The sequence below is a fragment of the Salmo trutta genome, chromosome 13, assembly GCF_901001165.1.
Source record: "Salmo trutta chromosome 13, fSalTru1.1, whole genome shotgun sequence".
Lineage (NCBI taxonomy): Eukaryota > Metazoa > Chordata > Actinopteri > Salmoniformes > Salmonidae > Salmo > Salmo trutta.
This window is the reverse complement of record NC_042969.1, coordinates 9,546,598-9,834,955: the sequence shown is the minus strand read 5'-3', so window position 1 is coordinate 9,834,955 and position 288,358 is coordinate 9,546,598. Positions and strand designations below refer to the sequence as shown.

General features: G+C 42.9%; 8 protein-coding genes across 11 annotated transcripts; 4 read left to right on the top strand and 4 right to left on the bottom strand.

Moving 5' to 3' along the window:
* Nucleotides 1-57,490: 57,490 nt before the first annotated feature.
* Nucleotides 57,491-61,931, bottom strand: LOC115205152 (sprouty homolog 1, antagonist of FGF signaling (Drosophila)). Its single transcript, XM_029770847.1, has 2 exons — nt 61,346-61,931; nt 57,491-59,700 (listed from the first exon to the last, which is right to left on the bottom strand). The coding sequence occupies exon 2, from the start codon at nt 59,643-59,645 to the stop codon at nt 58,596-58,598; it is 1,050 nt and encodes a 349-aa protein (XP_029626707.1). The 5' UTR covers nt 59,646-59,700; nt 61,346-61,931; the 3' UTR covers nt 57,491-58,595.
* A 4,540-nt stretch (nt 61,932-66,471) lies between these two features.
* afg2a (AFG2 AAA ATPase homolog A) lies at nt 66,472-190,493 on the bottom strand. 2 transcript variants are annotated; one of them, XM_029770838.1, is made up of 17 exons: nt 190,201-190,493; nt 188,809-188,933; nt 188,447-188,604; nt 187,979-188,037; nt 187,213-187,866; nt 186,939-187,068; nt 186,742-186,798; nt 186,472-186,595; nt 185,385-185,486; nt 184,084-184,237; nt 168,761-168,915; nt 166,139-166,348; nt 163,503-163,556; nt 163,034-163,113; nt 159,918-160,044; nt 85,761-85,925; nt 66,472-67,178 (listed from the first exon to the last, which is right to left on the bottom strand). In XM_029770838.1, exons 1-17 carry the CDS (start codon nt 190,367-190,369, stop codon nt 67,002-67,004), a joined length of 2,700 nt encoding a protein of 899 aa, XP_029626698.1. In that variant the 5' UTR covers nt 190,370-190,493; the 3' UTR covers nt 66,472-67,001. The 2 variants fall into 2 exon arrangements, with proteins under 2 accessions (XP_029626698.1, XP_029626699.1); XM_029770839.1 differs by having other exon boundaries at nt 188,809-188,930; nt 190,201-190,489.
* Nucleotides 190,494-190,542: 49 nt separating this feature from the next.
* Nucleotides 190,543-205,611, top strand: LOC115205148 (nudix (nucleoside diphosphate linked moiety X)-type motif 6). Of its 2 annotated transcripts, XM_029770841.1 has the most exons (5): nt 190,543-191,049; nt 191,434-191,637; nt 201,836-201,891; nt 204,391-204,445; nt 204,957-205,611. In XM_029770841.1, exons 1-5 carry the CDS (start codon nt 190,782-190,784, stop codon nt 205,343-205,345), a joined length of 972 nt encoding a protein of 323 aa, XP_029626701.1. In that variant the 5' UTR covers nt 190,543-190,781; the 3' UTR covers nt 205,346-205,611. The 2 variants fall into 2 exon arrangements, with proteins under 2 accessions (XP_029626701.1, XP_029626702.1); XM_029770842.1 differs by lacking the exons at nt 190,543-191,049; nt 191,434-191,637 and adding an exon at nt 191,650-191,784.
* A 775-nt stretch (nt 205,612-206,386) lies between these two features.
* Nucleotides 206,387-218,141, bottom strand: fgf2 (fibroblast growth factor 2). Its single transcript, XM_029770844.1, has 3 exons — nt 217,455-218,141; nt 214,774-214,877; nt 206,387-206,632 (listed from the first exon to the last, which is right to left on the bottom strand). Exons 1-3 carry the CDS (start codon nt 217,630-217,632, stop codon nt 206,447-206,449), a joined length of 468 nt encoding a protein of 155 aa, XP_029626704.1. The 5' UTR covers nt 217,633-218,141; the 3' UTR covers nt 206,387-206,446.
* A 1,641-nt stretch (nt 218,142-219,782) lies between these two features.
* On the bottom strand, nt 219,783-221,098 carry LOC115205000 (Bardet-Biedl syndrome 12 protein homolog). The gene is given in 3 exon segments (XM_029770569.1): nt 219,783-220,258; nt 220,469-220,884; nt 220,886-221,098. Coding segments are annotated over 3 exon segments (780 nt in total). The 5' UTR covers nt 221,029-221,098; the 3' UTR covers nt 219,783-220,037.
* Nucleotides 221,099-225,449: 4,351 nt separating this feature from the next.
* Nucleotides 225,450-231,080, top strand: cetn4 (centrin 4). The gene is made up of 5 exons (XM_029770843.1): nt 225,450-225,607; nt 229,864-230,019; nt 230,162-230,290; nt 230,399-230,536; nt 230,637-231,080. Exons 1-5 carry the CDS (start codon nt 225,605-225,607, stop codon nt 230,724-230,726), a joined length of 516 nt encoding a protein of 171 aa, XP_029626703.1. The 5' UTR covers nt 225,450-225,604; the 3' UTR covers nt 230,727-231,080.
* Nucleotides 231,081-241,583: 10,503 nt separating this feature from the next.
* LOC115205151 (interleukin-21) lies at nt 241,584-246,035 on the top strand. 2 transcript variants are annotated; one of them, XM_029770846.1, is made up of 7 exons: nt 241,584-241,690; nt 241,811-241,911; nt 242,217-242,258; nt 244,615-244,725; nt 245,301-245,339; nt 245,567-245,650; nt 245,760-246,035. In XM_029770846.1, exons 1-7 carry the CDS (start codon nt 241,675-241,677, stop codon nt 245,778-245,780), a joined length of 414 nt encoding a protein of 137 aa, XP_029626706.1. In that variant the 5' UTR covers nt 241,584-241,674; the 3' UTR covers nt 245,781-246,035. The 2 variants fall into 2 exon arrangements, with proteins under 2 accessions (XP_029626706.1, XP_029626705.1); XM_029770845.1 differs by having other exon boundaries at nt 241,661-241,911.
* A 21,850-nt stretch (nt 246,036-267,885) lies between these two features.
* Nucleotides 267,886-269,313, top strand: LOC115204999 (extensin-like). The gene is made up of 3 exons (XM_029770568.1): nt 267,886-267,929; nt 268,441-268,659; nt 268,890-269,313. Exons 1-3 carry the CDS (start codon nt 267,886-267,888, stop codon nt 269,311-269,313), a joined length of 687 nt encoding a protein of 228 aa, XP_029626428.1.
* Nucleotides 269,314-288,358: the final 19,045 nt, after the last annotated feature.

Below are 288,358 nucleotides of genomic sequence, written 5' to 3'. Positions count from 1 at the left end.
TGATCCATGGGCCGCTCCTCTGTGTCATACAGCCGGGACAGTGTGTCTGCCTTCACATTCTGGGAACCTGGTCTGTAGGACAGGGTAAACACAAAACGGGTAAAGAACATGGCCCACCTTGCCTGACGAGGATTCAGTCTCCTCGCTGCCCGGATGTACTCCAGGTTGCGGTGGTCAGTCCAGATGAGGAAAGGGTGTTTAGCCCCCTCAAGCCAATGTCTCCACACCTTCAAAGCCTTAACCACATCCAACAGCTCCCGGTCCCCCACATCATAATCCCGCTCCGCTGGGCTGAGCTTCTTCAAGAAGAAAGCACAGGGGCGGAGCTTTGGTGGCGTGCCCGAGCGCTGAGAGAGCGGCTCCGATCCCAGCCTCGGACGCATCCACCTCCACTATGAATGCCAAAGAGGGATCCGTATGGGCCAGCACGGGAGCCGAGGTAAACAGAGTTCTTAGGTGCCCAACAGCCCTGTCCGCCTCAACCGACCACTGCAGACACACAGGACCCCCCTTCAGCAGTGAGGTAATGGGAGCAGCCACCTGGCCAAAACCCCGGATAAATCTCTGGTAGTAATTGGAAAACCGTAAAAATAGCTGCACCTCCTTTACCGTGGTGGGAGTCGGCCAATTACGCACAGCTGCTATGCGGTCACTCTCCATCTCCACCCCTGATGTGGAAATGCGATACCCTAGGAAGGAGACAGCCTGCTGAAAGAACAGGCATTTCTCAGCCTTGACGTACAGGTCATGCTCCAACAGTCGTCCAAGTACCTTGCGCACCAAGGACATATGCTCGGCGCGTGTAGCGGAGTATATCAGAATGTCATCGATATACACCACTGCACCCTGCCCGTGCAGGTCCCTGAAAATCTCATCTACGAAGGATTGGAAGACTGATGGAGCATTCATTAACCCGTACGGCATGACGAGGTACTCATAATTCCCTGAGGTGGTACTAAACGCCGTCTTCCACTCGTCTCTCTCCCGGATACGCACCAGATTGTATGCACTCCTGAAATCCAGTTTAGTGAAGTGCACCCCGTGCATTGACTCAATCTCCGTGGCGATAAGAGGTAGCAGGTAACTACCTCAACGTGATTTGATTGAGACCTCTATAGTCAATGCACGGGCGCAGACCTCCATCCTTCCTCTTCACAAAAAAGAAACTTGAGGAGGCGGGTGAAGTGGAGGACCGAATGTACCCCTGACGCAGGGATTCGGAGACATATGTCTCCATAGCCACCATCTCCGCTTGCGACAGGGAATACACGTGACTCCTGGGAAGTGCAGTGTCTACCAGGAGATTTATTGCACAATCCCCCCGTTGATGGGTGGTAATTGAGTCGCCTTCTGCCAGATTGGCATATTCTGGGGGAATGCGCACGGTGGAGACCTGGTCTGGACTTTCCACCGTGGTAGCACCAACGGAAACCCCCACACACCTCCCCGAGTAGTCTCTCGACCACCCCGTGAGAGCCCTCTGTTGCCAGGAAATGGTGTAGTTATGACGAGCCAACCAGGGAAGGCCTACTACCACGGGAAACGCAGGAGAGTCAATGAGAAAGAGACTGATTCTCTCCTCGTGACCCCCCTGCGTCTCCATGGCCAGGGAGATGGTGGCTTCCCTGATTATCCCAGACCCTAATGGTCGACTATCCAGAGCGTGAACCGGGAAAGGTCTATCCACAGGAATAATGGGGATCCCTAAACTAAGAGCTAACGCTCTGTTGATAAAATTCCCAGTTGCGCCTGAATCGACGAGCGCCTTATGCCTGGAATGCGGGGAGAACTCAGGGAAACAAACAGGTACAAACAGGTGGACAACAGAAGACTCTGGGTGAGAGTGGTGCAGACTCACCTGGGGTGACGCCAGAGTGCCCTGCCTGCTGCCTGCTGCCTCAACTCCCAGGGGGACCAACCCGGCACCGACCGGCAGTGTGCCCTCTGCGGCCACAGATGGTGCACATGAAGGCCCCTCCTCCAGCCTCCCTACGCGCAGCCCCTCCCAACTCCATGGGCCCCAGAGCGGGAGTGCTGGGAGATGGAACCGACAGAGCCCCCTCAGGACGTTCACAGATGACCAGCAGGTTATCCAACCAGATGGACATATCCACCAGTTGGTCAAAGGTAATGGTGGCATCCCTGCAAGCCAACTACCGTCGGACATCCTCACGCAGGCTGCATCGATAGTGGTCGATGAGGGCCCTGTCGTTCCATCCTGCTCCGGCGTCCAAGGTCCGGAATTCCAGCGCAAAATCCTGTGCGCTCCTCCTCCCCTGCCTCAAATGGAAGAGTCATTCCCCCGCCGCTCTACCTTCGGGCAGATGGTCAAAGACGGCCCGGAAGCGGCCGGTGAACTCCTCGAAGTGGTCCAACGCTGCGTCTTCCTCTCCCCACGCAGCGTTTGCCCACTCCAGAGCTCTCCCCGAGAGGCATGAGATGAGGGCGGATACTCTCTCCCTTCCCGAGGGAGCTGGGTGAACGATGGCCAGGTATAGGTCCAGTTATAAAAGGAACCCCTGGCACCGTGCAGCCGTCCCATCATACTCCCTGGGAAGGGAGAGACGTATCCCACTGGAGCTGGATCCAGACGGGACGGGTAGAGGTAATCCCGGTTGCGCTGGTCGAGGCGCTGGGGAGACTCGCTGGGGATGCGCTCCTCGACTCCTCTGACCGGTGTACCTGCTCCTGCTGACTCCATGGTAGGTGTAAGATTCTGTCAAGTGTGTGCATACTGGTAGCGAAGTCAGGTGCAGGAGAGCAGAGATTTGTGAACAGGTGCACACTTTATTTAGGCAAAAGTGCAAAACGCACAAAACAGTCACAAGAATTATGTTTAACAATAAACATCTTTGTGAAAATAACACGGAAAAACAAGCCAGTCTGGCGCAACAACAACACACACGTAACACAAACAATCTTACACAAAGACATGATGGGGAACAGAGGAATAAATACATGTAGATTGATTGGGGAATGAAAACCAGGTGTGCAGGGAACAAGACAAAACAAATGGATACATGAAAAATGGAGCAGCGATGGCTAGAAAGCTGGTGACGTCGACCGCCGAACGAACAAGGAGAGGAGCCGACTTCGGCGGGAGTCGTGACATTAATGCATCGTCTCAAAACTTACATCACAAGAAAGAGAAGAAAGATAACTTTCTTTTGATGGGTGTTCATTTTTGTGGAAATGAAAAAAAGTTATTATTTAATCTAGTTGAAATATTTACAAATTAGATGCGCTGAAAAGAAAGCAACTTATGAAAATGAACACTCGGATTATATAGTGATATTGTGTCTGATCTCACCAACAATGTAAAGTATTTATAGATGCGTGTAATCTAGGACCAAGCATTTTGATTTTTAATCTGAGGGTATCCTGCCTTTGACAGACTTGTTGAATTATGCAACAGAACGTGACAACAATAGTAATTAATGAGGCAGTCAAGACAACGTAGGCCTAGAGCAAGGGTCTCCAACCTTTTCTAGCATGCGGGCTAAAAATATAACGTGGCGAGGTACCTATTTTTTAAAATGTTATTTTCAAATAGGCATATTCTTCTCCCTTGCAACTATTTCCAGGGTCCTTAGTGTACAAGATAAAGTAGTGCACTATGTTTTCTGTCAATATACCTGGTAAAATAATGGTTAATAAACAACTCTAAGAGGGGCCCTTTAAAATATGTAATTTGTTTACCCAAATTATGTTTTACACTTTCCCAAAATATGTTTTCTCAGTTTTAATTTTCCTGGTTTTTAATTTTTAAAAAAATTTCACTCTCAAAAGTACAATTGTTCATAGAGAAACAATGAAATTGGATGTTCTGTGTCAATGGAAATTGGATACTCCATGTCAATGCTTAAATCAATTAGAATATAAAAAAAATGTAGATCTGAAAAAAAAAAAAGTAGATTTTTTTGTGCAATTCAATTATGCACTTGGCCCTTTAATTGTGAATCTAGTGAGTGAGGAATGTGCCTATTTAATGCAGGGTTTCCCAAAGTCGGTCCTGGGGCCAAACCTGGGTGCACGTTTTGGTTTTTGCCCTAGCACTACACAGCTGATTCAAATAATCAAAGCTTGATCATGAGTTGGTATTTGAATCAGCTGTGTAGTGCTAGAGTAAAAAAAAAACAACGTGGCCCCAGGACTGGGTTTGGGAAACCCTGATCTAATGCGCCGGTCCACAATGGTGCTGAACTGCTGCTTCTCATTTCATGGCAAAGTTTGCAAATAAAAAATAATAGATAGATATGATATACTTACTCATGATATACTTCTGCCAGGTAAGCCAACTTTGCAGTTAACATTTAATTGAGAAGGTTTTGGGGAAAGTCTTTCTGTCAACCCACAAAACCATTATCACATAAACTGGCTACACATCAACTGGTTATCACATCAACTGGTTATCACATCAACTGGTTATCACATCAACTGGCTATCACATCAACTGGCTATCACATCAACTGGTTATCACATCAACTGGTTATCACATCAACTGGTTATCACATCAACTGGTTATCACATCAAATGGTTATCACATCAAATGGTTATCACATCAACTGGCTACATGGAGTGGTCGACAACCACGGGCACCACACAGACAGACAGGGGCAATATCGCTGGAAAATGAATTGGCAGATATTGTTAGGTTTGGCTTTTTAAGATAATAGTGGCTAACCAGGGGTGGGATAATGTCAACGTTGCGTTGATTAGATAGTAGCTGGGAGCTTGCGATGTCTGATACTTGTGAGATTTGTTTATGACAGTTTACAGTGGAACACGTGAAAATTGCATGTACTTTCAGAATTGTTTGGTGAGCTACACATAGGTGGGCTGCGAGCTACTGGTAGCTCACGATCGACCTGTTGGGGACCCCTGGCCTAGACAGAGCAGGTTTTTTTGTGGTTGCAACCCTGTTCTGCCCCTTTATGTTATTCTATTCAAAGATGCAAACACCATCAGTGTATTTATGCAAATGAGGCAAACTTTTCTTTATTTTACACAAAATATACATAAAAAAAATACCTGATACCATTAGAAAATGTATATATGATTGTCTTCTAAGAAAACAAAAGTTAAAATTGACAAAATTGATTACCTTAATTCCCACTTAAATCCATGAACTTCGTTCATTAATTGTCTATGCCAGTAAAATGTTCGTATAATGTTCTATAATTCAGTCAATATCTGAATGGGTTTAAGAAATTCAAAGAGTTTTGAGTATCTTCGTCCATTCTACAACTGTTAGATTTAAGACCTTTTAACAATTTTGATGACCGTTGCTTCTTAAGGCCAGTTAGATTGTGGATGCTGAAAAATTTGAAATTGTATCTGGATATAGACCAAATGAAGGGCATTAATGAATAGACAGGGACATACTGTACAGGCATAGTGACATTCTGAAAATATAGACGCTCATAATGCCTGGTAGGTAAAATCTGTTATCCACAAATACCTCACATGTATCAAATACATTCAAACTAATCTTGGTTAACCCAGAACTAGAATCTTGCGTAATTTGTTCAGCTGCGTGATTTAGTTCTGAGTCCATACCTTTTGAAGTTGGGAGTTCCGGTTAATGAAGTCTACACCCTGCAAAACTCAGCCAGTTGCTGTGATTCATCAAGCCCCTCTTGGACAGCTCTTGCCATCTGCAGTTATGAGGAGGAGGAGGGAGATGTTTTTCTGGCTCTTCGTAGATTCCTCTGATTAGGAGCACCTTCTCTCACATTATGGCTTTGAAAATGAGGTTAGGTGTTACTAATTGGATTAAAAGGGTCAGGTGACATAATATAGATAGAGATTTTAGTGTTGGGTAATTCCACGGTATCGGAATTACACTCGGACTCAGATTTCTCACGTTAAAATGTATGCCGAACAAAAAAACATTTATTTCAAAGTTCAACGAATCATACAACTCTATGCATAAGGACTACTTTGAACAATTTTCAAAGAGAATTTCAAAAAATAGCATTTACTGCAAGAACCTTGCAGATGCAAAGTTTGGTAACAATTTTTTTATGCGACGTTTTCCAAAAACTTAAAGAATGGGGCGTCAGCTATGAGTATGACAAAATATATTTTGGTTATTTAATTACAGTAGGTGAAGTGGATTTACATCCTGTAACATAATTATGGTAACATAATAACATCATGGGTCCCTCATCTGTACTATACAGAAATGTATAATTATGGATATGAATGTCATTCTCTTCATGGTGATGTATCCTGAATAGCTACACAAAGGAAGACATATGCAATATCCTGCTTTTGCATATTATTCTACACGTTGGCTATTATTGTAATGAGCTCCATCCCCAAACAAGACCACATTTGGTTGGTTTCGAACCAGACCCAATCTGAAACAATCATTGACAATTTATGATTGTATTAGGACCCCCATTAGCCGACGCCAATGGTGACAGCTAGTCTTCCTGGGGTCCGAAACATAGTGAAACTGTCCGAACTTGTGAAAAATAGACATTTATGATTGGTTTAGATTTGTTCCAGCCAGGGCGGACTGACCAAATTTCAACACATTTTCAATGTCCATGGACGTCCGGTGCCGGTCAGTGCTCAGTGGGTGAGGATGCTTGTTACAGTTAATGGAAAGAGGGTCAGTGGTAGGTGTCATGGTAGGTGTCAATAAGAGCCGGGAGAGGTAACATTTAAAAGAGAGAGAGTTCATTTCTTTGCCACATTTTTTTGCAGTATTACTTAAGTGCCTTGTTGCAAACAGGATGCAAGTTTTTGAATATTTTTATTCTGTACAGGCTTCCATCTTTTCACTCTGTCAATTAGTTTATTATTGTGGAGTAACTACAATATTGTTGATCTATCCTCAGTTTTCTCATATCACAACCATTCAACTCTGTAACTGTTTTTTCCCAGCCACCGTGCTTCTACATCTGCATTGCTTAATGTTTGGGGTTTTAGGCTGGGTTTCTGTACAGAACTTTGTGACATCGGCTGATATAAAAAGGGCTTTATAAATACATTTGATTGATTGATTTTAAAATTACCATTTGCCTCATGGTGAAAACCCTGAGTAGTTTCCTTCCTCTCCGGCAACTGAGTTAGGAAGGGCACCTGTATCTTTGTGTTGACTGTGTGTACACCATCCAAAGTGGAATTAATAACTTATCCATGCTCAAAGGGATATTCAGTGTCTTCTTTTTTATTTTTACACATCTACCAATCAGTGCCCTTCTTAGTGATGCATTGAAAAACCTCCTTGGTCTTTGTGGTTGAATCTGTGCTTGATATTCACTACTCGATTGCGGGACCTTACAGATAATTGTATTTGTGGGGTACAGTCATTCAAAAATCATGTTAACCACTATTATTGAACACGGAATGAGTCCATGCAACTTCTTATGCGATTTGTTATGCACATTTTTACTCCTAAACTTCTTTAGGCTTCCCATAACAAAGAGGTTGAATACTTATTGACGCAAGACATTTCAGCTTTTCATTTGTTTGTAATTTCAAAAATGTTCTACAAACAAAATTCCACTTCAACTTTATGGGATAATGTGTGTAGATCAGTGACACAAAATCTCAACTTAATCCATTTTAAATTCAGGCTGTAACACAACAAAATGTGGAAAAAGTAAAGGGGTATGAGTACTTTCTGAAGCCACTATATATAATATGTTATCAATAATACATGTTTTACAATGTTAATAGGATGGATCAGAAGTACTTCTGTCCCCCTCTTGATCTGGTGACTCTCCTTCAGTGAATGGAAGAGGACACCCCGGAACAAATGTCAATGGGGTTGTGGGACGTGGCACTGTGGGGCATTCTTTGCACACCCCATTGGCGTAATCAGCACAGAGAAAAAAAAGTTGCTTTGGGCAGTGGCAGCAGGTTGTATTTCTCCAGGGCCAAAAGGCGCAGCCTAAACAGAGCCCTCTTTGTTGCCCCTAAGAATGGCTTTTACTTTGCAATTGTGGAGGTAATTCCAGAGTAGTGCCCAATGGGTTTTTCCTCCGAATCGTGACCTGCAATCAGAAAGGCCTCTCGGCCACACTTCCGTGAAGCATCAGCCTGTGAGCACACTGGGATAATGGGTTTACATTACCGAAGAGTAAGATTTTAGATTTTAACGCAGGAAGCAAAGGGAATGAAGATTCCATGGCAAACCTGAACATTATTTATTAGTCAAGCGGATTGTAAAAATCTGTTTTTAAGAAAAACATATTTTTATCAGCAAACAAGGGGCCCGCAAGAAGTACAGTAACAATGCTGAAGCATTATTGAAATATAAATACCATGTTTTCCCATCATAATCTTTGCATTGGTTACTTGACATTGAGTCAACTTCCTGCTGATTGTGGTAATTCAATGTACAAATTCTAACATTGTGCCATTTTTGTTGTTCATGACTCCTGTAAGCAACCCCCCCAAATAATTTTATAGGCGAATAGGTTCAACATTTGGACCACTGGTTAATCATGAGTGGTAGTACAGGGATGGCTTTTGACAGTAACTTGGTGCACTGTGCACTGAAGGATAGAGTAGTGCAGGGGAGGAGATGGCTTTTTAGGAACATGTCTGAGCGTGACTGCGTACGAGGGGAGGGAAGTAGATAGGGAACGAGGGGAAGGTACAGAGCTGAAACTCCCACCCTTACTTTGCCTCGGTGTGTTCTCCTCTTTTCAGGATACATTCCTGGCGCACCACACCCAAGATCATAGTAATTAAAATTCCTGTGCTTGTGCCAAAAGGATCCAGTTGCTGCTAATCCTTTTGCAGAGCATCACTCGATCCCAAGGGCCTGCCGAAGTTATGACTGTGGTCCTGCCAATGGTTGGAGCTGGGGGGGGGGGGGGGGGGGGGGGGGGGGGGGGGGGGGTTGGTGAGACATCTGGGTTCATGTCACTCCTATTCACTTCCTTTTCCTTTTTCTCTTCTCTTCTTCTTCCTTGTCTCCTCTTCTTCCTTCTTCTCTCCTCTTCTTCCTTCTTCTCTCCTCTTCTTCCTTCTTCTCTCCTCTTCTTCTTCCTACTTCTCTCCTCTTCTTCTTCCTTCTTCTCTCCTCTTCTTCTTCCTTCTCTCTTCTCTCTTCTTCTTCCTTCTTCTCTCTTCTCTCTTCTCTCTTCTTCCTCCTTCTCTCCTCTTCTTCTTCCTCCTTTTTCTCTCTTCTCTCTTCTTCTTCTTCCTTCTTCTCTCTTCTCTCTTCTCTCCTCTTCTTCTTCCTCCTTTTTCTCTCTTCTTCTTCTTCCTCCTTCTCTCCTCTTCTTCTTCCTCCTTCTCTCCTCTTCTTCTTCCTTCTTCTCTCTCTCTGGTCCCTTTCTCAGACTTGCATTGATTGAGTGCTTTTTCTTTGAGGCATTTCCTTTCTCCCCTGAAAAGCTAATGATTTGATGGCTGACACAAAACATAGTGTGTGTAAACACGTAATTTCCTTTGTCAAAGTATGCATTGGGGGGGGTTTCAAACTTTTTGGAGGTGTTTTCAAACTATAGTCATTTTTTCCATGCGCTTTCTATGCACTTTTTCTATGTTATAAGTTACATGCTTTTAACCATATCTGCAACACTATGCAGCTCCAGTTACAAACAATTTTTTTTGTGTGTGGTAATCTTGAGAGAGGTCATTTGATCTGCTAATGCAGCCCAAACACTGGAGAGCTTCTAATGAGTCAGTCTGACTTGGAACCTAGCCTCTCCTATGACCTCTGTGTCCTCAGGAGGCGGCAAAATGTGATTTGCCAAGCCTCCTGTCATATGACAAGGGGTGGTTTGCCGATTGGTCCAAAGCTTTGGGCGGTAAGGAAGTGGCGTGAGAACTGACAGGTGAGGGGGACAACAGACATGGACCGGCATTCACCATTACAATACTTCACCATTACAACACAACACGAGCAATAACTAGATCAAGATTAAACAGCCATTACTACAACTCGGGGCTTTCACCAGTTTGAGTTGGCGCTATTCGGCCTATGCATGGCTTCTGCCATCTTCCAGGACCTTGTGTTGCTTCGAGGGGAAATAAAGGATTGTTGTTGAGCTATCTGGATTACATTTAAGCAATGAGGCATGAGGGGGTGTGGTATATGGCCAACATACCACGGCTCAAAGCTGTTCTTAGGGACGACGCAACGCCGTATATTGGCCATATACCACAAACCCCTGAGGTGCTTTATTGCTATTATAAAGTGGTTACCAACATAATTAGAACAGTAAAAATGCATGTTTTGTCATACTCGTGGTATACAGTCCGATATACCATAGATGTCAGCCAATCAGCATTCAGGGCTCGAACCACCCAGTTTATAATTTAGTTTATTTTCCCTGTTTTGACAGGCACCTGCAACACCTGGAGCAGGTCTTTGTCAAAATAGTGATGGACAAGATGTAACGGCTGTCGTGAGAGAGAGTAGACCAAGGTGCAGCGGAGTTAGTGTTCATCATTGAATATTTAATAAAGAAAGAACACTATACAAACAAGAAAACCGACAGCCAAACAGTCCTGTCAGGTGCAAAACACTAACAGAAACAATTACCCACAAAACCCAAAGGAAAAACATGATCCTTATGTGTGACTCCCAATCAGCAACAACGAACTTCAGCTGTGCCTGATTGGGAGCCACACATGGCCCAAAACAAAGAAATACAAAAACATAGAAAAAGGAACAGAGAACGCCCACCCAATGTAACACCCTGGCCTAACCAAAATAAATAGCAAAAACCCCTCTCTATGGCCAGGGTTACACAAGATTAGAATATTTAAACCTCAGAGAGCAAAGAACTGATTCATCCATGGAGAAAGGAACGAAACCATGATAATAGCCAGTCTATTGTATTTGGTACATTTTATTAGTATAGTGTCTGAAGGAACGCCATTGAAAAGTTGCAGAACCAGATTCACAATCTCTAATTCAAGTAAATGCATGACAGATAAGCTCCCAGATGGATGAGAAACTAGGAAATTAAAAACTGCTGCGACTGTATTTATCTTTCCATATCCGATAGCCCCGGTTGCCATGGGTTGTGTCCCAGCCCCTTTGGCACACACTCTTATCTCTGTTTAAATATCCTGTTACTTCCCCTCTCGCTGAGGCACATAGATACATGTCATTAACAGCCGTATACTATCTCCCCTCCTGGCTTCCTTCCTGTGTGCGTGGTGATGGATTGATTTTCTCCAGCAGGAGTCTCCAGTCTAGGGTCCCATCTCCATGCTAGCCCTTGGTGCCCAGGGTCAAATCTCTCATATACCTCAGTACAACACGCCGCGGCCAAGAGTCAGCAACGGAAGCTGTCAGGACCAATCAATTCAAACACTTCCTTTTTGTTGCCCTCTAGAATGGCTAAAGGGGGTTATTTTTGTATTACTCAGACATGTCTCCGTCAATGATGCTTCTAGGTTCAATGTAGTAAATCTGGTGATGTGAACTATTAACTAGAGAACCTTGTTAATAGTGTATTGAAACAGTTAGCTAATGTAACACATTCAATTGATCATTGTTGAAATATACCATTATCATCCATGTCACATTTGGTATGGATGTCGGTAGTCCTGAGATACAGCTGTGGGGAAGGGGGCATTCTAAAATGACACATTTATCTTGAAGTATAACCTTTTCTCTCAACACCCTACTCTACCTCAGCTTTGCGTTACGATCCTATTACATATCCGACCCATAGAAGTTTTTCTGCTCGTTTCTATAAGAGATGTTTCTCCATTTTACAGATGCCCTGGAGTTGAACTCTGGGAGAAAGTAAACACTAGAGAATGGGCTATGCAGGCCTTTCCTTCTCTTTCAGCTGCCCTAATGATGTTGTGTTGTCCACAGCTGTTTCACAGTGACAGGTGTGCAAGTGGGAGCAGACTGCAGTCCTTTCGGACCAGAGGAATGCTAAAAACAAGATGGAAAGAGACGAGACGGGTGCACAGCAAGAGGAGAAATTAATATCTGCATGAGATATGTCTGCCCCTTAGCAATGGCCCCCAGAAGTTGCAGGATATTCCATAAAAAGTTTCCAGACACCTGGCCATCAGCGTAAATATGATATTGACGTGGTTCCCAGCCAGCCCTTCGGCTCAAATCATTTGGAATCTTTTAAACAATTTCATGAAATATTATAGCCAAGATGCTTGGACAAGAACTTGTCTGGATTGAGACAGCGACATAGCCAGCATGTCTTAGATACACACAACTGGTCAGACTCAAACTGATGGCAGTGCCATAGGATAATTTCCTGCTGGGACTTCCTGTTGGGAAACAAATATCCTCCAAAAGCTCCAGTGGAAAGTTTTGAACGTTAAAAGCATGTTGGTTTCAAACATATTTGTATCACTTTGTTACCAACATTAAAAAGCAAGTGTTGGAACTGGTTCAAGGAACAGAACCAAAAACCGTAAAAGAACAAAATTATTTGAGGAACAGAACCCGAACCAAAAATGAAAGTGATCTATATTGTTCCAGAACAGAACCGTTATTGTAAAAGCATGGGAACTGGTTAATAAAAAATTTTCACATTACAGGATTTTTTTCAAGTCCCACAAAAATTGCAACAAAGCACCTATGCAAAGCCCTCTGTCACTCAGAAACGTATTCCAGCCTGCCAGCTGGAAATCTTTGCCAGTGGGTGTGCATTTGTGTAGGCTACCTGCCCCTCCCCTCTGAAGCATAAGTTACAGCAGCCTACTGACGACATTACAAGCGTAATTCAGAAATTAGGCAGAGATGTTTAATTAGAGAAGAATGGATTAACTTTTTTAATGTTAGTTAAAGATACTATGGTATTGGATTTATTAACTACAAAAAGGTAAGACGTGTTTTTAATTCTAGTGCGGTACTGTACGCACAAGCTTTTTAGCTAGCTAGCTAACGTTTCCTCTGGTCCAACGTTAAACCAACTCAGAAGTTCAAAAACATTCAAAGCTCCTCCATAGAAGCCGCTCCTCCGTAGGTATAATTCTGAGGGCCTAATTCAGATAATACATGTCATAACAAGATGCACAGCGCTTTAAGGCAAGCTTCTTCCATCCTCTCTCGTCACCCTTAAAATTTAAGTTGCATCTGGCGCCCTACACTATGACTGGCAGCACCGTGTGTGTGTTTGTGTTTCGTTATCATTGAACCATGCTGTTACGGCAAAATACAATTTGCTCTTAACGACTTTCCTATACAGATTAGACCTGCTCTATCTGCACTGATTGGTGAAGTAATTTAATGTTAAGCTAAATGTAAAAATAAATGTATATATCAGAAGTAATAAAGGAGAGCAGAAAAGAACGATATAAACCGGTACAGAACTTTATTTTTCTGTTCGGAACAGTGGTTCCAACCTGTTAAAAAGTGACATAGGACAGCAGTCGCCCTGGTAGTTATCAATAGGAAACTTGATTCATTATTTTTACCCAAGAGTTGCTAGTGCTGCAAGAGCTGCAGTGTTTCCAAACTACAGGTGCGTTTCTTAGCTGCTCTGCCTGACTTGGTTTATAGAAAAGAGCAACCAAACACAAATGTCACATCTTTGATTCATAAAAAGATTAAACGACAGGGGAGATAGTTGTACCGCAGCTCGGGTAGAAGTTGTACTGCAGTCATGGACTAAGCCCCAAAGTGAGGCCTCTGTTGTACTGCACCCGGCATCCGTGGCTAATATTAAAACCCGTCTGTACGTGGTAAATATTAGCTTTCCTCTGATGTTGATAGTTTGTGATTTTCCACACAGACGGAACAAAGGTCTGTGATATCACACGCCCACCTTTTCTTCTCTCAGCTGGGATGGGGTAGAAGTTCATCACCAGACTGAATAGAAGCAGATAATTCTCGGGGATAGTTGCGCAATGGATAACGTGTCTGACTACAGATCAGAAGATTCTAGGTTCGACACTGTCTTTAGTGGACCAGTCAAGCCCGTGAAAATATTACAAACATTTTAGTGTTGCTGGCTGGTCCGCACTGATTAATGAGTTAAGAGGGTATGCATAATTTTTTTTTTTTTAAAGCAGATCAATCTTCTGTGGGGGACAATGATACTAAGCACCCTACAAGAGAACTTGATAGAACTTTATTTGAAGCCAAAAGGTATAAAGCATACAGCATAAGGTTTTTCATAAGCACATTTGATCAAATGGTACAACAGGAGGATCTGCAATCCACAATGACTATTTGTGTACTTTGGAAGGCACTGTGGGAATTGGCCTACAGTGCATTCGGAAAGTATTCAGACACCTTTTTCCACATTTTGTTATGCTACAGCCTTTTACTGAAATTGATTAAATGAATGTTTTTCCTCATCAATCTACACACAATGCCCATAGTGACAAAGCAAAAACAGGTTTAGACCTTTTTGTAAATGTATTAAATCTAAAAAACTGAAATACTTTATTTACATATGTATTCAGACCCTTTGCTATGAGACCCGAAATTGAGCTCAGGTGCATCCTGTTTCCATTGATCATTCTTGAGATGTTTCTACAATTTGATTGGAGTCCATCTATGGTAAATTCAATTGATTGGGCATGATTTCGGAAAGGCATACACCTGTCAGGGAGGTGACCAAGAACCAAATGGTCACTCTGACAGAGCTCCAGAATTCCTCTGTGGAAATGGGAGAACCTTCCAGGAAAATGAACATCTCTGCAGCACTCCACCAATCAGGCCTTTATGGTAGTGGCCAGACGGAAGCCATTCCTCAGTAAAAGGCACATGACAGCCCGCTTGGAGTTTGCCAAAAGGCACCTAAAGGACTCTCAGACCATGAGAAACAAGATTCTCTGGTCTGATGAAACCAAGATTGAACTTATTGGCCTGAATGCCATGTCTTGAGGAAACCTGGCACCATCCCTACGGTGAAGGATGGTGGTGGCAGCATAATTCTGTGGGGATGTTTTCTGCGGCAAGGACTGGGAGACTAGTCAGGATCGAAGGAAAGATGAACAGAGCAAAGTACAGAGAGATCCTTGATGAAAACCTACTCCAGAGTGCTCAGGACCTCAGACTGGGGCGAAGACTCACCTTCCGACCCCAAGCATACAGCCAAGACAACGCAGGAGTGGCTTCGGGACAAGTCTCTGAATGTACATGAGTGGTCCAGCCAGAGCCCAGACTTGAACCCGATCGAACATCTCTGGAGAGACCTGAAAATAGCTGTGCAGAGCTTGAGATGATCTGCAGAGAAGAATGGGAGAAACTCCCCAAATACAGGTGTGCCAAGCCTGTCGCATCATATCCAAAAAGACTTGAGGCTTTAATTGCTGCCCAAGACACATACAGTTGAAGTCGGAAGTTTACATACGCCAAATACATATAAACTCAGTTTTTCACAATTCCTGACATTTAATCCTAGTTAAAATTCCCTGTCTTAGGTCAGTTAGAATCACCACTTTGTTTTAAGAATGTGAAATGTCAGAATAATAGTAGAGAGAATTATTTATTTCAGCTTTTATTTATTTCATCACATTCCCAGTGGGTCAGAAGTTTACATACACTCAATTAGTATTTGGTAGCATTGCCTTTAAATTATTTAACTTGGATCAAACTTTTTGGGTAGCCTTCCACAAGCTTCCCACAATAAGTTGGGTGAATTTTGGCCCAATCCCCCTGACAGAGCTGGTGTAATTGAGTCAGGTTGGTAGACCCCCTTGCTCGCAAACGCTTTTCAGTTCTGCCCACACAATTTCTATAGGATTGAGGTCAGGGCTTTGTGACGGCCACTCCAATACCTTGACTTTGTTGTCCTTAAGCCATTTTGCCACAACTTTGGAAGTATGCTTGGGGTCATTGTCCATTTGGAAGACCCATTTGTGACCAAGCTTTAACTTCCTGACTGATGTCTTGAGATGTTGCTTCAATATATCCACATAATTTTCCTGCCTCATGATGCCATCTATTTTGTGAAGTGCACCAGTCCCTCCTGCAGTAAAGCACCCCCATAACATGATGCTGCCACCCCCGTGCTTCACAGTTGGGATGGTGTTCTTCGTCTTGCAAGCATCCCCCTTTTTCCTCCAAACATAACGATGGTCATTACGGCCAAACAGTTCTATTTTTGTTTCATCAGACCAGAGGACATTTCTCCAAAAAGTACAATCTTTGTCCCAATGTGAAGTTGCAAACCGTAGTCTGTTTTTTTTAATGGCGGTTTTGGAGCAGTGGCTTCTTCCTTGCTGAGCGGCCTTTCAGGTTATGTCGATATAGGACTCGTTTTACTGTGGATATAGATACTTTTGTACCTGTTTCCTCCAGCATCTTCACAAGGTCCTTTGCTGTTTTTCTGGGATTGATTTGCACTTTTCGCACCAAAGTAAGTTAATCTCTAGGAGACAGAACGTGTCTCCTTCCTGAGCGGTATGACGGGTGCGTGGTCCCATGGTGTTTATACTTGCGTACTATTGTTTGTACAGGTGAACTTGGTACCTTCAGGTGTTTGTATTTGCTCCCAAGGATGAACCAGACTTGTGGAGGTCTACAATTTATTTTCTGAGGTCTTGGCTGATTTCTTTTGATTTTCCAATGATGTCAAGCGAAGAGGCACTGAGTTTGAAGGTAGACCTTGAAATACATCCACAGGTATACCTCCAATTTGTTTTTTAAATTTATTTTTTATTTTGTTTCACCTTTATTTAACCATGTAGGCTAGTTGAGAACAAGTTCTCATTTACAACTGCGACCTGGCCAAGATAAAGCAAAGCAGTGCGACACAAACAACAACACAGAGTTACACATGGAATAAACAAGCGTACAGTCAATAACACAATAGAAAAAAAATATGTCTATATACAGTGTGTGCAAATGACGTGAGGAGGTAAGGCAATAAATAGTCCATAGTAGCCAAGTAATTACAATTTAGCATATTAACACTGGAGTGATAGATGAGCAGATGGTGATGTGCAAGTACTGTAGAAATACTGGTGTGCAAAAGAGCAGAAATGTAAATAAAAACAATATTGGGATGAGGTAGGTAGATTGGGTGGGCTATTTACAGATGGACTATGTACAGCTGCAGCGATCGGTTAGCTGCTCGGATAGCTGATGTTTAAAGTTAGTGAGGGAAATATAAGTCTCCATCTTCAGCAAATTTTGCAATTCGTTCCAGTCATTGGCAGCAGAGAACTGGAAGGAAAGGCGGCCAAATTGACTCAAATGATGTCAATTAGCCTATCAGAAGCTTCTAAAGCCATGACATTATTTTCTGGAATTTTCCAAGCTTTTTAAAGGCACAGTCAACTTAGTGTATGTAAACTTCTGACCCACTGGAATTGTGATACAGTGAATTATAAGTGAAATAATCTGTCTGTAAACAATTGTTGGAAAAATGACTTGTGTCATGCACAAAGTAGATGTCCTAACCGACTTACCAAAACTATAGTTTGTTGACAAGAAATGTGTGGAGTGGTTGAAAAACGAGTTTTAATGACTCCAACCTAAGTGTATGTAAACTTCCGACTTCAACTGTACATACTTATGTAAATGTTATATTTCATATTTATATTTTTTTAAATAATTTTGCAACAAAGAAAAACTGTTTTTGTTTTGTATGGGGTATTTTGTGTAGATTTAATGAGGAGAAAAAAAATAAACAATTAATCAATTTTAGAATTAGGCTGTGATGTAACAAAGTATGAAAAAGTCATGGGGTCTGAATACTTTCCGATTGCACTGTGTAGCCTACATGATGAGATTATTATGGACAATAGAGACAGATTATTTTGTCAAACAGCCAAGAATCGATGATCATGTAACCAGAATAAGACCCTCAATATTAAATGGAACGGGGCATCAAGCTCTTTACCTGGCACTTTCACCACCCTGTGAAGTTCATCGTAACTTTTTTCATCTGTAGCCTAATAAACTGCATGCTTTTCTGATGAGTCGTAGTGGGGGGACCACACGTCATAGCCTGACTCCAAGTTTACTTTGATGTAATGGTTATTATATCAATATTTGCGCATAAAAGCGTTTCCACTGACTTTTCTCACATGATTAATTTTACCAACACAAAAAAATCCCACCTTGTCTAGTGTATTTTGTTTGGTAAACATTTGTAAAATGTACCTAATTTTTTTATAAAATAAAATACAAATTGTCAGGACTGTCATGACATTTTTTATCTAACATGTGGTTGGTGACTTTGAAAGAAGGGTCTCAAAGGAGCATAGGGGGTTTAAAGGGTGTGTGTGTGTGTGTGTGTGTGTGTGTGTGTGTGTGTGTGTGTGTGTGTGTGTGTGTGTGTGTGTGTGTGTGTGTGTGTGTGTGTGTGTGTGTGTGTGTGTGTGTGTGTGTGTGTCAGTCATCAAATCTCAACCCAATTGAACACTTATGGGAGATTCTGGACTGGCGCCTGAGACCGTGTTTTTCAGCACCATAAACAAAACAACAAATTATAGACTTTCTGGTGGAAGATGGGTGTTGCATCCCTCCAATAGAGTTCCAGACACTTGTCGAATCTATGCCAAGGTGCATTAAAGCTGTTCTCGAGGCTTGTTGTGGCCCAACACCCTATTAAGGCACTTTATGTTAGAGTTTCCTTTATTTTGGCAGTTACCTGTACATGTGAAGAATATATCACTCAGGTGCAAACATGTGTGACCCCCTCTGTTTGCGTTGGTTTATGGCAAGGGGAACCAAAGGGGGAAATTTCTGTTCCTTAAAAGGCTACATAACATACTTTACATGATAATGGCCACTGCATCTTTAAGAGCAAACCAGCAGCCGTATAAATAGTAAGAACTCTCTGGCTTCTTCAATTGTCCGAGTGGCAGTGTGGTTTCCCTTGGCTGACTGATAATAACAGACACAAAAATCCTTGTATCCGTTTCTTTTTCCAATGAAATGAGTCACTTCCTTGCCAGGCCCAGTAGCTGGAATGTGGCCAAGAGATACCCTGCTATTTATTGCCCGTTTCCACCCAGAGGGAGCTTGGTAGGTACTTTAAAGGAGCCCCATACTTCCTGCCTGGCTTAGCATCCGACAGGACACAGCCACGTTTGGATTGGACGATTGATATTTGCAATGCCCTCGGTGCCTTTAGGTCTAGTTTTTCCATCTATCTCACAGGGGGCCTGACGAGATTTATGTCCATCTCGGGCAGTTCAGATGTAAACTGCGTCGCTTTTGGCCACACGTACATTTTCGCACACAAACACTGTCTTGTGAAACACACAAACACGCTCTTATGGTAAAAACAGATATGCATAAACTAACGAACGAAAACACACACATCCGTGCGATGGGGTAGGCCTACATACTTTAATGCTGTAAGGGTAACATTTTAATTGGGGAATATTTTTACTAACATCCTCACAGTTTTACTAACCCAAGTTAAGGGGATGTTGCTTTTCACATTCTGCCAATTGACAAGAGTTTCAAACTTACTGTTTAACCTTAATAATCAGGATGTGAATATTGCATGAGATTTGTTGAGGCCTTTTTTCCCTAATCTTGATCTCGGGTCACTCTTATCCAGCCTATTCAGTAGGGATCACATCAGAGCCTACACACACACACAAGACCCCTTTGAATCCAAAACATTCCAGCTCAAGTTTAGGCACATCCCTCTAATAGTGGGTTTTGTACATTTATTCATGGGCCTGCATTGAAATATGGCTGCTTTATCATTCCAGGGAGCCACATACTTGTTAGCTTTTTTGCTGCTGTTCATTGTACTTCCCGCGTCCGCTTGGAACTTCAAAATTGTAATTTAAATGGCTTTTGAGTACTTCTAATCCTCCGGAGGCACATAAGTCATACAAAGGGAGCTCCAAAAGTCTCCAGGAATTCCACCGAGCAAAGAGGAAGTTTTAAATCCCAGGCTCCCCGTAAATACAGCTGAGGTGACTTATTAATGGAATGATTTTGACTTTCTATGGAGCGACCTTGATCCCCTGTGATGGACTCAGGTGGCTGGAAACAGCAATTATGCAGCACGACAAAGGGCTAAGCTTATTCTAGTAGCCATTCTATAGGGCTTTCTTATTGTTGCGGAGGTAATACAGTCTGAATGGCAGACTTTGCCATTACGGTATCCATATAGCATCCACCACAGTAAAGTCAGATTTGGAATGATTTCACATCCCTCTGCCATTATGCAACATGAGCAGCCATGAAGATATGCATAAACATGTTCCCTCTGTTTACGACCTAATATGGGTGGTCCCTTCACCTGCGGACATGGACTCCTCTCACTTTGCATCTGCCAGGACATCAATATGATAGAGGAAATTACTTGCCAAGCAAATGAATCTCCATATCACCATAAAACTCATGTTTGAAGGCACAATCCATAATTTATTTGTCCCCTGTGGCTGTGCAATGAATTGCGCAAACAGCCAAGTCTAAAACTAAAACATGCACACATACATGAAAACAAACTTAGTTTCATGCAAACCAATCAGTGCACAGTACATTCACAAAGATACCTCTCCCTTACTTCTCCCGGATCAAATGACAAACTGCACCTTTAAAACAAACAATATCCACAAAAAAACATTACAAAAACTTTGCTCAGCGATGTAGCCACACAATAATGAGTTCTGTTAACCCGTACTCACTCTCCTCATTAAACAGTGACATTTTGACCGGCGCAGGCTCTTCGTTATACATTTGGCTTATTGTGCGTTTCATATGCTGAGGCAGGCCCTCCTAAATGCCTGTGAGGACGTCTGAGTCATGGCAGAGTCGAAAGCCTTCTGCACGCCAGGCTCATTAGGCCGTCATCACACGTCTATTTGCCCTGTCACATGTAATACCTGCTGCTGGCTGCCCCACCAATAAAACTATGGAGGCAGAGGGAGAAAGAATATCACATTTATCTGACATCTTCTTTCAGTTTTGGAAGTCGTCAAGGCCAATTTCCTCTTGGTAGAGATAACATCGGCCAAATTAAATCTTTTATGGATTGTATTATGTCAGGTTGAATGAGAGTAACTCCGGCAGGGAGTAACAGCCGGTCAAAATGATGCTAATACCGATTTTTCACTTTAAAAGTATGCCAAACAAAAAACATTGATTTGGTTACAGTAAATGGAAAGAGAGGGGGCTCATGGGTAGGTGTCAGTAAGAGCTAGGAGAGGTGACATTAACTGAAGAGAGAGGCAGAGAGAGAGAGAGGGAGGGGTTTCCTGACTCTTTTCACATTCTTGCTTTGACCACCAGATGACAGAAAGAGAAAGAAAACAGCTATGAGCTGATCATAACAGTATGCCAGCGGAAGGAAAGACGGTAGCAGGTGATGCAACTGTGGTTTGTGACTAACTATGATTTCCCATTGTAGCCAATTCAATTGCAGTAATTCCATTATTACTTGGTAACAGAATTATGAGTTCCCAGGCCTCTGGAATGGCGCAGTGGTCTAAGGCACTACATTGCCGTGCTAGCTGTGCCACTAGAGATTCTGGGTTCGAGTCCAGGCTCTGTTGCAGTCGGCCGCAACCGGGAGACCCATGGGGCGGTGCATAATTGGCCCAGTGTCGTCTGAGTTAGGGGAGGGTTTGGCCGGCAGGGATATCCTTGTCCCATCACGCACTAGTGACTCCTGTGGCGGGCTGGGCGTGGTGCACGCTGACACGGTGGCCAGGTGTATGGTGTTTTCTCTGACACATTGGTGTGGCTGGTTCTGGGTTAAGTGGGCATTGTGTCAAGAAGCAGTGCTGCTTGGGTTGTGTTTTGGAGGACGCGCAGCTCTCGACCTTCGCCTCTCCCAAGTCCGTACGGGAGTTGCAGCGATGAGACAAGATTGTAACTACCAATTGGATACCATGAAAAAGGGGTAAAAATATATATAAATAATTATGAGTTCCCTTTCAGCCGGTCACTCGGTATAACATACTATGGGAAGTCCATAACCAATCATATTCACCTGAAGAAAACTAAAAACACACCCAACGGGCCAATGAATGCAGAGCCTGCCTTCCTGGCTATAACGCTCGGGTTAGCATTCATTTCCTCCATTCTTCGCTCTTCAGCTCAGCTGAAGAAGAACATGTCACGCAATTTACTTTTTTTTGTAAGCACACAAAGACTACTAGATTTGGCTCCAACTTAGGTGTCTGTTAGGTTGGGAGAGAGTTCTCGTCCCCCTAGATGTTGCGAGTTTTGGTATTGGTATTGGTTTTTGTGTTTGCTAAAAGCTAACCAGTTTCTGATCTGTTTGTGTTGCTAATGTTTCCTTGGCTGGGTAAGATTTGTGTTTGTTAAAAGCCTATCCCTTCTGCTCTGTTTGTGAAGCCAGTGCTTCCTTGCTTGAGTAAGATGGCCAGTGGAAAGAGTATGTTCAAAAAGGCTAACCAGCCAGATTTGAACCTCTGACCGTGCACTAGAGCAATGAACAATGAAACTATGAAAATTACAGATACTCACAAGCAATGTTCCCTCTAAGCTGCACGCGGGGAAGCATGAGCTTGAACGTCACTCAACTTTCTAGTTTTCCCCTTTAGTTAACACTCCCAACGTTTCCCTATACTGTGGGAATTTGCCAATATTAGCCACTTTCAATGCAACATACCGAAACAAAACGAACTTGAAAGAGTAGGATTTTATTGCATTGACAGGCATGACTCAGCAATATTCTACAGACAGGTGCAGCATAACCATTCAGAGCTGCAGTATCCCTACATGCAAATAGACCACTGCCATATAGATCTGTGCCGTTCACTTTGAACTGGACTGTGTTTACAGCATGAGTGGTCGGGAGTAGATGTGCTTGTATTTAGATCAAAGCGAGAGCCGCATGTAGCCACGTGTGCACATTTGTTCATATTCTTTGCTAGTAAATGAGTCATTAGCCCAGTTATAGCTAATTTCTAGTCTGAAATGGGGGAGTGGTTGCTTCCTACAAGAGCATAAAACATGCATTTCTATCAATCTTTGAAAAGTGAGTCAGGTAAAGAGCATTTTTTTCTGTCTTAAAGGGGTGGTGTTGTATATTGAGACAGGCTTGAATAAGATAAGTAGCCAATAGGCAGAGGGTAGCATCATTTGTCTGATTCTCTGTAATAATGTTATGGGAATAATAATTAACTTTGTTTTGTAAAGTGGTTTCTTGCATCAACACATTTTCAGTCACCTCCTTGTCTGTAGGGCAAGTGCATATTTTTCCCAAAAGGCTCACGGAATGTAGGCCTACATTGAACAACACACATTGGCTGCTACTGTAGTGGTAGAACAGCTATTTCCATGTTAAAATGTTATGGGATGTGTTTCTCCATTGTTTTTGATAGTATGCCACTTTGATAGGCCTACATTATGATCAGATAGCCACAGTAGCCTACTTGGTCACTGTTATAACTGTAACTTAAAGCGGGTACAGCCTCATTTGGTGGAAGCTCTTATCCAGAGCAACATGCATTAGTGCAGTGCTTCTACCCAAGTTCCTATGGTGTCCAAGGGTATTGAAAGTATAGCATCACCAAGTATAGCATATGTGAGCAGTCGGACACAAGGTTGTCGGGAGTGGCGGGTGTGAGAGGAGATGACAGTCCTCAAGGTGGTGCTCCGCCCCTTCAGATGACAATGCATGGGAGGTTGGCTGCGTGCTCCACCCAGTGGCGGGCATGCGAGGTGTGACCATGGGTGTGTCCTAGCAGCTGTTTTAAGAGAGGAGATTTCCTCTCTTCTTTGGAAGCAGGTTATTCAGGTGGTGCCTGTGTCGGAAGTACGAAGTGGTTGGTACAGCCGGTATTTCCTTGTTCCTAAGAGCAATGGAATGCTGCATCCCATCCTGGACTTGTGTGGTTTGGACAAGCACCTTAAGGTGTGCAAGTTCAAAATGCCCACGCTTTGGCAGCTAATACAGTCGGTGCATCATGTGCATCCTCATCATATTTTCATGTGGCTATACATCCTCACCACAGAAGGTTTCTGAAGGTTTCATTTCGAGGGTGTGGATTTACGTGTTCCTGGTCCTGCCTTTGGGCTCTCCCTGTTGCCCCGCACCTTTTCTATGGTGACACGGGATTAGATTATTGGCCCATCTGGACGATTGTCTAGTGGAGCTCCACACTGCCATGCTGGTTTCTCATATTCAGTCTCTGGGGTCCATAGTGAATCACAAGAATAGTTGTTTGACTCTAGCTCAGCACTTCAGTTTCTGAGTTTTGTTCTGGACTCGATTTTGAATCATGCATTTTTTCCCAACAGAGGAGGGTCGCGTTCAGGCTTTGTCTGGCATAGTTTCAGCTGGAGCACTTGGTGCCTTTTTGCTTGTGCCTGTGGTTATTGGGTATGATGGCCTCTATGATAGCTGTGGTGCCTCTGGGACTTCTGTTGATGTCTGCCTCAGTGCTGGGTCTTTCTCCTAAACCTGACCCATTATCTTCTCGTATGGAACAGTGCACATTTCCTGTCGCTCAGGGCAATGTATCTTTTCTCAACGTGGGTGCAGATCTACTTTCCTGGGGGGTCCTATCTCTACAGAGTGGAGACTGCACCCCTCAGTGGTGGCTCAGATATAGGACCGGTTTGGCAGGGCCGATGTAGATATTACGCGTCACGGGAAAATGTGCATCGTCGTCTGTTCTTCTCATTAGGGGATCTGGGAACGGAAGCTTTGGCGTATCAGTGGCCTCGAACCCTGCTCTATGCACTCCTCCAGTGGACCTGATTCAGGCCACCATGGAGAGGGTCCGTCAGGAGGGTGTGTTGTTGATTCTGGTGGCTCCCCATTGGCCCAGACAACCCTGGCTTCCGGAGATCATCTGCCTGTCGGTCGTCAGGATCTATTGTCCCAGGCAGACTGGAGGATATGGCACCCACAACTGCAGACAGGGGATCTGTAGGTTTGGCTCCTGAAAGGTTGAATTTGACGGCTAGGGGTTTTCCTCTCGAATGTGATTACGACTATAACGAGAGGATTCTATATATCAAAGTGACCCGTGTTTGAGGGTTAGTGTCAGGTTGAAGGAGATTTTCCTTTTCAGAGCTCTTCGGTGGACATTTTGATGTTCTTGCAAGAGTTTTTTTAGCAGGACATTTCTTTTTCCACATTGAAAGTTTATATGGCAGCCATTTTGACGTGTCATGTAGGGATTGACAGCTCTACCCTGGGGTCTCATCCTCTGGGGATGTGGTTCCTGTAAGGGGTGCGTCGGCTCAGACTAGTGTCTAAGCCTATGGCACCAACCTGGGACCTGGCTTTGGTCCTGGGTGCTCTGTCTGAGCCTCTGTTTGAACCACTAGACTCTGTGGACCTGATTGGAGTTCCTGTTTGGACTTTGCGCCTAATACATTTTGATCCCAAGGTTATGCCTATGTCTTACAGGTCTCTGGCTTTCGAGCTTTCCCTTTCTCACTTCTTCCGTTTGCTTCCAGTGAACAACGGAGGTTGCATGGCCTGTGTCCAGTGTGTGCTTGACGCACGTATATGGATAGGAACAAGGATAATCCAGATCGGGGTAAGGTGCATTCTAAGCAGCTTCTTACTCAATTGAATGTGGAGGTGATCTACCTAGCATTTGACAGCAAAGGACAAGGGTTGCCTAGCAGTGTGCATGCTCACTCTACTTGGGGTGTGGTGGCTTCTTGGGCATTGTTCAGGGGCAAGATGATTGGTGATATCCGTGCTTCTGCGAGTTGGGTTCCCCATATGCCTTTGTGAGGTTTTATCGCTTGGATGTACTGTAACTGCTCCCTGTGGGGCTCATAGTTTTCTTATGGCTGGATCCTGGAGGGGTTGTTAGGCAGCTTGCAGGTTACGTATTAATCCTGGTTACCACAGTTTCCCTGTGGATTTGAGCCTTGGGCTGCCGTGATTCATTGATGAGGCGGAGCGCAAATGCGCATTATATCAAGTCACAGCAGGTGCATGTTGTTTTGGACTTGCGGATCCTTCTGTGAGTTTTGGCATTTCAGACTTCTTAGGTCTCTGTGTGAGCCTTATTGGAACCAGTAAAGTCTATGGACTTGGGCCGCCATGGTCAATGTTAGGCAGCGTTTTGAATATATTATAACTACATATAACTATAATGAATATAACTACTGTTCCCTGAAGGAAGGAACAAGGTATAACATATTTTGGCCCTGTGCCGTCAGGGGGTTTGGGCTCACTGAGGAGCGGTACTGAATTGAGGAAATTAATGTGATCCCCAGTGTTATAGCCAGGAAGGCGGGTGCTCCCAAGGGCGGGCTCTGCATTCATTGGCCCGTTGGGTGTGTTTTTTTGTTTTCTTCAGGGGCATGGGTCATGGTCATGCTGAAACAGGAAAGGGCCTTCCCCAAACTGTTGCCACAACGTTGTAAGAAGAAAATCGTCTAGAATGTCATTGTATGCTGTAGCGCTAAGATTTCCCTACACTGGAACTAAAGAGCCTGAACCATGAAAAACAGCCCCCATTATTCCTCCTCCATCAAACTTTACAGTTGGCACTATGCATTGAGGCAGGTAGCGTTCTCTTGGCATCCGACAAACCCAGATTCATCTGTTGGTCTGCCAGATGAAGCATGATTCATCACTCCAGAGAGCGCGTTTCCACTGCTCCAGACTCCAATGGTGGCAAGCTTTACACCACTCCAGCCGACCCTTGGCATTGCGCATCATGATCTTAGGCTTGTGTGCAGCTGCTTGGCCATGGAAACCCATTTCATTAAGTTATTGTGCTGACGTTGCTTGCAGAGGCAAATTGGAAATCAGTAGTGAGTGTTGCAACTGAGGACAGATGATTTTTACACCATACACACTTCAGCACACGGCGTTCCCGTTCTATGAGCTTGTGTGGCCTACCACTTTGCAGCTGAGCCGATGTTGCTCCTAGATGTTTCCACTTCACAATAACAGTACTTACAGTTGACCGGGGGCAGCTCTAGCAGAGCAGAAATTTGACAAAGTGACTTGTTGGAAAGGTGGCATCCTATTACGGTGCCACATTGAAAGTCAGTGAGCTCTTCAGTAAAGCCATTCTACTGACAATGTTTGTCTATGGAGATTTCATGGCTGTATGCTTGATTTTATACACCTGTCAGCAACTGGTGTGGCTGAAATAGCCGAATCCACTAATTTGAAGGGGTATCCACATACTTTTGTATATATAGTGTATAAGTGAATTTGTCCCAACACTTTTGGTCCGCTAAAATGTGGGTACTAAGTACAAAAAGTGCTGTTATTTCTAAACGGTTCACCTGATATGGATGAAAATACCCTCAAATTAAAGCTGTCAGTCTGCACCTTAACCTTTGTGTATCATTTCAAATCCAAAGAGCTCAAGTACAGTGCCAAAACAACAAAAAATGAGTCACTGTCCCAATACTTTTAGAGCTCACTGTACCTCGTTCACTCATTCAGGGAACAGAAGTTATATTCATAACTGTACGTTTGAATCACTTAATAATTCATAAACATAAATTGATATCAGTAAACGGAATGACAAGGCAATTTTCCTTAAACTTAATGTAAGTCTTGATATTAGTTGGCAGGGGTCATTAATTCTACATTGCGTTTTGATGTATATCTAATGTCTTTTAATATTTTTTCTCCTAGATGTTTTCTAAGACCTGCTTTTGACCAAATTTGATATGCTCTTATGAACTTCATGTTAGTGCTTATAGGGCCTTTTACATGGAAATGCCCAGTGTTCAGGGTGGAAGGATACACACAGGGCAACCATGGTAATGGGTCATGGTAACGTGGGTGAGACAGGAAGAGAGAATGCATTCAAAAACCATTTTGCATTTAATTGGCAACTATTGCAGTTAAAAAATATATATGTGGATTTCAACATACAAGCAACCCAACAAGATGAGGAGTTTGACATCTCCAACACAACATAAGGTGAATGTTCTGGTCGAGTGTGCCCTATACAGCCAGAGAGACAGGAAAGGGAACATAAACATTCATTAGTCCTCTGTGATGTTTTAGAGTGCTTAAATGCTCAATCTCTCTTAAAATAATTACACCTGAAGGCAGAGATCCATCACGGCTGCCTGGGCTGAAAATTGCCCTCAGATGGGCACATTGAGAAGAGCCACATTTGCTAACTATTACCACTATAATTTTTTTTCTCTGTTCCCTGCTCTCTTGATGGTAATGCAGGATGTGGCGACACCAAATATTCCATGCATCTGTGCTGCTAAGCATCTTAAAGCACCATAGGGGAGAACAAGAACATGCAAAAAAAGTTTTTTGACCGTGTGTGCGTGTGTTCTAATGGTATTTTCAGCTGGGTGACTTCCTGTTTACAGACGTCAACATAAACAGAATTCAAATCTGCCGAGACGGTCATTACTGGCTCTTCCTAATTTCCTCCCTCCCTTCAGGCGAGCCATTCCATCACAGATCTGTTGCAATGTACTAGTTCAGCTTGTCATTCAGGGCATGTTTTATTCTGGCCTATGGTCTTAGGCCTTTCTAATTCACTTTTCAATTAAAGGGATAATGTAAGATTCTGGCAATTACATTTTGCTACTTACCCAGAGTCAGGTGAACTCATGGATACCATTTTGATGTCTCTGCATGCAGTTTGAAGAAAGTTGAAGGTCGTTTTGCGAGACGATGCTAACTGGTATTAGCGCAATGACTTGAAGTCATTATTTACCACTGAATGAAAACTCTTCATACACCCTTTTGTCGCTCATTGGTTTCCTCAACCTAGTTTTCTCAACGGAAGGCAAGATCGCAAACCTGTGTTTCTCGAGGCCCACACGATATAGTGGTAGTTAATGTTTACCCTGAAATATGTAATTGCGGACTTCCCCCTAATAAACTGTTCCAGAACGCAGGCGGCCCTGGTCTCCCATGTAGTTGTTATCTAAGAGCCTGTGGGACTGATTCTAGAGTCCTCTCTCCCACACATCCTGTTCACTCTAGGCCTGGAGCACACAGAGCCACTCTCTGGAAAATGGAACACTTGACCACATGATTATCTAATAAAGTGCGGGGATTCAGAACCGAAGCTAGTTTCTGATGGTGGTTTATCTTTAGACGAGATTGTTGTTGACCCTTCAAATGCTGAAGCTGCTGTAGAAAAATATGTACCATAACCTTTAAAGAACTGAACTTTACTCTAAGCTACTATTTTAATAAGCAAAATAAAAGTTTGCTAGTGAGCTGAAAAGTAAGAAACATACAGTGTCTAATAAGGAGTGAGGTTCTTGTACAGTATGTCGTATTTCTTTTCTGAGCTGATTGAGTGTGGTTGCATGCTAGCTAATCAAAAGGTATTTACTGTGTTGTTGCCAATGTACAGATGGCTGAAATATAACCTCAAACCTTTCATACATGAGCTAAAAAGTTAGTTTTTTGCTCTTTTGAAGTCAATATGAAATATGAATCTAGCCAGCATTATCCCATATATCATCTTATAATCTGTAATAAAGTATTCTGTGGTTACCATTTTCGGATGTTCAAAACTTGTACCTGCATGCAATTCCTTCAACTGTACCTTCAAAAAGGCTTCCATAGCCATGGGAAATTTCAGACATATCAGACAAGCCACAAAAGGTGAGCAGTGGCTAAAACGGTTGCCAAGGTCAACAAGAGCCCAAATCACGTGAAGAGGTATGAATCACAAACCCGAAATGTTACACTGGGTCGTTTGTGGGATCCCGGCCTCTCAGTAGCCTTGGAACATACGTGTTAAAAATAGGCTTAATGTTTGTGCCAAAAGCCCCAGATACATTTTTATATTTATGTCAGATAAAAATGTGACCCTCAGTTTCCGACCACAACTGTAATTTTGCACCACAAAACTGGGGTAAGCGACTATGGATATCCCCGTAGAAGTAAAGCTCAACGTACCACTAGTATTCATGATTACTGCTTTCATAATGTCTTTAAAAGTCCATTTAGAGGAGATTATTTAATGTTTGACTATTTTTATAGTCCAGTTGAGGATCTGGTAATTTCGGAGTACAAACACAGCATTAAGACCGTCCATTTTGTTCCTATGCTCCAAGTTTCTTCATGATGTTTTGAATAAATGTTAGTGTCTTATAACCTTTAGCTATTCAACACAAAGGGAATAAGGATATAGCCACCTTTTAGTGAGGAAAATAATACAATACGAAATCATCCCGAGTCATGAAGCAACACGAAACAATGCTTGGACACACTATTGGCATCACCTTAGTACAGCAAGTAAATAACCATTGAGAGGGGACAGTGGTGAATTTTGCCCCTATTACTCAAATCAAAAGCTTTGATGGCAAAGTCCATCTCAGTCAATGAAGGAAAGGGAAGGAGGAGGTTTAGGGGAAGGGGCAGTGGTGGGTTGGGGGGAGGGTTATTTTTCTTCCTGTGGGAAAAAAGACTTGGGACACTTTGGCATCCCACAGAAAAGAAGAGGGGGGATATTTGTGTTCTTATCCCTCTCACTTCACAGCACTACACTGCTGGCCGGCCCTCTGACTCGGCTCCGCCCCTTCCGTGCGCGGTGAGGCATACGGAGGGGGCGAGCGCTTATTGAAAGTGAACGGAGTGGAACCTCTTGTATTGTCTCCCCCCCCCCATCTTTCTCCGGGAAAAAGAATGTCCTGAATGCCTGGCGTCTCCTGCAGTGTCAAATGACTGAAGGATAGGTGGAGCGCTGCCTGCGCCAAAAATCCAGTCGGCTGGAACCCCCTTGGACATAGACCGAGAAGAGGAGAGAGGGCCACCGCACTCACAGTGGATGTTGTTGATGTTAAACTGATAGTTATTCAACTTAAAGGAGGTTTAAATTCCTATTATGATGGAGTATTATGAGGTTTCAATAGAAATGATCTCTTTCAAATAAGTAGTTTATTCGATTATCTCACGTGGCACAAATACAAACATGTTAGCTATCAGCTCTTTTAATTTATTTATTTTAGTTGTCATATAGGTTGAATACATTTTATGTAGTCTTGCCAAACTGGCTAAGTGTAGCCTTGGAAACAAAACATTTCCTGAGGTTCACCACACACACACACACACACACACACACACACACACACACACACACACACACACACACACACACACACACACACACACACACACACACACACACACAGCTAGACAGGCTCTATGACATGGTGCATGTAATCAGTGATTGTTCTAATTAGTGTGAAGCTGTGAGAACACTGTGGTCTCACAATCACATTAAATCATCCTGTTCCACAAGCCGCCTGTACACAGCAGGCAATCCATCATACTGTCAGGATAACATCAGCCCCTCTCCAAGGTATGAGGAGATACTGTGGAAATATTATGGCTGAAGTACTGGTCTGAAAGCCATGGAGGTCAAACTGTTGCTTGTATAGTTGTACAGTTTGTTCAACACACCAATATCAAGTCAGGATTTGGCTTATGAGAGTTGTGAATCAACTGCATGAGTATGCTGACCATTGTCTAATTCACCAATAAATGGCCGTGGATGGCACTATTTACACTGCAAACCTTATGGAAACATTTGTCTCCAGATGGGCCTAGTTGTACAGTAGTTTAATTAATGAAACAAACCAAAAGGTTTACATTGATTTCATCTGTAGCCTTATGATCAATCTGTCCTTTTCCTGAACAAGAGGTGCTTTATAAAAAACCATGTAGTATATATTTTGAAAGCTTTTATTAGCAACAAATGGCCGCAATAGTGCAGCAGCAACAGAAACAGAAACCAAACTAAACATGTATTTGCAATAAGGCCTTCTGTCATTAGTAAGTTCAATCAGTAGTTCATCAATATTCCAGAAAAGCTCAATTAAATGCAGTCCAACCCCAAAATATGAAATGTTCTTAAGTAGCAATCAGCAGCTGAAACAATAACAAAGCGTACTCCCTGCCCCTGTTTCACTAAAAAGCTCAGGGTCGGGGTTGGAGAAATATAACCGCTCTCAAATTCATAGACAGAGCTATGGATGCAAATACTGACCATCCAGGAGATCAAAATTATAGTTTTAACCATGTTAGGCTATACAGTGTGTGTTTTACATTTATGCTGTTTACAAACATTGGAGCAAAAAATGCTTATATTGTGGGTTCTCATTGGACCGTGACAGTTGAACTAAGCTCATGAGGCATTTATAATTTAAGTTCTTCAAGAATCATTGGCCCTTTAATTTGCAAATGACCTTATGTTTCACATCTACAGGTAAATTAAATAAACAGGAAATTAAATCCACAGGTGTTTTTCAGTTCCCCAACCTGCACCAAACCAGGCAGGAACCACCAGGTGGCGCTCAACAGGTTTAATCACTACCTTGGAACCATTTGACCTGGACATTACTTGCTTCCATAGCCACAAAGTCATAAACCCTGCCCATTTCTACAATTTTTGTTCTTCAAATGTTATTTTAAAACTACCCCTAACCTTAACCACACTGCTAACCTTATGCCTAACCCTAACCTTAAATGAAGACTCCAAAGCACATATTTTTTTTTGGGGGGGGGGGGGGGGGCTTTGTGGCTGTGGAATCTGACTTCGTGGCTGTGGAAGTTAGTGGAAACCATTTGACCTGTCAACTTCTACAGTGATTCACCAAAGAGGTGAGAGGGAAAAACTTGGCTCACAATGATTCAGTCTGGACTGGCAAGACAGGAGGTTTTAAGGAACGGTATGTGCAAATCCAGAACAAAACTGATCCCATGTGTGGGATTTGAGAAAACAATAGTGGGTAACAATATATACAGTAGAGTAGGATTTGAGTTACATTTTGTGCAATCCATAGATCCAACAACATAACAATAATATCTTAGCAGGTGAGTTTCTGATATAATGTTATTGAAGTATGTCTGCAGTTAGCCTAATAAGGTGTGCTAAAAGTTGATGTAAGGGCTGATGGTTTGTGTGTATACTGCTAAATATTTGGAGGAAACGGGGGATAGTGCAGATAAGTTCCTTACGCTCCTGCAGACACATAGCATTTGTACTGAGAAATAATCTCCATGCATTTTTTCAGATCTCAGTGACATGAGATAATGATCTGCAGAATGGAGAAGAAAACCAGAGGGTTTGAGTGCCAAAAAAATGTAATGTGTGTTCGCTCGGGTGAATTTGTGAGAGTGTGTGTGAGAGAGTGAAAAAGAGGAGTAGTTGGAGGGGGGTGGGGGTTCTTGCTGATTTGTCCTGCGTTCCCCCTTTGGTGCAAGCCTCAGAAAAATGATCTAAATATTACTTCAGGTCATTTGTTCTACCTTGGCCTATCAAATACACAAAGTAGTTAAATCAAGTGACTGGAAACTGCACTTTGAACTCAGCCACTGGCAGAGCTCCCATTCAAACAGAAATGTCTCTCCTCCTTAGGGCCCCCTATTTGGGGGTGTCCCTATAAAAAGACATAGCTAGTTACAGCAGCTTGGAATTTAGCCTGCAGAGAGACAAACAAGCCTCAACCAGTATTATTTCCTACTGGCCTCTGTTTGGTAAATGTTTTTTTTGGCAGAGTTCCTATTGTAGGCTGAACTCCCCATTGAGAAAACATGCAGGCTCCTCCGTCGTCAAGCATGGCACTCATCTTTCTGCTCGACTAGCAATGACTGCTAAGATGCCTCGGTTGCCTTGGTTTTTAGACCCTGTTTTTCCTCAGGAAACAATTTTCTGCCCATAGTCATTTCTCTTGGTGCTCAAAATGAAACCTGTTGTAGGTAGAGTACAAACACAAATCAATCCACATTGAGGTTCCCTTAGGGCTTCCCCTCAGGTTGATTGATGCTGTAAAATACACTGTAACACCTGTTTACTGGTTGCATCACTGTTTTTGATTGTTTTTGTTTTATGATTGGTCAGTATAAGTAAGGTTCCCAATTGTTTTCTTGAGGGTAAATTAATGCCAGTCTGAAAGTTATGGATGTATCACTTCCTATTTGAACTGCTATTTAGCTTTTTTTTGTTTTTTTTTAGATTTGCCAACTATTCGAGTGCAAACAGAAGAGATTCATGGTGTTTGTTGTTGTCTTGACAATGTACTGTTTCAGACCCAATAACTACGTTATGCACTTAAACCCAGGTGGAAATGTGTCAGCATGACTCGTCACAGTCCAGGGACACAACACTTTGGCACCTTTTGACATTAGCCGCCTCAGTCAGCATTGGCAACATTACACATTACAAAGTTCTGAGCCATCCGGCCGACAGCCCTAGCTAGCACACATCCGCTCCACAATACATGCCATAATTATCCCCTTCATACTCATCTCCCCTGGCAACTGCACTCTTACAGCCAAATAGCTCCAGCTAATTCCTTACTCGCAGAGGAAGTTGGCTGCAAGTAATGACGCCAATTGCCGACCTAAATGCTGTAATAAGACCTCTCAGTACAATGGCGAGGAAATGGCTGCAATTTAAGCTCTTCCACTTCCTAGCAACCGGGGCTTGGGCCCACAATTTTGGGGGAAATGCTTTACATTACCTGTACCCTGCAGCCTGAAACCTAGCCTAATGAAGGCAAAATTGTACGAATTAAGCGAACAAGAACGAGAAAGCACGGAAAGTGGAAGCATGTGTCAAATGGGTTTCTCGTTCATTTGGGGCTGTCTTGAAATGGGCTAGATTAGAGCGAGGACGGAATTTGCATGGTCGTGCAATCAGGAATGATCAGGGGGGAACAAATGCAAACTATCCATTCAGTCAACTTGCAAGAGACACATTTCTGCTGCTGCTCCATTAGAGACTATAGTATGGTTTATATATATATATATATTTTATTTTGTATTTTTTATTTTTTATTTCTTATTAACTAATACACTAACTTTAAAATGTATGTATATAACTAATACACTACCTATATAGTTAGTGTATATATAACTACAGTTGAAGTCGGAAGTTTACATACACTTAGGTTGGAGTCATTAAAACTCGTTTCTCAACCACTCCACAAATGTCTTGTTAATAAACTAAAGTTTTGGCAAGTTGGTTAGGACATCTACTTTGTGAATGACACAAGTCATTTTTCCAACAATTGTTTAGAGACAGATTATTTCACTTATTGTATCACAATTCCTGTGGGTCAGAAGTTTACATACACTAAATTGACACTGCCTTTATACAGCTTGGAAAAATCCAGAAAATAATGTCATGGCTTTAGAAGCTTCTGATAGGCTAATTGACATCATTTGAGTCAATTAGAGGTGTACCTGTGGATGTATTTCAAGGCCTACCTTCAAACTCAGTGCCTCTTTGCTTGACATTATGGGAAAATCTAAAGAAATCAGCCAAGGCCTCAGAATTATTATTTTTTTACCTCGACAAGTCTGGTTCATCCTTGGGAGCAATTTCCAAATGCCTGAAGGTACCACGTTAATCTGTACAAACGATAGTACGCAAGTATAAACACCATGGGACGATGCAGCCATCATACCGCTCAGGAAGGAGACGTCTTCTGTCTCCTAGAGATGAACGTACTTTGGTGTGAAGAGTGCAAATCAATCCCAGAACAATAACAAAGGACCTTGTGAAGATGCTGGAGGAAACAGGTACAAAAGCATCTATATCCACAGTAAAACGAGTCCTATATTGACAAAACCTGAAAGGCCGCTCAGCAAGGAAGAAGCCACTGCTCCAAAACCGCCATAAAAAAGCCAGACTACGGTTTGCAACTGCACATGGGGACAAAGATCGTACTTTTTGGAGAAATGTCCTTTGGTCTGATGAAACAAAAAATAACTGTTTGGCCATAATGACCATCGTTATGTTTGGTGGAAAAAGGGGGAGGCTTGCAAGCCGAAAAACACCATCCCAACCGTGAATCACCTGGGGTGGCAGCATCATGTTGTGGGGGTGCTTTGCTGCAGAGGGACTGTTGCACTTCACAAAATAGATGGCGTCATGAGGTCCACTTCACAAAATAGATGGCATCATGAGGAAGGAAAATGATGTGGATATATTGAAGCAACATCTCAAGGCATCAGTCAGGAAGTTAAAGCTTGGTCGCAAATCGGTCTTCCAAATGGACAATGAAGTGAAGGGATTGGAGTGGCCATCACAAAGCCCTGACTTCAATCCTATAGAATATTTGTGGGCAGAACTGAAAAAGTGTGTACGAGCAAGAGGCCACTTTTGTACATTGCGCTGTAACGTACAGTTTACTTTATTTTAGCACCCCAAAAACATAATACTTCCAGGTCAACAGTAATATGAATACCATTATAATGCACATTTTCTCCCCTTTCCAGCAAAATCAAAGAGACCTCCATGCTGCCCGTCTCTGCATGATTGAAGAAGACAATGAGCTCCGTCGGGTCTTTTTAAAAATGGCGGGTGGGGAAGCAAAACCTACTGCGTGATAGGGAAAGGGGGAGATAAGCCATGTGGGAAAACTGCTTTTTTCACCCAATCTGTCCAATTCATCACCTCTAAAATGTAAACAAAATATTATAAAGAGTTTATATAATGTGTCATTGCATACCTATTTGAAGGTTTGTGTCGAATTTGAATCAGGTATTTAGGGCGGTGCTAAAGTTATCTTCAGAAGTAAACAGCGGCTGTCGTGGCTTTTGAGAGTCAGGATGGCTTGCAGTGATGATGCAGAAAATGAATGCATTCAATTGTACAATAGACTAGGTATCCCCCTAACCCTCTCCCTGTCCCTTTCTTGTTTTTAATCTGCGAGAGAAGCGCTACACTTGGTGGAGAGAGGCAGTACGACACAGAATGAGTTGCATTATGCTGTACGTTACGTCATGACACTGAGGAGTCAGTTTTTCTACTTTTCTCCAACACTATCGGGCCATTACCATGTCAATCAATGTTTGAATAGAAACGTAGTTCACACCCCAGATGTTGATGCCAACACAGTCGCTACAGTCACACTAGTTTTCATTGCAGCCTCGTTTGAATGCCGCGGTTGCTCAAATTTGTATGGAATGGGGTTAGTCAACAGTAGCTTCTGTAGTCTCCCTCAGCATAAGGGTTGGGTGATGCTAATAAGCAAGCGTTAGCACTCAGCGTCCATTGGTTATCAGTCAGTTATTTAACAGTATATTTAGTGGGGTTTCATTAGCTGTAGCTGTAGCTAGCTTGGCTGGCTAGCGACTTCGGTAGCTACTGACTGGCTAGCTAGCTGAGACCGAAGAGATGAGATCGTTTTTCTGACTGTAGCACATATCTTACAGTGACACAGTGCCCCCCTGTGGAATGAATCTGAACTTTACAGCTGACAAATTAAATGAATCAAGTCTTATAACCAATGCCATTCTACAGGTGAACACAATTGGCTCATTTCTGTCATTTCCATATTAGCTATATAACTATTTGTAAAAAAAAAAGTTAAACGTAAATGGCCATTATTTAATTTCATTTAGCTTTTGTTTTTATTGCTCTTTTTAATCACTTTTTCTATTGCATTGTCGAGAGGTGAAACTGAAAAATTTCATTGCACTGTATACTCCATGTATGTCATCTGTAGGTGACAAATAAACTAACGTGAACTTGAAAGGGAAGAGGGAGGGCAGCCAGAAAGAGGGCCAGCATTGTGGTAAGATTGTAGGTGAACAAAACATTGAAAATACTTAGGCCCTTAATAAATTGTCCTCAATTGTTATGTAATCTAAAAGTCTCACATTAGCTGTTAGAACAGATGAGATTAATCATAGAGCTTTTATAACCTATTCCATTCTACGGTATTTTTTGGGCCCATGTCTCTTTATCTGACATGTTTGGAGTTGTGTTGCTCTGTTATGCGGACACTTTTTTACAGTTGAGTTGCCCTGGTCGTGTCAGTATACAGTAACTAACTAATGACATGTGGCACCGCTACCTTGCAGATGAGAAAAGGAGGAGGACAGATGACAACAGCAGTCCAGTGGAGCACTTAGAACAGCAGCAGGTAGCAGTGAAAGAAGTGGAGAGTGCAGAACAGCCAGAAAGTCAGTGCAGCAGCAGAGTTAGCCACAGGTTTGTGCAGGGTTTGTGGTTGCTAACTAGTCTCTCTCAGAATTAGGGGTGGCTAATGCTAATAAGCTATTGGTTGTCAGTCGAATTCCATCATTACACATTGTGTATTTGCCCCATGTCCTTGTCCGGAATTGTTTATTGTAAGTGCTTGTGCACGTTATTGTGGTGTGCGATGGGTTTTGTACCCATTGTATTGATTGTTATGTTTACGGTGATTTTTATTATTAAACTGCACCATTGTAAACACCGTTTTTGCTCTCCTGCGCCTGACTTCTCTGCCGCCAGTACGCAGCCCTTACAGTTCATTCTCTTGGTTGTTGGTGCATTGGGGGGTTCTTGGGGGTGGGGAATGGAATTAACTGTATTTTTTATTTTTCTTCTTGGGGGGGACTGTGGGAGGGGTCTCGAATGGTTGAGGGACAGCTATTGGGGAACTGTGGGGGGAGGGGGGGGTCTTGGAGGGTTCGGGCTCACGTTTTTTGGCCTGGTGGTAGATCGGTCAACGTGCCCTTGAGCAGGGCATTGACCCTGGATGCTTCTGTGTGTCGCTCTGAATGGGAATCTATTGGATGACTGGTATGATGTAGTTGTTGAGCGGCTTCACTGCAAGTATATTGTATGTTTCGAATATTCAATAAATAAAAAATACAAATAAAAAAAAAAGCTGTTTGAAAAAAATACCTGGAATTTCAGCCTGTTCAGGTGAGATGGAACTTTTGGCCCACATCATGACATCACAATGTGATCTGATTATAATAGACCAATAATTAAATACATTTGAACTCTATATCTGACATGGTACATGTGTCATCTTTTTTTTAAGCCCATAACTATGTGTGTGAGGTGTATACTTTTGTTTCAAAGTAGGTTTGCTTAAAACTAACAAGAAACACTTGATTTAGCCCACTGCAGTAAAAGGTTAATAGCTGTCAAATACTTCCTCTGTCCTTGGGAGAATCTCAATTGCATTTCCTTGATTTGTCGCATCCTCTCTCCTCATCTCCTTCTCAAAAACTTTTGGATGACAAGGTCAGAGGTCCTTCCCCTCTCACCTTCTTATCCTATGGGTTTTGAAAATGAGGCGAGGAGAGAGGACGTGAGGAATCAAGGAAATTCAAGTGAGATTCACCCTGTTTCCCTACTCCTCACCTCCCTCAAAGCACATTGGGAGAGAGGAGTGAAGGTTCCTCCCTTTGGGCTACAATGCACTTTCAAGGAGAGGCAAGGAGTGAAGGAAACAAGGACATTGGCAACTAGTTTTCAGACACAGACTCTCGCACGCACACAATGCTTGAAGACTTTACCGATAATGATTTCATTATTATTATTATCAATTATTTAGTTGACAGAAACCAATGTATTTTATTATTGTATTATATTAATAACTATTAAAACATATATAAATGCTGTTTATCTTTTTCCTTCTTCAGGAATGTTTAGCATGTCTATAAATGATAGAGAAGTTGACTAAAGCACAAAAGACCTGGCAACTAGGTATGACAAAGTTTCTTGTGACACTTTGAATGACATGTACAGTAGGTGTTATGTAGTTGCTAGGTGGAGTTATGGTCTCATTGGTCATTGGAGTTATGGTCTCATACCTATACTTTTATTCCATGACCCGCCGAACCGCGCTCCTTAAAATTCGCCCGCTTAACCCGGAAGCCAGTAGCACCCATGTGTCAGAGGAAATACCGTTCAACTGATGAACGAAGTCAGCCTGCAGGCGCCCGGCCCGCCACAAGGAGTCGCTAGAGCGCGATGAGCCAAGTAAAGCCCCCCGAACAAACCCTCCCCTAACCTGGACACTGGGCCAATTGTGCACCGCCCTATGGGACTCCCGTTCAAGGCCAGTTGTGACACAGCCTGTGACGGAACCCGGGCCTGTAGTAACGCCTCAAGCACTGCTGTGCCACTTGGGAGGTCACTAAACAGACCCCACTTCAAAAGGAAATAAGCACTCATTAAGATCAGGTGTGGCCAATTAGAGGGCGTGGAACACACTAAACAAGAGTTTTATTGATTTTGATAACAGAATGCATGTTTTTATATAACTTTCTTTGAACGCTATTAATGCTGTGGTTTTTCTGAAAACTTCTCTTAATGTACTGAGAACATGGACTTTAAATAGAACCATGAGGAAACCTGCAGAAAACATACTGAAGTACTGAAATGTTTTTCTTAACATTCTGAGAACGACTTTAAATAAGTAGAGCTGTTGCGTTCCCCAGCAAGAAAACCAAAAATGTTGCTCAAACAGAAGGGGGAACTAATAGTCACTCACCAACAACCAAAACGTGGGATTTTGAAAGACTCATGGGGGTGTCGAGCAACAACTTCATCCTAAAAAAATACACCCACCATGAGCACCCACTAAATTTGCCCAAGAAGAGTCCTCCAATTTGTAAGTACTAGTGGGAAATGTAAAGCAATCTATTATTAATATGGTTTTTGAACACTATAATCTGTTTGTGAGCATGATTACTGTACTTTTAGTTTATGGTTGACGCAGCTTGATTGCCATTAGCCAATCAAGTTCAAAGCACGTGAATGCATCCAACCCATTAATTATAGCATCATAACTGGTAATTACCACCTTTCCACTTGGTTCTGAATGCAGCATATAACCAGAGTTGAATCAAAACCATGCCCATCATGATCATATTTCCCAGCATGCTCTATTGCAGGTAGATTATTTTTTAATTGTTTGTTTCAATATTTATGTTTTTCAATGTACATTGATTCATTAATCTTATGCTACTCAAATATAAATAAATACAAATTCTAAATTAATCCAATCTGTGACTTGTATTTATTGCTCCTGTTACTTAACTGGTTGTTCCAGTTTAGACATTTTAATTCTCATATCATAGTTTTCCCTTCACTGGTAGTCATTCTGAATGCAGGTTGTGGGTAAATACATGTTATTAAATAATTGCATAGTCCCACACAGGGTGCATTCCGATAGGAATATCACTTTACAAACCATCATAATGTGACTTGCAGGCCTGATGTGGCTTTCAGGCCACTGTATTAGGTATAACTAGGCCCTCAAAATAAAGCCTTCTAAAATATTGTCTTAAATAATTGTATTTTAATTATTACATATTCACTTAGGATCTCACTTGGTGAAGACCACAAGATTGAAAATGAATGAATGCAACAACCAGGTCTCTGTCACTAGCAAACACAGTCATGAATGGTACTGGTAACAAAAAAAATCACTTGAATGGCACACTGGGAAATATGCAAATAAGGCTCAACACCCTACAGTGTTAAAGGAAAACTCCACCCAAGAACTATCCATTTGGTATTTGTTTCATTAGTCCATTGTTGATATAGTCTCAAAATGTTTTGCATGTCAGCAATCAAGTTATCAAGCTATATAACTTTCGAAATACAGAAATACAGCCGGTATGATGCATTTTGCTATATTTTGAAAGTTATGTATCTTGAGAACATGATTGAAGACATGCAAAACATGTTGGGACTATATCAACAATGGACTAAAGAAACAAATACCAAAATAAATATTTTGGGTTGGAATTTTCCTTTAAAACAACACCCAATAGCATTTATCAATTATTTTGTAAGGTTTTTCAAAGAACCATTCCATTTAAAGTTCTTCAGAGAACCTGAAATGGTTCTCCAATGGCATTGCTCTGAAGAACATTATTTGGTTCCAATAGTGTAGTCTGAATATTTGGATGGTTTGTGAACTGTATATTGATTATTCCTTTCACAATTATTCCTTTTGACAATCTTTGTGAAGGTGATATGAATTTCAGTCTGTCCAGAGAAAGTAGAAATAATAATCGGAATATCCCCCTCCAAGCAACCCCTCAAACACCACAGCTGTAGGTTGGCCCACTGTAGGATTGGATCATCTCTGGGACTTTTGATTGGTTGGTTTATAAAGCACTCTTTCCTCCAGCAGCCTCTTGGAAGACCCACCTGTGGGATTAGGTAGGTATCCCAGCCTTTGATTGGTCACCAGATAATGTTATCTGGCTGATCTTCAATCATGGAGGACACGGCCAAAAGCGCACTGGGGCCAGAAAATTGTTCAATAAGTGGACTGGTGTGCAGATGTAGCCTAGCTGGCGAAGTCTACAGCCTCTGTCCAGTATTAGAGAATAATTGAACTTGAGCTTTGTGGTAGCTGAACTAAATTCAACTCTAGGCAGTGTTTTCAGTAGTTAATCACTTTGTTGTCATGTAGCTGTCTACTTTTTTTTGCAAAAAGTAAAGACATAGGCAATACTTTCCTTTCTTTTTTTGGCATCAGACGTGCCTAATTCTCACTTGAAACAGTTTTTGTGTTAAATAGGTTCAATTACACATTCGTGTAGCATTTGATCCCAAGTGATCTGTTCTTGCAAATTGTAATCAATGGCATTTCAGATTTACATTTGATAATTTTCCACAAAGTAGTAAATCTTAAGGGGAGCTTTAGTGTAGCTTAACTTATTCCAGTGTGAAGTAATTGGTAGCTTGGTAAACTATATTTTCAAAGTAACTTCCTCAACACTGCCCCCGTGTCATCCAGAAGTCCACATAGACTCTCTAAAACAGGGCTCTCTAACCCTGTTCCTGGAGAGCTAATATCCTGTCTGGCACACCTGATTCTAATAATTAGCTGGTTGATAAGCTGAATCATGTTAGTTACAACTGGGGTTGGAGTGAAAACCTACAGGAGGGTAGCTCTCCAGGAACAGGGTTGGAGAGCACTGCTAAAAAAAGAAGCACACCATACCAGATCACTGAGAATATGTTGGAAATTGTTGATTCATTCAAACTGTATTAATGTTATTCTTTTCTTATCACCTGCACTAATAAAGAGTTGCATTTTCTCCAGTGCAATGCTTGTATCTATTATTAACCTGTCATTTTTTTTCAGCTTAAAACCTAGGAGTCTGCCTGATAAGCCAAATGTGAGGCATTTTGTATTCTAAACGGCATTATGAAAGAATCACAGACACCACATCCCTCTCCAGCCTGAGAATGTTTTTTGCCTTTATCCGCCTCTGAGGAGTGGGTCACTCCTGAAGAGGACCCCTCCGGTCTGAAACGGTCATTTTGGCTGCTCAAGCCATGTCACCTAAACAATGGCACTTAGGAGAGAGTTTCTTCTTCCTTCCTTCCTTCCTTCCTGTCGAGTGTTCTGCCTGATTTAGCAAACTCAATGTGTCCCAGTCAATCCCCTCCTTCCCCTTCTCTTCTCCTCCCCCCGACCAAGGGGCCCCCTCCTGAAAGAGCCCAGCCGACTTGATCAGAACTGAGAAGGGGAGGGAAAAAGGAAAAACAAATGAAAACAACAAAGCTTACACTCTTATACCCAGGGGCCTCCACGGTGGTGGGGTATACCAAGTCAACGAGCAGGTTCCATTCACATGTAGATGACGGGGGTGTGGGGGGAAGTACTCATCAGCACCTACAGTGCTCTAAACTTTCAACCCCACCCACGACCTCCAGGCTTTTCACCAGATTGACGATTGCAGTGCACTTCCTTTGCAAGAGCATGAACTTTTGCAGAATGAAAGTTGATTTATGTACTTCAATTTGACTCATTAACACATAGGGAACACCCACAGTTGAGATGTTGTTTCCAGATATGCAACGACTACTTATATAAGCCTGTAAGCAGGAAATGACCTTTAGTATGTATGCAAATAATCTTCCATAATCAGGAAGCTGATTTATTGTCATTTTACAAGTCTTGACAGCTTTCTTATCTCTATGAGTTTACAGTACCAGTCAAAACTTTGGACACACCTACTCATTCAAGGGGTTTTCTTTATTTGTACTATTTTCTACATTGTAGAATAATAGTGAAGACATCAAAACTATGAAATAACACATATGGAATCATGTAGTAACCAAAAAAGTGTTAAACAAAACAAAATATATTTTCTATTTTCACCCTTTGCCTTGATGACAGCTTTGCACACGCTTGGAATTCTCTCAACCAGCTTCAGCTGGAATGCAATGTAGAAAATAGTAAAAAGAAAGAAAATGTGTGTCCAAACTTCGGACTGGTCAGAAAGTCCAAAGAATTTGTACCCCATGTGTACCTAAGGTTGGCAACTTTTATATCACAGTTACACATTTCTCCACACATTATATCTTTAAGGAGCTGTAACACAAAGTCACCTTTTAGCAGTGCAACAATACTTTGAGCCCCATGATCACTCAAAGCTCATAGAAAGGAAAGGAAAAGCCTGTGGTAAAAGATCACTATTTAACATATAGCCAAATTCGAACCTACCAATCCCAAAGCACATCCATTCAAGCACCACTGGTGATTATGTGGGGGCTGTTTTAGTACGGGCTGGGCTCTGGGCTCGCCCACCAAAGGTCTTTTAAGTGTGCACCTGGTAGCATGACATAGCGGAGCAGACTGGAGGCTTGATGTGGGTCCAGTGTGTACTTGTCACGACTTCCGCCAAAGTTGGTGCCTCTCCTTGTTCGGGCGGCGTTCGACGGTCGACGTCACCGGCTTTCTAGCCGCCACTGATCTACATTTCTTTTTCTATGTTGTTTTGTCTTGATTGGACACACCTGGTTTCCATTACGTTATAATTGACTCCCTATTTAACCCTCTGGTTCCCACATGGTTTTGTGCGTGTTTGTTCGTTGTGAAATGGTCAGTATTTCTGTGAGCTGGTGTGTATCCCAGTGTGGATATATGTTTGGTTTATTTTCGGGTAAATTTACGTTTTTACTCAGTTCTGTGTCCTGCGCCTGACTTCGTCCGACCCGCTACACACTGACACTTGACAGTACTATTCCCTCAGGCAGGAAAACATTAGAGAACCCTTTGTTGTCTACATCTACCGCATAACTTCTGTAATATTCCGGTAAAGGCAAATGGAGCGTTTGATTGTGGCAAAACTTGGACTCGGTTATGAGCCCGCGTTGCTGCAACGTCGTAAAGATGAGGCACTTCCAAACAGCTGGTTTCACTTTTTTCCTCACGTTCTATCCCTCTCTCTATTTCCTTTTGTTTCTCCAAAGCGTTGCCGTTCGATTCATCCTGAGTGATGGTGTGAGATTCGCAGGCGAGGGTGGCTGGAGTTTCCTTTCAACTTCTCACCCACACATAACCCACCCAGCTATTCCTCAAGAGCACACCGAAACAGATGCAGAGAAAAGGGCCTGTCTGGGAAGGCGTTATGCTTTTTGCCATATTTGAAGCTTGCTAGATTTGAAGCCTGTTAGATTTGAAGTCTATATGATTTGAAGCCTGAACATAAGAGCCACAGAAGACATACTGGGTTGAACTCAGATATAAAGTTATTGAAGTAAGAATTGTCCCCCTGCTACATAATAGAACAAGAAGAATAAACTAGGAGACCTACTGTAACCTATAACCCTGTTATAACTCTGTCTTAAGTTATGACAAAACTGTAATAAGCTTGAAGACAAACTGACTCTTCCTCAAAAAATTATTAAAACAATACAACTTGAAATGTTAGATATTTTCCCCAAAATATCATTTTTTTTTCTTGACACAAGAAAGGAAATCAGGATCAGGAGTTAGTTATTCAACGTGTCACATGTTTGTTCTACCTGCAATATTCAGCATCTCCAATGGAGATAAACAAAACACACGGGTTTAAAATAATTTGTCCTGGTGGTGGGCTAACAACAGGCTCTATAGAATCCACACACACAGTCTGAGGTGTCAATCATCCGGCAGTGTACTTCGACCAAGTGGAGCCCCGGCTTTGATTGACATGGCTGTTTCAATGAAGGGGATGTGATCTCAACAAAACAAGCTGGGGAGTATTATAGAGGGGACATAGTTAATAAGAACTTACAGCTGGAAGAAAGGCTGCTCTCCAGCTTCTGTTACCCCTCCAGCATAATGCCACTATCGAGCACAATGGAGATCGAATCGAGCCTCTTGCAGAGTGCGAAATTGAAATGTTAATGCAACTTTTACAGAGAGGAGAAAGATATGGAACTGGACCCTGTTGCACCTAGCCTACTCACCAGCCACTGTATAAACTGTGCTCGATATTGAGGAATTCCAGAAGAAAAGGTTCAAAGAAACCCGGCTTCATCGAAATGTCTCCAGGATGTGATTTTTATTTCCCCTTTTTATACAGTCTGTGCATTTGTTTTTGTTGAGTCACTTCCATGTCGCCGAGAAGAAAGGCTTTTTACTTATAGTCTCTCAGTAATTTTTTCCCGTATACTTTAAAGGCACCAAATAGTGAGCGGAGCCCCCCATTTCAAAGCCCTCGAAGAACAAAAGCATAACAAGATGTAAAGAGGGATTCTATGATCTGGCCCTGTAATTCCTAGACACATTTCTAGAACCCTGTGCTTCACTGAAAGCCCAAAATCAACAACAGATAAGCCTTTTCTGTGTGCCTCGCCTTTGATCTGGGGGTCCCCTCAAGCGCATAGAGAAGAGGGGGACTCAATGCTTCCTGTTCGGGGACCCCCCTGCTCCAGATCCCCTGTAGGGAGTTAGGGGGGCTCCCCACTAAGCAAAACAATCTCTAACTTACCAGTAGGTAGATTTGCATAGCAACATTTTGTCTACATTGCATTTTAAGAGATAGCTAGCTAGTTAGCCTAGCAAATGCATATAAGCAGTTTACATTTTATATTAGGTAAGGATTTTTTTTTTGGGGGGGGGACAACAACATGAGCTCAGTTCCTCCATGGAAGTAGGAGTGCTGTTATCAGAGTGCTGTTGCTGTCTATTCTCACCTATTCAAATGGCTGGCCTTCATTAACAGGGTTAAACAGGGGTTTTGGTATAGGTTTATAGTAACATAAGAGAAGGAGACTAACGAAAAATGTATTCCTGTCTGCTTGTCTCATGTCTCCTATGTTAAACTACAAAGTAATAATTTTCTGTCCTTGGAGTTGGTCATTTTAGGGGATTTTGAATCTGGATTGGCTATACCCGGCCTCAGATCAATTTAAGAGCACATATTTTAATCTGACTCAATTGATCTTAGGTGTGTGTGCACTATAGCCATCAACAATTGTTAACCCTTCATTCATTGATTCAATTCTTACCCCTATAAATATTTGTCTAGTGGAGTATTTGCATATGATCTCAGTGATCATTGTCCCATAGTATGTATTAGAGATACGAAACAGCAAAGCACTAATCCTCGTTTAATGAAGAATATACATTTTTAAAGTTATCTGCGCAAGGGTTTTTACATGCCATGTTCTACTCTGATTTAGCCACTGTCTCCTGTATTCCAGACCCTGAGTTGGCTCTAGAAAATGTCTCCTCCATATATATTCCTCTGGCAGATAAACACGCCCCTTTTAAACAATTCAGAGTCAAAGATAGATCGAACCCTTGGTTTTCTTCTGCGTTATCTGAGCTCTTTCAGATGAGAAGTCAGGCCTGGGCCAAAGCAAGAAAAACTGACTCTGTCGCGGACTGGCAATCTTTCAGACAACTGAGAAACAGATGTACTATCTCGATTAAGAAAGCTAAATCAAGCTACTTTTTAAGCTCTATCTCTGCTGGTGATTCTTCTAAATATTTGAGAACAGTAAATGCACTGAAGCGAACAAATTCCTCTTCTTCCCTGTCTAAGCAGGTTCTGTCTGACTCTTGCATCATAACTGAGAAGAATGGGATAAGTGATGATTTTAATCATAATGATATCACAGCAGGCTTTTTATTTGAGAGCAATGGTGGTGTAGTCAATCAACTGCTCTTTCCTCTGCCAGCCTCTAGCTGACACGATGGTTAACCTGTCAACATTTGTTTTCATTTAACAATTTACTATACGTGATTTGATAGATACCTTGCTTAAAATGTATGTAAAAACATCCACTGAAGCTGATATGCTTATTCTATTTTTGCTGCAGCTCTCTGCCCCCCGATTGCTGAATCATTAACCCATATTTTTAACCTGACAATTATATCTGGTACTATCCCCAAGGTTTGGAAGGTGGCCCATGTACTCCTCCTTCACAAAGGGGGTGACTTTTGTGACCTAAATAATTGTTGGCCTATTTCTTTCTTGCCAAGCTAAAACATTAGAATCCAGGATTAATTCTCAGCTAAGATCTTTCTTATCTTTGAAATGTATTCCAAATGTACATCAAGCCAGGTTTTAGACCAGGTCATAGCACTATCTCTGCTGGATCCCTAGTTATAGATGTGGCTAACTGTATGGATAAAAGGCAACATCGTGCTGCCCTCTTCATTGACCTGTCAAAGGCTTTCCATACTTTTGATCACCCAATGCTAATTCAAAGGATTTCCTTGGTTGGCCTTGACCAGGCTGCATGTAACTGGTTTAAAAATGACTTGACAGATTTAACTCAATGAATATCTACTGATGGTGTTACATCGGGTTTCCTGGATATTACGAAAGGTGTGCCGCAGGGGTTGATTCTGGGTCCTGTACTATATTAACAATATTGACTTGTCCGTAAAATAATTGTAACCTGCAAATATATGGAAATGATACTGTTGTGCATGCTATTTCCCCCACAGTTGAGCAGGCTCTATCTGAACTACAGTCTGCCTTCATTGTGTTACAGAAAACTTTATTGACCTGAAATGATTACTGAATGCAGGTAAAACTGATTATATGTTGTTCTCTAGAGCGCATAAAAATAGGTCTGATTATTTAAGCATACGTACTGTGGATGGTGTCCATATTGGATGGTGTACACATCAACATCCTTATCCCAGAAACCCTAGACCCACTCCAATTTGCATACCGCCCCAACAGATCCACAGACGAGGCAATCTCTATTGCACTCCACACTGCTCTTTCACACCTGGACAAAGGGAACACCTATTTGAGAGTGCTATTCATTGACTACAGCTCAGAGTTCAACACCATAGTGCCTTCAAAGCTCATCACTAAGCTAAGGACCCTGGGACTTAACACCTCACTCTGCAACTGGATCCTGGACTTCCTGAGGGGCTGCCACCAGGTGGTAAGGGTAGGTAACAACACATCCGCCACGCTGATCCTCAACACGGGGGCCCCTCAGGGGTGCATGCTCAGTCCCCTCCTGTACTCCCTGTTCACTCATGACTGCACGGCCAGGCATGACTCCAACACCATCACTAAGTTTGCCGATGACACAACAGTGTCACACAACTTGATCACCAACAATGACGAGATAGCCTATAGGGAGGAGGTCAGAGACCTGGCTGTGTGGTGCCAGGACAACAACCTCTCTCTCAACGTGATCAAGACAAATGAGATGATTGTGGACTACAGGAAAAGGAGGACTGAGCACGCCCCCATTCTCATTGACGGGACTGTAGTGGAGGAGGTTGAGAGCTTCAAGTTGCTTGGTGTCCACATTACCAACAAACTAACATGGTCCAAGCACACCAAGACAGTCGTGAAGAGGGCACAACAAAACCTATTCCCCCTCAGGAGACTGACAAGATTTGACATGGATCCTCAAATCCTCAAAAGGTTCTACAGCTGCACCATTGAGAGCATCCTGATGGGTTGCATCACTGACAGGTATGGCAACTGTTTGGCCTCTGACTGCAAGGTACTACAGAGGGTAGTTCGTACAACCCTGTACATCACTGGGGCAAAGCTTCCTGACATCCAGGACCTCTATACCAGGCGGTGTCAGAGGAAGGCCCTAAAAATTGTCAAAGACTCCAGCCACCCTAGTCATAGACTGTTCTCTCTGCTACCGCACGGCAAGCGGTACCGGAGCGCCGGTCTAAGTCTAGGTCCAAGAGGCTTCTAAACAGCTTCTATCCCCAAGCCATAAGACTCCTGAACATCTAATCAAATGGCTACCCAGACTATTTGCATTGCCCCCCCCCCCTTTTACACTGCTGCTACTCTCTGTTATGATCTATGCATAGTCACTTTAATAACTCTACCTACATGTACATATTACCTCAATTACCTCGACTAACCGGTGCTCCCACACATTGACTCTGTACCGGTACCCCCTGTATATAGCTTCGCTATTGTTATTTTACTGCTGCTCTTTAATTATTTGTTACTTTTATAGTGAGGGAAAAAAGTATTTGATCCCCTGCTGATTTTCTACGTTTGCCCACTGACAAAGAAATTATCAGTCTATAATTTTAATGGTAGGTTTATTTGAACAGTGAGAGACAGAATAAAAACAAAAATATCCAGAAAAACGCATGTCAAAAATGTTATAAAATGACTTGCATTTTAATGAGGGAAATAAGTATTTGACCCCTCTGCAAAACATGACTTAGTACTTGGTGGCAAAACCCTTGTTGGCAATCAGAGAGGTCAGACGTTTCTTGTAGTTGGCCACCAGGTTTGCACACATCTCAGGAGGGATTTTGTCCCATTCCTCTTTGCAGATCTTCTCCAAGTCATTAAGGTTTCGAGGCTGACGTTTGGCAACTCGAACCTTCAGCTCCCTCCACAGATTTTCTATGGGATTAAGGTCTGGAGACTGGCTAGGCCACTGCAGGACCTTAATGTGCTTCTTCTTGAGCCACTCCTTTGTTGCCTTGGCCGTGTGTTTTGGGTCATTGTCATGCTGGAATACCATCCACGACCCATTTTCAATGCCCTGGCTGAGGGAAGGAGGTTCTCACCCAAGATTTGATGGTACATGGCCCCGTCCATCGTCCCTTTGATGCGGTGAAGTTGTCCTGTCCCCTTAGCAGAAAAACACCCCCAAAGCATAATGTTTCCACCTCCATGTTTGACGGTGGGGATGGTGTTCTTGGGGTCATAGGCAGCATTCCTCCTCCTCCCAACACGGCGAGTTGAGTTGATGCCAAAGAGCACCATTTTGGTCTCATCTGACCACAACACTTTCACCAGTTGTCCTCTGAATCATTCAGATGTTCATTGGCAAACTTCAGACGGGCATGTATATGTGCTTTCTTGAGCAAGGGGAGCTGCAGTATTTCAGTCCTTCACGGCGTAGTGTGTTACCAATTGTTTTCTTGGTGACTATGGTCCCAGCTGCCTTGAGATCATTGACAAGATCCTCCCGTGTAGATCTGGGCTGATTCCTCACCGTTCTCGTGATCATTGCAACTCCACGAGGTGAGATCTTGCATGGAGCCCCAGGCCGAGGGAGATTGACAGTTCTTTTGTGTTTCTTCCACCTGGTGGCCAACTACAAGAAACGTCTGACCTCTGTGATTGCCAACAAGGGTTTTGCCACCAAGTACTAAGTCATGTTTTGCAGAGTGGTCAAATACTTATTTCCCTCATTAAAATGCAAATCAATTTATAACATTTTTGACATGCGTTTTCTGTATTTTTTTGTTGTTATTCTGTCTCTCACTGTTCAAATAAACCTACCATTAAAATTATAGACTGATCATTTCTTTGTCAGTGGGCAAACATACAAAATCAGCAGGGGATCAAATACTTTTTTCCCTCACTGTATTTCTTATTTTTTGGGGGTATTTTTCTTAAAACTGCATTGTTGGTTAAGGGCTTGTAAGTAAGTATTTCACTGTAAGGTGTTGTATACACCTGTTGTATTCGGTGCATGTGACTAATAAAAATGGATTTGATTTGATTTTATATTGATTGTGTCACTGCTTACAAATAACTGGGCATCTGCATAGATAAAAAGCTGTCTTTTAAAAAGCCTATTGATGAGTTAGTTAAGAAATAGGTCCTGCCTCTCGCTAAACAGTAGAAAGCAGATTCTTCAGTAGACGTTCCTATCTATATAAACATAGCTGCCACTTCATTAAAGCCGTTAGATGCAGTTTATCATAGCGCACTGCGCTTTATTACGGGTAACAGTTTTAGTACTCAGCATGGCATTCTCTACCAGAAAGTTTGTTGGACCTCTTTGATGTCACATACATTTACATTTATAAAGCCCTTTTACAAAAAAATCCCACTTTACCTAAACATGATTACTAAACTTAAGACGTAGGACTTACCACACCTAGTCTCAGGGATGGCTAACTCTGGAAATTCCTTTGGCATCTACTGAGTTACAGTATGCAAATCAGGTTTTAGGTTTCTGCCACCTTATTTGTGGAACAATCTTCAAAATGTTCTTACATTTTATGTTCTGGTGCCTCTAGAGCAATTCAGAAAGCTGATTAAGGACCTTATTACTGATTAATGTTTTTTTACGACCATGTTTTTCTTTCTACTTGCAGTTTGTATTTATATTTGGATGTGTGTATTTTTTGTAATTTATGTAATTCAGGGCTCATCTGTAAAAGAGATGGTCTCAGTATGAGGCCCTGGTAAAATAAGGGTTAATTAAAAAAATATGCTTTCTAACTGCCAAATACTATGTTTTGTGTCCAACTGACAGAACGAGAATACACAACATTCCTCCAAACCTATTTTGTAACTTTTTGTCAGCTGTTGTTTTTCTTGCAATGCTACGCTGTGGTTTGGTACACATTTATTTGCAGATTCTTGGGTTTCATATGGTGATTATCCATAATATTAGGTATCTTTGTCATTGGAGAAACTATTGCTTTGATCTGGTTTAGAAGGAACCTAAAAAACGAATTGGTCATTTTGAACAATCAAGTGACTGACTGTTTAAACCTCTATCTTGATCCTCTAAAGAAATGCTTTGGTATTTGGAATTCCGCTTTTGACAGAGCAGTGAAATGGAATCCCTGTGATCAATGCTGAAGTTTTTGGAAATGTGAGTTCTTAACAAGGCACAAACACAGATCAATTAAAGTAGGTAACCAAATAGGGACCCATCAAAGGCCAAATATCTGAGCAGCCATCACTGAACTGTTGCTCACCTGTTGACCACTCACAGTTGACTCAAGGGTCCACTAAAAGTAGAGATTAAAAGGGAACCTTTGAGGCCCCTATTGAGGGTCATCAAGAAGGAGGGAGGAAAGGAAGGGAGGAAGGGCAAACCATCTCCCTCCCGCCACAAAATGACATGACCCCCACCCGATCCCCCCCAGCCGAGAGCCGGACAGACTAAAGCCCCCCATTGTAGTCCCTTACACAGGATCACCAAGCCTGCCAGTGAAAAGGGGGAGGAGAGGAGAGGTGGGGGGGGGGGGCTGCCAGCTCAAACACAATCGTGTGATAGGACTTGGCCCTATCTAATCAAGGGCAGGAGGTCACTTCCGAACAACTGGGCAATAAAAGATTATTTCCAGTCGCATAACAGAGGAGCCATTGGGGAGGGAGGGAGGGAGGGCAAGGAGAGAGAGAGAGAGGGGAAGCGGGGGAGGGGCACAGACTGTCTGTGAGGAGAGGAAGTGAATTGAAAAAAGTCAGCAGACGGGAACCATCTGGCTGGATGCATAGTCTAATCTTTAAAAAAATAGGGGGAAAAGAGAAGGGGGGAAAGCAACCCCCCACCAAACACAAACACACACACACACTCCGAAAGGGGCCATTGCCTCCAAAGAATGATTTAAGCTCTTTTATTTTTTGAAGTTTTGGGAGGCATTTTTTTCCTTGGTTGAGATATCAAGGAAAAAAGGAAAGGAGGAGGGGGTTTGTACATATCTCTGGGGGTGTTAAGAAAGGAGCATTATATGATCTTATCAATGTGGGCCCATCCGGCCAGAAGGAAGAGCAGTATACATAGCTAATATACTGTGGCTCATGAAGTACACTGTACTGTAACTCTGTAGCCTACGAAGTTTGAGAAAATAAGTGGAGATTTTGTTGCTGTATTTTTTCAGAACACTTAGCCATCCAACTGTTGCTTCAACATTTCTAGATGTAATTCTCTTTTCTACACCTTCCCAGACCCAAATGAGCGTTTCTTGACAGAATTATCAAACCGTCTTCACTTCTAGTTACGTTTGTTAGATTAACGCATCGGCCTCTTGGATTTGACTGAATTTGGCATTAGTAGGACACACACTTATCGTTGGTTAGGAGGTATTAGCCATGACTTTGTGATCAGTCTGGGAGGAAGTGGCCTTCTGCATGCTGATGAATCAATCCCGGTGATGCAATAAAAGCTATTGATCTAGCGCAAAGCTCATCTCTCAAACGTGCCTGGCCATTAATTACAATAGGATCCCTCTGAATGATTGCCAAGGCTCGGTTATTGACCCTCTCACTCAACCCCCGCCTTCTCCTCCCTATACTCTACTGGCCTTTGTCCATAAAATGGCAGACAAAGACAAACAGGAAGAGGGGCTTGGGAATAATGTGTGGTATCAGATGGCAGTAACGCTGCATAGACACACATCACTTGGGGACAATGTGTGAACAGTTTACACCCTGGCCCTGTGTGTGAAACCAAGGAGTAAATGCAAAGAGGCTTGGTTCCAATGGAACACCTCTGCCAAAGTAGTCCCAGCACCTGATAAAACATTGTTTATTACTAATATGTGAATTATAAAAAGGTCACTAAAGTAAATAAGTGTTTTCCTTGTAACCAACCAGCCTCAGAATAGAAACCAGACACATCCGCCACAACACAACACCTCAGCCACACTGACCATCAACACGGGGGCCCCTCAGGGGTGTGTGCTCAGTCCCCTCCTGTACTCCCTGTTCATCCACAACTGCATGGCTGCACACGACTCCAACACCTTCATCAAGTTTGTTGATGACACAACAGTGGTAGGCCTGATCACCGACAACGATGAGACAGCCTATAGGGAGAAGGTCAGAGATCTGGCAGTGTGGTGTCAGGACAACAACATCTCCCTCAACATAAGCAAAACAAAGGAGCTGATCATGGACTACAGGAAACGGAACAGGCCCCCATCCACATTGATGGGGCTGTAGTGGAGCGGGTTCGAGAGCTTCAAGTTCCTAGGTGTCCACATCACTAAGAAATTAACATAGTCCACACACACCCACACAGTTGTGAAGAGGGCACATCAACGCCCCTTCCCCCTCAGGAGGCTGAACAGATTTGGCATGGGCACTCAGATCCTCAAAAAGTTCTACAGCTGCAACATTGAGAGCATCTTGACTGGCTGCATCACCGCTTGGTACGGCTAATGCAAGGTACCTGACCGCAAGGCATTACAGAGGGTAATGAGTGTGGCCCAGTACATCACTGGGGCTGAACTCCCTGCCATTCAGGACCTCTACACAAACAATTGTCAAATACTCCAGCCACCCAAGCCATAGTCTGTTATCTCTGCTACCACACATCAAGCGGTACCAGTGCACCAAGTCTGGAACCAACAGGACCCTGAACAGCTTCTACCCCCAAGCCATAAGACTGCTAAGAAAATACTTCTAAATAGCTAATCAAATGGCTACCCAGACTACCTGCATTTACCCTTTTTTGCACAATCTCTCTTGCACTGACTCTATGCGCACACACTGGACTCTACCCACACACTCACACATACTTACACTGACATCCCAACACACACTACATACGCACACGTGCATACTGATGCCCCACACACTCACCACATATGCTGCTGCAACTGTCTATCCTGTTGCCTAGTCACTTTAACCCTACCTGTATGTACGTAGCTACCTCAATTACCTCGCACCCCTGCACATCGACTCGGTACTCGTACTCCCTGCATATAGCCTTGTTACTTTTACTTTTACTATTATTATTCAGTGTATTTACTCCTTGTGTCGCTATTTTCTCTTAACTCTGCGTTGTTGGAAAATGACCCATAAGTAAGCATTTCACTGTTAGTCTACACCTGTTGTTTACAAAGCATGTGACAAATAAATGTTGATTTGATTGTAGCAGGCGTTATGCGTTATCTTTAACTTTGATGAAATCAGATGAATCTTCATTCATCTGAATGGAGTAAGATTTCCAATGCTACGGGGAAAAATATTTTCAAAAACATTGAACCAGAAACTTGTCTACATTCACCACCATATGGTTCCCTCCATCTCTCAGAAACAGTTTCACCCAACAAAGTCCATGAATGCTAATTTCCATTTAGATGTTATTAAGAAAATTATGGAAAGGCACTGAGGTTAGGCACACTGAAAGCTGAGCTTTGCCTTTGGTGACGAATGCTCCGGGAAGTGTTTATAGAAAAGCTTCAGCGTCAGCAGCAGTGCCCTAGCTAAGGACAGCCCCGGCCGGCAGCAGAGCTTGTGGGTTCCACCGTGGTGACTCACAGGGTAGTCATGCATGTTTGCACTCTCAAGGCCCCAATGCTGTCAGAGGGCCCCGGGAGAAGGTCCGCCAAGCTTTACACACTCAAAAATAGCACCCCGTGGGCGTGTGGTGCTGCTAAACTTACTCTGCATCAAGTGCGAGGGAGCCAGTTCGCTTTGTGGCAACTTGTGCCATGGAATGACGTAACTGACTCAGATTGACTTTCACCCCAGTGTGGGACTTGACACGAGAATGATGAATAATATGGAAGCTTGTTGGGGCGATGATGACAAATAATCTCTTAGAGTGGGATCCTTGAAATAGAAAACAAATATTAAGACCCTTAAATTATTTTGGTATTTATATTTTAGTCACTCTTATCCAGAGCAATTTACAGGAGCAATTAGGGTTAAGTACATTGCTCAAGGGCACATCGACAGATTTTTCAACTAGTCAGGTCGAGGATTAGAACCAGCGACCTTTCGGTTACTGGCCCAACACTCTTAACCGCTAGGCATTTCATCTGATTGAAAAAAGGAAGGTTTTTAAGGGTCTCTTGTTAAAATCTGAGAACTGGAAATGCAGAGCGAAGCGGTTTCCTTATTTGGATCAGACTGGAAAATATAAAGTAAACATTAGCTTCATGTTGGCCGCCTCCTGAATTCAGTTTTAGCTCTGTCCTCGGTGTCAGGGATCTAAAGTGAAACCTGAAAGAAAAAAACATTTGCAAATGTCCAGGAGCCATGAGAAAATGGTAACAGAAATTGACAAATCACTAACTCACTCTTAATTCAGTGTAACAAAAAGGAACATTCCAGCCCCAAAATGTGAAAAAGCACATTAAATAAAAGGAGACATCTGGAAGGGTTGTTCTGTTCATGCAAACTGTTGAACCATAGTGACAGTGAATCCTACAGGTTGGGCCCAGCAAGAGCCTAGTCAGCTAAATCATAAAATGCCACTTGGTTTTCGACAAAAATACCCCCTTCTCAATGTTTACCACACAACCTAGTTATATAACACATATTACCTCCCTGAATAACTGTCCTTGTTTTACTCGAGGTCAAGAGTTTCCTGCTCCAGCTAAACTGAAACATAGTATTTCAGACTAACTGCCCACTCAAAGTTAAACCCTATTATTTCACTGCATTTCCTGTTGCTGGTCTGCCATTTCAGGCCCACCAACTTTAGAAGTGATGAGCTTATCCCCTGGGGGTCAGAAAACTTCCAGAGTGATAAATTCAATGACAAAAAGAGGCAGCCAAATGGGGTCTGTATCTGCCCCATCTTTGCCTTTAGTGCAGGAACACGCCATAAAAGCTCAGCATTGATAGCTGGTTTATTATCTTTGAACAGGTGGCCTTGGGTAGTCATAATGGTGGCTCTCATTTCTCAGACACACACTGTGGCCTCAATATGGAGACCATTTAGGAGTTGGGAACATCCTGATCGAGCAACTTTTTAAACAAAGGAATGAAGCTATTACTTAGTTTGGTGGTGACCTCTTGGCTGGAATGAAGTTTCTTAAAGGAAAATACCACTCAAACTCTTTTGGTATTTGTTTCATTAGTCCACTATTGATACAGTGCCAAAATGTTTTGCGCGTCAACAATCAAGTTGATATAGAACATTAAAATACAGAAAGTATGATGCGTTTGGCACTTTCTATATTTTGAAAGTTCTATATCCTGAAAACTTGATTGCTGACATAAGTATGACTCACTAAGTATTTATTTTTATTTTTTTACCAGAATTCCAAATGAGTAAATATCAACTTGCTGTTGACCAAAGTATTCCAAGTTTTGCAAAGAAAAGCACCACTTGCTTGAAATAACTCATCAACCAAAGTTTGTTCTCAGTTTCATAATTGTACTCTATGGTGTATGCAAGAACCAGACTTGGACCCATTCACTGCTTATGAAACATCTCAATACCCTGAAAGCATTCAAACCAGCGCGAATCACTCCCAAGGGTCAATGTAATGAGGATAATCAAGACAACATTTTTTTTCTTCATTATTAATATATTTTCTGCATTAAAGTTAACATAGTTTTTTCTTTTGTGCCACCCTTTAATTTTTTCAGTAAGTATTGATATTTTGTTATATTCAGACATGAGTACATTTAAGACTGTCTTTTGCAATAAATATCATAAAATAGAGCTTCACATAATAAATATTTTTACAACCAAAAAAAAAATGTTTTAACAGACATTTTCTTTTAAAAAATAGCCAGAATTTCCTCTTATGGATTTGAGCATACAGTTTACAAAATGAAAACAAAAAAAAGGGAAGAATGCCACAGAATGTGTGTGAATGATGAGTGGGGGGAGGGAGACAAACATATCCAACAGAATACTATGAGATAGATGTGCTTTCCATAATGCAACTCGAGCACAGAAACCCAGCTAGCCATGGTCTTAGTGTGGTAGCAACTGGGAATTCAAACAATCCTCGTTTGCTATGAACACGTGGTAACAGCTACATATTGCCTGGCTAGATAGTCCTTCACAGATTTGGTAAGAGGCTGCTCTCACTTGAAGCTTAAAGCACCAGGGAAACTGCCTAGCTAACAGAAAATTCTTTAATGAGTAGCTGAAGAGAGACAGAAACAGTTCAGACAAACACTGGTCTGTAAAAACATGGTCCTGTCAGAAAAAAAGGAAGGAAATATAAAAAATAATTGAGTGGTTTTCATATTCCGTGCTTTACTCCTAGCAGGATTCCCCGTTGGAGAAAAGGAGGCGGATGGGAGGTGCTTCAAATGTTTGATTAACATCAATAGTGAATATTATTATCATCGTCAGAACTGCACGGGGATCGACTGCCCCTCTTCCTACACACACACACGGGATCAGGAAGGCTTTTCCAGGGCCTGTGGGGACCAGCTCTCCATTTTGCAATAGACAGTGTTGGAGTTCTTGCAGCGGCAGCCGGGCCTGTTGACTTGGTCGTAGCAGCCCTGGCACGCCTTCAGGCACCCCTTGACGGGCGGGTAGCACAGCAAACAGGGAAACAGTACCGACAGTAATCCCATGCAGAGGAAGCGTGAGCAGCAGTGGGAGCGAGACAGCGAGCAGGGGTGGTCGGCGCACGAGTCTCCCTCGTCGTCGTTGGAACAGTGGTAGAAGATGCCCTTGACCAGGCACATGCACGTGCCATGCTCCAGGGCGCTCTCCGCCGAGCACAGGCACTGGCCGTTGCAGGCCAGGCACGAGGGCAGGGTCCTTGGGGTTGTGCAGTCCCCGCACTTGCACTTGCCGCAGCGCTCGCAGATGAACTGGTGGCCAGACGCCACGTCCCCTTTCCCTGAGGGCTTGAGCGGTGCCTCCAGTGGCGGCGGAGGGTGAGAGCCATTCTGGGGGGCTAGCAGCGCCTTGGGCTGAGCCCGAACAGGCTGAGTCCTCTCGGCTCTGTGGTGGTGCTGGTGGAGGGCCACCATCCCCGGTCTAGAGGGAGGCGAGCGGGCCAGGAGTCCCTGCTCAGAGGATGCACTGCTGTTGCTCCCGGAGCTGGCCGCGCTGCCCGTACTGGTGGAGCGATTAAGGCCCGGGGCCCTGGTGTTACACTGCTGCCCACCGGCTACTACCACCACCGCACCGTGGTGGCCATGCCCTACCGGCCGGTGCTCATAGTTGTTGTTCACATTGACGAGGATCACCTCGTGAGTCCTCTCCTGCTGCTTGTCGGGCCTGGGTGCCATGCGGGGTGCAGGGGGCCTCCGGACCACCGACGGCCCCTCTGTGTACTCGTTGCTGGAGCGAATGGCCTTGATTTGGTCCAGGGAGAGGATGGCGGCATGATGGAGCTCCCGCTCGTAATCCGACCTCTGCCGGCCCTCCAGGGAAGGCTGCTGGATCACCACTAATGAACCGCCAGGGCCATGTTGACTTTGGAGCGCCATCTGGGGTGATCACCACTTCCGACATTCACCGTGGACTTGGCATGCATCAGAAAACCTGCAAGGGGGCGGCAAGTGAGACACAGAGAAGGGCTATCAGTAAAGACAAGGATGCCGTTTGTAAATGTGAACTAGGGTGAAGGTTTTGAATATTGTTCCCATGGCATTTTAGATTCAACTCATGAGCTGACAAAGTACAACCATCAACAGATCCCTGGATGGTCTCCATACAATTCAAATAGTTTTCAGCAATGATCATCTGTTATAATACAGGGTAAGAGCAGTCTATTGAGGCGATTATTATTGTATGTTATTTTGTGGTTTAGGCTGTTTAGTGCTTTTAAAAATATATATAATTTTTAACACTTCAGCAGGCCTACCTTCAACAATGTTAAGAACATGTTCACTTAGCCCAACTATTTTATTTTATCAACATCCCCTTTACAATGACACATTTTAATGCTCTGGGCGAAGCAAGCCGTGGAAAAGTATACTATTAACTCGTTTTGAAGCGTCCTCAATAAGCACACATCCAAACTTCAGTACAAATACTTCCCGGTCTAATTTACATATGTATGACTAGTTAACATTATAAAGCGCCACGGCGACGGAACGAGGCCACGATCCAAGAGGACAAAATGAGCTGCCTCACTTATTATTCTATTACTAAACGGAAGACGGTTTGAAGGAAATGTAAAGACAATAGGGTAAAAACAAAAAAAAACTGGGGTCACGACAAAACGCCACAATATCAGTGTCGACTTTATGTCGATGTAATTTCAAGCACATGTTTAAGTTATTGTGCCTCAAGAACTTCAAAAGCACATTACATACAATCGAATTAAACCTAATACCGTTACTCGTCGGCCTATTGGATATGAACATCTTCTGGAATTAGCCGAGGTATCAGGTCTAGCTGTGAACGCGTATCCGTCGAAACAGGAGTGCAAATGGCCCCGATCAGTAAACACATACTGGCAAGGTGTAATCAGCACGACGCAGGCAAGTTTTAAAACCGATACAATTTACAGACAGGAATTCTCTACGTGAAGACGGCTTGCTTATAAATCAGGGCTCTAATTTATTGACACTGCTTCATGAAAATCCACAGTAGCTCGCGCGGAGCACAATAACTAGGTTTAGCCGTTATTTGGATGGGTAGCATAATTATTATTATTATTATTTTTTTAAATGGACATAAATACGCCGTTTTTAGCCATATCATACCACAAACATGTCTATGCCATCGAGTTTAGTTGACCGAGCAACCGCCCATGTGATAGAGATGAATCGAAATAAGGGGGGGAAACCTTATGAATGAAAACAACTCGGCTGTCGTGGGGGAGGGGTGCTTGCGCGTGAGATCCTCTATTCTGACAACCCTACTATGACCGTTTTTGATTCCTTTCGAAAGTCGAATGACCTGTGTTAAATAGACACACGCGTGTGAAGAATGTTAAGCCAACTCTACAGATTCAAGCACCGGATGAGTGTTCCCAAGGACACCCATCGACACAAGCCTATTCTATTCCATGCAGCTACAGTGGCGACAATGTTCCCAAAGCCGGAGTTCTGAACACTATGCGCATAGCCTACTTGCATCCGAAGGTTTGACGTATCTAGTCTACATTTAAGCAACAAAGAATCTATGACCAAACCCGACATTTCAAATGTGTTTCACGCATTGAGGGGGAGATACGCACCCATCTGCAACCATCCATAACGTCGATTCCATCAACCAATATACCAAAACTCCATCCAAGTCAATTGTCCAAGCGTATTTTAATTAGCTCTTAACATTCGTAACGATTGCGTTAAATCCAAATACGATGTTGTAGCTTATCTTCTTTCGTTATTCCTTCTTAAAATCTGGTGCGTTACACACTGTGTTCCAGAAATTGTAAATCCACGCTTCTTGATGCACCCAATAAAGGTTGCGCACTTGAAGCCGATCTACTTAGACAACCCAGTTTAGTCCATAAACCGAGTAACAATTGCAGGAAGAATCTTCTTTAGGAGTCTTTAAAAAAAAACACATTTTAATTAATTTACAATATGAAAACAAATAATTATATATCCAATGGCTTCCGTCTCCGAATTCTAATGAGTAAATTGTAGTAAAATAAGGTTTTTGTTATGCTGAATGCTCAAAAGCAAGCGCTAATCGAGGACGTGCTCTCTTCAACACTGCATGCCTGTCTAACTCTGAATGAATGAGAACGTAGAGCTCAGTGTTTGCTCGACAAGCCAACTCCCATTGGCCATTCACTCCACTGAAAAAGGATACATCGCATCCGCTCTTAATTCATTGGGCAGATGTGGAAGGCCGGGCGATAGAGATGTGTGCAGCAGTTAAGGTGGAGCTGGTTTGAAATAGCAGAGAAAGCGAATTTTGTTCTTGTGCTTACAAACTATGGAACAGTGGCAACAGAAGTATTCATTTTTATAACGTTGTTTTATTTAATTCCACGGTGTCTCACCATTCCAATTACGCATAGCATAGTGAGAAATCAAACTCAAGACAGAAAATCATTTTAGAATGTATTTCTTTTTATCCTTTATTTAACTAGGCAAGTCAGTTAAGAACAAATTATTATTTACAATGACGACCTACTGGAATACTGTTGGCCTAAGACCTAAATCTAAAATACCATAATACAATTGGATATATAGAAAAGGAAATGACAACCCCTTCATTACTCCGTTGCGTTATAACTCCAGTGAAACAGTGGGCCTAAACATAACTTCGGAGCCACCTTAAGAAAAAGGCACCCCGCAAGCGAAGGGAAAGATTCCCCCACCCGCCGCATCCCCCCCTCTGTTCTTGACTGTCTGGTTTGATTGGTGTCGCGGATGCGCTACATCCGGATCCATGAGAAAAGGAAGTTCAATACAAAGTCAATTTATCCTCTTCAAATGGAAAAATCAATAGATGAATGACCTCAATACCATCTCGGGTCAGAAAATTCCACAATGCTTCTACATTAACGGACTGATAAATGCATCTGTAGGCCTATGTCTCGGATGTTTGGGCTGGATAGGCTATATAAAAAAGCTTGATGATGCTTGATGATAAAGCAACTCCTGCTGGATCCGCAAACGACAGATGGGAACCTCTTCATAGTGGTCGGAAGTGCGGAGAGCGGTTGGGAATTTTAGGATTACAGTAATTAACAGATTTTCCATGGATGCAATGATTAATATACCATCCGTGCTTCTTTTTCTCCCCCTGGATATATCCAATACGCAAATGCAAACCAAATGTAAAGCACATTATTAAAGTTGTATACAACCGTTTACTTCAAACTTTCCACCCAATGCAATAATCAAAGGGGCAGATCGAAATGTAATGGGGGAGGGCTGTCTGTTACCCTCCTGTCTGTTGTCTATATCTGTATAGCAGACGCAGTAGCCATCTGGCATACAGTTGAAGTCGGAAGTTTACATGCACCTTAGCCAAATACATTTAAACTCAGTTTTTCACAATTCCTGATATTTAATCCAAGTAAAACATCCCTGTCTTAGGTCAGTTAGGATCACCACTTCATTTTAATAATGTGAAATGTCAGAATAATAGTAGAGAGAATGATTTATTTTAGCTTTTATTTCTTTCATCACATTCCCAGTGGGTCAGAAGTTTACATACACTCAATTAGTATTTGGTAGCATTGCCTTTAAATTGTTTAACTTGGGTCAAACATTTCGAGTAGACTTCCACAAACTTCCCACAATAAGTGGGTGAATTTTGGCCCATTCCTCCTGACAGAGCTGGTGTAACTGAGTCAGGTTTGTAGGCCTCCTTGCTCACACATGCTTTTTCGGTTCTGCCCAAAAATATTCTATGGGATTGAGGTCAGGGCTTTGTGATGGCCACTCCAATACCTTACCTTTGTTGTCCTTAAGCCATTTTGCCACAACTTTGGAAGTATGCTTGGGGTCATTGTCCATTTGGAAGACCCATTTGCGACCAAGCTTTAACTTCCTGACTGATGTCTTGAGATGTTGCGTCAATATTTCCACGTAATTTTCCTCCCTCATGATGCCATCTATTTTGTGAAATGCACCAGCCCCTCCTGCAGCAAAGCACCCCCACAACATGATGCTGCCACCCCCGTGTTTCACGGTTGGGATGGTGTTCTTCGGCTTGCAAGCCTCCCCCTTTTTCCTCCAAACATAACAATGGTCATTATGGCCAAATAGTTCTATTTTTGTTTCATCAGACCAGAGGACATTTCTCCAAAAAGTACGATATTTGTCCCCATGTGCAGTTGCAAACTGTAGTCTGGCTTTTCTATGGTGGTTTTGGAGCTGTGGCTTCTTCCTTGCTTCCAGGTTATGTCGATATAGGACTCGTTTTACTGTGGATTTAGATACTTTTGTACCTGTTTCCTCCAGCATCTTCACAAGGTCCTTTGCTGTTCTTCTGGGATTGATTTGCACTTTTCGCACCAAAGTACGTTCATCTCTAGGAGACAGAACACATCTCCTTCCTGAGCGGTATGACAGCTGTGTGGTCCCATGGTGTTTATACTTGCGTACTATTGTTTGTACAGATGAACGTGGTACCTTCAGGCGTTTGGAAATTGCTCCCAAGGATGAACCAGACTTGAGGTCTACAATTTTTTTCCGAGGTCTTGGCTGATTTCTTTTGATTTTCCCATGATGTCAAGCAAAGAGGCACTGAGTTTGAAGGTAGGCCTTGAAATACATCCACAGGTACACCTCCAATTGACTCAAATGATGTCATTAAGCCTATCAGAAGCTTCTAAAGCCATGACATCATTTTCTGGAATTTTCCAAGCTGTATAAAGGCATTGTCAATTTAGTGTAGGTAAACTTCTGACCCACTGGAATTGTGATACAGTGAATTATAAGTGAAATAATCTGTAAACAATTCTTGGGAAAATGAGTTGTGTCAAGCACAAAGTAGATGTCCTAACCGACTTGCCAAAACTATAGTTTATTAACAAGAAATTTATGGAGTGGTTGAAAAATGAGTTTTAATGACTCCAACCTAAGTGTATGTAAACATCCGACTTCAACTGTAAATAAATGCATGTCGGTGTTGTAGCATACCACCAGCATATCTCTATCTCTCTTGGGTTAGGCCTAAGCTTCTCTTCCTTTGTATATATATATATATATTTTAATTTCATACAAAGGACACCTAAGCCTATAGGCCTTTGCATGCAATGCCGTGATACATTTAGTGCTCAAATCTCTGACAGCTGAACCATGAGGTGGACAATTATTAAAGTAGCCTAACACCCCCCCCCCCCCCCAAAAAAATATGTTGGCTATAAAGTTCTTTAAAGGAATAGTGTTTTTTGAATTTGTTATAGGCTGTTTTTAAGGACATGTTAATGTGGCTCATTTGACCAATATACCTTGTTTATTGATGGCGCTTACTGTGCCAGATTGGATCTTAATGCATATGGATGTCCATTACATTTCTCAATGATTAAAATCTTCCCTGTCATGTTGTCCGGCTCCAAATTTTCGTAAAGGAAACTCTGAAATGGCATATTGTTTTGATGAAGATTTTAGAATACTCACATGAAAATCTGTCACCAATTGTAAAGAAATCGAGCTATAGGCACCATAAAGACTCTGGCAAGTGTGCTAGTCCAGTGTTACTTTGATCATGCCTGCACATCATGGTTCACCAGCAGACCCAAGCATCTAAAGAATAAGCTACCAGCCAAACAAGCTTGTACGAATTGTACTTAAACTCCCCCCTCATACTCATCTGGAGGTTGATCATTTTTAAGTCTCTATCTCTGTAATGTGTCTGTATCTATGTAGTTGTATATGTATGTAAATAAATAAATAAGGACCACAATGGAAATAAGTCCCCGCCTTTGTTGTGCAATCCCTGTCACTTTTAAAAATATTTGTGTATATATATGTATTTTTTTTACTGACAAATAAAATCCATCAACCAATCCAAACTGTGCAGCGGCCAATTGATGAATGGAAAGAGACATCTGTTACAAAACACCAAAAAGTTCAATGACATTCGGAGATTGTCAAGTCAAGCCTTCAGTACTGGGTAAGTCTACAAGGTAGGGACGGATGTATTTTCTGTTTGTTGAGATGGACATCGTCTATTTATTGTGGTGATGAAAACGCAAACCATGATATTGAAGTGCCCGTAGTCGGTATACTTTGTTTATTGGTTGTGTGGTGCATTGGTACAGAAACCTGTTGGTGAAAAATGTATTATTTTATATAATTATAAATATGTTGAATGTTGAAAATCTGATTTCCCCCTAGCTGATCATTGTCTGCAACCGGCTCTGATCGTGAAGTAATGAAACAGGCAGCAGGGAGAGTGAGCTCATCTGTGGTGGTCGGCGAACCCTCAACCTTCTGGCCCGTAGCCTTGCGTGGCATCAACTGTGAAACAAAAGCATGCTGAAGTGGCAAAGTCCATATCCACGTTTATAAACACAGGATTGCTACATTTGTTATTTGCGGTCGTTAACAATATTGAGTTAATTCTATGAGCTGTGAGGGTGTCCCCTTGTACTGTCATATAAATTGGAGGGTCATGGGAAAATATTTGTAACTTTGTGGAGGGGGGGAAGGGGCATGTTTTTTTTAATGACACCTTGATTTAGACCAGCCCTCCCCCCAGTAAATTCCAATCTTTCCCTAAGTGTTGAGTTTTATAGTTTCATAACTTTTGCTTTGAAAATTGCCCAAGAGCCTTTGAAAAATGTATAAATGTTGGTTATTTTTCTGCATTGTAATCTTTTTGTGTGTGTAACCATGCCTAATATATTCAATTTGTCTTATGAGGATAACATAATAAAAAAAAAGCATATAGAGAAACAATTCCTTTATTACATTGTAGCCTAATATTGCATTTCAGGGAGCACAGATTTGTAAATAACTATTTTGTAGACAATTCTGGTTATTTTTGTTGACCAAGAATAAATGAGCACATTACAAAGTAGCATAATGGTTTAATCACATGGGCTATTCTCACCTATTGTTTACCCCTAATCCAGTGTTTCCCAAACTCGGTCCCGGGGACCCCAAGGGTGCACATATCGGTTTTTGCCCTAGCACTACACAGCTGAATCAAATAATCAAAGCTTGATGATGAGTTGATTATTTGAATCAGCTGTGTAGTGCTATGGAACAAAAAGTAAATGTGCAACCCTTGGGGTCCCCAGGACCGAGTTTGGGAAATGCTGCAGCCTATTCACTGATGTAATGTCCATTTGGAAACCCTTGCGATTTCAGTGGATAACTGCATTTACAGTAACCATATGCAGTCGGTCCTGTAGGCCTACTGCTTATTCTAGCAAAGACTCCTCTCGCAGGTTTTTGAATTTTTCCACGCCGACGTCAGAAGAAGTGCTGGCCGCGTTGCTGTTGATAGTTGATATACGACTGGATGAGAGCGTCTGGAACTCTAGGCTTCACGGTGTTCAGGGCGCTTTCAAAGTGTCTCCCCATGATGAGCTGTGCTTTGATGTCCTCTTGCAGGGCCAGCAGGGCAGCCTCTCTGCATACTGCCGTTATCTGCGACAGGAAACAGATACAGGGCTGTCAGACGGCCAGATCACGACTACTTAAAATCATGCTAGCATCCACAGCCACTAGGCCAGTGTTTCCCACCGCCAGTCCTCGAGTAACCCCAACAGCACACATTTTTGTTGTAGCCGGGACAAACATACTACATTCAACTCATTTAGGGCTGAATCAGGTGTGCTTGTCCAGGGCTACAATAAAAATGAGTACGGTTGGGGATACTTGAGGACTGGAGTTGGGAAACACCGCCCTAGGCTGTGGTGAGCAGGTCAATAATGAATCTCTACAAAACGAGGTTGACCAAATCATGACCATTGGAATAAAATTTGAATTTAGGTTGTGATCTAATAGTTGAATTTACACATTTGTAACAGTTTGTATTAAGCCATGTGTAATATTACACAATAGCTACAAACTTTTTATGCTTAGCCTACGGTTATTACAGGGTTACACACACACACACACACACACACACACACACACCCACACACACACACACACACACACACACACACACACAACATAATTTTGTATGAATTCAGATTGCACATTTTATTGCAATAAATAACATTTGACTTATGAGGGCAATTCATTATGTTTAGTCTTATCACCGTTAATTATGAAACAGGTGTGGGAGGTGGGGGGGGGGTAATAATTAATATGATTGTAAGGACATGGGGGGTAAATCCGGACGACCCAGAACAGCAGAACTGAAACGTTGAGGGCATAATTACACCTGCAAGGGCTGCGAATGTATTCAATCTATTTCAAGCGGAGGAAACTGAACCATTTGGAAGGTGACCTCACAAATTCCCTTGGCATATTTTCCCCATTCCAAGAAGGGGACAGCACAAAATGGGTACCCTACAATTAAGGATTCAAAGAACTTAAAGAAAATCTTCCTAAAAGGAATAACCCCCTTATTGCAATGGGAAGGGCGAAGAGAAAATAAAATTAGTGGTTCCCCTTGAGCTCATCCATGGGACAGAGGCTGGCAACAAGATGGCAGACTGTTGACATTGACAGACATTGCCGGGTAGACGTCGGCGAAAGGTACAGATCTCAGTTCCTAATCTTAACCATTATGGAGAAAACCACAAAACTGATCTTAGATCAGAAAAACAACAATGGAGGAGGATTGCAGCAGCCAACGAGAATATTTATTTATTTATATTGTAGCTAAAGTGAATTCGTAGCAAAATAGCTCCATAAAGACATGCTCCAGAACTTTGGTGACTGCTATTCGTTTTTTAAACCTCCCGCTTTGGACTGAATGTGTCAATGTGTAGTTCATACATGCATAATCTATGCGTATAATTACTGTCTTACCTCAGTTAGCCAAGAAATCCCCCCAAACATTTTGGGAAGATGTGCTGCACCATTTTCCCTCATGTGGGCCAGCCCCCTAGCAATTTGAGTTCTAGCCATTGAGCTTCAGCGCCTCATATTTGAGTGACAGCTATATATACACAGCAGAGCGCGAGAGAGAGAGAGCAATGATGTGGTGCATATATCTGCATAATTTTGAAGTGGTAGACAATATTCGGGGACCACTTTTGGCTCGTGAGCGCAACTTTCAGAACTACCGGCTAAAAAGTATACAAAAGTACCGGAGAATCTCTTTAGCCACTTTTCCTGTGTGTATATTGGGCCAGGTCGCTGGTTCGAATCTCAGAGCACACTAAGTGAAAAATATGTTGATGTGCCCTTGAACAAAGCACTGGATAAGAGTGTCCGCTAAATGACTAAAATATGTAAAAAATGTGTGTGTCTGTGTAAGAGTGAGTACTGTAAGAGTACTTCTACTTTGACAGATTAGTTGTGGTACCAGCATCCACCAGAGTCACATATTCGCTCAGGTATGGTAATAACCCATCAGTATCCACTTCTCCGACGACTCACTAAAGATCTGTGTGCGCACTGTTTGCCTGTTTTTGCTAGTTCAACTAAAGAGAAGCCAAGTCCTATGTCGCATATAGAGATACATTTAAATATCTCCTGAGAAGTTTAACAGAATTAACCAAAATGTTAAGAGTAGCTAGTACTTCCAAGTATTATACACAAGTGACATGACATCTGGCACCGACAGAGATGGCCGCCTCGCGTTGCGTTCTTAGGAAACTATGCAGTATTTTGTTTTTTAATGTATTATTTCTTACACTGGTACCCCAAGAAATCTTAAGTCTTATTACATACAGCCGGGAGGAACTATTGGATATAAGAGCAACGTCAACTTACCAACATTACGACCAGGAATACAACTTTCCCGAAGTGGATCATCTGTTTGGTCCACCACCCAGGACAATGGATCGGATCGCAGCAGGCGACCCAAAACAACGGCGCCGCAGAAGGGGCAGACGGAGCGCTATTCTGGTCAGGCTCCGTAGACCGGCACATCGCCCACAACTACCGAGTATACTACTAGCCAATGTCCAGTCTCTTGACAACAAGGTAGACGAAATTCGAGCAAGGGTTGCCTTCCAGAGAGACATCAGAGATTGTAACATTCTCTGTTTCCCGGAAACATGGCTCACTCGGGATATGTTATCAGAATCGGTACAGCCACCTGGTTTCTTCACGCATCGCGCCGACAGAAACAAACATCTCTCTGGTAAGAAGAAGGGGGAGGGGGTGTATGCCTTATGATTAACGAGTCATGGTGTGATCATAACAACATACAGGAACTCAAGTCCTTTTATTCACCTGACCTCGAAATCCTTACAATCAAATGCCGACCTCATTATTTACAAAGAGAATTCTCTTCGATTATAATCACAGTCGTGAACATCCCCCCCAAGCAGACAACTCGACGGCCCTGAAAGAAGTTCATTGGACTCTATGTAAACTGGAAACCACATATCCTGAGGCTGTATTTACTGTAGCTGGGGATTTTAACAAGGCTAATCTGAAAACAAGGCTCCCTAAATTTTATCAGCATATCGAATGCGCGACCTGGGCCGGAAAAATTCTGAATCATTATTACTCTAACTTCCGCGATGCATACAAAGCCCTCCCTCGCCCTCCTTTCGGTAAATCTGACCATTTTGTTGCTCCCAGCCTATAAACAGAAACTAAAACAGGAAACGCCCATGCTCAGGTCTGTTCAACGCTGGTCCGACCAATCTGACTCCAAGCTTCAAGATTGCTTCGATCACGTGGACTGGGATATGTTCCGGTTAGCCTCAGACAACAACATTGATGTATACTCTGAGTAGGTGAGCGAGTTTATTAGCAAGTGCATCGGTGACGTTGTACCCACGGCGACAATTAAAACCTTCCCCAACCAGAAACTGTGGATTGATGGCAGCATTCGCGCAAAACTGAAAGTGTAAACCACTGCTTTTAATCAGGGCAAGGCGACCGGAAACATTGTAGCTATTCCCTCTGCAAGGCAATCAAACAAGCTAAGCGTCAGTATAGAGACAAAGTAGAATCACAATTCAACGGCTCAGACACGAGAGGTATGTGGCAAGGTCTACAGTCAATCACGGACTACAAAAAGAAAACCAGTCCTGTCGCGGACACCGATGTCTTGCTCCCAGACAAACTAAACAACTTCTTTGCTCGCTTTGAGGACAATACAGTGCCACCGACATGGCCCGCTACCAAAACCTGCAGACTCTCCTTCACCGCAGCCAATGTGAGTAAAACATTTAAACGTGTTAAACCTCGCAAAGGCTGCCAGCCCAGACGGCATCCCTAGCCGTATCTTTAAAGCATGCGCAGACCAGCTGGCTGGGTTGTTTACGGACATATTCAATCGATCCCTATCCCAGTCGGCTGTTCCCATATGCTTCAAGAGGGCCACCATTGTTCCTGTTCCCAAGAAAGCTACGGTAACTGAGCTAAACGACCATTGCACCGTAGCACTCACTTCCGTCATCATGAAGTGGTTTGAGAGACTCGTCAAGGATCATATCACAAACACCCTACCTGACACCCTAGACCCACTCCAATTTGCTTACCGCCCCAATATGTCCACAGACGACGAAATCGCAATCACACTGCCCTAACCCATCTGGACAAGAGGAATACCTATGTAAGAATGCTGATCATCGACTAAAGCTCAGCATTTAACACCATAGTACCCTCCAAACTCGTCATTAAGCTCAAGACCCTAGGTCTCAACCCGCCCTGTGCAACTGGGTCCTGGACTTTCTGACGGGCCGCCCCCAGATGGTGAGGGTAGGAAACAACATCTCCACCACGCTGATCCTCAACACTGGGGCCCCACAAGGGTGCGTTCTCAGCCGTCTCCTGTACTCCCTGTTCACCCATGACTGCGTGGCCATGTGCACCTCCAACTCAATCATCAAGTTTGCAGACGACACTACAGTGGTAGGCTTGATTACCAACAATGACGAGACGGCCTACAGGGAGGAGGTGAGGGCCCTCGGAGTGTGGTGTCAGGAAAATAACCTCACACTCAACGTCAACAAAGCAAAGGAGATGATCGTGGACTTCAGGAAACAGCAGAGGGAGCACCCCCCTATCCACATCGACGGGACAGTAGTGGAGAAGGTGGAAAGTTTTAAGTCCCTCTGCGTACACATCATGGACAAACTGAAATGGGCCACCCACACAGACAGCGTGGTAAAGAAGGCGCAACAGCGCCTCTTCAACCTCAGGAGGCTGAAGAAATTTGGTTTGTCACCAAAAACACTCACAAACTTTTACAGATGCACAATCGAGAGCATCCTGTCGGCCTGTATCACCGCCTGGTACGGCAACTGCTCCGCCCACAACCTCTGGCTCTCCAGAGGGTAGTGAGGTCTGCACAACGCATCACCGGGGGCAAACTACCTGCCCTCCAAGACACCTACACCACCCGATGTCCCAGGAAGGCCAAAAAGATCATCAAGGACAACAACCACCCAAGCCACTGCCTGTTCACCCTGCTATCACCCAGAAGGCGAGGTCAGTACAGGTGCATCAAAGCTGGGACCGAGAGACTGAAAAACAGCTTCTATCTCAAGGCCATCAGACTGTTAAACAGCCATCCCTAACAATGAGTGGCTGCTGCCAACATACTGACTCAAATCTCTAGCCACTTTGATAGTTAAAAATTGGATGTAATAAATGTATCACTAGTCACTTTAATCAATGCCACTTTATATGTTTACATACCCTACATTTCTTATCTCATATGTATATATGTATATACTGTACTCTATACCATCTACTGCCTATGCCGTTCGGCCATCAGTCATTCATATATTTATATGGATAAGGTAGTTGTTGTGAAATTGTTAGATTACTTGTTAGATATTACTGCATGGTCGGAACTAGAAGCACAAACATTAACATTACATTTACATTTTAGTAATTTAGCAGACGCTCTTATCCAGAGCGACTTACAGTAGTGAATGCATATATTTTTAATTTTTTTGTACTGGCCCCCCGTGGGAATCGAACCCACAACCCTGGCGTTGCAAACACCATGCTCTACCAACTGAGCCACAAGGAAGACATCTGCTAACCATCTGCTAACCATGTGTATGTGACCAATTAAATTTGATTTGGTTTGATTTGACATATTTGATGGTGATAGGATGGTTTGGAATCTTAAGACAGGAAGGGGAGTTTTCGAGATGAGTATGTACAAGGAAGTATGTCGGTTGTGTAAGACAGGGCTAGCTCACTTGGCTAAGGCAGGTGCTAGGCAGATGTCAGGAAGTGAGCGATTTCTTTGTTCAGGGCCAGCCGAACAACATGATTCAGACACTGTAAACAGCGTCTAGGACTAAATGTCTTTGAGGGTTTCCCATCATTCAAATAATTTTGCTTGTTGTCAATGGTGATGTGAAACAATGAAGGTTTGCAACACAGGCCTCAATTAAGGAGGGAGAACGTTGAAATAGAGAGAGGGGGAAGAGGGGGGTGCGAGCGACTTCAACAACATGATTGAAGGAAGTGTCTATGCAACACGTACAAACACATGTACCCAAAAACACAAACTCAATCGTCTTCAATTTCTTTTTCCACTTTGTTCCCGACATAGGGGACATGTTAAGGGCCTCGTCTCAATCCCATTACTCAACAACATAATAATTTGGCTATTTACGCCGGTCGCCCCCCCCAGTTCGACAAACCAACAGAGCTGCTAACAAGTATATACTGTAGCAATAGCAGTACACACTGACGTATTCATCTTTCTCATTTAAGAGGGGTCTCTATACGCTGCTGAGCGCAGCAGGTTCTCTTTTTTGCATGTGTGTTTACCATGCGCAATTTCAAAAGCCACAAAGGCAAACAGGCTGAGCAAAAAGCAGTTTGTTTGTAAACGTGAAGAAATTCCAGGCCCCGAGCCAACACAACCCCTTAAAGCTGGGCCCCCCGCCTTCATAGAGGGCCAAAAAAACGGCAAACGCACAGCAATGAAATGAAGGGGGAGCCCAGGCTAAATTATGGATCGGGGGGGGTTTATTGCAATGCAGACTTTATTTTTCATTCTCTTCATAAATTATGTCAGCAATCACTTAAATATATGGAGGGATTAAACTGATGCATTGCAGCAGCCATTCGCTAGAGATGTGGCGAGTACTTTGGATATCTGGCTGGCTGGTGGTACAGTAACAGCCATCAAAGACCACCTAGGACCAGGTCTATTTAGTAGCATTTTCCAAAAACAACAACTGTAAAGAGTACTCGATACAGAGTAAGCCAATGAGTTAGTTTTAAATGTAGCTTATATACTGTATCTGTCCAATCACAAGTTCTTCTATTAGATCCCAACCTAAATATACACTTTCTGTAACGATGACGTTAATAACCCTTTGTTAATATCACTTTCATGAACTCTGTGTTCCAGACACACAGATATTTATTTCTGATGAAAGATCATTTTTTTGGAGTAGTCGTGGCCTCACAACACACACCTTATATGCCACAACAAACACCTTATGAGTGTAACGCATTATTGCACATACAACTCTTGGCAGCCATGTTTGAATACCAGCCACAATGTACTTCTACTTAGGGAGGCTCTGGAACTCTCCACGTCAGTCAAAGTGGTAAAATAAGATGTCATTAGAGTGGCCTAGACCCCAGCGATCAAGACAGGACACTGGAAAAGGGAAAAGACACACAATTGCCTGATTGAACTCCGACCACATCCTTGTTTCCACTCGTTCAACTGCTTTTTTTTCGCTGCTCCCAAAACCCCTCTTGCGAACGATGCCTGTCGTGCGCGAAAATAAGGAAAATGCGATCCGAAGAAGTGATTACGCAGACGATTTACAATCTGCCATCATATTTCCCGACCGTAAGAGGCGAAAGGGGGGGAAAAAAGCCCTCTGGTAGACCATAATGATACGCTGCTGCAGGTTGGTAGTCACATTTAGTTCGGTTCTTTGTTGGTCATTTAATTGGAAGGGGCAGGAAAAACAATTTGGATCTCCAGCTTAAATGGCATAGGCCTAAGCGTGGTCTTTTTAGCCCAGTGCAGGGAGGGCGGCCGGCCCTCAGTGCTGTTGTGAGGAGCTGTTTAACACCATGACATCAGCTTTGGCACACGCACGGGCATTTTTCCTTCAGGCTTGAGGCTTTTCTCATTTCCCTTGCTTGGAGTCAGACCGCCACAACACGAGCCCCAGATACTTCAGTGGCCTCTGGACATGCTCCTGCAACCGCTTCCCTCCTCCACTGGCTGTTGGCTGTGTGTGTGTGTTATGCCCATCCGATTCCCTGCCTTGTAATGGAAGTAACACCTGCCTAACACTCAATGCACACTTACAGACACACCCTTATGTACACACACACACACTACAGAGTGTATTCACTGGGATTCTGTCGGTGTTCCTTTACATAGAAAGTGTAGCCTCACGGATTCTCATATTTGTCATGTGTCAGTTGTATGAAAAAAACTCTCTCCATTTCTTTTCATAACATTCAACAACATTTTTAGTTTCCATTCCAGTTTCAGTAAAACAAGTGTGCACAGAAATGTTTTCAGGATTGGATGAAGAAGCTAACCGGCAGCGCATACCAACGGGCTCAGGTCAAATCCACCTAGTATGCCGTCGCTTCCTACTTCAACAAAGCCGCTCAGTCCCAGTATCAAAAAGCCTTAATTAGGGGCTGGTTTGGTGGCTACCTGCTCCTGCAGAAGATTAACGAGGCCAGGCGGCGTGGTAACTATCGAGCCGTCCCTGTGTCCTTAGCAGCCTGCATCCAGCCGCCCCCCCCCCTACAAACGGCTACATGAGCAGCCCTGGGGCTAAACCCCCTGTCACTCTGCATTATGCCAACACTTGCCCCAGCTCTCTTGCGATCGAACACACACACACACACACACACACACACACACACACACACACACACACACACACACACACACACACACACACACACACACACACACACACACACAGCCAGTGATGATATTGGCTCATGAAGTTCTTAGGCCAACGCCAAAAATATTGACTCTCCCTTTTAAGAAAAATAGTCCCCACTGCATCCGACATTCAGAGAGGAAATTAAATAATATAGAAATCAAACAGCGTCACGCTCCGACCAGAAATAAAATGTTTCATTTTCCAAAAAGGCAAAGAGGAAGTGTCTGCAGTGACAGCAGGCTGCCAAGAGAAATAAGGCCTGACCACAACCCATGTGAAACCTACAGTATTTAAGATTACAAGGCAGGTACTGGTTAAGTTGAGGATAGGGAGCGGTGGGGAGTGTTGGTGCTGGGGGGTTATGGAGTTACGTGGGGGGGGGGACGTGAATGGAAACATGCCGCACGACCATAAAGGAGAAGGGGTATGGCTTTTTGGCATGCAGTGATTGAGTCAAGGGATTCAGATTCCATAGAAAGCATGGCTGAAAAATGGGACGGGTGCTCGTTTCAAGACCACACAGCGTTAGTTTCTCTCTATCGCCCCCCAGAATAACTTTCAAAGCAGGGGTGACTTGGCTGTTATGAAGTCCATCCCTAGCGCATTACTACCACCATAACAACAATCGCTCTAATCCTGAACCTATATAACAGCTGTCATAGCTAACCCATGATGCGGACCAATCAGTTGAGATTATGAAACTCTTTCCCTCCTCACCTCCACACTGTTTAGGAAAGGCCCATGTGGAATAACACCTGTGTCGAGGCTCTGGGACGAGGTGGCCGTGGCGTGTAAGGGGGAAAACAGGGCCTCACTTTTAAGGGCATATTTGTCCTCGCCGGTTAATCAGGCGAATGAAAGCGGCACATTCTCCCCAGCGCTGGGAAGGAAGAGATGGCATATTTACTAAACATGCCCACACTGGAGCAACCTGGAGACCACTCTCTATGGCTCTGTGTGTGTGTATTCTTGTGCACTACTCTGCCCCTGAGTGTGTGTGTTTGCGTGTGTGCTCACGTTTACACAGTCCTGATCACATGGTAAGCAAAATTCACGACGTCCGTACCCATCCTCTATTCTAAAATTGCTTTAAATTGTATGGGTAACACGGTAGCCTCACAAGCAGCCTAATCCCGCAAGATTACATTAAATGCTGCATGGATATCAGTCTGGTAGGGCTGAGAAGGCATGATTCTTAGCCCCGCCTTGTCCCATCACCGCTGCTTCCTCTGATGAACTATGGCGGCGACGAACGCCATGCTCCGTTGTTGACAGGCAGTACACTGTAGGACAACAACACATGTAAAGTCATACTTACGAGGTGATAGCTAAATATAAAGCTTTACATGACAGTTAAAAAGTTGCAAAAATAGACTCTGCTCCCTATCATACATGCTCCATTCTATGCCATAGCATATAAATTACAAGAAGGTTCAATAAACTAGGCAAATCAGAGGTTACGGCAGCAAGACGATCACTGTATTGAATACGATGCAGTAGGCTAATCTCTATCATCGCTACGGTTTGGCAAAAACATTACATTTACATTTACGTCATTTAGCAGACGCTCTTATCCAGAGCGACTTACAATACATTAGTAGGCTACGTTATTTCTGTTAGTCTCACGTTGACATACAGCATATTACGCATGTATGTACAGTACCAGTCAAACGTTTGGATACACCTACTCATTCAAGGGTTTTTCTTAATTTTTTAAAACTATTTTCTACATTATAGAATAATAGTGAAGACATCAAAACTATGAAATACCAAATATGGAATCCCTTTTAACAAGGCACACCTGTTAATGGAAATGCATTCCAGGTGACTACCTCATGAAGCTGGTTGAGAGAATGCCAAGAGTGTGCAAAGCTGTCATCAAGGCAAATAGTGGCTACTTTGAAGACTCTCAAATATAAAATATATATATATATTTTTTTTAACACTTTTTTGGTTACTACATGATTCCATATGTTAATTCATAGTTTTGATGTCTTCACTATTCTTCAACAATGTATAAATGAGTAAACATAAAGAAAAACCCTGGAATGAGTAGGTGTGTCCAAACGTTTTACTAATATATATATATATTTTTTTTGGGCTCATTATCCTGGTGTTCGATATGCTATTCTCTGGAAAGATGACAAGTGCTTGTTTTACTTCCTCAAAATGCCCTAGGTAACTTCTCTTTAACCTAGAAAATGTCGCGCTGTGGCTTCTGTTTTCTGATTTGTCAAAGGTGATCCAATTGCTTTCGAATTTCTTATGCGCAACGCCCATTGGCCAAAATGGCTTCAATGCTATCAATTCCAGACTGATAGCACAGAGTTAATTACGAGGCTAAACATGGGTAACATCTACTACCAATGTGTGGCACCAACCTCTGGATGATCCACTGGAGTCATGGAAACCTTAATGTTGAGAGATGTTTGATATTGTGTCTAGGAGTAAGGGGAATGGGGCTATTCGGCCCTTGAAAAAGACATTTGATCCCAATTGTTCTGGCCAGTACAGCTGAATAAGAGTATGGCTAAAAGGCATAGACATAAGAGTACAATTACATTTTAAATGGGAACATGTTGGCACACAGAGACGCAAACATTTTCAAAGCAATGGCTAAGTGGAACACCCTCCATTTTGGAACACCCTCCAAAAGTAAGAGTAAGACTCAACAGAACCACCAATATTCTCACAATCCCAATAGAGTAATTCCTCATGAAACCAGGACAAGGAAAATACCATGATTTTAGGGAATTTCACAAAATGCAATGGCCCTTTGGAGGAAGGACTGTTGACATACACTGAGTGTATAAAACATTAAGGACACCTGCTCTTTCCATGACATAGACTGACCAGGTGAATCCAGGTGAAAGCTATGATCCCTTATTGATGTCACTTGTTAAATCCACTTCAATCAGTGTAGATGAAGGGGAGGAGACAGGTTAAAGAAGGATTTTTAAGGCAAAGGAGTGGCCAATCTACAGTCGTTTGTGAGGTGTTAAACGAGAGACTGGCCTTCCTGTTGGGCTGCTCAGTGCTGCGTTTAACTACAGACCCCTGACCTCTCAGCCCGTGTGGGCCCCTGAAACAGGCATACCTCCTCCTGACAGTGGCCTATGGGGCCTAAGGCCAGGGTAAGGAGAGGAAGATCCGGGAGCCAACTCAATAAACTTTTTTTTACAGGTTCCTGGAGTTCCTATTGCTGAAGCACTGGTCTTCTTCTTTCCTTATTTTTTCTCTCTTTCTCAATCTCTCTCTCACTCACTGTAGTTTGCCTCCTCTCCCATCCAAAAGGCCCTAGGACATTTTTTTTTTACTGGTTCCTTAATGCTGGAGGGGTAAACATCCTTCTCTATCCTTCCTGCTCCCCCTCCGCCCTTTCCCTCCCTCCTGCCTCTACCCCAAGCCAAGAGAAACATTTCAATGAGTACACTTGAGTGGTTCATATTTCCAAGAAAAAATTTAATTTGTGCCACGCGTTTACTTGGACCTAGACCACAGCAAGGTCTTTATATATAAATGCAAAAAGGCAGAGCTGGAAGTCTTTCCTTTTCATACATCTCCCATTTTGACAGCCAGGACTCTGCAAGGCTGCTCACTTGAAAAGGAAAAAGATGACTATATAACAAAAATTAGAGAGGTAAACAGCTATTCGTTCCAGAGACAATTTGACATACTTGCCTGGGTAGTAAACTGAATATGGGTAGTAAACTGAATATGCACATATTTTTTGGCAATCTCTTCCTGCTTCCTATGGTCGGAAAATGTCAAAACAATAGTGGTTCGCTGTGGCAAAATTATACTGTGCATTTAAAAGCTCACAGATTTATAAAACCTATGTTTTGGCCTCGAACAAACGCAACATATGCATATTTTCTTGATCAACATTGTGATTTAATCTATCAATCTCTGATCAGCAGAGGCCAGACGTACACTTGCGTCATTGAGTCTTTACATTGAATCTTAATGCTATTAAAATAGCAACAGCTTTGTTGATGCATTCTTCTGGGTGTCCTTGATAATTTGCAACAACAAATATGGGGTCATAAATCTTTGGCGGGGAACAGGGCAGAAGAACAACCACAACAGGTGTTAAGAGGAAGCCATTTATCTTCCTGCTTGGAAAACAAAATATATTATGGTGTTTTTTGTGGTTTTCTTTCTCCCCCTCCATAACATCAATGTTATTTCAAAGTCTTTCCACCTACAGATTGACAGAGTATACGAGGCATTTTGATATTTCGAAGCCATACATTAGTTTTGGATGGCTGGTAATGTTAAGAAATCTTTACCTTTTCCTCAAATAAATCTAAATCAAATCAAATCAAATGTTATTGGTCACATACACATGGTTAGCAGATGTTAATGCGAGAGTAGTGAAATGCTTGTGCTTCTAGGTCTGACCGTGCAGTAATATCTAACAAGTAATCTAACAATTTCACTTGTTAGCAGCAGCCACTCAATGTTAGTGATGGCTGTTTAAAAGTCTGATGGCCTTGAGATAGAAGCTGTTTTTCAGTCTCTCGGTCCCAGCTTTGATGCACCTGTACTGACCTCGCCTTCTGGATGATAGCGGGGTGAACAGGCAGTGGCTTGGGTGGTTGTTGTCCTTGACGATCTTTTTGGCCTTCCTGTGACATCGGGTGGTGTAGGTGTCCTGGAGGGCAGGTAGTTTGCCCCCGGTGATGCGTTGTACAGACCGCACTACTCTCTGGAGAGCCTTACGGTTGTGGGCTCAGCAGTTGCCGTACCAGGCGGTGATACAGCCCGACAGGATGCTCTCGATTGTGCATCTGTAAAAGTTTGTGAGTGTTTTTGGTGACAAACCAAATTTCTTCAGCCTCCTGAGGTTGAAGAGGCGCTGTTGCGCCTTCTTCACCACGCTGTCTGTGTGTGTGGACCATTTCAGTTTGTCTGTGATGTGTACGCAGAGGAATTAAAACTTTCCACCTTCTCCACTACTGTCCCGTCGATCTGGATAGGGGGGTGCTCCCTCTGCTGTTTCCTGAAGTCCACGATCATCTCCTTTGCTTTGTTGATGTTGAGTGTGAGGTTATTTTCCTGACACCACACTCCGAGGGCCCTCACCTCCTCCCTGTAGGCCGTCTCGTCATTGTTGGTAATCAAGCCACCTGGGGGCGGCCCGTCAGGAAGACCAGGACCCAGTTGCACAGGGCGGAGTCGAGACCCAGGGTCTCAAGCTTAATGACGAGTTTGTAGGGTACTATGGTGTTATATGCTGAGCTGTAATCGATGAACGGCATTCTTACATATTCCTCTTGTCCAGATGGGTTAGGGCAGTGTGATTGTGATTGCGTCGTCAATGGATCTATTGGGGCGGTAAGCAAATTGGAGTGGGTCTAGGGTGTCAGGTAGGGTGTTTGTGATATGATCCTTGACGAGTCTCTCAAACCACTTCATGATGACGGAAGTGAGTGCTTCGGTGCAATGGTCGTTTAGCTCAGTTACCGTAGCTTTCTTGGGAACAGGAACAATGGTGGCCCTCTTGAAGCATATGGGAACAGCCGACTGGGATAGGGATTGATTGAATATGTCCGTAAACAACCCAGCCAGCTGGTCTGCGCATGCTTTAAAAATACGGCTAGGGATGCCGTCTGGGCTGGCAGCCTTGCGAGGGTTAACACGTTTAAATGTTTTACTCACGTTGGCTGCGGTGAAGGAGAGCCCTAGGTTTTGGTAGTGGGCCATGTCCATGGCACTGTATTGTCCTCAAAGCGAGCAAAGAAGTTGTTTAGTTTGTCTGGGAGCAAGACATCGGTGTCGGCGACGGGGCTGGTTTTCTTTTTGTAATCCGTGATTGACTGTAGACCCTGCCACATTCGTCTCGTGTCTGAGCCGTTGAATTGTGACTCTACTTTGTCTCTATACTGACGCTTAGCTTGTATGATTGCCTTGTGGAGGGAATAGCTACACTGTTTGTATTCGGTCATGTTTCCGGGTCGCCTTACCATGATTAAAAGCAGTGGTTCGCGCTTTCAGTTTTGCGCGAATGCTGCCATCAATCCACGGTTTCTGGTTGGGGAAGGTTTTAATAGTCACCGTGGGTACAACATCACCGATGCACTTGCTAATAAACTCGCTCACCGAATCAGAGTATACATCAATGTTGTTGTCTGAGGCTATCCAGAACATATCCCAGTCCACGTGACCGAAGCAATCTTGAACCATGGAATCAGATTGGTCGGACCAGCATTAAACAGACCTGAGCACGGGCGTTTCCTGTTTTAATTTCTGTCTATAGGCTGGGAGCAACAAAATGGAGTCGTGGTCAGATTTGCCGAAAGGAGGGCGAGGGAGGGCTTTGTATGCATTGCGGAAGTTAGAGTAGCAATGATCCAAAATTTTGCCAGCCCGGATCGCGCATTCGATATGCTGACAAAATTTAGGGAGCCTTGTTTTCAAATTAGCCTTGTTAAAATCCCCAGCTACAATAAATACAGCCTCAGGATGTGTGGTTTCCAGTTTACATAGAGTCCAATTAAGTTCTTTCAGGGCCGCCGAGGTGTCTGCTTGGGGGGGGGGATATACACGGCTGTGATTATAATCGAAAATAATTCTAGGTCAGGTGAACAAAAGGACTGTTGTTATGATCACACCACGACTCGTTAATCATAAGGCATACACCCCTGCCCTTCTTCTTACCAAAGAGATGTTTGTTTCTGTCGGTGTGATGCGTGAAGAATCCAGGTGGCTGTACTGACTCTGATGACGTATCCCGAGTGAGCCATGTTTCCGTGAAACAAAGAACGTTACAATCTCTGATGTCTCTCTGGAAGGCAACCCTTGCTCGAATTTCATCTACCTTGTTGTCAAGAGACTGGACATTGGTGAGTAGTATACTCGGGAGCGGTGAGCGATGTGCCCGTCTACGGAGCCTGACCAGAAGACCGCTCCGTCTGCCCCTTCTGCGGCGCCGTTGTTTTGGGTCGCCTACTGGGATCCGATCCATTGTCCTGGGTGGTGGTCCAAACAGAGGATGTGCTTCGAGACAGTCGTATTCCTGGTCATAATGTTGGTAAGTTGACGTTGCTCTTATACCCAATAGTTCTTCCCAGCTGTATGTAATAAGACTTAAGATTTCTTGGGGTAACAATGTAAGAAATAATCCATTTAAAAAAAACTAAATATTGCATAGTTTCCTAAGAACGCGAAGCGAGGCGACCATCTCTGTCGGCGCCATCAGAACGTCCACAACACATGGTGGATATTTTGACAGCAGGGGATTTCGTGGATAAATTACCTTCTGTAAACAGGAAAACTATGAAATGTGGATCCACCTAATCAACCACAATGTCCCCACAGTAGGCCTATATGATGTCCCCATACTGGGCCTATATGATGTCCCCATACTGAGCCTATATGATGTCCCCACAATGTCTCCATACTGGGCCTATATGATGTCCACACAATGTACCTCTGCCCATTTATGAGTAAACCAAGTTCCCAGAGTCCTCCGGAAAACTGAGAGCCCCTTATTGACGTGCGTCCTCTCCGTGACACCCGTGCAATCTTCCGCAGGCTAACAGGGGAAACAATGCTGACTCCTAGTAAAGAAGCCTCCTCTATCAAAGCTAAATGAGCCAACAGGTTTCCACCAGGCTGAAGGAGCTGGCCTCTCTCTGACTCGGGACATGTGATGGAGTACATAAATCCTCAGGTTCTTCCTGTCAGGGCTTGATCATAAAAAAGAGAAAAAGAAACGCGTCACCCTTCCCTCCGGACTAGCAGCAATCCCTCTTTATGACAACACAATGCAATTACAGTATCGAATGTTACTTTGCTGGACGGCTGAAGGCGGATGGTGAAGGCAGGAGCAGTGCTGATGGACGGGTATGGGGGTGGGGGGTGTAAACTTGGGGAAAACAGATGTCAGTCTGGGCAGGAACCTGCCGGGTGGAAGACGTGATTTTAACAAGGCTTCTGGCTCGGAGCTGACATGACAACAACTGCCAGTCTTGTCACTCTACTAGTCCATTCAACCTAACCCTATCAAGACTTGGGATGCAAAATGGTCTTTAGATGAGAAACACTAAATTAGGCAACACTTCACATTAATGACACTGTTGCAACTTTATGTGAAGTGTAAGCCAAAATCATATTCTCTCCTCACAAAGTCTGATAACTAACGCAAGACTCAATGCTTAGTAATGTCCTTGCTCATTCTCTTAAGAGTTCCTAGTACTTCAGTTGGCAGGGAGAGGAGAGAGAGGGAGAAGGCTGTGTGTGAGCGAGAGAAATATGACTCGGCAAACTGGCCTCCAATTTCAATAAGAGCCCGGACGATTTACAAGGGCCCCTCATCGAGCTTGTTCCCCTGAAGCGTAGGCTTGATACACGACCAATGCCCATCCGCCATGGCACGCCTCACCGCCCTCTGCAGAAATCCCGCCGTGCCAAGACAAATACCCCCGCTCAGTAGCATTTCAAACAGATGCATAGCACCACGGCAGACTTTTATGACCTGCCATGCCAGGAGTATTCACGTTCACATACCCTCAGGAGAGCTATAGTATATTTAGTATAGACAAGATGCCTTTAAGCACTCCATTCCACCTATATATCCACCTTATGGCCACCAAAAGACACTGGACCACAAGAGCTACTTATTTACAAGCCGCTTCATCGAATTACTACATCTAAGGATTTGCTATATTACAGTTTGTTCGTGTTATTTATCTTATTAAGTTAGAGCATTGAGGAGCATGAAAATGGCTTCCAAATGTCCCGATATACAAAGGTACTACAAAAGCGCTGGCAACAACAAAGTGTGTAACAGCTCACAGATCATTGACTTTAAGCTTGTGCATGTTGTGCGAAGCAGCACATACTTCTGGGGGGGGGGGGGGGTTTGTGGGTTACCGAGAGTGAACCTGCAAACAGAGATAGCAAACTTTCCACTGGGAGGTGAAAGCTCTATCCCAAACACCCCAATGTAAAACGCAACACCTGATACCAAGGGATCGGTTTCCAGCGCATACCTTCTCCAGGTGCCCGCTCTAAGCTGCTTTTGGGTGGGGGAACTATGGAGGGAAGGAGGGAGGGGAAAGGAGGGTGGGGGTACATGTTTTCAACAGATCTCTTCAAATCCCTAAAAGGTAATGTAGAGAAGCAAATTCCTCGACAGCTGTGTTCCTCTGATCAGATCTCCAGGAGAATAGCCAGAGAAACGTTAGTGGCCAAAAGGTCCCAGAATTGACAAATCCTCTTCATAATACCCATGTGGCCTTGCAACCACATTTTGATCGACTGTAACAGTTTGGACAACTGGAGTTGATTTTATAGCCACTGAAGGATGTGTCATCATTAAACCACCAAAAGCATGAAAAACATCTTGACAGGTAGGGCTTGTCAGGGCTTCAACGGCAGCGCGCTGTTTCTCTGTCAAGACAACGTGATTCACACCCCAGCCCAACGTCAAGAGACAAGTCTGTCACACAATGGAGTGTTTGTGTGCTCGCTGCGAGTCCGCCAGCTGTGAGATCACGAGGGCCTTGACACAGCACAGACATAAAACAGACAGTGGAAGGCGAACAACATCTCCTTGCGAACGCTGGCCACCTCTCTCTTATTTCCTGTAATCGTTAAAAGGTAGGTTTAAAACAATAACAATGAGGAGAGAGAGAGAGTCCTTCAGCTCAATATTTTTTCCCCCATGTCGAACTTGACTTTACGGTCTCTGTGTTGGGTGCCACGACAGGGTTGGGTTTGTCTTAGCCAATTTTTCTTTGACAGTCCGGCTCTTGCCAGGGTGGCCGACCATGAATCAGGTAGCATGCCTTTGATAAATCTCACTTGAAGGAATTGATTCAAACCTGGACTAAAATCCTCGATCATTTGTCCAATAAAAAACAAGTTGCCGCCATCCATGACTAAATGGTACAGTTGTTCCTGGACTTGTCCTTTTGATTTGATATAAAAACACATACTGGCACTAGTGCTGATATTCCTACATTCAATATCACATTCTCAATACTAATCACAATGGATGAAACCCTAACTTGAGATCTGCATATGTGTAACTTAGATTTTTGCGTAAACTATGCATTGACGTCAATCGGAGATTAGCCTCCAAATTGTTATTACACTAGGATCTCACGTTAGGATTCGGCCCACAATGTGTATTACATCCTGCATCTTCTATGTATTCTACCATAAAATTACTATTATAGAGTACGTGCTGTTTATTTGCAACCATAATCAGTACTGTTTGTCTCACCTCTGCTCCGGAGTACTTTTCCGTTCGGGTCACCAGGTCATCCAGACACATGTCCTGGTCCACTGGCATGCTGCGGAGCTGCAGCGTGAAGATCTCCCGTCGCGTGGGGCCGTCCGGTAGAGGGACGTACACTATCCGGTCCAGTCGACCCGGACGCATCAGGGCCTGGGCAACAGAAGAGAAGGAAATTAGCTTTTAGACATGTGTGTGTGATTGTCTCTGCTGCTGGGTGACAAACATCCCTTTGAGGATGGAGTCTTCATCAATCAATCAATAAATACATATTTCCACCTATCCTTCTCTCTTACTCCCTTCATCCATCTCTCTTGTTAGGAACCTGAGACTAGAAGAATTCCATGCACTGATTGCAGGTGTGGTAAACTTGCCCTGAAGCAAGGCCTGATTTGCACAATTTACCTCAGTTCATATCAAGCGTGAAGATTATTATTCCAAATGGAGGCCATGTGCCGTCTCAGGAGGGCCATATTCAATCAAAGCCCACACCATACGCTGGTTTCCAAGGTACAGAAAAACAACACTGGATGAAAGAATGCATATTTGAACTATTGTTTACCATGTGAAACAGAAGAACGAAAATCGCAACTGAATATTCGTCCTAACACGTTGTCTTGCAGTAGAGGTAAGAATGCTGTTTTGGTTTATCTCTGAGAATGAAAAGATGAAGGGAACTATTCTGAACTAGTTTGTTAGGAAGGCATTTAGTTCTTCAATATTGACTGAAGGCCGTCATTGCTCTTGGAAAGGAAGTTAACATGGCTAAACACAGCAGGATCATCAGTCGCAGAGGCAAACAGAATAACTTCCCTCCCCACAACCTAGTGCACAGGTAGGCAACTAGATTTAGCCGCGGGTCGATTTTTGTTTGGAGCGAATAGTCGGGGCTGGAAAATAATTATAATAATTTGTACACTGCAAATTGACCACAACTAATCCTAAACAGAGATTGTATTTGAAAATAACAAACATTTCATATCTTGATTACATTGTGACACGATCACGTCTCTTTTTTATTTGTGGGAATACTTGGGAACAGATTTTCTAAATTAAACTCAAAGCTAAATGATTTTTTTTTTTTTACCAAAAACTAAAATCCTAAAACAATATATCAAAAATATGTTGCCGACCCCTGGCCTAGTGCATCCCAACGACCCAAAAATATCCCTCCAACCACTGCGGTCTCTCTTCTCTGATGTCATAGATGGCCAGTTGGCTGCTCAGCACAGACAGACAGACGGGCCTGCAGAGGTGGAAGTAATATCTGTGCTTCTGGTGAGCAGTGGCCTAGACCACCGCCTTTCAACTTTTTGTTTACATCCTCGTCACATCCCCTGCTATAACCTTCTGGATATACAAAGGACTTTCAAGCCCAGAGACTTCCTTCCTATATGTACATATTTAAAATCTGTCTGCGCTTCCCTGTGCGGAACGTTTGCAAATGGGGGGAAAAAAATGGATGTAACCATAACAGTCTGGCTAACAAATTAACGATGGAACACGAGAGGATCATTTTTTTGTTGCTGGGTTGTCCAGATTTCTCCACTTGGATCCGCCCTGCTATGCGCTAACAACATGAATAGGAGGACAACAACGTCACTGTGATTAGGATGGGGGAGATGAATAGGCCCCAGGGCCACTGCCAAAGGAAAATAATAAAGGTCCATGCTGGCTAGGGGACAGAGTAGCTTGACAACGTGTGTCTGGAACAAAAACACGTGAGGCTGTCTCTTCTTTGTCATCGCTCTTCCCACGAGGGGGACAGAGGGGGGCCTGTGGTTGATTGTCGCCGAAGTGCGTACTCCGCTCCACTGTGGACGTGCCAGGGACACTTCCGGAGTTGCTCTCCCTGGAAGTATGTGGCGGCCACATGCCAGCGCAAACTTGCCGACCGCACGCAGGCAGGCAGGCAGGCAAGCAGAGAGACAGACAGACAGACAGGGCCTCAACAATACAACTACCCTAACAGGACACACCGGGAAGAACTGAGTGTTAAGATGATCTAGCTCAACATGCTAAATCCATTTACGTTTGTTAACCCTAGATGTTGCTTGCAACAGATTACCTGGGTATTTCCTACAAGCAAAGTTGCACGCTTTCTCTACCATAAAAACACACACATTCACATGTGTACAAAAAGCTACACATACACACTCCCAACTATCCAGGTGCTCACACAAACAGACCAACTCTGGGCTTTTGAGACTGCTAAACTCATTTGACTTCCCTGGAGGCAAAGGTCTTTTTTTTGGTCCTCTCATGAAGAGCAGGGGCCCATCCATCACTTAACAAGATACACTTCCTGTTTTCAAGGATCCGGGGGGGTGGGGCAGGACCCCAAAAGAAAAATACTTGGCTTGGCATGTCGGGCAAGCGTTGACGGCCTCTTTCGTAACGCCATCCTTCCACCTGAAGCCTTGGCTTGACAGCAGAAAGACAGTGATGGAGGGGGGACGGGGGGGAGGAGAGACAGAGGCAGGGAGGTATAAAGACAGCTGGAGCAGAGGACACTGACAAAACCCACTATAACCTCATGCTAACAACTCTCAAACGTCACAGAGAAGAAACACCGCAGTTATTGGTGAATAAGGTACCTATATTCAAAGTATGAGGTTATCACAGTAACCCATAGTCTTCTCCGAGTTAACGATTAAGAGAAATAGTCACACTGATCACGAACCTCTGCATCTCAACATGGTGACATCAAATGGGAACTTTCCACCAAGTACTTAGAAAAAAAGTACTTCAAAATACTTTCCAATTGCAGAAATAAAGTCAGGATACAGTATAGTGGCTTCAGTCTGCCTGATCAAAACGGGGCGAAGAAAAAGCCTCGCTCGCTCTCTGCCTGCCAAGTTTCACTGCCGATAACAACAGTGATCATTCCAGGGATTGCGATCCTCCTCGAGAAGTGATTACGCTGTAACGACAGATGACTTCCTATCTCTGAAGGCCACTCTGTGACCGGTGAAAACTGCTGGGAATCCAAGCCTCTGAACATTTCTTTAGACATAGAGTACCGGTCAAAAGTTTGGACACACCTACTCTTTTAAGGGTTTTTCTTTATTTTGACTATTTTCTGCATTGTAGAATAATAGTGAAGACATCAAAACTATGAAATAACACATATGGAGTCATGTAGTAACCAAAAAAGTGTTGAACAAATGCACTGAATACTTACGTAACTTACGTAACTGATGTATTTCCATTTGAAAAAAATTATAAACGTGCAAAAATAACAAATAAATCGCTTTGTCATTATGGGGTATTGTGTGTAGATTGATGAGGATTTTTTTTTATTTAACACTTTTTTGAATAAGGCTTTAATGTAACAAAATTTGGAAAAAGTCAAGGGGTCTGAATACTTTCCGAATGCACTGTATGTGGTTCAGTAGGCCTACAGTATATGTGGTTCAGTAGGCCTAGAGTATATGTGGTTCAGTAGGCCTATATGTGGTTCAGTAGACCTATATGTGGTTCAGTAGGCCTACAGTATATGTGGTTCAGTAGGCCTATATGTGGTTCAGTAGGTCTACAGTATATGTGGTTCAGTAGACCTATATGTGGTTCAGTAGGCCTATATGTGGTTCAGTAGGCTTATATGTGGTCCAATGCAAATATCAAACTCACAATCCTGGTGTTACCATGCATCATGCTCCAATCAACTGAGCCATCAAATCCACATACAGAATCCTTTTTTCATGCCACATCCTTTTTTTATGCTCGATTGTTATCGTCTTCTTTGAAAGGGACATTTCCCCACGCTGGTTGGCTGGGAGTATGGCTGGCTGAGACATTAGTTGAGTCTGTTCCCTGCCCCAAAGGCATCGCTTCTATGTGGTTTCCTAAACCTGTCAGTCTGCAATCCGCAGAGGCACCGGTGACTCACTCACTTCCACGGTGGAGATTCATGGGCCACCCTGCAACTATGCTGGCTGGGGACACTACAGAGATAAAGTGGGACCACAACAACGCACACCGTGCAGCTGGTCCACACCATCAGACCAGGGGGGTGCATAGGAGATGGTGTCTTCAGGGAGGGCAGGGGACAGGAGTGGGGGGCAGGCAGTAGGAGTTGGTGCCACCCAATAACATTGTGGAGAGGGTTACAAAAGAGAGAGAGGCGGAGGAAGGGAGAAGCATTCGAGAATTGGGATCAGATCAAAAATATTAGAGGCTTTCAGTCTGATTTTGCCCTCGAGTCAAACTTGCTTGGGACAGGCGAGGCCACGATGTCCAAGAAGTGATTGCTCCGGTACCTGTTAACCCCTTATGGCATCTGCTGCCCCAATCACAGTCTGTTGCAGAATGTTTACATCTAGCCATTGTGATTAGATCTTGCAGGACCAGAACCACAGGACGCATTGGTTCACAGCTGACCACAAACACCTGTCATGTTCCTTGGTCTGTCTTAGAGTGTTTGGGAATTAACGGAAGCACCACGTTAACATTAGGCCCCTCTTTAAGGTGTGTGTGTGTATGTGACAGGTGGGGTTCACTGTCACATACCGGGTGCGGACCAGGTGAGAGGGTGGGCTGGTAGGATGGAAGCAGCTGCATCCCACTGTTATGGGGATGCCTCCTAGGGGGGACGGGGGAGGTCCGAGCTAACACGGCCACAGCTGCTGGGTGTGGAGTTAAATTGCCAGGCTCTAAACAACCCCCTGAGCACCTCACACCTCTTGCAACACTCGCACAAAATGGCCGCTGTCAAAAAGTGTCTATATGTATTTGGATAGGACACAAAAATAGCCAAAACAAACGTTAAACACAGAAATAAAGGGACATGTGGGTTAAGTGGGAGTGGGGGAGTGAGCCACCAAAAAAAGGTGAAGAAAAGGAGAGGAAATTAGGCTGAGCCCGTTGAAATGTCAGGTCACTGGAGCCCGGAATAAAATAGCAGTAAAACGGCTGCCATAAAATACATGTATGTTTGCTTACCATAGAGGTGTATCCTGTGAGCTGTCCTGTCCACAGCTCACAGTTTAATTATAAGGGGATTGCGTTAGGTGTAAACTATCAATGTCTGGTTTCCATAACCCGTCAGAACCCATAAAGTGGCCTGGTTTGACGTGGTGGCCCTTGTGCCGGCCAACTCGTTACTAGCGCCTCCCCTCTCAAAATGTCAGAAATATTTATCTTGTCTTTCACTACTCTGCCTTGCTTCTTTCTCTGTTCACCCGCCTCTCCCTCTCTCTCGGTCTTGTCAAACATAAATGCTTTCAGTGCTCCCCCCCTCAAAACTGTCCCCCTTTTTACAGTACCAGCCTTCTTCTGGGGGGTATGGGGGATGACGGACGAAAGCAAGGGCTTACGAATTTCATTTAACAAGCGGAAGTCCAGTGACAACAAACAGAGCGGATCTGAGGGTGCTGGGTACAGGGGGTGAAGAAAATGTCTTCACAGCTGTGAATAGTTACAGCCTCCTCCCCCCCTCCCCGTGTCCCCCCCCCATGATAACCAAACATAAAAAAGACATTTAGTACAAGTGCTGCAGGTTGCACTTCACCATCCTCTCAGCCACAGACCCCCTCGTGGAAACGTACCCCCGCCTCCCCCTTTACAAGTTCTAATTAGAGGGTTGACAATCCCCTATGGTGTGTGCAGAACTGCCACTCCAGCCAGACCTGTCACATAACCCTGCAGACAGACGGACACAACCACAGATTTATTTTCCTCCATCTCCCCCTTTTGGTACATTCAAGTTCCTCATAACTTCTGTCACACTGTGATGTCCCGTTGTATGCCTCAGCTTGTGACTAGTGTGCGTGTGTGTGGGTTGGGGGGGGGTCGGGGTGTAAGTGGGGGAGTCTTCGGGGAGAAATTAAACGACTATTCATAAAACTGACTACTGAAAGAAATGTACTGACTGTTTTTGAGATATGCAAATAACGTGGAAAAGCTCTCAAACCGAAGTACAGAAAGTCTGACTGTCGAGATTTCAAGTTTGACCTTTTTATGGTCACATGCACAACTACAGTGAAATGCCTTTCTTGCTGGCTCTTTCCCAACAATGCAGTAATAAATATCATTTTTTTTAAACATGAGAAATAAAAATAAGAAGAACACGAGAAAGTAAGTAAGCTATATACAGAGTTCCAGGGTCAGCGCAAATACCATGTTTACGATGTGCATGGATACTGGAGTGGGAGGGTTAGATATCATTTGGCAAACTGAACAAAATATAACTATACACCTGAGGTTCCAAATGCCAAGCGGAGTCAAAAGCTGCATGAGGGGGAGGGGGAGAGGGGTGGCCAAGACTGCTAATAGGGCATGGGAAGAAGGAGGAAGTGCTGTTGTGGGGGACAGGGGGGACGTAGACCAGGCCTGGGTACAGGGGTGGGGGGGGGTGACCCAGCCCTCCCCAACCCCCTCTGCTCCCCCTTCCCCTCCAGCCAGACTGCAGGTGCCAGCCCACCTCAGGGTCCCCGCCAGGCTCTCATTAAGCCCGGTGCCATTCAGCTGGCTCCTAGCACGCAACCCTGAGCGCATTGTGTTTCTCTGGCGGCCCTTGTCCTCCTCCTCCTTCTCTCAGTCATGTAGGAGTGATGGAAAAAAGAGGACTTTTAAGAGCAGGAGTTCAAGAGGTTTTCTTTTTCTTCATTTGGTGTTTTAATATGAAGGCTTCAGGTGTAGTCTTGGTGGCTATCACCTTGGCTTGCATTTGTTTTTGTCTTTCACACCAGCACTCCCTCGTGCTCCCAGACGCCATTATCGTCACAGTCATCACCGGCAACAGACACAGGTCAGCCTGCTGGCAGGGTGCTGAAAGAATCACCTCAGCTTCCTGAATACACACGCACACACTCAATAGTTTCGAAAACATACCTGTAAAACACATACAGCCTCAAGCTTGCACACGCACACACACACAGGCACGCACTTGCAACACACGCGCTCTCACTCACAGCGAGGCCTACTTACGTGCATACACACAGAGAGACAAACATAAACACACGCATTGCTGAGTGACGAGGCTGACTCAGTCGGATCAGTTTCCACTTCCGTGAAATATAAACATTAGCTTGTTTACCCTTTACCCCAGTGGTATTCAAGCTTCTTCAGCAGGGACCCCATTTTTTCTGCACTCACTTCTGGGGAACTGATTTCTTTAGCAAGACTTTCTCGCGACCCCACCCCAAATCTAATGGCACAACCTTAAAATTGGTTAATTTAGATATTTACATGAACAAATAACATTCAATGAATTATATTTTCATCTCTTATCAAATTAAAAGAAACCAATAAATATATTTACTCCATAAACCTTATCTTTTCTCAAAAACGTTTGTATATTGACCCACACAATAATCTGTACTCTTCATTTTTTGTTTCTTAAAAAAACCCGTCAAAAAACATGTATTTTATTTTGGCGACTCCACTGCAGTTCCCCCACGACCCCACCAGGGGTCATGACCCCGACTTTGAATACCACCGCTTTATCCCAAGCTGAGACTATGGTGGGGAGGGAGTCCTGTGTGTGTGTGTGTGTGTGTGTGTGTGTGTGTGTGTGTGTGTGTGTGTGAGAGAGATAGAGAGTGCAAGAGAGAGAGATGACATAAAGAGTACTCTTTCTCCCTCTCCATAATCCTTCCATCCTGTCCCCTTCCCAGTTGAGTCTGCCAGGCAAGGACAGGGTTGGACGGGGGGACAGGGGGAGCATCCAAAGGGGTGGGTACCTGTGGATGCAGGAGGCAGAAGGGGGTGGGTGGGGGCAACTAGACCGGGAAACCCTGTCAACAGGCTTAATTAAGAAGAAAGAATATCTGGGCTATATCTAGCTCTCAAAATAGCAATTAGCTGCCCCAGTGTTTGAACATCCAGAAAAAGAGAGGGAGAGAGAGATTTAACAAAAAAACCTGCATGTGAAGACCTGTGTCGGATTTCGAGGTAAACAAGGTCATCCTCTCCCTGTACTCAATGGCTCGGCCCCGTAATCAGACCCTGCGCGAGGCAAAACCTGTTTTTGTCACAACGGCGTGCCCACTTGGTTTACATGCCCATTGTGTACACAACACCTCTGCCCTTCTCCTGCCCCCCCCCCCCCCCATGCTCCTCCCAAACACACCCCACCCCCAAACTCCATCTTCCACCTGACGCCTGAACAAACCGCCCACTTACCTGTCTAGCTATTCCTCCATCACACACCATCCCACCCCATGCCACCAACCAGAGAACCTGCCCCCCTTTCCAAAGCAGCGCAATACCATTGGCAGAGTGTTGCCCCGTACAACGCTCAGTATGTTTGTAATTGTGTACCCTATCATTCCGGCTGGTAATCCCTACCAGCTGCCTGCCTCCCTCCCTCCCCCGTTTTTCCTGGCCCACTCCAACCCTCCCTCCCCCGGTACTGCAGAAACACTAAAGCTCCACTCCAAGTGTGTTCAACGGGCCCCGGTGGATACACCCTGTTGACAGTGCCAAGCCTTTTATGCACTGAAAACACAGTATTCCCTTTCAGACGCAGAGAGGATGGGGGGTGGGGAGAGAGAGAGTGTTGTGGGGGGATCAAGGACAGCACCTTGACAGACTCCAAACTTCGAAATCTCTTTCCTCATTTCTTCAAGTAGAGAGCAAGAAGGAGAGAGTGAATTGAGAAAGAGAAGCACAACAAAAAATGTAAGCACAAAAGAGTGCATAATTAAGACAGGATATGGTAGGAGAGGGAGCTCTGGGGTAAAAAGAAAAAGAAAAAAGAAGCAGGCTGGCTGGGGTCGCTTTCCCAGAAAGCCAAGCTGCGATACCCGACCCGTTTGAATGGAAACCAGATAATCTGTTAACACAAGGAATGGCCCAGATCCTGCCTGCAGACTGACATAGATAGGTTGGTTCCTGTTCCAATCCGCTGCGGTAGCAGTGTGTGCTTGCAGTGTTGCCGAGGCAACCGGGTGTTCCGGCCAAACTCTTCTCCCCACAGATGGGAGGGCAGGAGGCGTAAAACAACAGGTGGAACTTCCAGACAGGCACAGTAGGGGCACCTCACAAACCGAACACCGCGGTGGTGGGGCAAAACATACAGCAGGCGGGATAAGTTGAAGACCCCATCCAGCACAGTGCCTTGCTATACTAGCCATGTTACTCCTGTACTCATATCAAGTACGGAGTACCCAAATTAATTTCAATAAAGGTACAATTTAGAACGTTCCTATATTTTTCACTGTACTAAGCTCCATTGCTGTTATTTTGTACAAAATAATGTTGGTTAAAGTTGTTCAAGCCTGCGACCGACTGTTCATGCATTCAGCTCCCCAACCCTTCCACATACTGACACGTTAACTGAAAAGACAACACTAGTCGTAGAGTAGTAGGTTTGTCGATTTGCCTCCAGTGTGCGTGGGGTAGCATCCGAATGTCACGGCCCTGTAAGGATCAAGTTTGGTTGGCATCCATCGAGCGGCCCATGGTACCATAAAGCTATTATTTACAATGGCCTTAACAACTTTATAGGTTCCCGCTGAGGTTAACAGGAGGCTATGCCACTAAATCAAGCTGTGCAAAGGTAGCTATTTCAGCCTCTTTCTCCCAACCACATTCATATTTTAAGAGCTGTGACTCAGGGCCGCCCCGCCCATTAGGCAGGATTAGGCAGCCGCCCAGAGCTAAACTGACCAAGACGCACATCCAACAACACTTTACATAATTCCGCCCCAAAAACAATGAAAACTTCTCTCACCCAGTGGTATATGGGCTATTAAAGTGAGCGCTGATGCCGCCCCATGTTAAGAAGTGCCCACTTTGCCAAAGGCAGGGGCGCAAAATATGTACCTCATCCATTCCCAGCGCGCCTCTCCATGGTGCGGTTGGAGTAACGCAGGTCTGTGGCTCTCCACCAACGCTCCGTCAAAGTCATCTAACATAAATCATGTAGCCTAGACGTTAGAAAGAGTATATAGAGCTACTGTACAAAACATTAAGAACACATGACATAGACTGACCAGGTATGAACGCTGGTGAAAGCTATGATCCCTTATTGATGTCACTTGCTAAAGCCACTTCAATCAGTGTAGATGAAAAAAAGATGGTTTTTTTAAGACTTGAGACAATTAAGACATGGATTGTGTGTGTGCCATTCAGAGGGTGAATGGGCAAGACAAAAGATTTACAGCAGCTTGCGAAAGTATTCACTCACCTTGGCATTTTTCCTACTTTGTTGTCTTACAACCTGGAATTAAAATCGATTTTGGGGGGGGTTTGTATCATTTGATTTACAGAACATGACTACCACTTTGAAGATGCTAAATATTTATTATTGTGAAACAAACAAGAAATTATACAAAAAAGCAGAATACTTTTTTGTAGAGACACCCTTTGCAGCAATTACAGCTCATGGGGTATGTCGCTATAAGCTTGGCATATCTAGCCACTTGTCACGACTCCTACCGAGGGTGGCTCCTCTCCCTGTTCGGGTGGCGCTCGGCGGTCGTCGTCACCGGCCTACTAGCTGCCACCGATACCCTTTTCCTGTTCTGTTGGTTTTGCGTTTATTTGTTGCACCTGTTGTCGATTAGCTGGGCTATTTAAGCCCGTCTTCCCGCTTGTTCTGTGTGCGGGCTTGTTGGTTCTTTTCCACTGTGTGCTGTGTAGTGGATTGTATTTTGGGACCTTGTGTTTTGGTACGTCCTGCTGTTTCGGGCGATTACTCTTTTTGGTGCGTAATAAAGAGCACTGTACTGAACGTTTCTGCTTCCTGCGCCTGACTCCACACCCACGATGCCCAAACGTTACACCACTGGGATTTTGCCCGCTCTTCAAGGCTAAACTGCTCCAGCTCCTTCAAGTTGGATGGGTTCCAATGATGTACAGCAATCTTTAAGTCATACCATAGATACTCAATTGGATTGAGGTCTGGGCTTTGACTAGGCCATTCCAAGAGATTTAAATGTTTCCCCTTAAACCACTCAAGTGTTGCTTTAGCAGTATGCTTAGGGTCATTGTCCTGCTGGAAGATGAACCTCTGTCCCAGTCTCAAATCTCTGGAAGACTGAAACAGGTTTCACTAAAGAATTTCCCTGTATTTAGCGCCATCCATCATTCCTGACCAGTTTCCCAGTCCCTGTCGATGAAAAACATCCCCACAGCATGATGCTGCCACCGCCATGCTTCACTGTGGGGATGGTGTTCTCTGGGTGATGCGAGGTGTTGGGTTTGCGCCAGACATAGCGTTTTCCTTGATTTCCTTGGCCAAAAAGCTCAATTTTAGTCTCATCTGACCAGAGTACCTTCTTCCATATGTTTGGGGAGTCTCCCACATGCCTTTTGGCGAACACCAAACATGTTTGCTTATATTTGTCTTTAAGCAATGGCTTTTTTCTGGCCACTCTTCCATAAAGCCCAGCTCTGTGGAGTGTACGGCTTAAAGTGGTCCTATGGACAGATACTCAAATCTCCGCTGTGGAGCGTTGCAGCTTCATCAGGGTTATCTTTGGTCTCTTTGTTGCCTCTCTGATCAATGCCCTCCTTGCCTGGTCTGTGAGTTTTGGTGGGCGGCCCTCTCTTGACAGGTTTGTTGTGGTGCCATATTCTTTCCATTTTTTAATAATGGATTTAATGGTGCTCCATGGGATGTTCAAAGTTTTTGATATTTTTTATTAACCCAACCCTGATCTGTACTTCTGCACAACTTAAACATTTTTCGATCCCTAATCTTAGTCCATGTAAATTATTATGTGATTTGTTAAACCATATTTTACTCCTGAACTAATTTAGACTTGCCTAAACAAAGGGGCTGAATATTTGAGTGATACATTTTTTATTAATCTTTTAAAAAAAAATCTTCCACGTTTTCTTCCACTTTGACAGAGTATTTTGAGTAGATTGTTGACAAAAAAAAAGAAAATTATATCCATTTTAATCCCACTTTGTAATATAATAAATACCATATTGACACATTGATAGGCCTCCACCGTGAGCCATTTGCAGCTAAAGAAATGAGCGCATGGAACTCAGAGATAGCATACAGGCCAAATAACTTCCATTGTCAACTAAGTAAAAATGCATAAAGCTGACAAATAAAAACAGTAGAAAATATCCTGATGAAAATTCAGGTTCTTTCAATCACATTCATCTATCTACTCCGCCTGTCTGCCTCCCTTTCTATCTGTCTTGACTTGAGCTATAGTTAGTGAAGTGCAACATTGTATCAAATCAATCAACTGGGTTAGTCCCAAAGCTGTCAATAGCGAACTTGCAACATTGTATCAACTTGCCTATTCCTGGCCCTCAGAGTTTCCTGTGCCAGTGAGCTCGGGACATACAGCTGTTTTTACGCTATGGAAAACTGTTCAGGCATTTTATGACATTTCCACTGGATATAAGGGATCCTCAGAGAATTATATTTTGCTCTTTCACACTATGGCTTGATGACTATCGAGGGGGAGTGTGGGAAAGATTTTTCAAATACTATGAGGAACAATTAGCCTGTCATTCGTAATGGATGTTAAAAAAAACAGACTTTGTTTACTTACTGTGTGAGGTGAAGAAAAAATGACTGAGAAGCTCAGTAGCGGTGGTCAGAAATCAGACATCCCCAAATGGGCACTTTGCGCACAACAGGCCAGGAATCCTACTTTATGAATTCTCAGAGATATGCGTCTATATCGTCGCCATCCATCGCTCCCTTTCTTCTTGTCTCAACATTTCAAATTATACTCAAGACACATTATCTTTACACATATTTTAGATGCTTTTCACCGACAGCCTCAACTCAATCAGCTAGGCCTATTACCACGCATGCTGTCAAGTAGCAGGACTATAAAGCCAATGCAACTACAAACCACACGGATAGGCATTCATAAAAGTGCATTGCGGGGCGACACTGTATAGCCTAGGTTACTATTCTACTTTTTCGGGATAGGAGGATGACAATTTTTTGGTCTCGCCTTGGGCAGCGTATCGGCCAGGACCGGGCTTCCTGTGACTTTACAACAAGGAACAAATCTGAGCAATAAATGCCGCACACTTGACCCTCGTTGTATCCCAGCCTCTTTGTGATAATCACATATCTGAGCATGTGGGGAAAAAAGCATCTACAAAGCCCTTTTCCCTGCCTCCACCTCCGCTCCCCTGCTTCAAGAGCAAGGCGGCGCAACATTCTGCACCGTACGGGTTCAAACATCCCCTTCCTCCAAAGGGGAAGCAATTTCATTGTGTTCTCTGAGATAATTGCCAATCCTTTAAATGAAAGGGTTTTCTTGGTGCTGTGGTAATTACTAGATGCGCAGCAAGGGTCTGGTGAAGGGAAGAAAACATGACAGGCAGGTATTAAAATTCAGAGGGCGGGACAGGAAGGAAGTTGAGAGAGGGATGTGTTGAAAGAGAGAGGGAAGGAGGGGGAGGCGTGCTGTGCACCAGGGCTGGTCCTGTGTAGCCACCGTTTGGGGTTGAGGGAGGACATGTTTATGGTCGGAGGGTTGGGCCTTTTTTGATCCGGGTAAGCAACCCTCTGCCAAGTGCTGAAGACACATCTGCTCCCGAACCCTCCTTTGCAGTGGAACATGATTTATGGTGGTGATCATTGACCTCTTTCCTAAATCATTGATCTTTTTTTTAGGAACTTCCCATTGAAATATAATGCAGCTAAGATGAGCTGAGATACTTGGCTAGTCTTTTGGTGAGCAGAGGAGACGACTATGAGCACAATAAGAGAATTCCTTAACAGTTTGACTTGCACAATACAAGATCTTGACAGTGTTTTACTGATGCCATTGCTACATCTCTACACTACTGACTTCAAGGTCTGAAGGAAAACTCCAGCCCGAAACGTTTTGAAGTAGACTAAGAGTAAGGATACAAATGCAAACAGAAGAGTTCCCAGAACAGAGCCCTGTGAAACAAATTGAAAATATGGTCTGGGATCGGTGCTAGATAGATACCACAGTGAGGAGAATGGGGATTGGAATTGGGATGGGTCTAGGAAAAGTGTGCAATGAGGAAAGGACATGGACGGTGAGGCAGGGAGACCATGGATGCGGGGATCAGGAAGGCAATGCTGAATCACAGCTGACGGGAGGAGGGCACTAAAGGGCCTCACTGGGTGTGCGGCACCAGCTGTTGTCTAATTGTGTCCTGTCATTCAGAGTGATTTGCACCTCTGTCTCTTTATTTCGTACCCCTTCACTCTACTTGCCCTCTCGCTCCTCTACTTTTCGTCCCTCGGTTTCTTTCCACCTCCCTTTCTGTCTATCCTAAACCAACCGTCACCAACGGTTCTTTTCATCAAGGACAACTCAATAGCATTAGATAGTTTTCCTTATAACGTGGCTAGCATGACCAGCATATTCCGATACATAGATTACAAGGTCACTCACTGCAAAAACCATCAGGAGTCGTTCAATTAAAAAGCATATGTCGTTCCATCAAACGTAACAATATGAAGAAACGTAGTAACATCTTGTATATGTGCATCTGGATAGTGGAAGTCCAGACCACATCATTCCATCTAATGAAAGAAAGATCCAATAAACATTTTTCATTTCATATATCACATTTCCTTTTTATCTCTGCCTAGACATACAGAGACAAGGCACTTCTGCAGTGTTGCCAGGGAGTTACCTGTCCAAGGACTCTGGCTTGGAGAAAGGTGTGTTGATTGTCAAGCAATGGCAAAGAGCACAGGGAGGAGGGAGGGTTAAGGTGTGAAACAATAGCCCCACTCAAGAGGAGGAGGCCCGTCAGAGAAGCATTTTTCTGCAATTTGAGAAAGTGGAATCTGGTCGAATTGGTGTGTTCCGATCGCATGAGTTATGTGAAGGGGAGGCGGGTGGCCCTAATTTATACTTTCAGATACTTTTCAGGGGTTAGGGGTGGGGTTGGGTGGTGGTAGCAAAGCCTCAGTGCTGAGCAACATTCCAGATCAGACTGGCTGTCGCCATGGTGATGACTGAGGGGGCAAGCTTGGACAACGCAGGAGAGAGTGGACCCGGCAACAGATATAGCGACAGACTGCGCCACAAGCTACAAAACAGACTCCAGCCGCAAGGTCAATCATCCGAACTAGCATTATCATTCTTTACGCCAGACATGGGAGCCAGACAATATTGGATTACAACAGAGTAAAACTCATAGTGGAAATAGTGCATATTTACAATACAAACCGAAACACTCATATTGTGTCATTGACCTAATACCAGTACCCCTCTAATCTATATTCATTTACTTTGGTATTAATTACCTAATCAACATGTGCCCGCGGTAGATCTCCCTTTCAGTGCTGGCCAAAGAACCTATGTAATAACACCATTATGAACATGACCAATGTGGTAGAGCCTACAATTGACCATACTGTATGGTTATTTAAAGAAATGCAATGTCGATTTGTAATTGATTTATTTAACCATTATTTTACCAGGTAAGTTGACTGAGAACACATTCTCATTTACAGCAACGACCTGGGGAATAGTTAAAGGGGAGAGAAGAGGGGATAAATGAGCCAATTGTAAGCTGGGGATGATTAGGTGGCCGTGATGGTATGAGGGCCAGATTGGGAATTTAGCCAGGTCCCCGGGGTTAACACCCCTACTCTTATGATAAGTGCCATGGGATATTTAGTGACCACAGAGTCAGGACACCCGTTTAACGTCCCACCCGAAAGACGGCAGCATACACAGGGCAATGTCCCCAATCGCTGCCCTGGGGCATTGAGTGCCTCCAACACCACTTCCAGCAGCATCTCCAATCCAGGGACCGACCAGGACCATCTGAATAATCTGACACTGCTCTTTCCAAGACACTCACTCTCAGTACAGTAGACTCAAATCCGCAATAGTCGTATATCCTGTTTTCAGAGACTTATACCTTCTATTTTACAAGAGGATTTTAGTTGAAACTTTCCTGACCTTGGGCACTGTGCTTGAAATACAACACCATACAAACGTCTATTTCTGTATTTGTCTTACTATAAGCTCCTTGGAATTGAATTATACTCTCCTGGACTGTGACATGAATAGTGGTGTATATAGACACAAAAGTAGATGCTTATTGAAATGTACAAGAAGGAACTGGCTTATAAATGATTTTGAATTAGATCGGTAGTGGCTAGCTAAAAGCTACAGGCTAACTGTATATCTGTGTGGTGGCCAGCTCTGGTTGCTAATGGCTGGGTTAATGGTGCAAGTGCAGCAGCACTTGCCGTCTGACATTCTGTCATGTCCGCTCATTTAAAACTCTGCCAACTAACCACACCTCCAGCTGTGGAACACTCCGGATCTAGGTGATTCCCTTCGGCATAAAAAAAAAACACCCTGCGTTTCTAAAGATAGATAAACTGGTCTATTCGCATGCTGTCAAATGCTTCATCTCAAAACAAACAAACCCCAAAGTCGGTATTTTTCCCAGTAATATTAATCCTCTTCGAATCTCTCTTGAGCTACACGGATAGTGTGAGCAACATTATGTTATGGTACACTATTACATGCAAAAGACACTAGTGCACACAATTAAACATGTGAAAAATAGGATATAGTCTACACTCCTACATGCTATTGCAGGGAGGGCTGTTATACTGTGGAATGATGATGACTTTGACAATACAGTGTTGATAATGCAGCATTGATGGGCTGTGAAAAAATGTTTTACCACCTGAGCATAACAGCAGGCACATAACCCATGAACCTGCACAAAGTAAACAGGTAGAGACCCAGTACACACCCTTCGACACACACACACACACCCTTCGACACACACACACACACACACACACACACACACACATTTTCACAATACCTCACAGCCCATTTCCTGCTCCAGCAGCAGATTATCTCGCTAGAAGAATGGCAGGATCTTTTCCCCTCCCCACCCCCACCTACCCTCCTCCCTCCCCTCCTCCCTCCCTTTCTCCCCCCCACCTACCCTCATCCCCCTCTCCAACCACCTACCCTCCTTCCTCTCTACCCACCTACTCTCATCCCTCTCTCCCCCCACCTCCCCCTCCCCTCCTCCAACCACCTACCCTCCTCCCCCCCACCTACCTTCCTCCCTATCCTCCCCACCTACTCTCCTCCCTCTCTCTGTACTTGGAAGCAAGGTGAGGATCACAAAAGGAACACCTGGCAAACACGGATGTAGCCACCCTTGCCCACCCCGCCCCCCCGACTCCCTTTTCAGAGGCGCTAGGCCCCACAACCACAGGAATGGCAAACAAGACTTTGAGGAGGGCTCCGTCTCCCCAGGCTCGCCTTTCACACAACAGAAAGTGGCATTCAGACCCAGGAGCTGCATCTACACGTCCCACTCACTCCTCCAGAAACACCTACGTCTGGGTGAAAAAGTGAATGAGTGAATGTGTGTGTGTGTGTGTGTATGTGTGAGTGAGTGAGTGAGGCAGAATGGGAGAAAGAGAGATAAAACGGGGGAGGGAGGAGGATAAAAGGAGGGAGGTAGGGAGAGGAAAGAGAGAAACAGGGATATACAGTGCATTCAGATCACTTCACTTTTTCCACATTTTGTTACAGCCTTATTCTAAAATTGATAAAAATATTATTTTCCCCTCATCAATCTACACAAAATACCCCACATGGAAAAAGCAAAAAACAGGTTTTTAGAAAATTTTACAAAATGTATAAAATAACAAAAACGCCTTTATACCATGTGCTATGATTTGGAAAGGCACACACCTGTCTATATAAGACAGTGCATGTCAGTGCATGTCAGTTGACAGTGCATGTCAGTTGACAGTGCATGTCAGAGATAAAACCAAGCCATGAGATGGAAGGAATTGTAGAACTCCGAGACAGGATTGTGTCGAGGCACAGATCTGGGGAAGGGTACCAACACATTTCTGTAGCATTGAAGGTCTCCAAGAACACAGTGGCCTCCATTATTCTTAAATGGAAGAAGTTTGGAACCACCAAGACTCTTCCTAAAGCTGGCCGCATCGTCAAACTGAGCTCTAGAGTTCCTCTGTGGAAATGGGAGAACCTTCCAGAAGGACAACCATCTCTGCAGCACTCCACCAATCATGCCTTTATGGTTGAGTGGCCAGACGGAAGCCACTCCTCAGTGAAAGGCACATGACAGCCCGCTTTGAGTTTACCAAAAGGCACCTAAAGGACTATCAGTCCATGAGAAACAACATTATCTGGTCTGATGAAACCAAGATTGAACTCTTTGGCCTGATAGCCAAGCATCACGCTCATCACCTGGTCAATACCATCCCTATGGTGAAGCATGGTGGTGGCAGCATCATGCTGTGCAGATGTTTTTCAGCGGCAGGGACTGGGAGAATGGTCAGGATCGAGGGAAAGATGAATGGAGTAAAGTACAGAGAGATCCTTTATGAAAACCTGCTCCAGAGCGCTCAGGACCTCAGACTGGGGCGAAGGTTCACCTTCCAACAGGACAACGACCCTAAGCACACAGCCAAGACAACGCAGGAGTGGCTTCGGGACAAGTCTCTGAATGTCCTTGAGTGGCCAGAGCCCGGACTTGAACCGTATCGAACATCTCTGGAGAGACCTGAAAATAGCTGTGCAGCGACGCTCCCCATCCAACCTGACAGAGCTTGAGAGGATCTGCAGAGAGAATGGGAGAAACTCCCCAAATATAGGTGTGCCAAGTTTGTAGCGTCATACCCAAGAAGAATCGAGGCTGTAATCGTTGGCAAAGGTGCTTCAACAAAGTACCAAGTAAAGGATCTGAATACTTAGATGGCATTTTTGCTTTGTCTTTATGGGGTATTGTGTGTAGATTGAAGAGGGTAAAAAAAACAATATAATCCATTTTAGAATATGGCTGTAACGTAACAAAATGTGGAAAAAGTCAAGGGGTCTGAATACTTTCGCGAATGCACTGTGTATATATATATATATGAGAGAGAGAGAGAGAGAGATAGAGAGCAATAAAGCCCTTTGAATTGAGAGAGCGAGAGAGAGAGGAGAGAGAAAAGGGATGAAGATAGATAAAAGCGGGAGGGGGATAAAGGGGAGGGATGTAGGGAGAGGGAAGAGGAGGGAGAGAGAGAGAGTCTAGAAAGGTTTGATTCATAAGAAGACCTTCACACAGTGCAGAGTTAAATATCGCAATTTTAAAAAATGCACAAAATCAAAAACAACATGTAGTACGGAGTATGAGTCAGCTTACAACTGTTTGGTCTACTATTTATCCTTGAGCAAAGTCAATGCATCCATGTCTACTGAACATTCATGATTCACCAACTCTTCAGACACAACATTCTAAGGACCAAATGTACTATACCTTAAATTAAAATGGGCAAGGGCCTAGATAAATAGTCCCTCAGAGTCAAGGACACTTGATGCACAAACCGTCAACATACAGCAAATAAAGATTGGATCTTGACGTTTCAAAGCAAACTATTTCGAACAAATACTGAACAAAAAACGTAAACACAGCATGTAACAATTTCTAAGAATTTACTCATTTACAGTTCATATAAGGAAATCAGTCAATTGAAATAAATTAATTAGGCCCTAATCTATGGATTTCACATGACTGGGAATACAAATATGCATCTGACGCTCACAGATACCTTAAAAGAAAATGTAGGGGTGTGGATAAAGAAAACTGTCACTATCTGGTATGACCACCATTTGCCTCATGCACGACACATCTTCGCATAGAGTTGATCAGGCTGTAGATTGTGGCCTGTAGAATGTTGTCCCACTTCTTTTCAATGGCTTTGCGAAGTTGCTGGATATTGGCGAGAACTGGAACACAATGTCATACACGTCAATCCAGAGCATCCCAAACATGCTCAATGGGTGACATGTCTGGTGAGTTTGCAGGCCATGGAAGAAATTGACATTTTAACCTTCCAGGAACTGTGTACAGATCCTTGCGACATGGGGCCGTGCATTCTTCCCTGTGGCTCAGTTGGTAGAGCATGGTGTTTGCAATGCCAGCATGGTGTGTGCAACGCCAGGGTTGTGGGTTCGATTCCCACGGGGGGCCAGTACAAAAAGAAGAAAAAAAAATGCATGAAATGAAATGTATGCATTCACTACTGTAAGTCGCTCTGGATAAGAGCGTCTGCTAAAAGACTAAAATGTAAAAAATGTAAAATAATCATGCTGAAACATAAGGTGAAGGTGGCGCAAGAATGGCACGACAATGGGCCTCAGGATCTATTCCTAGTACAGTGCCTTGCAAAAGTATTCACCCCCTTGCCGTTTTTCCTATTTTGTTGCATTACAAACTGTAATTTAAATTGATTTTTATTTGGATTTCATGTAATGGACATACACAAAACAGCCCAAATTGGTGAATTGAAATGGAAAAATAAACTTGTTTGAATTTTTTTTTTTTTAAATACAAAAATAAATAAGATCTGGTGCAACCAATTACCTTCAGAAGTTACATAATTAGTTAAATAAAGTCCACCTGTACGCAATCTGTGTGCCACATGATCTGTCACATGATCTCCGTATATATACACCTGTTCTGAAAGGCCCCAGAGTCTGGGGCCTTTCAGGGGCAAGGGGCACCACCAAGCAAGCGGCAATAAGACCAAGGAGCTCTCCAAGTTGTGGAGAAGTACAGATCAGGGTTGGTTATAAAAAAATATCAAAAACTTTGAACATCCCACGGAGCACCATTAAATCCATTCTTAAAAAATTGAAAGAATATGGCACCACAACAAACCTGTCAAGAGAGTGCCAACCACCAAAACTCAGACCAGGCCAGGAGGGCATTGATCAGAGAGGCAACAAAGAGACCAAAGATAACCCTGAAGGAGCTGCAAAGCTCCTCAACGGAGATTGGAGTATCTGTCCATAGGACCACTTGAAGCTGTACACTCCACAGAGCTAGGCTTTACGAAAGAGTGGGCAGAAAAAAATGAGCAAACATGTTTGGTGTTTGCCAAAAGACATGTGGGAGACTCCCCAAACATATGGAAGAAGGTACTCTGGTCAGATGAGACTCAAATTTAGCTTTTTGACCATCAATAAAACGCTATGTCTGGCGCAAACCCAATACCTCGCATCACCCCGAGAACACCATCCCCACAGTGAAGCATGGTGGTGGCAGCATCATGCTGTGGGGATGTTTTTCATCGGCAGGGACTGGGAAACTGGTCAGAATTGATGGATGGCGCTAAATACAGGGAAATTCTTGAGTGAAACCTGTTTCAGTCTTACAGAGATTTGAGACTGGGACGGAGGTTCACCTTCAAGCAGGACAATGACGCTAAGCATACTGCTAAAGCAACACTGAAGTGGTTTAAGGGGAAACATTTAAACGTCTTGGAATGGCCTGGTCAAAACCAAGACCTCAATCCAATTGAGAATCTGTGGTATGACTTAAAGATTGCTGTACATCAGTGGAACCCATCCAACTTGAAGGAGCTTGAGCAGTTTTGCCTTAAAGAATGGTCAAAAATCCCAGTGGCTAGATGTGCCAAGCTTATAGAGACATACCCCAAGAGACTTTCAGCTGTAATTGCTGCAGAAGGTGTCTCTACAAAGTATTGACTTTTGGGGGGGGGGGGGGGGGGTGAATAGATATGCACGCTCAAGTTCTCTGATTTTTCCGTCTTATTTCTTGTTTGTTTCACAAGAAAAACTATTTTGCATCTTCAAAGTGGTAGTTATGTTGTGCAAATCAAATTATACAAATCCCCCCAAAATCCATATTAATTCCAGGTTGTAAGGCAACAAAATAGGAGGTGAATACTTTCGCAAGCCACTGTATCTCTATGCATTCAAATTGCCATCGATAACATACAATTGATTTTGTTGTCCGTAGCTTATTCCTGCCCATACCATACCCCAACGCCACCATGGGGCACTCTGTTCACAACGTTGACGTTAGCAAACCGATTTCCCACACAACACCATATATGTGATCTGCAGTTGTGAGGCCGGTTATATGTACTTCTCTAAAATGATGTTGGAGGCAGCTTATGGTAGGGAAATTAACATTAAAACTCTGGCAACAGCCCTGGTAGACATTCATGCAGTCACCATGCCAATTGCACGCTCCCTCAAAACCTGAGACATCTGTGGCATTGTGTTTAATCAGCTTCCGATATGCCACACCTGTCAGGTGGATGGATTATCTTGGTAAAGGAGAACTGCTCACTAACAGGGGCGTTAAACTAATTTGTGCACAAAATGTAATTTCAGCTCATGAAACGTGACAGACACTTTACACGTTGCGGTTATATTTTCGTTAATTGTATATCACAACAGAGTTAAAATAACTACCTAGCAACAGCCTAGAATCTCACACTGTCCCTTTGATCGAAATCACATTTAACATTTACATTTCAGTCATTTAGCAGCCGCTCTTATTAAGCATGACTTACAGTTAGTGCATTCATCTTAAGATAGCTAGGTGGGACAACCACATATCTCAGTAATAGTAAGTCAATTATTCCTCAATAAAGTACACTACCAGTCAGGAAGAACCAGTGACACGCTCAATACGGAAGTGGTCCAATGAAGCGGATGCAAGGCAACAGGACTGTTTCGCTAGCACAGAATGGAATATGTTCCAGGATTCAACCGATAACATTGAGGAGTTTACCACATTAATAGGGACAGTACCCTCCACAGTGACCGTACGTACATATCCCAACCAAAAGCCATGTATTACAGGCAACATCCACACTGAGCTAAAGGTTAGAGCTGCTGCTTTCAAGGAGCAGGTCCCGAATATGGACGCTTATAAGACATCCCGCTATGACCTCTGACGAGCCATCAAACAGGCAAAGCGCCAATACAGGACTAAGACTGAATCCTACTACGCCGGCTCTGACATTCGTCGGATGTGGCAGGACTTGCAAACTATCACGTATTACAAAGGGAAATCCAGCCGCGAGCTGCCCAGTGACGCCAGACGAGCTAAAAGCCTTCTATGCTGGCTCTGAGGCAAGCAATATTGAACCATGCATGAGATCACCAGCAGTTCCGGACAACTGTATGATCTTGCTACCGAAGCAGATGTGAGTAAGACCTTTAAACCGGTAAACATTCACAAGGCCGCAGGGCCAGATGGATTACCAGGACACATACTCTGAACATGTGCTGACCAGCTAGCGGGTGTTTTTACTGCCATTTTCAACCACTCCCTGACCCAGTTTGTAATTCCTACATGTTTAAAACGGACCACCATAGTCTCTGTACCTAAGAACGCCAAGGTAACCTGTTTAAATAAATATTGCCCCATAGCACTCACATCTGTAGCCATGAAATGCTTTGAAAGGCTGGTCATGGCTTAACACCATCATCCCAGACACCCTGGACTCAGTCCAATTCGCATACCACCCCAACAGATCCCCAGATCATGCAATCTCTATGCCACTCCACACTGCCCTCTCCCACATGGACAAGAGGAACACTTGTGTGAGAATGCTGTTTATAGACTACAGCTCAGCATTCAACACCATAGTGCTCTCCAAGCTCATCACCAAGCTCATGACCCTGGGACTGAACACCTCCCTCTGCAACTGGATCCTGGACTTCCTGACGGATGCCCCCAGGTGGTGAGGGTAGGCAAAAACACATCCACTACGCTGACCCTCAACATGGGAGCCTTCCTGAGTGAGGTTGGGTCCTACTCTACGGATGTTGTAGAGCATGAATCTGCAGGAGCAAGTCACTGCTTTGATGTTTGCAGAGAACAACAGGGTGTTGTCCAGGGTCACGCCAAGGTTCTTTGCACTCTGGGAGGGAGACACCGTGGAGTTGTCAACCGTGATGGAGAGGTCTTGGATCGGGCAGGCCTTCCCCGGGAGAAAAAGCAGCTCCGACTTGTTGAGGTTGAGTTTGAGGTGGTGGGCGGACATCCAAGTTGAGATATTTACCAGGCACGCAGAAATGCGTACCTCAGCCATTGTTATATTGAACTGAGGTAAAATTCAGAGGAATCAGAGATGCCAAACAGTGCAGAGCGGTAGCCTTTCTTCCTTCGGCTTTTCAAATGATAATCATAAAAGAAAGAAAACATGAGAAAATGACTAAACAGAAAGGCATTTTGTTCTGGTGCATTCAAAAGAGGAGGAAAGGACCAGAACATCAGAACACGGTGAGCATTGAAGATGATGAAGCTCCTTTCACACACCAATACAGGTACCTGTACTAGAAAAAAACCAGCCCTCCTCTCTAATCCTTTGTAAAAGCCAGGATGTTGTTGTAAGCCGATGCCCCCAGACCTATTGATATTAAAGCTATCAACGTGGTGCATCAAATTGCACACCGCCTGCATGTGATGACCCCCATGCAGGTCTGCTGAGAAGAGACAGTGTGTTTGTGTGTGTGTGTGTGTGTGTGTGTGTGTTGTGTGTGAGTAAGTGAGAGAAAGACAGACAGGTACAGCCTCCACCATCAAACTTCCTGTTTACCCAGTAGGCAAACTGCTGTTAGGCCAAAGAGAGGGGGCAGGGAGAGAGAGGGGTGAGGACAAGAAGGGATGGGAAAGAGATCGGAGGAGGTCGCAGTGGATGGGCCCTGTTCAAAGCCCGGTGTTTTGTGCTTCAGAAAGGACGCCCCGTCGAGTATTTATAACCTACAACCTTTTTAGAGCCCCTGCTTCAGCCCAACCTGCACTCTGGGCTCTTTCTGCGCTGGGCCCCGCTGTACTGTAATACTAAAGCACTTGTGGGCTTGTAAATCTCTCAAAGGGAACCCAGGGCTTCCTACGTCTGCTAAAACAGCAGAGGAGCCAACATGACTTGAGAGTGGCTATTTGCCTGTCAAAATTCATCTTGGGTATTGGTTTTGATTTGAGGTGGCTTTTACTGTGTTTGAAGAAAAGGAATGAATACAGTGTACAGTTCTACTTTCACGGATAATTATATAATTTTCTGTGAGAGGAACAAAATACAGAAACGGCTAGGCTATAGGAGCACCAAAAACAAGTCATTTGAGCTCTTATTTCAAGCTGACTATCTTTGATAGCCTCTCAGTGGCAGATGGAACTACAATACTCACATCCAAAAAATCACCAACATTTTTATATTTTACCTTTATTTAACTAGGTAAGTCAGTTAAGAACAAATTCTTATTTTTAATGACGGCCTAGGAACAGTGGGTAAACTGCCTTGTTCAGGGGCAGAATGACAGATTTTTACCTTCTCAGCTCGGGGATTCGATCTTGCAACCTTCGGGTAACTAGTCCAATGCTTTAAACACTAGGCTACCTGCCGCCCGTCAAATAACTCATAAAAACTCACCCATTTTATGGTTTTGTAGTTTAACATACACTGAACAAAAATATAAATGCAACTTGTAAAGGGAATGTCCCATGTTTCATGAGCTGAAATAAAAGATTCCAGAAATCTTCCATAGGCACAAAAAATGTATTTCTCTCAAATTTTGTGTATAAATAAATATCCATTCAGCTGACAGGTGTGGCATATCAAGAAACGAATTAAACAGCATGATCATTACACAGGTGCACCTTGTGCTGGGGAAAATAAAAGGCCACTATAAAATGTGCAGTTTTGTCACACAACACAATGCCACAGATATCTCAAATTTTGAGGGATTGTGCAATTGTCATGCTGACTGAAGGAACGTACACCAGAGCAGTTGCCAGACAATTTAATGTTCATTTCTCTACCATAAGCTGCCTCCAACGTCGTTTTAGAGAATTTGGCAGTACGTCCAACTGGCCTCACAACAGCAGACCACGTATATGGCTTCGTGTGGGTGAGTGGTTTGCTGATGTCAACGTTGTGAAAAGAGTGCCCCATGGTGGCAGTGAGGTTATGGTATGGCCAGGCATAAGCTACGGACAATGAACACAATTGCATTTTATCGATGGCAATTTTAATGCACAGAGATACCGTGACGAGATCATGAGGCCCATTGTTGTGTCGTTCATCCGCTGCCATCACCTCATATTTCAGCATGACAATGCACGGCCCTACGTCGCAAGGAACTGTACACAATTCCTGGAAGCTGAAAATGTCCCAATTCTTCCATGGCCTGCATTCTCACCAGACATGTCACCCATTGAGCATGTTTGGGATGCTCTGGATCGACGTGTACGACAGGGTGTTCCAGTTCCCGCCAATATTCAGCAACTTAGCACAGCCATTATAGAGGAGTGGGACAACATTCCACAATCAACAGCCTGATTAACCCCTTGACCTTTCCCCATTTTGCCATGTTACAGTGTTATTCTAAAATTGATTAAATTCATGTTTTTCCTCATTAATCCACACACAATACCCCTTAATGGCAAAGCGAAAACAGGTTTAGAAATGTTTGCACATTTACTAAAAATAAAAAACTGTAATACCTTATTTACATACGTTTTCAGACCCTTTACTATTAGACTCGAAATTGAGATCAGGTGCATCCTGTTTCCATTGATCATCCTTGAGGTGTTTCTACAACTTGTTTGGAGTCCACCTGTGGTAAATTCAATTGATTGAACATGATTTGGAAAAGCACACAACTGTCTATACAGTGGGGGGAAAAAGTATTTGATCCCCTGCTGATTTTGTACGTTTGCCCACTTACAAAGAAATAATCAGTCTATAATTTTAATGGTAGGTTTATTTGAACAGTGAGAGACAGAATAACAACAAAAAAATCCAGAAAAACGCATGTCAAAAATGTTATAAAATGATTTGCATGAGGGAAATAAGTATTTGACCCCACTGCAAAACATGACTTAGTACTTGGTAGCAAAACCCTTATTGGCAATCACAGAGGTCAGACGTTTCTTGTAGTTGGCCACCAGGTTTGCACACATCTCAGGAGGGATTTTGTCCCACTCCTCTTTGCAGATCTTCTCCAAGTCATTAAGGTTTCGAGGCTGACGTTTGGCAACTCAAACCTTCAGCTCCCTCCACAGATTTTCTATGGGATTAAGGTCTGGAGACTGGCTAGGCCACTCCAGGACCTTAATGTGCTTCTTCTTGAGCCACTCCTTTGTTGCCTTGGCCGTGTGTTTTGGGTCATTGTCATGCTGGAATACCCATCCACGACCCATTTTCAATGCCCTGGCTGATGGAAAGAGGTTCTCACCCAAGATTTGATGGTATATGGCCCCGTCCATCGTCCCTTTGATGCGGTGAAATTGTCCTGTCCCCTTAGCAGAAAAACACCCCCAAAGCATAATGTTTCCACCTCCATGTTTGACGGTGGAGATGGTGTTCTTGGGGTCATAGGCAGCATTCCTCCTCCTCCAAACACGGCGAGTTGAGTTGATGTCAAAGAGCTCCATTTTGGTCTCATCTGACCACAGCACTTTCACCAGTTGTCCTCTGAGTCATTCAGATGTTCATTGGCAAACTTCAGACGGGCATGTATATGTATTCTTGAGCAGGGGGACCTTGCGGGCGCTGCAGGATTTCAGTCCTTCATGGCGTAGTGTGTTACCAATTATTTTCTTGGTGACTATGGTCCCAGCTGCCTTGAGATCATTGACAAGAACCTCCCATGTAGTTCTGGGCTGATTCCTCACCGTTCTCATGATTATTGCAACTCCACGAGGTGAGATCTTGCATGGAGCCCCAGGCCGAGGGATATTGACAGTTCTTTTGTGTTTCTTCCATTTGCGAATAATCGCACCAAATGTTGTCACCTTCTCAGCAAGCTGCTTGGCGATGGTCTTGTAGCCCATTCCAGCCTTCTGTAGGTCTACAATCTTGTTCCTGACATCCTTGGAGAGCTCTTTGGTCTTGGCCATGGTGGAGAGTTTGGAATCTGATTGATTGATTGCTTCTGTGGACAGGTGTCTTTTTTACAGGTAACAAGCTGCGGTTAGGAGCACTCCCTTTAAGAGTGTGCTCCTAATCTCAGCTCGTTACCTGTATAAAAGACACCTGGGAGCCAGAAATCGTTCTGATTGAGAGGGGGTCAAATACTTATTTCCCTCATTAAAATGCAAATCAATTTATAACATTTCTGACATGCGTTTTTCTGGATATTTTTGTTGTTATTCTGTCTCTCACTGTTCAAATAAACCTACCATTACAATTATAGACTGATCCTTTCTTTGTCAGTGGGCAAACGTACAAAATCAGCAGGGGATCAAATACTTTTTCCCCCCACTGTATATATTTTTGTGAGGAAAAACTCTAACTTTGTCATCTCAAAGTCAATGTTCACTCTCCAAATCTTAACATCAACCACTCAGATTACTTTGTTTATTCTTTCATGACACACTAGCTACCTACAGTTTAATTGTCGCTACTCTTTATGAAAAGTAGTTAGGAGAAAAACTATAATTAAAAAACACTCAATGACTGGTTGCTGTTGCACTGTTTGACATTTTAGCCCCATATCTATGTAGCAGATATCAAGTGTACATATCAATTTTCCCCCAAAACAAAGTCAAATAACTCATTTCCCTTTTTAAAATTTTCAGCAAAATATTCCTCAATCAAAGGACCCAGAGCAAACTGTTTTTCCAGTTGTCAGTATGCATCTCTACACTTCTCTGTGTGACCTCGTGCAGTAACTCATGCATATTGACAACCATATGGAATAATGCTCTCTCTTGCTTTGCTCCGAAAAACACACTTCAAACTCAGAGCCACAAAGCACATTCTTTTTTTTTATACCCCTGTGAGCCTTTTCTCTGGTATCTCAATAAGAATGCAAACATTTTGAGACACGATGGAAAACGACATACGCAGATATTGACCAGAAGTTTGAAATATGGGTTTCTCTACAGTTGCCCCACGAAATTGGAAACAGTGAACAGCTCACTTAATTTATACCTAACGGGTATCATTTGTTTGTCTAACTGTCAATTTTGACACTGTTTAGGGATAGGCAGAGCATAATTGTACTGTTGGTAAGTGAGTGCAAAGCTGGAGTAGCACAGCGTTTTCCCGGTGTCACCAGCGGAGGTGGAATGTAGAGTACATTTTTACCTTATATTTGCTTATATAACTGGGAAAAAACAAGAGGCCCCATTCAATCAAAACAGAAAGGAGGATTTCCTGCTAGTGAGGATGAAAGTTTGAATCCATATGCAGTTGTTTAGTTTATGGGAATTCATTTTTCCGTCAATGATAGCAAGCTGTCCAGGCCCTGAGGCAGCAAAGCAGCCCCAAACCATGATGCTCCCTCCACCATACTTTAAAGTTGGGATGAGGTTTTGATGTTGGTGTGCTGTGCTGTGCCTTTTTTTCTCCACATAGACTGTGTTCCTTCCAAACAAGTAAAATGTAGTTTCATCTGTCCACAGAATGCCAGTACCGCTGTGGAACATCCAGGTGCACTTTTACAAACTTCAGACGTGCAATCTTTTTTGATTGGGGCATGCTTATTTAAGATGGTGAGGAAAGCACTTTTAAAGAATAACCAGGCATCCTCTACTGACGGAATGAGGTCAATATCCTTCCAAGATACCCTGGCCAGGTCAATTAGAAAGGAATGCTCGCTGAAGTGTTTTAGGGAGCGTTTGACAGTGATGAGGGGTGGTCATTTGACTGCGGACCCATTACGGACGCTGAGATCCTGGTTGAAGACAGCAGAGGTGTATTTAGAGGACACGTTGGTCAGGATGATATCTATGAGGGTGCCCGTGTTTACGGATTTAGAGTTGTACCTGGTAGGTTCAATGATAATTTGTGTGAGATTGAGGGCATCTAGCTTAGACTGTAGGACACCCGGGGTGTTAAGCATATCCCAGTTTAGGTCACCTAACAGTATAAACTCTGAAGATAAATGGGGGGCGATTAATTCACATATGGTGTCCAGGGCACAGCTGGGGGCTGAGGGGGGGTCTATAACAAGCGGCAACAATGAGAGACGTATTTCTGGAAAGGTGATTTTTAAAAGTAGAATCTCAAACTTTTTGGGCACAGACCTGGGTAGCATGACAGAACTCTGTAGGCTGTCTCTGCAGTAGATTGTAACACCACCCCCTTTGGCAGTTCTATCTTGGCAGAAAATGTTGTAGTTGGGGATGGAAATTTCAGAATTTTTGGTGGCCTTCCTAAGCCAGGATTCAGACACAGCTAGGACATCAGGGTAGGCGGAGTGTGCTAAAGCAGTGGAAAAAAAAACTTAGGGAGGAGGCTTCTGATAACATGCATGAAACCATGGCTTTTACGGTTACAGAAATCAAGGCTTTAAGAGATACTTTTGTAACCCTTTCCAGCTTTATGCAAGTCAACAATTCATCATCTTAGATCTCTTTTGTTCGAGGCATGGTTCAAATTAGGCAATACTTCTTGTGAATAGCAAACTCAAATTTTGTGAGTGTTTTTTATGGGGCAAGGCAGCTCTAACCAACAATCTCGTCTCATTGATTGGACTCCAGGTTAGCTGACTCCTGACTCCATTAGCCTAGGGGTTCACATACTTTTTCCAACCTACACTGTGAATGTTTAAATGATGTATTCAATACAGACTAGAAAAATACAATAATTTGTGTGTTATTAGTTTGAGCACACTATGTTTGTCTATTGTTGTGACTTCGATGAAGATCAGATGAAATTTGATGACCAATTTATGCAGAAATCCGGGAAATTCCAAAGGGTTCACATACTTTTTCTTGCCACTGTATACTGCGATTTGTTTAACCATGCTACACGACGCTCCTCAGCTTGGCAACAAAAACAATAACAACGGTGGTGGGGCGGCCAGTGGCGCTGTTTCCACCTACTGTGGATTCCATCTTTAAAAATGTAATCATCAGCCTTGGGATTTATTTCTATTGAACACATCCTGATTACAACTAATCCTTTTCAAGCCTCATCTCCTGTCTATACTGACTCGTCAGAGCCCAAGTCAGTCATTTCCTATTAGCGACTAACCTAACTCCTTGTTAGGTTTGTCCCCCATCACTATGTCAAATCAAAAGTAATAATAGATACACAATGAGCAACTTGGCGTGGCTATATACTAGGGGTACCCGTACTGAGTCGATGTGTAGGGGTACGAGGTAACTGAGGTAGATATGTACATATAAATAGAAATAAAGTGATAGATCGTAAACAGTAGCAGCAGCGTAATGAGCCAAAAAAGTTAGAGCAAAAAGGGTATATACAGATAGTTAAATAGTTAACCAAATAGCTACTCGGACTATCTATTTACCTGTCTATTGGCTTCGGGGTAAAAGCTGTTCAGGGTCCTGTTGGTTCCAGACTTGGTGCATCGGTACCAATGGCCGTGCAGTAGCAGAGAAAACAGTCTATGACTTGGGTGGATGAAGTCTATTTTTAGGGCCTTCCTCTGACACCACTTGGTATAGAGGTCCTGGATGGCAGGGAGCTCGGCCCAAGTGATGTACTGGGCTGTACGCACTACCCTCAGTAGCGCCTTAGGGTCGGATGCCAGGCAGTTGCCATACCAAGCAGTGAAGCAGCCAATCAAGATGTTCTCAATGGTGCAGCTGTAGAATTGTTTGAGGATCTGAGGGCCCATGCAAAATCATTCAGCCTCCTGAGGGGGAAAAGGCGTTGTCGTGCCCTCTTCACAACTGTGTTGGTGTTTTTGGACCATGATAGATCATTAGTGATGTGGACACTTGAAGCTCTCAACCTGCTCCACTTCAGCCCCGTCAATGTGAATGGGGGCATGCTCAGCCCTCCATTTCCTGTAGTCCACAATCAGCTCCTTTGTCTTGCTGACATTGAGGGAAAGGTTGTTGTCCTAGCACCACACCGCAAGGTCTCTGACCTCCTCCCTATAGGCTGTCTCATCGTCATCGGGGGGCAGGCCTACCACCGTTGTGTCGTTGGCAAACTTAATGATGGTGTTGGAGTTGTGGGTGAACAGAGTACAGGAGGGGACTAAGCACGCACCCCTGAGGGGCCCCAGTGTTGAGGGTCAGTGTGGCAGATGTGTTGTTGCCTAGACTCACCACTTACAGGCATCTGTCAGGAAGTTCAGGATCCGGTTGCAGAGGGAGGTGTTTAGTCCTGGGGTCCTTAGCTAAGTGATGAGCTCGGAGGGCACTATGGTGTTGAATGCTGAGCTGTAGCCAATGAACAGCATTCTCACGTACGTGTTCCTTTTGTCCAAGTGGCAAATGGCAGTGTGGAGTGCAATAGAGATTGTATCATCTGTGGATCTGTTGGGGCGGTATGCGAATTAGAGTGGTTCCAGAGTGCCAGGGATGATGGTGTTGATGTGAGCTATGACCAGCCTTTCAAAGCATTTCATGGCTACAGATAGTCATTTAGACATGTTACGTTGGCATTCTTGGGCATTGGGACTATGATGTCTGCTTGAAACATGTAGGTATTACAGACTGGGTCAGGGAGAGGTTGAAAATGTCAGTGAAGACACTTGCCATGCTCCGAGTACGCATACTGGTAATGCGTCTGGACCTGCACCCTTGTGAATTTTAATCTCTTTAAAGGTCTTACTCACATCGGCTACGGCTGGTGCAGTTGGTGCTCTCATGCATGGTTCAGTGTTGCTTGTCTTGAAGCGAGCATATAAGGCAATTAGATCATCTGGTAGGCTCGCATCACTGAGCAGCTCGCTGCTGGGTTTCCCTTTGTTATCCGTGATAGTTTGTAAGCCCTGCCACATCCGACGAGTGTCAGAGCAGGTGTACTAAAAATGGTCAGACTCCAGCCACGCTAGTCATAGACTGTTCTCTCTGTTAACACACGGCAAGCGGTACCGGAGCGCCAAGTCTAGGTCGAAAAGGCTTCTTAACAGCTTCTACCCCCAAGCCATAAGACTCCTGAACAGCTAATCAAATGGCTACCCAGACTATTTGCATTGTCCCTCCCTTCTTTTACGCTGCTGCTACTCTTTTTTAAATTATCTATGCACAGTCACTTTAACTCTACCTACCTTGACTAACCTGTGCCCCCCCCGCACATAGACTCTGTACCGGTACCCCATGTATATAGCCTCGCTACTATTATTTTACTGCTGCTCTTTAATTATTTGTTATTTTTTACTTATCTATGTTTTACTTAACAATTATTTTTCTTAAAGCTGCATTGTTGGTTAAGGGCTCGTAAGTAAGCATTTCACTGTAAGGTCTACACATGTATTCGGAAACATATGAGAAATTAAATTTGATTTGAGTATGATTCGATCTTATTCCTCTATTGTCGCTTTGCCTGTTTGATGGTTTGTCGGAGAGCATAGCGGGATTTCTAATAAGCGTCCAGGTTATTGTCCCACTCCTTGAGAGCAGTAGCCCTAACCTATTGCTCACTGGAGATGTTGCCTATAATCCATGGCTTCTGGTTGGGATATGTATGTACGGTTACTGTGGGGACGACGGCACTTATTAATGAAGTCGGTAACTGATGTGGTAAACTCCTCAATGCCATCGGATGAGTCCGGGAACATATTCCAGTCTGTGGTAGCGAAACAGTCCTGTTGCTTTGCATCCGCTTCATCAGACCACTTTCATATTGAACGTGTCACTGTTAGTTCCGGTTTGAGTTTATGCTTGTAACCAGGAATCAGGAGGATAGAGTTATGGTTAGATTTGCCAAATGGACAGCGAGGGAGAGCTTTGTATGCGTCTCTGTTTATGGAGTAAAGGTCATCTAGAGTTTTTTCACCTCAGGCGACATGCTGGTAGAAATTAAGTAAGACGGATTTCAATAGAGGCGGTTTATTTATTTGCTGCCACAGTTTCTTCATGGTGCCTGCACATTGGCCTCTCATTCTCTTCCGAGTGTCGGGGAAAAGGGCCTGGTCCTGGTGAGAAGTATGTCCTGCGCCACCGACCCGTTGAAGTAGAAATCTTTATCCTAATTGAAGTTAGTGATCGCTGTTCTGATTTACAGAACCTCTTATTGGTCATAGGAAACAATGGTGGAAACATTATGTACATAAAAAGTTAAGATCATAGCAAAAAAACACAAATTGGTCAGGAGCCCGTAAAAAGGCTGCTATACATTCCAGCGTAGGTCTGGGCGATATGGTCTAAAAATCATCTTGATTTTTTTCAAACTTATGGGGCGATTCACAACTTCTCTATTTTTAAATTTTCCCCCTCTAAATAAGATTTGTACAACTAAAGGTCAAACACACTGCATTTCAAACAGTCAACAATAACCTAATGAATTCAGGGCTTGAGAAATTACACCTAGACTAAAAATAAGCCTTCCACAACCACAAGACCCACTAATAATTCAATTATTTTATTTAGAACATTTTTAAAATAGCCTGTTTGTTACAAATTTTACCAGAACCATACATAAATGCACATTCACTAATTATGTATGAACGACTCCCATTGTCAGAGCGGAGACATGTGCATTTCATCATTATATACAGATCTCTGTTGTAAAGGGGAAGGTGCACACAGCACAAAAGGAGTGAAGAAAACGAGACCAAAAAGACAAAAAGACAACAAGCTAACATAAAAGCCAATAAAAAAAATAACATTGATTCTTGCAATACAGGCATTTGGAATATTGCTCAAAAACTAAAATTCAATATATCTCCCTGCCCTATTCCAGTGCAATTTTCTTAACAAAAAAATTGTCATATCTCACGTACAGTTGAAGTCGGAAATTGACATACACTTAGGTTGGAGTCATTAAAACAATTTTTTCAACCACTCCACGAATTTCTTGTTAACAAACTATAGTTTTGGCAAGTCGGTTAGGACATCTACTTTGTGCATGACACAAGTAATTTTTCCAACAATTGTTTACAGACAGATTATTTCACTTATATGAAGTTTACATACACTAAGTTGACAGTGCCTTTAAACAGCTTGGAAAATTCCAGAAAATGATGTCATGGCTTTAGAAGCTTCTGATAGGCTAATTGACATAATTTGAGTCAATTGGAGGTGTACCTGTGGATGTATTTCAAGGCTTACCTTCAAACTCCGTGCCTCTTTGCTTAAAATCATGGGAAAATCAAAAGAAATTAGCCAAGACCTCAGAAAAAAAATTGTAGACCTCCACAAGTCTGGTTCATCCTTGGGAGCAATTTCCAAACACCTGAAGGTACCACGTTCATCTGTAAAAACAATAGTACGCAAGTGTAAACACCATGGGACCACGCAGAGTCATACTGCTCAGGAAGGAGACGCGTTCTGTCTCCTAAAGATGGACGTACTTTGGTGCGAAAAGTGCAAATCAATCCCAGAACAACAGCAAAGGACCTTGTGAAGATGCTGGAGGAAACAGGTACAAAAGTATCTATATCCACAGAAAAACGAGTCCTATATCGACATAATCTGAAAGGCCGCTCAGCAAGGAAGAAGCCACTGATACAAAACCACCATAAAAAAGGCAGACTACGGTTTGCAACTGCACATGGGGAAAAAAGATCGTACTTTTTGGAGAAATGGCCTTTGGTCTGATGAAACAAAAATAAAACTGTTTGGCCATAATGACCATTGTTATATTTGGAGGAAAAATGGGGAGGCTTGAAAGTTAAAGAACACCATCCCAACCGTGAAGCAAAGGGGTGGCAGCATCATGTTGTGGGGGTGCTTTGCTTCAGGAGGGACTGGTGCACCTCACAAAATAGATGCCATCATGAGCGAGGAAAATTATGTGGATATATTTTATTTATTTATTTTATTTTACCTTTGTTTAACCAGGTAAGCAAGTTGAGAACAAGTTCTCATTTACAACTGCGACCTGGCCAAGATAAAGCAAAGCAGTTCGACACATACAACAACACAGAGTTACACATGGAGTAAAACAAACATACAGTTAATAATACAGTACAAAAACAAGTCTATATACAATGTGAGCAAATGAGGTGAGATAAGGGAGGTAAAGGCAATAAAAAGGCCACGGTGGCAAAGTAAATACAATATAGCAATTAAAAAACACTGGAATGGTAGATTTGCAGTAGGTGAATGTGCAAAGTAGAAATACTGGGGTGCAAGGGAGCAAAATAAATAAATAAATAAATAAATATAGTAGGGGATGAGGTAATTGTTTGGGCTATTTATAGATGGGCTATGTACAGGTGCAGTGATCTGTGAGCTGCTCTGACAGCTGGTGCTTAAAGCTGGTGAGGGAGATAAGTGTTTCCAGTTTCAGAGATTTTTGTAGTTCGTTCCAGTCATTGGCAGCAGAGAACTGGAAGGAGAGGCGGCCAAAGGAGGAATTGGCCCTGGGGGTGACCAGTGAAATACACCTGCTGGAGTGCGTGCTACGGGTGGGTGCTGCTATGGTGACCAGCGGGACTGGTCACCATAGCAGATAAGGCGGGACTTTACCTAGCAGTGTCTTGTATATGACCTGGAACCAGTGGGTTTGGCGACGAGTATGAAGCGAGGGCCAGCCAACGAGAGCATACAGGTCGCAGTGGTGGGTAGTATATGGAGCTTTGGTGACAAAACGAATGGCACTGTGATAGACTGCATCCAATTTGTTGAGTAGGGTGTTGGAGGCTATTTTGTAAATGACATCACCGAAGTCGAGGATTGGTAGGATGGTCAGTTTTACGGGGGCATGTTTGGCAGCATGAGTGAAGGATGCTTTGTTGCAAAATAGGAAGCCAATTCTAGATTTAACTTTGGATTGGAGATGTTTGATGTGAGTCTGGAAGAAGAGTTTACAGTCTAACCAGACACCTAGGTATTTGTAGTTGTCCACATATTCTAAGTCAGAACCGTCCAGAGTAGTGATGCTGCAGGTGTAGGCAGCGATCGGTTGAAGAGCATGCATTTAGTTTGACTTGTATTTAAGAGCAGTTGGATGCTACGGAAGGAGAGTTGTATGGCATTGAAGCGCGTCTGGAGGGTAGTTAACACAGTGTCCAAAGAAGGGCCAGAAGTATACAGAATGGTGTCGTCTGCATAGAGGTGGATCAGAGACTCACCAGCAGCAAGAGCGACATCATTGATGTATACAGAGAAAAGAGTTGGCCCAAGAATTGAACCCTGTGGCACCCCCATAGAGACTGCCAGAGGCACAGACAACAGGCCCTCTGATTTGATACACTGAACTCTATCGGAAAAAGTAGTTGGTGAACCAGGCGAGGCAATCATTTGAGAAACCGAGGCTGTTGAGTCTGCTGATGAGGATGTGGTGATTGACAGAGTCGAAAGCCTAGGCCAGGTCAATGAATACGGCTGCACAGTATTGTTTCTTATCGATGGCGGTTAAGATATCGTTTAGGACTTTGAGCGTGGCTGAGGTGCACACAAGACCAGCTCTGAAACCAGATTGAAAAGAAAATTACGTGGATATATTGAAGCAACATCTCAAGACATCAGTCAGGAAGTTAAAGCTTGGACGCAAATGGGTCTTCCAAATGGACAATGACCCCAAGCATTCTTCCAAAGTTGTGACAAAATAGCTTAAGGACAACAAAGTCAAGGTATTGGAGTGACCATCACAAAGCCCCGACCTAAATCCTATAGAACATTTGTGGGCAGAACTGAAAAAGCGTGTGCGAGCAAGGAGGCCTACAAACCTGACTCAGTTACAACAGCTCTGTCAGGAGGAATGGGCCAAAATTCACCCAACTTATTGTGGGAGGCTACCCGAAATGTTTGAGGTGTCACCTGTAAATCATACCGCACTAAATACCATTAAGCCTGGAGTGTGTGTGTGTGTGTGTGGGGGGGCCACACATGATCATTTTACTAAGTGAAAGGCTGGAGTTTGAGGCCAAATTGGTTTTGATTAAATAGCCACCCAGTGGAAACATTGGCCTACTCAGTTAAACCCTGGTGTTCTTAGCCTGGATTTCATCATTGGATGAAACCATTAACCACAGAAACTTCTACTAGTAACGGCTAGCACCACATAATCCAAACCAATAAAATAATGACAAGGCTCAGAGCGGGGGAGACCAATTGTATAGCGGAAATCCATAATTATCCTTTCATTTACTCATTTTCACACAAATTCTCCATTGACACGAGGGTGTGATATGATTTACAGTTTCAGTTGGAGCTCCATGCATCTTGAGTCAGAATTCAGGCCTTAGTGATTCATATTTCCAAAGTCAAAGCCGAGCATGAATCTCATTGAGCACCAGTTCTTATTTTCCCAGAAGTGGCTACCGTCTTGGAGTTTGGAAGAATACATGGAACTGTAAATGCTACATGCAATATATTTGTCAACGTTTAACTTTTGAAATGGCATTCTCTCATACAATGATGTACTACAGATAATTTTGAACTACAATACTGACTACAACTATTGCTTCATCTGTACACAGGTTGTATAACTAGTAGTTACTTGTATGTTTTGGTATTCATATAAGGAAATTAGTCAATTGAAATAAATTCAATAGGCCCTAATCTATGGATTTCACATGACTGGGAATGCAGATATGCATTTGTTGCTGACAGATACCGTAATTTCCGGACTATTAAGCGCACCTGAATATAAGCCGCACCCACTGAATTAAAAAAATATATATTATGTTGAACATAAATAAGCCGCACATGTCTATAAGCCGCAGGTGCCTACCGGTACATTGAATCAAATTAACTTTACACAGGCTTTAACGAAACACGGCTTGTAACAAAAATAAATAGGCTTTAACGAAACACGGCTTGTAACAAAAAAAATTTGCAGTAAGCTTTAGTTGTCTTTTTGCACTGAGTCAACTCCTCACGCTGCTGTTTCCAACATCTTATCATCGACTCATTAAGACCAAGCTCCCGTGCAGCAGGTCTAGTTCAATTTCCAACAGCCAGATCAATCGCCTTCAACTTGAAAGCTGCATCATATGCATTTCTCCGTGTCTTTGCCATGATGAGGGTGACAAAATGACTACCGTAATCAGAATGATGGGAAGTTTGAGAGCGCTCGATTTAATCTAAACAGTAAATAAAAAAGTTGTTTGACCTTAACCCGTTCGGCAATTTCATTGGTCTAATGAAAGCTTCATGCCGACCAAAAACTGAGCACGTCACAGAATGTGTTTTTTTGGAGAGAAGAAAATTGAAAGCGGGAAGAATCCATATATTAGCCGCGTCATTGTTTAAGCCGCGAGGATCAAAGCTGGGAAAAAAGTTGCGGCTTATAGTCCGGAATTTACAGTACCTTTAAAAAAAGGCACGACAATGACACAACAATGGGCCTCAAGAACTCGTCACTGTACCTCTGTGCATTCAAATTGCCATCGATAAAATGTAATTGTTTGTCATCCGTAGCTTATGCCTGCCCATACCCCCACCACCACCACCACCAACCGCTCGCCCACACGACAACATACATGTGGTCTGCAAGGCCGGTTGGACGTAATGCCAAATTCTCTAAAGCGAAGTTGGAGGCGGCTTACATGCTGACCACACCACTCGTGCACAATATAACACATACATGTTATTCAATCATTGCACCCACACTGCTCATACGTGTCTGCATAGCCAGGCGCTAAAATATAACTTGGTTCTATTTTTGATGCTTGGCGCACTGCAAGTCCCGCCTCTCCCATCTCCTCATTGGTTTTTAGGAGCATATAGCCACGTGCCATCTCCTCATTGGTTTTTAGGAGCATATAGCCACGTGCCATCTCCTCATTGGTTTTAGGAGCAAATACCCATGTGGGTGAATGAAAGATGAACTGAGGTCCACACTCCAGTTGGGAGTGGTAATCACTTTAAAGTTGGTTGCCAACTGCCATATAAAGTCCCAAGAATAAGAATAAGACTGAAGGAGGAGAGATTAGTAGAAACAAACTTGGTTTACCCTTTTATCTGTGGATTAATTGACGGAGTAGAGGACCTTGGCATTTCAGGTAAAATACCAACCCAATGTTTATATCCCAGGACAAATTGGCAGGAAGCTAGCTAGTTAAATTGCCATAAATGTTTAATGCTTTTCAACCTGTCCTCAAATTAACATAGTTGGTTCAGAGTTTGTTTTGATATTTCAACCTGCGTGTCCTGATCGCATCTGGTGTGGGTGGACAAGCTCAACATTTGTGCTAGTAGTCTGGTCGCCATGTTATGGTAGAGAAATGAACATTAAATTATCTGACAACAGCTCTGGTGGACATTCATGCAGTCAGCATGCCAACTGCTGAAATGCTTACTAACAGGGATGTAAACAAATTTGTGCCTTAAATTTGAGATAAATATGCTTTTGTGTGAATGGACATTTTCGGGGATCTTTTATTTCATGAAACATGGGACCAACACTTAAAATGTTGCATTTATATTTTGGTTCAGTGTAGAATGAAATTCAATTTCTTCTCTCTCCCACTCTGCTCTAATAGACATGAGCCTGCAAGTCATCTCTCCAGCGTTGTACTTCATCATTTATTTTAAAGTTATTTAATATGCAAATTCATGAAAAAAAAATCATACAGAATTGTAGCCGCGGGAAGGGTCGTGGAGGTGCTGCGTTTAAATACATTTGCTAAAATTATATAATTAGCTACTCCTGTCTATAGCCTACATAGATAAATGAAATCCAAAATACTACTATAATTTAGCCACAGAAGATCAATAGCCTAGCTAAAGGATGCTGGATCGAATCCCCGAGCCGACAAGGTAAAAAGCTGTCGTTCTGCCCCTGAGCAAGGCAGTTAACCCACTGTTTCCTGGGCGCTGAAGACGTGGATTTCGATTAAGGCAGCCCCCCGCACCGCTCTGATTCAGAGGGATTGGGTTAAATGCGGAAGACATATTTCAGTTGAAAGCATTCAGTTGTACCACTGACTAGGTATCCCTCCTTCCCTTTCTTTTAAAACATAGCTGTGGATCATGTAAAAAGTGTAGCCCAATCACAAAGAATAGCCTACAGTAAGGAAAGCGCGGGGAAAGGCTACCAATCAGCAGTCAAAACAGGCTTTTCACAATATTTAAAATACAATCCCGGGAAAACGACACGTTGTAAAGCAAATGGCTCCTGCTGAAAAACTAATCTGTCTAAGAGAACACTCTAATCTGTCCGAACTCCCAAATAGTCTGATTGACGAGCAGCTTCGTTTTAAAAAGTAAAACACCGGTCAGTGCGCTGCGTATCATTGGGTGAGTCAGTGACACTGGAAAATATCCTCCGCATATTTTATCTACCATCTGTCTCCACTCCACTCTTTTTGTTGGCCTAGGCTATTGTTTGCATTCAAGATGTGGCTGTTTTTATTGATCTCTGTCAGTGTCAGCATAGCCTGACATTTTGATAATTTGTGTGGTTTTAAAATAGATTCTGCTAAAGTCTCCATTCATGTAAAATGACGTAGAATTGCATGAAATGCAATATAAAAAAAACTTTTCCCCATGTGTGCAAATTCTGTAAGCACCTCTGCTCTACGCCACTACGCAAATGACATGATATACATGCAATGCTTGATTAAAGGTGATTTTTTTTTCATGCGTTCCGATCAACCCCCTCTTGCTCTCAATTTTTATTCCAGCACCTCCCGATTTACAAATAAACACTGGTTAAAGGCAGTCAGCATGCTTCAGTTCGGCTGGCGATTAACCAAAGTCGGCTAGGCAAACCGAACAAGTGTGCTTGCATATTCCCTTAAAAAAAGCTTCGCTTGAAAAACGAGAAAAAAGCGACAATAACGGTTTGTCCATTTTGAGAAGCTATTAGTCTGGGAAGCATGCGGGCGCTTTTACCCACATCCCATAACAACCCAGAGCTTTTTTCACCTGTCATGTGAGCCCACAACGTTAGCCTAGCCTTGGTTGCTAATTTGTTTGCATCCTGGCCTACTTTACTGTATACAAGTGACTTTCAAAAACGCAGGCGAGCATTGCAAGTGTCATAGCATAGGTCCATTGTACTTTGGAATTTTAATTATTTGTTTATTTGTTTGCCTTCCCCCTCCTTTTCTTCCTCGTTTGCAGGGCCTGTGAGCGGGTCTGCACAGCACAGTTGTGGGTCTGACGGACAGAGCTCAAAGAGCACTAATTGGTGCTTCCCCCCTTCATGTTGTTTATGCACTAATTGGGCCACTTCCTGAAGCTGGGGCCAAACAGGGAAGGGAGGAATGCATGGCAATAGGCCACTCAGACAGGCTAGCGTCAGAAGGAGGTGAGAGAGAGAGAGAGAGAGAGAGAGAGAAGGAAAGAAAGAGATAATACATGTCCCTGATTATCTCTAGAGCAAGGACTGTTCATGACATAACATTTCAAATCTCCAAGGCTCCCACAGAATACTTCAGTTATTCTCAGTAACCCTAAAATGCCACCAAAAGCACTGTACTCTCCTAATTTTCACTCTAAACAAGCAAAACTAGCATGCACAATCAGCACAATGACAGAATTCTTGTGTTATCCCTGACCTCCGCAAAACCTGACCAAACACAATGGCTTTTTTTCTACAAATGCTAATAAATCATGGTATTGACAAATGGTGGGGTTCATGTTCGTTTTATCCTGAATGAACATCTATGCACTTGGGTTGTGTTTGATGTTCAGGTCCTTTGATGTCAGCCTAGGGTCTATTGGTCTTTTCCAAGGGTTAGAAGTTGAGCCCATAGCATTTATAACTTGTGCAAGGCTGGTAAAGGATGCCAGATGAGTAGCCAGCATCTGGGAATAAGGGAGGTGAGTGCCAGTAGTAAACTCAGCAAAAAAAGAAACGTCCCCTTTTCAGGACCCTGTCTTTCAAAGATAATTCATAAAAATCAACATAACTTCACAGATCTTCATTGTTAAGGGTTTAAACATTGTTTCCCATGCTTGTTCAATGAACCACAAACAATTGAGGAACATGCTCCAGTGGAACGGTCGTTAAGACACTAACAGCTTACAGACGGTAGGCAATTAAGGTCACAGTTATGAAAACTTAGGACACTAAAGAGGCCTTTCTACTGACTCTGAAAAACACCAAAAGAAAGATGCCCAGGGTCCCTGTTCATCTGCGTGAACGTGCCTTAGGCATGCTGCAAGGAGGCATGAGGACTGCAGATGTGGCCAGGCAATTGCAACGTCCGTACTGTGAGAGGCCTAAGACTGCGCTACAGGGAGACAGGACGGACTTCTGATCGTCCTCGCAGTGGCAGACCACGTGTAACAACACCTGCACAGGATCGGTACATCCGAACATCACACCTGCGGGACAGGTACAGGATGGCAATAACAACTGCCCGAGTTACACCAGGAACGCACAATTCCTCCATCAGTGCTCAGACTGTCCGCAATAGGCTGAGAGAGGCTGGACTGAGGGTTTGTAGGCCTATTGTAAGGCAGGTCCTCACCGGACATCACCGGCAACAACGTCGCCTATGGGCACAAACCCACCACCGCTGGACCAGACAGGACTGGCAAAAAGTGCTCTTCACTGACGAGATGCCGTTGTTTCTCACCAGGGGTGATGGTCGGATTTGCGTTTATCGTTGAAGGAATGAGCGTTACACCGAGGCCTGTACTCTGGAGCGGAATCGATTTGGAGGCCCGGATCTCAATCCGATTGAGCACGTCTGGGACCTGTTGGATCGGAGGGTGAGGGCTAGGGCCATTCACCCCAGAAATGTCCGGGAACTTGCAGGTGCCTTGGTGGAAGAGTGGGGTAACATCTCACAGCAAGAACTGGCAAATCTGGTGCAGTACATGAGGAGATGCACTGCAGTACTTAATGCAGCTGGTGGCCACACCAGATATTGATTTTTACCCCCCTTTGTTCAGGGACACATTATTCAATTTCTGTTAGTCACATGTCTGTGGAACTTGTTCAGTTTATGTCTCAGTTGTTGAATCTTTTCATGTTCATACAAATATTTACACATGTTAAGTTTGCTGAAAACAAACGCAGTTTACAGTGAGAGGACGTTTCTTTTTTTAATGTGTTTATGTGTGCATGTGTCCCTCTATAAGAAGACCTGCAGGAATTCCATGTTTGATTTTGACTGGCAAGCATTTCTTTATATTTCTGTATGACGATACGAAGTCTCTCATAAACTAATACAGGTCTCCTTCCTGGACAACAATCCCAATCACTAGCCAAGGAGTTTCATAAATAAACATCTTAATGCAAACTAAAGCCTTGTCAAAACACTTCTTCATGGGCGATAACAATGACATGGCCACCATTTTTAGCCTGCATGACCAAACCGTCAACAAGATATTACTTTAGGTCTGCTGTCTGTCAGAGCAAGGGATGTAGTAGTGGTCAAACCTGGGCACTGATAACATTGTAAATCAAATAACATTATTGACATATAGTGGGAAAATGCAATCCTGCAAAATTGAGGGGACACTCCCCTGGCAAAACATGTAGCTAATTCAAAGTGATTGATGTCCAGAGAGAGACACAGTGACAGTGTGCAGACTCCAGGGTTCACAGGTAGCCCATTTAGACAACAAAACAGGCCACTCCACAAGGCTGCTTGGTGAGAACAGAATCAGACTGGGCAATCCAGAGGGGGTTGTGACAGACGCAGGCTCCTTCCTGTTGTCCTAAATAGCAACAAACAAGGGAGCGCCATCTCCCCAAGCTTCCTGTTATATCAGCTTCTCAAGAAAATCTGACTAGTGGAGTAGGAGGAAAGAAAATAAATATACAGCACATCACTGGCAACACTTTGGACAATAGTGAACTATTATAATCACAGTCAAGTGAACAACAGAAGGTTAGAGCAGAATGGATTCATGGGTGTGTGTATAGGTGCATGTTTGAGCCAGTACTTATCAAAACCCCAGACGACAAAGAGTGAAGGGATAAAGATATTGTACAACAAAATATTATTTCAGATAGAAAACTTTTTCATACATTTGTTTTCAGAGACTGCAAGTTCTCTGTTGCTTCACCAAGACACATTCTCACATGGTGAAACAAGATAGAGAGAGAAAAAGGCCAGCCAAGTCAAAACACTGGAGGTCCCTGACGCTGTCCCCGGTGCTGGCAGACGTGATGACGTCGTCCACAGGTGCCGTGCGATACCCGGGCCGCAGGCTGTTCCAAAACAGGATGTCTGGAGCTCCCCAGGCTTGGGACTTCATCCTGGAGCTTGGCTGTCCAAGGGTTCAGCATGTTCCCAGAGCAAAGGAACACATTACAGAGCTGGCAACGTCAAACTGTCCGCCGCTCAAAGTTGTCCCCCCCCCCCAATCCCCTCCTAACATTTTAAAAGATAAATACTCACCTTGGTGCTTTTCCAGAGGAAATAAAATGTTTTCCCTTCTCAGTTTTGCGTCAGAGGGCACGGAGAGTGAACCCACCAAACTGTTAATAAAAATGGGGCCTCGGCAGCCAACAGCCCCAAAAGAATCCAGCGCTAACACATTAGGAGAAGCAAACACTGATAATCAAGCCAATGCAAGGTAGAGACTGTACCATCTTGTTATGTTTGGGGGATTTAAGGAAGCCCGATTAGGGCTGGCACAATTACCATATAAAAGACAATTTATGCTTGATTGGAAAATGTGGTCGGAGTCTTTGCAGGGAGGGTGTGTTGCAATTGCGGAGCCTCTGAAAGCATGCAAAAGCCAAATGAAGTGGTATGCAAAGGCCAAATGTTGTAACAATGCTGGAGGGCTCCGTATAGATCCGCATTAACATGATTGGTTGACAGTAAGTGGGGGCGGTACGTCCTGTATAAACACAAATTAATTTCCTTGAAAACTTCCTTCACAATAGCTCTGCTCTGCTCCACTAAGTGCAAAAAGTATGAAAGTCCTGAAGTCTGCAGAGGCTGCATCGCAGTAAATAATGTATGGCCACTTCAGATGCTGGATTGACCATGCAGAGACTTTAACCGTGTAACCGACGGTTATGGATAAAGACCGTCATGGAAATAAAAAAAACTGAACAGCTGACTAAAAATAACAGCTGACTGAAGACAGGACGGCCGGGCATTTGTGCGATTGAGTCCGTTTCGGCCATAACACGGACTCTAAACAATTTGATGAAACTTTGTCAGTCCTTGCTGAAACAAGCAAACAAGTCTCTGGGTTGCCTAGGCAACACACCACACAATGCAGTAGCAGCACACATAGAAATAGAATGAATAGAATGGGCTTGGAACCTCTAACCCTGGCGATTTCACTTGTAAACTCATGGGTACCCTCGCAATGGCTACCTGGTATTGTGTCATGATCATGTCCATGGTGATGTAGAATGTTAATTGAAATGATATTATAACATCCTGAACGTTTTGGCAAAATGTATATTTACGCCTAAATAGGCATATCCAAAAGTAATTACTTTTCATGAGATGGCCATAAACAATAACAAAAATGCTGCATAGTTCTAGAAAGGTCTGAATCTCACCTTTCTGGTAAAAATAGTCATAAATTGCTGCAATGTACTCACTTTTGAGAACACAAGCTCAAGTACACAGTACAAAGATTATGAAAATATCATATATGATTATTTTCTTATTTAAAGCGGGCTTGAAATGACAAATTTATTTCTAAATATAGTAACAATCAAATAATAAATGACTTACTATAAGATTTAACTTTTATTATAACTGTTAAGTAAAAATGATCATATTTAGTAACAGTACATATTTGGCCCCATTTCATATAACTGACAACAGTTTGACTAAAGAACGAATCAATGCGATTCGCTTTGATGCGATACGATGTACTAACAGTTGTTGCATGAATATATTAATTTTCAATTCTAATTTAAAATCTGCTGCTGATGGAGCTTATTGTATTGGGATAGAAGCTGTTCAAGAGCCTGTTGGTGTCAGACTTGATGCACCGGTACCGCTTGCCGTGCAGAAGCAGAGAGAATAGTCTATGGCTTGGGTGGTTGGAGTTTTTAACGATTTTCTGGGCTTTCCTTCTACGCCACCTGATATAGATGTCCTGGATGGCAAAGAGTTTTGTAGCGCCATGCGATCGAAGGTGGTGATATGGTCATACCAGGCAGTGATGCAGCCAGTCATGATGCGCTCAATGGTACAGCTGTAAATCTTTTTGAGGATTTGAGGCCCCATGCCAAACCTTTTCAACCTCCTGAGGGGGAAGAGGCGCTGTCACGCCTTCTTCAGGGATGTGCGCATGTGTTTGGACCATTGTAAGTCTTTACTGATTTGGACACAGAGGAATGAGAGTTGTGTCTCCAATAGCTTACTTTTATTCCAAGTAAAATGGTCCTTGAGTACCCCCAACGGCACACATTTTTTTGTTGTAGCCCCGGACAAAAGCACCTCATTCAACTTACCAAAGGCTTGATGATTAGTTGACAAGTAGAATCAGGTGTGCTTGTCCGGGGCCACAAAAATATGTACTGTTGGGAGTATTCAAAGACCGGAGTTGGGAACCACTGGACTAGGCTACTGATATTCCCTATGGTTGTTTGGCATGCAAAAATGACATGTAGGTCAATGACTGTCAACACATTTAAATGCTTAGTTTGACACTGAAGGAGGGGACGCATCAAGTTGTCACAAAAGATTAGGTATTTTCGGAAGGTAGAAAGAAAGTAATATCAGCTAAAAATAATTTAAATCGGTGATTAGTAACGTTTGAATCGATTTTCTGACCGATGTGTGCTACATTTGTATCGGTTTGGTGTCCGCGGACCGATGCAGTTGTATCTTAAACATTTGAACTGGGTACCAATGCGTATCCCTACTGGATAGGTCAGAAAATGTGACATGTCACTCCCAATGCAAATGTGGGGTGTGAAACCTGACACTTCAAGTCAGCTTTGCTGACAGAGTAGTAGCAGAAAGCAGACATAGGGGGCTTTCTTGGCACTATAAGAGCTCAGACACACCGGTAGGATTGGCAAACGTTTAACAAACGTGAACACAATAGAGGTCGGCAATCTCTTTTCACTCAGACTTAAAATACTCCAAACCAGAAGGTGGCAGTAGCGTTGTTTGGCAATGCATGTCTGTGTGTGTTCTTTATGGTCTAGTCAATGTTAGCTATTGTTGTAGAAAGCCCTTGTTGATATTAGGCACTCTCCATAATCGCATCCAACCATAGATACAGTGTCTTGCAAAAGTATTCATCCCCCTTGACATTTTTCCTATTTTGTTGCATTACAACTTGTCATTTAAATTGATTTTTATTTGGATTTCATGTAATGGACATACACAAAATAGTCCAAATTGGTGAAGTGAAATGAAAAAAAAGAATCGAAAAAATGAAAAGCGGAAAAGTGGTGCAAGCAGCACCATGAAGACCAAGGAGCTCTCCAAACAGGTCAAGGACAAAGTTGTGGAGAAGTACAGATCAAGGTTGGGTTATAAAAGATATCCAAAACTTTGAACATCCCACAGAGCACCATTAAATCCATGATTATAAAATGGAAAGAATATGGCACCACAATAAACCTGCCAAGAGAGGGCCGCCCACCAAAACTCACAGACCAGGGAAGGAGGGCATTGATCAGAGAGACAACAAAGAGACCAAAGATAACCCTGAAGGAGCTGCAAAACTCCACAGTGGAGATTTGAGTATCTGTCCATAGGACCACTTTAAGTTATACACTCCACAGAGCTGGGCTTTATGGAAGAGTGGCCAGGAAAAAAAGACATTGCTTAAAGATAAATATAAGCAAACACGTTTGGTGTTCGCCAAAAGGCATGTGGGAGACTCCCCAAATATATGGAAGAAGGTACTCTGGTCAGATGAGACTAAAATTGAGCTTTTTGGCCAAGGAAATCAAGGAAAACGCTATGTCTTGCGCAAACCCAACACCTCGCATCACCCAGAGAACACCATCCCCACAGTGAAGCATGGCGGTGGCAGCACCATGCTGTGGGGGATGTTTTTTTTATCGGCAGGGACTGGGAAACTGGTCAGAATTGAAGGAATGATGGATGGCGCTAAATACAGGGAAATTCTTTAGTGAAACTTGTTTCAGTCTTCCAGAGATATTTTGCATCTTCAAAGTGGTAGGCCTGTTGTGTATATCAAATGATACAAACCCCCAAAAAAATCAATTTTAATTCCAGGTTGTAAGGCAACAAAATAGGAAAAATGCCAAGGAGGTGAATACTTTCGCAAGCCACTGTACATGTTTAGCTAGCTGGCTAACGTTAGTTAAATTGTTAGCATTATTTGATAGCTAGCTAGCTGTTGTGCTAGCTAGGAAAAGTAAAGACACTGCATTGACTCTCATCAGCCAGCTACAGGCAGCTACAGAAACTAATCCATTGTCATTTATTATAATGTTACTAGCTCAGTGGCCAGATAGCTAGCTTGGTAAAGCATTACGTGTTGCGTGCATTGTGCTGCACTTAACACCCCATTTGTTTCACATGAAGTGTGTGTGACTGCCTGGCTCAGTTTGCAAGCTAACACTAGCTGAATAGCTAGCTTGCTAGCTAATAAGCTAGTGCACCGTATCAAACCTAACAAAAAGCACAAAACTCCTTAGCTAGATGTAATCGATGTAAAGACTTGCTCTAGAAAAAAAAAAGTATTATGTTTTATTGTCTATTTCTGATTCTGATGAGAAGGGTGGATTAGGCCAGATTGTTTCTTTTTCTTGTCACTCCTGTCGGCTCCCCCATGTGGAGGCTTGTGCTCTCTGATAGGCTCAAAGTCAAGTTGTCAGCCACTGCCGAGCGTTGCGATACCTACAAGTAGAAGCGGCAGTTTCGTCAGTACCAGGTCAGTAGACAGCAGATACTTATTTTGTTCTAGCAAGAGAAGGAACGGCCTCCTACTGTGATAAGTACCTAGTCTATCGGCAGTCAGATTCTCTGTGTGTTTCATGCTTAAGGCACTGGACCCTGCGACATTCACAGAGTGCTCTGTATAATAAAATGTCAGTCGGAACCAGTCCAGAGCCTCATAAATCTGATGTGGTTCATGCAATGGAATATATTTTTCAGTTGAGTTGAATCATCAATTTCCTGCTTTACTCCTATGGGTACACTCGAAATGGCCACCAGTCCAATTATGCCATCATTGACTTGAATGGCAGCACAGGCAGAGAAGACAAAACGTGCTTAAAAACACAACATTTTTGTTATTCAAATGGTTATTACAGTGACCCTGGTCATACGCCTGATTATCAATGCTTTGTCTTTCCCCTGCCACTACTTAGGTGATGCCCCCCACCTAGCACTATTGCACCGCCCATTAAATAATTACCTTCAGTTGGTTTCAATTGGAAACATTACAACATCTGAAAAGTGGGCCTTTCTGGTAGTAATTCTCCTCTCAAACTGTTTAAGGGCTAGCAGCTGCACGGGCTGTGTTCACAAGCTCGAGCAGTGTTAATACCATTAGCAAAGATAGATGAAAGATGAATCTGCCTTTGAAGGGGTGGTGGAATAAAAGTGGCCACATTAGAACTGTGGAGTGTGGTGGGGAGTGGGGATGAGGGGTGTAGGGGGCTTACTGTCCGTTGGCCCTGCGGGGGCTGCTTCTCGCATTACCCACCCGGCCGGATCACAGTGATTTCATTAGGATGGCGCGCTGTTGCCAATGTGGTTCTAATCGGGGTAAACTGTAAATAAAATACACAGGAAATGCAGCTGGGTGACAGACTGTCCAAAAATAAAGAGAGAGGGGTTGGGGATGTTGGGGAGGAGGGGGGTAAGCAAAATAAAACACATGTGAGGCGACGCCAAATAGAAGGGGGGCACTGATGATTAACGATGCCGACACTTTGAAGACAGGAAGACACCTGGCGACCATCTTGTCTCTGGGGTGGACGGACAGTAATGCTTCAGCATGTAGGAATTAGGGGCTACGCATCTCCAGGCTTTAGTACGGATCCGCTGCCCAGATGGAGGCTAAGCCATGGATTGCGGAGGACTCAAGGAATGAGCCTACGGCTGAAGCTGGTGAACAGCATCAGTGTAGTGTCCTTGGCAGAGCGCTTTAGAGAGTGAATACTACCCAGACCCTTTCCTGATTCAATATGAATGTGTGTAATCCTGCCCACACTGCCCTGCTTGCCTTGGGAAGACCAGTGAGGTGATAGATCCAGAATCACTGTGTCATGGTTTAAACAAACATCACTAAACTATGTTATTTTCAGGTATAGAAAATATCTGTCCCATTTTTTAAGAATATTAGGAATATGAATCTGAGAAAATACAAGGGCATTCGCTGATAAATTGAGAGCCATGAACTGTACTGAACTGCTTTTAGTGGTGAACCCAACTCCTATCGGTTAAGGAAAATGCATGACGGATGTTTAATGTAATGAACCATTTCCTGTCTGCAAGCAATCGCCTCCTCCAGACCCTGTACACACACCGTATGGGAAACATAAAAAAAATTCTCAGTTCGCAAAAAAAATAAAAAATGGTATGTCAAACTTAGCAAATTAAACAGTCAAAAATCCAGTTTCCCAAACCAAAGCTGGCCAGAACAGCCATGACAGGAAGAGAGTTGTGGGAATCTGGATTTGGAATAGCCCGGAGGCAAATGCTCCAGTGGATCAGGCTTTGGAGTTAGAGCCACTCCTCACAAAGACGAGAAGCCATGTTCTTATGACAGCGGAGTCGAGTTTCTAGTCCCAGGGTCGTCTTTGTCAGACGTGGACTGGTAGTTAGGTAGTTAGCCACTGACAGCTGTCTCTAGTGACCCTGGGTGACAGGGAGCAACAGGCTCAGCACTGTCATTAAAACACTGCCTTTGAAGAACCAAACTTCAGTCCCACTCTCTCCTTCCCACTCCTTTGTTATTGGTGAAGGTCAATCGATATCCCATCAATATCGCTAGCTAGTTAGCATGTCTGATCCAGTTGGTTCTGATCAGGTCAGAATCAAAACCAGTTCTTCAGATAAGTCCAAAACATTATTATTTCAGAACAGCAAGACAGCATGTTGTGATTGTGTTTTTTGTTTCACACTGTAAACAATGTTTAATTGAGTAGATGGATCCAGGTGCACATTCTTACACAGAAGAATAATGTTGGTACTGAATGTAATAGGATCCTAAGAGTAAGAGTGGTAAGATGGGTACACAATTCAACATCATCAAAAGTACTGTGTTAAAACATTGAACATTTTCTAGCGTGGACTCTCCATGTCCTAACCAGAGAACAGCCAGTCTTTGTGTAGTGTGGGCCGGGACTCTATAAATACACACATCCCGTCCAAATGGCCACAGAACATGCCACAAGAAAGAGTGGCCTTACAGAGACCATGGAGGAGGAGACAGGGCCCGCAGTGCGACTCAGAGCAGGTCTCCAATCAGTGCTCCGGGAGAGCAAAACATATGTTAGCTGTGTTATGGTTAGAATTAGCATCTTTGGTTTTCAACGGATGTGGGTTTGATCCCTTTGGCCTCCAGGCTCAATCAAATCAATCTAAAATTAGTTGCTGCCTCTTTTTCCGGAAAGTAGATAATTCCCTGTTGATTATGGAGAAGAAAAAACAGAGAAAGCAAACTGTGCAGGGCAACAAACGAGTCTCAAAAAGTAATATGGTTGGTGCACAGGGTGCAAAAGCACGTGCTACGTCTTGACGTGAACAACGACAGGTGCACAAGATATTTGCACCCATCTACTTCCTTCGTCGTCATAGGACAATTAAATTAAGTTGTCCAACAACTAAAATATGTCATGTAGTCCTGAGTTTTTTTTACAAATAATATGCATCAAATGTTTTTAGCTAATCATCTGCTCCTGACTGTTGGTCTCTGTTATGCAACTGTATGATTTTCTTGTTTACATAAAAAGGTATGTAAACAACATTTGGCAAGATGGACAACGGAGAACATTGATCTCAGACCAAGCTGCCACTCAATAGCCGCCTGTGATTGTGACAGGAACAGAGTCACCTCTGTCTCAAGCTTCAATGGTTCCCTTTAGGGCTGTACAATTAATCGAATTTGAATCGAAATTGCAATATTGACATGTGCAATATCCATATCGCAAGAGGCCGCAATTTTTTTCAACGCCATGAATGTAACATTCAAATGTGATAAGGGTTCCCTGGGAAACTCTGTCCAACACTTTGGTTCCTACCCTGTTACAACAACTTCTAATGTACATGGCTTTTTCATTAGTTGTCATGACAAACAATGCTAACCATTGTATCGGAATACACATTTTATTTGTATGATTCCAACAGCTCACCCAAGTGTTTTGGTAACAAAAAAATTAGACGCTATTATATTATCTGCCCATATCGTGCAGCCCTAGTTCCATCTACAACAATGTGCAGAGGCCTGCGTGTGGCCTGTGAAGCAAGAAACACACAAGAAATCAAAATAAGAAGAACACGAGAAAGTAAGTAAGCTATAAACAGAGTTCCAGGGTCAGTGCCAATACCATATTTACAATGTGCAGGAATACTGGAGTGGTAGGGTTTAGTGCTGAGCGATTAACCAACATTTTGGTTATTCTTCATTATTTAAACACATATTGACAAACATAGGTTCAATTATTTTAATTTCATTTTGTTAGGTTTTTCTTTGTGAAATCAACGCGCAGTTTCTCTAGAGATAAATCAGGTCATGTCCAAACTGTGTGATGAAGTAAGGATTTGTAATTTCCAACAGGCCAATATTCTACATAGTTTAGCGCAGAGAATGTGGTAATTAACTACACCGACCATAATCCATTGCACGCCTACTTGTCCGGTCTGTGTGTTTATTTTACGCCTACTACGTTAGGATAGTGTGGGACAGAAACTGCATGATCAAGCGGGATAGAAAGCAGTTGCATTAGGCTGCTTGAAGGTTGAATCCTAAGCAACTTGTTTTTTTGTTTTTCATTTCACTGGTTTTTACACTGGAAGGTGATTGATTTATTTCTACCTGAAAAATTTGATTTTCTGCACTAAAAAAAAAAAGTGTTTTGTCTCACAATTTTTTGTCCAGGACCCAGTTTCCCAAAAGCATCTGAAGGTTAAGTTCATCGTTAGAACATTCATCATTAAATCATTGAGCTGTTTCACAAAACCATCATCACTAAAGATGCACTTGAAAACCCTCATTATTTACCTGCCTCAGACCACTCGTAGAACAGCTAACTGGGTCATTAGATGCTTTTTTGCCCTTCCGCGTCACTTTATACACAGAAGATCTCTGCTAAACCTAGTATCAAGATGTTTATCTGTCTCACTGTCACCGCCAATAACTTCAGAATGAAGTTGACTACAATACAAAGTTGCTAATGTGTTTGAAATTGTTATAAACAAGCAAATGGTAAAACGATAATACAAATGAAAACTGAGATGACTCCATTAAAATATCAATACAGTAGGCTACATAGGCCTACATATTTAAATCATATTGAAATCAATTTCATGTTCAATCAATTGAGTTGTATTTTGCTAATTGTAGGCTACTGTCTAATTTTTGCCTCAATTTCCTGATGTGTACGCCTAACAACATGTACGCAATGATATGCAAAATATTTGAATTAGTGCATAGCCTAAAGCATTAGAATAAGCCGAGGATCATTTATTTCTAGGAGTTGATCTGTTGTCAGTATGTACCTAATGTTAAGGTAAGATTTGAATGGAGAACGCTGATTCGTGAGCAGAGCTGCCTTTCTGTCGATCCTATCAGCATCGACACATGCTCTAACGACGTACTTATCAAAAGTTCTTCCTACGTGGTGTTTTGGGAAACGTATATATGAGTTCTTAGGCCGTTATAGGAACAATGCATCGTTAGAACACTGGTAAGCATAAGTTCCATCGCTATCGGGAAAACGGACCCTGACTATTACTTCATAGACATGGCTATTTGCATTCATGCAAAACATATGGATTCTCCCTTTAAAGAGGGGAGGGAGGTGAATATCAACAGCTGCTTTACATTAAGCAAGTGACTCAAAGTACTGAATAAGTTGGCTGAGTGACCCCCCTCTATATTTTTGCTTGTCGATGGCTACTTCCCACTAAGGGGTCCTACGTCCATCTTTTGGACGTCTTTCTCTCTTTGTTTTGTGCAGTCCAGACCAGCCTTGACTTCAACGTCCATGGACGGGACTCCCTAAAAACACTCTACTTCGATACAAGCAATGTTCCGTAGGAGGTTAGGAGTGTATTTTTGTTAACTTTAACTCTTTTCCTAACCTTAACCTAATTCTCCTAACCTGTTACATTAATTATCCTAACCTGCTGTGTTAATTCTCCTAACCTGCTGCGTATGTTCTATAAACCTGTTACGAAAAAGATGTAGCTGTATCAAAGTGGCGAGGCTTTAGGGAATCTCGTCCACGGACGTTGATTTTTTGTTCTCTTCCGGATAAAATCTGAACCAATCATAGACGTCTGTTTGGTTTAGGACCGACCTTGATTTGCCCAAACAATGTTTGCTTCAGATTTGGTCCTGTCCGGACCAAATCTGAACCAATCATAGACGTCTGTTTGGTTTAGGACCGACCTTGATTTGCCCAAACAATGTTTGCTTCAGATTTGGTCCTGTCCGGACCAAATCTGAACCAATCATAGAGATCTATGGTTCACCAGTTTGGAAAGTACAGTACAGAGCAACACAGTAGAGTAGTGGTTCTCAAACCTCCATGGGAAACCCAGGCCATTCCATGTATTTAATCTATCCCAGAGCTAGCACACCTGATTTAAAATCCTCATTCTCTCCAATAGCTAGTTCGGAGCTACAGCAAAATTGTGAAACATCTGGGGATCCCCGAGGAGAGGTTTGAGAACCACTTCAGTTCAGCACAGCAGATTGCAGTACATTAGAGTACAAACAATTACCGGAAGTATTTTCAACATTCATTCAGAACCAAAAATGTACCTAATTTTAATGTCCGTAAAAAAAAAAATGTAAACGTCTGGAAAATCCGTATTTTTTGACATCCAAAGAAATATGTATTTTCAACATCCGGAAAATACATGTTTTAAACATCCTGAAAATACTTATTTTCACCTTTCATTCAGAACCTAAAATTCAACGTCTGGAAAATACGTATTTTAAACTTAATTTTGTTTACTGGGTTCAGATCTTTGGGAACACACTGAAATCTAACTTGACACTGTTGGTCAGTCAGCAAAATTTGGGTTAAAATAGCATGAAGAAAATTGCATTGACAGAGGACGGTGTACTGAATGAATGCATCATAAGGCAAGGGCTGGAATTTGTTCTGGATGCTCGTGTGTTGATCTAACTAATTCACTAGCTAGCATGTGTACATTCACTGCAATGCACAGCTGATGTGCTACTTGCATGTGCATTGGCAGAGTTTAGATTAAACATAGCTAATTGTTTCTTAGCAAGGCAATTTGTTTTATCAGATACAGTTTGTGTTGTGAGAGGCTGGTCTTGGTTGAGGAAATGTAGGCTAGCTAGCATGGTTTGTGATGAAACTGGCATCTGGCTGCACATGTAGCTATCATGATGGGGTAGCTAGATGGGCAATGCCCAGACCATTGCATGTACTATACGTTAGCAGTGTGGCAGTTTCCCAAAGATTGGTATTGACTATGAACTTTACTTAGCTATCTAGATAGTACGCTTTATGGAAGAATGTAGCAAGCTATGATATATTGTCAACATTGAGTTGTGGTTGGTGCACAATCTATACACCTATGGTAGTCTCGTTGGCTTGTAACTACTGACTAGCTGGCTAGCTAACTGGATATAATAGCAGCCAAGTACTTTCACTAGATTATTTGTTTGTGCTAGGATTTAGTTTACACAGATGACTTAGCAAAATAGCATATACCAAGCTAGCTAGATTCCTTTTCTTGTAGCTTTCTTCTCATTTACTGGTGTTAGCTACCTAGCTTGCTACGGCTGCTAGTATGCTACTAGCTAGCTGCTGCTGTTGCGCAGCAACGGAGTTGTTGGTCCCAAAAAGATTTTAGCGTTTTCAGAAATGCTATAAAAAAAAGTAGTAAATCATTGGTTGTGAAAAGCGATAAAATATACATTTTCTAAAAACTGTTGCACCAACAAAGGTATTCAGTCCAAATGGATCCAAGTCTAATTGTCTCCTTATGGACGCTGTAGCCTCGTTTTAATCTGATGTCTATAAGGTTTGGGTACAGAAAACTCTGACAACCCTAACGCTAATAACCGTGTCAAAAATCCGGCATAGTGGTTATTGGTAAACGCTGGACGGATCATGACGTGAGGCGGGGAGTGTGTTGTGTACCTCCAATGAAGTTGATTTGCGAATTTTCATCGACATTGGTGTTATATTGGCTTAGATTTGAAATTAATATTGAGCTTCAATCAACCCCTACCGGTCGGCGCTACTATAATGTAAAAATTGACAATGGCAAAGCATGCTGAGCCTTAGTCTAATGAGCTCCGCCCCAAAACAAGGTTTTGTGTAGAAGAGTTACAGATTTTATCAAAATGTACTTGTCGTAGCAGGTTCAGGAGAATTTACGCAGCAGGATAGGATAATTAACATAGCAGGTTAGGAGAATTAGGAGAAACTGTATCCAATCTAGACATGACCCCAAAACAAGGCCAATAATAATACCCAGTGTGCTTTGCAGTTCATTTTGGTATGTTCATTTTCACATAAACATTCACATTTTGGTCATTTAACAGACTCTCTTATCCAGAGTGACTTACACTCAGTGCCAACACTTTAGGTAGATAAACAACACAGATTAGTTTCCATCCATTTTGTGACAGATTTTCATGCGAATATTCTAAAATCTGCATAAAACAATATGCGCATTTTCCCACCAGAGATATGTTTCCATCAAATTGACTTATTGCGGATAAAAGACTGTGTGTGATGACATTATGCACATAAAAATAACTTTTGTGGCAAATTGTCTATGTGTCAAATACAAAAATACAAGTTAAATGGGTTTCCATCGCATTTTCAACTCTACTGATGGTTTTGTCACAAACACTGTTGCGTTATATAGCAATCTGTGCCCACTCTGGTCTTGGCACGTGCGCTCTAGCCGTCAACTCGCAGATAAAGTGCAGTTAAACTACATGCATTATTAGATTATTATGGATAAGAGCGTTACATTTTTAGGGGGGTTAAACGGCAGCCAAGCGTCAATCATCATGTCCAATAAGATATTTATTGGAAAGGAGCATCAAGCTCATCATGTGCACTTTCACCACCCTGTGAAGTTCATCATAATTTATTTTATCTGTAGCCTAATAAATTGCATGGTAATCGGAGGACCACAGAACGGACCATCGTGTGATTCCAAGTTTACTTCAATATGATGGTTATTATATCAATATTTGCGCATAAAGGCATTTCCACCGTCATTTCTCGCATACAGACACCATGATCCCACCATGTCGAACAAAGAAATTGTCTGTCGGCATTTATAAAATTGTAACGGCATATCCTGTTCCAATCAGACGGTTGTGATTTTTTTTTCAATCGTCAGTTCATTCATCGGCATTAAATGGTTGGATGAAAACCTGGTTATAGCAAGTAAAACGTTTCTGTAACCATTACTGAGAATGTGGTTGCTACTTGCAAATGTATTTCTGTATTTTAAAATTCAAAATACATTAATTTTAATTAAATACATTTCAAAAAATGATTTTGTAGATCATTTTTGATACATTGATCTTTATGGTATTTTGTAATTGTATTTTGTAATTTTTGCCCATTCTTTTGTGTGTGAGAAAATAAAGTGTGAGTGTGCATAGAGAGTGCAAAAATAAAATAGAAAAGGTCAAAACAGATGTGTAGCCATTTTGTTAGCTATTTAGCAGTCTTATGGCTTGGGGATAGAAGCTGTTCAGAAGCCTGTTGGTGTCAGACTTGATGCTCAGGTACCGCTTGCCGTGCGGAAGCAGAGAGAACAGTCTATGGCTTGGGTGGCTGGAGTCAAAACATTTCCGGCCCTTCCTTTCACACTGCCTGATTTGGAGGTCCTGGAGGCAGGGAGCTCGGCCCCAGTGAATTACTGGGCTGTCCACACTACCCTCTGTAGCGCCATGTGATCGAGGGTGGTGCAATTGCCATACCAAGCATTGATACAGCCAGTCAAGATGCTCTAAATGGTGCAGCTGTAGAACCTTTTGAGGATTTGAGGGCCCATGCCAAATCTTTTCAACCTCCTGAGGTGGAAGAGGTGCTGTTGCGCCTTCTTCATGACTGTTTGTGTGTGTGTGGACCATTGTAAGTCCTTAGTCATTTGGACACGAGGAACTAGAATCTCGCGACCCTCTTCACTATAGCCCCGTCGATGTAGATTGGGGCGTGCTTGCTCCTGCATTTCCTGTTTTGCACGTTTAAGCTCCTTGGTCTTACTGACATTGAGAGAGAGGTTGTTGTCCTGGAACCACACTGCCAGGTCACTGACCTCCTTCCTGTAGGCTGTCTCATCGTCGACCGGTGATCTGGCCTACCACTGTCATGTCATGCGTGGCCACACAGGAAGTACAAGAGTGGACTAAGCACACACCCCTGTGGGGCCCCCATGTTGAGGGTCAGCATGGCAGAGGTAATGTTGCCTACCCTCACCACCTGGGGTTGGCCTGTCAGGAAGTCAAGGATCCAGTTACAGAGGGAGGTGTTGAGTCCGTGAGTCCCAAGCTTGGTGATGAGCTTGGAGGGGACTATTGTGTTGAATGCTGAGCTGTAGTCAATGAACAGCAAACTCACTAGTTAGTTACCTAGTATATCTGCTTATATTTAAGTCACAGACTCATACAAAGACCAACAAACAACCCAACAAGCGATCACACAGACATTTATACAGAATACCGTCACCGGAGAATACGTAAAATATATAATTCTTATATAATTTTCCCCTAAACGGACAAATTCACTGGATTATTGGAGCGGCCTAGTCCCTTGCAGGTTCTTCAAAAATGTTGATATATGTTGTGCTGTGCTATCCTGTTTTGTACATATCCTGAAACCCAATGTGTAAGGTACAGGAAAAATCCAACAGGAGTGGGATGGACGGCCTTCAGCTCTCCCAGTCTGGAAAAAACATTAGTTGAAATGAGAGGGAAGTTACAAGGTCGAAGTTATTTCCTTCTTTTTCTTTTCATCATTTGCAGGGGGAAAAACTAAATTTTTCCTCCTTGCAGTGTGGGTACTGCCATTCGTGGACAGGAAGCAATGACAAGGGCTGAGGACACACTGGTGTGCCATACAATACCCCAAGGCTATGTGCATCTGGCTCCAAGGCCAGGTGAACATTTGTGTTCGTGCACGCGCATGTGTGTGTCCCATAACTACTCTTGATAAAAAATTCATTTCATTTCTTGAGTGTTGACTTGAAAGAATGCAAACAAGACGATCAAATAAACACTAAAAACCAACCAGAACCTTCTAAGCACTAACTGAAAGTGTGTTAACACATTAAAACATACTAATCCACAACATAAAGACAACCTCTCAGGGATTGCAGGAATCAGACCCCTTGAATCTACATGGGGTGCTTCGACTAGCATTAGGACAAAACAAAAACTGCCAATGTCAGTCACACATTGTTGGACGATCACATTCATCTTGCACTAACCTGTTTTGGCTGGTGAGCCACTTTAAAGGGAGAGGAAGTCTAACTGTATGACAGCTTGAGGCAAAAGGTTATTTGTTTGTTGCCAAGAGGTTAGGTAACCACCGAGACATAGAGCAACAAGCTCAATCAGGAAATTGGATCATAAAAAAGGCCCTGATCCTCGAGTCGGCCCGGCAACCTGTGGTTTTCCTCAGGTGCTGAGTATTCCCTGTGTGTTCTCTGAAGCAACCGTTTTGGTTAACCAACTAACCACTTGAGCATAATGCAATCTTCTATTCATAACACTCACAACGTATTGGCAGCTGTCCACAACACAAATCCAAGTCAGAACGATAATACTACCACCAACTTTTGCTGAGGAATTTGGGTGAATGGTTTCTTGTCGATTCAAAACGCTGCATATTCTCTGAGATTTGTCAAATTCTCGATTCTGTACGAGAAGATACATTTATAGTAGTGCTGGTATGTTGTTAGAGACTTTCCAAACACAAAGGCAGCAGCAGTCTTGGAATGTGCACTGGTGTACAAACCAAGCTCTGAAATTGTGGCCCTCGCCATCGCTAGAGAAAATTAAATTGATGCAATCTGTAGACCATGTAGCTTTTAATTAGTGGCTTCCGCCTCCCAATTGGTTTCTCTAAGTTTCCCCCACCCTAATTTAGGATCCGGCCAATTGGCTGTGCTGTATTTAGTAGGCTTTGTTGGTCTTAGGAGAAACCGTACACCGTAATCAAGGGCCGGAATGAACGTTTTAAGGGCAACACAAGCAATCTGTGTTAGCAAACACAACCTCAGTCAGAGTTATTTTTACTGTGCAGTCTCAAGGTCCTCTGGTGGAAAACAGTTCTGCTGCAGCACCTCAGATTTAAAATGCACTTTTCTGCTGCAGCAATTGTAACTGATAAAAAAAATGTAATTCATAGCTGATGGGTGCATTTACTGGACACTATTGCTGCAAGGGAAAAACAAGTAGAGCTTAATTTGTGTAAAAGCTAACTACAACAGCTATATGGAACACAAAGCAAAATGGCTGCTGGAAAGTATATTATTCAAATACAAATGTTTACAGTCCACCTTACAACCGAGCCATGTTCTTTGCATACAACAACCGTATCAAACGAGTAAAAACACAGAATGCCACAAAGCTAAAGTTTACTATAGATTCTTATAACTGCGTTTTTAACCTTTTTAGTGGTTTTTTTCTCGTCAGAAACTCTGCAAGTAAACACTCCCATGTTGCTGTTCTGTTGTCACTGTTGTTTCTCCATGACACAGGACGTGAGCAAACTAAATGGTACACTTCTCCGGCTCTTTCCCATTAATGTTGTGTGTTCCCTCGCTGAAGAAATAAAAACAGACCTGGATCGCATCTCCCTCTGTCTTATTGATGCTGACAAGGGGAGATAAACCATTGGTTGTGGACATGGCCAGTCGATAACTCCAATCAAATTTGTTTCTAAACAACGCAGGCTCTCTGGACCAAACACTGTGGGAAACCAACAGTGAGAGACAGAAACAGAGACGGAGGAGGAAAGCAGAGACGGAGGAAGAGGGAGATAAAGATAGATAATGAGAAAGTGTCACTGAGCATAAAAGGTGGAATAAATAAATTAAGTGGCAGCTATCTCTGTGGGTTGAAATGATGCAAGTGAAGCTAGTAGATCTGTTGAGTTTTTTTTAAATAAGAATCCATTTTGGCACGTTGAGTCTTTGAAGAGATGGTGTCTATTTTGACAAGGTGCTGTCAAACTGTCACAGAGAGAGGAGGAAAAAGGAAAAGACGGCTTGAGAGAGAGAGAGAGAGACAGAGTTGGAGAGAGAAACAGAGAGAGAAAAAGAAACAGAGAGGCAGCTCAAGGAAGCGAGTTAGCATGCCTTTGTAGTGAGGGTTTGTGTTGACTGCAGCCTGGCTTGTGACTCCATCATAAAAAGGCAAACCCTTTGAGGTCAGAGACAGGTCTGGTTGCCCAGTGCTGCTGGGTAACACTGGACCGTGACCATCCCTTCTCCCCCCGCGTCTCCCCTGGGACATCCCCCTGTCCACCTTGTTTACTGCAACTCCTAATCAACACCACGTTTTCCAGTTGCCGGGGCAACTTTCAAGAAATTTGTGCAGAGACAAGATATCAGATGACTTCACAAACCTTCAAATTCAACTGACTACCATTACATGTGCTATCTGTTGCTTGGCATTAAACACAGCAATGACTGTTCACATTTCTTTCTTTTTTTTAGCATATTATACAAGTTATTTGAATTCATTTGAAAGATTAATTAAACAAAGTGATATATTATGTCTTAACAGTGTACCATTTCAGATAAGAACTTATAGCGCATATATTGAGGTAGCTATGTACATATACAGTGCATTCGGAAAGTATTCCGACCGCTTGACTTTTCCCACAATTTGTTACTTTACAGCTTTATTCTAAAATGGATTCAATTGTTTTTTCTCAACAATCTACACAAAATACCCCATAATGATGGAGCAACATTTTGAAAATGTATTGAAGCACTATTGGCAGAGATTACAGCCTTACGTCTTATTGAGTATCATGCTACAAGCTTGGCACACCTGCATTTGGGGATTTTCTCCCATTTTTCTCTGCATATCCTCTCAAGCTCTGTCAGGTTGGATGGGGAGCGTCGCTGCTCAGCAATTTTCAGGTCTCTCCAGAGATGTTGGATCAGGTTCAAGTCCGGGCTCTCTCGCTGAGCCACTCAAGGATATTCAGAAACTTGTCCCGAAGCCACTCCTGCATTGTCTTGGCTGTGTGCTTAGGATTGTTGTTCTGTTGGAAGGTGAACCTTCCCCCCAGTCTGAGGACCTGAGCACTCTGGAGCAGATATTCATTAAGGATCTTTCCGTACTTTGCACTGTTCATCTTTCCCTCAATCCTGACTAGACTCCCAGTCCTTGCTGCTGAAAAACATCCCCACGCTTCACCGTAGGGATGGTGCCAGGTTTCCTCCAGACGTGAAGCTTGGCATTCAGGCCAAAGAGTTTAAACTTGGTTTCAACAAACCAGAGAATCTTGTTCCTCATGGTCTGAGAGTTCTTTAGGACCCCTTTGGCAAACTCTGTCATGTGCCTTTTAGTGAGAAGTGGCTTCCATCTGGCCACTTTACCACAGAGGCCTGATTGGTGGAGTGCCGCAGAGATGGGAGAACCTTCCAGAAGGACAAACATCTCCACAGAGGAACTCTGGAGCTCTGCCAAAGTGACCATCGTGTTCTTGGTCACCTCCCTGACCAAGGCCCTTCTCCCCCGATTGCTCAGTCTGGCCGGGTTGCCAGCTCTAGGAAGAGTCTTGGTGGTTCCAAACTTCTTCCATTTAAGAATGATGGAGGGCACTGTGTTCTTGGGGACCTTCAATGCAGCAGACATTTTCTGGTACCCTTCTCCAGATCTGTGCCTCGACACAATCTTGTCTCGGGGCTCTACGGACAATTCCTTCAACCTCATGGCTTGGTTTTTGCTCTGACATGCACTGTCAACTGTGGGACCTTACAGACAGGTGTGTGCCTTTTCAAATTATGTCCAATCAATTGAATTTACCACAGGTGGACTCCGATCTAGTTGTAGAAAGATCTCAAGGATGATCAAAGGAAACAGGATGTACCTGAGCTCAATTTCGAGTCTCATAGCAAAGGTTCTGAATACTTATGTAAATAAGGTATTTATTTTTTTATACATTTGTAAAAAATTCTAAAAACCTGTTTTCGTTTCGTCATCATGGGGTATTGTGTGTAGATTGATGAGGAAAACAATTTATTTAATCAATTTTAGAATAAGGCTGTAACGTAACAAAGTGTGGAAAAAGTCAAGGGGTCTGAATACTTTCCGAATGTACTGTAGGTAGGGGTAAAGTGACTAGGCAACCGGATGAATGAATTTAGTCTCTGCGGCCAAGAAGAGGGCCTTTAAGAAAATTATCCTAGGGGAAACACTGTGTGTGCACCAAAGCAAAGCTGCAGCAAATACTGTGGTGATGCTTCAAACAGAAATCAGACACATTTAGCATGCATATAATGATATACATTTGAAGTCGGATGTTTACATACACTTAGGTTAGAGTCATTAAAACTCGTTTTTCAACCACTCCACAAATGTCTTGTAAACAAACTATAGTTTTGGCTAGTCGGTTAGGACAACTACTTTGTGCCTGACACAAGTCATTTTTCCAACAATTGTTTACAGACAGATTATTTCACTTATAATTCACTGTATCACAATTCCAGTGGGTCAGAAGTTTACATACACTAAGTTGACTGTGCATTTAAACAGCTTGGAAAATTCTAGAAAATGATGTCATGGCTTTAGAAGCTTCTGATAGGCTAATTGACATCATTTGAGTCAATTGGAGGTGTACCTGTGGATGTACAGTTGAAGTCGGAAGTTTACATACACCTTAGCCAAATACATTTAAACTCAGTTTTCACAATTCCTGACATTTAATCCTAGTAAAGCCACTTTATTTTAAGAATGTGAAATGTCAGAATAATAGTAGAGAATTATTTATTTCAGCTTTAAATTCATTCATCACATTCTCAGTGGGTCAGACGTTTACATACACTCAATTAGTATTTGGTAGCATTGCCTTTAAATTGTTTAACTTGGGTCAAACATTTTGGGTAGCCTTCCCACAAGCTTCCCACAGTAAATTCCTCCTAACAGAGCTGGTGTAACTGAGTCAGGTTTGTAGGCCTCCTTGCTCGCACACGATATTTTAGCTCTGCCCACAAATCTTCTATAGGATTGAGGTCAGGGCTTTGTGATGGCAACTCCAATACCTTGACTTTGTTGTCCTTAAGCCATTTTGCCACAACTTTGGAAGTATGCTTGGGGTCATTGTCCATTTGGAAGACCCATTTGCGACCAAGCTTTAACTTCCTGACTGATGTCTTGAGATGTTGCTTCAATATGTCCACATGATTGTTCTTCCTCATGATGCCATCTATTTTGTGAAGTGCACCAGTCCCTCCTGCAGCAAAACACCCCCACAACATGATGCTACCACCCCCGTGCTTCACGGAAGGGATGGTGTTCTTTGGCTTGCATGCCTCCCCCTTTTTCCTCCAAACATAGCAATGGTCATTATGGCCAAATAGTTATATTTTTGTTTCATCAGACAAGAGGACATTTCTCCAAAAAGTTTGAAACCGTAGTCTGGCTATTTTATGGTGGTTTTGGAGCAGTGGCTTCCTTGCTGAGCAGCCTTTCAGGTTATGTCGATATAGGACTCATTTTACTGTGGATATAGGTACTTTTGTACCTGTTTCCTCCAGCATCTTCACAGGGTCCTTTGCTGTTGTTCTGGGATTGATTTGCACTTTTCGGCACCAAAGTACGTTCATCTCTAGGAGACAGAACGCGTCTCCTTCCTGAGCGGTATGACGGCTGCGTAGTCCCATGGTGTTTATACTTGCGTACTATTGTTTGTACAGATGAACGTGGTACCTTCAGGCGTTTGGAAATTGCTCCCAAGGATGAACCAGACTTGTGGAGGTCTACAATATTTTTTCTGAGGTCTTGGCTGATTTCCTTTGATTTTCCCATGATGTCAAGCAAAGAGGCTCTGAGTTTGAAGGTAGGCCAATTCCATGCAACATTCATCAATGAAACATGACACAAAACGCCATTAAAGAGAGGACTGAATTATTAAGAAGCAGAAAATAAGAGGGATGTAAAAGAAAATGAGGGAAGAGAGGAGGGAGAGAGAAAAAAGAGAAAGAAAGAGAGAGGGAGGAAAGATAGAGGCTCTCTGTGTTCCTCCTTGTGCCCGCTGTCTGCGACCACTTTGCCCTGGAGCATGAACGCGAACGTGAGCCCGCCTCTCTTCTCGGTCTGTTCACAATTACCCAGCCACTAATGAATCTTCCATGAATGACTGCTTAACTGGCAGCACTGACTCCTCAGGAACAAGGGAGCTATTAGTGGAGGAATTGAGGAAGGAAGGAAAAGGGGAAAGCCAAAGGGAAGGCAGGCCAGCTCAGAGGCCCAGGGAGGGAGGGAGCAAGGGAGGGAGGGAGCAAGGGAGGGAGGGAAATGGAGGGATAGAGGGAGGAGGGCTCAGCTGCATCCCCCCGAGGTGATGTCTTTAACAGAAGAGATCCTGGAGGAGGGAAGTGCGCTCTCCACTTTCTCCCCCCCAGCAACCGGAGATGAAAGAGATTAGTTCTGGGTCTGGCCCGGAGGACAGTGGACTGGTGAACATCTGAAATGCTTCATTTCTCAGGCAACAGGATTTAGGATGGGACACTATGTCCTTTAGAGGTGGTAAATACATGAAAATATTTTTAGGGGCACTGTCCAAGTCGGGGGTTTGGTGCATGAGACAACTTCTGGTGTTTCCTGCCAACCGTAAATTACTTTAACTCGGAGTTGACATGTGTTGTGGAAAAAACTCCACCCACAACCCGTCAACATGAACACGCGTATACACAATTTGTATGAAGATGTGTGAAAAAAACATATTCAGATTTCACTACCAACTCCAAGGAGCATATCAAACTATAAGCCATCTCAACCTGAAGTCTGACACGGACTGTTTGTGACAGCTAGGTAAAACTAACAGATTAGATGAAAACTATTTGACAAATAAGAAGTTGGGTCCAAACTATACCAATTGGTGCTCATGCAACTAGTGAGAAAAGTGACAAACCAATGTTTACACAGAGACATGAAAGAGTGAAATAGCGTTGTGAAAAGAACACACATACTGTACACATATGAGAGTGAACACACACACACAGTCTTATACTTATGACCCAGGCACATTTCACAGGACCATTTATCAAGTTAAAGTCCAGGTAGCAGCTAATGGACCCCCAACAGATATTTATGTAGTTTAGGGCTGTCCGCGATGTAAAAAGAACAGACCGAGAGTCGATTGGTCGGAATATAAAAATGTGTATTTTTCCATACATAGACACACACTTTGTTTGAATAAAATCAACTATATGTAGGCTACTGAGCTTGTCTGATGCTTTAAGCACTGCAATTAAAAATGAACACACACAAATTACTAAAGAGGGAGCAAAAGATCAATATAGCCTAACCAGAAGAAAAAAACCTCCTCCCACTGCCCGCTGCTGCTGGCCTTCGCAGATTCTGCCATTATGCTCCTGAAGTTGCCGGTAATAGGCTACACCAGCGGTTGACAATCGTTTCCATTTTAAGTAACAAGTTATCGTACCATTTCTACCGATCTGCGTGGCAGTTATGACTTTCATATTTTCGTGGAACAGTTTAATTTAATTTATAATAAAATATTCATGTCTCAAAACCAATGTCATGTGGTAAATCTAAATTAACATGATACAAATTTAAAAGTAACTTATATTGCCATTGACAATATGTAAAAATAGCCTACATAAATCCAAAAATAAAAACATTGCAGTCCGCAGTTAAAATATTGTGATGAAAATAAATATCTTATAAATCACATTGGCTACACATTGCCTGTCTGCAAGGAACTTGAAACATTGTATCAACTATTAACTTGGTCTGGCCCAAAGCTAGTGTTAGCAAACTTGCAACATTGTATAAAATATTCTGGGCCCTCAAGAGTTTCACACCAGCGAGCTCCAGACAGACAGCAACAGCTATAGGCTATTTGCACAATGGATAAGAAGTAAATCAGGTAGCTCTATTTTATTACGTTTCCACCAGATCAGAGCATGACATTTTTTTATCGAATGGGAGAGAGCTGGAAATATTTTTTCAAATAGGCTACATTGAGGAACTATTGACATTCTCAATGGAAGTAAAAACAGACTTTGTTACCTTGCTGTTTGAGACGAAGAACAAATTACTTTGACGGTGGGTTAAGACAATCAGACAAAGGCTAAAATGTACTACTGTTGAGCCATCTCCGTGGCCTGCACAATGGATTAGTCCACTCAGACAGGCATGGAATCGACAGGTGTCTCGTGTGCTATATATTTGCCACTGCTCAACAACAAAAAATCTCGGTTGATCAACAGCCTATTGACCAAACAATTGACCAGTTGACTAAATGGGGTCAGCCCTAATGTACAGTACCAGTCAAAAGTTTGAACACACCTACTCATTCAAGGGCTTTTCTTTATGTTTACTACCCTCCCCCCAACCAAATCTCACTTAGGACCCCAAAAGGCTATATTTTGCAGTTTGTTTGGGATATGTTTTGCCCAATATTAACTGAATGGTGAATGATGACTGAAGTAATTTTCTTTCTAAGTGAAAAGATAAGATGTTTCTAAATGAATCCTGATAACGCCATGATTAAGAAGAATCATGAATAATCATGAGTGAGATGCCATTCAGAGGCTACAACAAAACACGTTAACCACTCACCATTACCAATAACAGGGCAGGTTAGCATTTTTTGAGGAGTATCTTTGTGCCTCTGTATGCTTCTCCATAATCATGGTAGCATCCACATGAATGTAAAAAAAGTGTTCAGAAACAACTTCTACTTACAATAAAACCCATTATTCAGTATTCGGTTCCTATTGGGCAAAACATAATCCCTAACGCAACCGAAACAAACCGCAAACGCATCCAACAAGTTTGTAGAGTTACACGCTTGATTCGGGGACATGGGACCAAATACAAAACGTTTGACTACTTTAATACACTAAGTGAATTTGTGCAAATACTTATGACGTCTTCAAATGGGGGGACTAGACACAAAGTGTTTTCATTTCTAAATGGTAAAACAGATTAAAATAATCTCTAATAAAAGGTGACTGTCCAAATACATATGAAGGAGAGTGTAGTTAACCAGCAGTAAGTTATATACAGCTCCAGAACATGGAAACATCACTCCCGCTCTGACAGCCAAATGGGCCTCGCAGAAGGGGCTTGGTTTGATTTAATTTCACTTACAATGGGTAACTTAAATCTTGATGAAGATGACTGGGCTGATTGAGGATATACTTTGGGATACCGTTACCATCTCTCCGTGCAGCGCCTCCAAATCGTCGCTCAGATAATAGCTCATTTGTTAGCTGCCCAAACAGCACTAGCCCTTGTTGAATAAAAAGAAAACCTGTCCCGTTTATGAATGGACAGCAATACTCTCAGTCGCATGTTACTATACCCCGCTCCCATTTAAATCCCCCAAACTTACACCTAATCCACCTGTAAGCGCCTCTTAATGTGGTGTCGGGATCCCCCGGCCAGGGTGATCTATTCTGGGGGGCTTTTGGAGAAACACAAAGGGGGTATTATTAGGAGGTAGCCCCTCCCAGGTCCCCTGTTGGGCTGCTGTGGACCTGGATGTATGTCTGTATGGAGGTGAGGACTGATGATTCATGCAGCTCCCAGCTCCCTGGCTGTTAGTGTGGGGAGGACTGGGAAGTAGGGAAGAGTGGGATCGTTTAGGTGTTTTTGTCTTTGCACCTCTCAAATGTGCAGTCGAATAAGGTCCCTGCCCTCTTGAAAATATCAAGCCCAAACCTCCACTGCACTACTGAGGCTTAAGCTGAAGTGAATTAAAATGGGACAACAAGCCGCTTTCTCTTCTATGCACAAATACACCAAATGCAAGAGAAGGAGCGGTTCGCTCAATGTTACCACAGTCTTAGCACTAAATGCTACAACAACCGACCGTGCTCTCCACTCACCTCAAGACTTCACACCAAAAGAAGTAGACCATCACCTCAACATGTACCATGGTATATGTACTTTAAACCTAAACACCTACACCTCAATGCGTACATTGACTTATACATTTCCCGTTAGACTCGACAAAGCTCCAATGAGAGAGCGGGGAAGAGAAGAGAAGCTCTACAGTGGGATTGTGGAGGGGTTTAGGCACAGCATTTATGAGAATGAACGAGATTTCCTGAACTGAAAGCATTCCAAGGCCCTGGTGGTCTCTGCTCGCCAAGAGGCAAGACGACACACGCTGGAGATGTCTCCCTCACCCTTCCTCTCTCTCGCTCGCTCGCTCACCAAAACAGAGGAACAGCCGGTGGAAGTGGAATGTGCGTATTAGTTCATTGTCATTTAGTATTTTGTATTATCTATGCATGCGCTGCTACTCCCAATGTGGAGAGCACATTATCAACCGCCTTTCAAGTTGAAAAGAAGCATGCAACGTCCAGGACTATGTTTAATACACTGCCACCGCATGAAAAGGAGCAAAAATGTGATGAATCACATTAAACTGTCCTCATGATTATACATTTAAACCAGTGTAATTTGGTGCATGGCGTGATCAGAGTTTTTGGTATCCTGGGGGGGGGGGGGGGGGGGCTTGACTGATGTCAGTTCTATTACAGTGGAAATACGCTGATTTGCTCGAGTTCTGTTGATTTGCTTGATGGTATTCTAAGACGTACACTGTGTAATCTGACACTAATACAGCCCTTGAAGTTTGATACTTGCCTGGGGATCATAACCCCCCCCCCCACCCCCACCCATCTCCTCCCAGAGCTCATCCCTCCCCTGCTGGTATCCCGTTGCCTGGGCACACACACACGCACGCAAAATCTCCCATTTGTTTTCGTTTGCCACTGAGCTACATCTGTAGCTGGTGTCTTCTCACGTAACTGATTTCGACGGGTGAAAGAGTGAGAACTGGGGTAAAATGCTGTATCATTTACCAGTAAACAGAGATACTAATACCTTGAAATAACTTTGACAGCCAAGCTTTCAGAGAGACATCCTGTGCTGTGCAGCACCACCCTATTGAGAAGTGTACAGTCAGGAAAACAGTGAATGAACTCTAATCCTTTAAGACAGCACAAATAGAAATTCCATCATGGTTGGCTCACCTTGAGCGAGAGACAGAGAGAGAGTGAGAGAGAGGCAGTGAGGCAGAGAACGAGGGATAGAACAAGATAAACGGAGAGAAAATAGGTAAAGCTCGGAGAAGATAACCAAAACACAATAAAATATGGCCTGTTTTGATTGGAGGGCTTATTACCGCGCTCTTTTAGCTAATAGTAATTTCTTGCCAGGTCAAGGTTGGGCCCAGGTAAGCTTCCGTTGGATGAGTGGCAACACAGGAGTGCATAATTCAAACTGTGAGAGTCGCCCATGACCAGTGTCTGCTAGGTGGATATAGTTGATAGTTCCCCATGTTGGGGCGAAGAACCAAAGGAGACATATTTATAAAACGTGAGAATGTTTACGTCTGGTCAAAGGTCAATGACGAGTCGAAGACACATTTTCACAACAGACTGTTCTTGTTTCAAAGACTAAATGCTTTGCTGTCGCCTAAAACAATGGCACTTAAAAGCAAAGTCTATGATGGGATGTCTGGGAATGCCATCTGGTTGAATGGTGATTGGCGGTGTGGTAGGTTTCCTTTTCACAGATACACCAAAGACTACAAGAAACTTTATAAAAAAGGTCAAGGAACATTTATGGCCAAGGGCTTTTTATAGGCTTGGGAATCTGAAGCTATAAATAAAAGGCTAGTATTCAGATATTTACAAAACTGGCCCACAAATTACAGACTAGGGCAATTAGGCTCTGATTACGATTAGAAATGTCCAGCGTTGAGCATTGGCTTGAAAAATACTGACAGATGTTCAGTGATCTCATATTCTGCAGTCGTGTGTCTGTTTGCATATAAATCAACAGCTCAAGTCCAGCTCCTCTAAAACATTAACAAACACAAGGCATGACTAATGTTGAGATGTGGTGGTGGAGTTTTCAAATTGCTTTTATTTCGTTCCCCCCTTAAAGACACTAGGAGGTATGCAATTAGTTCTAAACCTTTTTTCCACCCTACGGTTATTAACAAAGTTCTGAGAAGAAAAGGTGAGGGGGGTCAGATTCCGTAACTTTGCAATCTTGTGTGGCAAATTTTAAATGACCGGGGGGGAGGTAGTTTGGTCCATTTTGGAGGTTTAAACACTGCTCTTTGGGAAGCTGCAAGTATTAGGCCGCAGGTTAAAATGCTGATAAGGACTCTTTCAAGATACACAAGGGAGGCATACCAATTACCAATGGTGACATGTGGACTGTGTAAAAGTACAGTGTTCAGAGATAACTAAATGTTGTCCGAGGGCAGTATGTGTTGGGGTTCCAACCTCTAGAATAACTTTGTAATCTCCTGCATGTGTGCCTTTATTATTGCACTCACAGGCCTTAGCCTTCACTCTTGCCATCGTAGAATGCTAAACGTCACTGTGTAGAACAACCTAATAGCCAATGGAACCAGCAAAACATTAACATGTTTAGAATAAAAGATGTAAAACAAAAGTCCACAGGACTAATACCTCGACGTAATTGTTTATGGCGGAACAGTACCTGATGTGGCGCCATCTCCTGTTCACAAAATAAACTACACAAGCCTGGTGTTGAGTGGAGGGAGGGGATTATTAAAAGAAGCATGAAACACAACACATCTGTTATCCACAGACCTGATAAGAGCCCAGTTGGTAACTTCTGGTTAAAAACAAAGTCCGTCTGGCAGTAATCACATATACTGTAGCATTCCCACCTCCTGATAGAAGGGTGGGAGCTCCACACATATTATGTTAAATAAATAGGCTATTCAGTAGAACAACAAACCAACATTATCCTTCCTGGAGGAAAAAGTGTGCACGTGTGTGTGAAGGGGTGGGTCGGCGGGGCTGTTTTAGATGGACAGCTGCTACAGAAACAGAGTGACACAAGGCTAGGGGGCTCTTCTCCAAAGCAGGCTGGGTAAATATAATAGTGCCACTCATCAATCGTCACAGGAGACTCAAAATGGGTCAAAGGCGGGATGGGGCGATTGGTGCAATACAAAGGCCTGTTGAACTGTGGGAATTTTGTATCATTATTTTCCGTATGAAAGTAATAGTTATTTAATACAAAACAGGTTGTGTAAACAGTCTAAGCTGTATTTGTTGGAATTATTTGTGAGAGAAAGACAACATGCATTTTATTGGTCAAATGTTTTGCTCCCTTTCCACAGTGGAGCCAGTTCTAAAACCTGGCTTAAGGAGGTAGATAAGTAGGAAGTAAACACTTGACTCTGTTAGTGGCTGAGAGACAAAAGCAGACCCACCCAAACTACATTATGTCCCATAAGTACATGCATACTCCCTGTCTTTCCATGTCCTTCTCTCTCCCCCCCACTCGGTCCATCAAACTAAGAAGTCCCTGTGCTCCATCAATCTGCCGACAATGTGCCTCATTGACACCCAAACATCCCATTAATCTTCATTTGTCTCGTCATATCCTGCCATTCTCATGGAAATGGCCGCCTACTCCTGTGTGTTGACAGTTTGGGGGTGGTGGTGGTGTGTAAGTAGGGTGCCAGACCAAGGGAAGGGGGACCATAGAAAGTACCACTCCATTTGGCGGCTTGCGTTTCCCATCACGCCTAATGTGTTTCGCATTCAAATAGCACCCCCTACTACCCCCTTGGTAGGGGGGCAGGCTAATCTGATTTCTCAGCTGTCTGGGACCCCTGCTTCCTGACAGCAGCAGGGCTGGCTTGGTGGGGCTGCTGAGGATGCCTGGGGTTTCTCATGCACCCCTTCCAGGGGCACGAACCCCAACTGCTAACAGAGCTTGGAGTGGCAGGCCAGGCAGTAGCAGGGGAGGAAGGAAGGAAATGGTCTTCAGTTGCTAGGCAGGCCAGGGATGTGTCAATTCTCCACCAGTGGCCCTGGAGGAGACTTCCAGCTGTTCAGCTGTCCATAAGGAAGCACTGTGAGGGTTTATCCCACCATGGGGCCTCAACAGCCACCTGGCAAAGAGGGAGCAGGAGGAAGTTCCCCCTAGGCACTGGACTAAAGGATATCTTCAGTTTGAAGTTTTCCCCCTCCTAATCACTCTACTTTCTGATAAGAGCAGAGAGACGATTACATTTCAGAAAGCAGAGTATGTTCATAGAGCAAGTGCATACATAAATGGAGGAGAGAGGAAGACGGAAAAGAGGGAGATGAGGGACGGCTACAGAGAGCGAGAATGAGGAAGAGTGAGCTGTAAAAGCCCATAGTGCCTGTGTATCGCCAGGCCCTTTTTTCCTGCGTGTGTTTTGACAGGGCCCAGGCTCTGTCTTTGATCAGCACTCATGAAGTTTCATTAAGAGATAGATGGAGGATAAGAAGGATGGGAAGCAGAAAGAAAGAGTGCGAGAGAGAGAGAGGGAGGGAGAGGGAGCAGGAACTCTGCTGGATCTACCTTATCTATCATGTCGGGCCGGTTGGTGGCGGCCAGCACGGTGACGTCCCTGAGTTGCTCGATGCCGTCCATCTCTGTCAGGAGCTGGGCCAGGACCCGGTCCCCTACGCCACCAGACCCCGAGGAGCTGAGAGAGCGAAGAGGAGAGAGAGGAGGGGGGTGATAGGGGGAGGAGAGAGAGGAGATATGAAAAGAACTTTAACCAAAAATGTGTCTGTTCAAGTTGTCATGTCCCAATCCCTGCACTGAGAAATAGTAAGGTGTTTATTTTCCATAGCACAGTGTAGTGTCTTTCCCTCCCGTTTCTGCTCCCTACCTCTGTCAGACACACACGCACACACTCTCTCTCTGTCTCTGTTCACAGGGCCAGCGGAAGTGCCACACGTCATTACCACAGACAAGGCCTCAGAGGAACACAAAAGAGACCTGTCACTGTGTTATGACCCTGGGAGGAAGAGAAAAAAGGCCTTGCGACTAAGAGAGAAATCTGCCATGCTGCTTCCACCTTTCATCCAAGGCCTGTTCCTTTCTCTTTCATTCTCTATGGACCCAATGCCTCCCTTCTTTTTCCTCTCTCCCCTTTCTCTTTATGCGCCTGTCTCCTCTCTCTTCTTTTCTCTGTCTCAGTATCAGAAAACTCATTCCGACAGACGCCCCTGCATCAAGCAATTTTGAAAAGCAGGGGTCAAAGAATTGCATAAAATCCGGTCAATTCGGGCATGCAGTTAAATTAGAAAATGGGGCATGGGATGGGGGGCATTTTATCAGGTCGAATACCATATCCAATCCATTCCTGAGTTGACTTAAGTTGACCCCCCAGCTGATACATACAGTTGAAGTCGGAAGTTTAAATACACTTAGGTTGGAGTCATTAAAACTAGTTTTTCAACCACTCCACAAATTTCTTGTTAACAAACTATAGTTTTTGAAAGTCGGTTAGGACATCTACTTTGTGCATGACACAGATATTTTTCAACAATGGTTTACAGACAGATTATTTCACTTATAATTCACTGTATCACAATTCCAGTAAGTTAGAAGTTTACATACACTAAGTTGACTGTGCCTTTAAACAGCATGGGAAATTCCAGAAAATGATGTCATGGCAATAGAAGCTTCTGATAGGCTAATTGACATAATTTGAGTCAGTTGGAAGTGCACCTGTGGATGTATTTCAAGGCCTACCTTCAAACTCTCGGCTTGACATCATGGGAAAATCAAAATAAATCAGCCAAGACATCAGAAAAAAAATTGTAGACCTCTACAAGTCTGGTTCATCCTTAGGAGCAATTTCCAAATGCCTGAAGGTACCATGTTCATCTGTACAAACAATAGTACGCAAGTATAAACACCATGGGACCACGCAGCCGTCATACCGCTCAGGAAAGAGACGCGTTCTGTCTCCTAGAGATGAACGTACTTTGGTGCGAAAAGTGCAAATTAATCCCAGAACAACAGCAAAGGACCATGTGAAGATGCTGGAGGAAACAGGTACAAAATAATCTATATCCATAGTAAAACGAGTCCTACATCGACATAACCTGAAAGGCCCCTCAGCAAGGAAGAAGCCAGTGCCAAAACCGCCATAAAAAAGCCAGAATACGGTTGGCAACTGCACATGGGAACAAAGGTTGTACTTTTTGGAGAAATGTCCTCTCGTCTGATGAAACAAATATAGAACTGTATGGCCATAATGACCATCGTTATGTTTGGAGGAAAAAGGGGGAGGCTTGCAAGCCGAAGAACACCATCCCAACTGTGAAGCACGGGGGTGGCAGCATCATGTTGTGGGGGTGCTTTTCTGCAGGAGGGACTGGTAAACTTCACAAAATAGATGGCATCATGAGGAAGAACAATTATGTGGATATATTGAAGCAACATCTCAAGATATCAGTCAGGAAGTTAAAGCTTGGTCGCAAATGGGTCTTCCAAATGGACAATGACCCCAAGCATACTTCCAAAGTTGTGGCAAAATGGCTTAAGGACAACGAAGTCAAGATATTGGAGTTGCCATCACAAAGCCCTGACCTCAATCCTATAGAAAATTTGTTGGCAGAACTGAAAAAGCGTGTGCGAGCAAGGAGGCCTACAAACCTGACTCAGTTACACCAGCTCTGTCAGGAGGAATGGGCCAAACTTCACCCAACTTATTGTGGGTGAAGGCTACCCAAAATGTTTGACCCAAGTTAAACAATTTAAAGGCAATGCTACCAAATACTAATTGAGTGTATATAAACGTCTGACCCACTGGGAATGTGATGAAAGAAATTAAAGCTGAAATAAATCATTCTCTCTACTATTATTCTGACATTTCACATTCTTAAAATAAAGTGGTGATCCTAACTGACCTAAGACAGGGACTTTCTACCAGGATTAAATGTCAGGAATTGTGAAAACTGAGTTTAAATGTATTTGGCTCAGGTGTATGTAAACTTCCGACTTCAACTGTAGCCTGTACCCTTGGGCCATATGACACTGCAGGTCGCAGTTGAATCGCATGTATGAGTTATGCACACTGTTTAGTTTTGTGATCTCATGGACATCATAAGAGAAGTTTGGAGCTAAATCCCACTTCAAGTATTGCAAGTACTTCAGCAGACACAAAATGTCACCTTACATGCACTAAATGGCAAAATGGTTTTGGAAAGAAGAGACACTGTGACCCATCCCAGGCTCTGTCCAATTAGGCTTGAGAAGGCCATGTTTGAACCATATCTGGAGTGGTCTTTTGTCTGGTCCGAAACCAATGACTTTCAGTGGGGGTTTACCGGGAAGTACGCCTCATATTTAGCTTCCCCCATCTGCTGTGGTGTGCACAATGAAGCGCTTGTCTGCCGCGGCCTGTGTCCTCTCTCTGTCCGTTTTTTCTTCTTCCTGAAGCCACAGATGTTCCCAGTGCCATCCCATTGAAGCGCCTCCGGACAGACTGGCTCTTCTGTTGGTCAGTGTGTACGTGCATGCTTGTGTGTGCATGTGGGTGTGCGTGCGCTAGTGAACTGTCTCCATGGGAACTCTACAGCCGGCTTTATCAGTGTAATTATTGTACAGACTTGGGGACTATAGACAGTCAGTCATTCAAAGAGTCATTGTTCTCATTTCTGAGAAGAAATACCTACCTTCCTCTTTCTCCAGCAAGAGCGTCAATCTCATCGAAGAACACAATGGAGGGTGCGACAGCTCTGGCCTTCCTAAACAACTGGTGTTGACATATGCCAATATATATAGAGAGATACGCATTAATATATAGTAGACCCCGATTCTGCATATACATTGTACTGTAGAACACTTGTCAAACTCATTCCACGGAGGGCCGAGTGTCTGCGGGTTTTCGCTCCTCCCTTGTACTTAATTAATTAATTAATTAATTAAGGACACTAATTAGTAAGAATCTCCCCTCACCTGGTTGTCTAGGTCTGAATCGAAAGTAAAAACCCAAAACCTGCGGACACTCGGCCCTCTGTGGAATGAGTTTGACACCTCTGCTGTAAGATATTAAATGAATTTATTTTAAAATGTAAGTAGTCCACATATTCAGTGTATTGGGTATACTGTATGACAGACAATGAAAGTTGGCCTGGTACTCACCTCTCTGACAGCTCTCTCAGACTCCCCTACATATTTACTCAATAACTCTGGACCCTGAAAGAGACAGAGGGAAGTTGGTTCTCCTGTCCAGTGACATTATAGAACCAGGACTGTTCCATACGAGGGAAAACTTTGGACCGTAGTTATACAGTACAACTATTAATATCAATATAAACACTAATGATACACCTAATAACACTGTTTACCTAGCTACAAGCTAGCCTCACCACTAATTTCTGACAGGAACACACCAAAACAACAATGAACAAACCACTGAGAAGTTATTAACAGCCCGCCAAGAAATCTTTCAGACATGAAAGGGATAGTTATTTAAGGGATAGAGGGGAAGGGAGGGGAAAAAAAGAAAAACAATAATTGAGAAGGAAGGCAAAGAGGACCAAGGAGGTAGGGTAAGTAAAGCTGCTGTGGCCACTCTGCACCCTCCATCCGAGGCAGATAAACATCCACTCAGACCGTCAGGACGGACTTCCTTCCCCTGCAATCCACGCTTTTCAACACCTCTGAGCTGGTAGGGACACAACACTTAAACGGCAGCCCTTTTGTCTCCTCAGAACACGACAGCATTGTGGAGACTGACTCATTCATCCCCAGTTCCTCTGTGGTGGTGTGGCCAGGCCAGGTCTGGGCTTGATAATGTATGAAGTGTATTTATTTTACTAGCTAAAACAGCACATTTTAAAGTGTCCTTTTATTGCCCACAGCACAAGGTGCACCTGTGTAATGATCATGCTGTTAAAGTTAAATAAAGGTTAAATAAAATAAATAAATACAATCAGCTTCTTGATATGCCACACCTGTCAGGTGGATTGGATAGATTATCTTGGCAAAGGTGAATTGCTCACTAACAGGGATGTGAACAAATTTGTGCACAATATTGGAGATAAATAAGGTGTTTGTGCATATGGAAAATTTCAGGGATTTTTTTTATTTCAGCTCATGAAACCAACACTTTACATGTTGCGTTTATATTTTTGTTTAGTGTAGGTACATTTATATGTAGCTATGTATTAGATAAATGCTTCTATTGGCTCCCGAGTGGCGCAGCGGTCTAAGGCACTGCATCTCAGTGCTAGAGGCGTCACTACAGACCCTGGTTCGATCCTGGGCTGTATCACAACCGGCCGTGATTGGTAGTCCCATAGGGCAGTGCACAATTGGCCCAGCGTCGTCCAGCTTTGGCCGGGGTAGGCCGTCATTGTAAATAAGAATTTGCTCTTAACTGACTTGCCTAGTTAAATAAAGGTTCAATAAATAATTGGTGTGTGTGAGACAACATGATAATGGAGTGTTAGGGTTTTACTGTACATGACAGAAGTAGTATAAATTATAGTAAAGCACGGATAATGTATCAGAGTCAAAGCTACCAACACACTAGGGAAAAATACGTCATGATTTTGTAATTGTAAAAGTACTAGCCTGGACTTTATTCCCAAACAACATCTACCAGAAAAATAGCCCCTTTTGAGAGACTTTTACACAGTCTTTCTGTCTTTTCTTTCTAATATAACAGCCTATCCACCATCTTTTACCACTGACCCCCTCTAAATCAGGCTGGCTGACAGCTTCTGTCACGGCCCCATTGCACCCGGCAACAGCTTCCAAAATAAGCGCCAATCAACGATTGGTGAGCTGATCAATCAATCTCCATCAAGAGGCCTGGACAGAGCAGGGCGAGGGGTAGGGAGAAGGAAGGTGTAGGGGCGAGTGTTGAATTGGGGTGGAGGGAGAGGGGGGGTAGAGGGGATGGGGTGATGAATGAAAAGGACAAAGACAGGGTCGGAGGGGTCAAGTGAGGAGGCCTGTAGGTCTGCCTCCAAGGAAGCCAGAGAGTCTGAGGTCCTTGAGATAATCAGGGACATATCCCTTTGTTTTTTAACTGGGTTAAAGCCAAGGGAATGGCTGCTGGTATATGTAAATAGGCATGGCTAAGTATTTCTCCCCAATTTTGTGATTACGATCTTGTCTCATTGCTGCAACTCCCCAATGGGTTCGGGAGAGGCAAAGGTCGAGTCAAGCGTCCTCCGAAACATGACCCGCCAAGCCGCGCTTCTCAACACCCACTCGCGTAACCTGGAAGCCAGCTGCACCAATGTGTCGGAGGAAACACCGTTGAACTGATGAACGAAGTCAGCCTGCAGGTGCCCGGCCCGTCACAAGGAGTCAGTAGAGCGCGATGAGCCAAGTAAAGCCCCCCCTGCCAAACCCTCCCTTAACCCAGATGACGCTGGGCCAATTGTGCGCCGCCCTATGGGACTCCCGTTCACAGCCGGTTGTGACACAGCCTGGGATCCAACCCCACTGCAATGCAGTGCCGTAGACCGCTGCGACACTCGGGAGACCCGCAAAGTATTTTTGGGACAACAGAAAAATGTGGTGATAGTGTTACTAGCTATAGTTGTAGCATTATTTACTTAATGTTGTGTAAACGACAAAGGTCCATGCTAGGTCAGCCATAACTAAAGGAACTGTGCTTAAAGGCGATGCAACTGCAAAACTGATGCATTACAGGGGTGGGATTTAGGGAAACTTGTAGGTGTAAAAAGGACACCTCCCTGCCCATACATTGACCATTTGGAGAGAATGCAGGCAACAATCAAATGTTAAATGATCATCACCTTGATGGCGAGAAAGTTGAGTCCGCTCTCATTGGCCAGAGCCTTGGCGATCATGGTCTTGGAGCAGCCTGGGGGTCCGTAGAGGAGCACCCCTTTAGGGGGCTGGATGCCCATGCGGGTGAAGGCCTCAGGGTGCCTGAGGGGCCACTCCACCGCTTGTTTCAGTTTCAGCTTCACCTGCTCCATGCCTCCCACGTCCGACCAGCGAACCTGCAAGGGAGACAGTCAGCAAGGGAGACAGTCAGCAAGGGAGACAGTCAGCAAGGGAGACAGTCAGCAAGGGAGACAGTCTGCAAGGGAGACAGTCTGCAAGGGAGACAGTCTGCAAGGGAGACAGTCAAACCATTTGGACACAACTGGTAACTGAGAGAAGAATATGTGCTCCTAGATACAGAAGTTTTATAGACAATGGAAAGAGAGATGTCCCCAATGGGCTGTATACGATAGCAGTTTTAATGGAGCTTGGTATCTAGTGGTGTTATGGTAGCTTCAAGAAAACCCAGGTTTGAGAGGATAAAAGGTTTTCCAAGTCAAAAGTAATATTCTTATTGTGGGGCAAGAAAGTTCTGGGTTCTGTGTGTCCAGTGTTTATTTCTCTCTACAGCTGTAATTAATCAATCAATCACTGAAATACTGTTTGTATTTTTGCTCTGGGCAAATCATTTGGAATAATACAGGAAAAGCATTGGGCCAGATCTGGGCGGAGAGTGACTCAGCAGACAACACAGAGAGTCGGACAGCAGCTGTCACTTTGACGAATGATGGGCAGAGGACGCGACTCCAGGAGATAAAACCGATAAGGAGAGCAGGGATTGGACAGAGCAATAAGCCCCCTTTTCCTCCACCTTTCACTACATCAGCATGACTCTCTCTCTCACTCTCCTTCTCTTTCTCACCATCTCTCTCCTTCCATCTCCACCTCTCTCTCCCTCCCTCCTTTCTCTGCCCGAAGTAACACATCCCAGGCCACCGGCGCCGTCTCCCGGGAACAGAGCACCTAATGGAAACTTGGCGTCCGGCCACATACTGTAAATACCACACGTTGAACAATTTATAGATAGAGAGCGAGAGAGAGAGAGAGAGAGAGAGAGAGAGAGAGAGGATGGTGGGTGAGGAAAGAGAGAGAGAGAAAGAGATAAAGATGGTGACAGGGAGATGGGAGGAGAGCGCATGGAAGGAGAGAGCAAGAGACAAAAGAAAGCGAGAGAAAGAGAGAGGCACAGCCTCCCCTTGCCAGAACCTATGGGGTGTAAATCAATCAGGCAGCTTCAGGTGCCTCTACCCTACCAGAATAGCAGCAGATGTGCACAGTAAAGATTTATACCCCTTTTTCTCCCCCTGAACCTATTTTGTTGTGTTTTTGTTCAAGTTTTCTGCAGACAAAATTAACATGGCGCTTGCGTGAATGACAGTAAAAAACGCATCATTAATTGCAAGGTGCTTTTGTCACGAACACGGCGGATGTGGAATTAGAGGGTGCAGATTGAGTCACACCTTGCTGCGTTGATTTTACTCCCCCTGCCTCTTTTTCTCTCTCCGAGACCCAGTTATTATCTTTTACTGTTGTTGTCTGAAGTTTACAAGGGGCCTCTTAGGGCCCGGGCTTTGATGGGGTTGCCTGGGATGTGGGAGAGGAGGGTGGGTGCGACAGTAGTTGTGGTGGGTACTTCTCCAGACAAGAACTTGGAGAGGAAGTCGAAAAAGGGGAACGGAGCTCTCGGCTGCAGCTGCCAGATCCAAATATTAAAAGGTCCGGTCGGCCTGAGAGAGAGAGGTGTGCTCTGCTCTTGCTCTCGCCAGGCCTGGCTCCACTGAAAGTTTCTTATATAAATGGATTAGAAACAAATGTTTTGCACTCATATGGATATAATCAAGTCGGAGCTCTGCGGCCGACCCTTCAGCTGCAGTGCACTGAGGGAAGGAAAAAAACTCAAGCCCATCTTTTGTTTCCAGGAACTGGCCGCAAGAACTGAATGTCTCGGGGTGAGCTCAGTGCAGAGGAGCATTAGGAGGAAGGAGAACGGACTTTTTTCTATTTTTTTCTCTCTCTCTCTGGCAGGAACCGATGTCGACCCGATCTGCTTCCAATTAGTGCTGGAGATGATGTTAGCCTCTTCCTGTCCGTTATGTCTTGCACATGCAAACTCCAAAACATCCTGGAGTCTCACCACTGTCCCCCCCCCACCACTGAGTGTGTGATTCATCTCCGTTTCAGGGAGGGCAGCAGTATGGCTGGGGGTCATTTCCATCCGACGCTTCCTCGGTTTGAACCCTCGGTGAAAACCGCACGTCAACAAAAGTAACTGGGGATCTGAAAGTATCTTCTCTAATGCACAAAATACTTAATGCCTCACTTGATTACTCACCGTATTGTTGACATAATACATTGACTGGTAGTCCAATGAGTAATTAAGCGATTTGCGCTCCTGAGAAGATTTGTTGACGTTTCAGAACATGAGACTACAAGACACTTTCCGTTATGCCGGTGACATCAGCAGAACTGTTGTTCCATCTTTGGTGGTACCCGATAAATTTAATGACAGTTTATATGTCAACCTTATATGCCGACAATTTAAATGCCGACCTTCAAAAAGAGTCTAAGGGGCTATAATCCAGACACACCTTGGGAACATCGATGGCGACCTCCCTCATGGCACTTGGTTTGACCTCTGACATGGCCCACTGAAGGTCCTGGAGAGTGACCGTCACTGTCCCCATCAATTGGAGGTCTGACGGTTGGGAGCCACTGCCGAGAGCACGCCTTAATGCATGCAGCCCTGTAAAAAAGACCAAATTGATAAACATATTTTTTAAACGTACAGGTTTTCAAAACATCTAGGTTTAGTTGACAATTTCCTGTAGGGTGATATTTTAGAAAATAGTGCATGGTGGGTAATAAGAGGTAGAACATTCTGATAAAGAACATTGTCACGTTAGAGACGCTTTAGAAATGCAAAATCCACACAGGATGGACATTTTGCAAGTCTAAGATGAGTTGATGACGTGTACAGTTACTAGGAGGAAAGATGCCCCAAGCTGCAAAACAAGTCATGTTTTCTGAAAATCAACACTTTGTCGTTCAGCAACACGCCATTGTCAAAATGTCAACAATAGGCTAAGCCTCACTTTCCTCCTTTTTCAAAACGACAGGCCATACAGTGATGGACAGTTTCCCATAAGTCCTTGGCAGCCGCTCCACGACTCCAAACACACACTTACTTTCACACAGTAGAACTTTCACCTCACCTCTCAGGCTCCTACATGTCGTGATGACGAATCCCTAACGAATGCCTAATCTCCAAATGAACACTAGTTCCCTTCACTCTTTCAATTCGACAGGGAACATTGGACACGGATAGCCAGGAAGAAAAGCTGCAGAGGAACTGTAATTGACGCGTTATGTTTGAGATTAACTCTCTCATGACTAGAGGCGACTCCGTTACCTGCCGAGTATAAAAAGGACAACGGTACAAATAACTTAATCTGTGCATTAATAATGGGGTTGGATTTTGAGTTCGTGTTGGGCCTTGCAGAGCAGGGCCACAAAAGAGTGAGCCACGGAGAGAAATGGGCCCGTTTACAATCAGCATTCCAAGGGGCCGGGGTGATGATAGCTCATGAATAGGCCACATCGGCGCTGGTGACGGGACAGGGAGCACGCTAGAAGGCGTAACCACAGGAGGAAGGGAGCGAGAATAGGGATTACGGCCTACATCAGTATCACCGACAAGGAAGGATTAGAACAAGGATAAAGCCTTGTTTTCCAAGAGTGTGTCTCTTGGAATACTGTGGCATTAGAATTCTGAATTGGCTTTTCTTGAAGATGATTTCGGGAAAATAAAACAAAAATCCTCGCAGTGCGTGTTTAATACAAAGGAGAAAGTGGGCTTCCTGTGGGTTATGGCATATTTGTCATGTGTAATTTGTCTTAAACAGTCTATGTCAAATACATCATACAAAAGGAAATAGATAATCTCTGAGACTAGATAAACATGTCACGTGTCCAGTCAATACAAGATAAGTAAAATTATGTGTAAGGATCAAGGACAAAGAAAATTCTGAATAAGGCTGGTTGAACTCTGTGCAATAGATAGTAGATACAAATATGAACGGGAAAATCCTGAATGAAAAGTTGCTGCTAGGAGTAAATCAGCCTCATTTTTAAAGAATCCTACCGCATGAAAAACCTGCACTCGAGTAGCCACCGCTCATATCCAGTTGTATAGATTCAAGCCATGCATGTAGGATAACAGGCATTTGATGAACAAATGATACAGTGGCTGAGCGCATGATTACTGGAGGCTTCCACCTCTCCTCCGAGCTGGGGCCAGGGACTGGGGTGGTTGGGGCTGTGGGCCAGGATGACAAGAGGGGATTTATGATCAGACAAGACTGCATCCTGTTTATATTTTCCAGGATTCGAGAAGACTGAAAAAAGGGACAGAGGAAAAAAGAAAAACACAATGTGGAGAGAGAGCGCGTCCGTGAGCGGATCAAGCCAAGGTCAGTGTGTTCCAGGTCCTGGGCTCTGCTCTCGCTGTGTCCCGTCTCCTCTCCCCAGAGTCCCCCCACATCACATCAATCCCGCCTGACCTGGCCCTGCCCGATGACATGGCCATCTCTTCTCCATTCAAAGCTCCAGGGCTCTTCGACTAGCAGTACAAAAACATCTGCCTCAGACTGGAGCCTGAGACCATGCACAGGGTAGGAAGGAGGGGAGGGGGCAAGCATATTTTTCTGGGGAGAGGGGGGAACCACATGTGCTACGAGGGGGACTCTTTACTCCTCCTGCTCTTCTCCACTGCTCAGCCTCCTCATCGCATTAAGAGGGATAGAGGGATGTTCAAAGGGTAATGGAGGTCAGGGCTTGGTTCATCAGGCAACGTCTACTTCAGTGATGGGGGAGAAGAAAATCTATATAGTTAAATATCTGTATATTATTTTTGATTATATATCGTATTGTTTTGACAATATCGCAATATTATTTTTGCGCTAGGTGGCTGTACCTGTACAAAAACTCCAGTATATTTCCTTCATAGCTTGTTCTCCATCTTCTTTTTAAAATAGGGAAACAATTTGTTTTCAGCACTTTTATTTCCCTGACTGAACAAAACTTGTTTTCTCATGGCTCGCTCTTGTCCCTCTGCAGCAGACATATGGTAAGCAATATGTTTGAACCATGGAATCCCAATAAAACCACAGTATCGAATCGCATACATACAGAATCGTGAGAATCGCGATACATATAGTATCGGCAACTAAGTATCGTGATAATATCGTGCCGTGAGGTCCCTGGGAATTCCCAGCCCTAGTCTATTTGCCTTTGAAAAAGAAGCCCAGTTGACAGTCGGGTGACCATGAAAGCCTTCGCACCCTTTTACCTGTTCCAGTGCATCGTAAAAAACTATGCTTGTCTGTGGTGCGTTAACCCAAAATTCTAGATAGTATAAGAAAGAAAAGTCTGCACTCATAAGGCTGAAGAGCTCAAAAAGCCCCCGAAATGCTGTCTTCCTGGATTGACAAACGTTTTGTCCAGCTAAGGATCTTTCTCTAACCAATCGCTGGATACAACATACTACAGTTGCTAAGGAATAACCTACTGAACAAAATGTACCTAATGAAAGACCAGACCAACTCACTACCCAATGTCAGTATGAGCCACTGATGGGTGTCTACACAACCTAAGCAAATGCTTAGTTAGCAAGTACATTCATGAAGCAGATTAATGTAGTATCCAGCCTGGAATCTGGATAGCCCAAAGGCAAAAGGAAATGTAATTCAACAATGTGACTCCAGCATTTCCGCTTCAGGGATTATATCCCCTGGCTAGGCTTGGCTCGATCCGAGCACACATTTGGTTTAGTTATGAAAACATCCGATGCACTGTTAGAAGAGGAAAAAGAAGCGACACAACAAGGTTTAATCTGAACCTTATGTGGATTCTCTTTTTTTTCACTTGTTCTTTCCTGAATGCTTCAAATTTACCAGCAATCTGCGGGAAATTGAGAATGGGGTGCCCCTGGCTTGGGGAGGAAGAGACAAGGTGAAGACAGGGGATTGTGGGCTGGTAAGAAGAAGAAGGGATGTTCCCAATTATCTGGCACCAAAACAGGCCCTCCCTGACTCAAGGCCCTTTTTCCAGGGCCACCTCCACCATCCCGGATGTGTAAGAGAATGTGAGCCACAGACCAACATATCTAAGACACCGGAGCGTTCTACTATAACTACCTTCAAAAACGACTAGCTTGGATGAATTTGGGCAGTTTTCAACTTAGCTACAAAGACAGGCAGAGGAAACTGAGGTAACTCTAGTAGAGGTAAAGTAAAAATTCCCCCTGCCGAATTCAAGGGCTTCTTATACAGATCTATTGTCTTGATATGACAACAACAACAGTGGTAGGTCATTTATGGAACTCCATCTGTGGGTGTCCATCTGCACTTCTACAACATGTTCAAAACCTATTTAGACATGAAAAACCCCTTAGTAACACCTTCACCTGCCCCCCCATCCCGGGGCACGTCAGCAGAGCAGTGTGGGTCTCGAGCGACGTTGTTCTCAAATGAATTGTGAAATACTTTTGGCACTACACCATAAAAAAAAAACAGGAACATTTTCATTACTCCGAGGGGCTTCCGGAGCGCTCTTTGCACCTGTATTTACAATACCCAACATCTGTTCCAGCACTGAAAGACTGCAATAATATGTGCTCTTAAACACACACACTGGGAAAGGGAGGGAAGGAGCGAGCGAGCGCACAAGCTGCCATTAATAAAGGTAAGGACCGAGGATAAATAGTACAAGGCGAACATTTCCGGATTTTATAAACAGAGCCGGCAAATAAACGTCACATACTGATCTGGCAATATTTATGTAGCCTGTCCTAAAATTCCAAAAGTGCCTTTAAAAGGACTGTGGAGTCAGGAAAAGTGCTTTATATGGAAGGCTTCCTCTGTAAACACACATCAAGCATTTACCACTGTTGATCTCATTCATGTCTTTGCAGCAAGATTTATGTCAAACAATACTCGCCTCATTTTTCCCTGCCATTTTTTCCACTCATACTTACGCAATAAAATAAATCAGCATTCCAAAAACTAAACCAAATCAAAGTTTACAGTTTGGGCTCCCGAGTGGTGTAGTGGTCTAAGGCACTGCATCTCAGTGCTAGAGACGTCACTACAGACACCCTGGTTTGATTCCAGGCTGTATCACAACCGGCTGTGATTGGGAGTCCCATAGGGCGATGCAAAATTTGCCCAGTGTCGTCCGGGTTTGGCCAGTGTAGGCCGTCACTGTAAATAAGAATTTGTTCTTAACTGACTTGCCTAATTATATAAAGGTTAAATAAAAAATGTAAAAATAAATAAAATGGTCGGGTACACAGATTTGCAGATTGTTATCGCAGGTGTAGCGAAATACTTGTGTTTCTAACTCCAACAGTGCAGTAATACCAAGCAATACAAATAAAATACACAAATTTACAAAATAAAGAAATTAAGAAATATCACAACGAGCAAAGTCAGAAAACAGAACATATAAATAAATACATACACATACAGTGCCATCGGAAAGTATTCAGACTTTTTCCATATTTTGTTATGTTACAGCCTTATTCTAAAAGTGATTAAAATGGGGGGGGGGGGGGTTCTCCTCATCAATCTACACAAATTCCCCCACAATGACAAAGAAAAAACAGGTTACCCCACAATGACAAAGCAAAAACAGGTTTTAGAATTGTTTTGCTAATTTAGATATTTTTTAACTGAAATATCACATTTACATAAGTATTCAGACCCTTTACTCAGTACTTTGTTGAAGCACCTTTGGCAGCGATAACAGCATCGAGTCTTCTTAGGTATGACACTATAAGCTTGGCAAACCTGTATATAGGGAGTTTCTCCCAATCTTCTCTGCAGATCCTCTCAAGCTCTGTCAGGCTGGATGGGAAGAGTTGCTGCACAGCCATTTTCAGGTCTCTCCAGAGATGTTCGATCGGATTCAAGTCCGGGCACTGGCTGGGCCAATCAAGGACATTCAGATACCTGCCCGAATCCACTCCTGCCCTGTCTGTTTGCTTAGGGTCATTGTCCTGTTGGAAGGTAAGCCTTCGCCCCAGTCTGAGGTCCTGAGCACTCTGGAGCATGTTTTCATCAAGGATCTCTCTGTACTATGCGCCGATCATCTTTGCCTCGATCCTGACTAGTCTCCCAGTCCCTGCTGCTGAAAAACATCCGCACAGCATGATGCTGCCACCACCATGATTCACGGTAGGGATGGTGCCAGGTTTCCAGCCCTATTTGGTAAAATACCATATTATGGCAAGAACAGCTAAAATAAGCAAAGAGAAACGACAGTCCATCACTACTTTAAAGACATGAAGGTCAGTCAATCCAGAACATTTCAAGAACTTTGCCTGCATTCTCTCCAAATGGTCAAGTGCAGTCGCAAAACTGATCAAGCGCTATGATTGAACTGGCTCTCATGAGGACCGACACAGGAAAGGAAGACCCAGAGTTACCTCTGGTGACGAGGATAAGTTCATTAGAGTAAACTGCACCTCCGAATGCAGCCCAAATAAATGCTTCACAGAACAAGTAACAAACATATCTCAACCAACTGTTCAGAGGAGACTGCGTGAATCAGGCCTTCATGGTCAAATTGCTGCAAAGAAACCACTACTAAAGGACACCCATAAGAAGAAAATATTTGCTTGGGCCAAGAAATGCGAGCAATGAACATTAGACCGGTGGAAATCTGTCCTTTGGTCTGATGAGTCCAAATTTTTGATTTTTGGTTCCATCCACCGTGTCTTTGTGAGACGCAGAGCAGGTGAACGGATGATCTCCACATGTGTGGTTCCCACCGTGAAGCATGGAGGAGGAGGTGTGATGGTGCTTTGCTGGTGATGCTGTCTGTGATTTATTTAGAATTCAAGGCACACTTAACCAGCATGGCTACCACAGCATTCTGCAGCGATACGCCATCCCATCTGGTTTGCGCTTAGTGCGATTAACATTTGTTTTTTAACAAGACCATGACCCAAAACAAAGCTCCAGGCTGTGTAAGGGCTATTTGACCAAGAAGGAGAGTGATGGAGTGCTGCATCAGATGACCTGGCCTCTACAATCACCCGACCTCAACCCAATTGAGATGGTGTGGGATGAGTTGGACCGCAGAATGAAGGAAAAGCAGCCAACAAATGCTCAGCATGTGGGAACTCCTTCAAGACTGTTGGAAATGTATTCCTCATGAAGCTGGTTGAGAGAATGCCAAGAGTGTACAAAGCTGTCATCAAGGCAAAGGGTGGCTACTATGAGGAATCTAAAATAAAATATATTTTGATTTCTTTAACAAATTTTTGGTAACTACATGATTCTATATTTGTTATATCATTGTTTTGATGTCTTCACTAATATTCTACAATGTAGAAAATTGTAAAAAGAAAATTAAAATCATTGAATGAGTAGGTGTGTCCAAACTTTTGACTGGTACAGTATGTATGTATGTATAAACAGTTGAAGTCGAAATTTTACATACACCTTAGCCAAATACATTTGAACTCAGTTTTTCACAGTTCCTGACATTTAATCCTAGTAAAAATTTAGTTTCAGGTCTGTTAGGATCACCACTTTATTTTAAGAAAGTGAAATGTCAGAATAATAGTAGAGGGAATGATTTATTTCAGCTTTTATTTCTTTCATCACATTCCCAGTGGGTCAAAAGTTAACATGCACTCAATTACTATTTGGTAGCATTGCCTTTAAGTTGTTTAACTTGGGTCAAACGTTTTGGGTAGCCTTCCACAAGCTTCCCAGAATAAGTTGGGTGAATTTTGGCCCATTCCTCCTGACAGAGCTAGTGTAACTGAGTCGGGTTTGTAGGCCTCCTTGCTCGCACACGCTTTTTCAGTTCTGCCCACACATTTTCTATAGAATTGAGGTCAGGGCTTTGTAAAGCACACTGCAATACCTTGACTTTGTTGTCCTTAAGCCATTTTGCCACAACTTTGGAAGTATGCTTGGGGTCATTGTCCATTTGGAAGACCCATTTGCGACCAAGCTTTAACTTCCTGACTGATGTCTTGAGATGTTGCTTCAATATATCCACATAAATTTTCCATCCTCATGATGCCATCCATTTTGTGAAGTGCACCAGTCCCTCCTGCAACAAAGCAGCCCCACAACATGATGCTGCCATCCCGTGCTTCACGGTTGGAATGGTGTTCTTCGGCTTGCAAGCCTCCCCCTTTTTCCTCCAAACATAACGATGGTCATTATGGCCAAACAGTTCTGTTTTTGTTTCATCAGACCAGAGGACATTTCTCCAAAAAGTACGATCTTTGTCCCCATTTACAGTTGCAAACCGTAGTCTGGCTTTTTTATGGCGGTTTTGGAGCAGTGGCTTCTTCCTTGCTGAGCGGCCTTTCTGGTTATGTCGATATAGGACTCGTTTTACTGTGGATATAAATACTTTCGTACCTGCTTCCTCCAGCATCTTCACAAGGTCCTTGGGGAACTTTAAACTTTTTGGGGGGCGTGCTCTCTCTGCTCTCCTGTAATCCACAATCAGCTTTATCGTTTTGTTGACGTTGAGGGAGAGGTTATTTTCACTCCGCTAGGGCTCTCACCTCCTCCTTGTAGGCAGTTGGCCTACCCCTATTGTGTCGTCAGCAAACTTGATGATTGAGTTGGAGATATGCATGGACATGCAGTCATTGGTGAACAGGGAGTACAGGATGGGACTGAACCCGCACCCCTGTGGGAAAGGGAAAAGGGAAAGGGGGATACCTAGTCAGTTGTACAACTGAATTCCTTCAACTGAAATGTGTCTTCCGCATTTAACCCAACTCCTCTGAATCGGTGAGGTACGGGGAGCTGCCTTAATCGTCATCCACGTCTTCGGCACCCGGGGAACAGTGGGTTAACTGCCTTGCTCAGGGGCAGAATGACAGATTTTTACCTTGTCAGCTCGGGGATTCGATCCAGCAACCTTTCGGTTACTAGCCCAACGCTCTAACCACTAGGTGCCCCTGTGTTGAGGATCATAGGGGCGGAGGTGTTGTTGCCTACCGTCACCACTTAGGGTCTCCTCAGCAAGTCCAGTACCCAGTTGCACATGAAGGCGTTCAGACCCAGGGCCCATGAGCTTAGTGATGAGCTTGGAGGGCACTACTGTGTTGAAAACTGAGCTGTAGTCGATGAACAGCATTCTTACATAGGTATTTCTCTTGTCCAGGTGGGATTTTATTTTATTTTACCTTTATTTAACCAGGAAGGGTTCATTGAGATTTAAAATCTCTTTTTCAAGAGCGTCCTGGCCAAGATAGGCAGCGCCAAGTCATTACAAAAATTACAGACAAACAACATGAAAAACTACAATTAATCTAGTAAAAACCATAGAATTAACAAAGAATATAACAAAATCAAAACAGCAAATTAAAAACATTGACATGTCAGGGAATGAGTCTCCAGATCATTCATCAGTGATTTAAAAATACCAATCGGGACAAGTTCTTCCAGTTTAAAAGTATTTTGTAAGGCATTCCAAGACGATGGCCCAGAGTACATAAAAGCCCTTTTACCAAATTCAGTTCGGACATTTGGAACAGTTAGCAGGATAAAGTCCCGCGAACGAAGAGAGTACCCACCACATTTCTGAACAATAAAAATGCCCAAATAAAAAGGTAGTAAACCCAAAATGGCTTTGTAAATAAAAGTATACCAGTGACTGAGCCTACGAGTGACTAGAGAAGGCCAGCCAACCCTGGTATACAAAGTGCAGTGGTGCGTAAGGGTTTTGCAATTTAAAATAAATCTCAAAGTGCCATGGTAAAGGGTGTCAATTGATCTCAAACACTGAGCGGAAGCATTCATATATAAAATATCCCCATAGTCTAGTAAAGGCATAAATGTAGCTGATACTAGCCTCCTTCTGGCTTCAAAAGAAAAACAAGCTTTATTCCTAAAATAAAATCCTAATTTCAGCTTCAATTTTTTTGTAAGTTATTGACTATGCATTTTAAAAGAGAGGCCATCATCAATCAAAATTCCAAGATATTTATATGAGGTTACAACCTCAATCTCCTTGCCCTGACAGGTAGTAATAGGTGAAAGGTTCAGAGGTCTATTTCTTGCTTTAGAAAACACCAGTAGTTTAGTTTTGTCAGTATTGAGGATAAGCTTCAATTGAGACAAGGTATGTTGAACAGTATTAAAAGCAGTTTGCAAGTTCTGGAAAGCTTTTGTAAGAGATGAAGCACAACAGTAAATAACAGTATTATCAGCATAAAAATGAAGTTGTGCATTTTGGACATTTTTGTCTAAATTATTTATAGAAATAGTGAATAAGAGAGGACCAAGTACAGAGCCTTGGGGCACACCATTTAAGACAGACAATTTAACAGACCTAAGCCCATCAAATTGAGTACACTGAGTTCTATCAGACAGATAGTTAGCAAACCATGCAACTGCATGCTCTGAAAGACCTACACTCGACAATCTCTGCCTTAGTATAGCATGATCAACTGTATCAAAAGCCTTAGAGAGATCAATAAAAAGTGAGACACAATGCTGTTTTTTGTCAAGGGATAAGGGATAAGGCAGTGTGCAGTATAATGGCGATTGCGTCATCCGTGGATCTGTTGGGGTGATATCTGAATTGTAGTGGGTCTAAGGTGTCGGGCAAAATGGAGGTGATATGATCATTAACTAGCCTCTCAAAGCACTTTATGATGACAAAAGTGAGTGCTATGGGGCGCTAGTTATTTCGTTAGTTAACTTCACTTTCTTGGGTAAAGGAACAATGGCGGACATCTTGAAGCAAGTTGGGACAGACTGGGATATGGAGAAATTGATTATGTCAGTAAACACTCCAGCCAGCTGGTCTGCATATGCTCTGATGATGCGGCTTGGGATGCCATCTGGACCGGCAGCCTTGCAAGGGTTAACACACTTAAATTACTTACTCATGTCAGCCATGGAGAACGAGAGCCCACAGTCCTCATGACAGTCGGTGGCTCGATGTTGTTTTACTCGAAGCGGTGAAGGTGTTTAGATCATCCAGGAGTGAGGCGTCGGTGACCGCGACGTGGCTGGCTTTCCCTTTGTAATCTGTGATTATCTGGAGTCTCTGCGTCTGAGCCGTTGAATTGCTACTCCACTTTGTTCCTGTATTGTTGTTTTACCTCTTTGATTCCCTTATGGAGGTCGTAGCTGGTCTGTTTGTAAACCTCCATGTTCCTAGTCACCTTGCCATGGTTAAATGTGGTGGTTCGCACTTTCTGTTTTGCGCGAATGCTGCCATCTATCCACGTCTTTTGGTTTGGATAAGTTCTAATCGTCACAGTGGGAACAACATCCTCTATGCACTTCCTGATGAACCCAGTCAACGAGTCAGTGTATACATCGATGCTATTCTGAGGCGCGACCCGGAACATTTCCCAGTCCGCTTAATCAAAACAATCTTGAAGCATAGATTCCGATTGGTCAGACCAACATTGAACAGTCCTTACCACGGGAGCGTCCTGTTTAGGATTTTGCCTATAGGTGGGGAGGAGCAGAATGGAGGCAGGGGAGGGCCTTGTAGCCATCCCGGAAAGGAGAGTAGCAATGAACCAGGGTCTGTGTTGCGCATGTAGCACAGGAGATGTGTTGCTAGAATTTCGGTAGCTTTTCCCCCAGATTTCCAGGAGGTAATACGGTCGGCATTTGATGGTGAAGTATTCCAGATCGGGAGAACAAAAGGACTTGAGTTCCTAAATGTAACCACAATCACACCATGAGTTGTTAACCATGAAACAAACCCCTCTGCCTTTCTTATTTCCATAGTTCTTTCTTCCTGTCCGTGCGATGGATGGAGAGCCCCGCTGGCTGAATGGACAGGGACAATATATCCAGAGAAAGCTATGATTCTGTAAAACTATGTTACAGTCCCCGATGTCTCTCTGGAAGGAGATCTTTGCCCTGAGCTCGTCTACTTTATTGTCCAGGGACTGAGCGTTAGCGAATACTATACTCTGAAGCGATGGATGGTATGCACACTGCCCAAGTTTAACTAGGGCCCCACTCCTACCTCTTATCCAGCATTTGCGTTTCGGTGCAGCCCCCGGGATGAATAGAGCTGCCTTGGAAACAAAGGATCCAGGTCAGGAAAGTCTAATTTCTGCTTGAATTTCTGGTGAGTGACCGCCAATCTAATATCCAAAAGTTATTTACGTCTGTAGATAATAATACAAGAAACGTTCTGAGCAAATAATGTAAGAAGTAACACTGGAGAAAAACAAAATACTACAAAGCTGGCTAGGAGCTAAAACCAGGGCGTCCTTGTCTGTTGGCGCCATCTCTCTTTGGTCAGCAAGGTTCAAATTAACTATCTTCAAAGAATGAATTCCAAAGCTTAGAACTAAAAGGTCTAGAGTTACAAAAAGAAAACTCATAGCACATCAAATCTACAGTGGAATCATAAAGTATTCAGACCCCTTTCCTTTTTCCACATTTTGTTATGTTACAGCCTTATTCTAAAATGGATTAAATTGAGCCATCAACCAAGCTAGCTAGTCATACATGAAGCTTAATACAAAATGTAACTACTTTTTGGAGAGAAAAAAATGCATACATGGCAAAAAATATATATATCTTAAAAACCAACATTTTAAGAAGAGTACAGGCTTCCTATTCTCCTGCATTTTCCAAAGGGCTTCCCCTGTTTAGAAGGCTTTGTAAATAGTTGGTCCGGATGTGGCACACAGCAATTTACACTGTTTAGACTGAGGAAATGACTCATCTGCCACCACTAGGATCAGTTCACCATCATAACGACAACATAAAGACGCCTAAAAACCCTGGGAGAGACAGCATGCCGGGACAGGCCTCCATTCAAAACAGTGAAAAACACCTAGGGTTGATCACAGATGGGGACAAAAAAGTAATATTTATAGAAACTTACATTAAAATCAATAGGTCTACAATGGGGCACCTTTGTAATTGAATTCTTAAAACATCTAATAAATCACTGTGTGTTTACTTCATTAATACAAAAATAACTCCAAAATATATTTGTAATCACTTATTTCCCAGCGCTTCCTTTGGCCCTTGAAATGCTCAGTCTGATCAAGTTGGCGTTAGGAAATCCATTTTCAGGTATTTAAATACATAGCCCTGATTGGATGACAGGATGGTCTAGACCTCACCCCCTTACCTAGGTGAACAGTCATTGATCTATTATAATCAGTTCACATTGTGATGTCATGGTGTGGGCCAAAAATCCACCCCACCTGAACAGGCTGAAATACCAAGCAATACAAAAAAAATAAAAAAACAGCTCTTACACAAAAAGGGCATTATCATTTTGAGTGTTAATTTGACCTTATAGTGTGAAAAAACACTTAACTGCACTGCCCTTTTAAATGACTATACATAATTAACTCTTCACCATCATTGATCCCCCCCCCCCCCCCCCCCTATAAAGGCCATAAATCATGCGCTATGGGCATATTCATAGAGTATGCAATATAGGTAAACATTTAGTATGCATGGGAATTGCCCCCACCGCTTTGGGACACCTTCCTTAACCATGTCAAAAAGGTCAATTACAGGTGCACACGTTGCGCACAGCGCAATTTCACGAGCAAATACCACACATTCAACCATCCTATGACAGGAAAACCTTATAAAATTAAAGATATCATAGCATGCGCTACAAAGAATTTAGTTTACCTATTGAAATACACTTGTGGCCTGGCCTATTTGGGCACGCTCAAGACACACATATCCGAACATAGGAGTAGAATCAGATACCAAGACCCCAAAAGTCCAGTCGCTATGCACTTTATGACTGCCAGACGCAATGTTTCCTCATTAAAGTACATGGGTATCGAGTATATCAAAGTCCTGAGGTGAAGGGGGGACGTCGATAGACTTGTATTGCAAAGAGAATATGTATAGACCGCTCTAATTGGTGTTTGTCTTATGTCTATAAATATGGGTGTGGTACACTCCCGGTGAAATGACCTGACAAAGATCCTTGCAGGATGGAAAAGTTGTTTGTATATTCATGAAAGTATGTGGTAGAGCTTCTGAGTGTGCGGGCTCTATTTCGTTTATACTGACTTTTTTTCACCACCCCACTTAAAGGATGTGGGTTTGATCACACTTGACTGCAAGGACTGATCTTCCATGATATCAAAAAAGTTTAATTTTAACCATGTTGAGGCTATATGGTGTTTGTTTACATTTAATTTGTTTAGAAACATTGGAGTAAAACAAGCTTATATTTTGGGTTCCGATGGGGTACGACAGTTGACCTAAGGTCATGAGGCATTTATACATTATGTTCTTCAAGACACAATGGGACATATCAAAATTGATGTAGCAACTGCTGATTGCCGCATTAAATTAGACAAAAACATATTGAACTCGATGCACACAAAAATAACTCACTTCCCTATTCACATCTGCTTTTCATGCTAACCTAACACAGAAGCACACACGTGCAGACGGCCGTTTTGGGCTTGCCATCTTTCCCTTTGTCTACAGAGTGTCCGTCTCAGGTCAGAAAAAGAAAAAGAATTTTAAAAAAGGAAAGAAAGAGAGGGGAAGAGAGACCAGGAGAAGCTACAAATAGCTTTGTGCAGCCGGGTCTGGTCAAGCCTACAACAGGCAGGGCACCATTGTACTGCTGGGGACTGGGGGAAGGATGTCAGAAGCCCCTGACCCTGCCCTGGGGTGAGCAGCTGGTCGTGGGGTCGGTCCGGTCGTGTGCATGACACCCTCACTGCCCTTCTATTTACAGGAAGAGACGATGCAGCGAGCCACGTTCCCCCTCGCAGGTCATTGTTACCTGAAGAGGACTGGGAATTGGGGGAAACAACTGGGGTTCCTTGAGAAGTTTTCATGACCGTATGTTGTTGTCCCAGACAGCAACAGAGGAAAAAACACACATCAACATTGTGGTGTTGGACAGGGTCTATTAGAGTTGACTGTCCCTTAACATAAAAACACACACACACACACACACACACACACACTCACAGTGTGGACAGTGGAGAAAATGGAATGGGTTGAATGGGTTGAAATTTGTTTTTGTGACCGATACTGTATCTGAACTAGCATTACGTATGGATCCATAGCATTGAAAGCCTTGATACGGTCGGATAGAGAGATCCAATCTTCTCTGGAGACGGTTAGTTTTTCCTGTGGTGCACATGTGAGGTTCTGTGTTTGTCTAGTGCTTTGGGTTTCAGCATCGGAGAGGGGGTGGGATCTTCCCTCCAGGGGTTTTCTCTGAAAACACTGCCAGTCACGTCTGGCCTCTGCGGACAGTAAATCACTCTCTTCACCAGAGCGCTTCCGTGAGCCGAAGTAGTAGCCCTCCTCAACTGGAAATGCAATACGCCACGTCCCCGAGACCACCCAAGAGGCTCTGAGGGTCACACACACACACACACACACACACACACACAAAAGGGCCTCTTAACCGACGGCCACAGAATCACCCCAACATCCTGTTATCCTGACACTGTTTACCGGCTAGGGGGATTGGGTTGCAGGGTTAAGGCTATGTGGGCCATGAGGAATTTCACAACAAGTTTGTTTTTTTACTTTAAAAAGGGTTTTCTCAATGGGATCCACAAGCCAAAGTAAAAGCCCACATCCTTAGGTCAGGAGTCTCAGAGGGTTGGTGTGGTGAGCCACTTAGTTTCAGATAATGAGAAGCTACAATACGGTGGTGAGAAAAATTGCTTTTTCATAGCGTAACCAGCTAAATGGTGATAGCTACATTGGTGGACATTAGTATAACGAATAAGCTACTGGATCATATACCAATCCCTCATCTCAATTCTTAGGCCCCCTATTGGCTATAGTGAGCTAGGTGTTGCTCTTTGATTGGGCCAAGCATACAGAAACATCACATAGCCTTTGCTTGCGGTTAGCCTAGCGTTACTTGCCTGCCTCCTTGCAGACAGCGGCCAGGTCTGCCCCGACATATCCATGAGCGGCGTCCGCTAGCTTGGTTACCTCGTCCGGGGTCAGCCTACAGGGCACAGAGGTCAGCAGCTTCCGTAGGATGTCCACTCGCTCCGTCGCGCTTGGTACGCCCACCTGTAACCGTACACAAGTTTAGCGAGTTTATAGGGCATCAGCTAGCTAATTCTGATTGAAATACAAGGTAGTGTTGTTAAGCAAGAGCAATTACAACCACTAACAGCCAGCTTGCGTAGTAACAAAAATGGATGCTTCAATGGTGTCAGACTACTGATGAGGCAGATTCTGCTTTCAGAGGCCAAGTTAACCTCCCATTTCATGCAAGAAAGTCATGACCATCAAGCTTTTATGGAAAGAGGATCATTTTGTACATGTATTAAACTGCGAGTTTGACCAATTCCAGTCCCCGTGCTTAGGGGGTGCAGGGTCCTCTCCGGGAATATTTTTACGTAGAAAAACAGAGAAGCTCAGTTCTGGTGACTTTTTTTAAAAGGAAATTCTACACCAAAATGTATGAAAATAAAATCATGCTGATACCATCTAAAATATAACTTCCACCTCCAGAAATGGACCCAATAACACATTGGACCATGCATATAGCCTAGCCTATGCATTGTCTATATTATCAGACGTGCTATTAGCCATAAGCATTATCACCTGTAGCCTAACTGATGAGAAAAGTAGATATAAATACATAGGCTGAAGCATGAGGTTTCTCCATCTGCATTTACCCCATTGGACACAACATCCTGATTGTTATTATTAATACTTATTTACTCAAATAATATATACTTTTTTTGTTTCTATTGCAAAGTAAGTCATTGCCCTTTTAAGACTCCATTGCCCCTTTAATTAAGAGCTCTGTTGTGCAGCTACACAAAACTGCATTTGTAAAACGATGCCACGTGCGCAATTGAAGGAGTAGAGAAATAAACATGGCATCAATGGAAAACTGGGATCCCCCTCTTTTTTAACAGAGGCCAAAACTACTTTCAAAATGCATTTGCCAAAACTGTTTTCAAAAGTGTTTCCCCGCGATTGCATTAAGAATTGTTGTGCATTGACTGCTTATCAGAATACATGTTTCCTCCCATGGCTCTCCCAACTTTGAATGCGCCTCGAGAGGTATATTACGCTCTTACAGCGATTCTACAATGTCTCAAAAACAACCTCACCAGAATGCACATGACAGAAATCTGTCGCAGTGACTGAGAACTTTGACCCCTGCATAACCTCTTCCCTCTGGCTAAGCTGAATTACCCACCTCCAGTTCCTTGTCGAAGCGTCCGGGCCGGCGGAGGGCGGGGTCCAGGGCGTGGGGCCGGTTGGTGGCCCCTAGGACCAGTAGTTGGCCTGAGTGGCCCTCCTGGAGGAAGAAACAAACCAGGTCAGGGAATAAATAATAATATTAGATGATATAATATAAATAATAATATAGATTGATAATCAATAAACGAGGCGTTGGAATGGAAGAGAGGGATTGGAACAGTAGGTGTAATAAATCATTAATCATAGCCCTAACCGATGACACCGACACTAAAAGTTCACCAAACATAAACAACATTTTCAGACTGTAAATGTGTCTAAGGCTTAATAACTTACTAGTTTACATCTTCTGAAACCATCAGGCATTATCTGGCAATGCAACATTAATACTTTAACAGAGTTCCTTGTGCTATATGCGAAAATGAACGTCCCTGGCTAGTTTACACGCTGCTGTTTTCCGAGGGTGGTCCGGCTGAGAGAGGAGAAATGATTCCATTTCCACCTTCCCCGCCGCCTCCCTCCAATACCACAGAGCTATCAGGGGGGCCAAAACACAAATACATTACAGTGAGAGAGGAATTCCGTGTGGGTGCAGGAAGTGCTTTCTCCACATTCCACAGCAGCAGGCCCATGGTGGTTGGAATATACAACAAGCCTTAGCATTGGTCTGGAAAAAAGACAGCAGGAGGGAGAGCAGCTGCTTCAGTGCACCATCTGCACCATGGAGCTGGGCTGGGGAGATGAAGATGTACTTGGCGATAACGTGATGCTAATTTGGCACGTCATGGAGACCGGCGGTGATGGGTTTCCCAGGCTCCCTGTGTTCTCTAAGGGGGAGGAGGGCGGCTGTCGAGCCATCTCTGATCGTGGGCCTGAGCTCTCTTTTTCTCATTAGCCTGATTCGCTGACAGAACACTCAAGATTCTGCAGACACTCAGGCGATACAGACAGAGAGAGAATGTCTGAAGAATGTCCAGGAGAGAGCGGGATGTTTTGGATGTCAGTCTGCACTTCCAAGGTTGATGTGTTTCTAAAATAAAAGTATCACTGTAGAGATTGTGTGTACACTCTGTAATTGTACTCACTGAACCAATCCCGTCCATGAGAGTGAGGAGGGAGGCCACGACGCGCTTCTCCACCTCGTTCTGAGCCCCCTCTCGTTTGGGACACAGCGCATCCAACTCATCGATGAAAATGATTGCAGGTTGCCTGTGTAAACAATGCACAGCCTTAGTTGTTGAACACTTGTTAGAATACTCGACTTTTCGTGTAGTGAAATGTTTATTGATGATAGGATTCAGAAAAACACATACAAAAAAGGGCACAAATACGGGACACTTGGTTTCATTATTTACCTTTGAGAGGCTTCTGTGAATATCTGTCTCAGTCTGGCCTCTGTTTCGCCATAAAACCTGTAAAGACAGGTTGAACACAAAATAAACAAAGGTCACTTGGTTTGGCTGTACGAGCATCACTAACCCTCAACATATGGCCTTTAACTTATACTTGGTACCCAACCACATTTCATTAGGTAGGAATAATGTGCCCATACTTGCTCATGATTTCTGGACCGTTGATTATAGTCATGTGTGCCCCGACCTCATTGGCTATGGCTCGTCCAATCATAGTCTTTCCTGTTCCTGGGGGGCCATAAAGGAGAACTCCCCTAGGAGGTGTGATTCCTGTATCATCAAAAGCACAAAAATGCATACAATCAGAGTTGAGTTTTCATGAATTTGAGCTACAGCAAATTGTTTTCAATTAAGAATTTTCCAATTCAACTCGGTACAGAGTGCCACCTTGAAAGGAATAACATATCTGTGTACCGTAGTTGGAGAAGAGCTCTGGGTGTTTGAGAGGCAGTTCAATGGTCTCTCGGATGACATTCAACTGGCTGCTGAGGCCCCCAATCATACTATATGTGACCTTTGACCTCTGGGCCACTGTATCCTCCATCTGCTCCTCTTGAGTCTCTTTGTATCTGTCTCTGAACTTCACCTTAGTGGAAAAGGAGAAGCAGTAGAAGGTGTCAGTGCTCAGAGCTCCACCAGGGGGAGTAGTGAACTGTTTGTCTGTGTTGATCTGCTCTGGGCTGAGGGCACTCCTATCCTCCATCTCCAGACTGAGGCTGCCCTCCTTGGGCTCTGTGGGAGTCTGGGGGTTGCAGGGGGGAGTTGGGGGGACACATGACACACAAAAGGGCCTGCAGGGGGTACTGGCTGCAGGACCAGGCTCCCCCGGATCCCCGGCCTGCTCCTCCATGGTCAGGAAGCTGAGCTGCAGGGACAGGTCCATGGAGGTGGAGCGCAGTGCGGAGCTCATCAGAGATGTGTCCTCCGGGTCAGGCTCCAGTCCCGGGGAAGGCGGGGGTCTCTCCAGGGAGAGGCCGTCCACCCCTGTCACCCGCTCCACCCGCAGACTGCACGCTCGCCCAAAGTACGTCAGGGATAGGGAGTTTCCAGGGAGTGGGATCTTTCCATCTAAAATATAAACATTTGGACACTTACTATGAAGGTAATGCAATGGAAAGTTTTACATTGAAAAGTTGCATATCCCTTGCTATAAAGCCCCATGAAAAATAAACTGGCTTACCCAAAGATCGGAGGAAGAAGTTACTGAATTCCTCCGAATTGAGCGCATCATCCTTTAGTCTGCATTGATAAATGAAAAGCAAAAGACAAAATGTAATATTCATCATGCAATTAACATGACTGTGAAGGAATTTCTGACTCATCACTGAATTGACTATAAAACTGTTGTTGCACGTGCCTCAACAGCAGATGGCGGCATTAACCTATAGTATAAAACTTCCCCCGACAGCAAGGAAATTGTTCTACTTTGTGCTGCCATGGGTGTATGTGTATTTTGTAAGCAGGATTCAGACATCTTTGACTTAATGGGAGTATCAAAAACAAATATTTCCTGTCGTGAAGTTGTCCTTCCTCCCAATGTACCAACACTTCTAAAGATCCAAGGGGAATACGACAGCAATGGCAGACTAATACATCATTGTTCATCATATTTATGGATTCACAAGTAGCTTTAGCTCTACTGCTTTACCTGGTGGAGAGAAGCACCTCTTTTGCCTGTAGCACAGGTCCTGTCAGGGGATGAACAGTAACTCCATCCCCAGGCTTCACTTTCAGGCTGTTCTGAGTACTTTTCAGTAGGCCAATTTTACCGCCAGGGAAAGACGCTGCCGGCCAGGCCAGACACACCTGGGGGGGAAAAAAACAAAAAAACAGCATCTAAACTTGGCCTGGAAATTATCCGACAGCATTTGTGTTAGTCTAATATTATTCAAGATTGACTGTTTCTGGGTCAACTGCTGATATTGTCTCCCCATTGATCAATTCATAGTCAATAAGTACATGCACATATACAATATTCTATTACGTCGATGGAACACATTGTTGACATACCTCTTGTTGCCCAGTATTGCTCGACAATAGGACTGGTCTTCCAATGCAAATGTTACCAGACTTCATTGCATTTATGCTCAGCTGGACAAGAAATGCTCTGCATCTTTTGGAAAGCTTATCATCTGCTGTATACAAATGTTGACATGGGGGATGACATGTAAGACAATAGAGGGTAACACGCATGGCAAAAGCCGTGTGATCATGACTCTTAGTTCCACCACATTACACATAAGTCATTGGACGAAGGCGTCTTCTGTACGGGGGAGTTTCGTTAAGCGCCCCGACGCTCAGTCTGACCATTAACACGCATCACCTGCGGTACGGTTTTAGAAGCATAAGGACCGTATCTTTCATATGAGCGAGAAATCCTTTTTTTTTAAACAAAAGATCAAATTGATGCACACCTTTATTCGGTTTGTGTTCCCACACGGCCATATCTCCAATTTACAGTGCGTGTTTACAGAAAAATGTTGACTACCTGTGCTATTTATATAGCTATCTGTGTCTCCTAACACATGTGTGTAATTGGAAAACGGACACAACAAACTTGATGTCACTGAAGAATATGGTTGGCTACAACTGTGTTTAAACCGGTTAAAACAGTGTCCTGCACAGGAGTCTGCTGAGGGGAGGACGGCTCATAATAATGGCCGGAACGGAGAAAATGTAATGGCATCAAACACATGGCAACTGTGTGTATGATGTATTTGATATTGTTCCCCTTATTCTGTTCCAGCCGTTACCACAAGCCCATCCTCCCCAATTAAGGTGCCACCAACCTCCTGTGGTGTACAGTAAGTGTGTATTTTTCATTTGTTAAATTATTTTGACCTGATATGAAAGTAGAGGGATTTATGTTTCTAGAACCATACCACAATTAAGAAACGATTTTAGTTTAGATTGAGTATGTAGCTTTCAGAGCCAATTTGCCTTCAAACAGAACAGGTATGGTCCTTCGACTATTAGGAGTAACGTTAGGCTCCTTTAGTCCATTATTGGGCTATGTGTACCCATATGCAATTTAACCAAATGATGGGTCTGTGTATCAAGCTACACTCTCACCCTGTTCCTGGAGCACTACCCTCCTGTGGGCTTTCGTTTAAATCCCAGTTGTTACTAACCTGATTCAGTTTATAAACCAGCTAATTATTAGAGTTTGGGGCGCTAGATTTGGGTTGGAGGGAAAACCTAGCTCTCCAGGAATAGGGTTGGCGAGCCCTGAGCTACACCATACATCCATCAGGTATGCGCAGTGTTAGAGCTCTTGTTCATTGGTGTGTATAATTCATGAAATCTTTACGGTAAATGACGTTTACATTGTATTCAGACATGTTATCATGACAGTATCATAAGTGCAGCAAAACTAGCTAACAAGATACAGTAGCTAGCTACCTTTCTCAATGAATTCAATGACAGTGAATGAGTTGAGATTCTTGCTGCCTCCCCCCTCGTGCCCCGAGCTTTGCAAGCTAGTTGAGTCACTGGAGCCTTCTCTGAGTCCGCTTGAGTTGTCACCTTCAATAACTCTCCTAACTTTGCTTTTGTTTTTCTTTGAAGACATTTCTCTAATTCAATTTTGCAATAGCATAGCTACATTTAAAACAGAACTTTCATCACGAGCATGGGTGAATCCGCTAATATACACTTCCTGGTTAAAGTTCAGTTCCTCCTCTTTTACCGTAAAGCGTATAGCTAAATGACGTGGTAAATGCTGCTTTGCCACTCTGTTTACAATTATGCGCAAAAACGGACGATGTATTGAAATATATATTATATCGCTTTGTATGGTATGCTTTCAGTTGTTAGCAACTTGCAAAAATTCAGCATGTAGCAAATATGTCCAAATAAATTCGAAGTACTAGTGTATTACGGTGTTTATGCAACTTCAGATTGTTGACTTTTATGTAACCGGCGAGTAAATTCATATTTCACGGACGCGTTTTCATTTAAATATATTTAAAGGCTTTGGTAACATGGCAACGCTTACTCGCAAACTATTACCTCTTGTAAGAAACGCGCTTTCAAATCAAACGCGCCTCGCATACGCACATACAGGGTCAATGAGGGCTGTCCGAGCATTCACATGCTCAGCAAGCCGGTTACAACTACGGAATGAGCATGGGACAAATGCCCATGTTTTGACTGGGAAAGTGGACAGATTCGGTGGAGTGACAGTGAACATCGGTGACAGTGATTTCCCGTCGGATATCAGCGAAGGAGTATTTAGTAATCTACTGCGAGGTTAGTATAGATAGATAGACACATCATTGGTGTAGACAATGTATGTGTAGACATTGCATGCAGGCACCTTCTTGACTTGAATAGAAAAGAAGCAGACATGCAAGAACCTTGAAAATGCATGAAACAATGCATATTGCCTTATAGCCCAGCTAGTTTGAGGGCCAAAGAGGGCAGACATCCTGGTTAATAAGTGATGATGCACAGTACCAGCAGTAGGGAAACAATCAATGACTCAGTGGCACTTGTTAAAACGAATACAAATAATTCTGAATATTAGATTGATGAATTCTAATTAATATTCGACTTTGATAAATCTACACGGACATTGAATGATGAATCTAGTCTGACACCCTCCGACTGTGATGTTTTTATTTTATTTTTTAGACTCTTTGGCTCAGTGGAGGACAGAGGGCCGGGTGGCAGTCTGGCTTCATGTGCCCATCTCTTTGAGCCGCTGTGCCGCAGCAGCTTCTGCTCATGGCTTCACCTACCATCACGCCAAACAGGACCAAGCCATTCTGGCTCTGTGGCTGGGAGATGGGCAGAGCAGGCTGCCTGGGTTTGCTACTCATCAGATTGGAGTGGCAGGTACTCCGGGTCGACTGTCCTGACCTATATCACAGATTCATACTGCTCACGATCAGGTGATAGGTTCAGACCTCTAGGTCAGGTCTGCGTCAGGTTTCTTGAAGCCTTCTGCACACACTCTCATGCCTTACTTGTGTAAAAATACAGGTAAGGCAAACCATCAGTTATTTCCACTTGTCACTGGATGCACTACAAATCTAGTTGGTGTTTGACTTGCAAACAATGTCTGTGATAGAGAACATTTTGATGGCAGATTTTTTTTAAATCGCCACCAGTCAACCACCAGGTGGCATGCCGTTGACTTTATTCCTCCCCAAAAGTGGATGCAAGCATGTCAGAACATGTCTGTGGAAGGAGGATGGCCAAAACCTGGTCCACATGGTCTGATGGCATGTTTCCAACAGTGACTTTGAATTCCCCACCATTTATTTCTTCCACAAATTGAAGAGTTTTTGGACTGATGAAGAGTATTTGTACCAACACAACACACATGGTTCCCAGTAGGGGAAAAAGTACCCAATTGTCTTACTTGAGTAAAAGTAAAGATACCTTAATAGAAAATGACTCAAATGAAAGTCACCCAGTAAAATACTACTTGAGTAAAAGTCTAAAAGTATTTGGTTTTAAATATACTTAAGTATCAAAAGTAAATGTAATTGCTAAAAATATACATCAAAAGTACAAGTATAAATCATTTCAAATTCCTTATTAAGCAAACCAGAAGGCACAATTTTCTTGTTTAATTGACGGATAGCCAGGGGCACGCTCCAACACTCAGCTATAATTTACAAACGAAGCATGTGTTTTAGTGAGTCCACCAGATCAGAGGCAGTAGGGATGACCAGGGATGTTTTCTTGATTAAGTGTATGAATTAGACCATTTTCCTGTCCTGCTAAGCATTCAAAATGTAATGAATACTTTTTGGTGTCAGGGAAAATGTATGGAGTACAAAGTACATTATTTTCTTTAGGAATGTAGTGAAGTAAAAGTTGTCAAAAATATAAATAGTAAAGTACAAATAACCCCAAAAAACAACTTTAGTACTTTCAAGTATTTTTACTTAAGTACTTTGATGTTTCCTTCGTTACCTCACTTAAACAGCAATTGAACCGTGAGAAAATCCGCTTATTGTGTGTTAGTGTTCTCATGATACCAGAATTTGGACTTTAATACCGAATACAGGTTTACTATCACAATAGGCGATACCATCACGATACTCTATACTAAAACGATACCACGGCGGAAGAAAGGCATATTAGCCAAAGTCACAATGGCACTTGATGCAGTGCTACTGCTCTTTTCAATCGTTGGGAATCTTTTGAGTTTAATATCCTTACATTTGAATTGTTTTACCTAAAAAAAAATCTGAGACAACCATGCATTAGTGAATCAATTATACAGTCATACAATCAATTTGACTTTGGTAAAAACAATCTAACTACAAAACAAAATAATGTAATTTACTTGAATGGTAAATCTCTTGATAAACTGGGTAAATCAAGATGTAGCCTAGGCCTATCCACAATACAGGTGAATGCATATTCAATAGGAGTGTGTGCATGCATTGAGTTATTGAGACTAATTTCATGGGGCTACATGAAATCATGTACCTTTCTACTGGCAATTTGGCCCACTCTTCAGCGCCAAACTGCCCTAAATCTTCAATGTTTGAGGGGTGCCCTCCACCATCTGTTGTGGGGCGGCAGGTAGCCTAGTGGTTAGAGCGTTGGACCAGTAACCGAAAGGTTGCTGGATCGAATCCCAGAGCTCACAAGGTAAAAATCTGTTGTTCTGCCCCTGAACAAGGCAGTTCGCCAGTAGGCTGTCATTGTAAATAAGAATCTGTTCTTAACTGACTTGCCTAGTTAAATAAAGGTTAAATAAAAAAATTCAGCTCTCGCCATATGGATGTGATTCAGATCGGGACTCTTTTCTGGCCACTCCAGAACAGTCTTGTTCTTGAAAAAAGCACCCAGGAATGTTATGTAGGTTTTGTGTCTTTGTTCTGCTGGAAAACTGAGACTGTTTTTGGACACTGGGTTGAACATCCAACACACCTTGATAATCTGCTGATTTCATGATGTCTTGCACACATTCAAGGCCCCCAGTACCAGAGACAGCAAAGCTGTTTGATTGTAGGGATGGTGTTATTTTATTTGAATGCTTTATTTGGTCTTGGTAAACATAGGAATACCCCACTGATGAAGGAGACCCTGATTGAACGCCACCCAAACAAGCCTAAATCCTGGGGAAATGTTCTGTGGACCAATTAAACAAAGTTAGAGCTCTTTGGCAATACAGGTCAGTGCTGTGTTTAACGATGACCAAATGAAGCATTCAATGAAAAGAACACCATATCTACAATCAAAGATGGGGGAGGTTTAAACATGCTGTGGGGTTGATTTGCTGCCTCTGGTACTGGGGGCCTTGAACATTTTATTTATTTTATATATTTATTTCACCTTTATTTAAAACCTTTTTGGGCTAGACGTGCCGCTAGCGCCTCACCTCGACAACATCCGGTGAAATTAAAGAGCGCGAAATTCAAAATACAAAAATCTTAATATTAAACATTAATGAAAATACAAGTGTCTTACATCGTTTTAAAGCTTAACTTCTTGTTAATCCAGCCGCTTTGTAAGATTTCAAAAAGGCTTTATGGTGAAAGCACACCATGCGATTATCTGAGGACAGTGCCCCGCGTACAAAAAGCATTAAAAACATTTTCCAAACCAGCAGAGGCGTCACGAAATTCAGAAATAGCGATAAAATAAATCACTTACCTTTGAAGATCTTCCTCTGTTTGCAATCCCAAGGGTCCCAGCTACATAACAAATGGTCATTTTGTTCGATACAATCCTACTTTATATCCCAAAAAAGTCAGTTTAGTTGGTGCGCTTGATTCAGTAATCCACCTGTTCCCCTCGTTCAAAATGTATACAAAGGAATCCCAAAAGTTACCAATAAACTTCGTCCAAACAAGTCAAACAACGTTTCTAATCAATCCTCAGGTACCCTAATATGTAAATAGACGATAAAATTGAATAGTGTGTTCAATACCGGAGATAAATAACGAAGTGCGCGCCCTCATTCACGCGCGCCACAAGACTACAGTCAAAATGAGAGCCACCAAGAAAAACGAAAAATTCTAGCTCATATTTCAAAAAACAAGCCTGAAACCCTTTCTAAAGACTGTTGACATCTAGTGGAAGCTATGGGAACTGCAATCTGGGAGGATTTCCTTTGATTTTCCCATAGACAGCCATTTCAATGGGTGGTCACCTCAACAACAAAAACATTCAGGATGGATTCTCCTCAGGTTTTCGCCTGCCATATCAGTTCAGTTATACTCACAAACATTATTTTAACAGTTTTAGAAACTTCAGAGTGTTTTCTATCCAATTCTACCAATTATATGCATATCCTAGCTTCTGGGCCTGAGTAACAGGCAGTTTACTTTGGGCACCTTAGTCATCCGATCTTCCGAATACTGCCCCCTATCCCCCAGGTAGGCTAGTTGAGAACAAGTTCTCATTTTCAACTGCGACCTGGCCAAGATAAAGCAAAGCAGTTTGACACATATAACAACACAGTTACACATGGAATAAACAAACATACAGTCAATAATACAGTATAAAAAGTCTATATACAGTGTGTGCAAATGAGGTAAGATAAGGGCAGTAAGGCAATAAATAGGCCATGGTGGTGAAGTAATTACAATATAGCAATTAAACACTGGAGTAATAGATCTGCAAAAGATGAATGTGCAAGTAGAGATACTGGGGTGTAAAGGAGCAAGATAAATAAATACAGTATGGGGATGAGGTAGTTAGATGGGCTATGTACAGGTGCAGTAATCTGTGAGCTGCTCTGACAGCTGGTGCTTAAAGTTAGTGAGGAGATATGAGTCTCCAGCTTCAGTGATTTTTGCAGTTCGTTCCAGTCATTGGCAGCAGAGAACTGGAAGGAGAGGCGGCCGAAGGAGGAATTGGATTTGGGGGTGACCAGTGAGATATACCTGCTGGAGCGCGTGCTACGGGTGGGTGCTGCTTTGGTGACCAGTGAGCTGAGATAAGGCGGGGCTTTACCTAGCAAAGACTTGTAAATGACCTAGAGCCAGTGGGTTTGATGACGAGTATGAATCGAGGGCCAGCCAACAAGAGCGTACAGGTCACAGTGGTGGGTAGTATGTGGGGCTTTGGTGACAAAACGGATGGCACTGTGATAGTCTACATCCAGTTTGCTGAGTAGAGTGTTGGAGGCTATTTTGTAAATGACATCCCCGAAATCGAGGATCGGTAGGATGGTCAGTTTTACGAGGGTATGTTTGGCAGCATGAGTGAAGGATGCGTTGTTGCGAAATAGGAAGCCAATTCTAGATGTAATTTTGGATTGGAGATGTTTAATGTGAGTCTGGAAGGAGAGTTTACAGTCTAACCAGACACCTAGGTATTTGTAGTTGTCCACATATTCTAAGTCAGAACCGTCCAGAGTAGTGATGCTGGACGGGCGGGCAGCGATCGGTTAAAGAGCATGCATTTAGTTTTACTTGCATTTAAGAGCAGTTGGAGGCCACGGAAGGAGAGTTGTATGGCATTGAAGCTCGTCTGGAGGTTAGTTAACACAGTGTCCAAAGAAGGGCCAGAAGTATACAGAATGGTGTCGTCTGCATAGAGGTGGATCAGAGAATCACCAGCAGCAAGAGCGACGACATTGATGTATACAGAGAAGAGAGTCGGCCCAAGAATTGAACCCTGTGACACCCCCATAGAGACTGCCAGAGGTCCGGACAACAGGCCCTCCGATTTGACACACTGAACTCTATCAGAGAAGTAGTTGGTGAACCAGGAGAGGCAATCATTTGAGAAACCAAGGCGGTCGAGTCTGCCAATAAGAATGTGGTGATTGACAGAGTCGAAAGCTTTGGCCAGGTCGATGAATACCGCTGCACAGTATTGTCTCTTATCGATGGCAGTTATGATATCGTTTAGGACCTTGAGCATGGCTGAGGTGCACCCATGACCAGCTCTGAAACCAGATTGCATTAACTTGGCTTTCGAAGACCTTAGAAAGACAGAGTAGGATAGATATAGGTCTGTAGCAGTTTGGGTCTAGAGTGTCTCCCCTTTGAAGAGGGGAATGACCGCGGCAGCTTTCCAATCTATGGGAATCTCAGACGATGCGAAAGAGAGGTTGAACAGGCTAGTAATAGGGGTTGCAACAATTTTGGCAGATAATTTTAGAAAGAGAGGGTCCAGATTGTCTAGCCCGGCTGATTTGTAGGGGTCCAGATTTTGCAGCTCTTTCAGATCATCAGCTATCTGGATTTGGGTGAAGGAGAAATGGGGGAGGCTTGGGCGAGTTGCTGTGGGGGGTGTAGGGCTGTTGACCGGGGTAGGGGTAGCCAGGTGGAAAGCATGGCCAGCTATAGAAAAATGCTTATTGAAATTCTAAATTATAGTGGATTTATCGGTGGTGACATTGTTTCCTAGCCTCAGTGCAGTGGGCAGCTGGGAGGAGGTGCTCTTATTCTCCATGGACTTTACAGTGTCCCAGAACTTTTTTGAGTTTGTGTTACAGGATGCAAATTTCTGTTTGAAAAAGCTAGCCTTAGCTCTCCTAGCTGCCTGTGTATATGTGCAAGGCATCGTGATATCAGCAGATTATCAGGTGTTTTGGAGTCCAATGTTCAACCCAGTATCCAAAAACTGTGTTTCCACTGAAGGCTGTGGGTCATCCAGCAGGACAACGACCTCAAACCCATATCAAAAAACACCCAGGAAAGATTCAAGAAGAAATACTGGACTGTTCTGGAGTGACCGGCCAAGAGTCCAGATCTGAATCACATCCATAACCTATGGTGAGAGCTGAGAACAGCAGTTGGAGGGCACCCGACAAACATTGTAGAATTAAAGCAGTTTGCTGATGAAAAGTGGGTCAAACTTCCAGTAGAAAGGTGCAGCAAGCTCATTGATGGCTACAAGAAGAATTTGTCTGCAGCTTTCTTGGCCAAAGGCTGTGTAAGCAAGTGCTTGCTCTGGAGTAACTATAATTTTGTCCATGCCATTTGTCTTTATTTTCTCAATTAAAATTGTGAACTTAAGTTTACCAAAATAAAATTGGTTCTTCGCTGTTGAAAATCCAATAACACGGCAGTGACCAAAAGCTTTTTTTATTTGAGAAGAAATGGGGAATTATTCAATAAAGGTACAAGGGTGCCCATATAATTGGTCGGAACTGTATGTCAGACCACTTGTTCATCGTAGGCGTAGCACACACAGTGACACACAGTGACTCCACACCAACCTACCCTACGGAAGAACAGTCTCACCCATAGAGTATATCAGTATCCAAGCTGTCAACTGCAGCAGCCAATCATTTTACATGACCCACAATTCCCATCTGTTGATTACTTGGTTTGCTGCCTCATTCCCGAGCTTACGAACGGACCCAGTCTCTGCATTTGGAGGAAACCTTTCCCCTCCACAGGCTAACCTAATGATGGCTTTTCAGTCTGGTACCCGGGCAATCTCCTGTGATGTGGTTGACTGGGGATGACATCAATTTCCACACGGAAGGCCAAGTTGAGGATTAGACAACCCATCCCTCGCCACACATCTGGGAAATTCATTCAAGGACAGGATGGTGTCCTGGTGAGACGCCAGACGGAAAAATAAGGGCCCATTTCCTTCCCCCCGGAGCTGTCAACAGAAGCAAATAGTTGGCCGTCTTAGTCACAACCTGTTGGAAAAAAGTGATTTAGTTGTCAAAGAAAGACTGCTCCCACTAGGCCGAATGGGATGGCAAACATTCCACAACTATTGCTGAGTCACCCTTTCTGTTTCACTATAGACTGTACTTGTTAATTCCTTGTAAAAGGCCCCATGAGCACTGTGAAGTTCGTAGGAGCACATCAAATTTGGTGTCAAATTGAAAGCTATATTTTTGAGAAAGTGAGGCATACATACAAGCAAAGGCTTTGATTGCTGGTCAAAGAGATGGAAAGGGGGTCTTAGACAACATCTAGCAGCAACAGTCTTAAAAGGTATTAGAAATACATCAAAGACCCCTGCCAACTAATATCAACATTTTATATTTCGTTTTTTGCAGAAATGATTTGCCTTCTGTAAATGTAAGAATTATTGCTTAGTGTCATTCTCTTACCAAAAACCCACATACAGTTTCTCACAAAAGTGAGTACACCCCTCACGTTTTTGTAAATATTTTAGTATATCTTTTCATGTGACAACACTGAAGAAATTACACTTTGCTACAAAGTATTGAGTGTACAGCTTGTATAACAGTGTGAATTTGCTGTCCCCTCAAAATAACTCAACACACAGCCATTAATGTCTAAACCGCTGGCAACAAAAGTGAGTACACCCCTAAGTGAAAATGTCCAAATTGGGCCCAATTAGCCATTTTCCCTCCCCGGTGTCATGTGACTCGTTAGTGTTACAAGGTCTCAGGTGTGAATGGGGAGCAGGTGTGTTAATTTTGGTGTCATCGCTCTCACACTCCCTCATACTGACTGGTCACTGGAAGTTCAACATGGCACCTCATGGCAAAGAACTCTCTGAGGATCTGAAAAAAAGAATTGTTGCTCTACATAAAGATGGCAGTTCATTGAGGGAACCATGAATGCCAACATGTACTGTGACATACTGAAGCAGAGCATGATCCCATGGGCCACAGGGCACCACAGGGCACTATTCCAACATGATAACGACCCCAAACACACCTCCAAGACGACCACTGCCTTGCTAAAGAAGCTGAGGGTAAAGGTGATGGAGCATGTCTCCAGACCTAAACCCTATTGAGCATCTGTGGGGCATCCTCAAACGGAAGGTGGAGGAGTGCAAGGTCTCTAACATCCACCAGCTCTGTGATGTCATCATGGAGGAGTGGAAGAGGACTCCAGTGGCAACCTGTGAAGCTCTGGTGAACTCCATGCCCAAGAGGGTTAAGGCAGTGCTGGAAAATGATGGTGGCCACATAAAATATTGACACTTTGGGCCCAATTTGGATATTTTCACTTATGGGTGTACTCACTTTTGTTGCCAGCGGTTTAGACATTAATGGCTGTGTGTTGTGTTATTTTGAGGGGACAGCAAATTTACACTGTTATACAAGCTGTACACTCACTACTTTACATTGTAGCAAAGTGTCATTTCTTCAGTGTTGTCACATGAAACGTGATACTCAAATATTTTCAAAAATGTGAGGGGTGTATTCACTTTTGTAAGAGACTGTACAGTCCCTTGCAAAAGCATTCAGACCCCTTGGATTTCTTAAAATGTGTTAGAAAGTGGGATTAAAATGGATTGAATTGTAATTTCGGTCAACAATCTAAACAAAATACTCCTAATGTCAAAGTGGAATACATTTTAAGATATTCATTTTTTTATTTATCTTTAAACATATATAACTAAAATATAGTCATTGCATAAGTATTCAGGCCCTTTGTTTAGGCAAGCCTAAATTAGTTCAGGAATAGAATGTAGTTTAACAAATCACATAAGTTACATGTGTGAAATAATAGGGGTTGGTATGATTTTGGAATGACACCCTTCTGTCCCCTTTCCATCTGTAAGGTCCTTCAGTCAAGTATTGAATTTCAAGCACAGATTGAAAGACCAGGGAGCTTTTCGAAAGCCTCATAAAGAAGGGTAACATGGTAGATAGGTAACAATAACAAATCAGACATTGAACATCTCTTTAAGCATGTTCAAGTTAATAATTATGCTGTGGATAATGTATTAAACCACCCAGACACATCAAATATACAGTTGTCCTTCTGAACTGAGCTGCAGGACAGGAATGAAAGTCCCCAGGGATACGGCGCAGGCCTATGCGCAAGTGTTCAAAAATGCAATTTGCAGGAAACACCGTTCTAAAATGCACACTGCACATGCGAGCAGATTCATGGACAGAGATGGAAATATCCGTTCGAAATGTAGAAAGGGGGAGATCTAAAGATGCAACAACTATCACGGGTTGCTAATATGATTAAGATAATGCCTTTGGCTGCTAGACAATTAATTCAAGTTTAAAACCAATAGAACAGGAGAGTGCATATGAGGAAGTCTTTATAAAATAATTGGTAACAGAGTTACCAAAAAATCTGTGACAGAATGACTGCAACTGAATGGGCTACAATGGGAAATAATAATATTCACAAACCACAGTTTGGTCCTCTGTTGTCACATGTCTGTGGAACTTGTTCAGTTTGTCTCAGTTGTTGAATCTTGTTATGTTCATGCAAATATTTACACATGTTAAGTTTGCTGAAAATGAACGCAGTTGACAGTGAGAGGATGTTTCTTTTTTTGCTGAGTTTATTTAGGATAAATCACCATGAAGAGAATGACATTTTATAATTATGCATTTCTGTATAGTACAGATCAGAGACCCATGATGTCATTCGGTTGCATTCTGTTACTGGGCGTTAATTCACTTCACTTACTGTAATTCATTAACCAAAATAGATTTTTTTTCCAAACTCAAGGTGTCATGTCATAGCTGATACCCCACTCTTTCTGCAGACATCTTTGAATCTTAATTCAGAGTAGATGTTTGGAAAACTTGGTCACACAAACTGTATCTCACCTTTTATTTAATCAGGAAAATCTATTTTACAAAAGAGACCTTTTAGTCTGTAATCGCAAGGCAAGGTGGTTTATGATGGTCCAGAATTATCGGTGTACTACCTCACTATAGGGGAATGGATTGTCCTCCTTGCCAAATTAGAACGAGAGTTGGTACAGCATAACACATTCACTGCAAGAGCAATCATTTCATGATTATTGTAGGTTTTTTGTTGTCTAAATTGCTAAAAATCTAGCTTCAGAGAATACAGTCGACATTTCTCTCAAGTCTCTGATTGTTTTTTGAGTTGTGGTGGTGGCCCCTCTCTCTGGTAACATAGCTAAAGCCCGGCCCCAGGCCATTCACTGCTCACTCCACATGGGTCAGTTTAATGAAACCTTTCATGTTCTCTCAAACCCAATAATTACCGCTCAACTCAATGCCAACTGGTTTCTAGTCAGTTTTCTGGAAGCTGTCTTCAAAGTTCTTTGGCTTACACACCAGCAATGATTAAATAATTTGCTTAATAACTGTTTAATTATCATGCTGTTATGTTGGTATTTACTGTAGTGTACTTGGCTAGTAACTTAATTTATTTTGTCTATAAAGGTGCAGTCGTTGATGAGTCAAATGGAAAGGTTCTCGTCGTTCAAGACAAAAACAAGGTATTGTACTGCTTCTCTGTATTTTATCAAAAAGGGGGACTGAACTTCCTGATTGGCCTCGTTTTTTTTTTTAGCTTGCTCATGATGAAATGCAGCGGCTGTGACTGAAGCCAAATGAGTTGTCTTGGGTGTGTGGTTTAATGTAGGTGTCTCTTGTGTGTATGTTCGCATGTGGCAAGCGTTTGTACATTCTCTCAGCCAAACAGTACACAGTTAGTCACTCACCCTTCTCGATAACTTGAAACAGTCTAACCAGGTTTTTTGTTGGTTTGACTTTGGATAGCCTATCTCTGGGGCTAGTTAGGGACCGTCAATAAATTACACTTTGTAAATGGGACAATATTTTCATGTTGCACACCTTTTAGTCCTCATTAAGTGCTTTCAATATTTGTATATGAATTTCTACAATTTATAGTGTGTTTGAGGTTTTTAAGTCATTGAAATTTAGAGCTATTGACATTTAAAAATTTTCCCATGTACATTGTGTAATTTACTTGATGGTCGCCAACTAGCCCCCGTAGGGATATTGAATGTCAAACCAAATTGACCGTGGGCATTATGATTGGGTCGTGTGCAGCTGCGCTCCAAATTAATTATTACTTTGGGCAGGATTAAATAAACCCAACCCAAGGAAAACTGTTACGGTATCCCATTTTTTTCCTAATTATCTCGCAAAGACTGACGAGACTGACTTTATGACCAAAAATATCCTATTTACACTTTGTTGTAAATTTGGACACTAGATGAAATGTTTCATAATCCGTTTTCTACCAGATAAATTATTTATTGCCTTCAGTTGCTTTTAAAACGTCCATATAAGGCAACAACATTTTTTAAAGTTTTTTAGTTTACCATTGCAGAAGAAAAATCGACTTGCATTCTAGTGATCTAAAAGGTGTCTATCTAGGGAAGCAAAGCTAAACCATTGTAAGATATATTATGGAAAAATAAAACTTTTCAGCCACAGTCATACAGTCCAACATCTGGACCTCAATGTGCTTCATCTAACTCTCATAATCCCCAATCGACACAGAGGGGTGAATGGCAGTAGTTGTTTCCTTCCTTCCCACTGCTATGAATGGCTCTCGTTATGTCTTTATTTAGGCAGTTTTCCTGGCGTCTGCTGCCCCTGTCTGTCCCTCTCCATGGGGAGAATTATTCTCCTCTCAGACTTTACCTTGACTTCACCATCTCACTTAGCATAGCTCCTCACAACATTATGCAACCTCAAGCAAACTTTCTTAACCCATGCCGAGTACACCACACAACATTTCATACATTACAATAAAGTGTGGTCGCAAAGAATTCCCCTACTTCTTAAAAACAATTAGCAGTGTGGAATTATCAAAACATCACTCAATGGCAACTCTTTGGTTGAATATTTATCTGTGTACCCAATCACTACAATAGATATCAAGAGTGGTGCTTATGGTACATTGTCTTGCGTGTTAGTTATTTTAGGAAACAGCAGGGAGCAGTCAGTGTTTGGGAAGTGAGAGGAGTGTTTTTTTTAATCTCCTCTCTCCTCCTCGTCATTTACAGGAAGAGGGCCTCATGCACTCTGTCTGGCCTTTAGCCATCAGCAAAGTTTGGCAGGCTAAGCCCATCCAGAGCTGCTCTGGGGTTGTGTTTCCTGAAAGTGAATCCCTCTGGTTTATTATCACTGACGTCTGCACCAAGACAGCAAATGAAAGGGATGCTGGGTAATTGCATTGTAGCTAGGTGATTTGTGGCTGAAACAAGATACAATTTGCCGTGTTGAAATCTGATGAAGTAATGGGTTGAACAATAGGAGTCATTGGCTGTTTGCAATTAAGAATTACAAGTGGATGTTAGTCATGGTTCTTATTTTCTATTCGGTCCATTTGTTGTTATTCTTTTTTTACTTATCTGCTCATCGCCACGCTCTCCAGATAAATTCAATGCCTAGACTGTATCAGATTACCCGTATATAGAATCACAGCCACATTGCCAGAGCACAATTAGGTAAACCACACAAAACATGGTGTCTATTGTTAAATAAGTTTATTCTTACATTTTTCATACGTTGTTGTAAAACAAGTAGCTCCAAAAATAAAACAATTGTTTTTCCAATAGCAAAAGTATATTTTGAATTAAAAATGAATCAAACTACAATAAATGTATTCAACAACTACATAATTTAACCAGCAGCGATCTGTCTTTAAATATATTTAAAGAGTGGTGAAAACACCAAACTTAATTGCTTACATTTTTTTCAAGAATAACATACAATCACATCAAAATGAATATTAAACTCATAGGGAAGATCTGAGTGCCTAACCTATAACATCAATGCATACATTTTACGAAAGTGTGGATTTAAGTTTGGATTTGGCCCTATGCACATAGTTGTAAAATACTTATTAATGCTGAAGGACACTTTCACAAATAAAATACTTGAATGCAGCCCAAATTTGAGTCCTAATACAAAATGTATTGTTGTGAAATACAAAATGTATTGTTGTGACTTTATTACAGACAGTAAATGCATGGAAGTTCCCTGGAGGACTCTCGGATCCAGGAGAAAATGTTGGTGAGTGATGCAACCACAACTTCATAATCCTGTATTGTAACTGACTGTACACAATACATTAAGGTATACCATACACAGAGAAACTGCCATCTCAGACCTTCATGTGAGCTACACTCAAGTATATACAGTATCTAAACAATTTTACTTAAAACAACGACTTCAAATAAAACTTTTACTAGTTACAAGTTCAACTTGTTTAACTTTTTGAAGCAGCTTTGATACATAGACCCACCCTCTGAAGCAGCGTATGTGACTAAAATACATAAAATAGATTTCCCTTTTTTTTTAACCATTTCATTTTCGTGACTTCATGTTCCATTTTTGTACTCGCATGCGTAACGTACAAAAATGTTGATAATGAAAGGTCAGTTATTCTGTGAGCATTATCATACAGTCAGATAGATATACAGTACTGGAGTTTTCTTGACAAAGATTTTTTTAAAGAACAATACAAACATAAAATCCATGTATCCTCATCTTTTTTTCCCCCCTTTCCTTCATTCTCTTCAAGGCACCACTGCGGTCCGAGAGGTCTTTGAGGAGACTGGAGTCCGTTCTGAATTCAAGTCCCTTCTGAGCATCCGGCAGCAGCACAACCACCCGGGTGCTTTCGGTATGTCCGACATGTACATCATCTGCCGCCTCAGCCCTCTCACTCATGACATCAACTTCTGCACCCAGGAGTGCCTGCGGTGCGAGTGGCTGGAGCTAACCGAGCTAGCCAAGACACACGCCACAACACCCATCACTAGCCGCCTAGCCAGCCTCCTGCTTCACGGCCTAAACCAGGGCTTTGACAAGATTGATCTGGCTATGGAGGAGCTGCCAGCTGTCTACTCAGGGAGGTTCTACCAGCTGTACCACAGGGAGCTGCCGCAGGTGCTCAAACACAAGGCCTGAGGACAGGGTCCGGCCTTGCCTAGCACAACGATGCTAATTGCACTAGCACGTCAGTGCTTGTCATATTAGCGTGTGGATGGTGTTTTACCATAATACTTGGAAGTGTATATTTATGGCAGACTGGGATATGTTTTTATAAACTGTTACCAGGGAAGGAGGGTGTAGCAAATGGTACCGATGATGATCACTGTAAAGGACATTTTGCACAAATCACAAGATGTTCCTCATCTGTAAAAAATCGAATAAAAATACACAATTTGAAGAAATTGGCTACTCTGTTTGGGAAGAACCTCAGGGCCACTAAGTTTTAAAATCAAACAACTCATTTATATTTTAAGATAGAGGTAAACTATGTACTAGGTCTACTGTTTGTCTTGCAATGACTTTAGGTGTAATGGTGTGCTCGATTTAGGTTTGCCAACCCAATGTTCTATTTGAAGGGTTTATCAAGTAAAGTTCTGGGCATTAAAGCTGACCTTTATTGCCGTGCAGTAAAACTTTACTTTTTAAAGCCCAGAACTACTAAGTGGCATTTCACTTTTGTCTAAAATGATGTATTTCATAATTGTTAAATGAAGAAAAATAAGCAGATTATCAAAGTACAATACAATATTTGAAGCAGCCTTAGTCAAACTCACATTTATATAGTTGAATGGCGGAGGTGCATAAAGATGGAGGAATTCAGATATGACGTTTGAGCCCTATCCAGAGTTTTTAAACTACAGCGCGTGACCAATAAATCAGCACAATCTACTTTTTAGTTTTTTTCAAATTGCCGCCGTCATGGAGCTAGAATTGGTATCATGTATACTGTACTAATTTAAATAGTAATGGAGAGCACTGTACAATACGGTGAACTTAGCATATTAGGTGTTTAAGTACACGGAGGTCCAGCAAAAAATAATATATAAAATACATGGGGGCCGCCAACTTTATGCACCTTCACCATTGATTGAAATGCCTGCCGTTGAAGAACCCAACTACAGGGATGATGATGTCACTGAGGATGAGTGAGCTCTTGTCTTTTTTATATCTCGTTTGTTTGTTTGCACTGCAGCCAGGCTGAGTTTTAAAAGATTAGTAAGACAAGGTGAGCTCAGCTCAGCGTCTGGCTGACATGGGGAGAAAGAGAATGGCTTTTTGGCCCGGTCCAGTTTTGGATCCTGACTTGTACTGGCCAGTCCTTTTCAGCGCCACATACATGTCAGGGTACTTCCGAGAGCGGTAGGTGTTGTAGTTGTTACTCTCCAGCCTCTCCATGAAGTAGCATTCATCTGTTGTCCGTCTCTGAAGAGAGAGAGAGAGAGAGAGCGCACATTACTTTAATATCTAGAGGTTCATTTAATACACTTGTTGGTCCAGTTGTGTTATTCTTGGATACGCTTGATCCAGTTTCATATTGTATACTGAACCAATGATGAATGTCAATGAAGCACTGTTTGTGTTTGTCTTATGCAATGAAACACAATGGGCCGGTTTCCCAGACCCAGATTAATAAAATCTACTCCTGGATTAAAAGCCATGTTCAATAGGGAATGTCCACCAGTGCCAAGCTTCGGGCAATGATGTTTATTTATAATATTAAACAATAACTCATGTCATGTACATGACTTAACCTAGGTCCTAGCTACCAGGGGGAACATAGGAATACTAATAGTTGTAATGTTAACAAAATGTTTAATCAAAGCTCCGTCTCGGTCCTTATGACATTTAATGAAAATAAGACAGCGTTTAATATAGTTGCTCTGTGGAGAAAGAGGAACAGCTTGTAATGTTGACATTTTATTAATGTTGATTCACTCTGTAAAACACCTCAGACCTCAATACCCCCATTGTTTCAGTGGAGACTCCAGAACAGTCAACTGCTGTTTAATGTCACACACTAATGAAGATATTCTTCAGTAGTTCAACAGAAATTCTGCCAAGCCAAAGAGGTGTGAATTTATTTTTGAAGTAACTTAATTTCAAGTGGACAAAATCCGTATTCAGTGTTCAATAATAGATTTCCTGTATAGGTTTTTTCATTACATGAGTATGAATGGGAAAACTCACACTGTTTCCACAATGTGGAAGACCTGATGACATCAAATCTATGTTGCCAGCTGAATTCTCTGCCCATGTCCTATCCAACAAGAGGGGGCCTGTTTTCCATTTAACCATGGCTACCTATAAAGGAGAACTTTTATGGCCTTAACTAACCCTACATGGAAGCATTTCCTGGCACTTACAACAGGCATGGGAGAACCCGATAGGAAGTTCAATTCAGAGGTTAGGGAAACAGTAACTGTATTAATTTATATTTAACTCAAATCAATCCCCATGACCTAATATTTTCTAAATATATTGTATGAATATAGTCTATCCAAACATTGACATATGACAGTGATATCATGGAAACTTTGCTTAGGATTAGATCTATTATTAAGGGAAACAGATTTGAGGTGAAAAGAACAATGCTTGTACAGCAGCTTGTGACCCTGTACATAAGACTGGTGAGTGGGGCTAAGTAAGGACAAATAATACAATCCCAAACACATAACTTACTTCCAGCAGGCTACAACTAAACTGGAGCTTTCCCTCACCCTGTGAGCAGCTTCTGAGTGATTGACCACATCAGTGACGGTGCAGTGCCTGTAATGTGTCTACCAGTGAGTGCCCAGTGGCTAGCCTGGTTACTCATTAGGAAGTGACAGGAAACACTTCCTGGGGTTTAAATACACTGTGGAGGAGCCCTCTGAACCACAAAACCACATAAGTCAGTCATCACTGCTCACACTTCTACAGTAGTCCAGAAGTACCTCCGTTCACTGCTAACACACACTTGAAAAAAGGGGTCCAAAAGTTTTTCTACCAAAAGCATTTTTATCTGAAGAACACTTTTTGGAAAATGAGGGTTCCTTGTAAGACAGAGTTTTATCTAGGGCCTTTTTTCCATTCTAAAAACCATTTTGGGAAGACAAAAAAAGGTTATTTGATGATTCTTTAGACGCCAATAAATATTATTTGGAAGGCAAGAAGATTTTTTCTCCCCCCTTTTAAATAGTGCCTGAGTATTAGTCTTTACATTTTAACATCAGCAGTTTAGCTAATCTGATGTTTAAAATGGTAGGTATGAGAATGTTTGAAACTGTACCTATATTATTGGAATATTTGTGCATGTACACTACATGACCAAAAGTATGTGGACACCTACTCGAACATCTCATTACAAAATAATGGCCATTAATATGGAGTTGGTCCCGCCTTTACTGCTATAACAGCCTACACTCTTCTGGGAAGGCTTTCCACTCAATGTTGAAACATTGCTGCTGAGACTTGCTTCCATTCAGCCACAAGAGCATTAGTGATGTCGGGCACTGATGTTGGGAGATTAGGCCTGGCTCACAGTCGGTGTTCCAATTCATCCCAAATGTGTTTGATGAGGTTGAGGTCAGGGCTCTGTGCAGGCAAGTCAAGTTCTTCCACACCGATCCCGACAAACCATTTCTGTATGGACCTTGCTTTGTGCACGGGGGCATTGTCATGCTGAAACAGGAAAGGGCCTTCCCCAAACTGTTGTCACAAAGTTGGAAGCACAGAATGTCATTGTGTCAATAATGTAGTGTTCAAATTTCTTTTCAACGGAACTAAGGGGCCTAGCCTGAACCATGAAAAACAGACCCAGACCATTATTTCTCCTCCACCAAACTTTACAATTGGGACTATGCGTTCGGGCAGGTAGCATTCTCCTGGCATTCGCAAAACCCAGATTAGTTCGTCGGACTGCCAGATGGTAAAGCACGATTCATCACTCCAGAGACGTGTTTCCACTGCTCCAGAGTCCAATGGTGGCGAGCTTTACACCACTCCAGAATGGTGATCTTAGGCTTGTGAGCGGCTGCTCGGCCATGGAAACTCATTTCCTAAAGCTGCAACCGAGGAAGCGGTTCAGCACTCAGCGGTCCCATTCTGTGAGCTTGTGTGGCCTACCACTTCGTGGCTGAGCCATTGTTGCTCCTAGACATTTCCACTTCACAATAACAGCACTTACAGTTGACCAGGGCAGAAATTTGACAAACTGACTTGTTGGAAAGGTGGCAACCTATGACAGTGCCACTTTGAAAGTCACTAAGCTCTTCAGTAAGGCCATTCTACTGCCAATGTTTGTCTATGAAGATTACATGGCTGTGTGCTCCATTTTAAACACCAGTCAGCAACAGGTATGGTTGATACTTATTTCCCTCATTAAAATGAAAATCAATTTATAACATTTTTGACATGCGTTTTTCTGGATTTTTTTGTTGTTATTCTGTCTCTCACTGTTCAAATAAACCTACCATTAAAATTATAGACCGATCATTTCTTTGTCAGTTGGCAAACGTACAAAATCAGCAGGGGATCAAATACTTTTCCCCCCTCACTGTACGTACACTACCAGTCAAAAGTTTAAAAACACCTACTCATTCAAGGGGTTTTCTTTATTTGTACTATTTTCTACATTGTAGAATAATAGTGTAGACATCAAAACTATGAAATAACACATGGAATCATTTAGTAACCAAAAAAGTGTTCAACAAATCATTCAAATCATGTTAAACAAAACAGATTCTTCAAATATCCACCCTTTGCTTTGATGACAGCTTTGCACACTCTTGGCATTCTCTCAACCAGCTTCATGAGGTAGTCACCTGGAATGCTTTTCAATTAACAGGTGTGCCTTCATAAAAGTTAATTTGTGGAATTTATTTCCTTCTTAATGCATTTGAGCCTATCAGTTGTGTTGTGACAAGGTAGAGGTGGTATACAGAAAATAGCCCTATTTGGTAAAAGGCCAAGTCCATATTATGGCAAGAACAGCTCAAATAAGCAAAGAGAAATGACAGTCCATTACTTTCAGACAAATTTAAAGAACTTTGAAAGTTTCTTCAAGTGCAGTTGCAAAAACCATCAAGCGATATGATGATACTGGATCTCATGAGGACCGCCACAGGAATAGAAGACCCAGAGTTACCTCTGCTGCAGAGGATAAGTTCATTAGAGTTACCAGCCTCAGAAATTGCAGCCCAAATAAATGCTTCAGAGTTCAAGTAACAGACACATCTCATGGTCTTCATGGTCAAATTGCAGCAAAGAAGCCATGACTAAAGGATACCGATAAGAAGAGGAGACTTGCTTGGACCAAGAAATACAAGCAATAGACAATAGACCGGTGGAAATTTGTCCTTTGGTCTGGAGTCCAAATTGGAGATTTTTGGTTCCAACCGCCATGTCTTTGTGAGACGCGGTGTAGGTGAACGAATGATCTCTGCATGTGTATTTCCCACCGTAAAGTATGGAGGAGGTGGTGTTATGATATGGGGGGTGCTTCATTTAGAAATCAAGGCACACTTAACCAGCATGGATACCACAGCATTCTGCAGCGATACTTCATCCTATCTGGTTTGGGCTTAGTAGGCAAATCACTTGTTTTTCAACAGGACAATGACCCAACACACCTCCAGGCTGTGTAAGGGTTATTTTACCAAGAAGGAGAGTGATTGAGTGCTGCATCAGATGACCTGGCCTCCACAATCCCCCGACCTCAACCAAATTGAGATTGTTTGGGATGAGTCCGAACGCAGAGTGAAGGAAAAGCAGCCAACAAGTGCTCAGCATGTGGGAACTCCTTCAAGACTGTTGGAAAAGCATTCCAGGTGAAGCTGGTTGAGAGAATGCCAAGAGTGTGCAAAGCTGTCATCAAGGCAGCTTTAACACTTTTTTGGTTACTACATGATTCCATGTGTGTTATTTCATAGTTTGGATGTCTTCACTATTATTCAACAATGTAGGAAATAGTAAAAATAAAGAAAAACCCTTGAATGAGTAGGTGTTCTAAAACTTTTGTTTTAAGTATTAAGACCCTTTGCTATGAGACTCGAAATTGAGCTCCTATTCCCATTGATCATCCTTGAGATGTTTCTACAACTTGATTGGAGACCACCTGTGATAAATTCAATTGATTGGACATGATTGGTCCATATAAGGTTGCAGAGTTGACAGTGCATGTCAGAGTAAAAACCGAGCCATGATGTCGTAGGAATTGTCCGTAGAGCATCATGCTGTGGGGGTGTTTTTCAGCGCCAGGGACTGGGAGACTAGTCAGGATCGAGGGAAAGCTGAACAGAGCAAAGTACAGAGAGATTCTTGATAAACACCTGCTCCAGAGTGCTCAGGACCTCAAACTGGGGTGAAGGTTCACCTTCTAACAGGACAATGACCCTCAGCACACAAGCAAGACAATGCAGGAGTAGCTTTGGGACAAGTCTCTGAATGTCCTTGAATGGCCCAGCAAGAGCCCGGACTCGAACATCTCTGGATAGACCTGAAAATACCTGTGAAGCGACACTCCCCATCCAACCTCACAGAGCTTGAGAATATCTACAGAGAAGAATGGGAGAAACTCCCCAAAAACAGGTGTGCCAAGCTTGTAGTGTCATACCCAAGAAGACTCGAGGCTGTAATCGCAGCCAAAGGTGCTTCAACAAAGTACTGAGTAAAGGTTCTGAATACGTATGCAAATGTGATATTTCAAAAAATACATGTTTTATAGCTTTGCAAAAATGTCTAAAAACCTGTTTTTACTTCATCATTATGGGGTATTGTGTGATTGATGAGGGGGGAAACGATTTAATCAATTTTAGAATAACGCTGTAACGTAACAAAATCTGGGAAAAGTCAAGTGGTCTGAATACTTTCCAAATGCATTTTACATACAGTACTGACATAGAAATCATGGCAAAGATATCAACTGTCTTTCAAATTAATATTTGTGATTTTATTGAGCAGAGAGTAGAAGGGAGTCTGAGTGAACCAACAGTGTATTGTATACAGCAAATTGGCCGGTCCTACCTAGTTTTTTTCAGTGTAACATTTCTAGTGATTCAGGAGTTAAATTAATACTCAGTGGTGTTAAAGAACTCCCGTCTTGGTCTTAATAAGCAGAGTTAAGTGTGATAGAGTAAAACACTCAAAACCATGCCCATCATTATCATATTTCCCAGCATGCTCTATTGCAGGTTGATTTTCAGAATTGTTTGTTTCAATTTCTGTGTTTTTGTATTGATTGGTTGATTAATGTTATTCTACACAAAGATAAATAATATTTGCTGGAAAACGAGAGAGTTATAATTGGTATACACCAGAGGTGCAGAGGCCGATACATAAACCTCAAAGTGCTTTAGAGTCTGTACCAAAGCAAGCGTCTCCTTCTCGTTAGTCCTTCTCATTAGTAGTGTTTTTCATATGAGGCCAATTTCTTTGAAAAGTACCCCACAGGGTGCTCAACATTGTTATCGTCTTTCTCTCGGAGCACAGCCCCTGCACCTACACCAGTGTACAGACAAAACGGATGCTGGAAATCTGGAGCAAGCAGATAGCACCGGAGCAGAGACCAAAAGGGTCTTTGTCTTCCCAAAAGCCTCCTGACAGCCGGGGCTCCAACAGAAAACGACTTTCGGACTGGTCAAATTTGTAAGTGGCGCAACAACCTTGGCAAAGTTCTTGCAAAAAGCCTGGTCGTAGCCAGCCATTCCCAAGAATCAGCACAGTTCCTGGCAAGAAGCTGGCACTGGGAAGTTATTGATGGCCTCCACTTTTACCAGGACCGGTCAGACTTTCCCTTGCCCCACCACCTTCCCGAGATATTTAACTGTTGCTCAGGCAATTTTGCTCTTTGACAGGATAACTGTCAGGTTGGCAGCTGCAAAACGCCAGAACAGACTCAATATCCTGAAGGTGCTAGGGCCTGCCATTATTCCTTCAGCAGATCCAACTTGCTAACGTACTTAGCAGCGCCAACACGGTCCACACGTCGACCCTAAGCAAAGGGTACGAGTCCGACTTTGTAACAGCGTGGAGTTTCCGAAAATCAGAACAAAACCGCAGGACCCATCTGCCTTAGGTACTAATACACAGGGCGAACTCCACGGACTGTTAACATATTGTGCAATGCCGTGCTCAAGAATATACTGTACCTCACTGCGGAGTTTCTCTCTCTTTTCAGGGTTCACTCGATAGGCATCTACTTTTACTTCACTACATTCCTAGAGAAAATATTGTACTTTTTACTCCATACATTTTCCCTGAAACCCAAAAGTACTTGTTATATTTTGAATGCTTAGCAGGACAGGTAAATGGTCCAATTCACACACTTAAACAGAATATCCCTGGTCATCCCTACTGCCGCTGGCAGACTTACTAAACACACAAGTGTTGGTGCCCCTGGCTATCCGTAAACTTAAAAAAAATAAGAAAATGGTGCCGTCTGGTTTGCTTAATATAAGGAATTTGAAATAATCAAATGTTTGATACTTAAGTATATTTTAGCAATTACATGTACTTTTGATACTTAAGTATATTTTAGCAATTACATGTACTTTTGATACTTAAGTATATTTTAAACCAAATACTTTTAGACTTTTACTCAAGTAGTATTTTACTAGGTGACTTTTACTTTTAGTTGAGGAATTTTCTATTAAGGCATCTTTACTTTTACTCAAGTATGACAATTGGGTACTTTTTCCACCACTACTGAGTTGGCACATTGAGAATAAACCCTGATATTCTAAAAGCAGTGCAACAATGTCACCTTTTTTCGCTGGAGACAAGTGTGCCAAAAAGACAGAATCTCTAAATTACTCAGCCGTCCCAGACACAGGGTGTCTAGGGCTATGATTCTCACTTCGGGTGCGAGAGGTCCCGGGTTCAAATTCCAGACTAACCCCTATTTTGTTACGTTCCCCAGTAAGAAAACCAAAAATTGTTGCTCAAACAGAAAAGATAACTAACGAAGAGTCACTGACAAAAACTAAAACAAAAGACACTCATGGGGGTGTCCACTGAAAGTTGACTAGCAACCTAAAGACCAATCGTGAGTGCCCACTAAATTTGCCCAAGAACAGGCTAACAATAAAACCCACACCAAGCTTAAAGACAGGAAGCAAACCGAAAAGTAGAGCAAAACAAAAACAGGGAAGATCAGATAAAGGATTGTTTGTCTAGAAATCAAATCAGAAGCATAAACTAAAGGTGTTAACCCTCCACATCTCTTAAGATAACTGGAACACTGAGCCAGCCACTGTTAAATAGCACCTGGGCCAGCACAGGTGAAACACCTTCCCTCTAACGAGATGGACAAGCTAGCACAGCACTGACTAGTGAGGTGACACCAATCGGTGCGTCCTACGTGCTAAAAGTCCAACCTCATAACATAAATGGAAAAATCAAAACCTGTAACAGTATGACAACATAATATTTGCTTTCAGCATAACTTAATTAAAACCCTTTATCTAAGGCATGATACTGTCCCTGTTATAGTAAAGCATGAGTTGTTGACCATGACAATATCAAAGCAAATGGAATGTAGTTTCCTTGTGACCGGTGCTGCTCAAAGGAAGGTGAGGCTCACTCACCGTTCCAAACAGTCTTCCATCTCCATTCATGGCCAGATAACGGTTGGCTGAGACCCCTTTGATCACTACCTCCCCCACTGAGGTCGCCTGGAGTTGAAGCTTGACTGAGGAGAGGAAAATGTTTTAGTGTCACAGTGAACTCCATTTATTCGAAACTGAACAATCAGTCAATTTAAATAAATTCATTACGCCTTAATCTATGGATTTCACAACTAGGCAGGGGCGCAGTCATGGTAGCCAGGACCTGCCAATTAGAATTAGTTTTTCCCCACAAAAGAGCTTTATTACAGACAGAAATACTCCTCAGTTTTATCAGCTGTCCGGGTGGCTGGTTTCAGACGATCCCGTAGATGAAGAAGCCGGATGTGGAGGTCCTGGGCTGGTGTAGCTACACGTGGTCTGTGGTTATGAGGCCGGTTGGACATACTGCCAAATTCTCTAAAACGACGTTGGTGGCGGCTTATGGTAACGAAATTAACATTCAATTCTCTGGCAACAGCTCTGGTGGACGTTCCTGCAGTCAGCATGCCGAATGCACGCTCCCTCAAAACTTGAAAACGTCTGTGGCATTGTGTTGAGTGGCCTTTCATTGTCCCCAGTAGAAGGTGCACCTGTATAATGATCATGCTGTTTAATCAGCTTCTTGACATGCCACACCTGTCAGGTGGATGGATTATCTTGGAAAAGGATACATTCTTACTAACAGGGATGTAAATAAGTTTGTGCACAAAATTTGGGAGAAATAAGCTTTTTGTGCATATGGAACATTTCTGGGATCTTTTATTTCAGTTTATGAAACATGGGACCAACACTTTACACGTTGCATTTATATTTTGTTCAGTATAGAATAGATGTTATACACTGAGTGTACAAAACATGAAGAACACCTGCTCTTTACATGACAGACTGACCAGGTGATAACTATGATCCATTATTGATGTCACTTGTTAAATCCACTTCAATCAGTGTAGATGAAGGAGAGGAGACAGGTTAAATAAGTATTTTTAAACCTTGAGACATAGAGTGTGTATGTGTGCCATTCAGAGGGTGAATAGGCAAGACAAAATATTTAAGTGCCTTTGAACGGGGTATGGTAGTACGTGCCAGGCGCAGCGGTTTGTGCCAAGAACTGCAACATTACTGTGTTTTTCACGCTCAACAATTTCCTGTGTGTATTAAGAATACTCCACCTCCCAAAGAACATCCAGCCACCTTGACACAATTGTGGGAAGCATTGGAGTCAACATGGGCCAGCATCCCTGTGGAACGTTTGACACCTTGTAGAGTCCATGCCCTGACAAATTGAGGCTGTTCTGAGGGCAAAAGGGGGTGCAACTCAATATTAGGAAGGTGTTCTTAATGTTTGGTACACTCAGTGTATGTTATTAGTGGTGTTGAAAAGAGACAGATATAGCAGACTTATATATTATATCAGAGGCCCCCAAAAAATAGAGAAAATATTTTTATAAAACATCAAATAAGCAAGATACTCAAAATGTGAAAACTAAATAACGATGTAACAATATTTTTATATTGCAGTAACGGTTTATTGTAAGTCAAGTATTTGGTTGAGTAGAAGCACCCAGATTATAATACTTTTTGTAGAGTCAGATAAGCCTACATGTGCTGTGCCAACGGAGCATATTTCAATAACATATTTATAGCATAGTTCATATATATATATATATATATATATATATAAGGCATCTGTATGCACTTAGGGTTTGTGTAATGACTAATGTCATGAAGACCCATTCCTCTCTGAATGAACACATAATTAGTAGTTGTTACGTGCATGGGAGCATGAAAGTTTACTGAACATCTGTGCAATAGGTCTCTGATCACATCTCTGAGTGAAACGTTCTCTTTCAGACATGGTTAATTCCCATCATCCCTTGCTTTAAATCATATGGAGAATGCAAATGGGAACGTCAACAGTGTTCTATTTGAATCAATGGTCATAACAGAAAATGAGGTTCTCTTCCAGTTTAGTTGAAATGGCTAATGTCTGTAGTAGTGAATTGCTTGTGATTTTGGACAGCTGTTTGAGTGCACCTGTTCCAAGTCCCATCCCTTATCACCCAAGGATCTACTGAGCAGTGCTTCCTGTGATGAAAACCCCCTCTTCGACATGGGCCCCTTCTCCTCCTACCAATTACTGATGCAATCTGAGATGTGGTTTAAATGGGTCAAGGGCAAACCTTACATATTACTTGTTGCATGTTACATTTAAAGCTAATCAATGACACTCGAATATTATACTGAAGTGATAAAAACACAAACCTAGATCCTCAATTACTATCAATGGCCTTTACTTAAGTGAACTCAAGAGTTGGTCTATGTATTCATACACATTTCACACGAAAGCTATGTCATATTTTATTTCTGGACATTTCAATTGCAAGTGACGTAATAGCAGTGACTTTTTAATGTATGGCAGTGTTACACACCCAGGTGACTTGAATGAGATCAAAATATACACTTACCACATTCATGAAAGCACTTGCAAAGGCTAATGTACAAGAACTAGACAAACTTATTTGATTTGAATGTTGGAGAAGCCATAAACGCGTGCAGTTTAAATTCACTTTAGTCCTCGATGATTTCCCGGTTACTTCACTGTCGCCCTTATAAAGCATAAAGAAGCTTTGTCTGCCATGCAACGGACTGGAACCACTTACTGTGGGGGTCGTTCTTCTCTCGGATCCCGTCCACGCTTCCATTAGAGTTTATTCTCAAGAAGTAGCCCCCGTTTTTACAGTACAGCCTCTTGGGCTCCTTAAAGTTTCCTGGAGGGAAGCCGCCACTGCCTCCATCTTCAGGTGTGGCGGGTAGAGTGGTGATTTCTCCTGTGGCCATCTCTTCCCTTTTTCCCTGCTGCTGCTGTGTGTTAGCAGTGCAGCAGCCCCACGGTGGCCTCACGCTAACTGCTGTTCCCTCCCTCCTCCAGTAAGCCTCACAGAGCCTGATTTTAGTTAACCACCAGGGTCAGATAGTTTGTCTGAGAACCCCCCCTCTGGTGCAGCATGCCCTCTACTCCCAAGCCGAGAGGAAATGAAGCGCGAACAACACTTGGAAAGGTGCTTGTTTTCCTCGACGGCAAGGTCCACCCCTCTCTAGCCTCTTCTTGTTCCTTTAAGAAAGCCTAAGAGTTGATATTCGAAGGTAGTTTGAATGGAGATTTGTGTGTTCCCCCCTCCATAGTCTTCTTCCTCCACTCTGAAATGTTTATAGCAGGCAGCTGGCTGAAATCTGGAGAGGCTTCCCCTGTGGGCCTCAGTTAACATGCGCCCTCCAATGCGAGTACAGACACACCGACACTTGCACAAGCCCACTTTGACGTTCTAACTGAACCAGCCAACCCTACACAGCACTAGCAGAGAAAAGACTGGGCTTACTGACAGACCTGCGTCATAAAAGACCCTGGGCTGGTGCAACCCGAGACCAGTAGAGGCTTCAGCTTAGCCCCACAGCTTGGAAGAACTTTTGAGCAGAATCAGTGATTCTGTGCTATGCTATTGAAGAACAACAACAAAAACGCAGCAGAAAGTACAACAGAGTAAATTACAATGGCTTGTCTAATTTAACGAAAGGAAATTGACTATTTGAATGGCCCTTTCAAACAGAAACTCTGCATTAAGTCGTGAATTGCATAAAAGCTGTTTCTATAAAGTATGCCATTTAGATATTTTGTCTAATCAATTTTAACCTGAGTCAAAGCCATGAATGTCTGTTTTCAAAGTAACCACTGGACAGACTACAAAGAACAGAGCTTCACACATCTAAAACTCAGATTATGGTTGATAATATCACCGTAATTGGATGCATGCATATCAATGAAAAATGTAACCACAGCCAGACAACAATGACTCAGCACAAAATAATACTTCCTGTTCACTTGACTATCCTCACACGGACTGATGATAATTTTAGAATCATACTGAGTTGAAACAGTAGGTCTTGTGTGGGCTTTGTGTGCCATGGACATAATTTTCAGACAGTACATCAAATTAAAATGCTTTCATCTAATTCCAGGTACACTGTCTAACTCTGTTTACCATGACGAAGTATTAGGCCTTGGATTCCTCCAAACACTCCTCAAACGTAAGTTGGGTTGTGAGCAGACATAAAAATAAAAATAAATGTGTCTAGTTTGACCTTCAAAACGTGTCCCTAGTTTGACCTTCAAAATGTGTCCCTAGTTTGGTCTTACCCATTTCCTTCTCAGTTGTCATTGGTCATCACCACGCCCCAACCAATTCACAGAAACACAACCACTGAGTGATGCTACAGTTAAAATAGCTTGGATTCCAAAATACAGCCATCACAGTCTGTTAGAATATGACCAATGGAAATAAATATGGTAAGTTCTAGTTCATAATTAAGTTAATTGTTACATAAAAACAAGGCAGCTTCTGGGACCTAGTGAGAATTGTTGATATTTCTTTAACCTTTTTAGCAGGGTTTTGGATTAGTCAGACCTGAGAGACATTTACTTTGTCTAGGAAATTTCCTTTTCTGCAAACTCTTCCTATGTTATGACAAACAGGACCAAGCATGTCATGAAACCATGCCCTGTTGGCTGGGACTTAGGCAGTGTCCAAAGTTGAGACACATAGGAAGCAAATCGAGACTCAGGTAAACACTGACAAAAAAAATGACATTTTCCTTTGGCCCATCAGTGACACTTCAACAGTACATTATTCATTGGGTTTTAGAAGATGAGCTCATCTTTGAAGTAGCCTGTTACATGTCATCGGTGGCAAGATGTTAAAGGGTCGACACTGGACTCTCGTGTTTAATCTTCCATGTTGAATACTGTGAGCATCACCTCAATAGCCTATAATGCTCACTTTGTAGTCAGTGATGAGGTTGATAAAATTATGTCACACATTCTCTGCTTGTTCTGTAACTTTGGCTCTGGGTGGACTGTATCATATAAATTGTCCATGAGGTGTGATGTGAGACGATCAACATGTAATTCTAGGATGGGATTAATCATGAAAACATTTACTGAGCTCAACACACACAAGGAAACCATGAAGTGACATAGCGCAATGTTCATATCCTTTGTCTCCCCCATGTGGTAAACTTCTGCCAGACCAGCTAACAAGCTCTAATAACTTAATATCTCTGAAATCACAACAGTTTAATTTTTCAGCATATTTGGATAAAAAAAATAAAACATTATATACGCATTACATTACACTATTTTCAATATTTCAAAAATTATATTACACAAAACTGTGTTCAATTAAAAACCATCATAGCGCCATAACATTCGATTGCCCTTCCATTTGTTTAGGATCTATACCAGTAATGATCTCTGTCTGCAACACAAGGAAGACAAAATCCAGGGCTTTTCTCCATGCTTCCAACTTCAACGTCACATTGTCATAGACTTTCCCAGCACTGTGCTTCATATATTGGGACATCAAACCATCTTCGGTGTCATCTATCAATAACAGTCTTGAGAAATGAGTGTCTAGAGATAATCCTCAATTCAAATCTTTCAGCTGCTAATTGATTGTAGTCCAAGCGCCATGAGTTCAAGCACGTCAGTCCTGTATGGGTTTCCTGCTCTTCCTTGTTAATCTTGTGGGACAGAGGCTCCATCTTTTCCTGTTGTTTACTCACCATTATCTTCAATGTGTTTTTGAAGGTGATGGACGCAAAGAAATTCAGTTGTTCCAGCACCAGGGAGAAGATTCCTGTCTTTCATTGCGTGGTGTATAGACGATATTCACAACGCCAGAACCAGTCAAGGCCTGCAGCTTGCCGTGCACAGAGCTTGTGAGGACCACTGTGACCAGCGCATTGCAATCAGCAAAAATGTTCACAGCCATTGATGCTCTCCTTCCGTTGCCACTGCAGTCTCTCCACATGGAGACTTCTACTTCGGTGCCGACGCAGTGCTTACTCAGTTGTGTGGCATAGGTGACAGGGACAGCTCCTGTTGTTTCTGCAAAGTCCTTCAAAATGGCGGGCTTCACCCTGTCAACCACAAGTATACAGTGTCTTAAGCAGTGCTGGGTTAGTCTTTCACTTGCCTCACCATTGACCAAAACTAGATTCACATTGTTTTTCAACAGAGTTGTTAACTTTGTTTTGCCAATCATCTTCTTTGCTGAGACTGTTCAAGTCCAACTTGTCGGTCATATGGCTGATGTCAGTTTTATTATTGAAACCAAGATGGCGGTATTTTTCACAGAGATCTCTATTAATGAGAACAACTTGCCACCTCTGCTCTTTCATGTGATGAACAAGGTAAGACTGCTCTGCAGAAAGCAGAATAGGGCTCCCGAGTGGCGCAGCAGTCTAAGGCACTGCATCTCAGTGCTAGAGGTGTCACTACAGACCCTGGTTTGATTCCAGGCTGTATCACAACCGGCCGTGATTGGGAGTCCCATAGAGCGGAGCACAATTGGCCCAGCGTTGTCCGTGTTAGGGCCGTCATTGTAAATAAGAATTCGTTTTTAACTGACTTGCCTAGTTAATCTTTTTTTTTTTTTTTTTTACATTTATTTAACGCAACCTGGTAAAACACATGATTGGTCATCTGACCAGCCCGCTAGAGTGCATGTTACCAGATTTTTTGACATAAAATGTTCTACAGCTGTCACCACTTCCATTGTTCTTTGACTATCCTGCTGGCCTCAACCACTAAGCTCATTGCATCCACACATCCACGATTCACAGCTTCAGCGAGGTGAGGAATATCAACTCCTTTAGAATTCTCTGCTTGTGAAAATAACCCTAGTGTGGTGATCTCATCAGCTTCATCATATCCACAAAAATATCTGCTATGAGTGAGTTGTATTCTGCTTTGTTTCTTGTTGTCGAAGGCCCCACAGAGCTTGTCACTATTCTATGACTGGACAAAGGTGAAGGGACCACGACAGGTTTCTGTCACAGTGTGTATGGAGAACCCTGAAATACTGATGTGCCACTATAAGAAGCAACCGCTCTAACATCTTCAATCGACACACTGTTTGACCTGCAGACGGCCCAACATACAGTGGATTCGGAAAGTACTCAGACCCCTTGACTTTTTACACATTTTATTACGTTACAACCTTGTTCTAAAATGGATTACATCATTTTTTCCCTCATCAATCTAGACACAATACCCCATAATGACAAAGCAAAAAAAAAAAATAATAATAATTTGTGCAAATTCATTCAAAATAAAAAACAGAAATATCACTGTATTTGGGGAGTGTCTCCCATTCTTCTCTGCAGATATTCTCAAGCTCTACCAGGTTGGATGGGGAGCGTCGCTGCACAGCTATTTTCAGGTCTATCCATAGATGTTCGATCAGATTCAAGTCCGGGCTCTGGCTGGGCCACTCAAGGACATGCAGAGACTTGTCCCGAAGCCACTCCTGCGTTGTCATGGCTGTGTGCTTAGGGTCGATTGCCTGTTGGAAGGTGAACCGTCGTCCCAGTCTGAAGTCCTGCGCAGGTTTTTAATCAAGGATATCTCTGTACTTTGCTACGTTCATCTTTCCCTCGATCCTGAGTAGTGTTCCAGTCCCTGCTGGCTGGGGTCTGGAGCAGCCTTGCTCCAGACCCCAGCCAGAAACAGCAGGCATCTTGTGCCTGAGTGGAAGAACTTCTGGTGAGCTTGGATTGTCTCATTGGCCAGATGACCTATGAAGCAGGTCAGGTTTAAGTGCTCCTTGACGCGGAAACATGTGCACACCAAGAACGACTCCCCTGTTGACTCGTCTAAAAACATATTTTTTTTATTGGGGCCCAAATAGAAATGTGTGAAAGCCGCCAAACCTGTGAGCTGCTGCAGTCCATTATGAAGTCTCTGATTAATTACTGTAATTCCCATTTCCTGTAATACCAGTAAGATTGGAATTTGATGTTAGGGTAATTCTGGGGGAAAATAGAACACCTATCCAAACTATTTACCAGAAGGATAATTAATTCCGTCAAAATACAGTGAGAGCTACAGCAATGAATACCTTTGGTGTAGCTAGTTCTGCAGTGTAGTTGTCTAGTAGCTAGCTAGTCCTGAATGTGGCGAAGCTTTCCATTGTGTACAGCATAGTCACACACATTGACATCAAACAAAACCCTAAACATCTCGTCTGTCATGAATGTTGAATACAATAATTGTTTTACTTTCTCTGCCGATTGGCCGTGGGATTGGTCCTTCAACCGGTCAATATTTTAGACAAAATATCAACAGGAAAGTCTTTTTAAACCCGACTTTCAAACGCGGGTCACTGTGTGTGGCAATCAAGATGTGTTTGGCACGTGCAAAAGATGGAAGTACATGCGCATGCATACTAACTGAAGTCTTGCAGATGTTTACATGGTTTAGCGCATGTGCCAGGTGATCGAAATTGCAATGGCAGTACCAGACCTCTAAAAAGTTGGGTAAATAGAACTTTGCTGTGTATATTTTGGCTCTTAATTCAACCAGCTGAAGCACCAACCATACAGATAACTGGTAGAGTAAGTTCAAAATGTAATTTTATTAAATATTTTGGGTAGTAAGGAAACTTTCCAAGTTTTTACAGTTTTGTTCAGACTGTATATCAAGAATTTGTATCATAAAACAGGTTTCCATCCAACCTTTTTATGCAATAAAGTACATGTCTGATAAAAACATTTGAAGACAGGCCTGATGGAAACAGTACATTTGTTGGTAAACTTTCCAAAATGCGGAGAAAACTAAATACGCTAGACAAGATGAGAGAATTTTGTGTCTAAATCATTATGGAAGAAATGTCAGTGGAAATGCCTTTAAGTGCAAATATTGATATAATAACCATCATATGAAAGTGAACTTGGAGTCACATGATGATATTGTTTTGTTTTCCCACTATGACTCGGGAAAGCATGCAGTTTATTAGGCTAGATTAAATAAATGATGAACTGCACAGGGTAGTGAAACTGCACTGTGATGAACTTGATGCTCCTTTCCAATAAATATCGAGGGTCTTATGTGGTGATGATCGATGCTTGGCTGCCGTTTGACAAATAAATGTAATCTCTCTCTCATCATGTATACCCGTATTTTATCTGTGAGCTGTTGGCTAGAGGGCACGTGATACAATAACGTATTCCCTATATAATACAACATCTTCTTGGAGTTGAAAATACAATGGAAACCCGTTAAACTTTTTTATTAAGTACATGGGAATTTAACCGTAAAATTTATTTGTATGTGTACCACATCATCACGCACAGACTGTTATTAGACGTCGATTTGATATAAACATCTCTGTTGGGAAAATGCGCATATTGTTTTTATGTGGATTTTAGAATATTCACATGAAAATCTGGTTCTGCTGCCCTAAAACATCAGATAATGTACATTGAAGGGAAACTTACATTCAATGGAAGATGATACGAATTTGCAAATCACAACTAATTGCACTTCACAATGATGAAATGTTTTCTAACAACTTGTTGTTTGTATGCAGCAGTCCCAGGCAGCTCACGCTCTGTTCCAGTTATGTGTCACTTGAGTGGGTTGAGTCACTGATGTGGTCTTCCTGTCTGGGTTGGTGCCCCCCCTTGGGCTGTGCCGTGGCGGAGATCTTTGTGGGCTATACTCGGCCTTGTCCTGGGATGGTATGTTGGTGGTTGGAGATATCCCTCCAGTGGTGTGGAGGCTGTGCTTTGGCAAAGTGGGTGGGGTTATATCCTACCTGTTTGGCCCTGTCTGGGGGTTTCATCGAATGGGGCCACAGTGTCTCCTGACCCCTCCTGTCTCAGCCTCCAGTATTTATGCTGCAGTAGTTTATCTGTCGGGGGGCTAGGGTCAGTCTGTCACATCTGGAGTATTTCTCTTGTCTTTTCCGGTGTCCTGTGTGAATTTAAATATGCTCTCTCTAATTCTCTCTTTCTCTTTCTTTCTTTCTCTCTCTCGGAGGACCTGAGCCCTAGGACCATGCCTCAGGACTACCTGGCTTGATGACTCCTTGCTGTCCCCAGTTCACCTGGCCGTGCTGCTGCTCCAGTTCCAACTGTTCTGCCTGCAGTTATGGAACCCTGACCTGTTCACCGGACGTGCTACCTGTCCCAGACCTGTTGTCCCAGACCTGCTGGAACCCTGACCTATTCACCGGACGTGCTACCTGTCCCAGACCTGCTGTTTTCAACTCTCTAGAGACAGCAGGAGCGGCAGAGATACTCTCAAAGATCGGCTATGAAAAAGCCAACTGACACTTACTCTTGTGTTACTGACTTGTTGCAGCCTCGACAACTACTATGATTATTATTTGACAATGCTGGTCATTTATGAACATTTGAACATCTAGGCCATGTGCTGTTATAATCTCCACCCCGCACAGCCAGAAGAGGACTGGCCACCCCTCATAGCCTGGTTCCTCTCTAGGTTTCTTCCTAGGTTTTGGCCTTTCTAGGGAGTTTTTCCTAGCCACCGTACTTCTACACCTGCATTGCTTGCTGTTTGGGGTTTTAGGCTGGGTTTCTGTACAGCACTTTGAGATATCAGCTGATGTAAGAAGGGCTATATAAATAAATTTGATTTGATTTGTGAGCGCGTGCGCAAACAAGCGCCGGTTTGCACGTTTGTTGCTAGGAGACAGGAAAAGAGCCATTCGAAAAGCCAGCGCTTATGTTCCACCCACATACTCCACTATTGGTCAAGGCAAGCCATTCCGTATTTTCTTGAAGATTTACTCATTTTCTATTGGACTGTTCCCCTGTAATTGAAAATACTCTCCTACTATAGTTTCAGGCAACCTTTGTTTACCTGCCGCCTGATACTGTTCTAGCTTTACGTTGTTGAATTCAAGTTGCAATACGTCTATTTTGTTCGTCGCAGGGTTGATATTTCGAGATGGTATGTAACTCTGCTTTACTAACTAATATCTATAGCCTTCTAGTCAGTTAGTTTAGTATCAGTTGAGTATCAGTTGAGCTAGCTACACAGATGGATTTCAAGGTAGCTAGCTCGTTAGCTAGCTACAGTACCTATCTTAGTAAACAGCTACTTTCGCTAAGTTACTAACGTTAGCTAAAAACTCATCTGTCTAGCTAGCTGACGTAGCTGGAATATAGCTGTAGCTTTTCAAGATCACATTCACAGGGTTTAGCTGGGTCGTTCCACGAAATGAGTACCTTTTGCGTCCCTTTTGATATTTTATTTAGAAATTGTGCACATATTGAATTCTATTAAATGAAGTGCCCTTTAATTATGATGTTAGACCACATGGAAAATTAAATAAATCTGATTGAATAAAGAATTGCTAAAGAAGTGCCAAAATTCAGCTTTTTGATATGTCACTCTGTGTGTCCTCTGACTTCAAAAAGATTCTCTTAACCCCAGCATTTCTCCAAGTTTACACCACCATTGTAAAGTATTTTTTTGCTTTGACAAAGTAATTTTTGAAGGTTATTGTTCATTTAATGTGATTAATTGTATTTTTCTTCCTGTCCATCATTTGAGGTCAACCCAGCTACATGAACTGAACTCTCGTTTTAATATGGTGAAACTATTCCCTTTAAAATATATTTTTCATCGAGAAACATTGAACATCTAATATTCAAATCATGGTGTAAAAGCAGGTGAGGTAGTTCTACTGTTTTTTAAACATTTTGTGGTGGAAAACTGATCTGGTCAATGTTTTCACAAATATTTTTTGGGGAGAGCTTGCATTCAATGGCGGACGTGCATAAGGATTGCAGAATTCAGATATGACATAATTGTTTAAGCTCTATCCACTGAGTTTTAAAACTATGGCGCACGATATGGTTCAATGTTCCAAATTGCCTGGTCTTGAAGCTAAAATTGAGATCATGTATACTTTGCTAATGACCATACAAAAAAAAGGATAACTGAGAGCAATGTACAATATGGGGAACTTCTTGTAGGTACAGGGGGACCGTCATCTTTATTCACCTCCGCTATTGCCCCCTCCCTGTTTCACACAACAAGCTTCCATTCCCCCTGTCTCAAGGGGATTTATGGATGATTTAAGATGAAATCATCAACCCTGTTACATACAGTCAACCTTGTTACTTTATTTGGCACTTAATAGGCACTTACTATAGTATTTTTTTAAATGTAACCTATTGAGATGGGAAAATATGTTTTTTTTTAATTAACTTGCACATGTGCTTATTAAGTTGAACATGTGCTCTTTGTGGCAGAATGTTAAGATTAGGTGAAAGTTTTTTTCACAAAGTTACACTACTCAAAATCAAATCAAAGTTTAATTGTCACATGCGTAGAATGCAACAGGTGTAGACCTTACAGTGAAATGCTTACTTACAGGCTCTAACCAATAGTGCAAAAAAGGTATTAGGTGAACAATACGTAGGTAAAGAAATAAAACAACAGTAAAAAGACACGCTATATACAGTAGCGAGGCTATAAAAGTAGCGAGGCTACACAGACACCGGTTAGTCAGGCTGATTGAGGTAGTATGTACATGTAGATATGGTTAAAGTGACTATGCATATATGATGAACAGAGAGTAGCGTAAAAGAGGGGTTGGTGGGTGGGATGCAATGCAGATAGCCCGGTTAGCCAATGTGCGGGAGCACTGGTTGGTCGGCCCAATTGAGGTAGTATGTACATGAATGTATAGTTAAAGTGACTATGCATATATGATAAACAGAGTAGCAGCAGCGTAAAAAGAGGAGGGGGGGGGGGCACACAATGCAAATAGTCCGGGTAGCCATTTGATTACCTGTTCAGGAGTCTTAAGGCTTGGGGGTAAAAACTGTTGAGAAACCTTTTTGTCCTAGACTTGGCACTCCGGTACCGCTTGCCATGCGGTAGTAGAGAGAACAGTCTCTGACTGGGGTGGCTGCGGTCTTAGACAATTTTTAGGGCCTTCCTCTGACACCGCCTGGTGTCGAGGTCCTGGATGGCAGGCAGCTTAGCCCCAGTGATGTACTGGGACGTACGCACTACCCTCTCTAGTGCCTTGCGGTCAGAGGCCGAGCAATTGCCGTACCAGGCAGTGATGCAACCAGTCAGGATGCTCTCGATGTTGCAGCTGTAGAACCTTTTGAGGATCTCAGGACCCATGCCAAATCTTTTAAGTTTCCTGAGGGGGAATAGGCTTTGTCGTGCCCTCTTCACGACTGTCTTGGTGTGTTTGGACCGTTCTAGTTTGTTGGTGATGTGGACACCAAGGAACTTGAAGCTCTCAACCTGCTCCACTACAGCCCCGTCGATGAGAATGGCACCTAATTGGTGGAAGGCACCTAATTGTTGGAATGAGCCAGCTACAATGTTTCTGCTTGCTTAACTTTTCTATGTATCTAAGTTGACTTATATTGTGTTTGCTTCATTGACTTGGGCTAGGTCATGGTATTATTTTCTTGATATTTCCAGGTTTATTTCTGGATCAAAAAGGGTGGTGGGTGTGGTAGGGGGCGTGGCAATGTGTGCGGTCGGCCTTCGGCGCAGCAACATTTTAGAGGCCCCCCATCTTGGTGCTCCGTAGAGAAATTGTAGCATTTTAAAGCCAATTTCTCCATGGAGCTTTTTTAAAGCTAATTTCCTGCAATGCTACACATTTTGCCATGCAGCTGAGAGACAGTGTTGCATTGTTAAAGCAAATTTCCTGCAATGTGACGTATTCTGCCCTGGATAATGCCGTGTTCTTTTGCTTAAACATAATAACAAAAATGAATACTGCTAAATGTATTGTTTTGAAATGTTTAATTCTCCCTGACTGTCTAGCTTTTTTTTGGTAATTGTTAGTTCTCAAAGATTATATAATAAAAATATATATAGGTCCATTATCTTTTCTGCATATGTTATCTGGTTTTAGTTGTTTAAGTTTACACTTAAAGCGTTGTTCCCTCCCGAAAATATATACAGTTAATTATATACAATACCAGTCAAAAGTTTGGACACACCTACTCATTCCAGGGTTTTTCTGCATATGTACTATTTCCTACATTGTAGAATAATAGTGAAGACATCCCAACTGGTTTGTGCTTAGTAGGACTATCATTAGTTTTTCAACAGGACAATGACCTAGGCTGTGTAAGGGCTATTTGAGCAAGGAAAGTGATGGAGGGCTGCATCAGATGACCTGGCCTCCACAATCACCCGACCTCAACCTAATTGAGATGGTTTGGGATGAGTTGGACCGCAGAGGGAGGGAAAAGCAGCCAACAAGTGCTCAGCATAGGTGCGAACTCCAAGACTGTTGGAAAAGCATTCCAGGTGAAGCTGGTTGAGAGAATGCCAAGAGTAGGCAAAGCTGTTATCAAGGCAAAGGGTGGCTACTTTGAAAAATCTCAAATATATTTTCATTTGTTTAACATTACATGATACTACATGATTCCATATATGTTATTTCATAGTTTTGATGTCTTCACTATTATTCTACAATGTAGAAAATAGTAAAAATAAATAAAAAAATTAGTAGGTGTGTCTAGAATTTTGACTGGTACTGTATATTTACACCGTTTGAACTTAGGCGACCCGAAAAAACACTTAGGCGGCCCACCCAAGGATTACAATGGGTGATTTCCAGGCTGTATCACAACTGGTCGTGATTGGGAGTCCCATAGGGTGGAGCACGATTGGCCCAGCGTTGTCCGGGTTTGGCCGGTATAGGCCGTCATTGTAAATACAATTTTGTTCTTAACTGACTTGCCTAATTAAATAAAGGTTAAATAAAAATTTCAAAAATGTCCCCTTGCTCCATGCACAATCTTCAGTTTTAGCTAGGAAGAAGAATGTGTTACATCTCACTGAGCAGGGCCCCAAACGAACCATCCATACATTTTGACCAGCCACAGGGCATTTAGCTAAAGGGCAGCTAAGGGCAGGTAGCTAACATATATTTTATTAATGGAAATGTATATACACTTCATAAATGCTGTAAATAGTGCATCAAGCTAAATCTGCTATGAATAAAAGGTGTTGGCTAAATCTGACCAGTTACCAGCATTTAGCTGGTAGTGTTGAAACTAGACTCATTTCAGGACCTGCACCTTATCTACAGCTAGGGTATAACAACAGCTAGCCATCTACAATGAACATGGTAGGTAATAGTGATTCTAGTTCATGTTTGTCTCATGTTCAGCTTTACAAAGTTAAACTGTCAGCTTGTTGTTATGTTACAGGCTTCAGGCTTCAGAAAACCCAACACCACTTCCAATCAGAGGAAAAAGGCAGGTCCTAAACCAGACTTGACAGAGGAACAAAAGCAGGAGATCAGAGAGGCCTTTGACTTGTTTGATACAGATGGGTCGGGCACAATTGACGTGAAGGAACTCAAGGTAGGCTATACCAATATGAACAGCACACTCAACTAGTCACCATAATGCCAACTACTGGTTCAGAGTATGCTTAATTTTTTTGTGAAACCGTTTTTCTTTCTTTTATTGAATATAACCAATTCATTTATTTCTGCTGCTCCAGGTTGCCATGCGTGCCCTTGGCTTTGAACCAAAGAAAGAAGAGATCAAGAAGATGATTGCAGACATTGACAAGGAGGGCTCTGGAACCATTGATTTTAATGACTTTCTCTGTATGATGACACAGAAAATGGTATGTATTTTCTTAGTCGAGAAGAGATTCAATCTTTTGCAGATCTTTGATGGACTTGGTCTCCCCAACATGATCTCAATAGATTTTTATTCTTTTTTTTTTTGTTAGAGTGAAAAAGACTCAAAAGAAGAAATTCTGAAGGCTTTCCGCTTATTTGACGATGACGGCACGGGCAAAATCTCCTTCAAAAATCTCAAGAGAGTTGCCAAGGAGCTAGGCGAAAACCTGACAGATGAGGAATTGCAGGTATGTTATATCCTAACTTGTAACTTGTTGATCTACCGTTTCACCTCCTAAACATATTCGATGCAGCAATCCTACTGTTAAAACAATGTATCTTTCAAAGGAAATGATTGACGAAGCAGACCGAGATGGGGATGGAGAGATCAACGAGCAGGAGTTTCTAAGGATAATGAAAAAGACAAGTCTATATTGAATGTCTTATGTTTCCCAACGTTTATTTTCCACTGCTGGAACGCTCTCACTTATATGTCTTTGATTCTTTTAAGGGTACTTTATGATATAGTGATATAGTGGCTTTTTTCATATGGGTTGTAAATTATTTTAACAGCTCTATACACCGATTGTATGATATTTGAGCAAAAATAAAACATATTTAATAATTTCAAATATATCTAAACTTTTTCAATTAAATCATAGCTTTTATCTAAGTTAATGTCTCCTATTTACCATGGAAGTGAAATGATCATGTTTATTCAAACACCTTTGCACCTAACATTACTGTATGGCTATTTGGTTCCCTCTTGTGACACATAAAATGAAGTGCAGCTATAATTGTCTTGACTTACAGACTTCCATGATTTAGCCTTTTTCTCAAGCTCAGTTAAACAGTTTGATCATCCAAATATATTTTGATTTCACCCTTCACATTATCTAGAGACAAACTCACTGCTCTGAATCCAAGAAATCAGATGAACATATGCTAAGACTGGCTGAATGTGTTATGACTAAGTCACTCTCAGATAACTCGATGCACGGTATAAGAAATGACTGGGTTAAATTTAAGATGACTAACTGTCAGTAAAAGTGATCACTTGGTGAGTCAGTAACCATAATTCATTTGATATGGCTTATTCTGCCAATGGCAGACTGCCATCCTGCTTCGTGTATTGACCGCATAACATCACATTGACTTGAACATTTACAGGGTCTTGGCCTTTGGACTTATGTAAACATTCAAGCCAAAAACACGACAATAGTATTAAAACCGAATCATGGACAGCAAAGTTTGAATGACATGAGTACAAGTATGGTAACACAGAGACGAGAGATGAGATGATCAGGCACTCAGATAAAGCATGACACGTAGGAGTCTAAGAAAATGTACCATTCTGCTCTGCCCTAATAAACAGGATATAATGCTGACGTATTTTTCCGAGCCTCGTACAACTGTATTATTTTGACGATGCTTCTTATCGTCAAAGTTCTGATTCAGAGAGAATCAGATGAAAATCAGATGGAAAACATGAATGGAAGCAATTTATATTAAATGTGCCTCAAGCCTCTAACATGGTATTGCATTAGTAAACCACCAGTTCCTTCAGAAAGTATTCACACCCCTTTTCCCAAGTTTTATTGTGTTACAGCCTAAATATAATATTTATTACATTGAGATAATTTTTGTCCCTGGCCTGCACACAATAGCCCATAATGTCAAAGTGGAATTATGTGTTTTGACATTTTTATTAATGAATTAAAATAAATCTTAACTGTCTTGAGTCAACAAGTAATCAAATAATTTATGACAAGCCTAAAGTAAACATTTTCTTCAGTCACATAAGTTGCATGGACTCACTCTGTGCGCAATAATAGTGTTTTTGACAAGATTTTTGTAATGACTACCTCATCTCTGTACTTCACACATACAATTTCTGTAAGGTCACTCAGTCGAGCCGTGAATTTCCAACACAGATTCAACCACAAAGACCAGAGAGGTTTTCCAATGCCTTGCAAATAATATATATATATAAAAAAACGACATTGAATATCCCTTAGAGCATGTTTACATTTACATTTAAGTCATTTAGCAGACGCTCTTATCCAGAGCGACTTACAAATTAGTAATTATTATGTAATTATTAATGACACGTTCGATGGTGTTGTAATTATTAATTACACTTTGGATGGTGTAGCAATACACCCAGTCACTACAAAGATACAGGCGTACTGCCTAACTCAGTTGTCGGAGAGCAAGGAACGGCTCAGGGATTTCAATATGAGGCCAATGGTGACTTTAAAACAGGTACAGAGTTTAATGGCTGTGATATGAGAAAACTAAGGATGTATCAACAAAATTGTAGTTACTCCACAATACTAACCTAACTAACAGACTGAAAAGAACGAAGTCTGTACAGAATACAAATATTCAAAAACATGCATCCTGATTTTGAATCATCCTTTGCCACAAGGCACTAAAGTAATACTGCAAAAAATGTGGCAAAGGAATACATTTATTTGTCCTGAATACAAAGTGTTATGTTTGGGGAAAATCCAATACAACACATTACTGTGTACCACTCTCCATATTTTCAAGCATAGTGGTGGCTGCATCATGTTATGGGTATGCTTGTAATCGTTAACTTCTATGGGCAAGCGTCCCACCCCTGGTACACCCTATCAACAGCAGGTGAAATATCAAGAGCGCCAAATTTGAAAACAATTAAATGTCATAATTCAAATTTCTCAAACATACAACTATCTTACACCCTTTGGAAGATAAACATCTCCTTAATCTAACCACGTTGTCCGATTTCAAAAAGGCTTTACGGCAAAAGCATAAAGTTAGATTATGTTAGGACAGTACATTGAAAATAGCTGTGTGTAATGTTTTGTCAATGCAAAGACGGGCGTCACCAAAAGCAGAAAACCAGCTAAAATTATGCACTAACCTTTGACAATCTTCATCAGATGACACTCCTAGGACATTATGTTAGACAATACATGCATTTTTTTGTTCTATCAAGTTCATATTTGTATCCAAAAACAGCATTTTACAATGGCGTTGATGTTGAGAAAATATATTCCCTCCAATACCGCCAGTCAATCAGCACAACAAATTAAATAATTACTATTCGAAACCATTGGTAAAATATTATATTGTCATTCAAAGAATTATAGATTAACATCTCGTGAACGCAACCGCATTGCCAGATTTAAAAAGAACTTTACTGGGAAATCACACTTTGCAATAAACGAGGTCCTGTGCTCAGAAAAATAGGCTTGGCGATACAGACTAGGCCCCATGTTGGAGAGATCTAAAATCAAAAATACTATGTAAATATTCCCTTACCTTTGATTATCTTCATCAGAAGGCACTTCCAGGAATCGCAGGTCCATAACAAATGTAGTTTTGTTCGAAAAAGTTCATAATTTATGTCCAAAAAGCTCCGTGTTGTTAGCGCGTCCTGTAGGCTACTCAAAAACATGAACGTCGCCCGCTGGACTTGTCTTCACCAAAGAGGGGGAAAAAAATATTTACGTTCGTTCAAACATGTCAAATGTTGTATAGCATAAATCATTAGGGCCTTTTTCAATCAGAACTTCAATAATATTCAAGGCGGACGATTGCATTCTCTTTTTAAAACGTATTGGAACGAGAGTACCCAAACATGCACTCGCGCGCCAGAGTAGTATAGGCCATCCGCTTATGACCAACTTTCCAACTTTCCGTAGGAAGTGCTCAATGATTAATACGTCCCTGTATGTTTCAATGGCATAGGCTTAAAAGTAATTCAACACATCAGATATCCACTTCCTGTTAGAATTTGTCTCAGGGTTTTGACTGCCATATGAGTTCTGTTATACTTAGACACCATTCAAACAGTTTTAGAAAGTTCAGAGTGTTCTATCCAAATATGTTAATAATATGCATATCCTAGCTTCTGAGTTGGTGTAGGAGGCAGTTAAAAATTGGCACATATTTTTTTCAAAATTCTCAATACTGCCCCCTAGCCCCAACAGGTTAAGGAGTTTTTCAGGATAAAAAAGAAACCGAATGGAGCTAAGCACAAGCAAAAGAGTAAAACCTGGTTCAGTCTGCTTTCCACTAAACACTGGGAGATGGATTCACCTTTCAGCAGGACAATAACCTAAAAAACAAGGTCAAATCTACACTGGAGTTGCTTACCAAGAAGAATGTGAATGTTCCTGAGTGGCGTAGTTACAGTTTTGACTTAAATCTACTTGAACATCTATGGTAAGACCTGACAATGGCTGTCTATCAATGATGAACAACCAATTTGACAGAGTTTGAATAAGAGACTTACCCAGAAAGACTCACAGCTGTAATCGCTGCCAAATATACTTCTACAAAGTATTGACTATTTAATAAATTTGCAAACATTTCTAAAAACACGTTTTCACTTTGTCATTATGGGGTATTGTGTGTAGATGGGTGAGAAAAAAAATATTTCATCTATTTTGAAACAACAAAATGTGGAATAAGTTGAGGGGTATGAATACTTTCTGACGGCACTGTAGTATATCTTAGGAAATGTACCTAGGATCTAATTATGTTTGTAATTACAGATGTGTATTAATCAAGTAACCTAAATGTATAACAAACCAGCAGAGAATATTACATTTTGAGAATAGGTCCATGAGTCAAATTAGTCAGTCCACTTTCTCAACTTGACCAAGGTGAGATTGAGAAAGGAAACATCACTGTCTAGTGTTAAGTGAACAGTTACCATGGCCTCAGCCATATGTTGTTCTTATCCCATAAAAATGTCTAGTTAGTGGATAAATGGAGATATAGGCCTAATAGCTAGTATTAGACGGTAAACATCTTGAAGGCAGCCTTTTAAGGCCCCTGACGAGAACCATTATACTGTCGATACACAAGACTGGTTGAATTCAGCCCCCCATTGAGCGTTATTCCCCTATTCTTGTGGTTGAAGATCTGTTCAGAAAACTTGTCTTCATTTGTTGAAATACTCCCACACCCAGGCTGCTTTTGCTCTATTCCCATAAATCCACCAATTACCAAAGCTCTTAATGCCCTTTCATCTTTGCTTGTTAAAGATGGTAGCCGTTGACTCCAAAGGTCAAGTATGTGTCATTGTTATGACTATTTAGAAGGTGCCATTATTTAATCAGTGGTCTAAGCATAAGTTAAAGTGAAAGAGATCACATTGGTCTTGGTTGAGGTTTACGAAGGTTGATTACTTTAATGGTATGTACATCTTTATTTGAACCTCCTAGAGTAGCTGAATTAAGTCTTTAAATAGAAAGTACTGAATGTGACATTCTTGAAGGGCACCAGGTGATTTTAATGGTCACTTACAAGCTCTGTATTAAGACATTGGAGATTTATCGTTATTCGGAATATATTACAATTGCTGAATTAAAGTATTTAGAAACAGATTTGGAATTGTAAAGCGGTAGAATTCAGTTTAGTTTGAGGTGTTTATCAAACCACTTTTGCAAGAGGTTGAACAATTCTGAAATATTTTATTAATATGAATCTTTAATCAATAAAGGTTTATCAAAGTATCATGTTTCATTTTTATTTTATTTAACCTTTATTTAACCAGGAAAAAGACCATTGAGACCCAAAGTCTCTTTTTTACAAGGGAGACCTGGCCAAGAAGGCAGCAACGATCAATACATTACAGAATTAAAACATACAACATGATCCAGCTTTTAAAAAAAGAACCTCCCATGATGGATTTCTTATGGATGTTGTTTAAACTGTGTGAATTTCACCCTTTCCTTTCACAATAAAACATAAGAAAAATCAGATTACAGTAAGTAAAGGGAAGCATAACAAATATTAGAACACATATGTTCATATAATATTTTTATAATATCACAAATCATGACAAATATTCTATACATGTAATTTATGAATGTTCAGTTTAGGGTGAAAAGAAGTTGACACTGTTGAGCATAGGAAAATAACAACAATATGTGATCAAACTAAGTAGGCTGTAGTAGACTGTGTTACTTCTACTTATTGAAAGTAATACAATTTGTTTCAGGTCAATATTTTTATTTATTTTAGATATGTTTGCCTTTTAGATTTGATCTAAGTCAAGCAAGACTTCATCTTGATAACCTTTTTGGGGGCACTCATATGTGCCTATTATGTCAATAAATGTATGTTACTGAGTTAAATTTTACAGTAACAGCTTGACATTGTTACAACAATGGGTTGAATCAATGGTTCCCTTTTGATGTGGAGGACCAACAGAGGCAATCCCCCACCCACGGCATTTCTTCTTCCTGCATGTATACTTACCGTATTATTGTCAATTTGTTGTTCTGTTTTCTCATTTTGAATCATCCTAAAAGCAGGTGCACCACCTTTAACCATCACAGCTCCAAATTGCATAGTCCTGTTATTTAATTTAACCAAATGTTTCAAACTGTGACAATTTTCTCTTTTCAGAATATTCATAACAAAAGAAACAAATAAACAATGAACTTGGCTACATGCCCAGTGTGTTGAGCGTTATCGTCAGCCCCTCCGGAAATGCTCATTAGCACTTTACAGCGAGGAGACCGCAGTGTTGGAAATATCAACATTGTAGGTGGGTGTACAAAGTATCTGTCACAATCGAGTGTTTTGTATTTCATGAATGATCATTATTTATAACATAATGAAACAGCCTGTCCTCGTCCAATGATGATATGATTATCCAATGCAACCGATATACATTTAAAAAAAATAATTGCAGTGAATTCCATTGATTTAAACTTCAAATTTGGAAAGTTTGATTTAGCTGTTAGATTTTATTCTGTTTAAGGTTGCTTAAATCTACCATAAACTCCTGTACTTAGTCTTTAGTTGATATAAAGCTCAAATAATAAATAACATTTACAATTATTTTACCATCAAAGGGTTGATTGTCAAGAAAGTGGTACGTAATATTTCTCAGTAGCAGGTCACTTATTTTATACCCTCCCTTCAGGGATAAAATTGTATTCAGGGACAATTTACAACTAAAACATAAGTCTCAGAATACTGAGAAATTATGCGTTGAACCAGATTTAGCTAACCGCTAATTTCCGTCTGTAGTCCCCAGCAGATTACATAAAAGCACCTGATAATAACAGATTACAAAACACGTTATCCCTGGAGAAAGAACTATACAGTTGTATTTTCAATTAATCTGTCATTTGTCAATACACAGACATGATGGTATTCTTTCGGTATTCTTTTGAAAAGAAAATGATACAGTGCATTCGGAAAGTATTCAGACCCCTTGACTTTTTCCACATTTTGATACGTTACAGCCTTATTATGAAATTGCTTAAATAGATGTTTTTCCTCATCAATCTATACACAATACCCCATAACGACAAAGCAAAAACAGTACAAATTTAAAATTTAAATATCACATTTACATAAGTATTCAGACCCTATACTCAGTACTTTGTTGAAGCATCTTTGGCAGCGATTATAGCCTCGAGTGTTCTTGGGTAGGACGCTACAAGCTTAGCACACCTGTATTTGGGGTGCCCATTCTTCTCTGCAGATCCTCTCAAGCTCTGTCAGGTTAGATGAGGAGCATCACTGCACAGCTATTTTCAGGTCTCTCAAGAGATGTTCGATCGTGTTCAAATCCAGGCTCAGGTTGGACCACAATGACATTCAGACACTTGTCCTGTTTTGGCTGTGTGCTTAGGGTCGTTGTCCTGTTGGAAGATGAACCTTCGCCCCAGTCTGAGGTCCTGAGCACTCTGGAGCAGGTTTTCATCAAGGATCTTTCTCTGTACTTTGCCCTAGTCTCAAAGTCCCTGCCACTGAAAAACATCCCCACAGAATGATGCTGCCACCACCATGCTTCACCGTAGTAGGGATGGTGCCAGGTTTTCTCCAGACGTGACGCTTGGCATTCAGGCCAAAGAGTTCAATCTTGGTTTCATCAGACCAGAGAATGTTGTTTCTTATGGTCTGAGAGTCTTTAGGTGCCTTTCGGCAAACTCCAAGCAGGCTGTCGTGCATTTTACTGAGGAGTGGCTTCCGGCTTCCTGTCTCAGACTCTACGACAATTCCTTGGCTTGGTTTTTGCTCTGACATGACCTGTCAACTGTGGGACCTTATATAGACAGGTGTGTGCCTTTCCAAATCATGTGCAATCAATTGAAATTACCACAGGTGGACTCCAATCAAGTTGTAGAAACATCTCAAGGGTGATCAATGGAAACAGGATGCACCTGAGCTCAAATTCGAGTCTCATAGCAAAGGGTCGGAATACTTATGTAAATAAGCTATTTCTGTTTTTTTAAGTTTTATACATTTACAAAAAAAATTTAAAAAACTGTTTTCGCTTTGTCATTATGGCGTATTGTGTGTAGATTGATAAGGATTTTTAAAATCAATTTTAGAATAAGGCTGTAATGTAACAAAATGTGGAAAAAGCTAAGGGGTCGGAATACTTCCCGAATGCACTGTATACTAACCCCCTCATTTTGATAGTTCACGTTCAATAAACAATCAGAAAATAAAATGTTACAAAATAAAAGTAGATCATTATTTAGTTCATTATCACAGTTAAGGAACAATATCTGTACGGCTGTAATTTAGCCACATGTCTTGCACTGTGTTTAACACCACAGAAAACAACTCTCCCTTTCTGATTTCACAGTGACAGAGTTCTCCCCGACACCCACCTTTACTCAATGCCAAATGGCTCGCACAGGCATATCCCACACCATCACACCAGGTCGTATTGGTATATGACTGGACAGGGAAAGTTCTGATTCGTCTCATGTCTACCTGAGGACACAAATCCCTTCCATGTGTCATAACCAACTCTCAGACTCCTTTAGTAATGGAATAGCCAGTTCCACAGAGATACACCTTACCGCAGGATGATAAGGGAGGCTCGTGAGGGCCTTTCCCCTATACGGTCTATGTGTAGTACTAGTGTTCGTTGCTTCACAGCTCTTAGCCACAGTCCCCACCCACTATTTCCTTTATGCTGAAACAATGACCAGGGAGACAGAGAAGGAGGGGTTCTCTCTAATCTGTCACAAGCTCACTTCCTCCTCTGAAGATAGAAGCCAGTGGTATAGCTTCCGCTCCGTGAGATGATGGAACTCCTTAGGTAAACTAAGAATGCTGACGCTGCAGAAACCGGGTTAGGTACACTTGGACACTACGCTGCTTCCTGTCTGACTAACACGAGAGGTTATATCAAATGAATCCCCCCCCCCCCCCAACAGGGAATTATTATGACACTGTTTGGAATAAAATAATGAAATAAGATGACACAGAAGTTAAAAAGAACACGTGACGTATTAAAAGTAGCGCTAAGATAATGGCAAACAGTGTTCATTAAAAATACTTTCCCCATTTTGATTATAAAATGAAAAGGTACGATTTGTGACCAGACAAGTTGCACCCCTTTAAGCCCTCAGAACAGCCTCAATTCGTCGGGGCATGGACTCTACAAGGTGTCAAAAGTGTTCCACAGGGATGCTGGCCTACTGGATGTTGACTCCAATGCTTCCCACAGTTGTGTCAAGTTGGCTGGATGTCCTTTGAGTGGTGGACCATTCTTGATACACACGGGAAACTGTAGAGCGGGGGAACCCCAGCAGCTTTGCGTTTCTTGACACACTCAAACTGGTGCGCCTGGCACCTACTACCATACCCTGTTCAAAGGCACTTAAATATTTTGTCTCGCACATTCTCCCTCTGAATGGCACACATACACAATCCATGTCTCAATTGTCTCTAGGCTTATAAATCCTTCTTTAACCTGTCTCCTCTCCTTCATCTACACTGATTGAAGTGGATCTAACAAGTGACATCAATAAGGGATCATAGCTTTCACCTGGATTTCACCTGGTCAGTCTATGTCATGGAAAGACCAGGTGTTCCTAATGTTTTGTATACTCAGTGTATTTGTTCCACTTCAAATGTATGAGTTAAATGCCATAGATAGATTATAATCACAGTTTTGACATACACTCAGCCACCGCAGATGTTTTAAGACTACTTTCATTACTTGCTATTCATCTTCATTGACTAGTGAGTCTATGATTCAGCGACCAACACACCAACCTAAAGATGCAATCATTACACACAACAATACATAGCAAAAATACTGTTGCTGCTGTACTTTAGCTAGGGACCTACACACACTGGTAACATCACCCACACCCATCCCCATCACCCACACCCACTGTCTTTAATTGAAATCAACGGTCTCCTGCAAAGCTCTGTCTCCAGTTTTGACTGGTACCTATTCAATTGTTTGTTTGAGACTGATGCAGAATTTTCCCACAATTTACAAATATTGTACAATTCCCAAAATGAGCAATACTATATGGACAGAAACTGAATTCATGTAAGTTTAATTTTAATTAGGTTTCAGGAGTAATAAACAGCCGGCCTCAGTCTCGGGATAGGTTTCAGGTGGGAGTCACCGGAATTTGGTTTCAAGGGTTTCTTTCTGTTTTGGTGCAAAAGGATATCCTCCCAGAAGAGGGAAATATTGCGAAGTGCCCTTGGCCTTTGAACTGTCATTGCTGTAGTCATTCAAAGAATTTCCTGTTGTTCTTACAGGTTATGTTTGTGTAGGAAGCCAACAACACACACACACACACACACAAATATCCCTTTGGTGTGTCTGTAGATACACTGAGTGTACAAAACATTAAGGACACCTTCCTAATCCCCTCAGAACAGCCTCAATCTGTCAGGGCATCTCTACAAGGCGTCGAAAGCGTTCCACAGGGATGCTGGCCCTTGTTGACTCCAATGCTTCCCACAGTTGGGCCGGAGTTGGCTGGATGTCCTTTGGGTGGTGGACCATTCTTGATAAACACCAAAAACTTGAGCATAAAAAATCCAGCAGCGTTTCAGTTCTTCACATAAACCGGTGCGCCTGGCACCTACTACTATAGTCCCTTCAAAGGAACTTCAATCTTTTGTCTCGCCCTTTCACCCTCTGAATGGCACACATACACAATCCATGTCTCAATTGTCTCAAGGCTTGAAAATCCTTTTTTAACCTGTCTCTTCCCCTTCATCTACACTGACTGAAGTGGATTTAACAAGTGACATCAATAAGGTTTCAAAGCTTTCACCTGGATTCACCTGGTTAGCCAAGGAAAGTGCAGGTGTTCATAATGTTTTGTACGTTCAGGTTGTCACCAATGATACATACTGTATAGCCAGCTATAGGTCCTCTGATTCAAAGTGAAAATGGGAACTAACGGTGCTCTGTAGTTTCCTGCCTTGTGTGCAGAAAGTATGTTTTCGTTCACGCACTTGCATCCCTACGCCCCACGCATGCACAACTCTGAGCTCACGTAGTGGCCAGTGGAAAAGAAAAAGTCATTACTCATTCATTCATACTTTCAGCAGTTTTCCAATCTCTCAAACGTGGTTTTCCTGTGTCCTGATGGACAAATATATAGGTAAGTTAAACACCTGTCCACATTACCAGTCAATGTTTTGAACAGCATCCTTTGGGTAATTTGTGCCATCGTTAAAGCAGGTTAAGAAAAAGATGAAGCTGCTTGTTTGTTGTCTCCTAGCCATCACCTGTTGTGTTTTGGCGAATGCAGACAACGTCGAGAGAACAATGAAGCTGACTGAAGTACTAAAGGAGTTAAGACAGCTGAACAAAAGTGTGGAGGTAGGTCAATCTGCAATTTTTTTGAACACCTTTTTCGAAGCTTATGCGTTGTAGGCGCTTATGTATTTCATGGGTTCTTGCAAGAAACCAGGAGCTTTTACTAATGATCACAACATGTTTTATTATGCATTATACTAACTTTGTGATGCAATGTGTCTATTGCCTTTTTTTTACATTTATGAAGGCTGTAAATGGTTCATAGAAAGTATTACCACAATTTCTCACCCCTCTATTTTTTGGGGGGGTTGATAGGTATAAGACGCAACCTCAGTAACAACACCTCTGTTTTTTTGTTGTTCTTGCAGCACAACGGCGTGATGTTGAACACTCCTACCCTGGATATAGAGGTAAGCGATTCTTCTGAAGAAAATCCACAATACCTTGTTTACTTTACAAGCAAAAGAATCACTGTCAGAAAACTCACAGACAAGTAATGACCTCTGTTATTGTGGTTGCTATTAGTCTTGCTCTCACACCTACTGTACTGTATATCGCATAATGTAGCACGCTAGTGCTATAGCCGGCGAATGTGGTCTTGTGAGGTCAAGAAATAATGATCTTATGGTAAAAATTATCATCAACAATAGTATAAAGCAATTACATTTGTAATAGAGTTGCATAAATGATGTGTATAGTTAGTTGTTTATATCACCAATAATTAGTAAATAGTTAGTTTCATATAGTCTAATTTGTATTAATATGTTCAGTAATCCTTTTGTCATTAAACAAAGGAAAGGTGCACAGTATTACTTCATGAATTTGTTCACTACAAATAGTTTCAGCTAAATTACTAGCATGGGTAGGGCCAATTGATTTGACAATATGTGAATTACTTGAAACTAAACCAAATAAACTAACTGACGGTATTAAAGTAACCGTCTGGTGAAAATTTCACTTTTAAAAGTTCATATTCTATTAACTCACACCCAAATAATGTTGTTAGCTGGCCAACCAGCGATCTACTCACATGAATATTTGTAATGACATGTATACACTCACCACCATTCCAACACAGAAAAACTGCTTTTAGCATACTTAATAAAAAAAACAGGGGGGAAGGAAAATAATTTCACTCATTGTAATTCATTATAGGTAATATTTCATAGAAATCTGGAAACACTGGACAATTACTTTAATGGACAGTCTACCTAATTAAAAACGTTTGTTTTATCTTAGTAGGTGGAGTACATTTACAGTGTTAACATAAGATGATTGTAGCGAGTAGAGGGCCACACACTCGTCAGAATCACTCTTTCGTCAAAAAAAACCAACACTATAGATGTAACTTAAGGAAACATCCACTTGATGAAAGAGATTAGTATTTCTTTCAGCTATTTATCAGTTGCACTGAGAGTCAATCCAGTTTGGCATGTGTTTTTGTCAGAGTTCTGTGCATGAATGAGTCAATGTGAAAGTGATCTCCATGTCTCTTGGAGTTACTTGTGCACATTTAGGAGAAATGTGATGAGTAATCACACTCGCGTCTCTGTGGCTTTTACCCGAGAGACAAACTGTGCTACTGCTTTAGAAAATGTTTGACTATGTCTTGAAGTTAGTTGAACATGGTTATCCTAAACAGGACCAAATAATTCATGAGTATACCATGGAACCAGTCTGTTACCAATATTCCACGGGTGAACGCTTGATCAAAGGTTGCCATGCTCTCGTTTTTACACTAGCCGTCTAAGTAACGTTGGTCAGTTATTGTTTGAGAATTCAAGAGTTTGAGGCCCACAGCATGGGGAAAATATCATTGCCTAATGGTAGAGACAAACGAAAGCCTCAACCTGGAAAATGTGTTGTCACGTCAAAGAGAGAGCTATTTTCTATCTATTCTGTGAAACGCCCAGTCAAAGTGGGGAAACTGGAAACAGGCAGCAAGTAAAAACAGTGAAAACGTCTACTTAATCTCAGTGAAGCGGGGAAAGACATTTTTCTGTATTAGATACGTTGGTGGAAACATTGTTTCTTGATCGCTTTGGATTTGTCGGGGTTTGGATGTGCTAGTGTAAGGAGAAAGTCTTACTCTGAAAAACAGAATATGACTTGTGAGTCACAGTTTTGTAGGAAATGATAAGACCATCAATATAGGGTGGAGGGTAGCCTAGCGGTTAAGTGCGTTGGGCCAGTAACCAAATAGTCGCTGGTTCGAATCCCAGAGCCGACTAGGTGAAAAATCTGTCGATGTGCCCTTGAGCAAGGCACTTAACCCTAATTGCTCCTGCAAGTCACTCTGGATAAGAGTGTCTGCTAAATTACTAAAATGTAAAAAAAAAAAGTTTGAGAAATTCTAATTAAAATGATTACAACTTAACTATGTCTCTGAGAGGAGTAACATACTTGAGAGCGGCTCATGTTATTATATGGGAATCAGGTGTTGTATGCGGCTCAATAGAATGCATTTGGCTGGTATGAACTGGAAATATTGTATGTGTTCTGGTTGAGGTTCAGGTTAATGAAATATGCTCAAATGTAGAAGTGTGACAAATGTGTAACTCATCTTGAAGATAGTATGTGGGTTAATTTACTATACAGCAGCTCTCTCCAGTGGTTCTCATTCCACATTACAACGTTTTCATGTGAGTGTAAAAAAGTATCAAAAGACATTCAAATGATTTGCCTCAACTTGTTTCATTAGTGGAAAATAAGCAGTCTTGTTTTATCCGACGTCCATCATTTAGTGTGTCATTTTGCTTTTTACAGGAGTGCTGTTTCCTATCTACCTTGGAGTGCTTCAAGAAGATGGTACCTCATCTCAAGACCAAACAAAAGAAATTGCAGCGTAAAGTTATCAGAAACCTCAGCCCACTGACTGTGAGTCACTTCAGAAAACAAGAATAATGTACACTGAGTTGAACAAAACATTAACACCTTCCTAATATTGAGTTGCACCCCCCTCCTTTTGCCCTCAGAACAGCTTCAATTCACAATTCATGCGGGCATGGAGTCTACAAGGTGTCGAAAGCATTCCACAGGGATGCTGGCCCATTTGACTCCAATGCTTCCAACAGTTGTGTGAATTTGTTTGGGTGTCCTTTGGGTGCTGGACCATTCTTGATACACAAACTGTTGAGCGTGAAAAACCCAGCAGCGTTGCAGTTCTTGACACAAACTGGTGCACCTGGCACCTACTACCATACCCTGTTCAAAGACACTTAAGTCTTGTCTTGCCCATTCACCCTCTGAATGGTACACATACACAATCCATGTCAAAATTTTCTCAAGGCTTAAAAATCCTTATTTAACTTACATCAATAAGGGATCATAGTGTTCATCTCAAGTCACCTGATCAGTCTATGTCATGGAAAGAGCCGGTGTTCTTAATATTTAGAAATGTACATAGCAAGATTGTGGCAAAATATTAACATGTTGCTTTGTTCTGTTTTTAGTTTACAGGTGTGGACTCCTGCAGTCGGGAGGAGAGAGAGGTGAGCCTTGCCATTATTTTCCAAATTACATTAATAGCATTATCATTATTAAACATAATCACATAAGAATTATGTGAGGCAATGTGGAAAGTACGTTAGGGGTAGTAGTTACTTTACTAGGCCTCTGTTCAGTCCAAATCTAAGAGTAACTTCAAATTTGTATTTTAACTTTTAAAAGTTAAATTGTGTGGGCCAACTAAGTTTTCGGTGTTCCTTTATTCCCTCAGAACAAAGTCTGCCAAGGATGTGATTCCTACCCAATGAAGGACAGCAGGGAATTTGTACAACAGTTGGAATCTCTTCTTCAAAAGGTAGCAGGTTATTATGAATAAGTCAGACTTTTAACAACAATATCTACACTTCAATGAGAGAAAATGGTGGTAGTGTGCAGTGTGCTAACTACAAAAATATGATTTTCAGGCTATGACTAGACTGGTGTGAGGATATGACTGGAACAAACCGTGGAAAAAGACATGGGAATGTGTAGAAGACACTACTCTGTGAACACATCAGAGACATGGCTATGGCCATTCCGGCCATCCTACTATTCTATGTATTTTGTTATTTTATTTTTGTGGCCAAGATTATATTTGTTTTGTCATTATTTTGTTGGGGGGGTTACAGGTACAATATTCATATCAAATCATATATAATTTCATATCACATGTACCCGTGGACTGCCACTCAAAAGAAAAACAAAAGTAAGAAATACAGACAGAGAAATGATCATATTGATTAAGTTATAATTATATTTAATAATAATATTTATTTAATATTTATTTATGAAATGGTGTTATCCTACTCAAGCTAAATAATTATTTAATTCCCACAAGAAAGCTGCTTTGGTGCCACCTAGTGTAAAAAAGACATCCATGCAGTTTATCATTGATGTTTTCATATTTCTTTATTTATTCACATGAACATATTTGTATGTTTGTATACTATATATTTAAAATTGTTAGCTTTCAAAGCTATATCTCATCCATTATGCCAAACTATGCATTTTATTATATCAAACATAAGTATCTCACAATGAGATTAAATCGCTTGAAAAGGTAATGAAATTACTGTTGCTTTTTGTATTTTGTATTTTATCAAAAACATTTCATTGAATGTGTGAATATTAAATAACTAATACTGTATTTGTGTTCTGACACTGATTATTTTGAGTACATTTGAATAACAAAGACAATTTAGGCCAGGGGTGTCCATAACTGTTTCCCTGCAAACACATTCGTTCACCGAGGTCTGGAGTGTCGCACTTAAAATATATTTTATTTCTTGCTGTCTGGACACACCTATACATTCAAGGCTTTTAATTTATTTTTTTACTATTTTCTACAATGTAGAATAATAGTGAAGAAATCAAAACTATGAAATAACAAATATGGAATAATGTAGTAACCAAAAAAGTGTCAAACGAATCAAAATATATTTGATATTTGAGATTCTTCAAAGTAGCCACCCTTTGCCTTGATGACAGCTTTGCACAATGACATACCTTAAGGTAGATGTAAAGTGACTATGCATGGATAATAAAAAGAGAGTAGCAGCAGTGTAAAAATGGGTGGGGGGGGGGCGCAATGCAAATAGTCAAGGTAGCCATTTGATTAGCTGTTCAGGAGTCTAACGGCTTGGAGGTAGAAGCTGTTATGAAACCTATTGGACATAGACTTGGCACTCCGGTACTGCTTACTGTGCGGTAGCAGAGAGAACAGTCCTTGACTAGGGTGGCTGGAGTCTTTGGCAATTTTTTGGGCCTTCCTCTGACACCACCTGGTATAGAGGTCCTGGATGGCAGGATGCTTGGCCCCAGTGATGTACTGGGCCGTACACACTACCCTCTGTAGTGCTTTGCGGTTGGAGGCTGAGCAGTTGCCATACCAGGTGGTGATGCAACCAGTCAGGATGCTCTTGATGGCACAGCTGTAGAACTTGTTGAGGATCTGAGGACCCATGCCAAATCTTTTCAGTCTCCTGAGGGGGAATAGGCTTTGTTGTTCCCTCTTCATGACTGTCTTGGTGTGCTTGGACCATGATAGTTTGTTGGGGATGTGGACACCAAGGAAGCTCTCAACCTGCTCCACTACAGCCCCGTTGATGAGAATGGGGGCATGCTCGGTCCTCCTTTTCTTGTAGTCCACAATCAGCTCCTTTATCTTGATCACGCTGAGAGAGAGGTTGTTATCCTGGCACCACACTGCCAGGTTTCTGACCTCCTCCTTATAGGCTGTCTCATCGTTGTCGGTGATCAGGCCTACCACTGTTGTGTCATCGGAAAACTTAATGATGGTGTTGGATTCGTGCTTGGCCATACAGTCATAGGTGAACAGGGAGTACAGGAGGGGACTGAGCACACACCCCTGAGGGGCCCGGTGTTGAGGATCATTTTGGCAGATGTGTTGTTACCTACCCTTACCACCTGGGGGCAGCCTGTCAGGAAGTCCGGGATCCAGTTCCAGAGGGAGGTGTTTAGTCCCAGGGTCCTTAGCTTATTGATGAGCTTTAAGGGCACTATGGTGTTGAACACTGAGCTGTAGTCAATGAATAGCATTCTCACGTAGGTGTTCCTTTTGTCCAGGTGTGAAAGGGCAGTGTGGAGTGCAATAGAGATTGCATCATCTGTGAATCTGTTGGGGCAGTATGCAAATTGGGTCTATGTTTTCTGAGATAATGGTGTTGATGTGAGCCATGACCAGCCTTTTAAAGCACTTCATGGCTACAGACGTGAGTCCTACGGGTCGGTAGTTGTTTAGGCAGGTTACCTTGGTGTTCTTGGGCACAGGGAATATGGTGGTCTGCTTGAAGCATGTTGGTATTACAGACTCGGCCCTGCAGCTTTGTGAATGTTGACCTGTTTAAAGGTCTTACTTACTGTGATCACACAGTCGTTTGTAGCAGCAGATGTTCTCATGCATGCTTCCGTGTTTCTTTCCTCGAAGCGAGCATGGAAGTTATTTAGCTCATCTAGTAGGCTTGTGTCTATAATAGTTTGTAAGCCTTGCCAAATCCGACGAGCATCGGAGCCGGTGTAGTACAATTCAATCTTAGTCCTGTATTGACGCTTTGCCTGTTTGACGGTTCGTCTGAGGGCATAGCGGGATTTCTTATAAGCATCCAGGTTCGAGTCCCAATCCTTGAAAGCGGCAGCTCTTCCCTTTAGCTCAGTGCGGATGTTGTCTGTAATTCATGGCTTCTGGTTGGGGTACGTATGGTCACTGTGGGGATGACGTCATCGATGCACTTATTGATGAAGCCAGTGACTGATGTGGTGTACTCCTCAATGCCATCGGATGATGGAGCGAGTCACTGGTACTTCCTGCTTACATTTTTGCTTGAAAGCAGGAATCAGGAGGATAGAGTTAAGGTAAGGTTTGCCAAATGGAGGGCGAGGGAGAGCTTTGTACACGTCTGTCTGTGGAGTAAAGGTGGTCTAGAGTTTTTTCCTCTGGTTGCACATTTAACATGCTGGTAGAAATGAGGTAAAACGGATTTAAGTTTCCCTGCATTAATGTCCCCAGCCACTAGGAGCGCCACCTCTGGATGAGCATTTTCTTGTTTGCTTATGGCGTTATACAGCTCTTTGAGTGCTGTCTTAGTGCCAGCATTGGTTTACGGTGGTAAATTAACAGCTACGAAATATATATAGATGGAAAATCTCTTTGTAAATAGTGTGGTCTACAGCTTATTATGAGATTGTCTACATCAGGAGAGGAAAACCTCGAGATTTTGAGCACCAGCTGTTAGTTACAAATAGACCCAGACCGCCAGCCCTTGTCTTACCGGAGGCAGCTGTTCTGTCTTGCTGATGAAACATACGATATTACAGTTTTTAGTGTCCCCTTGGCAGGATAGTCTTGATCGGAGCTCATCCATTTTATTATCCAATGATTGGACGTTGGCTAATAGGACTGATGGTAGAGAGGGATTACTCACTCGTCATCGGATCCTTACAAGTCACCCTGACCTACGTCCCCGATATCTCTGTCTCTTCCTTATGTGAATGACAGGGATTTGAGCATTGTCGGATGAAGTAAATCCTTCACGTCTGACTCGTTAAAAAAAAAATCTTCGTCCAGTACGAGGAGAGTAATCGTTGTCCTGATATCCAGAAGCTCTTTTCGGTCATAAGAGACGGTGGCAGAAAATAAGTTACAAATAACATGAAAAAACACAGACAATAGCACAATTGGTTAGGAGCCTGTAAAACGGCAGCCATCTCCTCCGGCGCCATCATATAATCAAACATGGGTGAGGTTTGATAATATTGTGGAGTTGCTTTGCTGCCCCTGGTACTGGGGACCTTAAATGTGTGGAAGGCATCATGAAATCAGGTGTTTTGGAGTCCAATGTTCATACCAGTGTACAGAAACTTAGTCTCCTTTGAAGGTGGTGGGTCTTCCTGCAGGACAACGACCCCAAACACACATCAAAAAGCACACAGGAATGGTTCAAGAATAAACGTGGGACTGTTCTGGAGTGGCCAGCAAAGTCCAAGATCTGAATCACATCCAAAACCTATGGTGAGATCTGAAAACAGCAGTTAGTGGAGGGCACACCTCAAATGTTGAAGATATAGAACAGTGCGCTGCTAAAGAGTGCCGAAGGCTGTGTAACCAAGTACTAGCTCCAGTGTGCCAATAAGTTTATCCTTGCCATTTTATTTTATTTTCTAGATAAAAATTCTAAATGTAAGTTTACAAAAATAAAATTGGTTCTACAATGTTGAAAATCTAATGACAAGGTGTGGAGACCAAAAGTTGTTTTCAATGTTTTCAACTTATTTTAAGAGAAATAGGGAATTATCTAAGGAAAGTGCAAGGGTGACAATATAAACTCAGCAAAAAAAGAAATGTCCTCTCACTGTCAACTGCGTTTATTTTCAGCAAACTTAACATGTGTAAATATTTGTATGAACATAACAAGATTCAACAACTGAGACATAAACTGAACAAGTTCCACAGACATGTGACGAACAGAAATGGAATAATGTGTCCCTGAACAAAGGGGCGGGGGTCAAAATCAAAAGTAACAGTCAGTATCTGGTGTGGCCACCAGCTGCATTAAGTACTGCAGTGCATTTCCTCCTCATGGACTGCACCAGAGTTGCCAGTTTTTGCTGTGAGATGTTACCCCACTCTTCCACCAAGGCACCTGCAAGTTCCCTGGCATTTCTAGGGGGAATGGCACTAGCCCTCATCCTCCGATCCAACAGGTCCCAGACGTGCTCAATGGGATTGAGATCCGGGCTCTTCACTGGCCATGGCAAAACATTGACATTCCTGTCTTGTAGGAAATCACGCACAGAACAAGGAGTATGGCTGGTGTCACTGTCATGCTGGAGGGTCATGTCAGGATGAGCCTGCAGGAAGGGTACCACATGAGGGAGGAGGATGCCTTCCTTGTAATGCACAGCGTTGAGATTGCCTGCAATGACGACAAGCTCAGTCCGATGATACTGTGACACACCACCCCAGACCATGACGGACCCTCCACCTCCAAATCGTTCCCGCTCCAGAGTACAGGCCTCGGTGTAACGCTCATTCCTTTGACGATAAATGCGAATCCGACCATTACCCCCGGTAAGACAAAACCGAGACTCGTCAGTAAAGAGCACTTTTTGACAGTCCCATGTGGTCCAGCGACGGTGGGTTTGTGCCCATAGGTGACATTGTTGCCGGTGATGTCTGGTGAGGACCTGCCTGACAACAGACCTTCAAGCCCTCAGTCCAGCCTCTCTCAGCCTATTGTGGACAGTCTGAGCACTGATGGAGGGATTGTGCGTTCCTGGAGTAACTCGGGCAGTTGTTGTTGCCATCCTGTACCTGTCCCGCAGGTGTGATGTTCGGATGTACCGATCCTGTGCAGGTGTTGTTACACGTGGTCTGCCACTGTGAGGACAATCAGCTGTCTGTCCTGTCTCCCTGTAGCGCTGTCTTAGGCGTCTCACAGTACGGACATTGCAATTTATTGCCCTGGCCACATCTGCAGTCCTCATGCCTCCTTGCAGCATGCCTAAGGCACGTTCACACAGATGAGCAGAGACCCTGGGCATCTTTCTTTTGGTGTTTTTCAGAGTCAGTAGAAAGGCCTCTTTAGTGTCCTAAATTTTCATAACTGTGACCTTTATTGCCTACCATCTGAAAGACAGGGTCCTGAAAAAGGGACGTTTCTTTTTTTGCCGAGTTTATTTGGCTGCAACTGTATATACTGTATATATGCATGTTTGACACCCCTGATTTAGGCCATTCATTCCCCAGCAGCAGCTAAGGGTTAAAACACGTTCTACCAGTTGCTTGTATTCATGGAGGTCAATGGAAGCCAGGCTTCCCCCAAAAACTGACCAAGAAAAAGAAACATACAAAATAATGTATTTTTCGTCTCTCTGTGTTTCACACATGTCCTTCAATTTGCGAGAGGCTGAATGTGTCTCTCCGGTTAAAGCATCCGAGCGAGCGAAACAGCACCCCTCTGTCTCTGTATGTGTAGCGTATCTATCTGATGCCGTCTGGTCAGAAAGAGCATGACATTGTTACGGCCTGTAGCATTGAATGCAAGGGGATCCAGCGAGCATTTGGCCTCCATTGATAATAATAAAAAAAATAATAGCCAATCAGTATTTAGCTAAACTGATTGAGCTCAGCTGTGAATGGTCCTGGCGCACCAAAAAAAAAAAGTGTCAAGGGAAGCCAGTTTGGATTTGGCTTCTGACCAATTACATCATAAACCAAATGTCATTATTGACTGGAAAAAACTTGAATTGTTGCATCTCGTTGTGCTGTTGTCCTCCGGTGGCTAGCTAGCTAGCTAAAATTGTCCCTCTGGAGATAGAGATTTGGACTTATGGTTTTACTTAAATCTCCATATTGGCCAATGATTATAACAGCGATTCTGATCTAACCATGAATTCATATATTATGCCATGGCCTGAGGGGATGGAAGTTCAACATAGGATGTATGCTAATGTTAACTAGCTGGCCTGGTGTATCGTTGTCCATGAAAGGAAGTTAGGCTAGCGAGCAAGAACTTTAGCCAGGTAGCCTAGGACAACAAAAACTAAAAGTGTGTACTGTATGACAGTCATAGACCGTTTAGGCAACATGAAAAAGGAGGATGGCATTTCTTTACAAGTAGGGTGAGTCAACATCCGTACCATATTTAGCTTACGTTGGACAAAATTTGTTTTGTTATCTTTTAGTTATCATGGTATTAGACAAAGCATATGTAACCGGATGTGAAATGGCTAGCTAGTTAGCGGTGGTGCGCGCCAATAGTGTTTCAATCGGTGACGTCACTCGCTCTGAGACCTGAAGTGGTTGTTCCCCTGTTACAGTATAGCTTCCATCCCTCTCCTCGCCCCAACCTGGGCTTGAACCAGGAACCCTCTGCACACATCAACAACTGACACCCCACGAAGCATTGTTACCCATCGCGCCGCGAGTGACGTCACCGATTGAAACGCTATTAGCGCGCACCACCGCTAACTAGCTAGCCATTTCACATCGGTTACACATAGATGATTAGATGATGTTGAAATGTTAAAGCTGAAATGGTGCACGAACAGTGGAGGCAGCTCCTGTTTTCTTTGCTACTTGCAGTAACTCTCTAAATCAATAGCTGTTTAGTAGTCTGAAAATGTCGGAAACATTACCTTGCTTGACAATGCGGTAGGTAATGTAACTGTTTGTTACATGAAATTTGTTTTGTGGACTTCACCGGACAGATGTTGCTCTCCGGTTTTGTAATGAAACAAATGTATGGTTGAATTTATTCTGCCACTGTGTCTTCTTATTTTCTCGGCTTAAGGTCTATATATCATGGCGTCAAGGCATATGAACTAACAGGTTATAGAGCAAACAACGCAATTATCACAACACATAGGTTGTAGTATGTTTATTTTTCTGGATTGGCTGCCCTGGTGATTTTACCTATGCACCGCTACTGTGTTCTATAGTCCTAAATTAGAGTAAAAATAGGTATATACTCTAACTGTGCTTTTGAAATAGCCCAAGTTGCCTATGGAAATCATGCATTGAATTGCCTAAATTACGGTTGTTTCTCTTTCCAGCATTAGGTGGAGCTATAATTTCTAAATCCAGTGAATTTAAGTGCAAACTGTTGCGTTGAGAGGAACGGTAGACAGACCTGAGTCTCCTCCTGTAAGTTAATATAAAAAATAAATAATGAAAAGAACAACAATAAAAAGTCTCAATAAATTTGACAGAAAATGTAAAGATGACTGGAATCTTTGACAACAGCAACATCTGAGTGGTAGCTGCTCCTTATTTAGCCAATGTACCTTAACTCCATTGACTGGATTGAATCCATATCTTTGTATTTGGCTATTCACTTTAAAAAATATATATATTTTAAACATGCTACCAAGGTTTCCAATGTATGCATTTACACATAACATGGGAGTAAACATGAACTTGACTTTTCTTTGCAAAATCATGCAACGAGGTTAACCCAGGTCGCCCTGTCAGTTCTCAAGTTAACAGGTGCAGCATCTTTTTTAACTATGATGACAACAACAGCACGGTGGACTTCCCAGCAGCCATGGAGGGGATTTCAGGTTTCATGTTTTCAAGACAGCCAAAACATCTTCATCCTCTATGAGGTGTGCACCACACCACATTTGCTAGCTCAAATACTTGAAACACTTAGACCAAGGTGGCTTTTCAAACATACTATTGCTATCAAACATACTACTGCTATCAAACATACTACTGCTATCAAACATATAACTGCTATCAAACTATAGGGGTCAATAGAAGGGGATCTTCAGTGACAACTGAGGGTCCTGGAATGAGCAGAAGCAGGTCAACTTGCATAAACATCATCTCTGGCCTAATTTTCCTGTCACATCACAGTACACTTGACTTAACAAATAGTTTCAGTTCACAGCAATGAAAAACATTGTCCATTCGACCACAGAAGTATGCCTGAGCCTGACGTGCCACAACATGTTGCATGTGGTTTTGGTAAACCCCTAGCGGTTTCTCCAGTGGTGGTTGGAGATGGTGGGTTTTCCCTTGTTGGTTGGTGCAGAATTCCCACTGTGGTCAGATATCACTACATACTTAAAGGACAATTCCACCACTTCATAAACAGTTATTATGCAGTTAGTATACAGTACCAGTCAAAAGTTTGGACACACCTACTCATTCAAGGTTTTTTTTTTTTTTTTTTTTTTTTACTATTTTCTACATTGTAGAATAATAGTGAATACATCAAAACTATGAAATAACACATATGGAATCATGTAGTAACCAAAAAAGTGCTAAACAAATAAAAATATATTTTATATTTGTCACTCATGGGGACACTACGTCCCCGCCAAATCTAAGAGTAGAACTCGAAAATTCAAGCCCCTTGGGTGCTGCCATAGTGTTACATTAGAAGTGCCCATCCGAGAAGGCTCAAGGTCATTGGTCTATTTTCCCCTCTCAATTTTGCCTACTGTTCTGACTTGGTGGTGCACATGTAGCCTATAACCTTTATTAGAGAAATTTAATCATAGAATATTGTAATATTCATTGCCTGCAGGTAGCCTAGTGGTTAGAGTGTTGGACCAGTAACCGAAAGGTTGCTAGATCGAATCCTGGAGCTGACAAGGTAAAAAACTGTTGTTCTGCCCCTGAACAAGGTAGTTAACCCACTTTTCCCAGGCCGTCATTGAAAATAAGAATTTGTTCTTAAATGACTTGCCTAGTTAAATAAAGGTAAAATAAAAATATGCTCCCTTTATTTATCTTACGGTTTTGACTTGGTGTACAGGGAGAATACTGTAAGAATGGCCCATGTTCTGAATTATGTCGCTGTACATTTCAAAAGTGTTGTACAAACAGTTATATTGACTACGTCCGTCCTATCTCGCTCATTAATGTCTCTAATGAAATTACGGATTGCCTCTTATCCACTTGTCAGTAGAAACCACATTTGTTTAAGCAAGTCAGCCATATCAGCTATGCTTTTTTAAAGGCAGTAAATGAGGCTGAATTAACTGTTTCGCTGCCAAACAAGGCTCCACTGATAGCCAGGTGTAGCAGTGGTAAGGTGTTGGGACTGCTGTTGGGACTCTGCTGTTGGGACAGCTTTATGTAGGCCTTAACAGTTTGTGGGCACCGTTTGTCACCGTTATAGTGAAATGAATGTATTGTTTAGTGTTGTGTAGTGGCTTTGCTGGCATGCATCCCAAATATATATATTTTTTGCCCCACCAAGATTTACATGCTAAAATCCCCACTGCATAGTTTGTACATCTCAATTGTCACTATAAACCACATTTGTTTCAGCAAGTCAGCTATATCAGCTGTTTTTTAAAGGCAGTAAATGAGGCTGAATGAACTGTTTCGCTGCCAGACAAGGCTCCACTTGATAGCCAGGTGTAGCAGTGGTAAGGTGTTGGGACAGCTTTATGTAGGCCCTAACAGTTTGTGAGCACCGTTTGTCACCGTTATAGTGCAATTAATGTATTGTTTAGTGTTGTGTTGTGTAGTGGCTTTGCTGGCATGCCTCTAAAAAAAAAATGGGTTTGCCCCACTAAGATTTACACGCTAAAATCTCCACTGGTTGCGTTGTCTTGTCATTCTTCCGCACCGGCTGTGCATGTGTCTGCTTTGTTCAAGGTGCAGGCCAGACTTGTTTTCTTTGCAAGCAACTTGTTCGCCAATGACAGTGATGTGAAGACATTATCCATGGTGACATTGCTCCCCTTGTCAAGGTAAGATACCACAAGCCTCATCACCACATTCTTCGACACTCTCACCTGCTGCCCGATATTGAAAGCCATTCAGCAAGTACAATTACGCACGCTCTCATTGGGTAGCCTACTCCAAGTAAGCCACAGTAGACTGATAGGAGTGCTTTGATTCGGTGAACTGATATAGGTAACATACCATTTTAAGATTAGGCCTATAATTAGAATGGATCAATACAAATGAAAAGCCGCATATTCTTTATTCACAATTCGTGATTACATTATGCATCGTTCGCTTCCCCTGCTCATCAACTCCCCCATTCTCCCAATCATCCTTTACTTAATTTATTGAATCTGTTGTGTGAAGTTATACTGAAAAATAATATAAACGCAACGTGCAACAATTTCAACGTTTTTACTAAGTTACAGTTCATGTAAGGAAATCAGTCAATTAAAATAAATTCATTAGGACTTAATCTATGGATTTCACATTACTGAGCAGGGGCACAGCCATGGGTGGGCCTGGGAGGGCAAGGCCCAGCCAATCATAATTAGTTTTTTCCCTACAAAAGGGCTTTATTTTTTAATTTTATTTTTAATTTTTAAAAGGGCTTTATTACAGACAAAAATACTCCTCAGTTTCATCAACTGTCCGGGTGGCTGGTTTCTGACGATCCCACAGGTGAAGACGCCGGATGTGGAGGTCCTGGGCTGGCGTGGTTACACATGGTCTGCGGTTGTGAGGCTGGTTGGATGTACTGTCATGAAATATGGGACCAACACTTTACATGTTGTGTTTATATTTTTGTTCAGTATAGTTTCAGTGTAGCTTAGGTTCAATTTCGGGGCAATTGTCAGGGTGATTATCAGCTGGGCACTGCACTTTCAACTGTCTGAAGAAGGAACAGAGCAGGCCCTACTGTTGGGAGAAGGAGGGGCAATGGGGGTAAACCTGACTTCCTAAAACTGGTTATAACTACAGTTCTGTTTGTGATATTAAGATTCTGACAATGGTGGTGTGCTATATAGATTTATTTAAGAAACGTCAAGGACAGTGTGGGGCATGACTTAAATGAGAGTAAGTGTAATAAAAAATACAAATCCAGAGCAGTCAAAATTACTGCTTTAGCAGTTCTAGTGTTAAATAGAGTGGTGCCCCCCATCTGAGAGAGCCATGGAGCTTCTGACCGTGGCCCAGCTTGGCTCACCAAGCCTTATCATTTTACATGCTGGAAACAATGACCTGTATGCTCAACAGGAAAAGGTGGCCACATCACCTAGGAGGGTGATGGAGAGGGCCTCTACCACCTTCCAAGATGCCAGGGGCCAAGTCCACCCTGCACCAGAGGAGAGATTTTCACCCTGCCACTATCGAGAGGATAAATGCGAGCCTCTTCTGGGACTGTGCTAAATGTCAAAATGTCAAATTGGCCCACCATTAGTCTGGACTGTCTGTATGATAATGTACACTTTGCCAGGACGTTAAAGAATGTTTCTCTGGGGGGCCAGTCCACCTCACCCCACAGGATCAGCAGACCATCCAGCAACTCCCTGAGACAAATCAGACGCTTCAATAGATCTGCATGTGGTGGACAGAGACTGGAGAACAGCCGGCCACACTGACCTCCACACCACCCTCTTCGATTCCTCCCACAACCTCCCTCCCATGTTACCAGACCGAGCCCGCCTCAGCACAGTACGACCAGACCAGGCCCACCACAGCACAGCTCTAATAAACCCGAGCCATCACATCACAGCACAGCACAACCAGACCCGGCCCATCACAGCATAGCTCTACTAGACCCGGGCCATCACAGCACAGCACAACCAGACCCGGCCCATCACAGCACAGCTCTACCAGACCCGGACCATCACAGCACAGCACAACCAGGCCTGGCCCATCACAGCACAGCACAACCAGACCCGGCCCATCACAGCACAGCTCTACCAGACCCGGACCATCACAGCACAACCAGACCCGGCCCATTAGAGTTCTACCAGACCAAAACACTGTTGAGGGTAGTGCACCACATGATGCAGTCCACACCATAGATGACTCACATCATCAGCCCTCATATTCTGAGAGTTTGGAGCTTTGCCAGCTACACTGCCCTCCACACCACCCTACTCAATTCCTCCCACAACCTCCCTCCCAGGCTAGTTTTGGTTACCCTCCCTACTCCCATCCCCAGGACAGGCCTGAGACACTCCTGCCCCCCATGGCAGCCCCAACCCTGCAACAGGAGCCACACCAAGGCCTCCTGTGCACACCCAGAATGCAGCACTGGCAGCCACTCCGGTCCCCTGCAGCAGCTCCACTCCTTTGGAGGGAGCTTCATCCGGGTGGACTGAGCTCTGCCAACATTGCTCACCTAGTTCCCGCCCCAGCCCCTGCATCCAGCGACTTTAAGGGAGGTCTGTCGAATGCTCAGTCTGCACTGCTCTCACTGCTCTCAGGGACCTTGGCAAAGTCTCAGCTCACTCAACAAATAGCTGCAGATGACCGTACTGTATGCCTGTTAGGTCTTATGGGAATGAGCGGAATACCCCCTCTGACTTTAAATCTTGTAGGGGGCTTGGGCTAATGCATCTAAATGTGCCAAGTATGATAACAAAAAAAATGGACACAATTGACATTTGGATATAGGACTTGTGTCCAGACATTCTGGTTCATGGCTAAATGGTTCTGTCTTGGATAAAGACATTGAAGATAATTATTATTATGATAATGTATTTAGATGTAACAGATTACAGAAAGGAGGACAAATACCGTATGTCAAATTTGATTTCATGGCATCCCAATCTTAAAATATTTCTGTTCCCAAGAAATTCGAGCCCTATAAACCCAGTGCTTAATTTGAGCCGGATCTTGCCGGAACAGGATCCTGCACTTCTCTATTTTGGACTGTTTTGTTCTGGAACCTATCCGGATCCGTTACCACTCTTTGTTAATTGTCGTCGTCACCCCCCCCCCCCCCCCCCCCCCCGTTGATTTGGGTTGGGTTAGCCCGGGCTTATGGCTTGCATAACATTGTCACCTACAGTTGAAGTCGGAAGTTTACATACACCTTAGCCAAATACATTTAAACTCAGTTTTTCACAATTCCTGACATTTAATCCGAGTAAAGATTCCCTGTATTAGGTCAGTTAGGATCACCACTTTATTTTAAGAATGTGAAACGTCAGAATAATAGTAGAGATAATGATTTATTTCAGCTTTTATTTCTTTCATCACATTCCCAGTGTGTCAGAAGTTTACATACACTCAATTAGTATTTGGTAGCATTGCCTTTAAATTGTTCAACTTGGGTCAAACGTTTCAGGTAGCCTTCCACAACCTACCTACAATAAGTTGGGTGAATTTTCGCCCATTCCTCCTGACAGAGCTGGTGTAACTGAGTCAGGTTTGTAGGCCTCCTTGCTCGCACACTCTTTTTCAGTTCTGCTCACAAATTTTCTATAGGATTGAGGTCAGGGCTTTGTGATGCCCACTCCAATACCTTGACTTTGTTGTCCTTAAGCCATTTTGCCACAACTTTGGAAGAATGCTTGGGGTCATTATCCATTTGGAAGACCCTTTTTGCAACCAAGCTTTAACTTCCTGACTGATGTCTTGAGATGTTAGTTCAATATATCCACATAATTTTCCAGCCTCATGATGCCATCTGTTTTGTGAAGTGCACCAGTCCCTCCTGCAGAAAAGCACCCCCACAACATTTTTATTTTATTTATTTCACCTTTATTTAACCAGGTAGGCTAGTTGAGAACAAGTTCTCATTTGCAACTGTGACCTGGCCAAGATAAAGCAAAGCAGTTCGACACATACAACAACACAGAGTTACACATGGAATAAACAAACATACAATCAATAATACTGTAGAAAAATCTATATACAGCATGTGCAAATGAGGTAGGATAAGAGAGGTAAGGCAATAAATAGGCCATGGTGGCAAAGTAATTACAATATAGCAATTAAACACTGGAATGGTAGGATGTGCAGAAGATGAATGTGCAAGCTGAGATACTGGGGTGCAAAGGAGCAAGATAAATAAATAAATACAGTATTTGGATGAGGTAGATTGGATGGGCTATTTACAGATGAGCTATGTACAGGTGCAGTGATCAGTGAGCTGCTCTGCCAGCTGGTGGTTAAAGCTAGTGAGGGAGGTAAGAGTCTCCAGCTTCAGAGATGTTTGCAGTTCGTTCCAGTCATTGGCAGCAGAGAACTGGAAGAAGAGGCGGGCAAAGGAAGAATTGGCTTTGGGACAGTCTGGGCAGTCTGGCAGCTCGGGACAGTCTGGGCAGTCTGGCAGCTCGGGACAGTCTGGCAGCTCGGGACAGTCTGGCAGCTCGGGACAGTCTGGCAGCTCGGGACGTTCAGGGCAGTCTGGCCACTCCGGCAGTTCAGGGCAGTCTGGCCACTCCGGCAGTTCAGGGCAGTCTGGCCACTCCGGCAGTTCAGGGCAGTCTGGCAGTTCAGCGCAGTCTGGCCACTCCGGCGACTGTTGACTGGCGGGCAGCTCCGACGACTGTTGACTGGCGGGCAGCTCCGACGACTGTTGACTGGCGGGCAGCTCCGACGACTGTTGACTGGCGGGCAGCTCTGACGACTGTTGACTGGCGGGCAGCTCTGACGACAAATGACTGGCGGGCAGCTCTGACGACTGTTGACTGGCGGGCAGCTCTGATGACTGTTGACTGGCGGGCAGCTCTGGTGACTGTTGACTGGCGAGCTGACGCACTATAATCCTGGTGCGTGGTGCTGGTGCTCTAGGCTAGTGCGTGGAGTGGGAACAGGATATATAGGACCATGGAGGCTTACTGGCGGTCTCAAGCTTAAACCTGGCATCGCCCTTTCTGGCTGAATGCCTACTACCCCCTGGTAACTGCGGGGCGCTGGTATAGCGCGTACTGGCCTAAAAACACTTGGCCTCGCCATAACACCCATTACCCCGAAGCATAAGACCTGTCCATTAACTGGCCTCCGAGAAACAGTCCGGGGATTTGGCCTGGGGCTCCAAACTTGCCCCACCAAACTACCCATATTTGCCCCCCCCCAAAATAATTCTTGGGGTTGCCTCTCGGGTTTAATCGCCAGTCGTGTTCTTCCCGGTCTTGGATAATTAAAGATGAGTATTCACATACCTGCTGCGCCTTGGTCCATTTATGAAGACGGCCGTGACAGAATCTCCCACCACCAAAGGACCAAGCAGCAGAGGAACAGGCGGGCCAGTCCATAGCATCAATGCCTTCCTCTTGCAGGAACTGCTGACACACTCCAGCCACATGAGGTCTAGCATTGTCTTGCATTAGGAGGAACCCAGGGCCAACCGCACCAGCATATGGTCTCACAAGGGGTCTGAAGATCTCATCTCGGTACCTAAAGGCAGTCAGGCTACCTCTGGCGAGCACATGGAGGGCTGTGCGGCCCCCCAAAGAAATGCCACCCCACACCATGACTGACCCACCGCCAAACCGGTCATGCTGGAGGATGTTGCAGGCAGCAGAACGTTCTCCACGGTGTCTCCAGACTCTGTCACGTCTGTCACGTGCTCAGTATGAACCTGCTTTCATCTGTGAAGAGCACAGGGCACCAGTGGCGAATTTGACAATCTTGGTGTTCTCTGGCAAATGCCAAACGTCCTGCACGGTGTTGTTCTGTAAGCACAACCCCCACATGTGGACGTCGGGCCCTCATACCACCCTCATGGAGTCTGTTTCTGACTGTTTGAGCAGACACATGCGCATTTGTGGCCTGCTGGAGGTCATTTTGCAGGGCTCTGGCAGTGCTTCTCCTGCTCCTCCTTGCACAAAGGCGGAGGTAGCGGTCCTGCTGCTGGGTTGTTGCCCTCCTATGGCCTCCTCCACGTCTCCTGATGTACTGGCCTGTCTCCTGGTAGCGCCTCCATGCTCTGGACACTACGCTGACAGACACAGCAAACCTTCTTGCCACAGCTCGCATTGATGTGCCATCCTGGATGAGCTGCACTACCTGAGCCACTTGTGTGGGTTGTAGACTCTGTCTCATGCTACCACTAGAGTGAAAGCACCGCCAGCATTCAAAAGTGACCAAAACATCAGCCAGGAAGCATAGGAACTGAGAAGTGGTCTGTGGTCTCCACCTGCAGAACCACTCCTTTATTGGGGGTGTCTTACTTATTGCCTATAATTTCCACCTGTTGTCTATTCCATTTGCACAACAGCATGTGAAATTTATTGTCAATCAGTGTTGCTTCCTAAGTGGACAGTTTGATTTCACAGAAGTGTGATTGACTTGGAGTTACATTGTGTTGTTTAAGTGTTCCCTTTATTTTTTTGAGCAGTATATATATATATTTAAATGGATTTTGGGCACTTTATCATCACTCTTCTACAAAAAATGTAAAGGATATATAAATGGCATATTTGGGCCATCTTATTGTGTTCTCTAGACACCCTCAAACATTTTAAGCCCTCATTGGGCTGTATTTATCTATTATTTATGGAAATATGGCCATGTGACACTTGTCTAATATGGCCCAATGGAGCTAATTGGCGGCCATATTAGAAGGGGAATATAACACATCTGAAATGGCACTATAGCTAGAAACACTTCTAAGGTTTTGGCCTAGCTGTGTGTGAAATTTGGTGGCATTATTACAAATGTCACCCTTCCACAAAAAGGGACAGGATAGCTGACCTACAAAAAGTTTCAGGTACAACTGATTGACGCAAATGTGTGGGCACCTTGAACAAAATTGTGGAGTGAAGCATCCACCCAACAGCCCACACTTTAATTCATGATGTGGTGTTCCTCAATGACACATACATAGTAGCTGCGACAAAGTCACCACCTGAGTATGTGACAGTGCAGTGGTCTGTGGTTTGAAGCTTCCCTCAACTCTTCCTTGCAAGCCTCACTATCAAGAACAGAAAATTAAAGACAGTTGGAATTAGATCTGTTTTTCTTGTATTCAATTGAACATCAACTGTCCACTGAAGGTTGGACACCGCACACTGACCTTTCACTTTTATGTTCAATCCAAATGACAACACCTACACAAATGAAGTAGTCCACCCATTATGAGTGGTCAAACGTGGTGGTAACCATGCAGGAAGATTTTTTCACTATGACAAAGCTGAACACCCCTGACTCTCACCTTTGCCTGAAGGGAAACTACATATATATTACATTTACGGTCAACTTAGCTGACTAATTCAGCACATGTATTTTCAGAAATGTTAGCTTATTCAACTATTATATATATATATATATATATATATATATATTTTTTTTTATCCAGGCGTGCCAGTTAAGCGCTAATTCTTATTTACAATGACGGCCTGGTCTCCAACCCTGTTCCTGGAGAACAATCCTGTAGGTTTTTTGCACAAACCCCAGTTATAACTAACCTAATTCAGCTTATCAATCAGCAAATTATTAGAACCAGGTGCGCTAGATTAGGTGTGGAGTTTAAATCTACAGGATGGTAGCTCTCCACGAACAGGGTTGGAGAGCCCTGATTTACACTGACAAAAATATAAATGCAATATGTAAAGTGTTGGTCCCGTGTTTCATGAGCTGAAATGAAAGATCCCAGAAATGTTCCATACATACAAAAAAGCTTCTTTCTCTGAAATTTGGCACACACATTTGTTTACATCCCTGTTAGTGAGCATTTAAACTTTTCCAAGATAATCCATCCACCTGACAGGTGTGGCATATCAAGAAGCTGATTAAACAGCATGATCATTGCACAGGTGCACCTTGTGCTGGGGACAATAAAAGGCCACTCTTAAATGTGCAGTTTTGTCACACAACGCCACAAATGTCTCAAGTTTTGAGGCTGTGTGCAATTGTCATGCTGACTGCAGGAATGTCCACCAGAGCTGTTGCCAGATAAGTTAATGTTAATTTCTCTACGCCACCTCCAACGTCATTTTATAGAATTTTACAGTACATCCAACCGGCCTCACAACCTTAGACCATGTGTATGGAGTTGTGTGGGTGAGTGGTATGCTGATTTCAAAGTTGTGAACCGAGTGCCCCATGGTAGCGGTGGGGTTATAGTATGGGCAGGCATAAGCTACGGACAACGAACACAATTGCATTTGATCAACTGTGACGAGATCCTGAAGCTCATTGTCATACAATTCATCCGCCGCCATCACCTCATGTTTCAGCATGATTAAGCACAGCCCCATGTCGCAAGGATCTGTACACAATTCCTGGAAGCTGAAAATGTCCCAATTCTTCCAAGGCCTGCATACTTACCAGACATGTCACCCATTGAGAACAAGTTTGGAATGCTCTGGATCAACAGCGTGATCCAGTTCACGCCAATATCCAGCAACTTTGCACAGCCTTCGAAGAGTGGGAAAACATTCCACAGGCCACAATCAACAGCCTGATCAAGTCTATGCAAAGGAGACATGTCGCGCTGCATGAGGCAAATTGTAGTCACACCAGATACTGACTGGTTTTCTGATCCATGCCCCTACTTAAAAAAAAAGTTCTGTGACCAATTGATGCATATCTGTATTCCCAGTCATGTGAAATCCACAAATTAGGGCCTAAGTAATTTACTTAAATTGAATGATTTCCTTATACTGTATGAACTTTAACTCAGTAAAATATTTGAAATTGTTGCATGTTGTGTTTATATTTTTGCTCAGTATATATGAACACTGACAATGTTTACATGCACACCAATATCCCTCTATTATTCGGTAAAGTCAAGTATTCTGTCTTTGAGTTGACGCATATAAACATCACATCCCATTTACAATAACCCGAAAAGGCTTATATCCCAGTTATGAGAAACCCAGATAAGATGCCTGGGATATGCTGTTCTAAAACGGGATACTGTGGCATGTAAACATTTTATCCAGTTTACTGTTGTTGTTTGCGGTCTGCGCAGGCTGTTTCGCATATCATGAGCGTTGTGTGATGTTTTCATCTGATTAGCAAACAAATCACTTCAAAAAATTGTCGCAGTTCAATCCACCATAATAATTCCATTATAATTTAACCTACTATTATTAATTTACTAAAATTGTAATTCATTTTCTGCTTCTAATTTCAGACATTTGGTAGGCTATATTATAATTTCTGACATTTGGTATGACATTTGTTTGTCAACAACAGTTTGATACCTACAACTTCTCTTCTGTCATAACTTGTTGCCCCAGAAGACTAAATAAAGTAGTGCTGACCAGAATAATGTCTTATATCCATTGAATTAATGCATTAGTAATCTACAAAAATATAAACGCAACATGCAACAATTTCAAAGATTTATTGGAGTTACAGTTCATATCAGGAAATCAGTCAAATAAATTCATTAGGCGCTAATCTATGGATTTCTCATTACTGGCAATGCAGATATTTTTTATTCACTTCATTTAACTAGGGAAAAACACATTGAGACCTAGGTCTCATTTGCAAATATGTCCTGCGAACATTACAGAAAATAAAATTATACACAATTTAAAACACAAAATTAAATAAATAGTAACTATTATATACACAATAAACAATCAAACAAAACAAACACATTTATCAATGTAAAAATCCCTAGCCTTTCTCCTAAACTGACCCAGAGACAACAACACATCCAAATGAAACGTTACTTGGAGATTATTCCACATGACAGGGACCTGGTAGGAAAAGGCAGATTTACCCAACTCTGTGGATACGTGTGACGTTTTCGTCATTAACCAACCCTGTGATCTAGTGTTGTAATCCCAGTTTCTATATTTCAACAATGAAGTTAAGTAAACTGGTAGTTTATAGAGTAAGGCTTTATAAACAAAAACAGAATGATGATGTGACCTACGTGTGTTTAGCAAGGTCCCCCCAACTTTATGATAAAGGATGCAGTCGTGAGTGTCAAAACTATCAGATGTTATAAAACGAAGTTCGCTATGATAAATTGTGTTCAAGGGCTTCAAAACACTGGTAACTGCATTTATGTATATAATATCTCCACAATCTATAACAGGAATAAATGTAGACTGAATGATCTGTTTTCTACTATTTAATGAAAGGCAAGCCCTATTCCTATAGAAGAAGCCCAACCTAATTCTTAATTTCTTGACTAACTCGTCAACATGCTTTTTAAAGCTTTTGTCCAGATGTCCAGATATTGTCCAGATGTCCAGATATTTATAGGCGCGGACACGATCAATGGGGGCACCATCTATATTACTTATGCACATATCATCAGTTACATTATTACATGATTTGGAAAATAACATGTACTTGGTTTTACCAGCATTTAGTACTAACTTCAGGTCAACCAAGGCTTTCTGCAAGGTAGTAAAAGCAGATTGAAGAGTCAACAGAGCCTGAGATGCTGTGGGGGCAGTAGCGTATACAACAGTGTCATATGCTACAGATGAAAGTGACAGTTTTGTACAAATAAACCAATGCTGTTAATATAAATAGTGAAAAGAACTGCACCAAGATTCGAACCATGTGCGACACCTTTTGTTATGTCTAGAAATCCTGATTTAACAGCATCAGTAAGTACTGTGTTCTGTATTTAAAAAAATTCTCAACCCAGCTACAAGCAGCCTGATCTAAGCCAATCACAGAGAGTTTCTGAATAAGTAAAGTGTGATCCACATAGTCGAATGCCTTGGACAGGTCAATGAAGAGGACAGCAGTGTTTCTTCACATCCAAACTATTTATATGTCACGTCCTGATCCTAGTAAGATGTAATTTTCTATAGTAGAGTAGGTCAGGGCGTAACAGGGGGTGTTTTTGTGTTTTTCTATTTTTAAGTTCTAGTTTTTCTATTTCTATGTTGGGTTGATCTCTAATTGGAGGCAGCTGATCCTCGTTGCCTCTGATTAGAGATCATATTTAAGTAGGGGTTTTTCTTCCTGGGTTTTGTGGGTAGTTGCTTTCTGTTTAGTTTGTTAGTTACCTGACAGAACTGTTTGGCTGGTTTTTTTTTTCGGATTTTTTTTGGAATGTAATTGTTATTATTATTACTTTTTTTTTTGTGAAGTGCTTCCATTAAAAGTTAAAGATGAGCACTCAACACGCTGCGCCTTGGTCTCTTCAATACGACGCCTCTGACATAACATAATTTAAAACCATAGAAGTAGCAGAGATGGTACTATGACCTGGTCTGAACTCTGACTGTTTTACATTCAGAAAAGATGAAGCAGTTAAAAGGGATCTAAGCTGAGTATTAAACAATGATTCCAGGATTTTTGCTAGGCAAGAGAGTTTGGAAATGGGACGATAACAATTTAGATCACTAGGGTCAAGACCTTTATGTAGAAGAAGCACATGGGCTGCCTTCCTGTCACGTTCTGACCTGTAAAGGTGTTATTTGTTAGTGTTTAGTATGGTCAGGACGTGGCAGGGGGTATTTTGTTTATATGTTTCAGGGATTGTTAGTCTATGTGTATAGACAAGGGGTGTTTAATTAGAGTGGTCTAGAGTTTTGGTATATGTTCTATGTTAGGGCATTTTCTATGTTTATTCTAGTCACTCTGTTTCTATGTGCAGTTTTGTTCTTGACCTTCAATTGGAAGCAGCGGCTCCTCGTTGCTTCTGATTGAAGGTCCTATAATTAGGGGTTTGTTTGTATTGTGGATTGTGGGTAGTTGTATTCTGTTTTGTGCTTATCAGCTGACAGAACTGTTAGTGTCGTTTCCGTTAATTGTATACGTGTTTCATTTGTTTCTCCTTCCTATATATTAAAAGGAAGATGAGTATACACTTCCCTTGTTGCGTCTTGGTCCTCCACACACGACATGTGTTACAATACTACCCACCAGACCCGGACCAAGCAACAGAACAGGGAGCAGCCAAGGAAGCAGGAGGATTACAGGGAATCGTGATCATGGGAGGAAATCCTGGCGGGAGAAGGTCCGTGGCGAAGGAACGGTGAGGACCGGGAGAAGTATGTTGGGACACGGCTAGCAAGGAAGCCTGAGAGGCAGCCCCAATACATTTTTTGGGGGGGGCACACGGGGTGGGTGGCTGGGCAAAGGATGCCCCTGAAGCCAAAACATCGTGCTTATTATGGGGAGCACATGGAGTGGAGAGCGCCGAAGTACGAAGAAGTACGCAAGATCTCGCCCATGCGTACGCACAGTCCGGTGCGTGTGATCTCAGCCCCAAGCAAAGGCCGTGCTAGAGTGGGCATCCAGCCTGGAAGGAGGATTCCAGCCCAATATGTCTGGCCACCGGTACGCCTCCGAAGTCCAGGCTACAGGACACCTCCTCTACGCACGGCAACCATCAGGCCCCTGCATAGCCCAGTCCGCCCTGTACCAGCACCCCGAACGTACAGGGCTACTACTGCCATCCAGCCAGGACGGGTTGTGCAGGAAGTGAGCTCGAGACTTCCAGTACTCACCCAAGGCCCGGTGTATCCTACTCCTGCTCCTTGTAGAAGCCCTCAGGTGCGTGTATCCAGTCTGGCTCCTCCGAAGCCAGCACCGCGCACCAGGCTTCCCGAGCGGCAGCCTAGTCCAGCTCGACCTATGCCTGCTCCCCGCACAAGCCTACAGGTGCGTGTCTCTAGTCTGACTCCCCCAAAGCCAGCACCAGGCTTCCAGGACAGCAGCCTAGTCCAGCTCGACCTATTCCAGCTCCCCGCACAAGCCTACAGGTGCGTATATCCAGTCTGGCTCCTCCGAAGCCAGCACCACACACCAGGCTTCCCGCGCGGCAGCTCAGTCCAGCTCGACCTATTCCTGCGCCACGCACAAGCCTACAGGTGCGTGTATCCAGTCTGGCTCCTCCGAAGCCAGCACCACGCACCAGGCTTCCCGAGCGGCAGCCTAGTCCAGCTCGACCTATCCCTGCTCCCCGCATAAGCCTACAGGTGCGTGTCTCTAGTCTGACTCCCCCGAAGCCAGCACCACGCACCAGGCTCCCAGTGCGGCAGCCCAGCCCAACTCGTCCGACTCTTGCCCCTAGCACTAGCCCTGAGGTACGTGGGCCTAGTCCGGCGTCCCCTACGCCAGCCCCATGTACCAGGCCTTCAGTGCACGCACCTCGCCCAGATGGCACAGCGACAGCGTCTCTCCCAGAGTGCCCAGCGCCTAACCCAGAGTGGCAGACAACAGCGTCTCAGTCAGAGTGCCCAACGACAGTGCCTCAGCCCGTGTCCGGCACCTATGCCCGAGAGAGAAGTGGCCCACAGTCCACGGCCAGAGTCACACGACAGTCCAGTGCAACCAGAGTCGCCCGTAGCGAGGATCCCAAGTCCGAGGTCGACAAAGAGGGACCTCGCCCCAGAGTCTGCAAGGAAGAGGGGTGAGCAAGTGGCGGAGCGAGGGATACGTCCCGCTCCAGAGCAACCTCCGTAGGGACGAGTATGCGGGAAGGGGGGAGCGTTGCAGAGGCATCGTCGGTGACGGTGGCCGCCCTCCCTTCCCTCCCATATAAGCTGGGATTTTTTTTGTTTTGCCGATTATTTTTGTATTTTCTTTTTGTTAGGTGCATCTGGGGTTTGCACCTTTGGGGGGGGGGGTTGTTACTGTCACGTTCTGACTGACCTGTAAAAGTGTTATTTGTTAGTGTTTAGTATGGTCAGGACATGGCAGGGGTATTTTGTTTATATGTTTCAGGGATTGTTAGTCTATGTGTATATCTCCACCCTCTCCGAGTTGGGCATCTCCGGCGCGGCCCACGCTTGGATTGCGTCCTACCTGACAGGTCGCTCCTACCAGGTGGCGTGGCGAGAATCTGTCTCCGCACCACGCGCTCTCACCACTGGTGTCCCCCAGGGCTCTGTTCTAGGCCCTCTCCTATTCTCGCTATACACCAAGTCACTTGGCTCTGTCATATCCTCACATGGTCTCTCCTATCATTGCTATGCAGACGACACACAATTAATCTTCTCCTTTCCCCCTTCTGATAACCAGGCGGCGAATCGCATCTCTGCATGTCTGGCAGACATATCAGTGTGGATGACGGATCACCACCTCAAGCTGAACCTCGGCAAGACGGAGCTGCTCTTCCTCCCGGGGAAGGACTGCCCGTTCCATGATCTCGCCATCACGGTTGACAACTCCCTTGTGTCCTCCGCCCAGAGTGCTAAGAACCTTGGCGTGATCCTGGACAACACCCTGTCGTTCTCCACTAACATCAAGGCGGTGACCCGATCCTGTAGGTTCATGCTCTACAACATTCGCAGAGTACGACCCTGCCTCACACAGGAAGCGACGCAGGTCCTAATCCAGGCACTTGTCATCTCCCGTCTGGATTACTGCAACTCGCTGTTGGCTGGGCTCCCTGCCTGTGCCATTAAACCCCTACAACTCATCCAGAACGCCGCAGCCCGTCTGGTGTTCAACCTTCCCAAGTTCTCTCACGTCACCCCGCTCCTCCACTCTCTCCACTGGCTTCCAGTTGAAGCTCGCATCCGCTACAAGACCATGGTGCTTGCCTACGGAGCTGTGAGGGGAACAGCACCTCCATACCTTCAGGCTCTGATCAGGCCCTACACCCAAACAAGGCACTGCGTTCATCCACCTCTGGCCTGCTGACCCCCCTACCTCTGAGGAAGCACAGTTCCCGCTCAGCCCAGTCCAAACTGTTCGCTGCTCTGGCACCCCAATGGTGGAACAAGCTCCCTCACGACGTCAGGACAGCGGAGTCAATCACCACCTTCCGGAGACACCTGAAACCCCACTTCTTTAAGGAATACCTGGGATAGGATAAAGTAATCCTTCTAACCCCCCCTCCCCTTTAAAAGATTTAGATGCACTATTGTAAAGTGGTTGTTCCACTGGATATCATAAGGTGAATGCACCAATTTGTAAGTCGCTCTGGATAAGAGCGTCTGCTAAATGACTTAAATGTAAAAAAAATGTAAATGTAGACAAGGGGTGTTTGATTAGAGTGGTCTAGAGTTTTGGTATATGTTCTATGTTAGGGCATTTTCTATGTTTATTCTAGTCACTCTGTTTCTATGTGCAATTTTGTTCTTGACCTTCAATTGGAAGCAGCGGCTCCTCGTTGCTTCTGATTGAAGGTCCTATAATTAGGGGATTGTTTGTATTGTGGGTAGTTGTATTCTGTTTTGTGCTTATCAGCTGACAGAACTGTTAGTGTCGTTTCCGTTAATTGTATACGTGTTTCATTTGTTTCTCCTTCCTATATATTAAAAGGAAGATGAGTATTCACTTCCCTGTTGCGTCTTGGTCCTCCACACACGACACTCGTTACACTTCCAAACTCTAGGGATAGTACGGGATATAACTGTCAAGTTAAACATGTGTTAATGCTTCCACAATCAATGGAGCAGAAAGCTGTAATAAGGGATCAAGCATATCAGATGTTTTAACATCAATCATAAGTAGTTGTTCCAATACATCGGAAGTAGACAGTTGCTCCAGAGAGTGCAATGATTCACTGGGAGTTGTCTGGTCCTCTTTCAAGTCGACTAGCGGCTGAGAGAGGGATGAGCAGTTTACTGACTGACCCAAATCTATTAAATGAAGATTTCTTTCAAACAAAAAAACTGAGGACATAAAATGACCTCTCATAAAAAAAAAAAAATAATGTCAGAGTTCAGTATAACTGCTTGGGTAGGGAAGGAGAGGAATTTCCACTCTTTAGCGCTTTAACTGTTTTCCTCTGCTGGATCACTAGCGGAGTCTGCAATAGAACTCAGGAAGTAGCATGATTTAGCATTAACTAAGGATGTGCATTTATTTCTCAGTTGCCTGAAAAGCTCCCAGTCCACAACAACATCAGTTAGTCTAGCTTTGGCCCAGGCATGATTTGTTGTTCTGAAAGTTCTGTAGAAAACCAGGGATTTTATCAATTTTTTGTCTATAGCATTTAACAGAAGCGTGTTTATCTGCCAGTGATATAAAAATGGATGACAAATGCTCAAGAGATAATTCAGGGTCAGGTATACACTTGCAGGAAAGTTCAGAAAAGTACAAGTCATGTATAAATGCTTGGGGAGAAAAGTTTAAATTTCTCTTCCTAATGATACTGGGATCAGAATTATGCTGTCTAGTACTGTATCTCTAATACAGGCTATAGGACAATGATCACTAAGGTCACTTGCAAACACACCAAAGACGTACTTATGGGGGTTATTTGTGAGAATTAAATCTAAAAATGAGGATCTATGTAGATTTTTCACATTTAACTGAGTGGGATTCGTGATTAGCTGGGTTAGATTAAGTCATCCGAGATGTGTCAGCCAGTCCAGGTTAAAGTCACCTAAGACCATCAGTTCAGATGATATAATTTTTTCTAAATGCTCAGCTATGGTACTAATCGCATCAACTAAAGCAGCAGGAGGCCTATATACTCCAAATACATGCACGTTTTGGCTCATGGTCACATCTAAAACCATAGTGACATTAGACGCACATGATGCTACAAAAGTGGATTTCACATGATTCAGCACCCCCTCCACATTTTCTCTGCCTATCACATCTAAAAATGTTGTAATTAGCAATGTCAATGTCCTTATCCATGATCGAATCATTTAACCAAGTCTGATAAAACAAGAATTTCTGTGTTTGTGTCATTCATCCATCCATCCAGATATTGATAAAGTCCATATTTGACATCATACTTTGCACATTTACATGTAACAAACTCAGCCCTTTGTGAGACTTAAAAACAGCAGGGGTGTCCATATTTACCCTAACCAGGTCATTATAAACTTGATCGTTAAGTCAGTCAGGAGATTTCATAGGAATCAAAATTAGGTTATCAAAGTGTTCCCCGATGGGCCAGAAGCTGCATGTATTTGGTGGCTGTTTAAATCCTACTGAAATTAAGACAGGGATAATGAAGATTTCCTTGACTTGACTAGAGTATTTAACATCAGAAATAGTTTGATGTGTGATGATAGTTGGGATAACCTGGGTAGAATGAGGGTTATATGCCAGTTAGTCTCACAGAGCAGCCTTAAAATGGCCTTGCCAATGTATAAGCTCCGAGATAGTTTGAGTGAATTCCGTCTTCTTTGTAGAATCTTTTCTCTTTCCAAAAAGTGTAAAAGTTATCAATAAAGACCCCATTGACAGAGTTACAATAACTCTTTAGCCAGACCTGAAGTGATAGCAACCTACTGTATCTATCCATGTCTCATCGTGGTTATGGGACCCGATATAATGGGGCGCTTGTTTAGTTATTTCAGTCTTGCAATTAGTTCCATTAAGTAACGTTTAAGCAGTTCAGAGCTGGCCAACTCCATCTGTGGATTTTGGCTTATGGCTTCAGGAAGTGGCGTAGTGATATCCTTAACTTTTGCACCCGGATAGCATAGCGTTCTAATCTCTGGCAAGGAGATGTTCCTTACCATTGAGCTTCCAATGATGTGCGCCGGTCGGATCCCCCCGCTACTGTATCTCCGATCAGCAACAGGAGACGCAGAAATTGGCTGGGGAGAAGGCTGCGTAGATCACGATTGCCAGGGGGGAGTCCCAAGCCACCCGGCACCCTGAACACGAGAGCTCATAGTGTAGCCCGTAGTGTAGGTGGTTGTCAGTGTAGAAGGTACAGCATCTGCGTACCCGGTGTCCGTACGCCCTGAGGAAAACAGCGGGGACAGTGGCTCAAAACGATTGGAGAGTTTAATATCACAGCGTTGCAAGAAAAAAACGGGGTAGAGCTGAAAGCATCTGAGTTTTGGCTAGGTTCAGAAGGCCGTAAGTTGGGGAAATGCTCAAGCTCCATAAAAGTTCCATTACAGTCATCCTTATTCAAAATTAGATGCTCATCCAGATGTTTAATTTCCTCAAGTAAAGTAATGATCCTCTTCTTGGCAGCATTTAGTTTGTGGCATTTGACACAGGTGAAGTTTTCAGAAAAGTCCTTCACTGGGATGACTGAACATCTTACATAAAATACATTTAATGGCCTTATGGTCGGCGATAGAGTCAAATGAGTTTTCACTGCTTTTTGTAGAAGCAGGAGAACACCCTTTACTCCATTCAGCCATTTTGCTTGCTAGCCAATAGGCTACTAAAATGATCCATGGATAAATCTAACTGCCCCAGCACTGTGGCTATCTGTGTCGCTGGATCCAAAATAAATAATAAAAACTGGGTATAAAATACTAGATATAAAATAAATGAAAAAATGATATAATAGTCAGATAAATAAAAGTATTCACTAAAAAACTTTGTAAGAGAACCAGCATTCATCAGCTGTTTTTGTTGGTCACAGATACCTTTAAAAAAAAAGTAGGTGCGTGGATCAGAAAACCAGTCAGTATCTGTTGTGACCACCATTTGTCTCATGCTGCGCGACACATCCCTTTGCATAGAGTTCGGATAAGGCTGTTGATTGTGGCCTGTGGAATGATGTCCCACTCCTCTTCAATGGCTGTGCGAAGTTGCTGGATATTGGCAAGAACTGGAATACGCTGTCATAAACGTTGATCAATAAAAAAGTGGTCAGATGAAGCAGATGCTAAGCTAAAGGACTGTTTTTCCAGCACAGACTGGAATGTGTTCCGAGATTCTTCCGATGGCATTGAGGAGTACACCACATCAGTCACTGGCTTCATCAATAAGTGCATCGATGACGTCGTCCCCACAGTGACTGGACGTGCATACCCCAACCAGGAGCCATGGATTACAGGCAACATTCGCACTGAACTAATGGGTAGCGATGCCACTTTCAAGGAGTGGGACTCTAACCCGGAAGATTATAAGAAATCCCGCTATGCCCTTCGAAGAAACATCAAACAGGCAAAACGTCAATACAGGACTAAGATCGAATCATACTTCACTGGCTCCAATGCTCGTCGGATGTGGCAGGGCTTGCAAACTATTACAGACTACGAAGGGAAGCACAGCCGAGAGCTGCCCAGTAACACAAGCTAAATTACTTCTATGCTCGCTTCGAGGCAAGTAACACTAAAACATGCATGATAGCATCATCTGTTCCGGACGACTGTGTGATCACGCTCTCCGCACCCGGATTACCAGGTTGTATACTCCGAGAATGCGCTGACCAACTGGCAAGTGTCTTCACTGACATTTTTAACCTCTCCCTGTCTGAGTCTGTAAAACCAACATGTTTCAAGCAGACCACCATAGTCCCTATGCCCAAGAACACTGAGGTAACCTGCCTAAATGACTACCGACCCATAGCACTCACTTCTGTAGCCATGAAGTGCTTTGAAAGGCTGGTCATGGCTCACGTCAACACCACTATCCCCGAAACACTAGACCCACTCCAATTTGCATACTGCCCTAACAGATCCACAAATGATGCAATCTCTATTGCACTCCACACTGCCCTTTCCCACCTGGACAAAAGGAACACCTACGTGAGAATGCTATTCATTGACAACAGCTCAGCATTCAACACCATAGTGCCCTCAAAGCTCATGACTAAGCTAAGGACCCTGGGACTAAACACCTCACTCTGCAACTGGATCCTGGACTTCCTGATGGGCCGCCCCCAGGTGGTAAAGGTAGGTAACAACACATCCGCCACGCTGATCCTCAACACGGGGGCCCCTCAGGGCTGCGTGCTCAGTCCCCTCCTGTACTCTCTGTTCACTCATGACTGCACGGCCATGCATGACTCCAACCCCATCATAAAGTTTGCCGATGACACAACAGGGGTAGGCTTGATCACCGACAATGACGAGACAGCCTATAGGGAGGAGGTCAGAGACCTGGCAGTGTGGTGACAGGACAACAACTTCTCCCTCAACGTGATCAAGACAAAGGAGATGATTGTGGACTACAGGAAAAGGAGGACCGAGCAAGCCCCCATTCTCATCGATGGGGCAGGTTGAGAGTTTCAAGTTCCTTGGTGTCCACATCACCAACAAACTAACATGGTCCAAGCACACCAAGGCAGTCGTGAAGAGGGCACGACAAACCTATTCCCCCTCAGGAGACTGAAAAGATTTCGCATCGGTCCTCAGATCCTCAAAAGGTTCGACAGTTGCACCATTGAGAGCATCCTGACTGGTTGCATCACTACCTGGTATGGGAACTGCTCGGCCTTCGACCGCAAGGCACTACAGATTGTAATGCGTACGCACCAGTACAGCACTGGGGCAAAGCTTCCTGCCATCCAGGACCTCTATACCAGGCTGTGTCAGAGGAAGGCCCAAAAAATTGTCAAATACTCCAGCCACCCTAGTCATAGACTGTTCTCTCTGCTATCGCATGGAAAGCGGTACCGGAGCGCCAAATCTAGGTCCAAGAGGTTTCTAAACAGCTTCTACCCCCAAGCCATAAGACTCCTGAACATCTGATCAAATGGTGTCCCAGACTATTTGCATGGCCCCCTCTCCCCTCTTTTACACTGCTGCAACTCTCTGTTATCCACAGTCGTGGACAAAAGTTTTGAAAATGACACAAATATACATGTCCACAAAGTTTGCTGCTTCAAGTTATTTTTCCAACAATTGTTTACAGACAGATTATTTCACTTATAACTCACTGCATCACAATTCCAGTGGGTCAGAAGTTTACATACACTAAGTTGACTGTGCCTTTAAACAGCTTTGAACATTTCAGAAAGTGATGTCATGGCTTTAGAAGCTTCTGACAGGCTAATTGACATCATTTGAGTCAATTGGAGGTGTACTTGTGGAATGTATTTCAAGGCCTACCTTCAAACTCAGTGCCTTTTTGCTTGACATCATGGGAAAATCAAAAGAAATCAACCAACACCTCAGCAAAAATTTGTAGACCTCCACAAGTCTGGTTCATCCTTGGGAGCAATTTCCAAACGCCTGAAGGTACCACGTTCATCTGTACAAACAATAGTACGCAAGTATGAACACCATGGGACGCGTTCTGTCTCCTAGAGATGAACGTACTTTGGTGCGAATAGTGCAAATCAATCCCAGAACTACAGCAAAGGACCTTGTGAAGATGCTGTATGAAACTGGTACAAAAGTATATATACTGCTCAAAAAAATAAAGGGAACACTTAAACAACACATCCTAGATCTGAATGAAAGAAATAATCTTATTAAATACTTTTTTCTTTACATAGTCGAATGTGCTGACAACAAAATCACACAAAAATAATCAATGGAAATCCAATTTATCAACCCATGGAGGTCTGGATTTGGAGTCACACTCAAAATTAAAGTGGAAAACCACACTACGGGCTGATCCAACTTTGATGTAATGTCCTTAAAACAAGTCAAAATGAGGCTCAGTAGTGTGTGTGGCCTCCACGTGCCTGTATGGCCTCCCTACAATGCCTGGGCATGCTCCTGATGAGGTGGCGGATGGTCTCCTGAGGGATCTCCTCCCAGACCTGGACTAAAGCATCCGCCAACTCCTGGACAGTCTGTGGTGCAACGTGGCGTTGGTGGATGGAGCGAGACATGATGTCCCAGATGTGCTCAATTGGATTCAGGTCTGGGGAACGGGCGGGCCAGTCCATAGCATCAATGCCTTCCTCTTGCAGGAACTGCTGACACACTGAGGTCTAGCATTGTCTTGCATTAGGAGAAACCCAGGGCCAACCGCACCAGCATATGGTCTCACAAGGGGTCTGAGGATCTCATCTCGGTACCAAATGGCAGTCAGGCTACCTCTGGCGAGCACATGGAGGGCTGTGCGGCCCCCCCAAAAAATGCCACCCCACACCATGACTGACCCACCGCCAAACCGGTCATGCTGGAGGATGTTGCAGGCAGCAGAACGTTCTCCACGGCGTCTCCAGACTCTGTCACGTCTGTCACATGTGCTCAGTGTGAACCTGCTTTCATCTGTGAAGAGCACAGGGCGCCAGTGGCGAATTTGCCAATCTTGGTGTTCTCTGGCAAATGCCAAACGTCTTGCACGGTGTTGGGCTGTAAGCACAACCCCCACCTGTGGACGTCGGGCCCTCATACCACCCTTATGGAGTCTGTTTCTGACCGTTTGAGCAGACACATGCACATTTGTGGCCTGCTGGAGTTCATTTTGCAGGGCTCTGGCAGTGCTTCTCCTGCTCCTCCTTGCACAAAGGCGGAGGTAGCGGTCCTGCTGCTGGGTTGTTGCCCTCCTACGGCCTCCTCCACGTCTCCTGATGTACTGGCCTGTCTCCTGGTAGCGCCTCCATGCTCTGGACACTACACTGACAGACACAGCAAACCTTCTTGCCACAGCTCGCATTGATGTGCCATTCTGGATGAGCTGCACTACCTGAGCCACTTGTGTGGGTTGTAGACTCCGTCTCATGCTACCACTAGAGTGAAAGCACCGCCAGCATTCAAAAGTGACCAAAACATCAGCCAGGAAGCATAGGAACTGAGAAGTGGTCTGTGGTCACCACCTGCAGAACCACTCCTTTATTGGGGGTGTCTTGCTAATTGCCTATAATTTCCACCTGTTGTCTATTCCATTTGCACAACAGCATGTGAAATGTATTGTCAATCAGTGTTGCTTCCTAAGTGGACAGTTTGATTTCACAGAAGTGTGATTGACTTGGAGTTACATTGTGTTGTTTAAGTGTTCCCTTTATTTTTTTGAGCAGTGTATATCCACAGTAAAACGAGTCCTATATCGACATAACCTGAAAGGCCGCTCAGCAAGGAAGAAGCCACTGCTCCAAAACCACCATAAAAAAGCCAGACTACGGTTTGCTATTGCACACTTTTTGGAGAAATGTCCTCTGGTCTGATGAAACAATAAATAGAACTGTTTGGCCATAATGACCATCGTTATGTTTGGAGGAAATAGGGGAAGGCTTGCAAGCCGAAGAACACCATCCCAACCATGAAGAATGGGGGTGGCAGAATCATGTTGTAGGGGTGCTTTGCTGCAGGAGGGACTGGTGCACTTCACAAAATAGATGGCATCATGAGGCAGGAACATTATGTGGATATATTGAAGCAACATCTCAAGACATCAGTCAGGAAGTTAAAGCTTGGTTGCAAATGGGTCTTCCAAATGGACAATCACCCCAAGCATACTTCCAAAGTTGTGGAAAAATTGCTTAAGTACAACAAAGTCGAGGTATTGGATTGGGAATCACAAAGCACTTTTCGCACCAAAGTACATTCATCTCTAGGAGACAGAACGCGTCTCTTTCCTGAGCGGTATGACGGCTGCCTGGTCCCATGGTGTTCATACTTGCGTACTATTGTTTGTACAGATGGACGTGCTACCTTCAGGCATTTGGAAATTACTGTAAACAATTGTAGGAAAAATTGCTTGTGTAATGCACAAAGTAGATGTCCTAACCGACTTGCCAAAACTATAGTTTGTTAACAAGAAATTTGTGGAGTGGTTGAAAAACGAGTTTTAATGACTCCAACCTAAGTGTATGTAAACTTCCGAATTCAACTGTGCATATTACCTCAATTACCTCAACTAACCGGTGTCCCCGCAGATTGACTCTGTACCGGTATCCCCTGAATATAGCCTCGCTATTGTTATTTTACTGCTGCTCTTTAATTATTTGTTATTTTAATTTCTTGTTCTTAAATTCTTTCTATGTATTATTATTTTATTTTTTTCTACTGCATTTTTGGTTAGGGCTTGTAAGTAAGCATTTCACTGTAATGTCTACATCCATTGTATTCGGCGCATGTGACAAATACAATTTGATTTGATTTGATCCAGAGCATCCCAACCATGCTCAATGGGTAACATGTCTGCTGAGTATGCAGGCCATTGAAGAACTGGGACATTTTCAGCTTCTAGGAATTGTGTGCAGTATCATGCTGAAACATGAGGTGATGGTGGTGGATGAATGGCATGACAATAGGCCTTAGGATCTCGTCATGGTATCTCTGTGTATTCAAATTGCCATTGACAAAATTAAATTGTGTTCATTGTCCGTAGCTTATGCCTGCCCATATCATAACCCCACCGCCACCATGGGGCACTCTGTTCACATCATTGACACCAGCAAACCTCTCCCCCACACGACATCACATGCTGTCTGCCATCTGCCTGGTACAGTTGAAACTGGGATTAATCCTGTGAAGAGCACACTTCTCTGGTGTGCCAGTGGCCATCGAAGGTGAGCACTTGTCCACTGAAGTCGGATACAACGCCGAACTGCAGTAAGGTCAAGACCCTGTTGAGGACAACGAGTACTCAGATGAGCTTTCCTGAGACAGTTTCTGACAGTTTGTGCATAAATTCTTTGGATGTGCAAACCACAGTTTCATCAGCTGACTGGGTGGCTGGTCTCAGATGATCCCGCAGGTGAAGAAGCCAGATGTGGAGGTCCTGGCCTGGCATGGTTACACGTGGTCTGCGGTTGTGAGGCCGTACTGACAAATTCTTTAAAACAACGTTGGAGGCAGCTTATGCTAGAGAAATGGGCATTCACATTTCTGGCAACAGCTCTGGTGGACATTCCTGCAGTCAGCATGCCAATTTCACACTCTGTGGCATTGTGTTTTGTGTCAAAACTGCACATTTTAGAGTGGTATTTTATTGGCCCAGCACAAGGTTTATTTTTGTAATGACCATGCTGTTTATTCAGCTTATTGATAAGCCACACCTGTCAGGTGAATGGATTAACTTGGCAATGAAGAAATACTCACTAACAGGGATGTAAACAAATTTGTTGCCAAAATTTGAGCTTAGTACGCTTTTTGTCCGTATGGAAAATTTCGGGGATCCTTTATTTCATTTTATGAAACATGGGACCAATACGTTACATGTTGCATTTATATTTTTGTTCAGTATAGTTAACACCGGTAAAGTTCCCTCTTTTGTTTAGGGACCGGGGAGAAACAGTGGAAAGATTGGTCCTGTGTAAAATGTCCAAATGTCGTCAGTTTGACCAGTTTGGAAAAGCTGAGACCAAACAAGAAACACATTTTTGATAAGACTTCAGTTCGTCTTGGTTGCATATTTTATGTGGTTGAAATACTGTCTGCTTGCAGTTTGAAAGATAACACATTGCATGTGCATTCTCGTTTTCTCAAGAGATCCTGAAAGAAATCATATTTTTCCACTCCTGTTCCCGAGTCAAAATGAACATTTGTTGTATAATTTCACTGCAAGAAATGCATAATTCAGCAGGAGTTAATATTATATTACGCTACATGTGACAGGTTATAGGCCTACAGTCAGTATATTTCAGTTACTTTTCCATTTAACCCATATGAACTTGAAGTTGCACTATTCAGAAATCGCTCCACCATTTCCTGGTTGCTAAAACTAATAGTTAGCCTAATTCCAGTTTATGTGGTAAAATAAGCTAGTATTGTGTAGAGAATCATTGTACCATCTAAAGTGCTGTGAAACATTTTCCTTAACCAAAAATATTGTTGTATTTGCTGATTGAAGTTGGTGTACAAAACTGAAAGTAAAAGACGCAAAAACAAAACTTAACGGGAAGCATAGTAATAGTGCACATAGAACAGATCTACCGCTTCTTAGACTTGGTTTCAAGTAGATTGATATATCATTAACTCAATTTGGCTGGGTCGCCCAAAAAGTTACATATTGCCACTTTAAATTAGGAATATTCTGTTTATTCATGAGCAGGATCTCAAACGGTGTATTTAAACAGCTTATCCCGAATAAGACCTTAAGCGGGATATTAGCTACTATCTGGAATATTGTGCGCATGTAAATGTTTTATTGAGCTTCAACAAAGAGGCATCAATCATGACAACCCCACTACCTAAGTCACTTGTCAAACTCATTCCACGGAGGGCCGAGTGTCTGGGGGTTTTCGCTCCTCCTGTAACGGTCTTCGCCGTCCTCGGATGAAGGGGAAGAGAAATTAGACCAAAATGCAGCGTGGTAAGTGTTCGTCATTTTAATGTACAACTGAACACTAAAGCAACAAGCAAAACAAAAGAACAACCGAACAGTTCAGTCAGGTGCAAAACACTAAACAGAAAATATCTACCCACAAAACCCAAAGGAAAAACAGGCTGCCTAAGTATGACTCCCAATCAGTGACAATGATGTACAGCTGTCCCTGATTGAGAGTCATACCAGGCCAAAACAATAAAATACAAAAACATAGAAAAAAGGACATAGAATGCCCACCCAAATCACACCCTGACCAAACCTAAATAGAGACATAAAAAGGCTCTCTCAGGTCAGGGCGTGACACCTCCCTTGAACTTCATTGACGAAATAAGGTCACTAATTAGTAAGGAACTCTCCTCACCTGGTGGTCTAAGTCTTAATTGAAAGGAAAAAACAAAAACCAGCAGACATTAATTAACCCGTCCATGGAATGAGTTTGACACCCCTGAACTAAATGATCAGCACTGACTAAACTTCAGTCATCAATGTGTTATTGTCTTATTCAGGGGTTCTTAAAGTGGGGTCCGAGGCCAGATATAATTATTTTCTCTCTCAAATAACAGATTAAACACATTTTAGCGAAGGGATCCGTGGAATAAGTTTATAGGGTCTAATACAATACAATGTAATCAGGGTATGACGCGATAGTCAGTAAAAACATGTTGGGCCAGTGGATCTCACCAGCCTAGTAACTTCTCAACACATTTTTGCGTTCCACTTCAACATTTACCTGCTCTGTCGCAGTCCACCATTGAAGACTACATGTGGAAAAGTCATGCTATTTGCATTCAAGCACCACCACTATCTACAATTTTACAGTAGGTTTTTAACACTGGGAAACACGGGCCTGGAAGGCTCACAATGTCATTGGTATCCACAGTTCTCCAAAACTTAACCATTTTTCTATTCAATACTTCTTGTATTCCCCAAAAATTAACATACAGTGCAAACCAAGCTATGAGGTCAAAGGAATTGTCCGTAGAGCTCCGAGACAGGATTGTGTCGAGGCACAGATCTGGGGAAGGGTACTTTTTTATTTTGCAGCACTGAAGGTCGACGAGAACACAGTGGCCTCCAACATTCTTAAATGAAAGAAGTTTGGAACCACCAAGACTCTTCTAAGAGGTGGCCGCCCGGCCAAACTGAGCAATCGGGGGAAAAGGGCCCTGGTCATAGAGGTGACCAAGAACCCAATGGTCACTTGACAGAGCTCCAGAGTTCCTCGGTGGAGATGGGAGAACCTTAAATATCAAGTTGGATTCCAAAATGACACCAAGATACAGCTTTCAGATTCTCCCCATTAACAAGAACAACTCGTTGGGAAGAATCAATGGATTTCTTAGAGAAGTACATACAAACAGTCTTGTCGATATTTAAATGCAGGCAAGAATTAGTCATCCATTTAGAAACATGTACCACAGCTTCAGTTAACCTGTTAATAACCAATTGTCTATTTTATGAGTGTACATGCAGAACTGTACCGTCTGCATACATCTGCATGTTAACTTGTGGGCAAGCAAGTGGGAGCTCATTTATATACAGTTGAATTTGGAAGTTTACAAACACCTTAGCCAAATACATTTAAACTTAGTTACTGACATTTAATCCTAGTAAAGATTCCCTGTCCTAGGTCAGTTAGGATCACCACTTTATTTTAAGAATGTGAAATGTCAGAACAATAGTATAGAGAATTATTTATTTAAGCTTTTATTTCTTTCATCACATTCCCAGTGGTTCATAAGTTTACATACACTCAATTAGTATTTGGTAGCATTGCCTTTCCACAAGCTTCCCACAATAAGTTGGGTGAATTTTGTCCCATTCCTCCTGACAGAGCTGGTGTAACTGAGTCAGGTTTGTAGGCCTCCTTGCTCACACACTCTTTTTCAGTTCTGCTCACAAATCTTCTATAGGATTGAGGTCAGGGCTTGTGATGGCCACTCCAATACCTTGACTTTGTTGTCTTGAGCCATTTTGCCACAACTTTGGAAGTATGCTTGGGGTCATTGTCCATTAGGAAGACCCATTTGCAACCAAGCTTTAACTTCCTGACTGATGTCTTGAGATGTTGCTTCAATATATCCACATACTTTTCTTTCCTCACGTGGCCATCTATTTTGTGAAGTGCACCAGTCCCTCCTCCACCAAAGCACCCCCACAACATCATGCTGCCACCCCGTGCTTCACGGTTGGGATGGTGTTCTTCGGCTTGCAAGCCTCCCCCTTTTTCCTCCAAACATAACGATGGTCATTATGGCCAAACAGTTCTATTTATTATTTCATCAGACCAGAGGACATTTCTCCAAAAAGTACGATCTTTGTCCCCATGTGCAGTTGCAAACCGCAGTCTGGCTTTTTTATGGCGTTTTTGGAGCAGTGGCTTCTTCCTTGCTGAGCAGCCTTTCAGGTTATGTCGAGGTCAAGGTCCTTTGCTGTTGTTCTGGGATTGATTTGCACTTTTCTCACCAAAGTACGTTCATCTCTAGGAGACAGAACGCATCTCCTTCCTGAGCGGTATGATGGCTGCGTGGTCCCATGGTGTTTATACTTGCGTACTATTGTTTGTACAGATGAACGTGGTACCTTCACCTGTTTGGAAATTGCTCCCAAGGATGAACCAGACTTGTGGATGTCTACAATATTTTTTCTGAGGTCTGGCTGATTTCTTTAGATTTTCCCATGATGTCAAGCAAAGAGGCACTGAGTTTGAAGGTAGGCCTTGAAATACATCCACAGGTACACCTCCAATTGACTCAAATTATGTCAATTAGCCTATCAGAAGCTTCGAAAGCCATGACATCATTTTCTGGAATTTTCCATGCTGTTTAAAGGCACAGTCAACTTAGTGTATGTAAACTTCTGACCCACTGGAATTGTGATACAGTGAATTATAAGTGAAATAATCTGTCTGTAAACAATTGTTGGAAAAATAACTTGTGTCATGCACAAAGTAGATGTCCTAACTGACTTGCCAAAACTATAGTTTGTTAACAAGAATTTGTTGAGTGAGTTTTAATGACTCCAACCTAAGTGTATGTAAACGTCAGACTTCAACTGTAGATGGTAAACAGAAGGGGGCCTAATATAGACCCTTGTGGGCCCCCAATATTATAGTAAAGAGAGTCTGACTGAGTGTCCCCCGAACAAACCCTTTGACTTCTGTTTGTCAGATAGGAATACATCCAACTAATGACTTCAGTGGACATATTAAGTGAGGATAGTTTGGATAGGAGAACCTCATGATTCACAGTATCAAAGACATTTTTTAAATCCAAATTGCATTTGATGTATGGAGTTGCCCTGAATGAGGTGATCAGTCAGATGATCAGCCACCCATCTTTAAGCTACTTTTGATTGCACTGGAAGAATGCTTATAGGTCAGTAAATTTCCACCAGTGTTGGGTCACCAACAAATCCAATAATAGTGCGAGACATATGAGGGGATAGGACGACATTCAGCCCCATACATTCAATGTCATTGGCATGTTTCCATATGATTCGATTGCATTTATCTTTCATGTACATAAGCAATCCACACCCTCTGCCCTCTCCCCTGTCCCTCCTGAACATGGAATATCCAGGGACATTAAAGGCAGAAATAGGAGAAGATTTCTTCAAAAAATCTAGGTGAGAGTCTTTCAAAAAATGTTCTACCTGTTTACTATTAGAAATAATGCTACGAATATTCAGATGACCTCCCAATATTCCTCTAGGCTTGGAACGAGGGTCCCAGAGTATTTTAGCCTGATTAACGGTTTGAAAACGTTTCATGGTACAATGTTGTCTAATACCTGGGTTAAGGTAACTGAGTTTCTGACTCGAAGGCGGGTTTTGTTTAGGACATGTATCAAGAGTTGGAATTCCAATTCAATTATCAGCAGATTTCTCATTCTCCTGAAAAGCCATGTTAGTGACAGAAGTTATGCTCACATACACAGAATGTCCTTCTCTGAACCAGATAATATAGGTTACTCAAAAAAATATTATTTCAAGCCTTCATCAATGATTTCGGTCTGGATGACTAATAGGGATGTAAACAAATACAGTACAAGTCAGACGTTTATTTTGACTATTTTCTACATTGTAGAATAATAGCGAAGACATCAAAACTATGAAATAACACCCTTTGCCTTGATGACAGCTTTGCACACTCTTGGCATTCTCTCAACCAGCTTCACCTAGAATGCTTTTCCAACAGTCTTGAAGGAGTTCCCACATATGCTGAGCACTTGTTGGCTGATTGTCCTTCACTCTGCTCATCCCAAACCATCTCATTTGGGTTGAGGTTGGGTGATTGTGGAGGCCAGGGCATCTGATGCAGCACTCCATCACTCTCCTTCTTGATCAAATATCCCTTACACAGCCTGGAGGTGTGTTGGGTCATTGTCCTGTTGAAAAACAAATGATAGTCCCACTACGCACAAACCAGATGGGATAGCGTATCGCTGCAGAATGCTGTGATAGCCATACTGGTTAAGTGTGCCTTGAATTCTAAATAAATCACAGACAGTGTCACCAGCTAAGCAGCCCCAAACATCACACCTCCTCCTCAATGCTTCACGGTGGGAACCACACATGCATAGATCATCTGTTCACCTGCTCTGCGTCTCACAAAGACATGGCGGTTGGAACCAAAAATCTAAAATTTGGACTCATCAGACCGAAGGTCAGATTTCCACTGGTCTAACGTCCACTGCTCATGTTTCTTGCCCAAGCAAGTCTCTTCTTCTTATTGGGAAAGAAATTCCACAAATGAACTTTTAACAAGGCACACCTGTTAAGTGAAATGCATTCCTGGTGACTACCTCGTGAAGCTGGTTGAGAGAATGCCAAGAGTGTGCAAAGCTGTCATCAAGAATCTACTTTGAAGAATCTCAAATTTGAAATATATTTTGATTTGTTTAACACTTTTTTGGTTACAACATGATTCCATATGTGTTATTTCATAGTTTTCATGTCTACGCTATTATTCTACAATGTAGAAAATAGTAAAAATGAACTTTTGACGAGTACTGTATTTGTTTACATTCCTGTATTTGTTTACATTTGTTTATATTTGTTTACATCCATGAGTAGGTGTGTCCACACTTTTGACTGGTACTGTATATGCACAAAATTTGAGATAAATACACTTTTTGTGTACATGGAACATTTCAGGGATTTTCTATTTCAGCTCATGAAACATTTTTGTTCAGTGTAGATACACTGTAATTTCAGCTTTAAAACTGCAAAGTTCTCTGCCTCATGGTAAAATTTGTAGAATTGCAGGATATTATCTTCAAAGCTGCAACAAAAACTAATCTCTGCCACATGACAAATTGTGTCGAATTGCAGATAATTAGATTGAAAACTGATATTTTTTTTCTCCGATGCCAAGAGGCTGACTTTAAAATGTTCCTTCCCAGAGCCCGAGAATTAGTTTGTCCAGCCACATGCACTGCCAAAGTCATAGTAAAACTACTTGCAGTGTTTCCGCTGCAGTCATTTATATGTGGCACAACGCCACAGCAAAATGACTGCAGCTACACCCAAAAAAATATGTAACATGAAAAAATATTTCTGCCAAGGTGCACTTTGAAGATGATTGAACCGTCTACATTTACCAGTGGCAATGGCATGGTTAAGCACATGACCACTCTGCAATTCACCATGAGTGCATAGGGGAGATTGGAGGGGTGGGGGGTGGGCATGAAGCGGTTCCATTACAAGACCATGGTACTTACCTATGGAGCAGCAAGAGGAACTGCCCTTCACTACCTTCAGGCTATGCACAAACCCTACACCCCAACCCGAGTACTCCGTTCTGCCACCTCTGCAACTCCCGCTCAACACAGTCCAAGCTCTTCTCCGTCCTGGCCCCCCAATGGTGGAACCAGCTTCCCCCTGACGCTAGGACAGCAGAGTCCCTGCCCATCTTCTGAAAACATCGGAAACCCTACCTCTTCAAAGTATCTTAAATAATCCCACGGTACACACACCACCCCAAAAAAGTATGCCTTTCATTAACTAACACTCGCACATGACTACCCCCCTCGCCCCCTTTACTAGGTCAGACTTTTCTGATAGCTACTTTGAGGAAAAATGTAGTTACTATGACTGTGATCGGTGGTTGTCCCACCTTGCTATCTTAAGATGAACACACTAACTAACTGTAAGTTTCTCTGGATAAGAGGGATAAAAGCATCTGCTAAATGACTAAAAAGTACTGGCAGGGGGCGTGTGATCCCAGGTGGTGGTTTACCCCAAGTTACCCCAACAGGTAGGCCTACATTATATTCACTGTGTTTATGCACGTTTTTGGGGGGACAAAATTCATCAATAGGATGCTAACTAGTTAAAATATCACATTTGGGATCTGGCTAGTGATTATCCCAATAGGGTAAATGCAGATGGGGTTGCCTATTTATTTATAGCCTCAATGCTGCATCAGTTGGGCTACAGGTGATAATGCTTATTGCTAATAGCATACCTGATAATATGGACCATGCATGGTCCAACGGGTTAAAATAATTTAACAATATGTTATTGGGCTCATTTCTGGAAGTGGAAATAGTTTTAAATGGAATCAGCATAATGTTTTTTCATTCAATTTGGAGCAGTAAATCAGCTTCTCAGTCCTTCTAA

Bases quoted from the DNA above. Each gene is read 5' to 3' on its own strand.
- LOC115205152 (XM_029770847.1), bottom strand. From the start codon at position 59,645: ATGGCGCTCCAAAGTCAACATGGCCCTGGCGGTTCATTAGTGGTGATC.
- afg2a (XM_029770838.1), bottom strand. From the start codon at position 190,369: ATGTCTTCAAAGAAAAACAAAAGCAAAGTTAGGAGAGTTATTGAAGGT. The intron at 188,038-188,446 runs GTAAAGCAGTAG...TTATCAATGCAG, and splicing joins GAGGTGCTTCTCTCCACCAG to ACTAAAGGATGATGCGCTCA. The intron at 166,349-168,760 runs GTGTGTCTGGAT...TCTCCCTTGCAG, and splicing joins TCGCCATCGATGTTCCCAAG to GTTCGCTGGTCGGACGTGGG.
- LOC115205148 (XM_029770841.1), top strand. From the start codon at position 190,782: ATGGCAACGCTTACTCGCAAACTATTACCTCTTGTAAGAAACGCGCTT. The intron at 191,638-201,835 runs GTACTCCGGGTC...TTGTCTATAAAG, and splicing joins TCATCAGATTGGAGTGGCAG to GTGCAGTCGTTGATGAGTCA. The intron at 201,892-204,390 runs GTATTGTACTGC...ACTTTATTACAG, and splicing joins TCGTTCAAGACAAAAACAAG to ACAGTAAATGCATGGAAGTT.
- fgf2 (XM_029770844.1), bottom strand. From the start codon at position 217,632: ATGGCCACAGGAGAAATCACCACTCTACCCGCCACACCTGAAGATGGA. The intron at 214,878-217,454 runs GTAAGTGGTTCC...TCCTCTCCTCAG, and splicing joins AGAGAAGAACGACCCCCACA to TCAAGCTTCAACTCCAGGCG. The intron at 206,633-214,773 runs GTGAGTGAGCCT...CTCTCTCTTCAG, and splicing joins ATGGAAGACTGTTTGGAACG to AGACGGACAACAGATGAATG.
- cetn4 (XM_029770843.1), top strand. The intron at 230,020-230,161 runs GTAGGCTATACC...CTGCTGCTCCAG, and splicing joins TTGACGTGAAGGAACTCAAG to GTTGCCATGCGTGCCCTTGG. The intron at 230,291-230,398 runs GTATGTATTTTC...TTTTTTTGTTAG, and splicing joins GTATGATGACACAGAAAATG to AGTGAAAAAGACTCAAAAGA.
- LOC115205151 (XM_029770845.1), top strand. From the start codon at position 241,783: ATGAAGCTGCTTGTTTGTTGTCTCCTAGCCATCACCTGTTGTGTTTTG. The intron at 242,259-244,614 runs GTAAGCGATTCT...TGCTTTTTACAG, and splicing joins CTCCTACCCTGGATATAGAG to GAGTGCTGTTTCCTATCTAC. The intron at 245,651-245,759 runs GTAGCAGGTTAT...TATGATTTTCAG, and splicing joins TGGAATCTCTTCTTCAAAAG to GCTATGACTAGACTGGTGTG.
- LOC115204999 (XM_029770568.1), top strand. From the start codon at position 267,886: ATGGGAGGAAATCCTGGCGGGAGAAGGTCCGTGGCGAAGGAACG. The intron at 267,930-268,440 runs GTGAGGACCGGG...TGCTCCTTGTAG, and splicing joins AGGTCCGTGGCGAAGGAACG to AAGCCCTCAGGTGCGTGTAT. The intron at 268,660-268,889 runs GTGCGTATATCC...GCGTGTCTCTAG, and splicing joins CTCCCCGCACAAGCCTACAG to TCTGACTCCCCCGAAGCCAG.